We start from the raw sequence: 256,806 nt of genomic DNA, 5'->3' as shown, positions 1-256,806 counted from the left end.
CTCATGTCCAGCTTGCAGCCCACCAGCACGATCTTGGCGTTGGGGCAGAACTCCTGAGTCTCCCCTTGCCACTGCAGCGGAGACAAGAGAGAGAAGGTGCTCGGCTGTAGCAGAGGCTCCGCTTAGTGCTGACAGCCTTCAGAGGAGCCGAGGTTGGGATTACAAAGGCAGGGGCTCAGCTCGATGCTCCCAAAGCCCTTCTGATGCCCTGCACAGCTCCTGGGGTCCCACCGGTTGGGGTTCACCAGGGCTGCCCCCTGTAGCCACCCCACTGCTTGCTGGAGCTGTGCACGGCTTTTCCAACCTGGGGTCACAGCTGTTTGGAGGCTAATTAGCTCGTCAGGGCACCTTAATGAGTGCCTCAGGCGAGGATGGGCACATCAGGGCACCTCTCAGCTAACTTTATGCTCACTTGCTGCAAACCTGCTGAATCCAAGCCGCAGTCCCCTGCGCTGAGCCACTGGAGACCCCTCCTGGGTATGAATATGGAAAAATAATGACTGCACGGCCTGGTGCACAGGTCTGGGACTCCGTGGGTCACTTTGGGGGACCTCCTGAGTCCCAGTCAGTGGGGAGCTGCCTGCACAGCACGCTCGTTATTTGTTCTTGGGAGCCACATGTTAAAGGCATTAAGGCATTCAGAGCACAGCTCCAGCCAGGGGAATAAAGGATTGAAGCGAGGGAAGGAGAAGGCCAGGGCAAACATCCACTTCCTCCACGTTGGTGGTACCTTTTAGAGCTCCAGCAGCAGGCAGATGTCAAATAGAGGCTGTCACCAGCTAAAGATGTCACTTGGAGCTAGCAATGCCTGCCACGCTGCCTGACCGCTGGGCAAATACCCCAAGCAATTGGAAGGGGAAGAAAACCCAAACCGCAGGCAAGCATCCAGAACCCGGTGGGGAAAGGAAGGGCCAAGAAGGACAAGTTTCACTCAAGCAATGTCAGACCGAAACAACCGCAAAATGAGAAAAAAAAATATGTTTTCCACCACGAGATGGGCTCCAGTCTTTCCCACAGCCCCCTTCCCTGGTGGGGACATTGTCTGCCAGGAATGCCACATGTCCCCACTGCCCCAGCAGCGTGCCCTAAAAAAGCTGCATGAAAAGGATGCTGCAGCTCCTTTGGAGCAGGAATTCAAACACCCTCATTCACCCGAAGGATGAAAATCCCTGCAGAAGTGGAGCTGTAGGGTCTGTTCTCAGAAGGCTGTCTGTAATGGGGTCCCTAGGCTGTGGACAGAGCTGTGACCCCTCTTCTCACACGACTGACGCCGTGCCGAGGTTTGCTGCACCACCCGGCCGTGTCAGAGCAGAGGTGCCACTCCTTGAACACCCTCTTTGTGTGAAAGTAGATGCTGTTTGCTCTCAGGTGGCTCCTTCCCTTCAACCATACAGGCGAGCCAGGCAGCAGAAGGGCAACAATAATAAAAATTTCCCCTGCTGAACCAGCATGTTTGCCCACGGCTTGAATAGGGAGAGTTATTCTCCTCATTCGCCTGATAACGGCAGCTAAAACCCATTTCAACTTCATGGTGCCTTAGGAATTCACCTCGCCTCCATAGGCTGTGAGCCTGCACCAAAGGAAACAAGGCATCTGCTCAGAGACACTTAAGAAATCCCCTGTGATTCAGGGCTTAATTTAAGTCACCATATCAGAAACGCATTGCTAACGGTGCTGGGAGCAGCTGCGAGGCTGCACAGGGAAGACCTTGCAGCGAGCAGAGCAGGCTTGCACGAGGAGCGTGCAGAGCCATCGATAAAGCCCAAGCCCCACTAATTACTGGTGGGCTTGCATCTCATTAGGGGACGGGCGATTTGCCTGTGTTCTCGTCCTGCTGGCTCCCAAGTCAAGCAGTGAAAGCTTCCAGCCCCATGAAAGGTGCTTGCCCCCGAGCTGGGTGCCTTGGGCGAGCCACCCCGAGGGTCCTTTCCCCTTGTCCCCTTGTCCCCAGAGCCACCTCTCAGCCCTGCCAGCAGCTGAGGAGGAGGCCAATGCTTCAGCACAAGCTGAAGTTCAGTGCCACAGCTCATTGTTCCCGTTGGCGAGCTGCAGGGAACCGACTGCTGCCTTTTTTTTGGAGGGGGCAGAGGCCAAACTGAGAGGACAGCCAGCAAAACGAGGCCCCTGCTGGCACCAGGGGCCGCTTCCCACTCCCAGCACGTGGACTGGTGGTGAGGGATGCACGCCGCTCCCCAGGGGCTTCACGAGGAGCAGAACCGATGCCCTACATCTCTCCCTGCCCCCATATTTCATGTGTGCACGCAGGCAGACCCCAAAAGTGCGCTGCCGTGGGCTGCATCGCTCACGGGGCTCCTTGCAGGGGGAAATCCCTCACTTTCCACTACAGCCCACATGCAGCACCCGCAGGAAAACTCCAGCCAAGGGAGCTTTTTGCCCTGGTGGCAAAAACCCCAGGGCTCCATCCCAGCAGCCCGGACCCAGCGGGCACTCACCTTCTTGAGCACGCTGTCCAGGGTCTCGGGGCGGCTGATGTCAAAGCAGATGAGCACCGCGTCTGAGTCCGGGTACGCCAAGGGCCGCACGTTGTCGTAGTAGGCTGAGCCTGCGGAGAGGAGAGCGGTGAGCAGCAAGTGCCATCCACGGGCTGCTCGCTACCCGGTGTGAGAAAAATTGCAGTCCTTTTCTTCCAACAGGACCTTCTGGGAAGCTGTTTTATCTGTGATTGCAATGCTGGGCGTCCTACAAGCAGGAGCACCCAGTAAAAGTTTATCCTAACCTCATATCTCCTAGTACCCGATACCTGATTTCCCCCCTGTTTCCTCTCTGGCTGAATACCACAGCTACAATTTGATTTGACCAACCGTTAATTTCTCCTTTTCCTTTTTTTTTCCTTCTCTCGTGACTAAAGGACCCGTGATTTTTGTTTTTCCCGATTTCACACTGCTCATCCTGTTTTTCTCAGCTATCCTCCTCATTTTGGGACTGCGGGGCCTTCCCCTTATCTGCTTAACATACTCCCCGCTGCGATGCCACTGTCATGCCTGCACAATCACTTCTGAATACGCAAGGTTAGTGGGGTTTTCCACTGCAAAAACACCTTCTATTGCAAAACCACAATTTTGTTTCTCACACCGGCGGGGCTCCCCACAGGTCCCTTAGGACTGGGGCCATCAGCACGTGTGAGCACCTGGCATGCAAGAGAAAGGAAAGGCAGCTTGGAAAAAGGAAAGGAAAGGGCTGTGGTGCCGTAGAGCAGCACATGCCTCCCTCCACCGCTTGCACACCGATCCCATCACTTGTCATGCAGTTGCTGTTGTAGGAACGGCAGGAAGGTGTAGCTGAGAGAAGGCAGGCCACGAGGAAGGCTGCCGCTATTTTTTATCCTCTCTCGATGTCTTTATACAGGGGAGCTTGCTCACAAAGACTGCGAGAGTTTAAGACAGGTAAAAAACAAACAAACAACAACAAAAAAAAAAACACCCTGCATTTTGCTGGATTTACGCTGGAAAATATCAGGCAGATTTTTTTTTTTTTTGGTGCATGAAAGATGTGCCAGGATTTGGTGGTGAGCAAGCTGTAAATTGGAGGGGATGATTCTGTATTCTGCAGGATTTCTCAGTGAGCAGGCAGAGAGCCCGGGCTGAATCCTGCAAAGCGCTGCCATGCACACACACACACACACACACGCACCTTCACTGTGAATTTCAGGCATTAAAGCCTTTGTCCCATAATGTTTTTATTTGAAGCGCATTCTGTGCGTGATTGTAAATGCCTCACTAACCAGTAATGGAGCAATCAGCTCATCGCTGCTTAAAAACACTCTCTCGGTTTTATATTTGGCTTTACAATGGCTCAAACTTCCTGCGGGGATGAGAAACAGCTGCTTATTTATGAAAAGGGGAAGCAGAGACACCGGGCTCCTTGTTGGATCGGCCTCCTCGGAAGCAGGCTGGGGGCACCGGAGGCGTTTCCTGCCCCAGCCCCACAGGAAGGATCCGGCCCCACGCTTCCCAGCCCGGCGCAGGGTGCAGCACCCAGTCCTTGTCCCACGGCCCCGTGCTGGAGGTCAGCACCTGAAGAACCACGAGTGACAGTGGCCGGTGTCGCCAGGAGGATGGGAATCTGCCGGGGGTGGCATCAGAGGAGGACGGGTGGATTCCCTGCCGTGGGGTCCGGCTGCTCGCCCTCCCTGTGCCGAGCTCATAGCAGGATGCTGGGGAGAGCCACCAGTGGCATCTCCACGGTGCACGGCCCCAGCACCATCCTGCAGTGACCATGCAGCCCCACGCTGCTCACAGAGCAAGCACCCAGCCCTTGATGTGTTTTGGGATTCACAGCAAAGCCAGTTGTGGGGACACCCAGCTGTGGGGTCACCCAGCTGCACCCTGCCGTGCTGCTGCAGCAGGGGCACCTGCACCCCTGGCACCCATCAACGGGAGAAGCCACAGCTTGGCTCTTTGTTCCTGCAAAGTCTCTGGGAAGAGAAGCAGCAGGATCCAGCACAGCAGAACCAGGCTGTGACCTCTGCAGAGCCCGGCCCTCTTCCTCTAGGGAAAGTCACTCTCCGTGCACAGGAGAGCCAGCGCAGGGATGGAGGATGCAGGCTAGGGCAGGAGGGGCCCTGGAGACCTCTAACCTTGCTTCAGGCTCAGGATGCTTCAGCTCGTGACGGGCAGAACTGGCATCCCGTGGGCGAGGTGACCCCGCGCCCAGCGAAGCAGCGGCTGCTTTCCGAGGTAGCACCGAGCTCTCTTTTAGACTGAGCCTGCAGTCTCCTTAACAGTGCATATTTGCCGGGTGGGATGCGAGATCCAGCACGGCTCTGCGTGCTTAAAACTGCCAGACCCTTTATCGGAGCCATGCCCTTTCCCCATGCACACCGGGGGATCTGCCCCAGGCTCTGCCCCTGCCCCAGGCGGGAGGGAAGCGTTCCCACGCGCATCCTCTCCCTGCAGCTCCTCCGCTTTACATAAACACTGCAGATAAATCCGCCCCCCTCCCAGCCCAGGAATGCTCCTTTTGTAGAGGTGGTTTTGGCTCCTTTCAGCACAGACATTGCTACGGCAAACTGTATCGTAGCAACCTGCTGCTTCCTTCGGCACGTCACCGGCTCCGCCGGCGCAGAGCCTGCAGCGCCTGGAGCACGGCCCCTCTCTGGTCCCCACTTGTCCCATGAGCCCCAGACCAGTGCCAGGACATGCAGGGCCACCACCCAGCAGCTGCTGGAACAAAACCCAAACCCCCCTGGCAGGAGGAGGGGAGGGAAGAGCTGCCCCGGTTCGAGAGCATCGTTTGCTTCATGAGCTCAGAATTGTTTCCCTGTGCTTTAACTTGCTCTGGGGTGCAGGAACAGCCCCGGCACCATCGCTGGTAGCTCAACCCAGCTCTGAGAGCTGAAAAACACCAGTGCTCATGGCCCTTCCCCACCCCAGGAGACTGATGCTCAGTGTGGTCAGTGTGTCCAGCACTGCTGGGAAGCTGCTGAGCTCCAGAATCCCACCGCCCTCAGCTTTCTTTGGAGATGTCTCTGCTGAATCAGGGAATTCTCCTTGGTCGATTATTTTCCTAGCTGTTGCCTCTATTACTTTGTCATCAAGCACAGCAATTAAAAACACAACCCAAACACAAAAGCCTCGGTTCCCACAACTCCAGGTGTCTGGCTTTATCAATTCCGAGCACTCAATGCCTTTCAGCTCTTCCAGCAAGACACCCGAGAGCCCCGCAGTCTGGCACCTCCGAACACACAGGCACCCAAGGCTCGTGTGCCTGCAGATCCAGCCTTCCTGTGCTGCATGAGTCATTCTCCCACTTGGCACCCAGGTTTGCAAGAAAACAGGACCTATGTGCATCTGTTCGTGATTAAAGAGAGAAAACTGGAGCGAGCCAGACACCAAAAACAGCTTAAAAATAATTGTCTGAAATTCAGGGGCGGGCGCAGCCATGAATAGCTCCTCTTTCTTATCAGCTGGCAGCCCCTCCAAGTGCCTGGCGCTGGGACCCGGGGATGCTGCTCTCAGGCAGAGGACTGAAATTTGCTGTTTCATCCATACCAACCCGGCGTTCATCTTCATTTGTTCCTTATTAACTGTTCCGGGAGATAATGAGCCTCCCCACACGGGCACCCCCCACCCCACAATAGCGCGCTGCAAACCAGGAGAGCAAACCCGCAAGGAGCCCCCCGGCAGCTCGGGCTGAGCACGCCAGGGTGCTGCCAAGGCCAAATTTTTCAGCATCTCACTTGTCTCAGAGGGCTTGCTCCCTGTGCCGCCTGCAGCGCCAAGAATGTCCCTTGCAGAAGGAAGCAGAAATCCTGCCCGGCTTTCTGGAGTCCCTGAAACAAAGCCTGGTTCGGCCAAAGCTTTATCCCCAGGAACCCAGCAGCTTCTGCAGGGTTTTCTGGCTGGCAATTCGCATCTCCACGTGGCTTGTGTTGCAGGGAAATTTATCTGGGTGACTGCTTGCTGCAGGCAGGGGCTGTGCATGCAGGGACATGGCTCTGAGCCCCCTTCCCACCTCCTCAGGCTGGGCAGGGTGGGACCAGGGCAGCTCCCGACCCATCCCCATGGGCATTCCCCATGGGAGTTCCCCCAGGCATGTTAATATTACACAAGGTGCCGGTGAATTTGACGGCTTCCATGATTAGTCGCTCCTCTGCCAGGGCAGATGATGATGAAGGTGTTAATAATAATAACATATTTTATTTATACCACACCTTTAAGACCAAAGAGGTACGTCTGCGCCATTCGCACAGGAGGAATAACCCCACTGCAGTGGGTGCAGGAAGCCGTGATGGGGACTGCAGCGGGTGGGCAGCAGTGCCCCTCGCCCCTGCCCCTTCCCCAGCCCCTCCAGGGAGGCTGAACTGGGGAGGGGGACATCCCTGGGCTCCCCACCCCATGTGCAGGCTGCGCATCTGCATGAGAAAGGCGCATGTCCCACGGAACAGCCCAGCTATTGTCTCCTCCCGGGGGCAAAGCATAAAAATGCTGGATTGAAAACCTGACAGTGAATGGGAGAGACAGAAGTGGCAGCTGTCCCAGACACCCTGGGCAAGGAAAGAGCCCAGTCCCCATGGTGAGCCTGCAAAAATCCCAGCTGCTTCTCTGAGACACCCGGGATGCTTCAGAGCTGCCATTTCCTCTGCAGATGCAACGAGAGGGCACGGAGTCACCCAGAAATATTTCCCCATTGCTGCAAAAGGGGAAATAAGCCCAGGGAAACAATGGCAGAGTTTGCAGTAGAGGGGAAAAGAGGAATTCAGCCTCAGGGATCTCTTGAGAGCAGCAGTTAAACAGCCCCGAGGGTCATGCCCCATCCATTTATCCTCCTGGGGACAGACTATGAAAGAAATTGTTATTCCATGGTCACTCAGCTCAGCCTGGCCCTACAAAAGCCCAGCCAGCACCGCTGGGAACCAGGCAGGTCACGGGCTGTGTGCAGGAGCTCTCCGGAGAAGGATGGGACACCCATTTGGGATGATGCAGCTTCAGGAGGTGACCAAGCTAGAACACGGATCCTATACAGGGCAGCCAGACCTCAAAACCCCCTCTTCAGCCACTACAGACCCCCCCCAGACCCCTCCAACAAGGGGTTGCTCGAGGACCACCACTCGCTTCCAAGGACCCATGAGCTCTGTGGGCTCAGCTCCTGCCTTGAACATCTCAGCGCCTTCGCAAGGGCAGTGTTCAAAGAGCTTCATCCTCCCAGGCTGAAACCAGACCCTGTGCCCTGCAAGCAAACCAGCGACTGGTTCTGTTTGGGGCCTGGTTCTGTTTTGGGGCTGGGTCTCTTTGGGGCCTGGTCCTGTTTGGTCCCTGCCAGCAGGGCTCACCGCCTGAGGGTTCCTGCCCCTGCCTGACCACAGGAGGAGGAGAGGAATTGCCGACCCCACTGACACAAAGCCCACATTTCTGACACTAACGCAGTGCTTGGTAGAGTCCGTCCCAGCGACGAGGGGAAGAGGCAGGAATTAAAGCCCTGCTGACAAACCCCGAGACACAACGGCGGCGCTGACAGCACCGCGGGCCGAAGCCAGGACCCAACAACCCAAGGTCACAGATCCAAAGGCAGAAGTAATTAGTGACATTAGAGACTGAAGGGAGCGCGAGGCCGAGTGAAACAGAGTCAAACACCCACAACCGTGCCAGCCCCCGCCGCGCAGTGAGGCTGTGACGTGCCAGGCTGATGAAGCGTCCTGGCCAGCACCAAGCTCTCTCGTGTTGCTGCAGCAGCACAGCAAGGCAAAGCCAGTGGTGGTTTCTCTCCTGGAGGGGCCATTTCCATCATATCCAAAGAGCTTTCAGCAGCCCAGCCCCTTCAGAAGCCCCTCCAAGGGCGGGCTGTGCCATAACGAGGGACTCTGCCCTCCTCACGGGCAAGGGTTCAGAAAGGATTTACCCTTTGCCAGAGGAATGAAGCCCTGCCTGCCAGAGGGGAGGTGGCTAAAAGGGGACGTGGAGCATCCCACCCAAGCTGGAGGGGGACAAAAAGCAGCAGAGGGAGCCCCACAGCACAGATCTCTGAGGGACACGGATCAGACAGCACGGCCATCACCCCAGGACTCTGATGGAAGCTTTCCTGATGGCTGCGCCGCGATGTTTCTTTGCTTGTGCAACACAACTGCAAACCTCTTAAGTCCAGGAGAGGAGGAAATGGTTCCATGACATGGAGCAAGCAATCGTCTGGAAAGTGCATGACTGCAACAGCAGCTAACCAGCTTGGACAATTAACCTCTGCACCTCGCTCTTGTGATGCACACACACACAAAAAAAACAACAACAGCAGATTGCTAAGCAGCCCAGCTGGCGTTTCTTCAGGATGGATGTGGTCAGGATGAAGGGAAGGGTGTTTGGAGGGGCTGAAGTGACATTTCTGGGCCCCTCTGCAGACCCTCACACTGGTGATCTGGAGGCAGCGGTGGAGGCTCCCTGTTGAAGTCCCCGGTGGCCTCTCCAAGGCAGCACCACCACGTCCTGGGATGGGAGCACAGCCCCAGTGCCCGGCCCTGGCTCCACACAAGGCTGCTGGGGATGACACTGGGAACCAGCAGCCGACACGAGAGGCAAACGGGAACCAGAAGTTCCTTCTTGGCCCTTTCGTCACGTCACAAGGGCGGCTGGCATTGCCACAGGCTGCCTGGAACCCCTTCTACAGGATACAACAAGGACAAGGAGTGGCAACCGATTCCCACAGCCCAGCCACCACGTGCTTTGGGGAACGCAGCCGAGGGTTGAGCGAGCACAATTATCTTTATGCAATGCTGCACATTTCCAGTTTGCTGTGCACAAGCAGCAGATCCCTCCCCGGCTGCTCGTCTGCCAGATAAGGTTTCTCCCCACAGGGAAGGCTGGGCCTGTACACGCGTGACGTTTAATCGGGTGCTGATCTTATCTTTGGGATCTGGGGCAGGAGGAAAGCTGCGCCCAGGTCCCCACCGCAAGTACAGGGCCGGGGGCACAGCACCGACCGGCTCCTCTGGTGCTGTCCCCGCCACCAAGTGTCCCCAGCAGCCTTCCCGAAGCACCGTGAGGGGCACCTGGGTGCCAAGTGGGTGACAGCTATCGGAAAGGCGAGCCACCACGTGCCAAGGACAGGGCAAGAGTCCCTCCTCCGGGGATCTTCTGCAAATTGGTTTATGTGACCACCTGGCTAAGGAGCTGCTGCTTGATGGGTGTTAAAACAGCCCCAGGATCCCCCCAGGACCCCAAAAAGGTCTGGGGGACAAGGGATGGATGCTGCCTCGCTGCAGGGAGGCACAGGAGCAGCAGCCTTCATCTCTGTGCCATGCAGCACCCGCACCATGCCCAGCCCGGCCCGACAGTCCCCCAGGGACTCTCGTGTCTTGTCCTGTCCTGTCCTGTCCCATCATGTCACATCTCCTCAGCTCCAGCCTCCACCCACTCCGGCGTAAGCATTTCTGCTGCCGTTTCTGCTGCAACTCTTTCAACTTCTGTCCGACTGGTTCCTGACCTGCCTGAGAATGTGACCCAGCTGCACATATTTTTAGGCTTAACTATGTCTTTGTGCTGAGGCAGAAGACAAGTATGCCGGTTTGAGGCTCCCAGCCTCAACGGGGAGCATGGGAGGAGCTATTTTGGTAGGGAAAGGGCAGCTCCACATTTTTCTCTGCCTCAGAGTGCCCGTGGCATTGAACTCTTCCCAAGGCTGAGCTTGCTCTTGCTCTTGGGAAGAGGCAGCCATGGCAATCCCGGAGCCGCGCGCTGGGAATCCGGTCCCAGCATCCATGGAGATGCCATTGCTAAAGTCAGCCCCTTTCAGCTCTCTAATCTCATCAACATTCCTGGGTAGTTCCCCTAACGAAGGGGCTGTTATCGGAGCCTGGCGGTTCCCACACAGCCCTACCAAGGCAGACTGTTTGCTGAGCTCAGGCAAAGAGGGAGGCGGGGAGGGATTAGCGACTCCCAGTGTTATTCTTGTCTTGAAAGCGCATCTGCTTAAGAGACACAAGTCCCAGCAAAAGCCTGGCAGCCGTGCGAGTCCCCCGCCGTGAGCTGCAGCACGGAGTGGGCAGAGAGGCACTGCTTTAACCGGGGCAGGTTGAGGTGAATGGCAGTGCTCGGAGGGGAGAAAAGTCCTCTCCAGCAGCTTTGGAAGATGGCAATGAGCACACACACACAGCACCAGCCCCGTAAGCCACTGGCACAGACACCTCTCCCCCGCACCAGGTCCTGCACCAGCAAAAGGTGCACCATGCTGAAAAATAAATAACGGTGCATCAGCAAAAAGCGCACCAGGGAAAAAAATAAATAAAGGTGAACCAGCAAAAGGTGCTGCTCACATGGGGAATTAGCTGATGCATCGCTCAGAAGCCTGCCTGGCCCACACCTCGCAGGGGCACCCAGCATCCAGCAGGCACCCGGTCCCCTGGGAGCAGCGCTCCCCAGCCAGCAGGCATCTGGTTGGACTGGTGCTTCCCCACACCTCCATGAGCCGTGCAGAGAAGTTGTTTCTCTGTCAAGCACCGTTGGGTCAACAGAAAAGAATTTGCCAGAATGGGGACATGCAGGGTGGCAAAGCACCATGTCCTCCACATGGCCGATGAGAGGAGCCCGTCAGAGCCCGAACTCTGTCTCCTCCACACCCCGCTCTTGCACACCGAGATGTCAAATTGCTTTTTAACAGAGGCTTTAGGAAATGGCAGGGAGAACAGGCTTTCAGGGGGAAGGGAGGAATGGGACATCCCCAGCGCACTGGAAAATGGCACTTGGAGGAACTGCGCTCTCACACTGGGCCTGGAGGTGGGACTGACTTAAAAAAAGAAGAAATCCAAAGTGCAAGCAGCACCTGCAGGGGAAAGCTGAAGGGTCAGGCTCATGCTTGCCTCACTTTTCTCCCCGACAGACACCTGGACACAAGGCAATTCAGTAGGCACGGAGAGCCTGCACTTGCCCTCTCTGAGCAGGGCACCCTTATCAAGGAGGAGTCCCAGTGCTGGGAAGTCTCCACAGTCACCCTCCAGCCTTGGAAAAACTAATCAATGGGCAAATGGTCACAAGACACTTCGAGGAAATGCAGGGTCCCAGTACAATGTGGGAGCCATTTGGTTCCCTATCACTTCTACCCTCCCAGTGGCAATGTTTCTCTAATTAGGTTTCCAGCCCGCCTGCCATCTGCTAACATCACAGGAGGGGCAAATTCAGGCTGAAAGGTGGCATTTCCCAACACCAGCCAGTACTACACATCCCGGGAGGAGACAACATCCCAGTTTGTGGGGAGTACCAAGAGGACCTGGGAGCAGCCAGGCGGGCTGGGAGCGCTGCAGCACGGCAGTTTTCCAGGGCTCCTGCCCTCACCCCCATTCCTGGGTGATGCTCAGCTCACCCCCTGCAGCTTCCAGAGCCGCTAACCGCTGCCACCGAGGCTGCAGAGGGAAGGAATCAACACTCAGCTCCCCCGTCCCCAGATCTGCCTGCTGATTCCTGGAGACCTGCAGCTCCAATTACTTATCTAAGAGGTGGCGAGTGTTTAAGATGTAAAGGCTGATCCTGACAGAAGGAGGGGAGCAGATTCCCAGCGCCTCCCTTCCCGCTCCCGCTGGGGTGGAATTTAGCACAAACAATGAGCCCCTGGCTGCGAAGCTGCTAAAAAGAGACAGCAGGTAGCACGGAGACAAGGGAAAGCGCACCCCAGCGCCTGTCATCCTGCACGAGGAGGGCAATTAAGCCACGCAGAATCCCTTCGGCTCAGCTGGTTCAATTTTCCGTTGCACAAAAACTTCTTTTACCAAAAAGCTGCGGTTTACAAGCGTCTCCGAAGGGTGGAAATTCAGCAGCAGACTGCAGTCTGCAGCTAAAAACGTCAGTTTGATTACTGGAGGAAATTGTCGTGCGCTGCTTTGCAGGACTGTTTATTGAGGAACCCGCTCCTGTGTATTTCAAAATTAGAGCTGCAAAAGAAGGGAATTGATCTGGAAAACTAACTACTGAGCTCTATCCACAGCAAAGCTGTTAAAAAGGGCTTACGTTTTACATAAGGGGAAGGGAGAAAGAATCAAAGTCCGTGTCCTCTTGGCTATAGAGATCAACACTAGACAAACTCATATCTTTTGTTGAAAATGGTAAAAATGAATGCACAGCAGCATCAGACGCATATACACAGCTTTAAAGCCATTGCATCATGTCCTTTTCTTTTAAGACTTGTAAGATCAAAGCCAAATATTCCAGAGAATTCCTAAAAAACACACAATGCCTCAAGCGTGCTTCCGCACTCTCCAAAGGTGAAGTTCCTCACGTGAAATGCAGGCACTCGGAGCAGAGCAGCCCAGCAATGAACAAAGATTCCCCACCCAGGCCCTTCCCAGCAGCCGCAGAAGCCCCCAGGTTGGACCCCCCGTGGGATGTCCCAGCCCCGGGGTTGTGCCCAGACGCACCCCGGTGTCTCCCGCTGTGCCGGGAGTCGGGTGCTCGGGGTCAGAGCAGGGCAGCATCGCGGGTACCGCACCTGAGGGGCTTCACGCAGACACGCCAGCCCAGCAGGATCCATCCAGCAGGCAACGACCACACAGCCACCATCCTGAGCTCCACTCACAGCACCCTGCCAAGCTCGAGGAGCCGAGGCTCATCCTCTGCTCCAGCACCCCAAGAGGCAGCATCGCCAGGGCTCGCAGCACAGCAGGCAAAGCAAAAGATCCCTTTTTGTCTCGGGGCATAAAAGCAGCAAAAGTGAGGGCTCCCAGGTCAGGAAACCTCCAGAGCTGACTCAAACACGTTTTACATGATAGAGCTAGTCCAAGCCTCAGCAAAGCTACTGCTCTAGGTAGACCTCTGCTGATCCTACAGCTGTAATTTGACGGGTGCAAAATTATAGCGAGGAATTTGAGCATACACGAGCATAGAAAAGTCAGAGGTCATGCTTTAATTTACTGTTGCTCTTGAGCACCGAGAAGACTTCATTTGTTATGAAGACTCCACAAATTATGGGGAAAGAGCATCAGCAAGCCTGCGATGTATGCACGCTGGCAGAGCCCAGCACCGAGCCGTGCCGTGTGTACACAGCACTCCAAGGAGGTTGCCAGAGGTAAATTAAAAGGCCAATATTTTTATTAGCTCTGCACCAAGCAGTTCACGCCTCCCCAGAAACTCAGCGTGAAGTTTGGGAAGGGTCTCGGAGGGCCGGGGCAGCCGTGCCTAGGGCTCCCCGCGGCATCGCAGCTGCGGATGCAGACGAAGAGGCGAAGCCAAAACAAGAGGGGAAAAAAAACAAAAGCAGCCCAGAAGCTCTGTTGGGGAGCAGAGTGATGAAAGGCCGGCGCGTTCCCGCAGCACATTCCTCTCCGAGGCGAGGTCTCCCCTCTCGGCTGCACCTCGCTTGGCTTCCCCATTCCTTCCCACCCCAAAACTGGTTTCGCTGCTGCTCACCGGTGGCCCTACACAACCGCTGCCGGGGATGCACGGATGCGAATCCAACCCCGAAACATCCCAGGGGGGGGAGGAGGGGGAGGAAAAGGCTACACCAGCACGGAGCAGAGGGAACAGAGGACCCCCAAAAAACCCCAAGCGAGGACCGGGCAGCATCACCCCCAACTGGAGACCCCTTTCCCCGGGGGGGGGGGCAGCCCACCTGAGGTGTCCCACATGTTGAGCTCGGTGCGCTGCTTGTCGATCTCGAAGCTGGCCGTGTAGTTCTCGAAAACGGTGGGCACGTAGCTCTAAAGGGGGGGGGGAAGGAGGAGGAGGAGGAGGAGGAGGAGAAGGGAGGGTGAGCCGAGCCGAGCTGAGCCGAGCCGAGCCCCGGCCGTGTCCCCCCCCCCCCCCCCAAACATCCCCACCACCTGCCCGCCGCACCTCGGGGTAGCAATCCTTGGCGAAGACGTGCAGCAGCGCCGTCTTGCCGCACTGCGTGTCCCCCACCACCACGATCTTGCACCGCGCCAGGTGGCCCTCCATCCTGCGGGGTGACCCCCCCCTTCTGCCGCTCCGCCGCTTTACCGGCACCGGCCCCTCCGTGGCCGCGCCCCCCGGGTCCGACGGCACCAACCGGAGCCGGAGCTGGGCAGGGCTCGAGCTGGCACCGCCGCCCCCGGCCGCCTCCCGTCGGTGCCGGCCCCGGGAACGGCCCCCTCCCCTTTTTCTCCCCCCCCCCCCGCCTCGCCCCGCTCCGCCGGGTCCTGGCCGGGATGCGGCGACCCCGGGATGCGGCGTGGGAACCGGCCCCGGTCCCCCCCCACCCCCGGGAGCGGTGCCTCCCTCCGGGGTTGCCGGTGGGACCCCCCCCCGGACCCCCTCTGAGCCCCCTTCCTGCCGCTGCGCAGCCCTTCCCGACTCCCCCAGCCAAAAAAATATTAAAAAAGGGGCTCCCCATAAAGGGTGGTGGGCTCGGGGGGGCATATCCTGCACCAAGCTGGTGCTGGACACCACGAGCTTTGGTGTGCGAGCAGCGAGGGGTGGGCATCGCCTCAATCCGGGGGGGCTCCAAGCACCACCGACAGCCCCCTGCACCGGTAACGCCTGTTTTTTGTTTGTTTGTTTGTTTGTTTTCGGGGGGAATTTCAGCAAAAATGGGAGCCCCCGGCACGTCAGCCAGTTCTGCACGAGTCTTAAAAGCTGCCAGGACAGGAGGCTGGTGGTCTGCCCAGCCTGTCCGCAAAGCAGGCGGGCAGTCCTGCTTTCCGTTTCTCCCCCGGGTATGGCCAGTCCACCCCATAAATTGCAGGCAGTGGTGGGAATTAGCAGAACAATTAAAAAAAAAAAAAAAAAAAAAAAAAAGGCAAGGATCCTGCCCTGTGAATATCCCGCTGGCCGTACTGCAGGAAGATTTACCACAAGGGCAAACTTGCATTTGTCAGAGACGAGCCGTCTGTCACAAAATGCAGTAAAAATAGAGGCAATGAAGACAAAGCAAGTCTGGAGAAGTGGAAATTAAAATGTTTTGGCAGCGAAAGCGGATTTATTAATGGACTGAGGGGGCAGTTTGTTTTTGCGGAAATCGCAGTCATTTTTCATGTATAAATAGTGATGCTGTGCACGAAGTGGGGATGAGCACAGGAGGGGGATGCGGTGCGGGGCCTCGTGCCGTGCAGGTACCCCGTGCTTCTGAGCCCTGCTCTGCTCTCTGCTGGGCCTGCCAGGCCCAGGGAAACGTCAGCCTGGGTCGGTGTGTGCTTTGGAGAGCTGCTGCCTGCTCCCCTTCGCAGGTCTGTGCCTTGGGGTGCACCCCCAGGAGAGGTGCCAAGAGCAGAGCAGGGCTGAAGATGGGGTCTTAGTGCTGTAAGTGGGTCCCCCCAGTATCATCCCATCCAGAGCAAGCTGGGTGAGTCCGCCCTGGACCTGGATTCTCTCAGCTTAGCTCCCCACGGTGCTGCCTCCTGCAGGATTTCTTGCCCTCCGTTCCTCATCCTGCAGCATCTCGGTGCCTCCGAGCCCTCGGCGCTGTGGTGGATGACTGCCACATGCGTGCTTCCTTCCACCCTCCCCAGGGAGAGGAGACCGTGCGGGTCTGTGTCATGGCTTGTAAGCCCTGTAGAGGTTTTTTTTTTTGGTCTTTGTGTGTGTGTGTGTGCGTGGTGCTCAGCTTTTACCTGGAGGAATGGAAAGAAAAAGTTCGCCGTGCTTATGACTGCAGTTGGAGTGCTCATGGCCATCTGTGTCCCCAGGCTGACACCCTTTCATCTGAAAGCTTTTCACCACATTTCTCAGTAGGAATTAATTTTTTTTCCTTCCAACCCACAGATTACTGTGGCCCGGCTTCGGAGGAACCAGAAAACTTCCTCTGCCCCGAATATTCAGACTTTTGCGACCTCCCACAGCCACATTTGCCTTCCCCCGGGGAGGGCAAACAGCTGAGAGCACCTTTTGCTCGGAGCCCCTTGGGGCAGGGTCACTGCTGTCCCATTTGGTGCCACGCACCTTTTGGCAGGAAACGCTTGCAAAATATCTGTTAGGGCAACCTCCAGCGCCGGTGTCAGTTTTCAGAGCGGGCTAGGGAGAGAGACGTGCTGTGACTGTCACCAAGGCTGGGGAGGCAACAGATGGCTCTGACACATTTGCTCTCCAAAAATGCTCCTCCAGTGGCCGCATCCTGCCTTGCTGCTCCGTGCTCTCAGAGGGGGGTGAGTGGCTGTTCCGAATTAAATCGACGGCGTCGTGTTCGTGTCGTTTCCTGGACAAGGAAACCAGTGACCTCCGCAGGACCAGGACTGGAAAAGGGCGCTGGGAGAAGCCATCCTTCACCCGCAGCCTCTGACAGCTTGGCCCTGTGCCTGCGCAGAGCCTCAGGACCTGGTGTTACACAGACAAACGCAGGGTTTGGAGAAACTCTGCTCCTGATTTGAACCGTGGGGAGGCAGGTGAATGGAGCAAGCGAGGAATCCCCCGTACGCTGTCATATGGCTGTGACCCCTGGAGCATGCACGCACGTACCTGAGAGGTGCATGAGTGTCACCACTGAGCTCTGCCTGTGCCCATCACATTATTCATTAACACTTTCTCTGTATTTTGATGGGGTGTGAGTGGATACTTCATAAACAACCACTTCTGTGCCATTCGCCTCCGTCCGCGCCGTCTTATTTCCACGGTGGAATTTTCCCTGGTGAGACTCTAAACCAGGACAGAAACAAGGGACAGGCTCGAGCTTTAATTTTTCATGAGCTCTATGCTTAAGTGGCTGTTTGGACCTGTGAAATATGTGAAAGAACAAGGAACTTGCCAGGCAAAACTGCAGCTTCCCGCTAACCGTTCGCGCTCAGCAGCCGGTCCTGAATGGTGTGTTACTGGATGGCTTCCCCTAGAAGATGAAGAGGTGGAGAAGCAAAGAGTTTGAACACACAGAGCAAAAGATACAAATCAACAGCAATTAGAGGGGTTAAGAGAAAGAAGGAAAAAAAAAAAAAAAGTGCCAGCCAAATCCCCTTTCATGTGTCCAGCCTGTTTATGTTCTGTGCTAGAATAATGCTGATCTGACTCGCGGCTGGCATTAATGAAGTTTGCACCTCTGGGTGAGCAGTTTAATTTATCTCAGCAAGCCAAAGCTCATTATAACAGTCCATAAATGCTATCAGATGAAAGCAGCATCCTTCAGCTATCTCAGGGATTAAAGCAAGGAGCCATTCAACTGACAGGGCTGCTGCTGGAGAGACTGCAGTCGGAGCATGTGTGCTGCAGTCGGAGGAGACACAATACCTCAATTACTGCTGCGATTTATTTTTATTTTTCTGGATGGAGGAAGTGACCTGGAGCCCCCAGCACACCCCCCTGGAGGTGAGCAGCCCCGTTCGCAGCGTGTTGGGGCGTGCTGGCCAAGGAATCACCCGCTGATGGGTGCACAGCGTGTCGGAGGCTCGAAGCCTGTAATTTTAGGACCGTAATTGGCAGGAAGGTATCGGAAGGTTGGGGTTGCAGAAGGATCCTCACACCACTGGATGTCTCCAGGGGCTGTAGAAGAGGGGGACAAGAGATGGGATTGCTCTGTGCACCCCCTTTGAGAGGAACCTGCTGCTTCCCTGGCCTCTGCTGGTGCACAGCAAGGTGCTGGAGCAGCCCCAGCGAAAGGAGCGGCGGCGCTGGGAGGATTCCCTCAGCCTGCTGTCACTGCCGAGCGAAGTGACACCCGCCCAGCGCCGCTCAGCGCTCCACAATTGCCTCCCTTGTCTCTGTGATCAAAACAGCAGCGCGGGAGCGGCGCCGGTGAGTGGCAGCTTCGTCTGGGGGCTCGTGGCAGATCTGCTCCACCTGCCGCGCTGCCTGGCGCATCTCCGTGTCACTCCGTCTCGCCGCCTGCCGTGGCACAGCGTTCCCGTCACCGGTGACGAAGCCGGGAGCTCTCCTCCGGGGCTGCTGCTTTGTGCGTCCCAACCCACGGCAAGCACGGGTGAGCAGAAGGCAGAGCAGAGGCAGGAGGAGCCTCTGGAGGGCCCTACACACCCCAAAAAATGCGCATGGGGTCAACACGTGCGGTAGCTCTGTGGGCATCCATCCGACCCCAGAGCCCTTTTGGGTTTGCCTGCAGCCCCCAGCCCCGTTTCCAGCTCTGCTCAGAGCCCTTCACCTGCAGGTTTGGAGCTGGCCCGCACAGGGTCTCCAGCAGCCTTGGTTTTGGGGCATCTGCCCCCACTTGGGGGCCTTTCTGGTGTCAAGACCACGGCTGTGGGGAGCCCTATATGCTAGCATCCCTCTGCCAGGCTGCCTTATCTCCTGCCCGCTGTGGTTCCTGTGTCCTTGAGAGCAAAGGAGAGGGATTGTTAGAGCCCTGAGTGAAAAGAAAGGGAGGTGGAACAAAGAGGCAGGCGGGCGGGCTCAGGCTGCAGGGGCATCCTGATCCTCGCTGGCTGCCAGGGGCTGGGGGAGGCAGCGGGGGGGCTGTTGGAAAGCTCAGGGTGAGGCACAGGGCTGCTGAAACCCTCAGCACTCGGGAGCGAGGTGATGGGAGCAGCTTCCCAGCTGCCCAGTGCCCGTCTCCAGCTATAAATCCCAAACCGACGCCGTTCGGAAGGGCCTGCATTTGGAGAGCTTGCTGGAAAACGGGGCGGAGGAGGAGGGAGCACCAATTCCACCAGGAAAACTTGTGGGTTTCCTGGCTAATGCATCCCCCCGGCAGCCCACGCAAGCGTCTCGTCCCACAGCAGCCAGCTCCAGGCCGTGCTGGGGCCGCAGCTCTGCAAGATTTGAACTCTGCAGCTGCAGTCACAGGCCAGCTCCTGCACACAGAGCACCCAGAGCTCTGCCCCCCACGCCTGCAGCTTGCACGCAGGGGGAAGGCCGCCGCAGCAGAACACAAAGTTTACCAAATGAAGCAAGATTTGCAGGGAGAATGTGACTGAGCTGAGCTGATAAAGAGAGATTGGCCTGGCAGCACAAAAGAGACAAAGGCGATGAGAGCAGCCTGCCCAAGCAGACTTGCCCATCTGCAAAAAAAATCTCTTTGTCTGCTTTACAGCTGCGTGCAGCTGGAGCAGCCGAGCAGGAGGGGAACCTGATTCCCAAATCCCGCTGACTTCATCCAGCACTGGGCTTTTGGGGGTCATCCCCTCATCTCACGTGCCTCCGAAGGGCCTGGCAGGGACTCCCTCCTGGCCAGCTGGTCTCATCCTGACAACAGCGAAAATAAATCACCGACAGGAGAAATGCTGGGACAGCTCCCGGTGGGAGATAGGATTGGGCTTTGACCGCTTCTTCCTAACTTTGGGCCCGAGAGATGCCCAGACATCATGAATTCGGTCACATCTGCATTTCTCCGAGCCAAGACACGGAGCATAAAAGGGCGAAGTAACTTTCCAAGCTGCCCTGAGCTCTTGTCATGCAATGGGACGTGAGCCTCTTCCTCGCTCTCCCTGCAGCCGCCCCAATACCCGTAAATATGCCACACGGCAGGACCAGATGATTTGCAGCCTGCTCCAGGCCTCTGGCTCTTTTCCTGCCTTTGTGCTCGGTTTCCTGAGCAGCCCCGTCCCAGGTCCCAGCCGCCCCCCAGCCCCGCACAGCCCCGCAGCCACCCAGCCCTGCAGGACGGGACCACGGCCACGCAGAGCCGCCGCTGGCCCCTGTCCTCAGCCGCTGAAGAGTGGGATTATTGTCGCAAACAAAGCCCCTGGAAGCACCGGGGTTTGCTCATCCGCTGCTCAGCCAAAGCCTTCCATCAAATCTGTCAGCGGTGCTGGGAGCGCCCTGCCCAAAGCAGGCGGTGCGCCCGATCTGCCTTGGCTGGGGAAATTCTGGAGCACTGGAGCAGCACAGAAACCTCCCACGTGCGTGTTTCAGTCCCCACGAGATGGTCTTTGTGCTTTTTTGTTTTTTTTTGTTTTTTTTTTTAGGGGGTGGATGCTCCTCTTCGTCAGGGGCTGCTTGATGTGCGTGCTCAAACCATCGCCCTGGAGGTGCTGCGGGGCAGGGGGACGAGGATGTGCTCGCCTGGCACATCCCACTGGGTCCGGCTTCACGTCGCACCCACGGCCCTGCACTGCAGCAGCCACCAATGGCCACCCCAGGAGCTGGGCACGCACACCCAAGCAGTGAATTCACGGAGAGGGTTGCTGCCTGCTGGCTCCACGAGCAGGAGGAGAGGCAGGAGCCATGGATCCGGCTTCGCTCCCGGCCTCATTTATCCGCCTGGAGTCGCAGGACTGAAGCTGCACTCCTCCTCCTCCTCCTCCTCCTCCACCTCCTCCTCTTCCTCCTTTTCCTCGTCCAGCAGCCAGCCCGTGCCTCGTCTCCGACACCCGCAGCCATTTCAGGGCCGCGAGCAGGGAGCTGGTTACGAAACCTCCCTGGAAGTGACCTCAGTCAGTTATCCACAATAAATCCGAGGAGTAGCTCGGCGAGGCGGCACCCCGGCACAACAGCCATTTCAAGCGGGGCTCCAGCAAAGCCGCATTTTATTTTTATTTTTTATTTTTTTGCTTGAAAAACAATCATTTAGCACAAAAAGGGGGAGCTTGGGGAGGAGGAGGAAGGAGGCAGGCAGGGAGCTGAGCCGTGGCTTTTGGCAGAGCCGCAGCCCCGCTGCTGCAGCCCCAGCCCCGGGGCGCTTTGGGGTTTTAAGCCCCAAACCGCAGCCGCTGCACGGCCGCAACCGGGGCTTTGCCACCGGGGACCCTGCCCCGGGAGGGACCGGGGCGGCCCCGGGGACCGGCTGCGGGGCGGGGGGGGGCGAACCGGGGCTGCGGCAAAGGGCGGGGGGGGCAGCACCGGGCTGCGGGGGGGCTGCAGGGATCGGGACCGGGACCTTGAGGGGGTAAAGGGGGACTGCAGGAACCGGGACCGGGACCTCGGGGGTTGAAGGGGGGCTGCCGGGACGGGCACCGGGACCTCGGGGGGGGGTGAAGAGAGGCTACCGGGACCGGCCCCGGGTCTGCAGTGGGGAAAGGGGGGGCTACCGGGACCGGCCCCGGGACCTCGGGGGGGTGAAGTGGGGCTGCCAGAACCGGCACCGGGACCGCGGACAGCGCCTCCCCTCCAGCCCCGGCCCGGTTGAACGGGGCCCCGCCGCTCCGCCCCCGCCCCCGGCCCGCCCCCCCCGGGCCGCGCCCCGTTCTCCGGCTTTTCCCCGCCCGCCGCCGCCGCCGCCGCCGCCCCGGTCCCGATCCCGATCCCGATCCCGCAGCTCGGCTCCGCTCCTCTCCGCCATGTCCACCGAGCCGGCCCCGGCCTCCGCAGCCCCCCCGGAGCAAACCCCCGAGCCTCCGGTGGCGACACCGGCGACAACGACGACGACGACGACGGCGGCGACGAGCGGCGGCGGGGAGCCCCCGGAGCACCGGGCTCTGGTGCTGACGGGTTTCGGTGGCTACGAAAAGGTGAAGGTGCAGACACGGAGGGGCGGTGGCCCCCGAGCCGGGGAGGTTTCGGTGCGGGTCCGTGCCTGCGGCCTCAATTTCGCCGACCTGCTGGCCCGCCAGGGGCTCTACGACCGCCTGCCGCCGCCGCCCGTCTGCCCCGGGATGGAGTGCGCCGGTACCGTCTGCGCCCTGGGGGATGGAGTCAGCGATCGCCAGGTGGGAGGGGGTCCGGCTCCGATTCTTCCCTTCCCTTTTTTTCCTTTCCCTAAGGCCCCAACGGCTCCGGTTGTGTGCGAGGCCCCGGGAAGGGGTCCGGAGCTGCGGCACCGGTGGTGGGGCTGCGGTGGGGTGGGGAGGTTGGAGGGGGGGTCTCCCGTTGCCTCCCGTCTTCATTCATCACCTCCTGTCTCCCATCATCTCATCTCCCATCTCCCATCATCTCCCATCATCTGCCATTATCATCTCCCATCTCCCATCATCATCTCCCATCTCCCATCATCTCCCATCTCCCAGTGCCGCAGCCGGGATTTGTGCCCTGGGTGCCCACGAGAAGCATCCCAGCCTTCACCGAGGGGCTCTGGTTTGGGTTTTTGCCGGGTTCTGGCTGCTCGCAGCGCAGAAATCCTGCCCCAAAACCCTGCCCCAGGATTTGGGGTGGTGAGAGCATCGCTGTCGGTCTGCCCTCATGGGGCCTTGAGGCCCCTGGGAGGAGATCCTGTGCCGAAGGGGCCGAGCTTTGCACCAATAATGTCTTCTCGACGCTGAGTAGCACAAAGGGCTGAAGCATGACCGTGCTATTTCTGCACGGCTCTGCTTCCTTTCGGACTACATGGACATACAAGGAAATGGCTCCAGCTTCTGACTAGATGTCCAGCGTGCCCTAAGGGTGCTGAGCTCTGGGTGCTAGCAGCTGGCTGCCCACGGTGTTGGGGTTTGTGGCCAGTGAGCCTCCGGCTGCTGCCTTTCTAGAAAGTCCCAGGGCAGAGCAGCTCGCCCCGGGTGTCCCAGAACCTTGGGTCTCAGGGCTAGTGCAGTTACACCCCATCGAGATCCCTCTTGGATGCACAATTAGCAAAACAAAGTGCCTCAAAAAGCCTTGTTTGTTAGGGATGATCCCCTCCTCTCCAGGAAAACATCTCGGTTTATTGCAGCATGAATGCCAAACCCACACAACGAGGAGCCTTTCTGCTCGCTCCGTGGCTCTGCCTCTTGTCTGCTCGCCGATGCGGCTCCCTGGGTCTTTGCCGGTCTCCTTTCCACTGCACGCTGAGCAGATGCTTCTTGCCCCATGGGATAAGAGCAGCTTTTGGGGAAGCTTAGGCTTAAAGCTTTACCTAAAGCTTTTTTCCAGGGTAGATCCCATTGTTGAAGCATTGCCCCAAGCATCATGCCTGTTGGCAGGCAGATCCTGCTGCGGGGTAGCAGAAATAACCACAACAGTCAATGCTCTGCTAGGTCCTGCTGTAGCAAGACCAAGAGTAGGATGATTTCTGCTTGTTTTAAGCTCGTTTCACACCTCCTTGCTGTCTGTTTGGTTTTAGGTTGGCGATAAGGTGATGGTCCTGGCCAGGTCTGGGCTCTGGCAAGAGGTTGTGAACGTGCCGGCCGGGCAGACGTTCCCGATACCCGAGGGAATGAGCTTCGAGGAAGCGGCTGCTCTCCTTGTCAACTACATCACTGCCTACATGATCCTGTTCGACTTTGGGAACCTGAGACCCAACCAGAGCGTCCTCATCCACATGGCTGCAGGTCAGTTATCCTCGCCAGCCCATGCTGAGGCTCCCGGCATCAGCGTGCGGCTTCTTCACAGGGGCTTGGTGAAGCTGCAGAGAGCGGTGCTGGACCAGCCAAGCATCACCTGCAGTCCCATTTCCCAGTAGCCTGGGTCAATCCTCACCAGCACACACCACAAGCCTCCTTCCCATCCAGGCAAAGCCTTCCTCCCATGTCTGTTTCTGAGTCTTTCTCTTTGCTGGTTTTCAGGTGGCGTGGGAACTGCTGCCATCCAGCTGTGCAAGACAGTAGAAAACGTCACCATTTTCGGCACAGCATCCGCTTCCAAGCACGACTCGCTGAAGGAGAGCGGGGTCACCCACCCCATTGACTACAGGACGATGGATTATGCAGAGGAGGTCCGGAAAATCTCTCCCAAAGGTACCGTGTGCTGGAGGACTCCTCCAACAGCCCTCGCTCCTTTTAGGCACAAAGGCCTCCAGCTGTTCTCTGTTCCCTCTAGGTGTGGACATTGTCCTGGACCCCCTGGGCGGATCCGACACATCCAAAGCATTTCACCTCTTGAAGCCAATGGGCAAACTCATCACTTACGGTGAGTGTGAGCAGCCTTTCCTAGCCCCAGCTCTGGTGCAGGAGGGTGCGCGTCCACTCTGCTCCGTTCCTGGGCGTGGGGCCACAAGGGAGCTTCACGGGTGCTGCCAGCTGCCTCTGTCATAGTTCTGGGGTTTTCACAAAGGTTTTTAGGATGTTTCGCCTGGGTGAGGCACTGACCTTTGTCCCGAGGGCTGCGGACACTGAGAGGCTCCGGGTCTCTTCCCTTCCATGGTGAGACCTCTCCCCGAGTATGAGCCAGTGCCTGCAGGGGAAGCTGGAATGTCCCCACGAGGAACCCTGGCACAGCTGCTTTGTCCAGGCTGATTAATGCTCAGCATTAATAGAGCCTTGCTTTTTTTTTTTTTCCTTTTTTTTTTTTCTTCTTCTTCTAGAGGATGTGTGGGTGATGAGGTTTGAGGCTACTGAATACTTATCCCTCCATTCCCCAGCCCTGAAACACTGCGATTTTGTCCCTGGAGACAAAGCCCTCACACAGCCCCCAGCGGGATTCCAGACACTTGTGGCAGTGTGCTGCCTCTGTCCCGGCCCTTGCAGCGTGTGGCTTCCCTGGGGGAGCCTGGCTGTAGGAGAGGGGGAATGCTGTCCCACCAGCCTGCCTGGGACTTGTAACCCCCTCTTGCCTCTGCCAGGGCTCCAGCCTAGCTGCACTGCTGCTGCCCTCCCAGGATTTATGGTCTGAATTTTTGGGTAGACCTGCGTGGTGCTGGGAGATGGATCCGATGATCCTTATGGGTCCCTTCCAACTCGGGATATTCTGTGATTCTATGACTTCTAGATTTTTGCAATATGCGGGTGCTGATGCTCCAAATCTTGAGCCCAAACTGGGGATCTGCTTTCACTGAAATTATTGGGCAGCTCCTGATGCAATCCAGTTCCCAGCACCATATCCTGTGCTATCCTGGCTATTGCCCGAGCTGCCTCTTGGGTTGCGTTGACCCCAGTTCATCCGTGGCTTGTCTTCCCTTTAGGGGTAGCAAACCTGCTCACTGGGCAGAAGAAGAACCTCATGGCCATGGCCAAAACCTGGTGGAACCAATTCAGCATCAACGCCCTGCAGCTCCTACACCAAAACAAGGCAGTGTGCGGCTACCACCTCGGCTACATGGACGAAGAATACGAGCTCATCGGAGGAGTTGTAGCCAAGCTGATTAGCCTGTACAATCAAGGCAAGATCAAGCCCAAAATAGACTCTGTATGGCCCTTTGATCAGGTGAGTCGGAGCTGATATACGGACTGACAAAAAGCCCAGGGTGGTTGCTTTCTGCACGGGGCGCTCTGCTTGAGGCTGAGCACCTTTTCCGTGGGGGCTGAGCGGTTCCAACAGCCATCTGTCCTCAGATGTTCAGCGCCCTTTTAAGAGCTTAAAGTGGCTGGGCTCTTCTGCTCCGGTGCACAGAGCTGGGCAATGCCAGACAGCGTCCCCACGGACCAGGGCAGGTGCTAAGCTGCACTCCGTGGGCAGCAGCAGCCGTGGAGGGACGGGGTTGTGCACCGGGCTGCGAACCACCCCGAGTCTGCCCCCTGTAATTACACCGACAGCTGGGGAGGTTGCTGCTGCCCCTCTGCAAGTGGAGGAGAGCCCAGGCAGCGAAGCACAATGCTGAAAATGGCTTTTTTTTCAGCTGCAAGGGGGCTGTGGGGGCGCAGGAGGGGTATGGCTGCTCTGCGTGGGGGCTGCGGGTCTCACGGGACTCCCCTCGTTTGCAGGTGGCAGATGCCATGAGGCAGATGCAAGAGAAGAAGAATGTTGGAAAGGTCATCCTGGTTCCCGAAGCACCCAAGGAAGAATCCAAAAAAGAGGAGAACTAAGGAGGAGAGCGATGTGTGCAGATTGTGAATTCATGGTTTAACTCCCTGCTCTCTTTGGGACCTGGAAATGGACAGATCAGTAGCTTCCTCCTTCACCAGTACAAGAACATCGTGCTTAAAGTTCAGATGAGGTTTGCTTGCTCCCGTTGTGACTGACCCTTTACCAGATATGCCTCCTGCCCTAGCTCTCTGTTTTGAAGCCTGATTATTTCATACATTTCTCTAATCACTTGTTTCCATGCTGAAATCCCAGACTAATCCTATTTTTTTCCCCTGGCAGCACAGTCGAAGCTTCCGGGCAGTTGGTGATTAGCAGCTGCATAGGCTGTCACTGTGAAGATGCAAAATGCTATAGGGACTGCCAAGCAGCTCCACAAAAACCCAGCCCACATTGAAGCATTTGCACTGTCACCTTAGAGAAGCGTTTCAGTAGGAGAATGGGCAGACTGAGGATGTTTCTTAAACAGCCACAGGAGAAGCGTGGCTGCCCTAGTTTAATTCTAGCTCTGTCTGCTCTTCTGCTCACACTAACCCTGCTTTCTCCCCTCTGCTGGCCTCTATCACCAGTCAGATAGTAGCAGTTGCCTTTGCCTTGTAAATAACTCTGGCTTTTTGGAGTCTATACCATATTGCACTTAATTTGCAGTCACTTCTTTGTGCAGGCAACAAATAATCCAACAGCCCGGGCTGGTCTCTGAACACAGAGGAGAAGTTTCAGCTGGGTAACTTGATCTTGTCCATTTTCTGCTTCCAAACTGTACAGGGAGATCTAAACTGTGTCTGATTTTTTTAGAGACCATAAGGACTCAACTGTGTCTCGAATGACTGGAACAATTGATGTTGGCTCTGTGCTTATTAATGTTGGGCTCCAAGTTGGTATTGTTAAGGCTAAACTTCACCCTCGTGTTTTGTATTTCCAAGGGCTGCAGTGTTGAATCAGACTTCAGCAAGATGGGAACAAATAAGCCCCTGTTAATGCTTGCTTTGTGCCGTGCCCTGTGTGCTGGGGAGAGCTGCAGTTTGGGAAGTGACTTGTGAGAACCACGGCTGCTGCACGGGGCTCGGCGCTGGCTCCTCGTGTGCCACATCACCCCGGGAGGCTGTCACTGAGTTACAAGTGTAGGTGGCAAAGTGTCCGGCTCTGTCAAGCCTCTTGGCTTGGGCATCTGGAACAGTTCAAATCACGCTTCCCCTTCTCTTCTAGTGAGCTCTTAAGACATCCTCTAACCACCTCTCACCTCGTGGGTCGGTGCTGCAGTAGGGTTTGACTCCTCTTCCCCTCTCAGGACCCTTCCAGCACTGAGGCTTTAGGAACTGCCTGGGATTTCCTCCCAGACCAGCTCTCAGCTTCTCTTCCTCTTTTCTTTCTTCGTTATGTTTGGAAACGGAGCTGTGCAGACACCCAAGCCTAGTTCTGTGAGCACTCCGTGTCCTGGGTGGTGCCCCCGCTTCCTGCCCTGCCCAGCCCCGAGTGACCGTGGTGCTGCTGGAGCTTGCTTCAGCAGCCGGAGGCTTTGCCACAACCCTACAGCTTGTAGGTCCTGCAGGGCTTTAGGCTCCATTTGGGATTTTAAAAGGTAAGCCTGAGGGCACTGAGGAGAGCTGCCTGTTGTCGGTGAGCTCAGGCTCCAGGAGCAAAGGCTGGCTGCTCCGTGTCCCGCTTATCCCGACTCCAGAAAAGGAAGGAGCTGCATGGGCAAAGGGACCCATTTGGGTCCCCATTTGGGAAGCCCCTCAGCTGCTAGAGAGCAAACACTGGCAGGGAGCGAGGGGTCCTGGGCAGGTTCAGTGTGTGGCTTCTTCCTCTGCCAGCTCTTCCTCCCCACCAGTGCTCCTCGCTGGCAGTGCAGCTTGTTTTCAGGTGCTTGGGCTCAGTCCCTCAGTCCGGTTCATATTAAAAACGTGGAGGCAGAGACCCCAGGGGACTCTCTTTGGCTAGCTTTAAGACAACCCCGTTCCCTACGGCCTCGGGGAAGGGCAGGAGCCCAGGCACAGGCGCTTGTTCCATCCCTTGCAGGTGATAAGCGAACTCCACAGGCATGGTGGCACGAAATTCAGAAGCACAACTTGTAACCTTTCTGAATCCCAAATCTTGCTGCTGCTCCTTTCAACCTGCCCCTCTCATGCTAATCCAGATCCAATCCAACAGTGTCTAATGCTGCTTTACCAGGTCTGCCAACACAACGGCTGGCTAAATTGCTGCAGTGGGAAGTCTGGACCTGCTCCTCCGTGAATCCCAACTTCACCTTGATGAGAGCAGCGTGCTCGAAGGGCACACCACGCTGCAGATCTGCAGGTCCTGCGCGGCTGTAAAGGGGAAAGCTGTCAAATTGTGGTTTACTGTAACGTCCTCTCCTTGCTTTACTTTCAGCCAAGAGCGTGCTCAGTGCCTTACTTGGATGGCCTTGGATTAAGGCAACACAGCAAGGGCTTCACGGCCCGCTCCCTCCCGACAGAATGTGGAGGAGGAGGGTGGGAGTTTTGCAGCTTGCTGTAGGGCTGCTCTGCCTTGCTGCCTTGCGATACACCACGGAGCAGAATCTCGGTGCCTTCTTCTGTGTGCCCGTAAGGACTGGGAAGTCACCGGAGCCTTTTCTCTTCTGGCCTTTCAAAGTATTGCCAAAAAAAAAACATACCTGTTATGATCCTTGCTAGCTCTGTTTCGTGAACACCAGTGTTGTAGTGTGGCTTAGTGTGAACGTGACGCTCCCTTTGCCCGTGTCACGGGCTGTGCAGGGCTCTCCTGGACACCTGTGCTCCTGCAGCCAAAATTGCTGCTCTAAAGCAGCCGCAGAGGTCTCCCCCGGGTGCCCATTTGGCTCAGAGCCGGGTCCTCGAGCGAGGCTTTATCAGCTGGCACTGCCTTGGCTTCCTGGAAACAATCAGGGCTCCTTATGCTCGTAGGGGAGCTGCTAATGTATTTTCTACCTGCGAATTCCTGAAGCTCTTATCAGGGTGTGAGTGCTAAGCAATTGCTATGGCCTTCTGGTAGAGTTTAGCACCGTTTTGTGTCCCTCAGTAGCAACAATGTTTTCTACAGAAAGACCAAGATTAAATGTAACCTTGCTCTTCACTGCCTCACTGATTAATGCTCTGTGTTTTTTTTTTCTTGTTTGTTTGTTTTTAGTAGTAATCTTTATTTTTTCTTTTTTTTTTTTTTTCTTTCTTTATTTTTTTTTTTTAATGGATAAGCATTTTATGGGCCAATAACCTGTGTAAAACAACTTCAAGTGTCTTAATGCATTAAAGCTAACCAGCAGGTTTATATACTAAGGACCAAAGCAAAACCAAACAAACAAAAACCTAGGCTGAAAAATCGTTCCACTGAATGTTGCTTAACTGTTTAGGGCAAAAAAAAAAAAATAGAAGTCATACTATCAAGGAAATTGGAGTTTACTGTGCTTAGATTGTGTGTGCTGTTCCTGCAATCAGAAGTGCAATTCAATGTTTATTTACTGCTTGTCTGACCCAAAGGTTGTGCCATGAGGAGAAGAGTCCAGGCAAAAAAAATGTGAGTAATGAGGACTGAAGTGCAGGACAGGCTCCCCTGGCTCTGGCAGGGATGCCTGTCCACGTGCCACTCCAATGTCCTTGCTGTAGTCGCCTTCCCAGACTGATTCTTTTGGTCTGGGGGGAAAAAATGCAACTCCTTTGCTATCACCAGGCAGCTTCTGTCACATTTCTGACTTTCAGTTTCTCTCAAGCTCGTGTTGCATGTGAAGGGTAGAAGGAAAGCAGCTTGCACGGAGGAGCGTGACCCCTGCTAAGTGCTTTAGGAGGGGGGGTGAGGAGCTTAGCTGTTTATTTCATTTTGGCCACCTGTATTAAACTAAAAGTGAGTGACTAGTGACAAGAGAGAGGCAGTGTGAGCCTCAGGCTTTAATCAGTGCAGGATGCTGGCCACTCTCAGCTGCTATCATAGGTGTAAAACCACTGCTGCCTAATGAAGTCTCTGGTGTGTGAAGCCCTGGTGATGGCAAAGTGTGGCTGGCAAGTAGTGCATGAGCGTGATGGGAAACGCGTTAGACTCTGAGCCTCTTACAACATATGGTCTGGTCTGTACTGTCTGAGTTGTGTTGATTTGCAGATCTGTGATATGAGTGATGCTCACCCTACAGACACTTGGAAAAATCTTTTGTTTAAAAAAAATATATTCCGCTTTGTGCGTGTAACCAAGTTGGACAGAAAGCAAGTGTGCCAATGCTGTTTACATGACTATAATGTGTAATGCTCCTCTGTCTAATGTTACCATATGCCTTATGTGTTTCAAATGTTAATTAAAAGCATAACAAAACTCTCAGTGGCATGCTGCTCAGTCTTCTGCCAGAACGATCCTTCTGTCCTCAGCTCAGCCTCTGGAGCCCTTGCATTACCCCTGCGTGCACTAAGTGGGTGGGTGCATTCAGTTTACACATCCCAACAGCTCTTCCAGCCTCTGCTCTCAAGGACAACTGTTAATCATGGCCTCAAGTGTTGCATCACTCCTGTAACACCCTGTTCTGGAGGGCAGCTACGGTGCTTGCAAAGTCCCTAGCTGATCTCTGCACTTTAGTCTGTGCTGGGGGGTCTCTGGAACCAGCTGAGATTAAAATGGGCTCTCATGGTGACAGTAAGACAAGGTGTGGACAACCACGACTGAAAATGTAGGAATAAATCTTGTTTATTTTTGTTTCTCCACCTGGAGGCTGTCCATGCCTGTATATTGTCAGGGGAAGCAGCTGTCCGAGGAGCTGAAATGCGTTAGTACCCCCTCCAAGAGAGCATAAGGCTTCCTGCTGTCCTCAGAGCAGGTGCTGGGGAGGGGCTGTAACTCAAAGCTGTCTGCTGGAGGGCTGAAATGTCTACATTAACATCTGAAATTAATGATAGCTCGGCTCTGGCACAGGCTCAGGAGGTGGCTGACCTGGAGCCTGCCTGCAGTGGCAAGAGGGGGAACAGATTTACAGAAGGTGGGGCTGGACTACAAGCAGGCTCCTGCCCAGGCTTGGTTTATTGGCACCCTGTCAAAAGCTGCGCTGGGGCTCAGCCTGGATCTGGTGTTGGAACAAGCTGGTCGTTAACTCGCTGGTGCAGATCAGCAGCCAGCAGGAGCTGGAGTTTTGGGGAAGCTCAGGCTCTGGGGGATGGAGGGGCTGCTGTAGCTAACGCGCAGGTTTCTGGCTACCTCCGGGGATGCAATGAGCTCCTTGGACAAGCACCTGCTTTTTCCTGGGCCGTGTTGAGCTGCAGTTTTTGTCAACTGGGACGGGAGGTGAAGCAAAGGCACGGGATGCAGCTGCTCACAGCAGGGAGTCTCACTCGATGCCCAAATTCTTCAAAATTGTGCAAACCTTGTGGAGATAGTGGGCATCTGGATAGCCGTTCCTGTGGGGCAGAAGGGGAAGTGGTGTAAATCCTGCTGATGGTGCTAAAACTGCCGAGGGCAGCAGCAGTTTATTTTGGCCCCATCCTCTCAACAGGGGGGGGTGAGGGTGGAAACCCTGCTCCCTGGGAGCTGCAAGGAGCTGCCCCTTGCTGCTGCCTGCACACAGAGCTGGCTGCAGAGAGCTGCCAAGGCAAAAGTCAAGAAAATCCTAAGGGAACCGGAAATCTTGGCTATGGGGGGGGTTATGGGTGTGGGGTGGGTAAGGGCTTTGTCCCAGTTGGAGGGTGCCAGGGCTGGTCTGCCACACCTGTGGGAGGGAGGCACCACCTCTGGTGCTGTGGGAGCCTGGAGGAGCACCCAGCTCCAAGGGTTTGGTCAGCTGGGGCCCGTGTTTTTCCTCCTCCGATTGCTAAGGAAAACCTGGGGGCTTGGGATGACCACGGCCATACCTGGCTTTGCTTCCATGCCAGGAGGTTTTGTGAGGGATAAGGCCCCACGTCACTCTTTCTTCTCCGTTGCAGGACTTTATCCGGAACGTCAGCCCTTGCTCAAATGCTTTCTTCAGCAGCACTGCTGTCTTCTGCCCTTCCCTGTTGTCAGGAAGGAAGGCGATGAAACATCCCCCTTTGTAAGGCTGTCCTGGATGGGGGTGACCAACCTTAGAACAAGAAGAAAATGTTGTAAACAACCACAGGTCTGGCTTCTGAGATTTTGTCCAGCTTGAAAACACACAGCTACCTGTGAGCCCCATGGGGTGCAAGGTGCTTGGACCACTCACCAGAGCTCACACGCTTTTCCAAAGCAGCAAGCAGCTCCCAAACTTCGTGTGATATTTTGCCTTTCCTGGGGCAATACCCCTGCTTCTTTGCACATGGGGCATGGAGATGAAGCTGCCCCTCTCCTCCTCCTCCCCACACCCCCAAGAACTCAGTGCACGGCCCGCAGCAGGCCGGGCAGACCCCTGTGGTGGGCTACCTACCCCTTGCACGCCATCGGGGATGGTGTAGATAAGCTGGAGCGTCAGGTCCCGGTAGTAGCCAGGCAAACTCTGAGACACGGAGGAGATCTTGAAGATCCCTGGGACCCTGCAGCTTGGGGCAACCGAGGAGGAACCACAGCAAGCTGGCTGCTCTGCTGCAAAACACGTCCTGCACAAGGTGTGCCCACAGGGCGCCGGACAGGTCACACATGAGTCCTGGCAAGCATCGCACCAGCCCAGGGGGCTCTTGCTGCTTTCCTGGCCAGGGCTGGGGCCTCTTTTCTGCGGTGTTGAGGGTTCAGACTCCTCCTGGGTGCTGTTCCTGCTGGAACTGCTCCTTTCTTGGCCTCTTGACTCCGCTGTGGGTGACTGTTCGGCCACAGCCTGGGGCGGTTCAGGAGCTGCAGCCCCGCAGAGCCAGGCGGGCAGGGAGCGAGGTGCACCCTCGGCTGTGGGAACTGGTGACCGCAGCTGGCTCCCAGCGTCACTGTGACCTCCTCTGCTCCTGTCTCTCGCAAACTGGAATTTGTCTGGCAAGACCTGCTTTAGCCGCGCAATGTCAGGTTCCCCCGGCGACTGTTTGGCCTTCGGCTGTTCCTGGGGCTCTCTCGGAGCACCAGGACTCGGGTTGTCCACCACAGGACAGCTGAGAAGGCCGCTTCCTCCTTGCACAGCCTCAGGATCAACATGGTCGTTGGCCTCCTCCTGTCCCGCTGCTTGCGGGTACCTCCAAGGACTCGGGGACCTCTTTTCCTTGGCCTCCGGCAGCTTGAGAGCCCTGAGCACCTCCGAGTGCTCTGCTTTATCTCTAATGTCCAGGAGCTGCAGACCCATCTGCAGGGACTCCAGGCTGTCGGGAAGGGCTGCCCCCAGCACGGTGTCCTGGCTTCTGCTGGGCTGGACAGCACCGGGGTGCCCCGGGCTCGAAGCTCTCTCTGCTCCTGGAGACAAGGATGAAGACTTCAGAGCACGGCGCCTCCTGGAAGAAAACACCTGGAAGGCCTCAGTCACTCCTGGCAGCATCTCCTTGGGGCAGGCGAGACAGAGCTTGTACTTGTCTTTGTTGAGCCCAACCTGCAGGGAACTGCCTCGCAAGAGGCTGCACAGCTCACTCAGGGCATCGTCATCTGGCCCTTCGACAGCAAGCTCTGAGTAGCTCATGCTCTGACACACAAGGTCGGGACACCTCTGCACAAGAGTTTCCACTTTCCATTTCACCTGGAGAAGCTTGGTCCTGTCCTCTGCCTGCAACGACAGCACCGTGCAGTCCCCGGTAGAGCGTTCGGAGATCTGCACAGCTGCACTCCTGCACAACTCCTCGATGGTAGAGCGGTACACATCCTTCAGGTAAGACCACTGCAGGGAGTCCAGGCTCATTTCTTCACTCACCCTATTGCCTCCACTGCCTGCCCTGACGGTGTCTTGGGGCTTGTTGCTTTCCTTTGTCTTTGGCAGCGAGAAGCTGTTGGAGCGTCGCAGCACAGGTCTGGATTCAGAGGGTTTGGAGTCAAAAGCAGAAGAGTTCCTTGTGGTGTCAAAGAGGCTCAGAGACCGAAAGGTACTAGAGGTGTCAGCAAGAGAACAGTGCTTGGTGGGATCAGAGCCTTTGGAGTCCCCAAGGTGCTGCAAAGCGCTGTTTTCTTTGCCCACAAAGGCAGACAGACTCTTGTGTCTTGCAAGCCTGGCACCTCCTTTCACATGGTCCTGTTCTTTGGGGTCATTCTGCTGAGACTCTGCTGCTGCTGACCCCAAAACCAGTGCGGAGACATGAGGCTGGTACTGCTGGGTTGGTGCTTTGGGGTCACCGGGACCCAGAGCATGTGTCTCAGACGAGTTTTTCTCAGAAAGCTGCACCTGCCCCACTGGAGGAGAGTCCCGGCTCGGCAAGAGGCCCTGGCCAGCCTGAGACTTGCCAGTTTTCAGAGCGCTGAAGTTGGCAGCCAGCTTGTGCTCAGCTTTCCCTTCTGGCCTGCCTGGGCTCAGTTTTGGGGACGAGGTGTCCACAGGAGCTTTGGGCTTGTGCCCTGCAGCCTCTGTGGCGCGGGACACTGCCGGCCGGGAGGGCTGGGAGCTGCTGAGCATGACAACCGTCTGCGGGGTGCTTCTGGCGCTGAAGTGCTGGATGTACTGCTTGGCCTGCGAGACATCAACAAGGTTTCCAATAAGGTAAAGCTGCTTCCCATCCTCGTGGCAGAGCAACAGGGGGAACACCTCCTGCAGCTCACGTGTCAGAGCCCCAAGTGCCTGGCTGTCCATATCCAGTCCCCGCTTCGAGATCTTCTCCTTACGCAAGCTCACTTCCAGTTGCTGGTAGAGCTGCTGCAGGGCCAGGTGGGCCTGTCGCAAGGCGTCCGTGTCCCCAGCCATCCCCGGGGACGGCTGGAGGTACAATATGGTGATATCATCGCTGCTGATGTCCACCACATCCACGCAATGCTGCCGCAGCACACCTTGGTACTCGGCAGCACAGAGCCTCTGCATGTACAAGTAAATGTCTGAGTCCATCACGAGGGAAAAGTCCTCCAGCTGTTCCACAGCTTCCCCATCCACTGGGCCTCGAGGTGATGGGCCTCCAGCTGCCCCTTCGCTCCCGTGGTCCCAGCGTGACAGCGCTGTGGCCTTCAGTGCTGACCCAGTGGAGGGAGGCACTTGCTGGTGATCGTGCATTTTGGTGTCTTTGGCCACGTGGCTGGATCCCGGAGGCAGGGTCGCTCCAGCTGCTTGGCTCTTGAGGTTCAGGCTGCCCAGCAGGTCTCTGCTGAAGGCCTGAACCTCAGTGAATGGTCCCTTGATTCTGCAACGCGTGTTCTTGTAGTCAAAGTCGAGCTGCACGCTGCTGTGGCCTTTCTGCAAGTTCTGCAGGAGGGTTTTGCCAGCGGGCAGCTTGCCGTAGTCAACCACCATGGAAGCGCATACAAAGATCTGCAGGTAGACAGCAAGGGAGTAAGAAAGCAAGGACCAAAAATAAGCCCCCTCCAAGGCACGGGGGAAGGCAAATGCACCTGGCTCTTGCCACAGGCCCTGCGTCTGCCACCCCTCTCTCTCAGCATCTTGCTTTCAGGCTCAGTGGGAGCACAACACAGGCAGAACCGAAGGCTTTGTGCAAACAAGGAATGCAAAGGGCAAACCGCAGATACGCAGCCCCATTTCTACACACTGGCAGCTCTGCAAACAGCCCACGACCAAGAAATCCACTCTCCCTTCTGCATCTGAAATACCTCTTCCCTCTCGCTCTCCCAGTGCTCCAGCTGTAGTGCTTCTGACACCACAGGTTTGTGGAAAGGTCTCCAATGCCAGGCTAACGGCCACGCTCTCATTTTCATCACTCAGATGTGAAGATATCACATGGAGAGGAAGACACAAGAAATTTCCAGTGCCTCCTAGACACCAGCGTGTCTGTCTCCTAATCTCTCCTGAGAGGGAGAGGAAAAATACCCTGTGCGTGTCCCGCTAATGACACAGTGTCCAGCTAATGGCAGAGCCACGGCATTAACAGAATCCCCTGTGGGCCACCAGATGGGCTGGGGAAAAGCACCCCTCCCCTCCAGTCTAATTATTCTTCCTTGCTGTGACAGGCACAAATACCAAATGACCAAGTGCAAAGCCTGCTTGGCTGTCCCCGCCATTATCAGCGTGAAGAAAAAATAAATAAGAATCCTCATTTGAATATGAATAAACATGAAATCCAATTAAGATTAAAGGAGGGTGCAAGCTCTCCCTTCCAGGCACAGAAGCCTGTCTGGGAGCCAGCTGGGGCTGTCGCAGCCACACGCGGAGCCCCCGCGGGCAGGAGCTCCCTGCCCCTCGCTACCTCGTCGGGGCTCAGCTCCACCACGTGCGCCGTCACCTCCAGGGGATATTTCTTCCCCCCGATGGACAGGACGTGATTCTTCGTCTTCAGGATCCTCTGGGCCACTGCGTGGGGGAAAAAAAAACAGGCACTGGCGTCGCTCTTGGCCTTGTTTCGGTTCTGTATGGCCGGGACGAGGCGGGGGAGGACAGGGCGAGGTGTTGGGGTGCGGGCAGAGCCCCAGCCCCCCCGGGACCCCCACCGTTACCTGCCAAAGCCTCGAAGGTGATGAGGGCACACGCCCGCGCACCCGGCAGCACCTGGACGTCGGCGATCTCCCCGCCGCCGTTCCGGGAGCGCAGGAAATGGATGGTGAGCTTGTCGGCCACCCTGTCGGGGGGCAGGTCGGTGGGGATGCCCCGCACCTCCACCGTGTGGCCTGCCATGCCCCCGGCGAGGCAGCACCGGGTACCGGGCACCCCTCGGGGCCTCTCCTCTCCCCCCGGGTCCGTTCCGCCGCTGCCCGAGCCCCCGGGGCCGGTCGTGCCCGTTCCTTTCCTCCCGACCCCCGGTGCCGCCGCCCCAGCTCCGCGCAGCCCGGTCCCGGTAACCTACGGCCCGGCTCGGGCCCCACGGCAGCCACCGGGAAACGAAAGCGAAACCGGGGCCGCCCCGCCTCGGCCGGCACCGCCCCCGGGCACAACGAACCCCGGGCGGCTGCGGAACGGAACGGAACGGCCCCGGCCCCGTGCCCCCGCGGCTCTTCCACCATCCCCATCCCCGTCCCCGTCCCCATCCCCATCCCCATCCCGTCCCCATCCCCATCCCCATCCCCGTCCCCATCCCCGTCCCCATCCCCGTCCCCGTCCCCGTCCCCGTCTCCGTCCCCGTCCCCGTCCCCAGCACGACACACACAGAGCTCCCCGCAGGCACTTTTTAATATTAAATTCACTCGTTTCACACCCCGGCGGTGCTCAGGGGTAGCCCAGCTACTCGCTGAACACAGCCACCGCCCGGCGCCCCGCCGGCACGTAGCCCAAGGTGTCCACCTCTCCCCCGCCACGGCTCTCCTTCTGGAAGTGGATCTCCAGAGCATCCCTCATGGGCTCCTCGGCCAGCACGTCGGGGATCCCCGACAGCAGGACGGTCCTGGCGCAGCGGGAGGGCTGGAACTGGGGAGAGAACAGGGCTGGGCTGCAGCAGCCCCGTGCTGCGAGGCCCCGAGGGGAGGCAGAACCCTAAAAGGGGGCAAAACCCTACAAAAATTCACCCCCTCGGGCTGCACGGCGCTGCGGGGGGCAGAGCTCCACGAGCCCCCAGCCTGCAGGTGCTGTTTTGCAGCGGGGTGCGTGGTCTTACCTGGATGTTAGTGACCTCTCCTCTCATGTAGGGCGATATTTTGAGCTTGTATTTTGCTTTCCCGATAGGCACCTGGACTTGCCCTCTAGCGATGAGCTGCTCAGCCACTGCAGATGGAGAGAAAAGCCCTGAGCTCCCCACGCCCCCGCTGAACTCTTGGTTACGTTCCTGGCACGGACGCCACGACTGGAACTGCCCAGCTCCAACTGTCCCATCCCCGTTCCGCAGAGCCTCAGCTCCGTCTGCTCTCAGGAGACAACCAGTGCCCCCCGGAGCTGGCTGGATCGCTCCCCTCTTGTTCCCCACGCACCTCCATCGTGCACGAAGGTCAGCACCACCTGGCCGCAGTCGTCCAGGAACTCCCTGCTCTCCACCTCGCTGCCCCCATTCTTCGTCTTGCTGAAGAAGAGCTCCAGCTTGTCCAGCAGGATCTCCTCGGGGATGACCCGGCTGGGCAGACCGGACACCAGGATGCTCCTGCTGCTCCGAGTGAGCCCGATCTGCGAGCAGCACGGGCCGGTCAGAGCCCCAGCAGGGCAGAGCTCGGGGAGCAGAAACAAAGCTGCAGCACGGACGTGCTGGGCTGAGCTGGTAACAGTGACCCAGCCCAGGAATTGGAGGAGCAGGACGCAGCTGCAGGCCCTGGGGATGTACCTCCAGGGCGGATGGCAGCAGCACGTCCACCGGGCTCGCCTGCACTCGCATTTGGCAGTGGTCAAGCTCCTCCAGGCTCTCCCCGTTGCTCAGCTCCACCGTGTGCTCCTTCACCTCGATCACCCTCTGGGCCACTGCGAAAAGGGAAAGCCCTCAGCCTGGTGGCTCAGCGGGACGGGGCACGGAGCAGCAAAGGCCTTGGGGAAAGGGCGTAGCTTTGCACGGGGCTGGCTTTGCTGCCCGTGGCAGCGCTCTTCTCGCTCTTACCCTCTGCTTTCTCAAAGGTGATGAGAGCTGAGCCACCCTGCAGAGGGTAGCGGATCAGCGGGGTGAGCGTCAGCTTGTTCGTGTCCTCCTTGTCTGTCACGAGTCCCTTAAACACCAGGTTCCTCTCTGGCAGGGCAGGCAACATCTAGGTTAGAGCACACAGCAGCTGGAGGAGACTGCACCCCGCACGGGGCCTGGCCCAACCACGGATGAGAAGCAAGCTGGCAGCTCAGAACAACCGGCTGGCGAGCCTTAGCAGGGTCTCTCCTGGGATCCAGCTGTGCCCAGAGCCCCAAAGCCACCACTCGTGGCACTGGCAGAGCAGCATCACACTGCCCAGCTGCGTTTACCAGCAGCCTGGCTCGCAGCCCTCACCCACACACACTCCGTTACCATCATCGGATCCTCCCAGCTCTTCTTCCTCATTTCTTCCAGTTTCTCCTCCAACATCTCCTTCTCCTGCTTCAGTCCGCTCTCCTCCTCCTTCGCTAAAAAAATTTCGGACTGGAAGGAAAGGAACAGGGAGCAGTAAGGGAACCACCACGAAGCCCAGCGCTACGCTGCTCTCTCATCCAAGCGCTCGGACTCAGCTCCAACCACGCCACTTTTCTTCTTGGCTCCCTGCAGCCCTGCCACGGCTCCCGGCTTTCTACTGCAGCCCGTCCTCCTGCCACCCCAGCATGAACTCATTTTCCCCCCCGTGCTGCTCCACAAACCCCCTGCTGCATCCCAGTCCCCGCAGAGCAGCGAGCCCGGCTGCCCGCTGCCACCTTCCCAAGCCCGAGAGGATTCCTCCAAGCACCCACCTGGAGGGAGTGGACTATATCTTCCAGAGGATTGTGCAGCTGGAGATCTTCCTGGATGAGCTCTCTCATGTTCTTCACCTCTTGTATCCTTTGCTCTGTCTCTTCTTTTTCCTTTTGTAGCGCGGCGTTGTCTTGCTCCACAGCACTACAAAGCTCCTGTGCCAGAGGGACCATCAGAAATGGGCACCCTGCCGACCCCACTGCGCCTCCAACCCCAAACACAACCCCGCAGCCCGGTCCAGGAGCTCTCATCCACGCGAACACCCCCCTCTCCACCGTTCCTGCCTCTCGCGGAGCATTTTGACAGATCGCACTCCTTGGAAAAACCAACTCCACAAATCTGCTGGCGTCTCGACGCAGGGAGCTTGCAAGGAGACAGGGGGGGGGAAAAGTCGCCACCAAAAAACCTGAGCACCCAGCGATCCCCGGGGCCTGGGGCGGTTTTGGGGGGCAACAAGCTCCGAGGAGCGGCAGCTCCAGCCCGGGGAGGCCGGGGGGGTTCTGGGCTGGCGGTGGAGGAGCCCTGGTTCCGACCCGACCCCCCCCCATCCCTCGGGGGCCGCACCTTGTAGCGCTCGATCTCCTGCCGGAGCTGCTCGGGGGTCATCTCCGAGCCGCCGTCCTGCAGGCCCTGGGGGTCTTCCAGCCGCACGAAGGAGCTCTGGAGGACGAGGGGGGGGGGTCAGAACCGCGCTCCCCGAGCCCCCCGGACCCTTCCTCTCCCCTCCCACCGCCCGGTCCCGGGGCTCGGCCCGACCCCGGGAGCCCCGCACGGAGCCGTCACCTCCTCCGAGTCCATGGCAAAAGGGCGGCGGGGCCGGACCCACCGGCACCCCGGGAGCCCTCCCCCGCCGCTCCGCCCGCCCCCGCCGCTTTCGCTTTCGTTTCCTCAGCCCGGCTCCGCCTCCGGGGCTGTCCCGGTGAGCCTGAGCCCGGCCAGGGAGGGGTTCAAGCCCTGGGGATGGCCTCGCTTGGCCGGTAGCGTGCAGAGGTGGCCAAAAAAATGTTGTAGGGGGCTCCTGGGACTGATCCATGCTCAGGAGAAGCAAAGGCAGCAGCTGGAATTCACCATTCCTCTCCCCCGTGCGAGTTGGAGAAGGAATTCACCCTCTCAGGGAGTAGCCGAGTTTTGGGGGGTGAGACATGTCAAGAGCAGCAGGGACAGAACATAAATGCTGCTTCAGCAGTGGAAAAGAGGGGAAAAGGTTGTCTCCTACTGACAACGGCCCAGGATGGTCCTGCAGGCAGCCCAGCTCACCCCTACTTCAGAGCCTGAAATGCTCCTGAGGTCTCAGAAGTTTGCCCGGGCTACAATTCCTTTCCCACCTCTTTTATGGGAAGGCAAAGCAAGCCTACACCGCCAGGAACAGGGCCTTGTGCCAGTGTTTTGTACAGCAAAACAAAATGGTTTTTAATAAACATTTATTGACGCCGCCTTATTACAAGTTTAGAATCGTAGCTTCTGGAAGAACCACTTGTTCTTGCCCGTCTTGTACCTGAAAGAGAAAGAACACAGCCATTAGAGAGACTGCTGGGGTAGGGACAGCATCAAACATGCAACTGCTCCATCTGTGTCCTTCTACTCAGGGAAAACACCGCACACCCCTCACCCACAAGTACTTCGCCTGCTCTCTGCACCCCACTTTGCCGACTGAACCTTCCTTAAAAAGCTGAACGCCCCAGGGAAGTAACAGCCCGCAGATTTCCCTCATTAAATCATTTCATGAAGGACACCCCCACTGCAGCAGTGCTCACACCGAGGAGGGGGAGAGCAGCACGGGGCGGTTCCACCGGACGCTTTGTTTGGATTTATTTGTGCTTTAAAACTCCCTTCATTGGAGTTTCTGAAGCAAATGCTGAAACCAAGAGGTGTTGATGTCAAAAGGCTGTGGGCAAAGCGCCAGCATGGCCCTGTCACACTGAGCCTAGGGACACTCATCTGATGGCCATGAGGCACCACGACACTGAGAGATCAGTGTGGGGCACTGGAACAGCTCCGCCTGCATGGGCACAAAGCAGCAGCAGCAAAATAAACGCCCCCATCAGCTGAGTGCTGCTCCCAAGCTGCTCCTGCTCTCAGTGAAATGCAGGTTCTCACTCATGAGGCTGAGCAAACACACCAGGAGAGAAATAATCCACCCCAAAAGCACGCTCGATGAAGTTGGAGCAGAAGTGTCTGATCCAGGGCTCAAGCAGGGCTCTGGCACAACCTCACCAAGTCCTCCAGCGAGCGCTGGTGCCATGAGGAGCTTCCAACTCACCTCTCCTCAAACTTCACCTTGGCTTCACGCCTCGCTTTGCGTTTCAGAGCGGGGTCCCTGAACACGTCCTTATTGACAACGGTTTTGTCCAGGGGAATGTCAACGGAATACCTGGATGAGAGCAGCACAGCGTGAGACAGCCACCAGATGGCCACAAAGGGTGAAAACACAGCCCCAAAACAGACCTGTCAAATGCCTGAATTAGGGCCAGGTTAAAGAGCTCGAGCACTTAAATCAGTTTAGTTCTGGTAGTCAACAAAGCATCAAGACATTCAACTCAATGCATAAAAGGTAACTTGTGACAGGAACAAGCTCCTCTGTCCAGCACTTTGTACGCAGCAGCAGCTGCAACTGGACAGGAAACCCACTACTGGGCCATAAGAGCTTTCACAATCCCATCCTGACTGCTTTTAGGGTTCTTCCACTGACATCCCAAGATCAGCTAAGGCTGAAGGTGGCTGGAGTGAAGAGCCAGCTGGGGATTTCAGCAGCTTGCTGCTCTCACATCAGCTTTACAACCTGCCGGGTTGTTTCCACACAGTGTATGCCTCACACTCATTCAACCACACAAGCCAGACCCTCAACACCTCCCAGCACTTTGCAAAGAGAACACACGAGAGCTGCAGCCGCTGAGAGCACACAACGCTGCTCCTCTCCTCCTGCCACCAGCAGCCTCCGCACCGAAGCCACCGCACTCACCGGGTGGGCATCAGGTGGTTGTAGTTGTAAACCTTCACGAACGACTTGATCTTGGACCTCTTCGCTATCTTCTTCTTGCCCATGGCCGCCGTCACCTTCCGCGGGTAGCGATCGATGCCCGCCACCAGTGCGTGGCTGTAGGGCCGGTCGGAGGTGCCATCATCGATGTTCTGAAACACACCGCCCGCCCCGCGATGGGCCCCGCCGAGCGCCAGCCCCCTCGGGGAGCCCCCAAAAGGCTCCGACACCGGCACGGCCCGGCAGCGCCGCGGGGCTCTCAGCCGCTGCCCAGAACCGGCCGGGAGCGGGGATCCGGGACGGAGCCAGGAGCGGAGGAGGGAGGGGCCGGCCCCGCGCTCACCTTGACGATGACGGCCTTGCGACCCGAGTAGCGGCCGGCGAGCACCAGCACCACCTTCCCCGGCTTCATAAACTTGCCCATCTCTGCGGACACAGCGCGCGGCGCTCAGCGGAGGGCCCCGGCCGCCCCCGGCCCCGCGATGGCGGCGGATGGCGCCCGAGGGCCGCGGATGGCGACGGATGGCGGCGCCGGGCCCCACTCACCGACACAGCCGCTTCGATGGCGCCCAGACCGGAAAAGGAAGCCCGCCGGCCTTTCACCTGACGTCACTTCCGCTTCAGGGCGCCGCGAGGCGGGTCGCTCATGCGCAGAGCGGCGCCGCGGTTGCTAGGCAACGGGCTCGGGCCTGTTGCAGGCCTCAGGCCTCTCCCGGTGCCCCCGGTGTCCCCGGTGGCGGCGGGGCCGGCACGAAGGCAGACACGGAGGCAGCCGTTTGCTCACCCATTTCATTTCAGAACCGGTCGCAGCCCGCGCCCAGAGGTGCTGCCGTTACACCAAGCACAGCCTCCCTTCCCCCCCCCCTCCCTCCCAGGAGTTACAGATAAATTAAACTCTGATTATAAATAACCACAAAAAGTCAACGAGCGTGCTAGCGGCAGGAAGGCTAGGAACCGACACGAATTAAAATGTAGCAGCTGGAAACGCATTTTCCCCCCGCGCAGGCTTGCCAAAGCGATTAATGCAGCCGCTAGGGAGCACCGCACCGCCGGTGCTCCGGGCTCCGCACAAAAAGCTTCAAAAAAAGGAGTTTTTGGGATTTCTGCAGGGAGCAGCCTGAACGTCAGCCCCTCACCCGGCAGCATGAAGAACATCGCTGGTGCTTCGCGTTTCTGAGCCACCAGCGCAGGAGATGCAGGGTCCCGGTGCCTCAGCAGGATTTGTCCCCAATTTTCTTGCATGTTTGCACCGGGGAAAGCAAATCACGGCCCCGAGCAGCTGCAAAATAAGCAGCTCAGCTCCTGGTGCCGGGCTGCCCGCTCTTCCTGGCAGAGCTGGCTCACTGTGGCATCGCTTAGACCACGGGTTTTGAGAAATAACTGTGCAGATACAGCACAGGAGCTCAGCTGTGGCCTCCTGTAAGGGGCTTCTCCCACATACAGGCTCCGTGGTCAGGCTTCAACCACATCCAGCCAGCATCTGGCATAGCACGTGCAGTAGCATCTGCTCACCAGTTTTGCTATTCAGAACTGCGTGAGGGCAGGGTGGGGTGCCGTACTGCACCCAACTTCCAGCATCAGGACACCAAAAGCAGATATAAATTTTACAGAGCTAAATTTGGTCTTTAAAAAAAAGCCAGGCTTCTGGAGCCCAACAGCTGCCTACTTGTGGAAAAGTGGATGATCTAGAATAAAAATACATCAAAAAGCATCTTTGATGTTTTTCAGCTGCCGGACGGCCAGGTCAACTGGGAGGTTGAACTTCAAGTTGCTCAGGCGACTGAGGATGTTGAGTGCACTCTCAAAGCCCGTGTTTGCCATGTAGCTCCACGGCTGGTAGTGAGATTGTACCAGAGCTCCGGATTTGCAGATGAGATTTATCCAGGACACCAGGCGCTGCTCATTCAGCGCCATACACACCAGAGCTTTCAGTTCCGAGTCCGCGCTGCGCTTGAAGGGGTCGTGCTCAGTGAGGACAGTGTGTATGGCCGTCAGCAGGCTCTGTTTCGGGGTGATGGCGACTCCTGTCACAGGCAAGGCAAAGGACTGGGAGAGCTTGCGAGCTGGAGACTCCACAAAGGCTTGCCCGTTCTTAGCGTTGTAATACTTCACAAAGAGTTCCCAGGGATGCATTGTCTGCGGCGAGGAGGTGAACGCAGGAATCAAGCACGCGATGGGTGCCAACACCAGGCTCATCCCTTGCGAAGAGGCGTAGAGCCCGTGAGCCATCAGGTCTCGTAAAGCAATGGTCAGCTCCTTCCGCACAGCCAGAGTCAGCTCATCTCTCCCTCCTAAGGGAATATCCTGCAGGTCGGAGGAACTGATAACGTGGTCTTCCTGCTGGTGTTTCATGGCTAGCTGCCTCACCCGGTCCACCGACAGCTCCAGTTTCTTAATTAAGGGGGAATAGTCCTTGTTGGCTTGGTCCTTCTGCCAGAGGGACCGAGGAATCTGACCAGTAGCACAACCAAACTGACTAACAGCAAATATCTGCAGCACAGCAAGCATGCGACGCATGAGGTGCAGGCCCGTTTCTCGCATCTTTCTGGCGTCTTCTGGGTTCACTGATCAGGTTAGAAAAAGAGGAAAAAAATACTTTCATTAAGGAGTGAGACCTTCATTGCTGAGCAGAACAACATCCCTGCTCTGTCATAGACACAGGGGGAGTACACATCTGCTCCTCCTCCACCAGAGACTTTCCTCGGGAGCTGCTGTCAGTAGGACTGATGGCACTTTCTCTAGTTGCAAAGCGCTGAACCCAACCAGAAAAAGCAAATTTTTCAACGGTCCATTCTCAACAATCAGATCTGTCTTAAATCACTTACAGAGAAGAAATCCTACAGCAGCTTTTTCTGGTGGGCAGTACAACCGAAGAGAAGATAGCGATCAGCCTTTAGACAGTATAATATCAAATGGGTAGTTTGAAGATAACAGACCCACAACAGGCTAACGTGACAGGATGCTGGTTCATGCCCAATGAACCTCAAATGAGCTACAGCAGGAAGAGAGGCTCCAAGCCAAGCAGTGCCTACCTCTGCTTCCAGAAGAGCGGGTATTTGGTTTACAGGAGCCACCACCGTCCTTTCTACCTGTGCACTCACAGTGTCCATCTTCTGCCTTACCAGGGCTTCCGACTTCATCTGGAAGAAGAGTTTCACACCATTACTTTACAATTGTGAGTTTAAACTGCGTATCCCAAGTACTAAGGTCAAGATTCCCTTAGACTTCCTTGCACCTTCCTTGTCAGTCTCATTCTCCCCACCACCAGCTCAGAGATCTGTACTTCCCCATGACCCAGGCACCATTCCTGCACCCATCCTCTGACATCCGTGGCCTTCCTCCTCATAACTATGCCAGGGAATTACAAAACAATACAATCTGCTCATCTAAAAACTGAGCACTGACCCTGAATGAAGTTGATGAACATTTCAAGGTCCCTTATTTGCGTCTTCAGTTGTTCCACCAGCTGCTCCTTCACCCTGGCCGGATTAACAATCTGTGCTATGGCAGCATCCACACGCTGTCGCAATTCCTCTGGAGAGAGCGTTGCGATGTCCGCACTCAAGTCCATGTCCAGCTTCTTTATCAGCTCATCTATAATCATCTACGAAACACCAATCAGTAGCATGATCTTACCGTGCGACGCAGCTGCCCACGAGCTCCAAAATACTCCATTCACTACCTTGGCAACAGGCTCCTTTGTTATACGTTGAAAATTACAAGAGATGACAGGATCACATTTATGCACGCAGACTAACTATTAATACAGCTAACTACAGCTGCCAGTGAGAAATACGGAACGGAGGATTTGGCCAGTCCTTAAGAGGCTCACAAATCCTAAGGATAAGCACGTGCAGAATGACTTCAAGAGCCTTACCCGTTGTCTTTCCATAACCACAGACTGTGGCAGAGAGTCATAGCTGCCCTCTTGGTAAGCAAACGTCTCCAGGTCATCCAGCTGTGTCTTAAGCTGCAAGATCAGCTCTCTCTGCTTTTCCTTCTGCACCTCAATTCGCTCCTGCTTCTCCTGTTCACTCTGAAAAAAGTTACCAGTAAACTAAATTAAACATTCAGCGTCGACAGAGAACAGCATCATGGCATGAAGAGAATTTCCTTCAGCTCATGCAATTAACTATGGAACGCTACAAGCCACCTCAAGAGAAAGGTGTGTGTGCACATCGAGGAGTGTGGAACACAGCACACACTGCTCCAAGCACCCACGTAACGCCTGGGCACCAAAGATCCTCCGAGACGCTGCCGAATGTCAGCATCACACCGAGCTGAGCTTTTGCCTTATCTCAGAGCTGGGTGTTTTAAGGGCTGTCCCAGCCAGCTGGCTTCAGTGGATGAAAGCTCCTGCGACCGAGCTTCCCGCAGAGCCGCCTGCCTGCTCGCTGCCTACCTGGAGCCTGCCGCACCCTGGGAGGGGCACGGTGCCTCTGGACGGAGCCGTGCTGGACGGCCACGACAGCCGCTCACCTCTGTCAGCAGCGAGCAGAAGCACAGCTGCAACTAACTGGATTTTAAACAAATCAGTGAATCCCAGAACCGCCTGGGCTGGAAGGGATGGTGAAGCTCATTTTGTTCCACCCCCCTGCCGTGGGCACGATGCCTGCCTCTAGCTCAGGTTGCCCAAAGCCACGTCCAACCTGGCTTTGAGCCCTGCCGGGAAGAGGCACCCAAAGCTCCTCCAGCTCACACCAGCACCCTCACAACTAACGATTTTACACTAATTAGGGTTAGAAAACCCCTCCGAGATCACCCAGTCCAAGCACCACCCCAACACCACCACCACCCACCAAACCATGCCCCTTGGGTGAAATTTAAGGCATTTCTTCCTCATACCTGACCCAAACCCGCTCTCTTTAGTTCCCCCCCCCCCTCCCCGTCCCGTCACCGTGCTCGGTGCCCGATCCCTTCGGCGCCTTCCCCCCCACCCCCCCCAAGCGCTCACCGGGCCGTCCCCGAGACCGTGGGCGAGGGGCGCGGGGCAGCCACGGAAGGCGAAATCCTCCAGCTCCCGGATCAGGCGCTGCTGCTCGCCCGGCCCGGCCCTCGCCACCTGCCTCAGGCGGAATTGCACCTGAGCGAAATGCGAGGCCAGCGCCAGCAGCGCCCCGTGCAACCGGCGCCGCTCCGCCCGCAACCGCGGCACCGACCGCGGCGACCCCGCCGCCTCCTCCTCTTCCTCCTCCTCCTCCTCTTCCTCCTCCTCCACCGTCACGGCGCCCACCGGCGCCCAGCGCTCCCCCGGACCCCCCGGTCCCCCCTCCGCCTCCATGGCGTTGCTACCGGCGCGGCGCCGCCGCCATTTTGTGCCCTCCCCCCCCCCTCCTTCTGCCTCCCGGTGCTCGGGGCCTGCGCGGTACCGGAGCCCCCCCCCCCGCCCCCCTCACAGCGCCCCCTCGCGGCTCGGCTCGGTCCCCGTTGGCACCGAGCTCACCCCCCTCCCCCTCCTCCCGGTCCCCCCCCCCCCCTCCGGTGCCCCCCGGTCCCGAATAGCTCGGGGCGGGGCCGGGCTCGGACATGGCGAGGTGGGAACGGGCACGGGACGGAGCCGGGGAGAGCAGCGGGGACGTGGGGGGGGTTTGGGGAAATGGGGAGCGGGACAGGGCACGTCCCGGTCCCGGTCCCGGTCCCGGGGGGGAGCCGTGGGTAGCCGGGTTTGGGGCCATCGCCACAAAAAGGACGTGGAGGGGCTAAAAAGGGTCCGGAGAAGGGCGGAGAGGCTTGGGGGGGGGGGCTGGGGATGGAGAAGAAAGCTCACGGGAAGAGGTGACAGGGGGGACCCCATCGCACTCCACAGGAACCCCAAAGGGGGCTGTAAGGGGGGGTTTGGGCTGTGCTCCCGTGTGCCCGGTGACAGGACGAGGGGGAACGGGCTAAAGGTGTGCCAGGGGAGGTTTAATATGGATATTAGGAAGAGAAGAGGTGGTTAGGTGAGGTTTAGGTTGGATATTAGGAAAATAAAAGGTGGTTAGGTGAGGTTTAGGTTGGATATTAGGAAAATAAAAGGTGGTTAGGTGAGGTTTAGGTTGGATATTAGGAAGAACTTCTTTACCAAAAGGGTTGTTAGGCGTTGGAATATGCTGCCCAGGGAAGTGGCCGAGTCCCCATCCATGAAGGTCTTTAAAAGACGTTTAGATTTAGAGCTCAGTGACATGGTTCAGTGGACGACTGAACGCGTTAGGTCAGAGGTTGGACTCGGTGATCTTCGAATCCCAGAATCATCGAGGTTGGAAGAGACCTCCACGATCACCGAGTCCAGCCTCTGACCTGACAATACCAAGCCCTCCACTAAACCGTGTCACTAAGCTTTAAAGCCAAGCCAGGATGAGGAGACGGATGAGGAATCAGCTACAGGCAGCTGGCAAAAGTTGTGAAATCCTCAGCTCTCGTCCTCGTGGGGGACTTCAGCTTCCCAGACATATCCTGGAAATGCCACACAGCTCAGAGGGAGCAGTCCAGGAGGTTCATGGAGAGAGTTATAGTGGAAGATTGGAGGTTTCTTCCAACCTAGATGATTCTGTGGTTCTGCAATAACCAGCCCCACAGCGCAGACCCTGTTGGCATTCACTGGGACAAACACGGCCCAGCCCCAAATCCCTGTCCCACACCTCACACACGGTCCCGGCCCGGTGCTGCCAGGCCAAAGGCATTGAGGAAATGCCCGCTGTGCTTGTGTTTTGACAGGCAGCACGCAAAGACGCTGTGGTACGACCGCCCGCGGTACGTCTTCCTGGAGTTCTGCGTGGAGGACAGCAGAGATGTTAAAGTCGTCATCGAGGATCACCGGGTGGTGTTCAGGTCAGCTGCTGCTGCTTCACGAGCCCCTGGATTGGGGAGGTTTGAGGGGACAGGGAGGACCCTGTAAGAGCTTGTGGTATGTGGCCTCAGCCCCGTCCTAAAACAAGTGCTTGTGTTTTGGCAGCTGCAAAAATGCCGATGGAGTGGAGTTCTACAATGAGATCAACCTGTACGGCAGGGTGAACTCCAAGGTGAGACCTCCCCAGCAAACTGTTCCCTGGCAGCCTGTGGCAGGCTTAGAATTGAACGCAGCCCATGATGCCACGAGCAGCGCTGCCTTGAGTTGAATCCTGGCTGTTTCCTGAGAGCTCGAGTGGAGCAAGCACAAGGCTGGGAGCCCTGAGCTTGGGTCTGTCACTAGCAGCACGGTGCTGAGCCACAAACAGCCCTTCTGGTGCTGTGTCCCACAGCCTGGGAGTGGCTGTGCAGTGGATTAGAGAGGAGTCTGGCAGGCCCTGAGGTGAGGCACCCCCATCTCTTGGCAGGACTCACAGGACAAGCGCTCTGATCGCTCCATCACGTGCTTCATAAGGAAGTGGAAGGAGAAAGTGGCGTGGCCCCGTATCACCAAGGAGAACATCAAGGTGCGTGTGGCATCCTGCAGTAAAGAGAGCCCAGGGGGCTGCCTGTCTCCAGCACGCTGGCATCCTGGGCTCTACCTGCCCCCAGGATGCACCCTCTGGGGCACCCCCACGAGCCAGGAATGCCTCCCGCTGCCTGCCAGCCCACCTCTGCCCTCTGGCATCCCTGTCTCTCAACGTGGGCTGCGTCAGGATCAGTCCTTGCAGACACAGGGATGTTCTCCCACGCCTGCCCAGCCCTCGTGGTGTTCAGGAGCAGCACCCAGTGCTCGCTCCCTGTGAGGTCAGGGCCACCAGGTCCCCTCTGCGCTGCTCCCTCCCTCAGGGTCTGCTCTCTCTGCCCGCAGCCAGCTTGGCTCTCCGTGGACTTCGACAACTGGCGAGACTGGGAAGGGGACGAGGAGGTGGAGAGGGCCATGGTGGAGGAGTACGCCGAGGTGAGCCCGGTGAAGGGCGGACTGGGTGCTCGGGGAGGCAGGGGGAAGCCGGGCACGCAGAGTGCCCACAACAGACCTTTGTTCCCCATCCAGCTCCTGCAGAAGGTCACGGACAAGGGCCCTGCCCCGACCATGGACGACCTGGACGTGAGTAGAGCCCCGAGCTGCCTTCCCCGGGCGCTGCAGGAGCCTCTGGTGCTGTGCTCCCCCCGGTTGCCATCCCCGCTGCAGGGACGCTCCCGGGCAGCACCGGACGGCCGCTACCGGCTCCGTCCCACTTTGCTCCGTGTCCCTTTCCGCAGGACGACCTCTAAAGCCCAGCTCCCGTGGGCCACCACCGCCACCGTGAGGCTCTCCCGGTGCACCGGCAGCAAACACGGCCGAACCGTGACGCAGGCAGGACTCAAGAAGGAGCACGGCAGCAGCGCGGTTTCCCAGCACCGGTTACCGGTGGGGTCAATAAACACCAGCAGCCGCCACCCTGCGCCCGTGTCCGCTGTCCCGGGGGGTCCGGGGGGGGCACCGGGAGGAGGTGGGGCATACCGGGGGTGGGCGGGGCTTACCGGGAGGGGGTGGGGTTTACCGGGAGGGGGAGGAGCTTCCGTGGAGGGAGGCAGGGCCCTGCAGCCCCGTGTCCCTCGCCGCTCGCCGTCACCGTCACCGGTCCTGTTCCGTGCCGCTACCACCATGGTGTTCCAGTGCCAGCGGGACAGCTGGGCCCGGCAGGTAGTAACGGGGCCAGGGTTTATGGCCCAGTACAGCCCGGTAAGGCCTGGTCTGGTCCCGTCCCTCACGGTGCCGCCACCGCTTTGTTGCAGTTCGCCACCAAGGTGGTGTCGTGCCAGGCGGCGGAGCTGCGGCCCGAGGGCAGTGGGGAGCCGGTGAGGGGCTTCCAGGTGGTGCTGGAGGACACCATCCTCTTCCCCGAGGGTGGCGGGCAGGTACGGAGGGGCTGGGGGATGGGGACGGGATCTGGGACTGGGAACTGGGACAAGGGACCCTGCACTGGGACCAGGACCGGGATTCTGGACTGGGATGGTGAACCAGGATAGGGGCCTGGGACCAGGACCCTGGACTGGGACCCTGAACAGGGACTGGGACCCTAAATCAGGGCCCTGGACCAGGACTGGGATCCTAGACTGGGACCCTGAACCGAGACAGGGACCTGGGACAGGGACCTGGGATCCTGAATTAGGACCCAGGCCCAGGACCCTAAATCAGGACCCTGTACTGGGATGGGGATCATGGACTGGGACCCTAAACCAAGACAGGGAACTAGGATCTGGACCCTGAATTGGGACCTGGGACTGGGACCTTGAATCAGGACCCTCTACTGGGACTGGGATCCTGGACTGGGACCCTGAAACTGGGACAGGGACCTAGGACCAGGACCTGGGACTGGGACCCTGGACCAGGACCCTGAAACAGGACCCGGGACCGAGACCCTGCACCAGGACCTGGGACCCTACACTGGGACCCTGAACCAGGACCCTGTCCTGGACCGAGACCCTGCACTGGGACCCAGGACCCTGAAGCAGAACCCTGCACCGGGACCGGGACCGGGACCCAGGCCCGGCCACTGACCCCCATCTCCCACAGCCTGATGACCGTGGGCTGATCGGCGACGTGCCCGTGCTGCGTGTCACCCGCCGGGGCCCCGAGGCCGTTCACTTCGTGCAGACGGAGCTGGAGCCGGGCGCCTCCGTGCTGCTGTCGCTGGACTGGGAGCGGCGCTTCGACCACATGCAGCAGCACTCAGGTCTGTGCCCATTACCACCAGTAGCACCGAGCCACAGGGGCACTGGGCAGAGCCACACGGTCTGGGCTGAGGTGGGGGTCAGTGCCCAGTTCGTCCTCCCTAATTTGGGGATTGGGAAGGCTGAGCTGACAGTGCTGTGCCTACCGGCTGTCCCTGGGGCTGCCTGGGAGGGGAAGCCCTCTGTGGTTTGTAAACCGGCTGCAAGAGGGGCTGGAAGCAAACTCTCAACCCACTGGGGAGGGCTCTGAGCATGCCGTGTTGCCCTTGGGTCCCATGGGCTGTGAGGCAGCAGCTGCCCCCTCCGTCTGTTTCCAACCATGAGCAGCAGCCCCACACCTCCAGGCATGTCCCTGGGCTGGTTCCCAAACGTCATGGAAACGTCAGCAGAAAAAAATACACTTTGGCAGGGAATGTTTTTTCCCCTGTGTCCAAAACTCAAAGCTGTCGCTTGCACATCTCTTCCAGGACAGCACCTCATCACTGCCATTGCAGACCTGATGTTTGGATTCAAAACGACTTCATGGTGAGCAGGAAAAAGGCTCCTTTGAACCTCAGTCTTATCTCGTTTGGCATATGCCATGAGGAGGTGATCGCTGATCATTTGAAAGCAGTTAGCTCTTGGATATTTCATTTGACCACGGAGGGCCTGGGAGAATTGACTGGGCTGGAGACAAGCTGTACAAAATATTTACTTCGTCTTGTGTTCCAAATGCGTGGTACGCATCTGATGCTCTGTAACGAGGAGGGAGAGGAGGGAGGTGTGGTTCGTTTCAGTCACCACGTCCCCACAAGCTAGTCCTGGATGGCTCTTGGTGCTGCGCGGGGGGATCTTCCAGCTGCTCTTCTCCACAGCAGCTGATATTCCCTCATCCGTGCAGGGAGCTGGGCCGTCAGCGAAGTGTCATCGAGCTGAACACCCCCAGCGTGACGGCGGAGCAAATAGAAGCCCTGGAGAGGAGCGTGAACGAGAAGATCCGGGAGAGGGTGCCTGTGACAGTGCGGGAGCTGGCTGCGGATGACCCTGAAGTTGAAACAGTGAGCGATGGGGTAGAGCTGACACTGAACGTGGGGCCAAAGCGGTTGTGGCACGCGTGTCACCTCCTTGGCTCTCCTCCCCCTTTGCTAGGTGAGAAGCCGTGGCTTACCAGATGACCACACAGGGCCAGTGCGAGTTATAAACATCGAAGGCATAGACTCCAACATGTGCTGCGGGACTCACGTCTCCAACCTGAGCGACTTGCAGGTAGGGGGGCTGCAGCCCAGTTACCCTCAGGAGCCTTGCTCCACACGTGCAGACTGAGCACAACGAAAGTCCTGAGGATCCAGGTTGTGCTGGAAACTGTCCTAGTGGTAAAGGGGTGGGGCTGGCCTTTACCACTAGGTAATTTGCTTTTTTTAATTTGCTTACCCTTTGCTTTTAAGGGTAAAATCCTGTTCTCCTTTTCTGACCAGAGTGTTTTTCTTTTCAAGGTTATTAAACTCCTTGGCACGGAAAAAGGGAAAAAGAACAAAACCAACTTGGTTTTCCTGGCAGGGAACAGAGTTCTGAAGTCCATTGAACAAAGTCACAATACTGAGAAGGCTCTAACCTCACTGCTCAAGTAATACCCTTGGCACTTTGGTTCTTTCATCTTCATTGTTCCTTCTGACAAATACAACATAAGCCTCAGGGTGCATCTGCATGGTGTTCTTTATGATACACTATCTGCTTTTGCTCCCTTAATAAGTCTTGTCTTCATCCTTCTAAGTATCAATTAAGGCTCTTTGTTTTATTTCAGAAATGGACCCGGTGAGCACGTTGAGGCCGTGAAGAGACTGCAGAGCTCAGTGAAACTGCTTCAGAAGGTATGGGGATGGCTGAGAAAAGCAGACAGTGTCTGCTCCCTGCAGGCCCAAGCCACTGAATTTTAAGCATCCGTTTTTATCAAAACTGCTCCGTCTCTGGAAACAAAGCTTGGTGTTCACGCTGGCTTATCTGTCCTCTCCATTCACTTTTGTTTCAGAATAACTTGAACCTGCTTAGAGACATTGCTGTTTTGATAGCACGGGACTTCAAGAGCAAACCTGTTCAGAGTCAGCTGTTTGTGTTACACAGGTACGGGGAGTTTGGGGACAGGGGGAGGAAGCCACGATATTATGTGATTTATGGTAGCTGCATCTCTCTGACACCTACTCAAGCTTACAACAATTACTGCTTAAAAGTCAAACATTCCTCATGGATGAATATAAACAAGGTGAACAAAATATTAAACCGACTGGGCCTTCTGGAAGGTTGTGTAATGGAAGAAATGTGTAAGTTATTCAGTCACTGAATTCCTCTGTTTTTATAGCTAAGAAATAACTGTGTCTGATTTCTTTCTGCCCTCAGTGTTTTCAAATAAAACCGAGGAGCTCAATTCCTTAAACACTTAAATAATTCTTAATATATCCACAGAAATGCACAGAAAGAATTTAGATTTATAGGAAAAAAAATAGTCTCCATTCTAACAGCAAGAGATCAAAACCCCAGGCATGATCATAGGCTGCTCTTTCAGCTTCTCTGAGGGCAGTTGGATATTTTAGTCTTTAACAAAATGGAAAACTAACAAAAGCTAAACTTGGATACTGTCACTGCCTTTGGTTTGTGATTGATGTTTTGGACTGTGGTGTGGATTTTTTTCTTCCTCTCTGAAGTGGCTTTTTACCCATCCTTACAGGAAAGAGGGTGACTCGGAGTTCATGAACATCATCGCTAACGAGATAGGGACGGAGGTGAGTCATTGATGCAGCCGAACCTGACACCAGTGGCATTTTCCTTCAAGCCTGTAGCACAGACAGGGGCTGGCTTGGCTTCTGTTTGTGCCACAGTCACAAGCTACACATCTCTCCTTCCAAAAATTGCACGAGGTTATTGTCCCCAGCAGCCTCAGTGCGCAGGGGGATCCCCAGTGGTCAAGAAATACAGCAGCAAAAATTCTGAGCACCGTAGAAGAGCCTGTCCCTAAAAAGCCATACAGATCTTCATCGGCTGTGTCAAGGATACCCCAGTACCTGTTCTGTTCCCTACAACATAGGATTCACTACAAGAGATTCAAAAGCTTCTCTCCCTCTTACTTCAAATTGAGCTTTGGTCTCAGTAATGGACTCATGACTTGTTTATGTGTTTTAAGGGGACCTGTAGCTCGTGTTTCTGTACCCTTTCTGGAAAAGGAGGGCAGTGGCTATTCTGGAGCAAGGTCTGTCTCTCTGTCCACAGGAAACCCTGCTGTTCCTGACTGTGGGAGATGAAAAAGAAGCAGGACTCTTCCTTCTAGCTGGACCTGTTGAAGCAGTTGAGAATTTAGGTCCCAGGTACCGTGTTCTGTGGTTTCTTTAAAATTAGTAAGAATTCTGACTAAGCAGCTGAGGCATAGAATTAGACTATGGACCCTTCTTTGCTGCCTGGAGCAGGTTAGGGCAGGCTACCTTCTTCTCTACGAGTGGCTTTCAGCATGTGCTGTCGTTACTGCAGGGTGGCAGAGCTGCTGGGAGGCAAAGGAGCTGGGAAGCGAGGCCGCTTTCAGGGCAAGGCGACCAAAATGAGTCGGCGAGGAGAAGTGGAAGCTCTGCTCCAGGAATTTGTCAGCCACCAAAGAGCTGAAACATAAAGAATTCTCAAAGTACGGCCGTCTTCCTTGCTTTGCATCATCTCCACCAAGTTCTGTCTCAGAGAATAAAGACATTTAAAAAAAAAAAAGCATCTCTTGTGAACTTATTTGATGCTCATGGAAGAAAGGGGGAGGGAAACTGCAATCCCCATTTTTCTCTGACCCTAAATGCTGCGAGGTTTCTTTAATTTCCCCAGGCAAGTGGTACACTGCTTAAGCAATTAAAGAGCTTAATGACTACTTTTACGAGCTTCCTACAAACCAAGAGAAGGGCCCTCCGGCTTGCAGTGTACCATGGCTTTTAGTTTGTACAACTTGCTTTGTGAACCTATTTATTCACAATAAACTGGATGCATTTTTAAAAAGATCAGAAAACTGGTAAGAAGCAGAGGGTTTGAACGTGGTATTTTCAAGCAACCACAGAGAAAAATGATTCAAGATCTTATGCTGAGCATTTGTAGGGAGAAAGAGAAACGTGGCAGGAGTTGGAGGGATGCTCGAGTCAGTAAATCCCTTTTAGAAGACCAAACTAAGCTGGGCACCAGGTGTGGCTGCTTACTGCTCAGAGAGAGAACTGATGCAGTGCTGAACCTGTGAGCAAGTCTCCACGATCCCTTTCTTTAAAAACAAGAAACTGGCTTTTTTTTCCTGGCTACTCAGAAGTCTCTGCAGATGCTAGGGGGCTGAAGGTGGTCGTGCTAAAGCCCCCGGGCTGCTGCTGACCACCAGAATCAGTGTTTCCCTGCACGGCAGCCGGCTGCTGACCCAGCTGTGACGTGCTGGGAGCAGCCCTCAGGTAGCACCAGCTTCATTGCTGCAGTCCTGAAGCTCTTCCGCACTAGCACCAAGCACGTTATTAAAAAAGGGAAGTTCATGTGCTTGGAGGAGGCCTGGCAGAGCCATGGTAACGCACACGTGCTGGCTCGACACGAGAATTAAATGCAGCTGGAACCGCCACCTCGCGCTTTGTTCTGCAGGGAGACAGAAAACCACATCCAACCCCACCACACCGGGTGTTTCCGAGCCTGTACCGATGCAAAACCTCCTGGATTAACAACTCCCTGCTGCCTCTCGGGTTTGCATTTTCTTCCAGGGAGGTTGCTGAGGCTGCCGCAATCTCGGCTGCAGAAACAAAAGGGGCGCTGCGGAGCCACGCTGAAAAAAGCCTGAGTTGGGAATAAGTGTTTTTTTTTTGTTGTTTTGTTGTTTTTTTCCTCCTTCCTTCCTAGATCTAGCACTACAATTTCAGCCCAGATATCGATAATAACCAGAGAAATAAAACATGAGAAACCTCCATCCTAAAACCATTTATCTGCCACGAGCAGCAGCCTCCGCACCTGCGGTCTCCTCCGCACGGAGCAGAGCCCCCCCTGCCAGCTCCCGAGCTGTTTGTGCACGGCAGGATCGGGCCAAGGGTCAGGGCTGTGCAGGCCACCAGCTCCTGCTGGGTCACTTTGCTGCAGGAGGAGGGCAAGCAGCAGCAGCAGCCCTCGTTCCCTGGGTTTTATTGCGTGGTTTGGGTGATTTTGGGCTTGGTCTTCATCACCATGCAGCACCGGCCACCGGCTGAGCCCCACGGGGACACGTGCAGGCAGCCCGTGCACGCACTGTGGTGTCCCCAAGAGCCACCAGCCCCCACTGTTAATCACACGAGCCCTGCAGGAGCCATACCAACGGGGCAGGGGGTCGGGGATGCAGGAGAGCCCTGCACCAGGGCAGCTGGTCCCCAGCATCCCCGCAGGGACATCCTTCCTCCAGCCCCCTCCCGGTCCCTGCGGGTGGCACTCGGTCACCGTTCCCCCTGCCCACGAGACAGCTGAACTCACCAACTAAATACACCTCCAGCTTTAATAAAATACCCTTGTTTCCCCTCTGTATACACGCACACACACACACACACCCCTAAACCCCACGCTGCTTCACGCAGCAGCGAATACCGAACACCGGGGCCCACGAGCTGATGGGTTACAGGCCTGGGGGGCTCCCACAAGCCCAAATTTGTCTCCAAATCCTTCTCCCCCCCCACAGCCCGTCCGTTCCCATGACAGAGCCGCCTCGCCAGCAGCCCCTGAGCACCCATGGGCGCACAGCACCCTGCTCCCGGCGGTGCCACCCCTCTCCCTCGTGCCACCAGCACCCGTGGCACCGGCGGTGGAGTCGTGGCACTGCTCGTGCAGCCGTAACGGGGAGAGGAACCAGCACAAACCCCACGGTCCGCTCCTTGCCCCGGGGGGGCCCGCGCCGTTACCTGGGGGGACACCTGTGCCACGGCCCCCCCTCTAGACGCCCTTCTTGTCCTGTGTGGCCAGGAGCTGGGAGACGCAGTAGGGGATGAGGCCAACGGTGGCCAGGGGCACGGCCGCGCTCTTGCAGAAGGAGAGGACATAGAAGAGCAGCTGAAGGTGGGAGGGCGGCCTGAAGGCGTCGAAGAGGTGCAGGACGAGCAGCGAGGCGGCGGCGCAGGCCAGGCGGAAAGGCAGCTGCCGGCCCTGCTTCCCCCGGCAGCTCTCCAGGTACATGTGGGAGTTGAGGGCCAGCCCCAGCCCGAAAAGGATGCCCAGGTTGCGGAGGAGGCTGGCGAAGGGGGTGGTGTCGATGTGGACCCACTCGGGGCGGGCGCACCACCTCTGCGCCTTCTCCAGGGTCCAGAGCAAGTCCACGCCGAGCGCCAGCAGCAGCAGGTAGAGGCCCAGGGCGAAGCTGAAGAGGAAGGTGGTGACGCCCAGGTACCTGCGGAGGCTGGCGTGGTAGATGGAGCGGACGTGCTGGAAGGTCTCGGCCACCGCCATGCCTGCGGGGAGAGGAGGCAGCGCTGCTCAGAGCTGGGGGGGCTCCTGCGTGGTCAGAGCACCCCGACGGCCACCGCTGCACCCCGAGAGTCGCCAGCCCCTCGCCCTTTGGCCGCCTCTCCCCACGGATTCCCCAGACATGGGAAAAGGCCTCAGCTCTTTTGCTGCATGTGGTGGGGGGACCTGGGGGGGCTGCTGTGGGGTGAAGGGGACAGGTCCAGGGGCTGCACTCACCGGAGAAGACCCCCGCGATGACCTGGTGGGGGAAGTGGGCGGCGATGAAGACTCGGGACAGACAGACGCAGACCTGGACCGCCCAGAAGCCCGTCCAAAGCACCATCCACAAAACCCTGCAAGGGACAGAGAGGGGAAGCATCAGTAGTGGGGTCAGCTCCTGCTGCCATCGGGGACCCCGAAACGTGCCAATATGGGATCCGCTGCCTCCCTTTTTGGATTTGGGGCAGTCCCCAGCCCAGCCCCCAGTTTGGGCACACAGCTTACCAGTACTTCAGCGTCTTTGACTGCCTCTTGCCCGACGCGATGGAGAGCAGGGCGGTCACCATCACGTAGTACACGCCTGCTGCACCCATGGCATGGCCGGAGGGACTCCCTGGGTGAGAAGGAAGCCCCCGGTCAGACCCCCGTGGGATCAGGCTGTCCCCTGGGGCTCCCACACAGTGGGTTCATGGCACCGAGCACCCATCCATAGGCGGGTGCCAGCATGGCACGAGGAGCACAGCTCAAGCTCCAAGGCCTGTCCTATGATCCTCAATGGCTTGTGCTGAGGCCACTCGCAGCCCCAAGCTGGCTGCAACCACAAACAAAAAATACCCACGGGGTTGCAGCGGGACCGAGTGAGCCCCTTCCCCGTGGAGCTGCTGCCGGCACGCGGCCGAGCATGGCCCCAGCAGGATTTGTGCTGAGCCGCCACGTCTGCGCACACCGAGGGTAAAAGTCCGCTCCGTGCAGGGGCTGCCCTGCCTCCACCCCGCCAGGGCACGGCAGTGGCCCTGCAGCTCGGTGATAACAGCAGAGATAACGGTCCCGGCCATGCCAGCACCCCCACTTTGGGACCAGGACCCCTGGGTCCCATGGACAGAGCGTCCCCGTGCTCCCCCCCTTGGGTGCAGGACCCTACCGGGGCCGGTCTCGCAGGTGAGTGGGAACTGCTGGATGGCTGGGGCGGAGGCGTTGCTGTAGTAGTTGGTCTCATGCACCCACCAGTATGGTCTCTCCCCAAATAGGATCCTGAAAAGAAAGGAGAATGGGGTTTGGGGTGGTGCTGGGTGCTGGAGCAGACAGCACGGCTCCGCTCCCCGCTCCGGCTGGGAGCTGAAAGGGGCAAAGGACCCGCAGCGGGTCCAGGGCATCCGTCAGGCACAGCACCCAGGTGGGTGCTCACAGCAGGCACTGCCCAGCCTTGTCCCCCTTATTCCTGGAGTGAGAACTTCCCAGGAGCAGGCAAACGTGCTGAGAAGAGGCCCTCTGCTCCCCCCGGGCCTGTTCCAGGCTGAAAGCAGCCACCCCATGGTGCCAGCAGAGGGGGAGGACACCCGTCCCCATCAGCATGGGCATCCCGGCCGTGGGGCAGGCACAGAACCAGAGCACCCAGCACAGCTCCTCGAGCACCCCACAGGGTCTGGTTGTGGGACAGAACAGCCCCAAATCCCCAGCACAACGCCAGGCACTGGGTGGCACAGCAGAGGTGGCACCGTGCTGGTCCCCTTGTGCCGCTGGCACCACGTCCCGCGGCTGACACCGAGCTGTGCCGGGCTCGAGCTGATGGCAGGGGGGTGTCTGCATCTGCATGCAGCCGGCTGATTCCTGCCTGCCTTTGGGGAAGGGGGAAGAGCCTTTTCTAAAAATCTTGGGGATGAAGAACGCCGACCATCACCCCCAGGCTCGCAGCCGAGCCGCGGGACCTCACATCAGGGCTGGGTGCGCGTCTGCCCCGGGTTAAGGTGAACCCAGCTGTGCCAGCACGCCCCGGGGCTACTCACCACTTGAAGACGAGGTTGAGCCAGTCCCCAATGACGGCCACCCAGATGAGCCGGATGCCCACCGGCTCACAGAAATGGAACCAGAGAGGAAAAAGGACGAAAAAAGTGTTCCTGAGGTCGGCGGCGAAGGAGATGAAGAGGAACCAGTCCTGGGAGCCCTGGAAGTGCTCCTGCAGCCAGCGCGTGGCCTGGATGCCCGCATCGTGCAGGATGTTCATGCCAGCCTCCATCCTCCTCCTCTTCCTCCTCCTCCTCCTCCTCCTCAGCTGCCTCCCGGCGGGTCCGGGCTGCCCCGCACCGCGCCGTGGTTTTATACCCTGCGGGCTCTTGTTTGCTGCCGGCAGGTCGCTTGTCCCAGCGCCGATCTTTGGACCCAAAACCACTTTTGCCAAAGGTGCATCACCGGGGGGTTGTTACAAACATGTTTGGAAGGACTTACGTAAAAACAGGCAGCGGGGTGGCGGGGAGGGTGCCCGGCGGGTGCCTTAACCCTTCACCACCCCTTCCTTCTGCACTGCCAGGTGCCTCTGCTGCTCGGGGTGGGGTTCTGCAGCCCCCCGCTCCTCCTGGTTCCCAATAAATCACTCGGTCTGCTCCTCGTGCACCCCAGCGTTTACTTTTTTTTTCAGCAGGGCAGAGGCTCAAGCACCTGCAGAGGGATGAGGAGAGGTCCTGGCTGCTGGCAATGTTGTCCTGAGCCCTGTGGGGTTTCAGGACCTGTGAAAGTGAGGTACGGGGAGCAATCCTGCCCAGCACACCCCTGGGTTAACCCCTCCTGCCCTGCCAGACCCCATCCATGGTCATGGAGGCAAAGATATCACTTGTCACTTGTCGTGCCAGGTCCCTGCCCGTGGCCTCTCCACCCCAGGCTCACGGTGCTGGCAGATTTATCTCCCTGGTGTCCCCTGGGAGTCATTGATGAAAGAGTAACACGGAGCTGGCTGCAGGGACCCAAGACATGAGGTCAGCATGGCAAAAGAAACCCAATGTCCCAGGGGGACAAACCCCATGTCCCAGTGCTGTCTGCCGCGGGGAAACACGGCCCAGTGGTGTGGTGCCCCCCACGGGGGGCAGGAGCAGACAACGGGGCGTTAATGATTAGCAGCCAGTGAAAACGCAGCACTTATCTCTCTCCTCGGGAAAGTTCGGGTCAGGAGCCTTGAACCGCTCCCCGCTGCGGCCCCCAGCAGGCAGAGGTCGCGTCCAGGCAGCGAGCGGTGGCACCTGGGGGGCATCCTCCTCCTCCTCCTCCTCCTCCTCATCCTCCTCCTCCTCCTCCTCCACCTCCTTCTCCTCCCCCCTGCCCACCCCACGGTGACCAACACGACATCCTCCTCCCCGGGAGCACAGCCCGGACAGTGCTGGCTAAAGCCAAGGAAGGTTAAAACGCTGGCAAACGTCAGTCCCCTTAGGGCAGCGACGTGGTTTGGAGCTGTGCCGTGAGCTGCTGAGCTGCGACTGATGCTCAGCTGATGCCACGGCAGAGCTGCAGCCGTGTGGGAGCACCGTGGGTGCTCTGCAAGGAGCTTTGCCTCGGCTCCAAGGAGCTGGGGCTTTCCTCGTGCTCGGTGGGGGCTCAGGGGGTCCCCCCCCCTCCTGCTGAGCAGGGGATTCCCAGCCACAACCAGCCAAGATGTAACCCCAAACCAGAGGGGAGCAGCTCGCCACCATCCTCCCAGCCCAGCCTCCCGGTGCCCTCGGGGAGACCAAAGCTTCCCTGCCCAAATGGAGCAGAAGCTTGCGTGGAAATGGGATCACTCCTGCAAAACAAAATTCCCCAGCAGCTCGTTTCAGGGTCCTCAGCCGAGAGCAGCTTTTGGCCAGCGCGAAGGAATTCAGCGGGCTTGGCTCCCGCGTCCAACGTGTTTTGAAACCGTTGGTAATAAATTTTCCCTGAAAAGCTTCACTGCAGAAAACGAGGGCAAAAGGTGCTGGGGGGGGGGGGGGGGGGATGGGGACAAGCATGCGCCAGCCCCCTTGGAAAGCGCCACGACAGCAAAACCGGGATCGCAGCTGGGAGAGGCCGGGAGCCGGGACGGGAACTGGGATCGGCGGCTCCCCTGCAGCCACAACAAGCCGGGGATGAGCTGGCAGCCCGGGACCTTTGTGCCCCGCGGTGACAGCGGCTGGCTGCAGGACTCGGTGTCCCGGCGGTTCCCAAGGCACCGGACACGGGCAGTGCACGCGCAGCGCACGCCCCATCACACCCGGCTGCCCCTCGGTGCCAAGGTTTCATCCAGAAGTTTCCCAGCCCGCCGCAGCGCCGGCAGTGGGGCCGGCATCGCCTGCGTCAGCACGCGGGCAGAGTCCAGGCAGCGCCTGCAGACACAGGGGAGCACGGCCACAGCCGGCCCTGCACCCCCAGGACTGATGTCCCCAAGCGTCACTTGGCCATGCAAGGCCACCCCCTCCCACCCCAAATCCTTTCCCTGTGCCGCAGCATCTCAGCCCCGGTGCCATCCAAGCTCCCTGCTGGACACATGTTGCCATTAGGGCTCCTCGAGGCCATCGTGGCACAGCCTCGAGCAGCTCCCACGGCGAGGGCAGGTGCCCGTGGAGTCCCCCCTGGGGACACAGCAGCTGGCATTTGGCAGCTGCAGCCACGTGCTGGGGCTGGGCAGTGGGGTCGGAGCCAACCCATCCTCACCAAACCCATCCCAGTGCAGCGGGTCCTGCATCTGGGGCTGTGCACGCACCGGTGGCACCGGAGCAAGGGTCCCCACGCCGGGGGGGGTGAGCACACGGCGCGGGGCAGCAGCCAAGGCCAGGACCGATTAATCAGCCTCGGTACAGCTGTTACACATTAACTCCCTTGTTTGTCCCATATTTTGCAGCGGAGGCTGCTGCCAGCGCACGGGGTCCAAGAGCACGGCCGGTGCACGTTCACACGGCGGCGCTGGGCTCCGTGCCTGACCCCGGCCCTTCGCCCTCTCCGGTGGGCGCTGGCAGAGCGGCTCAGCACCGCACTGAGGCAGCCACGCAAGAGTTGGGTCAGGAAAAGCACTCGCGTGCCTCTTTATTGGAGCTGTCTCCGCTTCCTGCAGCGCACTCATCCTGCCGGCACCCAGTGCAGCCCAGCGCACCGTCCCCAGCCCCAGTTTCTGACCTCCCCATCCCCAGTTCCCGGCCCCCATCCCCAGATCCTGGTCCCAATCCCCAGTTTCTGGCCCCCCATCCCCAGTTCCTGGTCCCCATCCCCAGTTCCCACCCCCCCTGTCCCCAGTTCCCGGCCCCAGCATCACCTGGAGCTGCAGCAGACGCACCCCCTGGGGGCTGCTGTCCCAAGGCAGTGCCCAAACGAGGACCACAGCACCCAGAGGGCAGCTGCAGCCTGGTCCCGAGTGGCTCCATCACCCAGGGGGCACCCACCTACCTCGGTGGAACAGAGCCCCGCACCCACATCCCTGAGGAGGAAGAGGAGGAGGAGGAGAAGGAGAGCAGGGCAGGTCCCGGTGAGCCAGCCACACACCCTCCATCACCAAAACCCCCCTGAGGACGCAGCCCCATGGCCGGACGGGTGTCCCCGTGGGTGTCCCCGTCCCCGTCAGAGCCTGCCGGGCGGCGGGGGCAGGCTGATGTTGAGGAAGCCCCCGTAGCGGAAGGGGGGAAGCTGTGGGGCGCAGGCGGCCGCGGGCAGGCAGGCGATGGGGTTGGTCTCGCACGCCTCCGCCTCCCGCTCGCTGCTGAAGTAGATGCTGTCGGGCGAATCCACCGAGGGGTCCTCGTCAAAGTAGTTGTAGGGCCTCAGGAAAAAGCCGACGCCGTTCCCCACGGTCACCGTGTTGGGGATGTCCTCGGCGTGGGGGACGTGCAGGAACCCCACGGAAATCCAAGCGACCAGGTCCTGGGCACGCAGAGCTCCCCGTCAGGCTGCACGGGACCCTCCCAGCCCGGCCCCCAGCCCCATTCCCACCCGGTTTGGCCTCAGGCAGGCGAAGCCTCAGCCTGGCCAGGAGCAGCAGCCCCGGTGCCCGGCTCCCCTCACCTCGTTGGTGATGGTTTCGTTGTCGATGAAGTCGGCGAAGGCGACGGTGGGCGTCCAGGGGTCGTTCTGGTTGTAGACGCTGGTGCTGGTGGGTTCCTCTTCCTTCCTCCTGGTGACGGCCAGCTTGTACCTGTGGGAGAAGGGGGGGCTCGTCCGTGCCCCCAGGAGACCCCAAAGGGATGGAACCCGGGGCTGGCTGCAGCCCCAGTGCCTTGGGGGCTTTGCTGCCCCTGGGAGGCACAGCTCGGTGCTTCGCCTCCAGCCTGTGCCAGGTCTAACTCAAACAACCTCCCCCTTCCCTTTCACCCTGGTCGCGAGCCAACGCTGCGGTTAAACGAAGCATTTTTCCCAAAAAGCATCCTGTCCTCACGTGGAGATGTCAAGACCTGGGGGTAGCAGCACTGCTCCAGGAGCCCCGCTGCCCCCGCAGGGGAAAACACGTGTGATCGCTGGAAACTGAACTCATCTGGGGTCAGATTCCTGCATGGGAACTGCTATGAATGGATGCCGTTGAGCAACTTTTCTAGGCATTTTTCAGAGCCAAGAAACAGGAGGGTTTGCTGTTTAACCCTTCCTCCCCACAGGGAGAAAAGGACCAAGACGGGGACGCGGTAACCGAGAAGAGGCTCAGCACCCGCAGGGGCTGGCACCAGAGGGTTCCCTTGGCACAGGGCTGCCCGTGCACCTCCCTCCCCCAGCCATTTGCAGCCTGGGTGCCCCCGTTTGCTGCCCCAGCCCCACACCTACCTGCCCCAGCTGACGGCCCTCTCCATGGGGCTGCTGTCGGGCAGATGCTTCCCGGGGAAGCTGACCACCTGCAGCCGGTAGCTGCGCGCGTGTCCCCACCGGTTGGTCTTGGGGCCGGTGAAGGAGAGGTAACGGGGCAGGGGGGCTTCGAGGGGGAACGCTGCCTCGTTCTCCCTCTCCAGCCTGCCCCGGTGGAGAAACGGCCGCACAATGGTGTTCTGCTCGCTCCAGGGGGCCTTCAGCTGCTCGTAGCCCATGTCCTGGGCCTCCAGCGAGTTCAGCTGGCCTGCGAAGCAAAAGGAAAAATTCCCTTCGAGCTCCGTCCCCACCAGGAAATGCAGCCGCGGAGCTGCCCTGCTCTGCATCCCAGGAATACAGGCAGTACTTTTTCCCCCCAAAGACACACTTCGTGCCCCATAACCCAAACTTTGGAGCCCCCAGACACGCCAAGGACAGGCAAAACCCTCGTGACCGCGCGAGTCGAGCCCTACCGCCGATGTCCAGGTCCACCTTGTAGTGGATGTGGTGGAGGTGCATCGTCCCCAGCGTGTGGGGCCCAACCTTGTTGCCGTAGTCAATGCCTCGGCCGTGGAAGAAGGAGGAGCTGATGTAGCCGGTGGCGTGGACCCGGACCTCCACGGCCCCGTTGCTGTGGAACATGAAGTCCCAGACGTAGTCGTAGTTGATCAGGGTGGAGACGGCGCGGATGACGAGGACGTTTTTGCGCAGCCCGCCGTAGTACAAGGACTGCATGTCGGAGAAGTGGCGCCGCAGGGGGAGGGCGGCGTCGTGCTCGAAGACACACAGCGAGTTCTGGTTCGTCCTGGGCACGTCCGACTCGGCCAGGTAGTGCCGGTCCACGTAGGTGGCTGTGTAGGGGCAGTCGACGCCCCGGACCAGCTCGTAGGCAAACCTGCCGATGCCGAAGCTGCCGTCGAGGTAGCGGGTGGACATGCCTCCGGGGCAGTTGGAGCCGTACAGAGCCAGGGCTTCCTGCAGGCTGAGCTCGTAGATAATCCTCTCCCTGCGGTAACGGATGTCGAAGAGGCGTGGGCCGGTGTTGGGGTTCATGCCGAAGGCGATGCTCCAGCCCTGGAAGGTGACGCGGTTGCCCCTGACGCTGTAACGGGGACCCTGGGGCTCGTACTGCAGCGGCCCCGGGGTGCCAGGAGGGCGCCGGGGTCTCATGGAGCCCATCACCGTGGCATCCTGCGGCTTCTCCACCCGGATCACCTCCAGCGAGCCAGCCACGAAGTCGGCCTCCAGCTTCGTCGTGCTGGAGAAGTAGCGCCCGTTGTAGAAGACCTGGCTCAGGTACCAGAGGGAGATGTCGAGCTCCCCGTGCTCCACTAGCACCTCCAGCCCCACCGGCAGCACGTAGTAGCCGGTGCCTTCCACGGCGTGGAAGATGACGAACCAGGAGGAGCGGTCCCCGGATTTGAAGCCCCGGGGGGCCGTGGTGAGCGCGGCCAGGTCGGTGCCGTCGGAGGCGCAGCACGCAGCGAGGAAGCGCGGCGCCTTCCTCAGCTCGTGCTGGATGAGGGCGCTGATGGCCACGTACTCCACGCCGGTAACAGGTCTGCGGTGGTACGGCACCTTCCCCCCGTACTTCTGCACCGTGACGTCCCGGTGATACGTCGGCACCGGCAGAGGCCCCACCACGTACTCGGTGACGTTGGGGTCCTCCTGGCTGCCAAAATAGAGCACGGCCAGCGCCTCCCGGGGTGGGCGAGCCCCCCCTGCATCCAGGAACTGCAGCACCTCCGCCTTGGCAGGGAGCTGCACGTCCACGGAGGCGATGCAGTTGTCGGAGGGTTTGGCGTGCGAGGCGTCCACCAGCGGCACCCCGAGGCTGCCCTGCAGGTACCGCACCACCTGCACCAGCTCCTCGGGTGTCAGGTCAGCAAACACCAGGCTGCGGCCGTCCTCCGGGACCTCGGGCTCCGGGGGCTGGTGCTGGCAGGTGCCGGGACCCCGTCCCCTGGTCAGCAGCACGCAGACCAGGGCGAAGATGGTGGCCAGAGCCAGGAGGAGCAGGATGAGCGCCGTTTTCACGTTCATGGCTGCTGCGGTGGGGCAGGACGGGCTTCCCAGCCGCGAAACTCTCCGGGACCTGCAGCAGCAGCAGGGGCTGGAGGGGTTGTGGGGTTGGCTGTTTGTTTTTGTTTTTTTTCCCCCCGTTTTTCCGCTCCGGGAACAGCCCAGACAAGCTCGCAAGGAGGGCGTAGGGTGATGTTCTTGGACGTGCCTGGGATTTGCTGGGAACCATAAAAGGCAACTTGGCTCTGCTTCCCCCGGCGGGTCACAAATTTAAATAAACCTCATTCTTCTGCACCCGTCCTTCCCGTCCCGTCCCGCAGGCTACGCTGCAGCCCTCGGGGAGGACAGATCCAGACAGCAGGGAGAAAAACCAGCGCTCCTCCCAGCACTTCCTTCCCTCCACACCCCAGCAGAGCCCACGGGGCCACCGATGCCCTGCACCGAGCCCGGTGCCCCCACACTGCAGAGCCCAGCCCTGGATCACCCCGTCCAGCCCCGCAGAGCCCCAGCATCCCCCAGCAGCCGGCGCTGGAAGCCGCAAGAACGAGACAGGCGGGATGGATAGCACCACATCTTTTTTGTTTTTAAAACCTGAGATAGGCACTACATGGCGTTCGCTGCTGCAGCAGAGGAACAGGATTTCTTTCTTCCTTCCCCCCTACCTCCCACCCTCCCCAAAACAGACCCGGATTCAGCAATTAATGGAGATAAAGTCAGGCTGCCGCCTGGCAGCGCGCCAGGACAATTACGCTCCCCTCGCGCCGAGCACTAAATTAAAAGCAACACAAAAAGTGAAGTTACAACTGGAAAATGAAAAAAAAAAATAATAAAAACTTCACTTTAAAAAACAAAAAAAAAATCCTAACAGGTTGGTCAGCCTCGTGGCTCCTGGAACATTAAAGCCTGCTCATGTTTTTGAATCCGTCGTAGGTGAACGGGGGGAAGTTGGGTGAGCAGGAGGCTGTTTTGGGCAGGCAGGCGATAGGGTTGACCTCGCACGCTGTGAAGTCCTGCTCACTGGTGAAAAAGACGCCGTCGTGCGAGTAGATGGAGGGGTCCAGGTCGTAGTAGTTGTAGGGGCGCAGGAGAAAGCCGACCGAGTTCCCCACCGTGGCGGTGTTGGGAATGTCCTCCGAGTGCGGGATGTGGAGGAAGCCAGCAGTTATCCAGGCCACCAGGTCCTAGGCAGGAGGAGTTACACAACCCAGGTTATTTCAGACTAAAATCTGTGCCTGGACCACAGAGGGAGCCTTGGTGGGCTCCCACAGCCCACGAGCGCTCAGACCCCCTCCCCGGAGCTGCTGCTGTCCCGGCTGAGCCCACGGGCAATGCACGGACAACGCACGGCCAGCACCAGCAGCTCCAGCTCCTGCTCAGCCCCACGGTGGGCACCACAGCCCTAGAGCCTGCTCACCTCGTTGGTGATGGTTTCGTTGTCGATGAAGTCAGCGAAGGCAACGGTAGGCGTCCAGGGGTCGTTCTGGTTGTAGATGCTGGTGCTGGTGGGCTCCTCTTCCTTCCTCCTGGTGACGGCCAGCTTGTACCTGAGGACAAGGATGCAGATGAGACCGGCTCCCCAGAGCCTACAGAGCACCAGGCTGGTCCCCTGCAGCAACCCCAGCCCTGAGGAGCCCCTGCCCCATCCCTCTCCATGGGGAACATCCCCGTGATGCCTCCCCAGCCAGATGCTGGAGGCATCTTGGAGAACCCGGTGCCGCCACCGCAGCAGCCTGACCTTGCCCAGCTGATGGCCCTCTCCATGGAGCTGGCTTCGGGGACGTGGTCCCCTGCAAAGCTGACGATCTGGATCCTGTAACCCCGCTGGTGGCCCCACTTGTTTTTGCTGTTGGCCGCGAAGTAGATGTATCTGGGGATCTTGGACTGCAGCCGGAAAGCCGCCTGGTCCTCCGTGTCCAGGACCCTCTTGGTGAGCCGTGGCCGCTCGATCTGCTGCTCGGGGTTCCAGGGAGCCCGCGCCATCTCGAACGCCATGTCGTGAGCCACCAGGGAGTTCTTCACCCCTACGAGGACAAGAAGTGGGTGAGGAGCTTCCCTGCAGCCAGAGCCTGCTCCCCCCATCCTCCCCTCCTGCACCCCAGGCTCCAAGCACCGCTCCCCAGTGCTGCGTGCCTTTACCCATCATCTACGTCTGTCTAACCCAGGCAACACCACCCCTGTGGCACGCAGTGCCGTCCCTGGGGACCAGAAGAAGGAAACCTCCATGGGCAGAAGAACCAGTTTGCTTCCCAGTGAGAGCCCAGCCTAATTAGCCCAAGCACCTGATGGCCCGGGTGCTGTTTCTGCTCATCAGCAGCCATCCTGCGAGGACGCGCCAGGAGGAGCACAGGCTCCGAGAACATTTGCACATCACAGAAGTGGAGCAGCTCTGGTCTGTCCACAAAGAGGATGCGTCAGCCAGGGGCTCGGAGCAATGGGAGAGGCAGATAAATGGGGACGGGATGGCAGAGAGCTGGCTGAAAGAGCTCGAGGGCCAGCAGGGTGCTGGCAGAGGGGCCCCGTGCACGGACCACAGCAGCAAACCTCTGCTGGCCTCCAGACGAGCCTCCACCCCAAAAAAAAACTTGGACCAGAGCCTTGGGATCTGCAGTCAAGGCCAGTGCCAGGACCCACCCACAGCTACTGCAGTGCTCGTTTTCATCCTCCTTCTGATGTGAACAAGACTTTGAACCCCACGCCTGGTGGGGCAGCATCAAGCACACACAGTCTGACATTTCACATGCCCTTTTCCTATGTTTAGGGTTTCGCAATCCACACCCCACTTTTCTTCTTTTTAAACAGAAATACTCAAAACTCATCCTAAAGGGGGAAGGCCCCGACCCCCGTAGCTCTATGGGAGCACATCGCCCTACCGCATGCATGGAAAGAAAAACCCGTGAAAGGACCACAAAACACAGAGTTTGAGGAGCCTATGAGCACTCATGGAGGGCACAAAATGGAGACAAGACCCAGACCTACCTCCAACATCCAAATCCACCTTGTAGTTGATGGAATGGGTTTGTATTGTCCCCAGCGTGTGCTCCCAGACCCTATTGCCGTACCGCAGACCATCCCCATGGAGAAAGGAAGAACTTGGGTACCCCGTGGCATGGACTTTGGCCTCGATGGCCCCGTTCTGGTAGAAGATGAAGTCCCAAACGTAATCGTGGTTGCCCAGAGACGTGATAGACCGCAGGACCAGCGCGGAGTTGACCAGCCCGCCGTAGTAGAGCGACTGCAGGTTGGAGAAGTGGCGCCGCAGCGGGGAGCCCAGGTTCTGCTCGAAGACGCAGAGGGCGTTCTTGATCGTCCTGACGGCCTGGGAATGAGCCAGGTAGTGCACGTCCACGTAGCTCGCCAGGTAGGGGCAGTCGACCCCGCGCACCAGCGGGGAGCTGTAGCGCCCGATGCCGAAGCTCCCGTCCATGTAGCGCGTCGACATCCCCCCGGGGCAGTTGGAGCCGTACACCGACAGCGCCTCCTGCACGCTCAGCTCGTACACGACCCTCTCCCCCTTGTAGCGGACGTCCAGCAGCCGCAGGCCCGTCTTCACGCTCATGCCAAAGGCGAAGCTCCACGCCTGGAAGGCCACGTGGTTCTTCCTCAGGCTGTAGCGGGGGCCCTGCGGCTCGTACTGCAATGGGAACGCCGTAGCCCAAGGCGCTCGGGGTCTCATGGACGAGAAGTCCCCGTCCGGGGGCACTTTCCTCACCTTCTCCACGCTGATGCGGCCCTGCACGTAGGCGCTCTCCAGCTGAGCCATGTCCCTGTAGTACTGCCCGTTGTAGAACACCCTGCTGACCGCCCACTGGCCCATGTCCAGGCTGCCGTGGTCCACCAGCACCTCCAGCCCCACGGGGTGCAGGAAGAAGCCGCTCACGTTTTGGAACACGACGAACCACGACTTGCGGTCCCCGGACCTGAACCCGTGAGGAGCCGTGCTCTGAAACGCCACGTTGGTGCCATCGTAGTCAAACACTTCTTGCAGGAAGGTGGGGGCTGCAGCGAACGCCACCACCTTCAGAAAGGCTCCCACCTGCTCGTACTCGCTGCCCAGCATCGGTCTGCGGTGATACGGTACCTTCCTCCGGTACTTCTGCACCGTGATGTCCCGGTGATACGTCGGCACCGGCAGAGGCCCCACTACGTACTCGGTGACGTTGGGGTTTGCCTGGTTGCCAAAATAGAGCACGGCCAGCGCCTCCCGGGGTGGGCGAGCCCCCCCTGCATCCAGGAACTGCAGCACCTCCGCCTTGGCAGGGAGCTGCACGTCCACGGAGGCGATGCAGTTGTCGGAGGGTTTGGCGTGCGAGGCGTCCACCAGCGGCACCCCGAGGCTGCCCTGCAGGTACCGCACCACCTGCGCCAGCTCCTCGGGTGTCAGATCAGCAAACACCAGGCTCTGGCTCCAGGACCCCGTCTTCTCCGCGCTGCGGGGCTGGGATTCGCAGCCGGGCGATCGCCTCCCCCTGCTCAGCAGCATGCAGGAGAGGATGAAGATGACCACCGCAGCCCCGAACAGGAGGACGTAGGGGAGCCTGGGGTTCATCTCTCCGAGCGTCGAGACAGCGCGCGGGGCTCGGCTGCAGCGTCCGGACTGCGTCCCTCACCTGCAGCCCAAGCTCTTAATTCAGTCTTGGTGTGGGCGTGCAGGCGTCGCTTCCGATGTGGGGAGGAAACCTGGAGCTCCCCGGCGACTCCGCACGCAGCTCCCAGCTCCCAGCCAGTTCTGCCTGTTCCCTCCCCACCCCGGGCGCACCGAGCTGGGCAGCTGGCGCCCGACTCCTGCCCCGGGTTACCCAGCGGTTTCCCTGCTACAGGGCGTTTGCTCATCCCAGTGCACCTCCCGGGACGCCCTGGCCCACCTCACGGATGCTCCGTGGAGCCGGCACGCACCCCACGGGGCCAGCACCCTGCTGGAAGCACAAGGTGCCCAGATCCAGGACTTCTCCTGCTGCCTCGTCCCGAGCTGGACCAAGGAGCTCGATGGGCTGTGAGGGCTGTGGGTGTGGGATGGGGAACACAGCAATGCCACGGGGCTGGCTCGGCCAGGTTGGCTCCTTCTGCAACACGGGCACCCTGTGAGCTGGTCCCTGCCTGGTGCTCGAGGAGAGCCCCCGGCTGCCCAACACCACCACAGCTCCTCTCCCCGTCACCTCCGAGTCCTTCCCAGCCCTAAGGGAAGGGACCCGGCTGCTCCAGTTCTGGCGCTGGTGCTCCAGAAGGGCTGAGATGGGAGGAAGCTCTGTGGTGAGATCAGGCAGCATTTGCCAAACCCCAGCAGTAACTGCGAGCAGTGCCAGCTGCAGGCAGAGGGGCTCATGAGGACAGGCAGCTCACGGGACTGATCCATCCCCCCCAGCCCCTCTCCCCCCACCAGGACCCTCGGGCAGGAGCCAGCAGGGACACAAAAGGGCCTGAAGGGGAAGGCTGTGCCCCTCTGCGCGCACACCCGGGGGGCACAGCCCCTCTTTTGCCAGAGCCTCTGCAGCCAAGGTGGGGCCAACAGCTCCTGCGAGGGCAGCCCCACGTTAGGGACAGCCGAGGACAGCTCACCCGGCCACCACAGCCCTCGTCACAGCCAGCTGATAGGCACAGGGCAGGGGCTGAAACCACGACAGCTCGGCACCAATTTTTCCATCACAGCGTTAATTTAGGAGCTTCTGGTTTGTCTCACTGCCAGCCAGGGAGCACTCGCCCGTTTCCCCTGCAGGTCCCACGCCAGCCACAGACTGGGATGTGAGGAACCTGTGCTGGAGAGGTTCTGCTGTGCTGTGCCCTGCTCTGGTTTTCCTTTACAGGATTTGAGGTTGCGAGGGCTCCTCTCGAGCACCACACGCTGCTTCTAACCCCGCTGCTCGGGACAAGCTCTCCCTTTCCCTCGCCAAGTGGACCAAGGCTGGGGCTGACACAATTCTCCAGAGCTTTCCAGCCAGGGCTCTGGGTCTGTAAACAGAGCGGGGAAAAGCAGGGACACAGCAGGGACACAGAAGGGACACAGTTTTGGACCTTGCCACCACACAGGAGCTCTCTTTTAGCACGTTTGCCAGCCTTGTTTACAGGAAGGGCACGGGTGTCAGCCCTGCTTTCAGTCACAGATGACAGCCACAGCATTTCTCAAGGCCACACAAATCCCGGGGACAGGGGGACACAACCCCGCTCCACGCAGAGGACGCGTGCCACTCCTGACCCGGTGTCACCCACAGCTCCAGCCCCAGCAGGGCTGAGAGCAGCCAAATTTCTCCTCCAGCAGACACAGACGGAGCCCCCAACCCACCGGTGGGCTTGCAGATTTTCTCCCCCACCTTTCACAGCAGCAGATTTTGGTGACAGACACCCAACGCCGCCAGTCGGCGCCTGCTGCACCCGGTGCTGCCCCTGCATCACCCTGAGCTGCGGGTTCTGGATCAGTCCCAGAGGGGAAACAAACCCCATGCATGCAGCCCGCGCATCCCAGCGTGGCCGTTTTGCCCTCGGCTGCAGCAGAGAGCTGCTCCTGCAGGGACCTGCTGCCAAAAAGCTCTGCCCGCACGGAGAAGCGGGGATTTCTCCCTCTCTCTACAACAGCTCCGCAGCTCGAGGCTCGGGATCCAGCCGAGGGTTTCCTCAAAAGGGAGGCAGGGACCGAGCTGCCAGAGGTCAGCCCCGCGGTGCTGCCACCCAGCCGCATGCCGGGAAGAGGAGGCACGGACGGGACTTTTCCGAGCTGTAAGTGAAGTCCCAAAGCAGCGCCAGGCGTCGCAGGAGCGGCTCACACCTCCCCTCCTGCAGACAGCGCCGCGTCTGCCCCGTCTGTCTGGCCACGCTTATGGCAACACACCCCGTGCCAGACGGGAGGCCTCAAGGAAACTCAAACGCTTGGCAGCCGCTGCCTTTCCATGCCTTTCCCCGGGGCTGAACACAGAGCTCCCAGACAACCCGCTCTGCCTCCAACTCCATGACCTGGACAGACTGTTGAACACATAGAAAAATAATTTGGGGATGAAGTAAGAGGTTGGGAGAGCGAAAAAGCAGAGATCAGATGTCAGCGAGGAGGGACTCCACAGACCAGGAGGCAATCCCCAAAAAACTCTGGGGTTTACCACATTAACAGCAGGCGCTAGGGGAAGACCCGGACCTACCTCCAACATCCAAATCCACCTTGTAGTTGACCGAATGGGTGTGAATCGTCCCCAGCGTGTGCTCCCCGACCCTATTGCCGTACCGCAGACCATCCCCGTGGAAAAAGGACGAGCTCGTGTACCCCGTGGCCTGGACTTTGGCCTCGATGGCCCCGTTCTGGTAGAAGATGAAGTCCCAAATGTAATCGTAGTTGCCCACGGTCGTGACGGACCGCAGGACCAGCGCGGAGTTGACCAGCCCGCCGTAGTAGAGCGACTGCAGGTTGGAGAAGTGGCGCCGCAGCGGGGAGCCCAGGTTCTGCTCGAAGACGCAGAGGGCGTTCTTGATCGTCCTGACGGCCTGGGAATGAGCCAGGTAGTGCACGTCCACGTAGCTCGCCAGGTAGGGGCAGTCGACCCCGCGCACCAGCGGGGAGCTGTAGCGCCCGATGCCGAAGCTCCCGTCCATGTAGCGCGTCGACATCCCCCCGGGGCAGTTGGAACCGTACACCGACAGCGCCTCCTGCACGCTCAGCTCGTACACGACCCTCTCCCCCTTGTAGCGGACGTCCAGCAGCCGCAGGCCCGTCTTCACGCTCATGCCAAAGGCGAAGCTCCACGCCTGGAAGGCCACGTGGTTCTTCCTCAGGCTGTAGCGGGGACCCTGCGGCTCGTACTGCAACGGGAACGCCGTAGCCCAAGGCGCTCGGGGTCTCATGGACGAGAAGTCCCCGTCCGGGGGCACTTTCCTCACCTTCTCCACGCTGATGCGGCCCTGCACGTAGGCGCTCTCCAGCTGAGCCATGTCCCTGTAGTACTGCCCGTTGTAGAACACCCTGCTGACCGCCCACTGGCCCATGTCCAGGCTGCCGTGGTCCACCAGCACCTCCAGCCCCACGGGGTGCAGGAAGAAGCCGCTCACGTTCTGGAACAAGACGTACCAGGTGGCCCGATCTCCTGACTGGAAGCCACGGGGAGCAGCAGTCACCGCTGCCAGGCTGGTGCCGTCGTACTCCATCACCTGACGCATGAAGGACGGAGCCGCGGGGAACACCCGGCTCTTAAAAAATCCTGCAATCTGCTCGTACTCGACAGCCAGCGTCGGCCTGCGGTGGTACGGCACCTTCCCCCCGTACTTCTGCACCGTGACGTCCCGGTGATACGTCGGCACTGGCAGAGGCCCCACCACGTACTCGGTGACGTTGGGGTCCTCCTGGTTGCCAAAATAGAGCACGGCCAGCGCCTCCCGGGGTGGGCGAGCCCCCCCTGCATCCAGGAACTGCAGCACCTCCGCCTTGGCAGGGAGCTGCACGTCCACGGAGGCGATGCAGTTGTCGGAGGGTTTGGCGTGCGAGGCGTCCACCAGCGGCACCCCGAGGCTGCCCTGCAGGTACCGCACCACCTGCACCAGCTCCTCGGGTGTCAGATCGGCAAACACCAGGCTGCGGCCGTCCTCCGGGACCTCGGGCTCCGGGGGCTGGTGCTGGCAGGTGCCAGGACCCCGTCCCCTGGTCAGCAGCACGCAGACCAGGGCGAAGATGGTGGCAAAAGCCAGGACGAGGAGGATGAGCGCGGTTTTCATGTGCATGCCTGCTGCTGGTCCTCAGGCTCTTCCCGAGCAGGGTTTCTAACTGCTGCCTCTGTCAGTTTAACGCTGCACTGGATGGATTAGCACGGAGAGCACAAAAGGCTGGGAGAGGCGAGGGGAGGAGATCTGAAATTCGTTGTGACCAGAAAGGGCAGACCTCACTCAGCTGCAGCCTGCTCTGAGTTCCTCCAGGAGCAGTGCCCTGAAAGAACCAGTGGAGATGCGGGGTCAGTGACTCAGACCTCAGCTTCACATCATTCCGTTACTTTTTCGGTCCAGCCCAGCTCCCTGAGGCTGCTTGGAAAAGCGAGGATCCTGCAGGCAGCCCGAGGTGGCTGGGACCACTGCGAGCCTCTCACAGGCTGCGAATTGTTGCCACCCTGCAAATTTCACTTTGCAGCTCACCGAATTTCCATGTTTACCAGGCTGCTTCCTTGTAAACGTTCCCCCTGGCAGCGCCATTTCGAGCTTGGAGGTGCTTTTTGTTTTACTTTTTTAAAATCTTCCACGTGGAAGCCTCTGCTGAGAACACATCCATCTGTGTAGTAGCAGGAAAACTTTGGCAGGCACGGAGAGATGGAGTTCAGGACGAGATTCAGGTCCCAAGGCGCTGCGAACAACCAGCCCTTAGTTTGCACCTCCGAGCAGCCCTGAGCTAACGAATCCCCCCGAATTCCACTGAAACGACATCAAGCAGCTTTTGCCTCTGCCTCAGATTCAGACGCAAACCGAGGCGCAGCTTCGGAGGAGTTCCCCCGAGGACAAGGCCGACCTTGTTCCTCCAGGAGAGCCTCCCGAATTTCGTGAGAGCCGCCCTCAGCCGTTGGTGCTCCCGGAGCATCACCGACAGCCCTCGGCCGAGCAGCACCGGGGGCAGACGAGACGCGCCGCAATCCCTGCCTGCCCCCAAGCCGGTGCCGAGAAGCACGAGGAATCCAAGAGCACCAAAGCTGGAGAGATTCGACCCAACGTTTCCACTCCAGCTGCCAGCCTCACCTCGCCTCACCCGAGCCTTCCCGTCCTCCTCCTCCTCCTCCTCCTCCTGTCAGAGTTTCCTGGTGGGAGACGGGGCCCTCCTCCAGCCCGCAGCTCGGCCTCGCGCCTTGCCTTGGGCTCGGCCTCGCTTACACCAGATACCACGCTGGCAGGCAGAGAGCCCCGTGGCTTTAGGACACACTCCATTATCCTCACCACCCTGGGCAGCTCCCAGCCTTCTTTAGCCTCAGCTGCAGCTGGGCAGGCAGGGGAGAAGCGCGGCCGCTCTGCGTCAGCACCACTCGCCACTGGTGTGCCAGCAAAGCCCCCGGAGCCACGGCAGTGCTTTCATGGGGCTGGAGAAGGGATCGCTCTGAAACATGGACACAGGCAACGGGAAGAGAGGACAGGTGATAAAAGAGCTTCTGCTATGAAGAACATGACAGGTTTCAGCTTTACTCTGCTCTCACTGACTTCCCACCGGCCTCTGATGGCAGGAGGAGCCTGAGCAGCCCCGGACTGAGCACCCAAGTGTTGATTTCCACGTCAGTCTTCCAATCTGCGAGGTCAACAAGGCTTCAAGGGTTCCTTGGGGTTAGGGCTGAAAGAAGAATCCCCTTCTGGTGCAAGCCTAGAGCACAGAACCCCATTTCAGGGGTACCACCGAGCTGGGAGTGCTGCACAAACCCCAGAGGCTGCACACACCACGTCCACATTTCCCTGAAGTTCAAAAGAACAGCTAATTTACTCTTGACTTCGCCTCTTGGGTTTCCATCCCAGGGCCCCAAAAAGCCGAGCCACACGCTGCAATTACAGCCTGTCATTTTCCGGGCAGCCCAGCCGTAGTTTAGGAGAACTGGAGAAGCTCCACAGGCCCTGCGCTGCCCCGCAAATCACAACTCAGCCCTGCAGCCCGCCTGTCAGGAGGCTGAAAATAAAGTGTGGGAACGCTTATTGCTGTGCACGCCGGGTATTTGGAAGGCAACAAAAGCACAGAAGCCCCAACCTGCACTGACGTCCCCGTGACGAACGAGCCCACAGCACAGGGCCGCAGGGTACAGCTGGCACGACCGAAGCTCCCCGTGCCGCCTCTGCCACGGGGCTCACATCTAACAGCACGTCATTTAACACTATTTCTGCTGCACTCTTCAAGCTGAAGGCTTTTTAAAAGTCTGTGACAAGAATCAGCCTGCGCTTTCTGGAAGCTCTGTTTCAGAGCAAACACAAGAGCCCTGAGCCCGTCCCCACCTCGCAGCAGCCAGCTCAGGGAGCCGAGCAGTTCCCTGAGCCTGCAGAGCCACGAAACCTGCGACGAAAAACCATCGGGGATCTTTAAGGGCCACGCGGGAGCTGCTGGTGCACCTTCCTCCAGAAGAAACCCGAGGCAGCTGAAAGCAAACCTAGAATTTCATAAATTACACGTCTCGCCACCAGCAGCGCAGCTTGTTTACGACCTGTTTGGTGCACAGACCTCAACTCAGCTCGCCAGGCTGACTGCCCCGTACCCAACACGGAGCGTTTCCCTCCCGCTGTTTATTTTGGCTGTTTATTTGGCTGTTTATTTAGGGGCTTCCACGCGGTGAGCTGCCCGCACCTCCCAAAACAAAACACGGCCGCGCCGAGCTTGCTGCGCTTCGCTCACGCGGAAAGGTGGAGGTGGCAAAAAAACAGTCCCCGAAATTTATAGGAACCAAAAGCAGAGACAGGCGGCCTCTGGCTCAAGGAAACTCTGAGTCAGCGGCTGCCATGCAGCTGGGAAAGGAGCACAGTAGAGAAAAACCCTTGCCAGTTCCCCCTGATGTGAATGCGAAGCTGACGCCAAGCCAGACCTCGTCCCCTGGCGTACTCCCACCCTCATCTCGTTTGGTCCGCTCGTGTGAAGCTTTCTGGTGGAAATTGCTTGACCCTTACTCACGCTGGCTGCACTGTTTGTGCCCGCATGCCACCGCTGTGCTTTTATTCTCCTTCCACAGCTCTCACCTGCAGTGCAAACAGGGGCTGCGACGTCTCCAGAAGCTGAATGAGAGCCCTGACGGCGTCCTGGAGGGCAGAGCCGAGACCTCCGCAGCGAGGGGTGAAAATCCCACAGAAACCCTCCCCTGCTCCTGCGGGTGGCCCACGCTCCCTGCCAGCACCCAGCACAGCTGCCCTGGGTGCTCCATCCCTCACGGGGCTCCTGCGTGTCCCCTTTGTTCCCTCTGGCCGTGGCGAGGAGGTCCCCCTGCTGCTGCCCCACGTTGAGTCCTGCCCACGGCAGCCCCTCCAGCCCCAGGGATCGGTGTTTCCAGCTCCGTTCCCCCTTTCCCCAAGCAGAAGGGATTTGCCCACACCTCACAAAGCACCGCGAGGCAGGAAGGGGCCATCCACAAGCTGCTGCTGCTGCTGGGAGCAGGAAGATTTCCACCAGGCCAGGGCTCACCGGGCCACCCGCAGCTCCTCGGGCTGATCGTGGGCCCCACCTAGCGGCACCCAAACCGGGCAGGGACGGAGCCTCGGGGTCACAGCACGGGCTGGACACCAACAGCTGGCAGAAGGGAGATTAGGGAGAGGAGTTTCCTTTGGCTGTAGGTGAGTGTGACATTTACTGGGGGAGGCATTTGGGTGTCTGCCCCACACTGCAGGGATGTGGGAGCAGCCCCGCTGCAGCTCTCTGAGCAAATCATGCAAATCCCTTGTGTCTGTGTGACCCGACACGGCCTGAGTGCGATACGCAGGGCAAGAACAGGACCAAATACATCAATTCCAGGTCCCTGGGCCTAACGTAAGGCACGCTGAAGGGAGAGGAAGGACCTACAGAGCAACACACGGCGGCATACGACAGTCAAAATGAGGAATGAGAGGGCAGGGAAGGAGTGACTGGATGGGAGAAAGGCAGGACTGAGGACAGACACCGACATGGCACAGCGTGGGGAAGAGCTCGGTATCACAGACAAGGGGCTAGCTTAAAAGAATTCAAAGTACCTTATTTTAATTTCTTGACATGGTAAAAGTTTACATACTTTCATCTGGCAAAGAGAGCCCAACAAATTAAAAGGAATCGATACAAAGAAACACAAGGGGAAGTGCTGCTCCCAGACAGCAGCGAGAACGCAGTTGGTTTGTTACTGAATATTTATTAGTGGGAAGACTAAGAGTTGACTTACTACAAACAACAACAGAAGAGTCTATAGAAAGGGCCCGCGGCCCCCCACACTCTGGGCAAATCCCTGGGAAACCAGCAAGAGACAACATGGCTCTTAGAGGTGGAAGCAGAGGAAACAAAAACAAGTTTTTTAAAAAAAAAAAAAGAGAGAAAAAAAAAAAAGAAGGGGAGAAAGTTCATTCCATTTGTCACTGTTGTTACACTGAAGTTAACACAACTAGTAAGGCTACTGCACAATAAGAATATACGGGTGGAACAGCGAGACCCAGGAAACAGCGAGGTTCCAGAAACAAATGATTTAAACATTCCCTGAATGCGGGACTGAAGTAGAAATACTATAAATAAGAAACTTTTGGAGCCTGCAGCGTTATGGGACCACTTCCCACACACAAAAACTTGACGCAACACAACCAGTCATTTCCAACGGGGTTTGTAATGGACCATGAAACGTTCCAGTGGCTTAAGAGACGCCGGGCACGCGAGGGTGCCCTTTTGCAGGGGAAAGACTAAAAGGTTTGCAGCGGCACCGGGTGGCAATCGGCCACCCTCACCCCAAGCACCGGCCGTCGGGGCTGGCCTGCTCCAGGGGAAGCACTGCCAGGAGACAGCGGGGCGCAGTCTGACCACGCGTGGAGACTGCCGTGGGTTTGGTATCAGAGCTCCGGGCCCTCCCTTCTCTCAGCCTGGACAAAAAGCAGCTCGTGCTGAAGGGACACCAGGACACGTGTGGAGTTAGCGTTGGGTTTAGCCACGGATGTGGCTCCAGGCCAGCTGCCAACAGCAGCAGAAGCCGCCTGAGCTCGCAACCAGCCAGTGCAGCGACCAGCCCCAGTGTGACAGGCACCACCTCGAGCTCTGCACTCACCTGAGCAGATCTGACGAGGCAGAGGCGGACGAGGCAGGCTCTGCCCGGTCAGAAAAACGCCAGGAAATGATTGCAGACCTCGCGGTGGGGCTGGAGCGTGGCTGTGGCCACCAGCCCAGAAGGGGCAGGGTCCCCTGTCCTTGCAATTAAGTCAGTGCAGAGCGTTGGCAGAGGGGCTGAGCTGCAGCCAGCAGGGACGAGAGCTGGCTTCCAGCCACCGCACCGCCACCCGGGCTGGGGCTCGCGCTGGTCTGCCCCGCTCCCAGAGACCCCAGGGAAGCCTCCAGCCAAAAACGGGACAGGACACGGGCTTGGTCTCTACTGGAGTTCCTACTAAGGTAGGAAGAAAGGCATGAAGGAATGATCCTGCCTGGCTGGTGCTCTCACTCTGCAGTAGCCTCAAGGGCATCCCAAAGCAGCAAGGCCGTTTCGTTACCAGTTACTAGAGGGAGGGAGAGCTCCTGAGACCTGAATAAAACCAATCACAAAACTAGGCGAGAATTTCTTTAGATTTTAACTAAGAATGCAATACTATTTCCAGCCAGTTTCCCATCTCGATAGTCACGTAACAAACCAAGGCAATGACGGTCTTTAGTTGACTGAACAGTTCTCAAGTTCAAACGTTGACACTTAATAGAGGGTCTCAGCATTGCTGCTCCGAGGCCTCTTGATCTTCTCAATGTTTTTAAGGATCATGTCATGCAAAGTGACCTGCGAAAAGGGAGAACACAACTCAGAAAAGAAGGGGGAGAGTCCTTTAGCATTCTGCTTTCACAACAAGCACTGATCAGAAGAGCAGCACAGCTCACCCTGGCAATGCTCTCGGCCCCTGCTTCACACATCTAACACAAAAATCACGTATCTCACATCAAAAAGAGAGTCTAGGAAGGGTTTGTACTGCCTGCAGAATTTAGGATCGCAGGTTCCCACAGGAGTGGAAGGAATATTTTGTGCTAGACTCCTGTGAGCGCTCAGCTGGAAACACCCGTGTGTCTCTGCAAGGTGGCGGGGAGGCAGCAAACGCTGAGCTCTTCTCAGAGCCAAATCAGACCGGGCATAATCACAGGGAAAGGGGAAAGCAGCAAAAGGATCAAAAGGGCTCCCTAAATTGCCATGCAGGAAGCCAGGGGGAGCTCTGGCTTTCCACTTACATATTGATTCCTCAGCTCTGAAATGATCAGGCGCAGACTAATGTACTCCTTCTCGTCGATCTCCGTCACGGTGCGGCGGTAATCCTCCTGCAGAGAGCAGACAGACGCGCGGCTGAGCGGCCCGAGGTCAGCGTGGGCCCCGCACACCACACCAAGCTCCTGCTTTTTTACAAAGGAAACCCCCCCACTTCTCTAACGCAGACATTTCCCATCCTCGTCCAGCCCCCCGTTTCCCACAGGAGACCCTCCTCTCCAGGACAGGGACGAGCGGCCCCAGGAGTCCCAAAAAGCAGCGGCAGGTAACGCGCGGAGCTCCGCGTCCCCGTCTACTTACCACGTGAGGGTACTTAGCTATTTTGGAAACCAACTTTGCTCTTGTGATATAATATCTGGTAGGAAAACAGAGAGACTGAAGGTCAGACAAAGAGCACCGAGATTTTTTTTTTTCCCGGCCCAGCCTGCCCTAGAAAAGTTGGGGCATCTTCCCCACGCAGGCTGCTTTTCCCAAGAGGACTTCCCAAAAAGCTCAGCTCTTTCATACCTAGAAATCTGGTCCAGGTAGGATGCTGCCTCACTCTCCACGGTTCGAAGCTCAGCAACTGTTTCCTCCTGCAAGGGAGGAACAAAGAAGCCTTATCACGAGACTGCAACCGGCCTTCAGGGCTCTGAAAGCAACCTGTCTTGGGAGTTTCACGTCAAGCTCAGATTGGGGTTTTAAAACCTAAACCAGCCCCATGATTGCAGCCAGAAACCATCAAATGACTCAGAGGGAACCCCAAACCCACGTTGCTGGAGCACAGCTCCCTGCTGCAGCAGGGCTTGCGGCCAGGGCTGCCTCACCTGAATAGAAACACCAAAGTTGTTTCCATCTTCTATCCTGGGGATGAGAAGCTGCACCCACATTTTGACCTGCAGCGGAGAGATCACAAAAGAGATCAACGCCGGGATCTTCACAGGGACCTCCCAAGCCCCCTAAGGCCCTGCAGCTCGTGAGGAACCCCTACAGGTCCCTCACGCTCACGACACTTCTGAGAAAATTGTTTCCCACGTGGCTGGGATGCCCCACAAGCCAGCACAAGAACAGCTTCTCACGAGAAGCTCTCCTGGCTGTGCCAAAGCAGCTCTCAGAGGGCGTCTGAGCGTGCAAAAGGAGGGTGAAGAAAGGCCCCGGGGAAGGAGCCTGCACGACAGACACCCTCCTCCTCCACGAGGTGTGCTGTGGAGCTCCTTGGGGGCTCAGGAAAAGAGCATTTCCCTACACCTACCTCCCAGCCACCTCTAGAACGTGGCATGAATCCTGAATTTCCTCATTGACAGAGACAGAGGGCGCTGCTCCCGCTGCTCTGAGAGGCTTTGCCTCGCTAGGATCAGAAGCCCTCTGGCGTCCCCGCCGCCCCAGCGCAGCGCTGCAGCCCGCACCCACCGTGTTACACTTCTCGATGAGCAGCCTGATCTCCGGTTTCACTTTCTCGATGATGTCCACCAGTTGCTGGTTGCTCTTCAGCATCCCGTTGGGCATCACAAACACTTTGGTACCTACGGGGGGCGGAGGAGACAAACAGCTCCCCGTCAGCCCCAGGCGGGAGCACGGAGAGAGGAGCAGCTCCTGCGCCAGGACATCAGACCCTGAGGGGTCAACCCGAGCTTTTTGCCTCCCGTAAAGGCCTGAGCCCCGCTAGAGTAAACCTGTGGGGAAGGGGAAATCGGGCACGGGACGGCAGCGATTACCACAGAAGGAGGAAGAGAGGAAACACGGAGCTTAGATAAGGGCTGGAGAGCTGCGGGCTGCTGAGGCTAGGCACGGAGGATTTTCCTGGTGCACGTGTACGAGGTGTTGCTGCCTCGGCTTAATCCAAAGCCTGGCGCCTGCCTCCAGGTGAGGGAAGCTTCTAGCACAGAGCCACGGGGAGGCCAGCTGCCCGTCAGCCAAGCTCCAGCTAGCGCTACTTAACGCCTATCAGAGGAATCCAAATCATGCTTCTAAGAGCTGGAACCCGACTCCTCTACAACACAACATCCGTAGGCCAGACCCTGAGCTTCCAGGACAGGTCTGCATGAGCAGCAGCTGCTGTCAGGACAGGGAAGTGGGGGCTCCCGAGATTTCACGGCCCTAAGGTGCAGCGAAAGAGCAACAGAGAGACTCGGGGACTCTTACCCTGAAAGGTCTCTTCGCGGTCTTCCAGCTTCCTCTTTTTCATATTTGGCTAAAACACACAAAACGTTTTACTCACAAACTAATCGGGCAGCTACCACCGCGTCGCAAAGGAAATGAGGAAAACATCAGCATCCCTGCTGGGCTCCTGGATTCGAAGCACCCTCCTTTAAAAACAACGGCTCCAGGCTCCAGAGCCCGATTTCTACAAGTCCTTTGGGAGAGCCACGGCATGCTGTTAAACAAGAACACCCCAACCCCACGCAGAGCGGGCCATGCAGTTTTAATTATCAGCTGCAGGGATCTCAGCCAAGAGAGAAACCTTACCCCGTCCAGTCCGTCGTGGCTGTTGGTGAGAAGAATCGGGTCAGGCACTGGGAGGTTCATGTCCGAATGGATCTGGGTGAGATCATGAATATTCAGGATGGGCTCCTGGAAAACAAGGCAGGATCGGTGTTTAATGAGGAGTTCACAGCTTCTGGCCCACCAGGCGCAACGAGGCAACGCAAACTTGCAGATCTCTCACTGAGCCGACCACTAAATAAGAATGAATGAGGAAAATATCTGACAATGGGCCCGTGGAGAGGCCTCCCTCCGGCCCAGAGCAGAGCGCCAGCTCTAGATTAGGATCAAGCCCATTGTCTGCGCACGCACTGGAGCCCCGCAGCATCACGAAGGATAGCCCAGAGCCGCTGAATATGTAGGAAGGGTGAGCGTGCTGATCACACAAAGAGAGCTGGAGAAGGAAGCACCCCCTCTAGAGCTAACAGAGCTCCAGTGCATGCCGGCAGCTGAGCCACTGCTGCGTTTCTTTGTGATGGGGGGAAACACACAAGGAAGTGCAGGGGAAAGGCCTGTCCCCGTCACCTCGCTTTTCAGCAGGCTGAACAAAAACAAAAAGCAGGGCAGAAGACAACGTGGATCTTACTTTGAGGAACCCATCGAGTTCTAACAGCTTCTTTGGGAAAAAGTTTGCCACCAGATCTTCAGCCTGAGAGAGAAAGAACAGACGGTGAGGTGAAACTACCACGAGCAGACAAGAACACCGGGGAAACGGGCTGCCCCGAGGCAGGAAACAGAAGAGGAGGAGTTCTGCCAAGAGGCCTCACACACAGCCAAAAGGGGAAAGACGTCAGGAGAGCCACCGGGCTGTAAAACCCCGCTTCGGTCTCTGACTGGAGCCCTGAGCACTGCTATGGTTACAGAAGGGACTCAAATCACAGCAGAGCGCGTTGGGAAGATGCGCCCAGACAACCCCTTTGCCCTGTCACACCCCAGGCAGGGGGATGCTCACCTCGCTTGTGATCCGCTCCCTGAAGGAATCGACCTGCGGAAGAGACAAAGCAGCGGTAAGGAATCGCTCCCGAAAGGAAAAGAAAGAAAACGAGGGCTTGATGTAAGCCGAGCGCTGCTCTGCGTGGAGGTGGAGATCATCCTCAGCCTGAACCGTGTGTCTCTCCTTGCTTTTATGAGTTGGGCCAAGCTGGGGGAATCCCATGGGCGTGATGAGATGAAGGTACAGCTTGGTATCAGCCCAGCCCTGCTCTGTGCAGCAGCAGAGAGCACCCTTAGCCTGAGCCCTGGGCTTCCCCTTGCTTTTAGGAGCTGATGAACCACCCTCAGCCTGAACGCTGCATTTATCCTTGCTTTTAGAAACAGGCAGACCGCTCACAGCCTGAATCTTCCAATTCTCCTTGTCTTTCCAAGGCACGTACACCACCCTCAGCCTGAATCCTGCGCTTCTCCTTGCTTTTAGGCACATGTAGTCCGCTTAAACCTTGCATCTCGCCTTGCTTTTCTGAGCAGGCAGCCCGCTCTCAGCCTGAATCCTGGGCTTCTCCTTGCTTTTAGGAGCAGCTACACCTCCCTCAACCTAAACCTTGCATCCTTCCTCGCCTTTATTTGTTGACAGACCACCCCTCAGCCTGAACCCTTCCCCTCTCCTTGCTTTTCTGAGCAGCTACTCCCCCCTCAGCCTGCATCCTGGGCTCCTCCTTGCTTTTCTGAGCAATCACCCCCCTCTTCGCCTGCACCTTGCGCTTCCCCTCGCTTTTAGGAGCGGGCAGCCTCAACCTCCCACCTCTCCTTCCCCTCACGAGGCAACCACGCCACCCTCACCCTGCACCTCGCTTATCCCCTCCCTATTTTAAGCAGGGCCTCACCGCGGAGGCCCCCACGCGGGGCGAGACGGGGCTCAAATCACCCAACCCCTCCGCTACCCCCACGGGCCGAGCTCCGCAGCGCTCAGAACAACCCGGAGGGGAACCGAGGAGGGAAAAACACCCCCCTTGGGTGCACTTTAACCCAACCGGAGCCCTTCAAGGGAGCATCCACACAGGCCTCGGGCCCGCCGGGGCCGCCGGGCCTAGCCCCGAGGCCCGGGCCGGCGCGATCCGCGCCGGCCCGGGCCTCGGGGCTAGGCCCGGCGGCCCCGGCGGGCCCTTAACGATGAGTTGCTGGCGGCGGAGCGCACCTTGAGCTTCACCTCCGGGTCCACCTTGAGCAACGAGGCCATGGCGGCGGGGCCTGCTCCGGGTCTCGCTGCGCCGCGGGGCCGCGCTCTGCCGCCGCCGCCGCCGGCTACCGCAGCGCCGCCGCCACCGCCGCCGCCGCCGGAAGTGAGCTCGGCGCGGAGAGGCAGCCAATGGGAGGTTGGATCTCTGCCCACGTGAGCAACGAGGAGGGTCCTGGTAGAGAGGAGGGAGGGAGGGAAATTAGGGGGTGTGTAGGAAGAGGGGGGGGTGGGGGGGTTATGTAGCTGCCAGGACCTGGCGGGGAGGACTGGGGGGGTTGAGGGCGGAAGTGGAAAGGGGGAGAAGGGCGGAAGTGGAACAGGAGAGGGGCGGAAGTGAAGGGCTTGACTTCCGGCGGCGGGAGTAATGGCGGCGGCGGCGGTGGGAGCGCGGCGGTGAAGGGAGCCCGGTGGCGGCAGCATGGAGGGCGGGCGGGCCGGCGGCGGCGGCTGCACCACGCAGGTGAGCTTCGTGTGCCAGCGCTGCAGCCAGCCGCTGAAGCTCGACACCTCCTTCAAGATCCTCGACCGCCTCACCATCCAGGAGCTCACCGGTACCGGCAACGGGGGGGTGGGGGGGGGGCGGAACGGGAACGGGGACGGGACCGGGACCGGGACCGGGACCGGGACCGGGTCTCGGCCGCTGACGGCTCCTCGCCCCCGCAGCCCCGCTGCTCACCGCCGCTCCCGCCCGGCCCGGGGATGCGCAGGAGGAGGAGAGCAGCGCCCTGAGCGAGGTACGGGGAGGGGGCACCGGGAGGACCGGGAGGGGGGAGCCGCCGGGCCCCGGTAACGGCGCCGCCTGCTCCTCCTTAACCCCTGTAGGAAGGCTTCGCGGAGAGCCGGCAGGATGGTGTGTCCAGGAGGTTCATCCCGCCTGCCAGGTACGGCGGGGAGCCCCCAAACCGGGCACCGGGGCTTTGGGGGGGGTGGGGAAGAGCCTCGGGCACTGCCCCTCACGGGGTGCCCCCGGTTTTGCCCCCGTTTCCCTCGGTTTTGCCCCCCCTCGATGTATTTAGGGCACCGTTAATTGGTTGTGCGCTTTGGCCAAGCACCAAAACGCTGCCCCCTTCCTTCCCCCAAAAAATTGGGGGCGTTCTCCCCCGACTCCCACATCCCGGTCGCGCCCGGTTCCCCCGAGCCTCCTTCACCCCCATCCCCGGCGCTCGCTTCCCGGTGAAATTCGTCCCCAGAATGATGTCGACGGAGAGCGCCAACAGCTTCACGCTCATCGGAGAGGCGTCGGACGGCGGCACGATGGAAAACCTCAGCAGGAGGCTGAAGGCAAGTGGTGCACGGGGGGGCAACCTCTGGTCCTCATCAAAATTCGGATCCTCGTCACCACAAGGTGAAATTTCTTCCGTGACGGCCTTTGAGATGTTTTTCTCGCAAATAGTTGAAAAAAAGGTGGTTTAAAATCCAGGTGTGGCTTGCAGAAATGTTTCTGGGAAGGGAAGATGCGCAGCCGGCTGTCGGGAGCTCACGGGGGGGACGGAATTTCTCCGCAGGTGACCGGCGACCTCTTCGACATCATGTCGGGGCAGACGGACGTGGATCACCCCCTGTGCGAGGAGTGCACGGACACGCTGCTGGACCAGCTGGACACGCAGCTCAACATCACCGAGAACGAGTGCCAGAACTACAAGTGAGCAGCCTGCTGGCCGTGGGTTCGTGCCCGGGGACTTGGGGACGGCGGGCACCGAGCTGGGGCCCTGGGAGGGTGAGGGCGCGAAGGGAGGCGCCGGCTGCAGTAGGAAAAAATCTTTGCTCACCGTCTTGTAAAAGATTTTGGCTCCCCGTCTCGTTCCTTTTTGCTGTTACATCTGCTCTCCTGGCTCACGGCGTGGAGCTAAATTAAAAACGTAACGAGGATTAAACCTCGGCGCAGGCAGAGTGGTTTTTGGCGGGGTGCGGGGCCGGGGCCGTGGCGGTGATGCTGCTGCTGCCCTGCAGGAGGTGCCTGGAGATCCTGGAGCAAATGAACGAGGACGATAAGGAGAAGCTGCAAACGGAGCTGAAGGAGCTGGCGCTGGAGGAAGAGCAGCTGATTCAGGAGCTGGAGGACGTGGAGAAGAACCGCAAGATCGTGGCCGAGGATTTCGAGAGGGTCAGGGCGGAGGCAGAGCGGCTGGAGCAGGAAGAAGCTCAGTGAGTGAAATCCACTACGCGGTGTGGATTTTGGGTAGATGAGATTGATAATCAGTGATAATTGATGAGATTTGAAAGGGGAGGGACCTGGAATTGATGCCCCAAACCAAGCTGCTAATTCCTTGCCAAAAAAAAGCAACCAAACAACTGTATTATAGCACGTGAGCGCTTCTCTTTTCCTGTAAGCCTCGTACCCAGCGGTGCTTGGTTTCCTTCGGAGGTACCAGAAGGAATACTGCGAGTTCAAGAGGCAGCAGCTGGAGCTGGACGACGAGCTGAAAAGCGTGGACAACCAGATGCGTTACGCCCAGATCCAGCTGGACAAGCTGAAGAAAACCAACGTCTTCAACGCCACCTTCCACATCTGGTAAGGCAGGCGGCGGCGGCGCTTCGGATTCCTTCACGAAAAGCGGAACAATTTGGTGTTTTCTGCCCGTTTTTCAAGCGGGGCCCCGAGCCTCCGTCGCGCGTTCCCAGGCGGCGCCGTTTGCTTGGCGTGCTGCCGGCTGCTCCCGCCCGGCTGCTCCTTTATAAGCCCTCCTGTCGCAGGCACAGCGGTCAGTTTGGCACGATCAATAACTTCCGACTTGGCCGCCTCCCCAGCGTCCCCGTGGAATGGAACGAGATCAACGCGGCCTGGGGGCAGACGGTGCTGCTGCTGCACGCCCTCGCTAACAAAATGGGGCTGAAGTTTCAAAGGTAGGCGCAATAAAATCCGCGTTTCCCTTCCGTCCCAGAGAAAGGAGCTGAAGGCTCACCCGCCTCTGCCCCGTCTCCTTTCAGGTACCGCCTCGTACCGTACGGCAACCACTCCTACTTGGAGTCCCTCACGGACAAATCGAAGGTAAGGTCCTGCACGAGCTGGAGAAAAACGACCTCGTGCAGCCCAGATCCCTGCTGAAAGGCGCCCAAGACCGAGACTCTGCTCCTGAGAGCGCACCTCTGGGGATTTATGCCCCAGGGAGCTGGCTGCCCTGGTTTCTCCCCCAGGATCTCACTCCACGTCCACTCGTTGCCATCCAGGAGCTCTCAAATTACCCAGAGCAACTGGCCCGAGGAAATTAACACGATTTGGGAAGGCCGTAGGTGATCAGGAACCTGAGTTTTCTCCTGCTAGACACCAGCACTCATGCAGCAGGCACTCAGCACAAAACCAGCACCACCTATTACACGCCACAAAGCGTTTTAAGCGTCCCGTGACAAATTGGAAGTCTCAGCCAGGCTTAAGATCTGCGTTGGCAGCGTCTAAAGGGGAACGCTCAGGGTGCCTGACACTAATCTCTTTTGCAGGAGCTCCCCTTGTACTGCTCTGGAGGCCTGAGGTTCTTCTGGGACAATAAATTCGATCACGCCATGGTGGCTTTCTTGGACTGCGTGCAGCAGTTTAAGGAGGAAGTGGAAAAGGGCGAAACTCGGTTTTGTTTGCCTTACAGGTGAGTGCTGCTGTTACCCCCTGTCCTGCCTGGGCCTAGCCCACAGCCCCGCTTGCTGTTCCTATCCTGGCTTTCGGGGATCATCAGAGGCTCTGCAGGGTGCAGGATTACCACACTTGTTTTTATTCCACTGGGATTTAAAGCTAGTTCCTCAGGCAAAACTCCACAGCTTGCTAGATTTCTTTTAAAGTATTCTTAGGTAGAAGTTTCTGAGCATCCGATTGAAAGTTTGGTACTCAGTATCCCCTTGAAATTAAATGCTTGCTGTACTAATGTGCTAATCAACTTTGTGTGATGCAGGATGGACGTGGAGAAAGGCAAGATTGAGGATACAGGCGGCAGCGGCGGCTCCTACTCTATTAAAACGCAGTTTAACTCCGAGGAGCAATGGACAAAAGCCCTAAAATTCATGTTAACTAACCTGAAGTGGGGCCTTGCCTGGGTCTCGTCCCAATTCTACAACAAGTAACCACGGCAAGAGCTCGCCCTGGCAGCTGTGGCGCCTGCTGCTTGTTGGAGAAACTCAAATCAAGCTGTCTCGTAAGGTTAACCAGTACGAAATGTTTACAATACCAAAAATCCACAAGACACTTTATTTAAAATACCGTTATGAGGAGTAGTATATAGAAAAGCAATATGTAAAGTTCTATCACGGAGCTGAACTGAATTAAAAAAATAATAATAATAATCAGCTGTTAAATAGATGCTAAAGTGGTGTTTGGGGGGTTAGAGAGATGTATATAAGTTATTGTCAAGGTTCAAACTGCCAGCGCTGTGGGGAGGGCTCTGGTACAGCCTAACAGAGCGTGGGGGTTAGGAAAGGAAAGTTTCCAATGCAGGGAATAACGTGGAAAAACCCTGAAGGTCTGTTTGGTCACTGCAGCTTGAAATAAAGTATTTTTTAAGTCGTATCAGCACTTGTTTTTGCCATGAGGGCTTGACACTGCTCGCTGTGCTATCAGCTATTTCTAACACTGTCTGGACTTGGTCCTGAACAGGGGCACACGGAAAAACGTCCCAATAAAACACGATTCCAGCCCCAGTGCTTTCAGCTGGAACCTGAGCACCCCTTAGTGCTCAGACAACCGTGCTGAACAGGCCCCTGCTGCCAGGACAAAACGGGGGGGATTTTGTTCTTGCCACAATGCTGGCTGGCTCGATGGAGGTAAGAGCAACCAGGCTTCGGAGCGCTGGCAAAGAGGAACCTTAACAAGCAGCCTGGCAGAAAGAATTCGGTTTTAAAACAGCAGCAAACACAAACGGCAGCCCTGTCTGTAAGGGCTGGGCTGGGGCTTCCCAGCAGAGTAACGCTCACGTTGAGGCCTTTTCAAAACAACGCTCTTAGAATAAGTTTTCTGTTTCTTCAAGGAAAACATAATCACAACTTAAACGACGCAGCTCTACTAATAAAGCTTTTGGCGCTGGAAAACATAAGCACTGCTTTGTCTGTTACCTTCCCAGCGCTAGAGCACAGCCTAAAATAACGAGCTTCTCTAATTAAAACAGCACACAACAAGTTACAGAACACGCCGTGCTCAGAATCAGAAGAACAAGCCTACTGTTTGGGGTGCCCTGCGCAGTGTCGCAGATGATGGATGGATGGGTTCCATTTTTTGGAGCTTTATTTCCTCCGCTGCTGCTTTGGCGTGGTGCTGCCAAGGACGTGTTTCAGTACCGCATACGAAAATTCTAAGATGCTTTGTGAAGTGATGCCCGTAATGCAGTTTAAATGCTCCACAACCTTAAAAGTAACAATAATAACACTTATTAACAGTGTTTAAGGGACATTAATTTACAAAGCTACTTTTGAACACCCCCCAAATCTAACAAGAGCAGCAGGGCCCCACAAACCCCAAGACTAACGCCTTTGCCAAAAGCTGAAACCTCTCAGTGTGAGGGAACGAGAGGATTTTTTTAAAGGAATTGCTTCTACCAAAGAAGTAAACTGGAAAAAAAAAAGCTACAGAATGCAGCTCGCTGTGGTTAATGGGCTGCTTGTTACAGCATTCAGCAGCAGCTCGGGGAGAAAGCTCTCTGGTGGGATCACCGCTGGTTGCCAGTGAAGCTGCGCCTCTCTGGGTTCGTTCTAGCTGTGCAGAAGCTGAAGCACGAGGAGGACAAGCTGGCAGCAGCACGAACACACGCCTCTCTGCTGAATTGCTGGGCCATAACCCTTCCACCAAGGCGTGCACGCTTCCAGCCAATAAACTGGAAGGGGTCCCCTCCTTCGTGTCCCTCCCCGTAGCCTGCCGGTCTCCCGGCTGTGCTAAAACACATAAACAAGCCTCCTTTTTCTTTTTTTTTTTCCCCCTCCATGTGGAGCTAATTTGTTTAGAAATGACGGTACCTGCTTCCAGTGCTCGGGATTTAGTACGAAAGCGCTTGTGCTGATGATTCCAACTGCCAAGAGCATGAAATCTTCCTTTACTGCCAAAAACTTGGCTCTGCACAAGTAAAAGCGTCTCCTGGTATAAAACGATGCTAGGTCTGTAGCTCCAAACCACCCACTTCTGTAAGCCCTGCACAGCCTCTGACCACGTTAGCTCAGAGTCTTTCAGCCCAAATAAAACTGATGCTATCAGCGTTCGCCAACAGACCTACAGCTGGATTTTTCAGTTGAAGTTAAACACTTTCCTAGCTTGCCCCGAAAGCAAACGTGCAGCACGTTGCTTTGAGCTGGTATGCAAAGATCCATCGACAATGCTGACAGCCCAACACATTAAAAAATTTAAAAGCAGGTGCCCAAAAAGCAGAATAACGAGAACCAGGGTGCTATTTCTTAGCCTTTTTCCCAGGTTGCAACTTCAAAAACTTATTTTAAACGCAAGCCACTTACACCTGCAGTTCACTTGGTGTCGAATTTTCGATGGCAGTCTTCAGTAACGTGTCGTAGATGGCCTCTCTTTCAAGATACAAGAAGTCTAGTAGCTGCACACACATCTGATGCAAGGGCTTTGCAGGAAGTAAGCAGCCGTTATGTCCTGGTGTAGAGATCACACGTAATTAGCCATACGTTTGGGGTCATTCACTTGAATCAGGAAGAGGCGCTAGTTACTCGAAGGGAGGGATGAAGATTTCTGGGGAGAAGTGCCCTTTGTTTCTGGAGCCTTCTCAATCTCAGCCTAATTACACTCATTCTGAGACTCAGGTTGTCAGAGGCAGGCAAAAAAAAATGGTTAAGTCATTTTAGAAAACGTGCTCTGGGGGTTTAAACTCAACCATTTACAGATTGGTTCGGGACTGGCAGTCAGACTACGTCCTGCAGATCGATTAAAGACAAAGTTCTCACCTGAAAGGCAAAGTCTGAAAAGTTTCAGGCGCCCTCACAGTGTGCCAAGAGATGTAACGTAGGACGTTTGTTTCAGCCAGCTCTATTTCAGTAACAGCTCCATTACTCTTAATAAAATCTTTATCATTCTCTCCTACTAATACTCTTACCTAAAACCTCGAGAAGCAACTCGATGTAAGCCAGAGGAGTTGACACATTGATCTGGAACTGCAGAGTTTCTAAAACAGCAAGCTCTGACTCGAGCAGCTCCTGTTTGGTGTACGAGTACTTTAAGGATTGCAGGAATTTTAAAGCTGTGTTGCTGTTAACTATCTGAAGAGGAAAAAAAACACCACCACAAGTTATTTTCTATTTTGAGAAAGGCAATAGGACACCTGTTACAATATTTGCTTCTTGCTTTGCTCCTCCTGTTAAATTTAAGCGTGACCCACTGCAGTTGTAAGACTGCACGTTAACCCAGCTGGCTCCCCAACCTTTTAAGCTGGCATGAAAAATCCAGCTGAGAACTTTTTCGTCGGCTCCTTGTAACCCCACAAACCTTCCCCAGCCAGGGGTGGGCCCTTTGCAGCTGTACGCTTCCCAACACCCACAGGCTGGGATTCTTAGCGATCCGTACTGGGACAACTCCTGACAAATTTTTACACGAGGAAGGCCAATGAACCTGCCCTAAATGCAAGTAGTTTAGGGCCTCGTTTTGCTATCCTTTGTATTTTGTTATCACTCCTGATTTTCAGAAAGAAAATCGATTCTTTAAAGGTGTTAGATAATTCGCTACAGTACTGAAAATGCTACTGGCAAAAGTTTAGATAGCTTACGTTATAGTGCAAGGAAAGTTTGCTTGCAAGCTGAATGCACGACACCAGTCGCAGGACAAACGTGTCATACATCTGTTCTTTCAGAGAGCTCCGACTGCTGCCTTCTTTGGTACCTTCCATGTTCTCACTGGGGGACTTACAGATTTGCTCTACTTGCTTGATCATAAACCTATGAAAAACACTTTGCTGCTAAGAAAAAAAAGAAAAGCAATTCTGCGCGTACACAGAAAATACGTACAGCTATTGACTTGAGCAAAGTAAAAAGGCAAAGCTTTAAGTGAGAAAATTATTGTGTTGTTTGAATGACTGGCAAAGGGCAGGGCTGGTACAGCCACACGGGATGCCTGCTTCGTTATCGAGGCGTTGATTACCTTTCTAGCAACTCTACCGCCTGATACCTTGCCGAATGGTCCAAGTGCCATTTTTCAGCCAAAAGGAAGATGAATTCTGAAGGGAAAAAAAAAAAAACATGAAACAGAATGAGCGCACATCATTGAATTCAGACGGACGCAGCTCATCAGGTGGCTGCTCCAGCCTCGAGGGGCCTCACCCACGGTCCTGCAATCCTTGCAGCAGCCGGCCTGGCCGGGCAGCTCGCTGAGGTACCGCTCGTTCTCCGCGGCCAGGCGCAGCAGCGAGGCCTCCATCACCTCAGGGGCCACCCCGCCGAAGAGGGGCTCGGAGCTGTAAAACCTGGGCACCGCCTGGGACCCCATCCTAGCCATCCACCCCCCCCCCGAATTCAAAAAATTAAGGGATTGGGTAATTCCCAGCGCTAATTAATTGGGTAATTCCCTTAATTAACTATTTTGGTCACTCCGGGCAGTGATTATGTGGGTAATTCCCCTTGTTACCAACAGTGGTGGACACCTGAGGGGGGTGGCGAGGCCACCGGCCACAGGAGCCCGCCTGGGGGCTGGGAGACTTCACCCACAGCCTCCGAGGGTCGATGGGGCCGGGGCAGAAGCCCCGGGGGAGGCCCCGGGACCGGGACTGGGACTCCCGGGGCGGCCTCGACGCCCCCGAGGCCCTCAGGACCCCACCTCAGCGCCCGCCCTCCCGGCCCAGCCCCTGCCAATCACCGCCGCTTCCACCAATCACCTCGCGCCTCTCGCTCCCTCCTCCAGCCGCGTGCCGCGCCGCAGCCAATCACTCGACGCCTCCCCTCAGCGAGCCGCCCGCTCTGGTCCCTCCCCTCCCTTCCCATTGGCTCCCGCTCCCCCGCGGCGGCGGCAGCGGCGGCAAGGCAAGATGGCGGCGCCCAGGGAGGCGGGCGGGGAGGCGGCGGTGGCGCAGCGCATCGACCCCGCGCGGGAGCCGGGGCTGAGCCCGGAGCAGCGCCGCTTCATGGCGCAGGTGGAGCTCGCCCAGCGCCAGCGAGCCTTACAGAAGCGGCTCCGAGGCCGCAACGTGCTGCTGGCGCTGGGCATCGGCGCCGTGACGGCGGGGATCTGTATCCTGCAGGGCCGGGAGGGGACCGGGAGGGGACCGGGAGGGGGTTGGGGGTGGGGGTGGGGGGTCCCGGTGCCCTCCCGGTGCTCTCCTTAACGCCCCGCAGACGGCTACACCTTCTACTCGGTGTCTCAGGAGCGCTTCCTGGACGAGCTGGAGCTGGAGGCGGAGGCGGCGCGGGCCCGGGCCTCGCAACGGGAGCGGAGCGCGGCCACCTGAGGGCGGCCCGGCCCCGGAGCACGGCGTGAGGCGGCGGGGGGAGCAGCCCCGGGCCGGCCACGGAGCGGCCCGGTGGGCCCAGCGCGGCCTGAGGGGTCCCGGCGGTTCCCCTGAGGTTCCCCTGCGGGCAGGGTGCTGCCCCCCCCCCTCCCCATCTCCCCCCCGTGTCCCACCGGGAACGGGAATGGGACCGGGACCGGGCGGGGGGCGCGCTCTGGGGTGGGCAGGGGGCTCTGCCGCCCAGCCCTAATGTAATAAACGCCTCGTGACTGGAGCCTGCCTCGGTGCCTGCCGTTAAATCAGCCGGGATCCAGCTTGGGGGCACACACCCGGCCGGCTGCTGAGGTGATTTTCTCAAAAAGCTGAAAAGTTGCACCTTTCCCTTCTTATTTGTACCCGTTTTACTCAGTTTGTGCTCTTCTCAGCAGCCAGCTCCTCCACAGACACAGCCAGAGCCGCTTTGTGTTCGATTTGTATTTATGAAACGCTTCCCAGACGTGGGTTTGTAACAAAATTCACCCTCACCCCGCCCCCCGCAGCCCCCGGTTCCATCATTTTTCGGGCACGGCCCCGCGTTGATTTTGGGCTCGGAGCAGCCGAGGAGGGGAAGGCGCCGCTTTGTGCCGCGGGGACGAGGCTGGAGGACGGCGAGGTGGAGTAAGGCAGAGGACGCGGTGCAACGGGGGCACGGAGCAGGCTGGGTTCTGCTCGGGGAGCCAGGACGAGGCGCGGGGCTGCGAGGGGTGCCAGCGCCCTGCTCCCTCCCGCAGCTGGAGCGCAGCAGAGAAGGGACAGGAGCAGACGGGGACACATAGGGATGAGCGGAGTGCTGCCAGCCCAGCCCTGGAAGGGTGCAGAAGGGTTGGGGCTGGCCCCCCCCACGGCAGAGACCCCGCTGGCTGCTCCCCAGGAGGCGTGGGGGGCTCCCACCCCCTGCGGGGCAGCAGGCACTTGGTTGAGGTAGTTCACGAAGTCACTCCCGGCCGGCTGCCTACTGCGGGAGAGAGGTGTCAGTGAGCTGGGGGGGTGCTGGGAGCGCTCTGGGGGGGTTTACGGGCAGCAGGATCAGGCCCCCGCCCCTTACCATGCGGCCAAAATCATCCGCAAAGGTCACCCCCTTGCTCACGCGCTGCTCCTGGGAGCCGGTGCTGCTGCCGCTCAGCGAGTTTCGCCGCATGATCCCTGCGGGGACGGATGGGCCCTGAGCTGGGGCACCGAGCTGCGCCCCGGGGGGGGGTCAAAACTCTCCCAATTCCCTGCGAGGAGCCACGGAGAGCTCCGGGGTTTGTACCTTGGGGCTGCGCCAGCTCGAGGCGCTGCAGGCTGTTGCGGCGGGAGGGGTTGAAGCTGCCCTTGGAGAGGCGGCGCTGGCGGCTGGAGAGCATGGCGGCGGGGGAGACGATGCCCAGCGGGGGCTGCTTCCCCATCCGCAGGTACAGCTCCTCGATCTCCTTCTTCTGGCTGCTCTGCAGCAGCTGCACTTCAGCCAGGTGCCTTGGGAGAGAAGCAGGGAGGGGAGCTGAGCTTGGAAAACCCCCAAGTTTTCCAAGGGGGACAGGGGAACCCTCCCGGGGTGCGGCACCCCACACAGATTCCCCCGGCCCAAGGGGCTGCTCACTTCTGGCGCAGGCTCTGCAGCTCCTCCCAGATCTCCTCGTCCTCGCTCTCGGTGTCGTCGCTGCTGACGTAGGACAGGCTGCGGGAGTAGCTCAGCCACACCTGGCTCAGCACCGCCTGCGGGGCACCCTCAGCGCCCTCCTCCCCGGCGCCTTCCCGCTCGCTCTCGGCCGCCGCCGCTGCCGCCGCCACCACCGTGCACTCCCCGGGCAGCGCCTCCTCCACCTCGGGGTCCTGCACCGCTGCCTCCGACTCCGAGGAGCTGCTGCTGCTGCTGCTGCTGCTGCTGCTTCTCCCCGTGCCGGGGGCGGCGGGCAGGGGGGAGCCGCTCGCCGCCAGCTCGGTGCCTCGCTCCTCGCCCTCGCCGCTGCCCGGTGCCGGCGAGGCGACGACCGCTGGCTCCTTGGACGGCGTCACCTGGAAGCGGCCCAGGATCTGCGGCTTGGCTTCTGCCGGGGGGGGGGAAGCAGCAGGGCCTGGGGGTGAGCTGGGAGGTCGGGGAGGGGGGCGCGGCGTCACCCCCTCCTCGGGGTGGGCACGGCCCCTTCCCCGCCTCACCTTCGTTGATGGGCGACAGCCGCGCCTTGGGCACGCCGGGCGGCAGCGACTCGGCGACGATGAGCGGGTGGCTGGGCTTGGGGGGGCCGAGCGGCACCTGCAGACACCCCAAAACCATCAAAGCCCTTGCGACCCGCTGCCCGTTCACCCCCCTGGTGTCCCTAGGGCCAAGAGGGCTCCGCATCCCAACCCTAAAAGCACCCCCGGAGCCCTCCCCGCCCCGCACTCACCCCGCTGCCCTCCAGGCTCCCCGGCGTGGACGCGCTCGGTGGCGGCGGTGCAGGGGGGCTCCCCGCGGCCTCACCCCCCGGCGGTGCTGGAGGAGAGAAGGGCACAGCACCCCCCGCAGCGGGGACAGTGGCCCCCAGCGCCCCGCCGTGAGCCGGGGGGGGCTTGGCCATGCTGGCGGGGTCGGGGTAGACGAAACGAGGGGGTCCCAGGACGAGGTTTTGAGGCCGAGGCAGCAGCGGGGGGTAGAGGTGGCCCCCCGAGGTGGCGATGGAGGAGACGGCGGGCAGCAGCGTGTGGGCCACGCTCATCACCGCCAGGGAGAAGACGTTGGCCAGGGACAGGAGCGGGGTGGTCGGGGACCAGGGTCCGCTGGTCACGGGGGGGCTCACGGGGCTGCTGGGGACGGGGGACGAGGGGAGGGCGGGAGGGAGGGCAAGGGGAACGGGGGGAGCCCCCCCCGGGGTGCTCGGGGAGGGGGGTTGGGGGAAGAGCGGCGCTGCCGTCGGCCAGGAGGGAGCTGTGGAGAGCAGGGGCCAGGTCTGCACCGAGCCTGCGGGGGGGAGAGAAATGGAAAAAGGGGGCGTCAGCGGCCCGGATGGACGGACGGATGGATGGAGGGACGGACAGACGGACGGAGTACCTGCAGGGGAGCCCGGCAGCACCGGCGGCTGCCCTCGGGTTTGGGGTGCCGGCGGCTCGGCGGGGCTGGAGAGGTCGTTCTCCGACAGGGAGCTGCTCAGCGCCGGCAGCACCGGGGACTGCAGCGAGAGGCTGGGGCTGGTGCAGCCCAGGTCTGTGGTACAAGGGGGAGAGACGCCCGTGGTGCTCAGCCCCGGCACGATGCGGCCCCCTCCCCTCCTGTCGTGTTCCCCCATAACCCCGGGACCCCCTCTCGGCTCGGCCGGGGGCGCGGGACGTACCGCTGAGCGAGGAGGAGGAGGAGATGGAGCGCGAGAGCTCCTGCAGCTGCAGCTCTGCCTGCTGAGGAAGGAGACACTGAGCACCAGGACGGGATGGGACGAGCTGAGCCAGACCCCAGCTTGTCCCTAAAACGTCCCCACCGCGAGCAGGGGGCAGCAACCGGTGGCTCTGCCGGGCACGGTGCCCCCACGACCCCGGGGCGCATCCTACACGGAGCTGGAGGGGATCGGTGCCCACACCGCACGTCCCCAGCACCGGGCAGCTCCCCCCCGAGCTGTGCTCGGTGTCCCCAGGGTCCCCAGCAAGGGGGTCCCGGGGCCGGGTACTCACGGGCCGGCTGCTGCCACCCTCTGCCTCGGGGTTTTCGGGCAGCTCGGCGGCGCCGCGCCCGTCCTTGCGCAGAAGGGTCTCCACGCGCTGGATGATGTCCCGGATGCGGTGGATGAAGCCGTCCTGCTCCGACTTGAGGATGAACTCGTTGTGGACCTGGAAATGGGGCGGCGAGGGGGGTGCTCAGCGACCCGCAGCCGCCGTCCCCATCACCACCACCCCCACCACCACCTGCAGCCCCATCCTCACCATGACGGCGGCGATTTCCTCGGGGTTGTCCCCGTCCAGGTCGAACTTGAACGTCACCATCTTGTTGTTGTAGGTCTGCAGCTGGCACTCCACCACCCGGTCGTTCTTGTCGGAGATCTGCGGGCGGCAGGACGACGAGCTCAGCGCTGCGGGGAGCGGGGACGCAGCCACCCCAGCACCCCCCCCAAGCAACTCACGTTGGTGATGCGCAGCCTGGACCGGGCTCGGCGCCGCAGCAGCTTCCCCGCTGCCCTCTTGGCCGGCAGCTTGCTGCTCCTCTCGCTGGCCGAGAGCCCCTCGTAGCCGTCGCTCATCCCCGAAGCCACGTCCGAGGCGTAGCTGCGGGAAGCCCCGAGGCGTCACCGTGCCCGTTCCCCTCCGCCGCCCCCTCTCCCCAACCCCACAGCTCGGGGCTCACCTGTCCACCGGGGAGGAGAAGCCGCTGGCGGGCGGCAGGCGCTCGGTGGGCAGCTGCACCGCGATGCTCTGCGGGGACACGAGGCCGTGAGCCGGGGCTGCTGCTGCTGCTGCCACCGTGATCCCCCCCCCCCGATCTCCCCAAAAGAGGGGACTCACCGTGGGGAAGCAGCGCACGGGGCGGGCGGGCGGCGGGCTGGTGGGGGTCCCCGCCGAGGCGCTGCGATGGGAGAGGTCCGGGGAGTCGAGGAAGCCGGAGGAGCTCAGGTAGCCGTCCGTTTCGCAGTCGGCTGGGGGCAAGCACGAGTTGAGCGAGCGCGGCCAGAAACGGGGCCCCCTCGGCTCTTAATCCCCTCCCCGGGAAATATATTTCGGGTGGGACGCGCGTTCGCCTCCCCGTGCCTACGTACAGGTGGCCGAGGAGTAGCTGGTGTGCCGGTACACGAAGTGCTGGTCGGCCTCGGGCTCCTCGGGCTCCGGTGGGAAGGCGTTGCCGAAAACGGAGTCCCCAGAGCCGGGAGTGGCCGGGGCGGGCGTGGGGACACCCGACGGCAGCGGGGACTTGAAATCCTCCAGCAGCTGCAGGACGCCGGGCCCCTGGCCCAGCTCGGCCGGCGGCACCGCGTCCCGCGCCCGCTTCAGCTTCTCCCTCTTGCGCTTGATGGCGACCACGCGGTCCCGCACGGCTTTGGCCACCAGCTTGTAATCGGCCTCGCAGACGAAACCCAAAATCACCTGTGCGGGAGCAGGGCTCGTAGCGGTCCTCGGGGAGCCCCCCGGCACCCCGTCGTCCCCCCAAAACCTGCACCCCGCAGCACCCACCATCTCCTGGGCCACCTCCTCGGCCACGTCCTTGTAGAGCTCGAAGAGGAACTCGATGGCGTTGTTGTCCTTGTACTTGCCGTGCAGCTTCTTGGTGTCGTCCATGCGCAGCCAGAGCTTCAGGCCGGACTTGACGCCGTCGTCCTCCTCGGCCAGCTCCACGTGCACGCCCGTGTCCTCCTGGAAGAAGGAGTGCTCCAGCAGGTCCTGGATGGTGTACCTGGAGGAAAAAAGGGTGCTCAGCGCCGGGACGCGGCCGCTCGCTGTGCACGGGGGGCACCCATGGGTGCAGGCACCCAGGGCAGGGCTCTGCGGCCCCGGCTCCTCTCCCACCTCTCGTCCTTGTCCATGCGGATGCAGCCCTCGATGATCTCCTTCAGCTCGGGCACCTTCACCTTGTAGAAGCTGCTGGGCTTCAGCCCCTGGGGGAGGCAGGCAGCACCCGTCAGCCTCCACCGGGGCTCGAGCAGGTTTGTGGGGGCCCCAACAGACAGGACATTGCCCGGGGGGGGGCCAGACACCATTCGGCAGCTGGATCCAGGCCCCCGGGGGGCTTTGGGCTCCCACCCCAGCAGGTAGGAGCCGGCTGAGTCCAGCTAAAGGCAACCCCGGTGCCCGTTCCACCCCATTAATGCTCCGGCGGCACGGGGCGAGGCAGGCGGGTGTCCCTGCCCTGTGCAGCTCACGGGGCCGAGCCCCCTCTCACCTCCCCACCTAATTTTAGCTTCTTGCACAACCTGCCAAGCCGCGGGGAGCGGCGAGGTCCCACTGCCCCCATCCCATCGCCGTCTCACCCCCCCCCCCCCGGCGCTCACCGAGGTGACCTTGCGGTAGATCTGGGCGGCGTTCTGGCACTCCGAGTAGGGGTACTCCGAGGTGGCCATCTCCAGCATGCACATCCCGAAGGCGTACACGTCCACCGCCTCGTCGTACTTCTCCTCGTACATCTCCGGGGCCATGAATTCGGGGGTGCCTGGGGGGCACCGCGGGGCTCAGCGTCGCCTTCGGGGGGCCGCCCGGTGCCACCCGCGAGCCCCCCAAATTCCCCCGCGGGGTTGCCCCCCCCGTGCCCCCACCTATCACGCTCTTGGCGAAGGAGGCTCGCTTCAGCGTGGCCAGCCCCAGGTCGCCGATCTTGACGGAGCCGGTGGGGCCGGTGATGAAGATGTTGTCGCACTTGAGGTCGCGGTGGATGATGGGGGGCGAGCGGGTGTGCAGGAAATGCAGCCCCTTCAGGATCTGCCGGCTCCAGCGCTGCAGCACTTTCAGCTTCATCTCCTTGAACCGCTTCAGGTAGCTGCGAGGTGGACGCGGGGGCTGGCGTCGGAGCTCCCCCCCCCCCCTGAAGGCACCAAGCCCAACCCCGGACCCTTCCTCACCCCGGAGCCGCCCCGTGCCCACCCCCAGGCTGCAAAGGGGACGTCGGAGCTGGGGTGCCAGTTGTGGGGAGAGGCCAGCGCTGCCCTGTGACCCCCCCGGACCCCCACCCAGCCCCGTAGCGCCCTGTCCTCTTCACCGAGAGCCCGTGAGGTGGGTGAGGACCATCCCCTCGCCTCCCATTCCCCTCCCCTGTGCTCCCCCCCCGGCTCACGTCTTGAGGGTGCCGGAGGTCATGAGCTCCGTGACCAGCACGATGCAGATCTGGCCCTTGACGGACGACTTCCAGGAGTCGTAGAAGCGAACGATGTTGGGGTGCTGCAGCCCCTTCAGCATCTCCACCTCCTCGCTGAAGCGCTGCCGCTCCGTCTTCGACAGCTTGCGCGTCTGCCGGGAGCGAGGAGTGGGCAGGGTTGGGGGGGACAGGACACGGGGTTTGGGGCCGGTCCCCGAGCTCAGCCCACCCCGATCCCCACATCCCAGCCACGCTCGTGGCTCCTCCAGGACCTGGTTTTGGGGCAGCGATGGCTGAAATCCCCACACCACGACGCCCGCCTGCCTTCCTGCCCCATGCTGGGACTGCCCGGCCCCATGATCGATGCCCTCGGCTCCCTCACGGTGCCCCCCACCAAAACGAGCACCGCCAGCCCACCGGGGTGCCCCGTGCAGCCCCGATGCCCTCAGCACCCTCCGTGTCCCCCCCCATAGATGGCTCCTGCCCCCCGGCGAGGCACCGGGCACCTCGGTGGCAGGGAGCCGGCCCGGCCTCAATGAGGCCTTTGTTGGGGAAGGCAGGCGTGGGAGGCTCCAGCCCAGGTTTTTCCATGTTCCTCCTGCTCGAGTTCATTAAAGTGGAAACCCAAGCTGAGCGCTGACACAGGCACCGAGCGGGGCCAGGGCCGCAAGGCGCAGACCCCAAAACCCCAGGAATTGAGGGGGGCGCAGGAGGAGCAGGACCCAGCGACACCGCGGGGGGAAGGGGCAGAGCCGTGCCCTGCTGCCACGACCCCAAATCAGCCCGGATCCCAAAGGGGCCGGGTGGGCACAGAGCCCGGGGACCCCCCTGAGGGCACCGGGACGCCGCGGCCCCGTGTGCGGCTCCGTGGCTGGCAGCCGCCGTCCCTCGGCCCCGGCAGCTTTCGTAATATTTTTGTTGCATCACAACCGGCCCCGTGGCCGGGCTGGAGCCGCTCCATAATCCCCTCTCTCCTTTAACGCACGCTTAGAGACCCGGAGGAGAATTTGAGCCCTGCTGCAGGGGATGAATGGGACCTTTCATAGCCAGGGAGGAAAACAGCGCCCAAAATCACCCCACGGTGCCCAAACGCATGCCCCGGGCCCCCTCCGGCCCTCGGCTGCTCCCAGGGAGCTGCGAGGAGCTTGGGGGGCTCGGGGTGAGGCCGTGGGGCGATGGGCTCAGGGTACCAACGGGGCTGGAGGGCAGTCACAGCATCTCCCCCAGCCCCAGCGATGGGCAGCACAGAATTTGGCCCCCCAGGGGTGCTTTGAGCAAGGCTGAGGGGAGCCAAGCTCCTTCCCCAAACCCTCAGAGCTGCTGGGTTCGGTCCCGGCACCGCTCCTCCTGCAAACCCCAAAGCAGGAGCTGAGCATCCCCGGGGCTCTGCCCCAGCACCACGGGGCGGCACGCGACCAGGGCTGCCAGCAGAGCCGCCGGGACGCGGTGTCCTTTCCTGCCAGCCACCTCCCGCGGAGGAAGAGGAGGGTGTCAGGGGGGGGGACGGAATTGTTCCAGCCCCATCCCGCTGAGCCAGGAGCTGGCTGCCGGGGAGCCCGGCAGGGCCAAGTGCAGGAGCTGGGGCCAGCGGCGGAGGGGAGGGATGGAGCAGGAGGCTCAGCGAGGAAACGTCAGAGCTGGAGCAAAGCCTGCGGCCACAACCCCCCCTGCACCACGCTGCCCGGGCGTGGAGGCCCTGCAACGTCCCCCTCTTGTGTCCCAGGGACAGACCCCGTGGGGCAAAGCCACGATTTGCACCCAAAAAGGGGGCACCCAGGCAGCGAGGGGACGTTTCCAGAGGAGCTGGGGCAGCACCCAGAGGCCTCCCCTCCAGACACGGCCCCGGCACCTCTGGCCATGAGGGGGCCCCAAGGGCATCCCCCCCCCCTCCTTGCCCACACACAGGCAGCCACTCCGTTCCCAAACCCTCTCCAAGCAGGCCCCGCTCTCCTTTCCCTGCCCAACATCAGCACAGGAGCTCTTTTGGGGGCACCTGCCCCTTCTGGGTGCTCTCACCCCGCTCCACGGGGCTGCAGGGGGGCACACACCGAGGGGTCCCCCCCCAGGAAAACCACCGGCAGGCAGCGTATTTACGGCTCGATCCCACTCCGGGCCTCTGGTTTCCTCCCTGCTCCCTCCTTCCCCCCCCAACCCTCGGCACCTATCAACAGAAATAGCCTCCAGCCTAAAGCTGGAAAGCACAAACAGGGCACGGCGGGGCTGCGGGAGGCAGACACAGACGGCTCCGTTCAGGGCCGGGGGGCAGCGGGGACAGGGAGGTCCCCAGGGGGGGGCCCACAGGAAGGCAGGGGACAGGCAAAAGCGGTGCCCCCGAATCACCTGGCACCGCGGCGGGGCCAGGAAGGCACCGAGAGGGGGGTGGATTTGGGGTTGGGAGGCATCACGACAGCCGGACAAGGCTCTCGGGACCGGAACTGCAGGTCAGGGTTGAGGTTGGGAATTCATTTAGATTTTAAAGGCAATAAAAGGAGAGCTGTGAAAGACGTGGGACAAAGCTATTTTTAAAAGGGCAGAACCACAACCATTTTTATTTGCGGTTCCAAATCCTGCACTCGTGTCACAGTGTCTGATTCTTTGCACCATTGCTGAGAAAAGAAAAAATAAATAAATAAAACCAACTTTGAAAAGTCTGCTTATGCGCTCCCAGCCCCTCACGGGACGTGGATTTGGGGACAAGAGACACTGGATATAGAACAGGACGGAGTGGGGGGGTGTTGTGATGCTTCTAGGCTGCCTTTGCTCCACCTGGAGGTGCCCCCAGGAGCCCCCCTGGCACGGACACCTGCATGGGGTGCCCATCAGCACAGGGTGCCAAGCAGAGCTCCTGCTGCAGCACCCATCCCAGCCCCCAGATGGGTGCTGGGGACCACGATCCGGCCCCCGTGGACACCGCAGAGTAGGGAAATGGGACCAAACGGGCGCACGGGAGCCAAGCTGTGCCGGCAGCTCCGGCAGGACGGCTGCGAGCGCAGCGGGGTTGGGGCACCCAGGGGACACAGAGGCAGCCAGGTGGGATGCCCCAGCTCGGCTGAATCACCCGGAGAAAGCTCCGTGCCAGCAGCAAGCTGGTGCTCCCGGTGCCACACGGAGGGATGGGAGGCACAAAGGGGAGCTCAGGAGCATTCGGAGGGAGAATTGGGCGAAGCGAGGGTGGGACCGCGGCGTGCCCTCGGCTGAAGGGGTTGCGCAACCCCGCAGAGGCCGGCTGGAGCCCAAGCCCTCGCCTTCCTCGCCAACAGGCCCCGCTCGGCCCTCCAAAACTCATTCACCGTTATCTGAGGATCTCTTCGCGCGTTACTGGGCCGCAGCCACCCGAGAGGCGCAGCCCGCGCGGCGGCACCGGGGCTCCAGGAGCAAGACAACAAACTCGCAGGGCACGGTTTTTTTTTCTGCGCAAACAAGGACTTGGACCTTCCAGCTGCAGCAGGCACCCCAGGGTGGCTGGGAGTCCGTCGGAGACTTTGGACTTCACCAAAGCCCATCCCCAGGGGCTGCGAGGAGGCAGGAGGAGCCCCGCAGCCGGGCTCTCCCCCCGCAGCCTCCCCTCGGCGCCCAGGATCTCGCCCTTTAAAAGCGAGGAGGGGAGAAGGCGACGCGGGAGCCAACACCTCTGCCCCTGCCCTCGGCTTCCCAGCGTCCACATGAGCGGGTTGGTGAAGGGAGAGGAGGGAGAGGAGGTGAGGAAGCTGCTTTGGGAAAGCCACAGGTACCAGGCTGCTAACAGAGGGCCCCTGGCAGCGCCGCAGGAGCCACTGCAGGTGCCCACGGGCACCGCTGCAGCCAAGGGCAAGCGGCAGGCACGCAGCAAGGACGCGCCGTACCCTGAGCCTCACCGCAGCACGTGGCCCTAAGCACGCCGAGGGCTATCGCAGCGAGCCTCTGGGCCAGCTCCAGCACGGGCACGTGCGTGGAGGGAGCACAGGAGAGGGCCCCCCTGCCCCGTCTGCCCTTCCAAAGGGTGAGCTGTGAGCTAGCAGGCACCCGAATCGCAGCAGGGTGCTCAGCCCTGCAGCACAGCCCGGAGCTGGGTGTCATTCCCTCCCCCGGAGCAGGAGCTGGCACCAGGGGTGCTGACACCCCACGAGTGCTTTGTAGCATGGGGAGTGCCGAGGTGAAGGGAAAGCAGCGTGCAAGCAGCAGGAGGGCCGGTGAGCACGGAGCCTGAGCCCTGCACAGCACCGAGGTGGGCACGTGGGGGGGGGGCAGCACCCAGCCCTACTGCTGCAGCCCGGCGGGTGAAGGGTGCTGGGGTGGGCTGGGGGAGCACGGGAGGTCCTGGCTGAGCCCCCTACCCACGTTCTGCACCGTGCCATACTGAGCCATGCCGTGTCATGCAGTGCCATGCCATGTCATGCCATGTCATGCCGTGCCATGCCGTGCCGTGCCACAGGTGCGCAGCCCCCTCCCCGTACCTGCAGCTCGCACCACGCCACCTCCACGGTGGTCTCGGTGTCCAGCCCCTTGTAGACGGTTTTGAAGGAGCCCCGGCCGATCTCGATGTCGAACTTGAGGAACCGGCCGTCGGGGGACGTGGCCACGGCGCGCGTCTCCACCTCCTCGCTCTCCGTCTCCTCCGGTTCCCGGGGCCCGGCGGCTCCCGGGGGAGGCGGCGGCGGCGGCGGAGACCCCCCGGCGGGTGGGGGGTATCCCAGCAGCTCCAGCTCCACCGAGCTCCGCCGGTTGAAGCGGGACGAGGCGCGGCGGGGGTCGCGCCCCGACGGCCGCCGGCCGCGGTTACGGTGCGGAGCTCGCCCGGGGGGCCCCGGTTCCGCCGCGGAGCCGCCGCCGCCGCCTCCCGCCCGCTCCGCTTCGGGCTGGGACATGGCTCCGGTGGCGGTGGGCTCGGGTTCAGCCGCCGGCATCGGTCCCGGCTCGGTTCGGTTCGCTTCGGTTTGGCCCCGGCCGCTCCCGCAGCTCCGCTCCCGGTGCCGCCGCCCCGCAGCCAGGAGCGGTCCCCGAGCACCCGGCCCGGGCCCCGGCACCGGCCCCGGCCCCGGAGCGGCCCCGCCCGGTAGCACCGGCCCCGCCCCGGCCCGACCCCGCCTCCGGGCGGCCACCGCCCCCCTCGTGTGCGTTGCGCCGGTGGCAGCGGCACCGGGAACCGGGGTGGGCACCGGGTGGGCACCGGCACCGGGGAGAGCACCGGGATGGGCACCGGGTGGGCACCGGGAAAGGCACTGGGGAAGGCATGGGGGAGAGCACTGGGATGGGGACGGCACCGGGGTGGGCACCAGTACTGGGAAAGGCACTGGGGAGAGAACCATGATGGGCACCGGTACTGGGAAAGGCACTGGAGCAAGCACTGGGATGGGCACAGCACTGGGATGGGCACTGGGGGAAGCACCAGGATGGGCACTGGTACCGGGAAAGGCCCTGGAGAGAGCACCAGGATAGTCACCGGTACCGGGAAAGGCACCGGGTCAAGCACCACTATGGGCACCGGCACCAGGACAGGCACCGTGCATGGGGACGGAGGCTAAACCGAGCTGCAGGGACACGCTCCTCTTAAATGTTCACTCGGAGCTCTGCACGGGAGGTTTCCCAGCCCCGTGTTTGCCAGGGGCCGCGGCTCCCCCCCAGCTGCAGCGGCGCTGAGACGCTCTCAGCTCCTGCCCCGCTCCTCCCGGGGTTTACTGCTGGGTGAAATCCTGAAATTAGGGTCATGCAAATGCCGAGATAGGGACGTGTCCGTCGGCCACGCGCTAGCCGGGGAGCCCTGGACAAGAGCTTGTTGTCTCCGCAGCTTAAACGATGAGGTTGTTCTGCCCGGTGAAGCTGTTTACACAAAACACAAAGCGATCGAGGCTGGCGTTAATTTCTTTTCCCTAAGGTCGGATTGTTTCTGCCTGACGGTACAGGAAACGTGACGGGGAGGATTGAAGCGTTAGCACGGCCGTGTCCTCTGTGCAGATTTACAATGCCAACCTGAGGCACGGCTGCAGCCCCACAAATCCCCCCTGCCCCTTGTCCGGGCGGGAGGAGGGAGCTGCATTTAATGAAATGTTGATTCCCTGGGCAGGCTGAGCGCCCAGCGGCTAAACTGCAATCGGGCAGACCTCTGCTACCTCCACACGACCCCGCTCCTTCATCCCCCACCGTTCTCCCAAAAAAGGGGGCTGGAGAAAACCTTCCCCAGGAAGGGAACCGGCCAAGTGCTCCTGTGCAGCACGGGCTGAGCTGAGAGCAGGGACCGCGTCCTGACCTACCCTGCGCTCCCAACAGCGTGCCCAGGGCACGTTCCTGGGGGAAAAGACACCGGAGGCTGCTCAGGGTGCACAGCCTGGGCTCTGCCTGGTGCCTGCAGCAGGGGCAGAGGCAGCAGCAGTTGCAGCAGCAGAAGCAGAGGCAGCAGCGACTGCAGCCTCCTGGCCCGCAGCAGCAGGCAGCGCCGTCTGCCAGAGCCCAAACCCAGCAGCGATGTGCTGCCGGCTGCGGTGCCGCGCTGTCCCTGCCGTGGGAGGCTTCTGCCTTGTGAAACCCGGCAGGGATTGACTCAGCGGTGCCCAGCAACGCGCGCCCGTGCTCGGCTGCACCCTGCCCAGGATCAGCACGAGGATGCGCCCGCTCGGCCCCAGCTCCGTTGGCATCGAGGGGCGTAGCCCTGCAGGCACCTCCAGCCCCGCTCCCTGCGCCAAGCTGCTGGGACACGTCCGGGGCTGGCGAGGAGCCCGTGCTGCTTGGTGAGGGCTCAGACAGCAGGAGCCAGGCAGGGCTCCTTGTCTCGTCGCCAGCAGGCTCGTGTCCCGTCACCGAGCGTTTGCACCGTGGGAGGAGATGCCTCGAAAGGTCCCGGAGGAGCAGAGAGGGTGGAAATTGGGCACGGAGCTCACCCTGCCCCACCGTCCTCCCCGGTGAGCAGCTGGAGGAGCCTCCTCTCCGCAGCCCAGGAGCGCCGCAGACGTGGCAGGAGCGAGGTGACCCAGTGGGGGGACGCAGGTCCCCTCCCAACCCAACCCAAGTCACCAAGCTGGAGCCAGGCTTGGGCTGAAAGCAGAAAGCTGCAGCCCACAGCGAGCCCTGCCAGCGCTCGGAAAACACGCAGGGCTCCCCGGCACCTTATCAGGGTGACATTGCTCCCGGTGCCAGCCCTGCGCTTTGAGGAACCGCCGCAGCCAGGCAGCTTCGCCGATTTTTTGGCTGCTGGGAAGAGAGCAGGAGACTGGGATCGCCCTCCTCGGGGTTCGATCACTCATCAAAGACCGAATCCAGAGAATTCTGCCAGAAATCATCAGCTGGGATGGGCCCAAGCACGGCGTATCTGCAGAGCCCCTCTGCCCAGGGGGGGCTGCGTGGGAGCTGAGCATCCCCAGCACGGGAGGGCCAGGGAGGAGGAGGAGGAGGAGGAGGAGGAAGGCTCCCCGGTGACAAAGGGGATGTGTCCTGCTCGGTTTCAGCATCCCACACCTGCTGGGAGCCTCGGCCTCCCCTTCCAGCGTGCCCCCCTACCCTAAAGCGTGGAAATTTGGGGAGGAGGAGGCATCACTCCAACCTCAGCCGTGACCTTAGCCCCGGCAGATAACTGCTGAGGATTTCCTTCGCCCAGAATGACAGAAGCAACCCGCACACAGATGATCCCAACTCATCAATTTATCAGACCGAAGCAACTCCTGGTCCTCAACCAGCTCACGAAAAACCCCTCCGAGCTCTCTCCCTTCCCGTGACCAGCAGAAGCCGAGTGTGCGGGACCCTGATAGCGCCTTATCTCGGCCCCAGCCCCCTGAGCTCCACCTCGCCCCGGCCCACGAGCCCTAATCGGCGCGGCCAGACGGCAGCAGTGACCTCAGAGCCGGAGCTGGGGACCAGCACCCGCGGGCCCATGCCGAGGAATCGCTGAATCCCGCGCCCCAGCACCATCCAGCGGGGTCCCTGCCTCGTCCCGGCGAGGTGTCGCGGCCCCAGGATGCCAAATCTGCCCCACGAGGCTTTTGGCAGTGTTGGTGGCCAAGCTCAGGGCGCTTGGCTGCCCTCCTCTTGGCACGCAGCCCCATGCCTCGTCCCAGGGCCGTGCCTCCTGCTTCAGCTCCCTCTGCCCTGGTGGATCCCCCACTTTCCATTTTTTTTTCTCTCGGTTACGTGGAATTGTTTCATTTCTTTCTGCCAAAAAGCACGGAGGGAGCAGGGCTCTGCCTCCTCCCTCTCCAACCCAACTTCCCGAACTGCAGCCCTGCATTGATCAGAGCAGAACCAACCCCACCACGGTGCCCCCAGGAGCGTGGACAGGTTTTGGTTTATTTTCAAACCATCAATACCAAAACCCCGTGAGGAGGGCTCAGGTCCCTTTGCACTGGTTTCAGACCCCGACACCCCGCCCAGGCAGCTCGCAGCTACGACAGGAGAGGCCGAGGGGAAGCTGCTGGAGCTGCTTCAGCCCCGCATGGAAACGAACCCAAACCTCCCCTGCCCTTTGCCTCGTTCTGGGAGCGCGCACGGCTGCAGCGCCGCGCACGGGGAGCACGGGGAGGAGCTGCTTTAGGGGCAGGGAAGTCGTGCTTGGAGGCTACCCCGCTCCCTGCAGGTTAATTCATCTCCTTCCTATCAAGCCAGCACCCCAGGACTCCCAAACCAAGGGTTTTCAGCACCCCCGGGCAGCGCGAAGCAGACGGGCTCTGATGTCCCAGTCCCGTGATTACGCCATAAAGCGCCACGCGAAGATAAGGAGGCCGGTTTGGGAGGACAATAAAAAGGCTTTGTTGTTGCCTGCCAGCAGGTGCTTACATCACCACGAGCTCCAGCTCGCCCCTGGCGTGCACCTCACCACCAGAAAACCCGCAGGGAAAAGCAGCAGCAGCCCGGCCCGGGAGGGTGCGCCGAGGGGAAGCGCACTCTTCCTCCTCACCTCGCTGAGCAAGCTGGAGGAGGAAGCTGAAAACGAGCCGAGAATCTCTGCCAGGAGGGCCTTGGAAAGAAAAAGGCTTAATTTTAAGCTTATCTAACGTCACATCGGCCATTTCCTAAGAAGGGAGCAAATTTAATTAGGAAGGCAGAGCGGCTCAAGGACGGCGAGGTTACGGCCAGCACAGGCAGCTCGGAACACAATGCGAGAGGTCAGCACCACGCACGGGCAGGGGGAGAAACACAAACAGCCCGGGCTTGTCTCTGCAGACTCATTATCCCGGGTCAAACGTGGATGAAATTAAACGCACAGAACGGCCAGCACAGAAACATCCTGAAGGGGAACAACAGCAGGGAAGGGAACAGCACCCGGAGAGGGAAATCAGCGGGGACAGTGGGAAAAGGAACAAGGCAGACCCCAGGCACTGACCCAAGCCCCGGGGAGATGCTGGAGGACGCAGCCCCTGTGCAGAGACTTTCCCGGGTGCCCTCTGAGCTGCAAACACCCAGGGAGGGCCCCGGTGCACGCAGGGAGTGCCGGTTTGCTACGCTTTGTAGCGCAGAGGAACAGGACACGGAGGAATTTTTGCCACCAGCCTCCCAGCACAGCTCCAGGAGCGCTGTGTCTGCAAACAGGTGGGTACAGCCCAACGCAGAATGGGCTCCTGCTACAAAATAAAAAAAAGGTATTTTAAAATTCCCCCAGTCCCACAAACCCAGCCTGGGCTCTGGCATCTCGTCTGCACTGCCGGTTACCACCGCCAACGGGTGCCAGCAGCACCGCAGCTGGAGCGGAGCCCAGGAGCCCAGCGAGGGGCAGGGAGGGAAGGACGAGCTGAAGCGTGCCGAGGGGCTCTATGAGATCCTAAAAACGACCTCAGGGGCTTGGATGAAAGGTCACTGCAGCGCAGCGCCCCGCATCCGCCTGCGGTGAGCGCCGAGGCAAAGACCGAGCAAGGGCTTCCCCAGGGGAGCTCCCTGCTCAGCGATTAAGGATTTACCGGGTCAAAGACTGGACCTGGGTCAGCTCCCAGCGAGCTGTGCCCCTCATTGTCAGCACCGAGAATCTAGAACTGCATTACAACCTCCACCAGCCTCTCGTTTTCGAGCTTCCCCCGCCACCTCTGCACCAAACCCGAGAGATTTTCGGCGGATCGCACGTGGAGATGAAGGCAGGCGTGGCCCCAAGAATATGCAGGATGAGCCCCCGTGGTCCACAGCACGTGGAAAAGCCCCGGCACTGCCTGATTCCATGGCAGGGGGGGCGGCTTTGCAATCCCCCCCCTACCCAGCACGCGCTGTTTGTACAGCGCAGCAAGGAGACGCGGCTGAAGGGCAGGGATTCGGTGGGCCCTCATGTTTTGTTTCGGATGGAAAAATAAAGACAGACCCAAACAGCCAGGCGGCTCTATAAATACATCCTGTCATTTTAATTACTCCAGATTAGCTCCTTGGCACCCGCCCCACCGCACGGCCTGCTCTGCAGCGAGCACGTGGTTCTTCCAGCGAGGTCTTTTGCACCGCAGCAGCAGCAGCACGTCCTGTCCCCCTGCCTCCAGCACGAGCAGCGGGGAATGCCGAGCCCAGGAACGCGGCTGGAAGCTGGGAAGGAGCTGCCCTCAGAGGCCAAGCCTGACCGGCCACGGAAGAGCCCATCCCCTGCTCTCCCAGGAGCAGGGAGCAGCCACGGGAGCAGTTTTCCCTGGTTTCACTTCTGGGTGGTCCCTCCCAGAGCCGCTGAGAGCAGCTTTAGCCTCTCAAACACAACAGGGAGTAAAGAAAGACGGAGGAGCTCTGAGGATTTCTAAAAAGTCATGTCTCTGGAAGGCTTCACAGATTCTCCTCGCCCCAAGAAATCCCGAGTATGCAGCTGCTTTGCAGACAGGGCTTGAAACCAGGCCAGGAGACGAAACCTTCGCAGCTTCAGCAGCCGGAGAGGAGCAGCAGGGAGAGGGCTCCCATCAGAAGAACTTGACGCCTCGGCCGTCGTCCAGCGTGATGATTTCAGCCTTGTGCTCCTGCTGCAGGGCTTGCAGGGCACGAAGCAGCATGGCCTCATCCAGCCCGTGGAACTCTAGGGAAGGACAACCAGCCCCGTCAGCGAGAAGAAGGAACACAGCGGGAAACAGAGGGGCTCACGACATCTACGGGGCGGTGACAGCGCAGACGGAGGGCCCTGCAGGGCACCTCTCAGACCCCAGCACCAAAACACTACAGCAAAGCCACAAGGCCTCGCTGATCGAGTCATCAACCACAGAGCCTGGAGGTCAGCAGACACGAGGCAGCGAAGAAGCCAGGCGTGAAAATTCAACAGCCTGCAGCTCACACCAGGCACTGGGAAGGCCCAGCTAATCATCTGTTTGGGTATTTGGATGAAGCGTGCCCTGAAAAGCTGCTGGGGGACACAGCTCGTGGCATTACCTTCATCTGCAGTGTCGTCGCCGCTGACCAGCTCGTACAGCGTGAAGACGGAGTTGGTCAAACCGTTCTTCGACACCTGGAAACGTGAAAGCATCGGGCAGATCTGCGCGATTTAACGCCCTCTGCACGACCCCTCGCGCACCCCAGCGCAAACGAAGCGTAACGCGGGCAGCCCCCAACGAGCAAAACCACCCTCAGAACGTGCTGGGGCATCAGAAAGGTGAGAAATGACACCCGAAGGAGCTAACACAGCCCCATGCAGTGAGCAGAATGGAAGCAGAAGTAGGGGGAAAGCACGAGGAAGACGTTCAGGAGTCTTTTACACGAGGCCCTCTGGATAGGGAAAGCCCCCTCTGTGCACTGGGGCAGCCTCCAGCTCCTCACCCACTGGTAGATGAGCTTTCCCCACTCCTCGGGTCTCCTCCACATGATGAGGAAGCTGGTTTTGTTCTTGTCCAACCACTCCAGGTTCCCTGGAAACAACAGGAGGAAGGCTTCGAGGCAGGGCACGGGGCTGGGACAGCAGTCAGGGCATCACGCCTGCGGGTGGCTGGAGGTGCTGCCTCCCCCCCCGAGACCCCTCCTCGTGCAGCGGGGGACCCGAGGGGCTGCAGAAGGGGCGAGCTGGCCCCGGGGGCTGGCACGGGGAGAGCCCCAGGGCTGCTCCTGCAGCGGGACGGTGCCGTCCCGGTGGGGCTGAGCCCCCCCCCGGTAGAGGACAGACCCCACCCCCATGGACAGACGGACACCCACCGTTTTTGCGGAGCTCCTCCAGCACCACCTGGATGGACTCCAGCGGCAGCTTCCCTGGGAGGGGGGTTAAGGAGGCACTGACAGAGCTTGGGGGGGGGGGGGGAAAGGGACACAACACAGGGGTAGGATTTGGGGATGAGGGTAACTGGGATTGGGGGGGGGGGGGGGGGGGAACTGGGATGGGGTGGGTGTAACTGGGATGGGGTGGGATGGAGGGTAACTGGGACTGGGGGGGGGTACTGGGACAGGATTGGATGGGGGGTTACTGGGAGGTAACTGGGATGGGGGGTTACTGGGACAGGATGAGATGGAAGGTAACTGGGATGGGGGGGCCAGGATGGAGTAACTGGGATGAGGGGGGACAGGACGGAGGGTAACTGGAATGGGGGAGGGGGTTACTGGGACACGATGGGCAGGAGGGCACCTGGGGGGGGAGTGGGGGTTGAGATAGGGACAACCGGGGTGGGAGAGGACGGGGGTAACCGGGGTGGGGGCTTGGGGAGGAGGGGGTCGGGTTAAGGCAACCGGGGCAGGGGAAGGACAGTGGGGAACCGGTACAGGGAAGGGGCGGGGATAACCGGGGGGCCGGTAACCGGGGCCGAGGGGTTTGTGGGTGGCGGGGCCGTGCCAAGGATACGCTGCAGGCGGCGGTTGGCGAACAGGGGGCTGTCCTGCGCCTCCCGCACCGTCATGGCGGGCAGCCGGTGCCGCCGGCTGTAGGCGAGCGCCAGCGCGCACCAGGCCGCCAGCTGCTTCTGCCGCGTCTCGCCGTTGGGCTGCAGCCTGCGGGGGGCTCCGCCATGGCACCGGCACCGGGACCAGGCCGCGGCCCTCCCCTCCCCCGCCCCGGTTCCGGTTCCGGTCCCGGTTCCGGTGTCTCCCCCCACCCCTCACACACCGCCCGGTGCCTCCCCCCGCCCCCGGTGCCGGTGCTCACGTGAAGAAGGGCGGGAAGCTGTACTGCCACGGCCACGCGAAGCTCATCGCCGCCGCCGCCACCGGAACCAACCCCGCCGCCACCGCCGCCGGCTTCCGGCTTCCGGCTTCCGCCCCGCTAAGCCCCGCCCCTCCCGCACCCGCCCCGCCGCTCGCCGCTTCCCCAGACCCCGCCCCCTCCAAAGCCACGCCCGCCCCTCCTAAACCCCGCCCACCCATCCGAAGCCACGCCCACTCCTCGTAACCCCGCACACGCCCCTCCTAACCACGCCCACCCATCCAAAGCCACGCCCACACCACTCCTAACCCCGCCCACTCCCTCCTAACCCCGCCCACCCACCCCACCCCGCTACACCCCGCCCACCACCGAAGCCCCACCCCCACCCGCTGTAGCAATCGAAAAGCCCCGCCCACCCCTCGAGGCCACGCCCCTCCATCAAACCCCCGCCCACACCCCTTCCACTCAAACCCCGCCCTTAGCCACGCCCCTCCCGTTAAGCCACGCCCCCCCCGCGCCGGTGCCCGGTGGCTGCACCAGCGCTGCCAGCGGGGGGGGGGCTCCCGGTGCGGTGGGGCCGGGAACCGGTGGCGGAAACGGGCACGGAAGAAGCACCCTGGGGCTGGGGGAAGCAGCCTTTACTGGCCCGCCGCGGGCTGGCGGGTGGTCAGGGAGGCACCGGGAGGGGGGTTCCTGGACCCATTCCCCCCAGTACGCGAGCAACCGGGAGCCCAGCACCGGGCACCGGGCACCGGGCACCGGGCACGGAGGTGGTGATGGCGGCGGCGGCGGCGCCTTAGGGCTGCGCCTTGCCGTCCTTGCTGCGCCAGATGACGACGGTGACGAGGAAGGGGATGAGGCAGATGGGGGCGAAGACCATGGCCAGCAGCACGTCCTCGGGGGGGTCGAAGACCTGGTTGCCCACCGAGCAGTTGTGGAAGTAGCGGTGGTGGCTCTGGAAGATGAACCGCTCGGCCAGCGCGTTGGGGTAGCTGTAGTAGAGGTGTTCGGCCGAGTCCTCCAAGCACGCCTGCAGCCAGCTGTAGGGCCTGCGGGACGGAACCGGGGCGGGTTGGGGGGCGCTGGGAGGGTTTTTTGGGGGGCTCGGGGTCGCCCCCGGCCACGTTTTGTCCCCCGTCCCTACCTGCTGATGACCTTCCAGTCGCACAGCTGCGGTGCCGTCACGTTCCTCATCAGGTCGACGAATACCTCCCAGCACCTCTCCGCCATGGCGCCGTACACCTCCTCTGCGCGGGGACAGGCGCTGAGCGCCGGCACCGCACCGGGGACCGCGCCCGTCACCCGCCGTGGATTTGGGGACGGGCAGAGGGGAAGGGGACGGATTTGGGGATGGGGGTGCTGCTGGTGCTCACCCACCTGTGGAGTTGTCCTTGGCCATCGGGGGGCTCGTCCTCGCCTCCTGGCCGAAGCCCTCCGCCTTGCCGGCCGTGTGGCACAGCCCCCGCCCCAGCAGCGCTACGGAGGGGACGGAGGGGACGCGGTCAGCGGGGTGGGCACGGGGTGGGACGGGAAGGGACGGGACAGGAGCCACGGGGCGGCCGGAGCTGGTGTTAGGGAGCGAGGAGGCGAGGGGGAGGATGCCACCGGGCTGGCTGCGGGTGACAATGGAGGGGACGGGGGCTACCAGCCGGTGGCACGCAGTGGCCCCAGCGGGACCGAGCTTTGTCCCGTCAGCAGCCCGGGCAGGGCTGAGGCAGGAAGGAAGAGGAAGCGCTGACCGCAGCAGAACCCCCTCCGTGCTCCATCGTGCCACCGGCGTGGGGCGCGTCCCCCCGGCACCCCGCCAGCCGCCCGCCCGGCCCCGGTGCAGCCCTCGGGAAGTCGCCGCCTCCATCCTGTCCCCTGGGCAGCGAGGCCGCGTTGCTTGGCGAATCGCCCCCCGTGGCTTTTTTGGGGGGCCGGGGGCTGGCTGGAGGGGACCTCTGGGGCTGGCACGGTGGCTACGGCAAGGGTAGCCCACCTTGTCCCCAAGGGTGGCCCACTCTGTCCCCAAGGGTAGCCCACCCTGTCCCCGTCCCGCTGTCCCTCCTTGCCGGGACCCCCCCAGCCACTCTCCCGGTGCTCACAGGAGCACCCCACGAAGGAGTCGCATGCACGAGGGTCCCTTCACGCCACTCTCCCACCTCTGTCGCAGCCGGGACCCCTCCATCCTCCCCCCCCCCCGAGGTGCTGTGCCCGGGAAGGGGGCGCCCCCCATCCCCCAAAGGCAGCACCCCGATGCGAGGCGGGCGACGGCCCCCGCAGCGCCGCGTCCTGCTCGCCGCGGGGTTTTGGGGCTGAAACGGCCCCGGATGAAGGACGACGGCCACGTGTGGGGCTGGCACGAGGCACGGAGCCCCCCCACGGCCACAGCCACCCCGCCGTGCACTTACCCCAGAGCAGGAGGAGCCCTCGGGAGAGGCGGCCGGAGCCCGTCGGCACGCACGGTGCCATCCTGCCACAGCCTGCGGGGGCTAACGAGCGGGACAAGTATTTCAATGGAAATAACAGGAAGCGACTCCTTTCCTCTGACAGGGGCAGTTTGACTACAGGAGACGTGTGAAAAATGAGATTGCTCAGCGCTGCTTTCAAGCAGAGCTCCCGGCGGGACCCCCACCCCCCCCCAAAAAAAAAAAAAAACCCTTCTACCACCGCCGCCGCCGGATCCCGGTGGGCATCGCCCCGCGCTCACCCCGGGCGGCCCGGCGGAGGAGAGAGGCTTCTGCTCCCTTCGCAGCCCCGTCCGGTGTGAGGAGGCCGCGATTTTGTTTACTTGTGTATTTCTCTTTAATCCTGTCTGGGCTGGGTTGTGAAATCCCTCGTCTCCTGCGTGGAGGGCAGGCAGCCCGGCAGCGGGGGGGAGTGGACCGGGGAAAGAGAAATTTCAAGCCTCAGCCCCGGGACGGGCGCTGCCGCTCGGCTCTGGGGTGTGTGTGTGGGGGGGGTTTGGGATTGTGGTTTGTGGCCCCAAAACCGGGCTCGCAGCCCCGCTTTAGGGCACCTGCCCCACGCTGGGACTCGTCCCGGGTGGGAGCCGAAGGGCCGGCGGCGGTGCCACGACGTGCACGAGGCCCGAGCGGGCAGGGAGGTGGCGAAAGGGCAGAGGAACGAGGCTGGCGACGCCGGCCCTCGGCCCCAGCCCCACCGCGGGGCTCTGCCAAAAGCCCTGCTCCCACCCTAGGGGTTTTTCCCCGCAGCCCCCAGCCCCGAGGAGCCGGCTGAGGCCGCGCCAGCTCGTTTCGCCCCGCGGCCGGGCTCCGACCCAAAATCTTCCCCTTTTAAAAAAAAAAAACAAAAACCCTCCCGCGGGAGCACAGATCACAACTCAACGCATGTCGGGGACCCTCCCTGCCTTGGCCAGCTCCTATCTCCCCGCTGCTTCGCGCCCTCCCTCGCCAACGCTGCTGGCGGCCGAGCCCGAGCGGCCCGGGGGCTGCGCGGCTGCCGCTGGCCCCGAGACGCATCTGGAAGCCATAAAACTGCCGGGGTCGCAGCCCCCGCTCCCGCTCCTTTTGTTGTCGGAGCCGCTGGAGCCTCCCGGCCTGAGCGGGTGCCAGGGAGACACCCAGTGAGCTCAGCACGGCCCCTCCCTGGGCGCCCCGAGGGGACGGGAAGGGACGGGATGGGGGGAAGGCGGACAGCAACCGCCGTCACGGCCCCCACCCCGTGGCCTGGCACCGCGGTGCTGCCCCGCTGGGACCCACCCTGGGGTGCTGGGGAAGGGGCTCAGGACATGGGGAGGAGGCTCAGGACATGGGAAAAGGGCTCAGCCTCTGGGGAGGGGGGGTCAGCACACGGGGAAGGGGCTTGGCACGTGGGGAGGGGGCTCAGGACATTGGGAGAGGGCTCAGCACGTAGGGAAGGGGCTCAGACCATGGGAAGGGGGGGTCAGCACATGGAGAAAGGACTCAGGACATGGGAAAAGGGCTCAGCCTGTGAGGAAGGGGTTTGGCACGTGGGGGGGGGGCTCAGAGCATGGGGAAGGGGCTCAGACTGTGGAGAAGGGGCTCAGGACATGGGGAGGGGGCTCAGGACATGGGGAAGGGGTTCGGCACGTGGGGAGAGGGCTCAGACCACGGGGAAGGGGCTCATCCCAGCAAGGCCACAATCCCAGGCCTTGGCGGTCAGACCCCCGGTACCGACCTCACCCCACAGCACAGGACCCCCGGACCCCCACCCCGCTCACCCTTCGCCCCCTCCGTTGAACCCCCGGGGTTTGCTCTCAGTCCAGTTCAGGCACTGGGGTACCCGGGGCTGTGCCACCCCCCGCCGGGCTCCGAGCCCCTCTCCGGGCTCTGCTGAGGGTGACGGCGGCTGCGACGGGCACGAGGCAGCCCAGCCCCACCGCCACAGCGGCAGCCAGCCCGGGGGGCAGCCCCCCCGGCCCGGGGGGCTCCGTCCTGCTGCAGTTGCTGAAATATTCGCCGTGGACCTGCAGGAAGAAGGCGTCGAGAGCGGCGCTGGGCCAGGGGCAGGCAAAAAGCTGGGCCAGCAGCTCGGTGCAGGCGGAGAGCTCGCTGTAGGCGCTGTGGAGAATTGGGGAAAAAGATGGGGTGAAGGCAGCCAGGGGGTGCAGGACCCCCGTGGGGGCTGCTCGGAGCCGTCTCAGCACCCACCTCCCGATCTGCTCCCAGCGGCAGCGGCTGCCCTCGGGGGTGGCCATGAGGGCGGCGTGGAAGGGGGCCCAGCAGTATAGGGCCACCCAGTCCTGGTAGGAGTCCTGGCAGCGGGACGGCCCCCCCAGCACCTCCGGGGATCCTAAATTGTGGGGTCGGTTACCCATGGGGCACCAAGCGATGCCAACATCCCCCAAGGGGGGCAGCCCTACTCACCGTCCTCATCCAGGTCCAGGTAGTCAGCTGGAGGGACAGACGGAGCCGTCAGCACCGGGGGGGGACCCATGGGACCGTGCCCAGGGCCCCCGTTCCCCTGTGTCAGCCCACGGCCACGGCATTGCAGCCTTACCTTCATCCTCGGGGGCTCCGTACTGCGGGTCCCCGCGCCCTGCAGCCAGGAGAAATGGGATGGAGGGCTGCACGGCCGGGGGCAGACGGAGCTTTTGGGGGGGTCCCGGCACAGCGAGCCCCCTTCCTCCTGCCCCTGAAGGCAAGCAGGGGGCTCCTGGCTCTGCCTTCGGCTTGGCTGGGGCAGGGCATTTTCTGAGCAAAATGTGCGTGCCAAACCCGCAGCATCCTCCATGGGGAGATGCCAGAAGGGGCCGGGGAGATGCCCCCCAGCATGGCCTGAGCAGGACGGGGGGCAGAAAGGGGGCAAGGTCCCCATGGGGAGGCCCCCAGTCCCTTCCCTGCTCCCCCTGTAGCCCCTTACCCTGCCGGAGCACTGCAAGGAGCAGGCAGCAGAGGAGCCGTGCCCGAGCCCGGAGCATCCTCCTACCGACCGGGACGGCTGCGGTGGGGCCGGGGTTGCCACCGGGGATATATCCCAGTCCCGGGGCCCGTCCCAGTCCTTTCCACCCAGTCCCGACGGGTGGGAGGGTCGGGGGGGGTTGGGGGGGGGGCAGTGAGGTCCCTGCGTTGGCCTGAGTCAGCAGCGAGGCTCCAAAGGCAGCAGATGCAGGGGGCAGGAGGGATGGGGGCTGCGGGTGGGATGCGGGCACCCACTGCCCCCGGGGACCCGCTGCGAGGAGGGGGGTGACGGGGTGACCTTAGTGGTGGTGGTAAATAAGGAAAGGGTGAGCGTCAGGAGGACGGAGCCAGGCTGTTTGTGGGGACACCCCGTGATAGGACAGGGGGCAGCGGGTGCCAGCGGGAACAGAGGAGGTTCTGCTTGAATTATTTTAGGGGGAGGGTGGCAGGGCCCTGGGACAGGCTATTCGGGGGGTTGTGGGGTCTTTGGAGAAACCCAAATCCCCCCTGTGGGACCTGGCCCAGGCAGGACGAGCTCTCAGGGTCCCTTCTCATCCCTCACCCTGTGGGGTTGTGTCACCCATTGGGTTGTGGGGCAGATCGGGACTTGTAGGGGTAGTTTAGGGGGGCTGTGGGGCAGATCAGAGCCCCTGTGGGGCAGATCAAGGCTTGGGGGTGCAGTTTGGGGGGGCTGTGGGGCACAGTGAGGCCCCTGTGGGGCAGATTGGGCCTTATGGGGGCTGACGGGGGAAGGATGAGCAGCCCCAAGCAGCCCCATCCCCACCGCCCGGGACAGTCCCCACGCAGCCGCTTCCTGCCCGGCGCCGCCACCGCCCTTCCGAGCGCGTCCTGACCGGGGCGAGGCGCACAGGATGCGTCCCGGGGCCTCCCAGTGGCCTCCCAGTGGCCTCCCAGTGCTCCCAGTTTCCAAGCTCTCGGACCCCCAGAGGCTGAGCGTTGGCCCCACTGCACCAGGTCCCGACACCGGCAGCCGCTGTGAGGGGGAACGGCCCCGGGACCCCCCGGGACCCCCCCCAGGACCTCTCCCGGGACCCCCCTGGTGCCCCCCAGGACCCTCTGGGGCCCCCCCGGGGCTGCTTGGCATGAGCCACACAAGGGGCGTGGCTTAACTCGGAGGGCGTGGCTTATATCGAGAGGCGTGGCTTAGCTCTGGAGGCGTGGTTTAACTTGGAGGGGCGTGGCTTAACCCGAGGGGTGTGGCTTTGAGCGGACGGGGCGTGGCTTGAGCTGCACACCATGCTTGGCTGCAGGTTAAGGGGCGAGGCCACCACCAGGGAGGGCGGGGCCTCTACACGAAGGGGGCGTGGTCTTCAGGTGAAGGGGCGGGGCCTCCGCGCACAAGGCGGGGTCTCGGGGCGAGGGGGCGGGGCGCTGCGCGGTGGGGGCGGGGCTGAGGGTGAGGGCGGGGCCTCTAGACGGAGGGGCGGGGCTTCTGGGGGGGGGGGGGCGGGGCTTCGTCTCGGCGCATGCGCGGTGCGCAGGGGAGCGCGGCCTCCCCCGGCGCGATGGCCGAGGAGTGAGTGCGGGGCGGGGCGGGGCCTGGGGTCCCGCGGGGGGCGGGGGGCGGGGGGGGCGGTGGGAGGGGAGGGGCCGCGAGGGGCCGCCAGGGGCGGGGGAGCCCCCGGGGGGGGGGTGGAGGGGGAAGGGGGGAGCCCGGGGCTGCTGGGGGGGTGTGGGGGGCACCGGGGGGGGGCAGAGAGGGGCCCCCGGGGGGCTGCTGGGGGGGGAGGGGGGCAGTTGGGGGGTTGGGGGGCAGGTTGGGGGGGTGGGGGGCAGATTGGGGCCCCCATGGGGCAGATCGGGGCTTGGGGGGGTAGTTTGGGGGGGGCTGTGGGGCAGATCCGGGTCCCCGTGGGGCAGATCGGGGCTTGGGGGGGCAGTTTGGGGGGGCTGTGGGGCAGAGAGGGGTCCCTGTGGGGCAGATTGGGGCTTGGGGGGCAGTTTGGGGGGGCTGTGGGGCAGATCATGGCCTCTGTGGGGCAGATCAAGGCTTGGGGGGGGAATTTGTGGGGGCTTTGGGGCAGATTGGGGGTTGTGGGGGGAATTTGGGGGGACTGTGGGGCAGAGAGGGGTCCCTGTGGGGTAGATCGGGGCTTGTGGGGGCAGTTTGGGGGGGCTGTGGGGCAGATCAGAGCCCCTGTGGGGCAGATTGGGGCTTGTGGGGGCAGCTGGGGGCCCTGCGGGGTAGCTTGGGGCCTGTGAGGCAGGCCAGGCCCCTGTAGGGCAGTGACCGTGTGGGGCAGGAGGCTCGGGCTGACCCCTCCATCCCCCCCCAGCCAGGCTCCCCCCAAAACCCTGCGGGCTCCGAGGGCAAAACCCCATTTCTGTAGGGTTTTGCTGCTGCCAGCCCCCGGGCACGAGGCTGGGGGGGGCTGCAGGGAGGGCAGAGCCCGTCCGTGCCCCGCAGGAGGTGTTTGCAGCAGGGTTTGGAAACCCTGGGGGCCAAACCCTGGGGAGGGGGCTGCAGCATCCCTTCCCCTGGGGGGGGGCAAGCAGGGCTTTGGTGAGGCTCGAAGGCTGCCCCTCGTCCCTCCTCGAAACCTGCTGGTTCCTGCTGGTAACCAGCGGTGCCTTCCCGAAGGGAAGGGCTGCAGAACAAACAGGAATCCTCCCCGGCCTCCTGGCAAGGCCAGCAAGGCTCTAGCTGGACGTGAGGAGGCTCCTGGCGGCGTCGTTTTGTTCTGCCGGTGCCCTGGGCAGAAGGAGAAAGGGGAACGCCGCAGACACGTTGCCCGTGGAGGATTCACAGGGGTTCACACAGGGCAGAGGCAGCTGAATCCCTGTCAGCACACGCAGTTCTCTTGCTGCTTACATCCAAGAGCTCTCCGAGCTTTTCGGTGCAATTTGTGCTCTTAATTGTTCCGTAAAAAGGACTCGTGCAGATTTATGTGATTATTTTTTTCCTAGTTAAAGCCTGCGATGCATTTAAAATCCACGTGTTTTTTTTGTTTTGTTTTTTGTTTTTTCTTTTTTTCCTAATACCACTCGTTTGTAACGCTAAGCTCTCCGTTGTTTGACATTTACTCTTCCTGCGTTTTTTTGTAGAAAAATGGAAATCGCCACTCCTCCGACGTCGAAGTGTATCATATACTGGAAAAGGAAAGTCAAGTCCGAATACATGCGGCTTCGGCAGCTCAAGAGGTTTCAGGCGAACATGGGAGCCAAGGTAAAGCTGGAACGAGAGGTGCCAGCTCTAGCTGGGAGGATTTCTGCTCGAGCCTTCGCTCTGGCTTGCGGCGTTTGAGCAGTTTTCAGCTGAGTGCTTCACAGGGAGAGCTGCAGAATTGCATTTCAGTTGTAGCCATGGTAAGCCTGAAGAGATTTCAGCTCCCTTCGTGCTCCGTGGTTGGAGCAGAGCAGGGTAGGCAGCTCGGCTGTGTAGGCAGTGAAGTTCCCTGGCTGGGTGCTTGCAGAAGGTGCAGGGAGAGGACTCCTTTCCACTTACCCTGTGAAGTCTCTCCTTGCTTTAACCCCCTGGGTGCTAAGGCTCCGTGGGTTTCTGCCTCTGCTTTTCTCCGTGGCAGGTAAGATTTTAGAACAGGTTGGATCCGATCAAGAATTATTAAAAGCTGCTGGCTCTTGCTACGTGTTCAGCACGGTTTTGTAGCGATGCTGAGGTTAATTAGGATTCCTTCTAACGAATGTCATCAGTCTGAAGTGCTCTGCCTTGGCTACGTTTTGATACGTGAAACAAAATCTCAGGAGGGGTTTTGATGTTCTAAACCTCAACGTGATTTTTAAGTTTCCAGTGCTTCTTTCCCTCGTTTCAGGCTCTTTTTGTGGCCAACTTTGCAAAGGTTCACGAAAAGACTCAAATTCTGAACGAAGACTGGAAGAAGCTTCGAGTTCAGCCAGTGCAGTTGATGAAGCCGGTCAGCGGGCACCCCTTCCTAAAACAGGTAGGGAGAGCAAAAGAAAGGCACAGCAGCAACAAAGGTGAATCAGAACCAGAGCTTTGCAGGGAACTGTGAGGATAATTTATAGATAGTTTGGTAAACGGGGGGGAGAAGCTTTTACTATCAAGGAGCCACAATGAGTGACCGCAGCACTTTGCTGTGTTTGTCCTGAAGTGCAGTTTCCTCCTGTGGCTGCCTCCCAGGGGCTGTTTCCTCACTGCCCTTCTCTTCGTTTCTCTCCCAGTGTACCGTGGAGAGCATTTTTCCAGGATTTCCAAGCCAGACGCTGTACATGAGGACGCTGAACACCGTGGCTCTGGTGCCCATCATGTACTCCTGGTCCCCCCTTCAGCAGAACTTCATGGTAGGTACGAAGGCTCTGTGGAGCAGGGTCTTTGTGAGATTAGTGCAGATCTTTGTGAGATTGGTGCGTAACCATTACGCAGCTGTGCAGTGATTAAACCATCTTCAGCCAACGTGTCTCAAGCGATGTCTGCTCAGGAGATGAGGGGGAGCATTGCTTTATTTGCTTGTTGTGTTGAACCCCACATCAAAGCTGTTTTACCCAGCTTGTCTCTTCCACACCTGGCTCCTTGCTGGGGCCACCATTATTGCCTTATTTCACAGGATTCTAGGAGCAAATGCTTTATTTGTTTGCCTGGGCAGGGCTATTACCTTCTCTTTTTCCCCTTTAACTTCCCTTTTAAATGAAGACTGAATTTCTTAGGCAGGTCCTTTCCTCTGTGACTGGGTTACTCTGCTGCTCTGCTTGTAGGGATGCTATCGAGGATCCCGGTAGCGTGGAGGACGATTTCAATACTGTTTTGTCCTGGTTTAGTTAAGATTATTTACAAAGCAGACTGCGGCTAGCCTGCCCCTTTGCCCAGTGTGTGTGTGTGTGTGTATTCCTACAAGCAAGGAGCTCCCTGGGACCAGGTGTAGCAGGATGGCACTAGGAGATGTGACACGAAAAGGGCCCCTCGCCGGTGCCATGGCAATGAAAGCCAAATGTCCTTGCTCTGTGATGTGAGAACACTCCTCGGCTCCAGCTGAATCCCTCCTGGGATGAGTTGCCATTTTGCCTTTCACTGCTCTAGTCCCACGCCACCTTAATCACCGTGACCCCTCTGACATTTTCGCTTGCTTATTATTCTTGGCAGCGTGTGCGTTTCTGAGTTTCCATAACCCTTGGATACGCTGCTCTTATTTTTTTTTTTTTTAAATCAGATTGCACTTTTTGGCATCAGGGTTATGCTGCTGGTAGGGAATGACAAGGAAATGTCAGTGATGAGACAGCCAAAACTTCTGCTGGGGAGGCTGAACCTTTGCTTTACTGTGTGGTTTGTGTGGAATGGACGGCAGCAGCCCTGGAGGCACAGCCTGGTTGGGAATCAGCAGGTGCTGGGTTACTGAACCTCATCTGATCTCTGTACAGGTGGAGGATGAAACTGTTCTGTGCAATATCCCATACATGGGAGATGAGGTGAAGGAAGAGGATGAAACCTTCATTGAAGAGCTCATTAATAACTACGATGGGAAGGTTCACGGAGAGGAAGGTAACGTGGGAGTGGGAGCGCTCAGCACTGTCCTTTCACTGCCCTCTTGCAAATTCGATATCAAAGCAGTTAAGAAGTCAAAAGGTGGCAGCAGTAACCAGCTTTTCTCTGAGAGCTCTTAGAGGAGGAAAGCAGGAATGTGCCTGTGGTGCTGGTTTGCAAGGACACAGTCCTGCCTTTTGATACCCCGCTCTGTTCTAGGCCCAGGATGCTCTGGAGCCAGAGCTCTTGTTCAGGGGCATCCACAGGCAGTTCTGGGAAGCCAAAAAATGTGCTAGACGTTAGGAGGAGCTCAGCAACATCGTTTCACTTTCACCTCAGCCAAGACTTTGATCATTCTTTTCAGAGATGAAAAGCCAGCGAGTTTTCCTCCGTAGTTTCCTTGCCCATCGTAAAGGTCTGTCTGGAGGGAGGAAGGCTGTGGAAAACTCTCTGGTGTGGCCTGTGCCCAGATTCACAGAAATAATACACCACTCTTATGACTCTGTAGCATTAAAATCCCACCTATCCTTCCAAAATTGCCAGGAAGGTTCTCACTGATAATAATAATGATAATAATACCCTGTGGCTGGCTCGTGATTTACCACCCCGAGGAGCACGAAAGATGATGGCCCTCCCACAGCCTGGCTGACACCACTGTGTTTCAGAAATGATTTCAGGGTCGGTCCTCATCAGCGACGCTGTGTTCCTGGAGCTGGTGAACGCCCTCAATCAGTACTCGGACGAGGAGGAGGAAGGACACAACGATTCTGAGGCTAAGCAGGAGGATGGGAAAGAGGAGCTGCCGGTCACGAGGAAGAGGAAACGAACTGCAGCGGAAGGTGGGTTTGGCTGCAGAAAATGGGGCTGTGATGGTCGTGTTTCCATCCTACCTTGCCTTAGGAGCTGCCCAGTGCTCTCCTGCCCTCGCTCTTGTGGTTATTCGTGTGTCACTTAGGGGCAGTAGCCAGCTTGGCAAGTTCTGGTGCGGTAGATGAAAGGAGAAGGGAAGCCAGTTATTCTCACTGTCCCCTGCGGACAGGATAAGCAGTCATCAGCTTTAAGTGTAGCGAGGAGGAATTCAGATGAGTCATCTGGAAAGCCGTGTAATGGTACGATTAGCAAAGCAGGGGGGTATTACCTGGGGAGGATGTGAGATCTCTGCTCTTGGAGGCTTCAAAGCGCCGGCCTGGCAAGCATCTGTCAGTAGGTTTGTAGGGAGATCTCATTCTGCTGTAGGACAGGGAGGTGAAGCTTCTCAAATCCCTTCCAGCCTCCTTTTCCACCTATTAGTGTTCATCTGCCTTCTCCTGTGCCACCTGGGGGTTTTGCTGCGTAGAAGCAGCTCTGGTTCGTGGGATTTTCACATGTCCTGCGTGCCCTTCAGAATGCTGACTGGGAGTTTCACCTTTGATTTATAGCGATAGGAGCAGCACAAGCACCAGCACCTTTTGCAGACGTAGGAAAGTATTGTCTGTAAACCTTGTCTTGGTAAAAAAAAAAAGCATTATTCCACACGAAATCAGTAGTACTTCCATCACACATGATGCTAATTGGAAGGTGGCAGAGTGCAATGCATCTGGAAACGATTTAGCCTGGTTGCAAGACAGAATTGTCTGTGTGGTTACGGTTCTGTCTCTTAAAACGCCATCCAGAACACCTCCTGGAATCGCCCTCTCTGGAAAAAGGAGAGGCACGGTCACATCCAGCATAACCGAGCAACTCTCTTCTTTTTCCTTAGGTAACAAGAAGTGTTCAAAGAAGCGGTTTCCAAACGACATGATTTTCACTGCCATTTCTTCCATGTTCCCCGAGTACGGCTTTCCAGATGACATGAAAGAGAGGTAGAAGTTGCGTGTGTTGCTTATTCCCTTTGTTAGTGACGGCTAAAATTTGTGTTGTAGACAACAGCCCTGTGCTCTGGGCAGAAAGCAGAGCTCGCTTGGCTGCGGGCGCTGTGAGCAGAACATTTTTTGAGTATTAGCAACTTTTGGTTTAGCCTCAAGGTATCCGAGCCAGAGTCATGAGACCTCAGTCACACAAAGCCTTGTAAAACGTCCCGAATTAGGAAAAAAATGCACACGGGTGGCTGTCTCTGTTTGCTCCATAGGTACCGAGAGCTCACGGAGGTGTCGGACCCGAATGTGCTGCCCCCGCAGTGCACCCCCAACATCGACGGGCCCTGCGCGAAGTCGGTGCAGCGCGAGCAGTCCCTGCACTCCTTCCACACGCTCTTCTGCCGGCGCTGCTTCAAATACGACTGCTTTCTGCACCGTAAGTGCGGTCTTTTTTCCTTTCCTCAGCGCTTTGTGCTCCTGCGTGCCTCGCTCGGCAGTCGCCAGAGGGTGACGCCTCCCTGGCGTTGGCAGCGGAGCCTTTGGAGGCTGTCAGGTGCCCCCAGAGCCTTTTGGAAAGACAGCTCCACCAATTCCCACGAGTGGACGGAAAGCAACCCGCCCGGCAGCCCGCTCTGGCTCACCGTTGTTCGTTGTGCTGTGCTGGGCCTCCTGGCACTTTTGTTCCAGAAGCAGTGCTGTGGCTGGGCTTCGCTCTCACTTCGCAGAAGCTCGTCAGGGAAAGGCCAGGCTGTCACGCTTCCAAAGTCTGGACATGCCCCCGTGTTTTGTTGCCTCGCTGGAACTTTCAGCTCCATCTTAGTCATGTTCCTGCGGTTTGTTCTGCCAAAGGCTTTTTGGATAGGGGTTAGCTGTTGGACCTGCTGTTTCCCAGGTCTGAGAGCTTCCCTGGAAAGTCACAGGACTCTCTCCAGTGAATTATTTATTTAAGGATCTATTATTAAGATCATGCAGTCGTACTGTTTCAGTCTGAAAGCAGACATTTTTCCTACGGCCTCTCCTTCCCAAGTGTTTCCCCTCTGATGCTAAGTTCCCATCATCTCTAGGAGTCGGGCTGGCCGAGACATCCCCAGCTTGTGCCCTGCTCTTGGGAGATCTCAAGGAGCTCCTGTGCTCCTGGTCACTGCCTCAGGCTCCCACTCGCCTTCACTCCCCTCGTGCTGTCCCTGTCCTTTTCTCTGTGGTGGGTGACCCTTGTTGGAGAAAGCTGATAGTAAAGCTCACTGTTATTTTTTCAGCTTTTCACGCTACTCCCAATGTGTACAAACGAAAGAACAGAGAGACGAAAATCGAGCCGGACCCTTGTGGAGCAGACTGTTTCCTCTGGCTGGTACGTTTCTGCGCTGCAGCTTCTGAAACCACCGTAGGAAGTGGCCTGGCCAGCCGTGCTTTTCAGTACTTTGTGGGTCCTTTTTTCCACAACTTTGGTGATTTTTCAGAATTACCTAATTCTGAAATCTCACCCGATTATCTCACCTGATTATCTCGTCGTCACTGAATGTGGGGAAGCACGGATCCAGAGATGAGCCTTACTGGAAGCGTCTTCATGTCACCTTCAGATTATGCGGCTGAGATATCAGCATCTGAGGGGAGCTGCAGGGCTGAGGCAGAACAGAGGCCCAGAGGATGTAGAACAGGGGCCAGGAGGGTGTCATTGCCAGGGCAAGAAACAGGGAAACAGGCTGGAGGAACGGGGTGCGGGATCCTGCCCGTACCGGGCGGCGATGCTGAAGGCCACGAAGCAGCAGGGTGCAGTGCAGGCAGCTGGCAGGGCCGTGGCACTTACTGGAGGTGACCCTATTCCGTATGACAGGCCTCCTGCCTTCTGGTGGTGGCAGGAGGGCTTCTCCCAAGGCCTCTCCGCGCGTCCTGGCTGCGTGCCACCCACCCTGTGCTCTGCTCTGCTTGCAGGAAGGAGCCAAGGAGTTCGCTGCGCTGCACAACCCGCGGTCCAAGTGCTCGGGCAGGCGCCGCCGGAGGCACCATGTGGTCAGCGCTTCCTGCTCAAACACCCCGGCCCTCGCTGAGACAAGGGAGGGAGACAGCGACAGAGACACGGGCAATGAGTGGGCCTCTAGTTCCTCGGGTACGGCGCCGTCCCTGGAGACACAGAATCACACAGAATCACACAGAATTTTCTAGGTTGGAAGAGACCTCAAGGTCATCGAGTCCAACCTCCAACCTAACTCTAACAGCCCTCCACTAAACCATATCCCTAAGCTCTACATCTAAACGTCTTTTGAAGACTTCCAAGGATGGTGACTCCACCACTTCCCTGGGCAGCCTGTTCCAATGCCTCACAAACAGAGAGACAACCCTCTCCCATTTAGTGCTGTGACAAATAACGAGCGGGCGCTGCCACACGCGGGGCTCCAGCTATCGCTGCTCTGTCACTGTGTTGGGGCTGTGGAATTCAGAGCTGGGGGTGACAAAATGCCCACAGCTGGCCTTAAGCAAACACAGGGGACGCCCAGTCCTGCCCTGCACTGCGGTGGGGTTCGTTATCCTCATCGTCAGGCACGGCAAGGAAGCCGTGACAGCAGGGGTGTGTTCTTGCTCATCCCTGGCCCTAACCTCTGCCTTCCTCGCCAGAGGCAAACTCCCGCTGCCAGACCCCCACCAAGCAGAAGCTGAGCCCGGCCTCGTCCCAGCTGTTTGCGGTGGAGACGCAGCAGGAGCCGGTGGAGTGGACGGGAGCCGAGGAGTCTCTCTTCCGCGTCTTCCACGGGACCTACTTCAACAACTTCTGCTCCATTGCCAGGCTGCTGGGGACGAAGACGTGCAAGCAGGTACGGCCCGACCTTCTGGTCTGGGCAGGCAGGCACACACAGCACCCGGCCCCAGGGCAGGAGGGAGCCCTTTGCTGCTGCTTGCTGCTTTTTTTTTTTTTTTCTTCTTCCCTGCTGCAAACCGCCTGGAGGAGCGTGTTGCATCAACGCTTTGGGAAGCTGGGCGGTGTTATTTTGCAGCACGGCTGCTGGTCACAGAACAAGCCCCGCACACGTGCAGTGCTCTGAGGTTTTTTTCAGCGTGCCTTATCCCAGCCTGGTGGGACAGGGGGTGGTTTTGTGTCCCGGGCCAGAAAAGCAAGGACACCCACAGCTTGGTGAAACTGGGGGCAGAGCTGCCTGCTTACTGGGACCCCCACCGTGCGTGTGTGTGCTTGCACTCCCTCCATTTGTGCTTTAGATAAAGGTAACTTGGGTATACTGAACTTTATTCTTCTTTTTGCTTCTGTTTTTTTTTGGTAGGTCTTTCAGTTTGCAGTTAAAGAATCGCTTATAACAAAGCTGCCAACAAACGAATTAATGAATCCATCCCAGAAGAAGAAAAGGAAGCACAGGCAAGTGTTGGACAAGCTTGTTTTGTTCTTAAAAACGCAACCAGATCCACTGCTTTTCGTGCCAAAGCATTCCTGGTAATCCCCATCTGGCTCCCATCTGCGCGCACTTCTCGCTGTCACACAGGGCTGATTGTGCTGCCGGCTGGGAGCTGGCCCCTGGCCCTTCTCTGGTGCTGTCCTCCTGCTCGGGGAGCTCTGCGGGGTCCTGCACCCACGGGCTCAGCCCCGGAGCGGAGGTCAGCACGGTGGCCGCGCCGTGCCGCACTGCTGCAAGGAGGCCGGCGCTGTCCTGACAGCAGCCTCAGCCCGAGCTCCCTGCCTCCTAACCTACTTTCTGTGTGCTGATCCGGCGCATCCAGCGTGATTCTGGCTCTCAGGCTTGCCTTAAATAACTCCTGTAGCTGCGCCGTTCTCATCTTTCTGCGCCGCGCGGCTGCCGGCTGCTTATTAATGCACGCTGCTGCCAGGCAGCCCTGCTGGAATCGCCTGGCCCCAGCTGGCTGCCGGCGCCCCCACCCCTGACACTTCTCTGCTTCTCTCGCAGGCTGTGGGCTGCGCACTGCAGGAAGATCCAGCTGAAGAAAGGTAAACGTCTGCAGCTGCGCTCGGCTGCGGTTTTGCGTGGCCGTTCTCCCCCGGGGGGCTCGCACAGGACACCGTGTCCTGCTGGCCGTCCCGGGGTGCAGGGGGAGCAGCTCCCCACCGAAGGGGCCGTTTTTTGGTGCCCCTGTGGCTGTGCCACCCCCATCCCTGCCGTGCCAGCGCTCTCTCCCAGGCGGTGGGAGAGGCAGGGTCCTGCTCCAGCCGGAGGGGGGGCTGAGGTTTGGCGTGCAGTCCCCGTGCAAAACGGGCTGCGGAGGTGTAAAGCAGACGTGTGTGTCATGCGTTTGTAATTACAGCTGTGTGCTGGGCGCTGCTGGGCTTCCTGCCCTCTGCAGGCAGACGGGGAACGTGCACGTGCTCTGCTCCGGAGCCCCGGGCGTGCAGCTTCTAACCCTGCCTTTTCTCCTCTTGCTCCAGATAACTCGCCTACCCAGGTGTACAACTACCAGCCCTGTGACCACCCCGAACACCCCTGTGACAGCTCCTGCCCTTGCATCATGACCCAGAACTTCTGCGAGAAGTTCTGCCAGTGCAACCCTGACTGTAAGGAAAAAGCTGGGGCTACCAGACCTGAAAGCAGGCAGCTCTTCTCACCCAGACAGGGGGAGGGCGCAGCCCTGGGGCTTGCTGAGGGCCTCTTTTATCCCTGCCTTCATTTCTCTGTCCGTCTGCAGCAGTTGGATTAGCAGGCGGATAAATCTGAGGGGAAACTCTGTTCCATGCTGCCCCGTGTCCCCCAGCAGCAAGTGATACAGGCTCTCGTTAGAGATTGCTCATCTGCATCAAGCACCAAGCCCTGGGTGTCGCTGCCAGTCCCATGGAAGGAGGACGTGTGGCCAGCAGTTAGGGTGGGAGCAGGGGCATTGCTCTGCCACGCTCGTTTTCCCCTCTGGGCTCCCGTTCCCAGCTCAGGGATGGAGATAACAGCACTTGCCCACATAACTGGGGCTTCTGAGGGTGAATTTGTGTCGGGTTATGACACAGCCTGGGGCTGGAAGGGCTAGAAGGTGACAGGGAGCCAGCTCAGGCTCAGCTTCTCCGTCCTGACCTGTTCATATTATCAGAGCTGATTTCAGTTTGCACATAATTAGCCCCGAAAGGCAGATCAGCATCTCCAGCTGCAGAGGCAGGAGGGACCCCACGTGTGGGTCTGTCCTCTGCGAGGTGTGAGTGGCCCCCAGGCTGTTGCTCTGCTTTCTGGCTTTCAGCCGTGGGTGCCCAGGCTGAAAAATGTCCCTTTATCACGTTACATCCTTTGGTGAGGATCTCCCATCTCTCCTTCCCGGAGCAGAGGGGCTGCAAAGCTCGTTGTTAGCACAAAGCCACCTTCCTCGTGTTAGCTGCGTGGTGTGCAGGCAGCCTGCCCCTTGCTCACAGCCAATTTGAGATCTGTCTCTGCACAGAGCCCAAACTGCCTGCCAGGGCGAGACCCGGCTCAGCAGGAGCTTCTGTGTTTTGTTCCCTGTCTTTGAGAAACCCGCGTTGTGTTCCTGCAGGTCAGAATCGCTTCCCGGGCTGCCGCTGCAAAACCCAGTGCAACACCAAGCAGTGCCCCTGCTACCTGGCCGTGAGGGAGTGCGACCCGGACCTCTGCCTGACCTGCGGGGCTTCGGAGCACTGGGACTGCAAGGTGGTCTCCTGCAAGAACTGCAGCATCCAGCGAGGTCTCAAAAAGGTATTTGTGGTGTTTCCGTGGCTCTGGGCTGCTGGCAAAGGGCTGCCTCGGGGCAGGGTTGATAAACGGATCGCTGCGGTGTGGGAGAGGGGGTGGGAGCCACCCGCAGCTGTCTGAGCGAGGGAAAAAATCAAACTGAAGCTGCTCTGCCCCAGGCTCCTACAGCACTTACTCTGGAGTATGGATTATGGGTGTGAAAATTGGGAGATGGGGGGGATATGAGGAAGGGTGAGAACAAGGGAGTGTGAAAAATGGCTCCAAAGAAAGGTCAGGTCTTGAATTTTGTTGGTCAGGACAAGGGACTGCGTATAAAAGAGAGAGAAATTCACAGAAAGATGCAAATTAGTGGGTGTCAAGTAATGTGCAGCTCCAGCTTAACGAAGCTTAACGACCAGAAAGTGTGCAGGGACCTGTGTGTCACCTCACACCAGGGGACACGGGGTGATGCTGGCACGGTGAGGGCAGCAGCCAGCACGGCGTGGGTGCTCCTGGGCACTGCCCTGAGCCCAGCACAGACACCTGGGGCACGATCCCTGCGCTGCTTCGGAGCTGGGGGTGGTCGCTCTGCCCACCCAAACTGTTTTCTTCTGGCCTTGGCTCTAGCACTTGTTGCTGGCACCTTCGGATGTCGCTGGCTGGGGGACTTTCATCAAGGAGTCCGTGCAGAAGAACGAATTCATCTCGGAGTACTGCGGGGAGGTCAGTGCTGTTATAAATGGCTCAGTCCTCAAAATAGGGTTATAATCAAAGTTTATAATTTATTAAAAGAATAGAGATGTTAAAAGGATTGTGATATATGTTCATCTGATTCGTGTCAGTATGGAACATATATCACAGTGCTGCCGGGTGCTCGGGTGGGTGTGCGTCGTGGTTGTGCTGCTCTGTGGTTATCTCAGGGGCCTTCCCCAGCTCAGCCACGGCCACAGGCTCCCTCTGACCCGGCTTAGAAATGGAAATCCATGCCATTTTGGGACCCAGCTCTAAGCCCCACGCCAAGGAGGGATGTCTGGTGTGTGTGTGTGCTGCTCCCCGGGAGCCCAGCTCCTCCTCTGCTCCTCCTGAGCCCTGGCGAACCCCCACCCGCTGGTGTGGACGGGCAGGAGGCACCTCCAGGAGATCCAAGAGCGTTGTTCCTTGCAGCCATCCTTACCGTGCCCTCAGGCACTGAGGCTCTCTCAAGGCGTTCTCCTTCTCCAGCTTATTTCGCAGGATGAGGCTGACCGGCGGGGAAAGGTCTACGACAAGTACATGTCGAGTTTCCTCTTCAACCTCAACAATGGTAACTCGCCTGGGGTTTCAAGGGGTGGCAGGGGCTGGTGGGTGGGCAGCCTCAAGCCCCTCCGTCCCGTGAGCAGCGGTCTTGTCTTCGCAGGACACTGCAGAGCTCTCTTCTTTTGCCTTTCGACAGATTTTGTCGTCGACGCCACTCGCAAGGGAAACAAAATCCGCTTTGCCAACCACTCCGTGAACCCCAATTGCTACGCCAAAGGTGAGCTGTCCCCAGCCGGGCAGGTCAAGGCTGGGGAAGGGTCTCTGGGAGAGACCCAGAGGGGTCGCTGCAGGTCGGAGCCCCCCAGGGGAGCTCCAACCCGCCCTGAGCTGCAGCCGCATGTCCCCGACGTTGTCCCTCTGCTTGCAGTTGTGATGGTGAATGGAGACCACCGGATAGGAATCTTTGCCAAGAGGGCCATCCAGGCGGGAGAGGAGCTCTTCTTCGATTACCGGTAACGTGGGGAGCAGCTGCCTGGGGACCCCGGGCAGGGCTTAACCCTGCTTTCCGTGCACATTTTCAGGGAGTTCAGAGGTCGTTCCAGCAGCTGTGGCTTTCCCTGTCTCGTAGGTACAGCCAGGCAGACGCCTTGAAGTACGTCGGCATAGAGAGGGAGACGGATATCATCTAGGCTGTGTGCCGGGGGGGTCCCCGCACTCCTTGCTGCTGCACCTTGTAAGCGATGCCATGTTTGCTTCACGCTGACATGACTGCTGCCCGTGTTCCCCTTGCTGTGTGTGTCACAAGTGCTACTTGCTGCCCAGACACCCGGAGAGAGACTTGGGGCAGGAGCGTGAGCAGCTGCTGCCCGGGTATCAGCTCTGCCCAGCCCCGGCACCTTCCCTGCTGGCTGTCTCCTGGGCTGGAGGGAGCCTCGTGGACCGAGGCGGCTGGGGCTTGAAGAAAAGCCGCGGTGCAGAAGGTTTCCAGTCGCCAGCTTTCAGCCTCTTCCCATTTTCTGCTGACTGCTGAAAGCAAGCGAGGGGCTGCCTGCACCGAGACCCTCGGGGCACAGCTCCGGGGACAGCTCCAGCTCCCCAGGGACAAGCTCTGGTCCCTGGTGCTGCCTCTCGCTGCCCTTCTTGTCCTGCTGACCAGGACAGCGACAGCATTGGAGCTGTGGCCACATGCCTGCACGTCCCCGAGCCCCACAGCTGCTGTCCCTGGGGCTTTTTTTCCCTCTGCCCCAGCTGGCTGGAGGTCGGGGACCACCAGCACGTGGCTCATGTGGCACGATCCCCTGGGACGGGGCGAGCAGCACTATGCAAAAAGTCACTTTGGGTAGGGAAGCTACTGAGCTGGTTAGAGACGATGTTACGGGGGTGCTGCTGCAAGCACAAGGGGAATCCACGGAAAAAAAAGCACTGGGGGGTGGGAGGGAGCCCTCCCAGCCCGCAGCTGGCTGGGTCTGCTGGGGCTGGGACAGATTTGGGGCTGCGGGGGGAGCCCCCCGCTGCTCGGCTGGGGCTGCAGCCAGCCTGGGAGCTGGGGCTTTGGCCGTGCTCCAGGCAGGTGCTTCCTGACCACGCAGTACCAAAGCTGGTTCCCCCACCCTGCTCTGCCAGGGCAGTCCTTTTCGGAGAGGCATGGGCCCTTGGAGATGCATCGGGTGCTTCAGGAGCCTTTTTCATTGCACAGAATTGCTTGGATGTTGTTTTGGTGAGGTTTGGGCAGGGCGCAGCAGACTGCTGTGTGCGGTGACAGAGGGGAAGACTCCCCAGAAAGCTCTGTGGAGGTTTCTGATGCTTTTTGTCCTGGCCTTGGCCTTTGGGGATAAAGGGAAAACGTTCTCTGGCAAGGTGAGGTTTGGCCTTAGCACCCCATGCAAGAAGAAAAAAAAGCAAAAAGCACTTTAAACTAAGCATTCCCAGCCAGGCAGCTGAGCCCCGTGCGCTGCCCAGGGTGCTCTCAGGTTGGGGGGGGGGACCACGGAGGTCCCAGACCGCCACCGTCCTTCGGCAGCACCTTTGTGGGGCCGTTTGTCCAGGCCTGGGTGGGTGGAGGGAGGGATGGATGGATGCGGGGAGGGGTGGGTGGATGGATGGATGGATGGATGGATGGATGGATGGATGGATGGATGGATGGATGGATGGATGGATGGATGCCTCTTCCCTGAGCAGGGAACTGAAGGTTGGGGCTGTCCCCAGGAGCCACGTGTGCTGCCAGCTGGCCTGGTGCGGGGTGCTGGGAGCTTTGGACTCCTGTACCAGTCCGGAGCGGTGCTGCAGGACGGTGTTTGTCCAGGGCTGGAACCACAGCCCTGCTCCTTTGGGATCCCCAGGGCTCCCACGCAGGGCAGGGCACGGCCCCCATCGCATCCCCAACCGCAGAGAGCGCCCTGGGTCTGCACGGGGAGCTGAGCCCCTCCTGGCCCGGGTCTGCTCCCGTCCTGCCCGCTGTCCATCCCGCCTGGCGATTTGGGTCCGTCTGGAGCAGCGCTTGTACCCCAGCCCCTCTCCCTCTCCCCCATCCCTGCTCCCACTGCCTCCATCCCCCGGCTTGCCCCGGCCCCCGCTGTCCGCTCGGTGTCCTGCGCCACGTTGGCCGTATCTGCACTATGCCAGGCTTGTGTCTGTGGTTCGTTGACGGTGAATTATAATGCACTTTAAAAAAGAACGTGGCTCGTAGCCTTTGTCACAATAAAGTGGTCGCCAACACCCCGCTGCCGCTCCCTGCGCTCTGTTCCCCGGCGCTGCCCCGCAGCCGAGCGGGATGAGCCCCCCCAATGCCATGATCCAGCCCTGTCTCTGCGGGTCCCTGCGGCCCCGGTGGGTGGTGGATGTCCCGTGGGGATCACCCCAGTCCCCGGTGCTGGGGAGGAGCGGAGCCGCTCTCCCTCCGCACCCAAGGGGAGGCCGGGGGAGCGCGTCCAACGCCGTCGTTCTGCCTTTATTTGAGGCTCTCCGCATCTCGTCCAACAAAACGGATTTTTTTTTTTTTTTTTTTTTAAATAAAGTGCCCAGCGGAGCCAGGCCTTTGGGTAGATAAATGCATTTCTGTAACATCGTCTGAACCACGATACAGCGCGCGAACGGGCTGGCGGTAAGGGCAGGACGAGCACCCCGGGCGGGGAAGTAGCGAACTACGGACCACTTACCACGACACTTCGACCGTGTAACACCCGACGTAACGTTCCGTTTTGCGTTTTTTTTTGTGTGTTTTTTTTTTTGTTTTGTTTTGTTTTGTTTTTATACAAACCGAGAGAATTTAAAAAAAAACACCGGAGTGTAGTAGAATATCCAGCGACGACGACAAGAACAACGACACCGAAAAAAAAAAAAAAAAAAAGGTAGAAAGGATCATCCGTACCTGACGGTCGGAAAGCAGCATCTCAGCAAAGTGCGGTGGCGTCATGCGCGGTGCACGCACGGGCAGGGTATTGCTGGGGCGCCCCGGGGCTGCGCTCCGAGGCTGGCTATTGCGTGGTTTCCTTCGTGGCTCTTGCTAAGCGAGTAAAGCAGCAGGTAATCGAGGCGCGAGCGGGGCGGGGGGCACCCCCACGGTGCTGCTCCCCCCCTCCCCGCAACCTCCGCGTGGGCTGCGAGGTGCCCCCGGGGTGGGGGGTCCCCGCCGAGGAGCGGGGCTCTGGCAGCGGGTGGCCTCCGGCGGAGGGGTCTGGGGGTGCCGGTGGCCAGGTTGGGCTGGAGGTGGCCACGCTCCGGCTCCGGGGCCGGCTTCGTCTCGGCGGTGCTGGCAGTTCAGGTGTGCTCGGCCCTATTGGTCCCGCGACGCTCGCTCCTGGTCTCCGGGCGGCCCCCGCCGTGGCCGTGGAGGGGGGCTGCGAGCCCGTCCCACCCCTCCCCAGCCCCGCTAGTCGCCTTTCGCCTCCTCCAGGATCTGGGGCAGGTTCTGGTCTTTGCGCACCGACAGCGGTTTGACGGTGCCGCCGTAGTCCTGGATGGCCTTGGGCTCGTTGGTGTGGTACGAGCCCTTGTAGCGGTGGTAGTAGAGGTAGAGCAGCACCAGCAAGCCCCCGAGCAGCAGCAGCAGGAACGTCACGACTGCGGGGAAGGCGGCGGTGAGGGAGGCTGGGGAGGGGACCCGGGGACAACCCGTGGCACGGTGTGGGGTGGGGGGGGGGGGGGGACGCCGGCCGGGGGTGTCACTTACACCCGATGATGATCCCGATCCAGCCGTCGTCGTGCACGTGGGGGAACTCTGCGGGGACAAAGCGGGTGGGTGGGATGGGGCCGCGGGGTTCTGCGCCTCCGCATCACCCAGGCAGAGTCTGGTGCTTACCAAAGGGGGGCTCGGGGACTCCCACCACCCCCCCCCCAGGCTCCCAGCACAGCACCTACCCGTGGCCATGTACCAGGGGTCCATCTCGGGGGGGATGAGGATGGTGGTGAGGGGCAGCATGGAGGCGCAGCTGGACTCCACCAGCTCCCCGCGGATGCTGTAGGGCCGCACCAGGCTGGTGGGGCGGAAAATGGCTTTGAGGGGGACGATGCTGTTAAACTTCACCCCAGAGAGGCAGCCCGAGAAGCCGGGCGTGTTGTAGCGCTGGATCTCGGGGTCGATCACGCCGGTCTCTGCGGGGGCACAGGAGGAGGTGGCTCAGCCCCCGCCAAGGACCGAGCTGGGGCCGAGAAGACGCTGGAGCGAGGAGCAGGACCCAGCTCACCCATCACGCGCCCCAGGTACAGGTTTTTGGGCGAGTCCAGCTTGCTGTCCACGAACAGAGAGAACTGCTGCTCCATGACGGGCAGGTAATCCACCTGGGTTTGGGGTGCAAGCACGCGGCGTCAGCACCCGCGGAGCCTCCCGCGCCCCCTGCCACCCCATCGGTGCCCCGGCCCCGTACCTGCGTGTACAGCGTGCGGTGCAGGCGGGTGATGTTGACGTGGTGGGGTCTCCCGTCCGTCACCGGCTTGGTGGTGAGGGCGAAGACGTAGGGGCTGGTGCCCAGCTGGTAGCGCAGCTGCAGGCTCCCTGCGGGCACAGCACCAGGCGGCTGCAGCGCCGCTCATCGGCCTGGGGACGGTGGGGAGCCCCCCCCCGGGAGCCCCCCGCACCCCTCCGGGACCCTCACCGTCATCCTTGATGAGCACGGCCATGTAGTCCTTGACGAAGGAGCTGACGTAGAGCAGCACGGCGGGCGCCGAGGTGGTGCTGAAGCTGAAGCTGACCTCCTCGCTGGTGAGGTTGTAGCCGGGCAGGGGCTGCCAGGGGCTGCTGACGATGCTGGCGAACTCGCGGGCGGCGTACAGCGACATGGGCAGGATGTTGTAGCGCACCCACGTGCCCTCCTCAAAGTACCCACCAATATCTGCAGGGGAACCCACGGGGGTGATGGGGGGCCCCGGCTCCTCTCCCCCAGCCCGGCCCCGCAGAGGGTCCCCCCGCGGTGCTCACCGTGATTGCAGAAGGGCCCGTCGAAGGCGGAGATGCTGCAGTTGCAGCTGTAGTGGCTGTAGCGCTCGACGCAGAGCCCACTGTTCTGGCAGGGCACCGGCGGGTCCTGGCAGTGCCCGGTGCAGTTGACCCGCACGCCCTCGGTCTCGTTGGCCTTGCCCTCCAGGTTGAGCGTCACCCCGTTCATCCGCAGCGCCCGCAGGCACCCCAGGAACGGGCGCATCTTGTGCTCCGCTGCGCCTGCAGCCGGGACGAGACTCAGCGCCCTGCGGCACACCGGGGGGCACCGGGGATGTAGGGCACGGGGCGGGGGGTCTCTCACCGACGTAGAGGGGTCTGTCGAACTCGAGGCGCACGAAGCTCTGCGGCGGGGCCGGCCGCACCACCCAGGGCAGTTTGTCCACCCGCAGCCGGGCCAGCTTCACGTTGAGCTCAGCCTTCACCTGGTGCCACTCGTCGTCGTTCCAGGGCACCGCCGAGCGCACCGTCAGGTTCTCGTGCCCGTTCCCGATGTCGTAGGCAAACACCACGTCCCTGGTGGCTGCGGGGACGCGGTGTCGGCAGGGGCACCCCAGCCCCGCCGCCCCCCGCGCCCCCGTTACCCGCGCCCGTACTGTTGAGCTCCACGCGGACGTAGTTTCGGGTGCCGGGGTTCTCCAGGAAGACGCCGGAGGGGGCAGTGGTCTTGAAGTAGAAGGAGATGTCGAGGCTGTGGTTGGCCTGGAAGGTGGGGAAGAGCAGGGCTGCGCCCCTGTTGAAGGAGACGGTGTTCCAGGTGTTGCCTGCGGGGAGCAGGAGAGGGTAAGAGGTGGGCATGGACCCAGCGTTGGCATGGACCCTGTGCAGGGATGGACCCGACACGGGGGTGGGACCCAACGTGGGCATGGACCCCACGTGGGAATGAACCCAATGTGGATACAGGACCCAGTGTGGGCATGGAACCAGCATGGGTATGGACCCAATATAGGATGGACCCTGTTCAGGAATGTACCCAACACAGGGATGGGACCCAATGTGGGCATGGACCCCACTTGGGAATGAACCCAATGTGGATACAGGACCCAACATGGGCATGGACCCAACGAGGGTATGGACCCAACATGGGCATAGACCCAATGTGGAGACAGGACCCAACACGGACACGGGACCCAACGCAGCTCTGGCCACTCACGGTCCCCATAGCACCGCAGGGGCCCCAGCAGGAACTGCGCTTCGGAGCCGGAGCGGTTGGTGTCTCCCACCACCACCTGCGTGACGGGCAGGTGGTCCACGAAGGTCAGCAGACCCTTGTCCGTCCTCCTGCGGATGGCACGTGCGTCAGAGGGGCTGCTCCCCACCACCGCCCTGACCCCCCCCAGCCTGTTCCTGCAGCCCCCAGCCCTCACCACAGCGTGTGGTCGGCGTCGCAGTTGCAGAAGTACTGGGGGTCGACGCAGTTCTTGTCCAGCCCGCAGGCGCAGCGCTGGATGCCCGGCCGCGAGCCCCCCCAGTAGTAGTGCCGCTCGTTGTTTCGGCCCATCCAGAAGCTGTAGGGCAGCCCGGCTGGGGGCACAGGGGAGGGTAAGGACATGGGGAGGGGGACACGGCACGGCCCCGCGGCACGGCCCCGCTCCCCTCCCGGCGCTCACAGGGGGTGTTGAGCAGGCGGGAGTTGTAGCAGTGCAGCTCGATGCGCTGCTCGCAGTACTCGGAGGCGTTTGCCAGCGCCGAGACCTCGGCCCAGGAGGCGTTCCAGTACTCCACGGCGCCCAGGTAGGGCTGGTCCACGCTGGAACCCGTCACCCGCGTGGCGTAGTGGCGGTTGTGCCGTATGATCGTCCATGCTCGGTCCTCTGCAGGGCAGGGGGTGTCAGGAGAAGCCCCCCGGGACGCCCCGGCTCGCTCCATCCCCGAGCCCCGGGTGCAGAGGGACAGCCCGGTGCCTGCCCCCGCCGTCCTGTCGCGCCCACCTCGTATGTCACAGTACACCGTGAAGGGTTTGAGCGGCCCGCTGCCGTCCGGGTCGATGGTGTAGTTCCCCGAGGTCTTCCCGCTGACCCGGTAAGCATCGCACGACTCCTTGTAAAGGGCTGGAAGAGGGAAACGAGGCGCAGGGATGGAGAGAAGATGGGCACCCAGGGCCGGAGAGAGCCGTGGGGGCCGTGGTGTCCCGCCCTGCTGCGCTCACATTTGTGGCAGGTCTCTCCCTTGTACCCCGTCAGGTCGCAGATGCACATGAAGTCGTCCCAGGACTGGACGCAGCGGCTGTCGTGCTCGCACAGGTTGGGGGTGCACCTGGGGGCGCAGAGGGTTTGGGTCCCGGCCCCGCCGGCCCCCGCACCCTCTGCCCGAGCCGGTACCTGTCCGTGATGCCGCAGACGTTGAAGAAGACGTCGGCGTACTTCCCCAGCCGGTGCTGCACCAGCATCTCCAGGTCCACGGGCTGCATGTCGACGCTCAGCATCTGCAGGCAGCCGTGGAAAGCCGTCTGGTTCGACCGGCAGCCGGTGAGCGAGGCCGGCTTGGGGCAGCCTGCAAGGCACGGGGCGAGGGGGTGAGCGGCACACGGGTACCCCACACACCCCCCCACACACCCCTGCCCACCCTGCGCCCACCTCCGAAGAAGTACTGGCTGCCGGTGCGGAGCTGGAAGGGGTGCGCCACCCGAAATTCGGCACCGTCGTCATCGTCGATGGTCACCACGGCCGAGCCTTCCCGTGCCACCAGCTGCACCGAGTGCCAGAAGCCGTCGTTCAGGCGATGCCCTGCGTGGGGGAGAGGTGGGCATGCAGTGGGGGGCACCGACACCCCAACGGGACCCCCAGACCCCATATATCAGCCCCCGGCCCACCTGCAGCGAACTCCAACTTCTTCTTGCCGGGCTGGGCGATGGAGACGTTGATCTGGCCCTGGCTCAGCACCATCTCCAGGGAGCCCAGGCGGTCGGCGAAGCTGGTGTAGAGCAGGAGCCCGGCCATGTCCCAGGAGCGGAAACGAAAGCTGACGGCCAGGCGGTTCCTGCGGGGGATCCCCGGCACCTGCACGTAGTTGTTGATGCCGGCGAAGGTGATGGGGGTGTTCACCTGGTCCTGGCAGTAGTGGCCCACGCTGCCCTGCGGGTGCCCACGGGAGGCGGTGAGGGATGGGATGCTCCCGTGGCAGGGAGATCTGCCCCGTAGCCCCCCCCCACCAGCCCCGATTGCCCTGCTCGATCCCGTTGCCTGGTGATGCCGGGTGGGTGCCCCAGGCCAGGGACGACCTCGTGCGGTCGATGCGGGGCCGCTTGGCTGCGTGCAGCAGCCTCCAGCCTCACGTCACCCCAAAACGCAGCCTGAACCTGGGAAAGGGGTCACCCCATAGCAGGGACACGGCCCTAGGGAAGGGGACCTGGCCCCCACTTGGAAACGGGTCACCCCACAGCAGGGGCAGCACCACCGAGGAAGGGGGCAACCCACGGCGGGGCTGGACCCCTGCCCCCTAGTCTGGGGGCTGCACCTCGAAGCGGATGTTGGATCTCCGGTGCCGGGCCAGGTCGGCGATGTTGACCCCGTTGAAGATGATGTTCTCCACGCAGCCCCGAAAGTTTTGCCGGTAGGTGAGGTGCTGCTTGTCCTGGTCGATCACCCCCCCGAAGAAGAGCTGGGAGGTAGAGTGGGGTGCTCAGCCTCACGCCGAGGATGCTGTGGGGCCGGCAGCCCGGCAGCTTCCCCCCACTCCCCAGACCCACCTCGGTCTCGAGGTCGAGGTGCTCGAAGGTGCCGTGGCAGCGGAAGCGTTTGACCTCCCCGTCCAGCGTCAGGTTGACGTGGTGCCCGTAGCGCTCGATGTGCAGCGAGTGCCAGTGCTGATCGTCCAGCAGGCTGCCCACCGCCACCGTGGTGTGGCCCTCGGTGGCGTGCACCGGGCTGCTGCCTGGGGAGGGGACACCGTCACCCTGCGGCCCCTTTGCCCCCGGCCCCTCTGATCCCCCCCCGGTCGGATCCCCACATCCCCGGCTCACCTAAGCTGATGTGCAGGAAGAGCTGGGCTTGCTTGAGCTCCACCGTGATGTAGTCGCCCTGCGAGCCCTCCCCGTGCATCAGCACCCCGTCCTGCTCCACCGTCTTGAAGTTGAAGGAGATGTCGTCTTCCATGGTGCTGATCTTTTTGGCACGGAAGCGGTAGGAGATGGCATCGTCCCCGTCGAAGTACAGCACGTGGGACCCTGGGGGAGAGGCAGGCTGGCATTTGGGAGCGCTCCTCTCCAACCCTGCTAAGAGCTGGGGCAGGTTTATGTCATAGCTAATAATGGCTGCGGATTGCTTGGACGCAATCCTGATGGAAAAAGGGTTTTCTGGGCATGCCAGAGCCCGGCTGCAGCGCTGGCCTCGGTGCAGGAGCTGGCCCCGTGCCCCGCGGCTCCCTCCCGGGTCCCTTCCCCGCACGGGGACCACCGGGGCCGGTACTCACGGTAGGGGCAGCCGTAGAGGCCCAGGCGCAGCCCGATCTTCCCCCGGGGGTTCCAGGCCACCGGGATGATGCGGATGTAGCGGGCGAGGATGGGGTAGTGCAGGTCGTGCCGCACCACCCCGCTCTCATTCACGTTCCCAAAAAACGTCTGGGGACAAAGGGGCAGCTCAACGCGGGGCCAGCTGCCCCCCCTTCACCTCCCTGCTCCCAACAGGGGACCCCCAACCCCGCGGGGGGACCCCACGGCTCCTACCCAGTTGCTGCCCTGTTGGAAAAAGGGTTTCCAGCTGGTGGGGTGGTCCCCGTAGAGCACGATGTAGCGCGTCAGCCAGTCGTACGTGTTGAAGGTCCCCTGCGTGGCCACCGCGTTGATCCTGTGCTTCTGCATCAGGTCGATCTGCAGCCAGGGCTGCTTGTCGCGGGGGTCGGGGGACCAGCCGCTGGTGCCTGCGGGATGGGGGGGTTCAGGCAGGACCCCGCAGCCCCAAAAAGGGCTGCCCTCAGCCCTGCCACTGCACCCCACTCGGGGAAGCCTCCCGTGCCCTTTGGGGATGCTGAGGGTGAGACCTTGCAAGGAGCCCCCTCCCCACAGCCCCCCAAGCTCCGTGGCAGCCCCACGGTGGGGTGGGGTCCCCATGTGCTGTCCCTGACCCCACAGGCGGGGGGGGGACTCACTGTGCAGCCGGGCGAAGCTGGCTGAGTAGAAGATGTTGTATCTGGAGGAGGCACCGATGGACGAGGAGTAGAGGGGCGCGACCAGCTCATCGTAACAGGGTCCTGCGGGGGAAAGGGGTGCTGGGCACGAGGGGGGTCTGGCATGGGGTGCGGTGACCCCACATCCCCAGCAGCATGGGGAAAGGGTGGGGAGCAGCTCCGTGGTGCCAGGATTAAGGGAGGAAGGGGTGCTGGAGGCAGGGGTGCTGGAGGCAGGGGTGATGGATCCTTAGGGTGATGGAGACGGGGGGTGGCGGATCCACGGGGTGGTAGATCTATGGGGTGAGGGACCCACAGGGTGACAAATCCATGGGGTGGAGGAGGCAGCCAGCCCCCAGCCAGCCCCCGAGCCCCATCCTGGTGGCAGCAGCAGCAGCAGGGCCCTCTCCCCGCACCGTGACCCAGCGGTTCTGCGTCTCCACGCCCCGCTGAGCCCAGCGCCGAAAACCCAGGAGGGAGGGGGGGGGGGTGGCGGCAGCGCAGCCATTGCCGGCCCCTCCCGCGGTCCCCACTTTTGGGAAGGGTCCTCACCGGTGGCTCATGGACCCCCCCAGCCCCCTGCAAAGCCGGAGGAGCGGCGGATCCTTCCCTGGCAGCTTGGCTCCTGCCTCTGCCCTCCCACTGCAGCGGGAGCTGACGCACCTCTGCGGGCTCCCGGCGCCGCACCAGCACCAGCTGCCTCCGCACTGCCGTGGGCGGCCGGGGAAGCCCCCTCCCCACCAAGCCCTGCACCCCCCCCAGCCCGGTCCCACACGGCCCAGGGACAGCTGCTGGGCCGGGAGCCCGCTGGGGGCTCTGGGAGGGGGGGGAGAAGGGGGAAGAAAGGGGAGTTGCAGGGGTAGGGGGGGGGGCGCAAATCCTGGTGGCATCCGCAGAGGGGACCGCGGTGGGGCTGGGGGCTCCGAGCCCCTTGCAGGGTGGGGGTCGGGCAGCCCCCGGTGAGCTGTCCCGGAGGAGCTCCAGGGGGGTCTCCTGCACCCTGGGGGGGGCTGGCTGGGGACAAGGGCAGCTGCGGTGTGCCCACGATGCCAGCCCCCCCCCCCCCGAGCCTCCATCTCTCCCTGTCTGCCTCCCCCCACAGATCCATCCCCCCATAGATCCATCTCCCCACAGCTCTCCCCCCCCCATAGATCCATCCCCTACTGATTCATCCCCCATAGATCCTCTGCCATAGATCCACCCCCCCAAAAATCCCCCCCAGCCCCCCCCATCCTCCTATACCCCCATCATCACCCCCTGCCTCCCTCTCCCGTACCCAGCGCCCCCCCCAGCACCCCCCCGCTGCCCCCCGCCTCAGTTGGGCTGCAGCCCCCAGGCCCCGACCCTCCCCTACCCCTGCACCCCCCCTGCCCCTCCCCAGCCCCCCCCCGCCTTGGGACCAGCCCCGAGCATCCCTGCGGCGCTGCCCGCGGTCCCGGCGGAGCCGCACCGGGGGGCTCCGGGGGCTGCCCCCCCATGCCTCGGGGTACCCGGTACGGTCGTGGGATGCGGCTCCCGGTGCTGAGCATCCCCGGGACCACCGGAGACACCGGGCCGAGCCTGGGGGCGGGGGGGGTGGGGGGGGGGCTGCGGCGGGGCAGCGCCGGGCGGGGCTCGGGGGAGGGGGGGGGGCGCCCGGCCGCTGGGTCCGGCGGTGACCTTGGGGGAAAAGAGCCGGGAGGGACACCGGGGGATGCCCGGGAGAACCGGGGAACCGGGGCTGGAGAGAGGTGGGGAGGGGGGGGGGACACAGACACCGGGGCTGGGGTGGGACCGGAGGATGCTCGGGGGATGCTCGGGGGCTGCCGGGCTCCGTCCCGCAGTGCGGAGCAGCGGCTCCCGGGGCCGCGGCCCCACTTACGTGCGAGGCAGCCGGGGCCGGGGAGGAGGAAAGAGGCGCAAGCGGCGAGCAGGAGCCCGAGGAGGCGGCGAACGCCCATGCTGGGAGCGCCCCGAGCGCCCTCGGCGCCGCCGCTCCCGGTGCTGCAGCCGCGCGGAGGAACGGGACCGGCGGCTCCACCCACGGGGCGGCCCCGGGACGGGCGGGGTGCTGGCACGGGGATGGGGCCGAGCGTTGAGCCCCCCCCCCCGACCCCACCGAGATGCCGCCGAGCAGCCCCAGGAACCCCCGGTCCCGGTCCGCGGCAGCCCCGGGTGTCCCACCGGGCATCCCCGGGACCCCCGGTCCCGGTGTTAATAGTCCCCGGTGTCCCACCGAGCACCCCCGGGACCCTCAGTCCTGCCCCCGACAGCCCTGGGTGTCACACCGACTGTCCTCAGGACCCCCGGTCCTGCTCCTGGAAGCCCCACGCGTCCCACCGAGCAGCCCCAGGACCCCAAGTCCCGGTCCCGACAGCCCTGAGCATCCCACCGAGCAGCTCCGAGACCCCCGGTCCCCTCCCCAAAAACCCCCGGACACCTTTCCAAGAATCCCCGGTGTTATACATGGAGCGGTAATTCGTGTCGAGAAGATGGTCGGTATTAATAAGGAAGGGGGAGATTTGGGAGTGTGGCCATGGGGCTTGGAAAGCCCTGTGGATGAGATAAAATTAGACTCTTAACGAGGAGGCCATCGGGAATGTAAAAGAGTTTAGAGGGAACCCAGAAGGGTGATCCAGGAGACTCCATGCAGGCTCTGGTTAAGGCATGGAAGTTTCTGGATGTTTGCTGTTATTTGCAAAGTTGTTTGGCCAATGAAAAGGTGTTTTGAAAAGAACTGCTGTGGGGAGAAGGGTGTAAGAGGGGGCCTGCCCTCAGGATAAAAAAGGCAACGCGATGAAATTACATCAATAAAGAAGCAGGAAAAAGGAGTAAAGAGGAACAGGAGGGGAAGGGAGACCAGGACGGGAGCAGGCACACTGATTGCATCACGAAGATGGGTTCGGCCAAACTCAGCAAATTGCTCAGAGAAGCTCTACAGAAAGTCGCTGGAAATGGGCACTGGAGCTGGAGAGAAGCTGGAGCTGAGAGAAGCGGAGCCAGGACACAGCTGCCCCTCGCTGCTCAGCAGCTGCGTGTTATGGTGACCTGGAGGTGCCTTTTGACCCAGGCCCTATTGGCCTTGGGAAGGAGCTGGATGTGCTTTTCTTCGATGCGGGAAGAACGGGATCCAGAAGGCATGAAGACCGAGCTGCTTGACTTAAAGCGAGACATTGTTCAAAGGGATGGAAAATGGAGACTGCTAAGTCATGGAACCTAAAGGATTGTTTGTTACCTTTCCGGATTGCACGTATGTACAGGTGTACTTGGGTTTAGTATGTGAAGCAATGTTCTGTGTATTTAGGATGTTTGATGTTCGTGTGTGCACGTTGGTGGAGCGGGGACTCCCCGCACACCCAGTGCTGTTTACTTGCCTTTTATACCTTTTATAGCTTTTATATCTTTTATACTTTTTATACCTTTTATACCTTTTATAAATATTTATTTTATAAATATTACTAAATTCAGATTGAGTTGAGACTTCATTTATAACACCAGCACCCCCGATCCCACTCTCAACAGCTCCAGTCCCCCCCGCTGAGCACCTCCGGGACCCCCAGTCCTGGTCCCAAGAGCCCTGAGCAGCCCCGGGACCCCTCAGCACCGAAAGCCCAGGGGCTGCAGGGGCACCGGGTGCCAGCAGCCCTTTGTGGGGCATGGGGGGAGTGGGACACGGGGTGAGCACTGCATGGGGTGAGTGTGGCTGGGTGGCTGAGAGGTGCAGTCCCCCCCCAGACGTGTTCCAGGCACCCAGCACCCGCAGCTGCAGCCCGGGCAGGGAGGGATTTGCGCCGTGCCAGCAGATGTGGCGGTGATTGTAATCAAGCAGCAGATTAAGGCCTGCGGGTTTAGGGGTCGCCCGTCCTCCCAGCGGTGCAGAAGACCGGGATTTAGCCCCTGTCTGCTCCCAAACGTGCCAGACACCCACCGAGGGGGGTGGCCGCCGCGTGTCCTACATACACTGCCTCCCCCCAGCCCCTGCGGTGCCCTGCGGGGAATTCGGGGGGCAGCTGCAGGCTCACCCCAAAGGATGGGGATGCTCCAGGGGCCGCTGGGTCCAAGCAGGGTCCTGGTGCTGGGCAGGACCCCAGCGTGGCCCGGGCACCTCGCTGCAAGGGGCAGGACGGCGCGGCTGTCACCTGCGGCAGTGCCGGGGCTGCTTCCTGTGCAGGAGCGGAGCTGGGGCCGGAGCAGAGGCTGAAAGAGGGAACAGAAAGCCCCAGGTGCAGGGGGGCTGCGGGGGGAGCTGGAGCCGTGTCCCCGAGGCTGGGGATGCAGGTGCCCCTCCTGCATCATCCCCCAGCCCCTCGCAGTGCTGGCGGCTCCGACCGAGCCGTGTCGGGGGCATTTGCCCCCCGGGACCCCTGCCCCTACCCCCAGTAGGATGGCACCCCTGTAACGGGCACGGAGCGAAGGCAAGGGGAAGGGGGAACCTGCCCCCAGCCCTTCCCGTGCTTCCAGCAGCTCCACGGCCCTGGGGCTCCGACTGGGAGCTCCTGGGGCCAGCAGGGACCCTGCGCAGAGCCGGGATAAGCCAGGGAAAGATGTCTGGAGCCAGGAGAAAGGAGGGATTGAGGGATTACCGCTGCGAGAGGCGGAAAGCCTGCTGGAGCCTGGAATCAATTTGCTCCCCCCTGGGGAGAGGAAAGCGGGGCCCCTTCCCCGCAGATCCTAATCTGCCCCGTAAGGAGGAGGAGGGAACCTTGTCAACAACCAGCAGGTCGTCCCCCCAGTGCTCGGGGGGGCACGGGGGCTTGGGGACAGAGCAGAGCATGGGACCCCAGGGGCGGGGGGGATGTCACGCTCCAGCAGCCGCCCCCGGTTCCTGGAGCCCCCGTTTCCCACCAGAACAAGCCATGCCTGCACCGAGCACGGCTCCAAACATCCCTCCAGGCCGGCGTCCTGCCTGCGCCCAGCCCCGTGCCAACAGCCCACAGCAGCCCCCGCTCCTCTCCTTGGCATCGTCCCCGTGTGGCTCTCGCATGGGGTGGGAGATGCAAACAGCAGCCCCCCGGGCTGGGGTCTCCTGGAAGCGCCGGGTGTCCCCAACCAGCCCCTGCTCGCAGCCCGGCTCTCCTCCCACCCCCAGGTGCTGTCCCCAGCCCCGTGTCACCAGCGCTGAGCGGAGCACAGCTATTTCTGTCACCCGGTGGCCAGATGCTGGCCGCAAAGCTGAAGACGTAGGACACGGCTCCGGAGCAGGGTCGTGGCTTCTTCTCCTTCCCCCCGGGGCTGGGTTTGTGCTCTCAGCGCAGCTCTCGGTATCGGGTGCAGCACATGCTCAAACCACAGGTTGCAGAGCTCTGAGACACCGGCGGCTCCACTGGGCGAGGAGGGGAGAGGTCCTGCAGGGCGATGGAGAAGGTGAGGGGCTGCAGTGAGGGTTCGCTGGGTGTCTCCGGGCGCAGACACCGCTCTCTGGCTCCTGTTTCTGCTTTAAAATGTTCTCCTGTGCACCTTGTGGGTTGGGAGGCAGCGCCCTGGGGAAGGGCAGAACAGTGCTGGGTGCTCCAGGTCCCCAAGCCCAGAGTGGGGAAGGAGCTGGGGGAGCTGCTGGGGGCTGATCCTGGCTGGTGCTGGGATCCTGGCTGCAGTGCTGCCCCTTTCCCCTGTGGCAGGGCTGGAAGCACTGGGAGCTGGGAGCACTGGGAGCACTGGGAGCACTGGGCACATCTACCCGCGACCTGTGCGAGGCAGGGGGATGCTCCGGGAGCATCCCTGGCCAGGATCAGGACCAGGCAGTGTGGGGCTGAGCCCCACAGGGATCCCCAGGGCTCATGCACAAGCATGAGGGTGCTTGGGGAAGGTCTCTGCGCACCCACAGCTCCTGGCACCACCAGCGTGGAGCCTGGGGGCCGGCTGGATGGGGCCCCCCGGGGCCATGGGCTTGGTGCGAGCCCCTGGGAACATCAGGGGCAGCTCCCCCATGGTGGGGTCAGGGCAGATTTGGGGCTGTGCTGGGGACGCCAGGGCTGGGGTCACGTCTTCCCTCCAGCCCTGAGCTGCAGCAGGGAGCACGGGAAGGGCACGGCTGCTCTCGCAATGACTGAGCGAGGCAAAAGCCACCGCTGCCTTGGAGAGGGTGTGAGACAGAAACCTCGCTGCGCACGGGGCAGCCCACAAAGGGCCGGGGCGGTGGCGCTGCCGGGGCTCCCTGCAGCGAGCTGTGCTGCTCCACGGGGCTGGGTGGAGGCTGCACACCGCAGCGGAGCTGCGGCTGTGGCTGGTGCACGCCCGGAGCTTCCCTCGCTCCTCATCCCTCTGCGCAGGCGAACCCCAGCCCCACCGCCATGGAGACAGCGGCCACCACCGACTTCTACTCCTGGGAGTACGACCCCGCGTGGGACGACGGCATGCTGCCCGAGCTGTGCGAGAAGCAGGAGGTGCAGGGCTTCGCCCGCACCTACCAGCCGGCCGTCTACCTGCTGCTCCTGCTCCTGGGCACGGTGGGCAACGGGCTGGTGCTGCTCACGCACACCCGCTACCGCCGGGCGCACAGCGTCACCGACGTCTGCCTCCTGCACCTCGCCCTCTCCGACCTCCTGCTGCTCCTCACGCTGCCCTTCGCCGTCACCGTCACGCTGCAGGGCTGGGCCCCGGGCACGGCCGCCTGCAGGGCGCTGCAGGGCATTTACGCCCTCAATTTCTACGGGGGCTTCCTCTTCCTCACCTGCATCAGCGTGGACCGCTACGTAGCCATCGTGCGGGTGCCGGCCGCTTGCCGCCTGCGCCCGCGGGCTCGCCGCCACGGCTGGCTGACGGCGGGGCTGGCCTGGCTGCTGGCCACGCTGCTGGCGCTGCCCCAGTTCATCTACGGCCGAGCGGAGCAGCACCAGGACCTCCGGATTTGCCGCGTCGTCTTCCCCCCGGCGGTCTCGCGGGCGGCCCGGGGGGCCACCAACCTGGCGCAGGTCGTGCTGGGCTTCGCGGTGCCCTTCCTGGTGATGGCGAGCTGCTACGCGGCCGTGGCTCGGACGCTGCTGGCGGCTCGGGGCACCCAACCCCACCGGGCTCTGCGGGTGCTGCTGGCCCTCGTGCTGGTCTTCGTGGCCCTGCAGCTGCCCCACAGCCTGATGGTGCTGCTGGATACGGCCGAGCTGCTGGCCAGCTGGGAGGTGAGCTGCGCCCAGAGCCGCCGCAAGGACCTGGCGCTGCTGATCACCGGCGGGCTGGCGTACCTGCGCTGCTGCCTCAACCCCCTGCTCTACGCCTTCCTGGGGCAGCGTTTCCGCCGGGAGCTGTGGCTGCTGGCCAGCGATGCCGGCTGCGTGGGGCCCATCGACCCGCGCTGCCCCGGCTGCCCCAGTCCCCGCCGGCGTTCGTCGCTCTCCACCTGCCAGGACGTGGCGTAGGGACGCGGTGCCCGTGCCCTGGGGCGGGTAGCGGCACCCTTGGGGCTCACCACCCCCGTTTTGGGGGAGTTTGAGCCACCCTAAGTGGTTTGAACCACCCTGGTAGGGGCAGGACGGACAGAGCGCACTCGTGGGCAGACGGACGAGGAGCCCCGCAGCGTCCTGCCCAACACTGGGATGGGGACGATGCCCCGAGCTCGGGGGGACCGTGCAACGCCAGCTGCCTTCTGGAAGGACCGTGCAGTGTCACACACGGCTCTGGGGGGATGAGCACGCCCCAGGGGGACCGCGCGGTGCCGCGTGTGCTCCGGCGGGACCGTGCAATGGCCTCGGGGGCTCTGGGAGGGGGCCGCGGGATGCCCCCGAGCTCGGAGCGCTGCGTGCGGATCCAGACGCAGCAGGGCGCTGGGCAGGGCGCTGGCTTGCACTTTCCTTCCCACCCTGGTAATAAACCCTGCTCGAACCCCGCTGGGAGAGTGGCCCTGTCCCTTCGGGCTCAGGGGGACCTGGGAGGCGGCGGGGAGCGGGGAAGGGGCCCGGCACTGGCCGGGGGATGCCTGCAGGCGGCAGCAGAACCCAGCGCGTCCTGCCCGGCCCTGCCCGGCCCTGCCTGTCCCCGCCTGTCCCCACCCGGGTGCCCAGCACTGCAGGGCTTGAACGCGTCTGCCCTGGCCAGGACCCCCGGACGCAGGATGGGGACCCCCAGATGCAGGATGGGGGCCCCCAAACGCAGGGCGGGGACCCCCAGACGCAGGGTGGGGACCCCCAAATGCAGGGTGGGGACCCCCTAAACTGGGCTCCAGCAGCAGGAGGGAGCCTGGCTGCAGCCCCGCAGTGGGGAGAGGGGGCTCTGCTTTGTGCAGGGCAGGGGGCTACGGCCTAGGAAGAGGCAGGAGCTGGGGGTATCACGGCCCCCGTCCCCACCAGCACAGCCGAGGTGGCGGCGGAGGGGTTGGGAATCCCCCTGGGGCTGGCAGCAGCGTGATCCCCTGGGAAAAACCTACTCTGGGTCAGGCTGGAAACCCCCCCCCCAGCCTGAGGGGCGAGAGGGGCTTTCCTCTCCTTTCGTCTCCTCTCACTTCCCCTTGAGTTCTGGCCCAGCAAATCCCATCCCAGCAGGGCCGGGGTCGGTGCCTCCGGGGTGGGCACAACGGGGGTGCCCTCATCCTCTATCCTGGGGCCAGGCTGAGCAGTGCCGTGGTGCTGAGCAGCACAGGGGGCAGCAGGAGGGGGGTTGCCTCTGGCTCTGGCCGAGCTCTCGCAGCCACTTCTGGGGTTTCTGAGAGCGGGGAAGTGCCTCCCCGTGCTGCGGGCTGGAGGCCTCTTCCCGCTCACCCACACACGGCTCCCGCTTTGGGATTAGCCCGGTGCTCTCGCTGGGAGAATCCAGCCCAGACCCTTCGCCTACTTCTGGGCAGGAAATGCAATTACCGCTGACTCAGCACCGCACAGCCCCCATCCCCCCGCCACCCCCCAGCCTCCCCCCCCCCTCGCCAACCCGGTGCCAGATGGGGAGCACCTGGCCCTGCACGCAGCTCCCCATCTCCCTACCCAACCGTCGCCCTCGGGCTACCCCGATCCCACCTCTGCTGGCCCCACAGCCGTGCCACATCGCCCACGCTGGCCCCGTGTCCCCTGCGGCCCCCCGGCGGGCTCAGCTCCCTCCCTCCCTGCCTGGCCCCGTGGGGCTGGCGGTGCTGCGTGGGCGTCGAGCTGGCAGCTGGCGGCTCCTGGGCTCCTGCCTGCACATCCCCGGTCCCAGCGGCTCCAGGGGAGCGGGGCTGGGGGGCTTAACCCCTTCGGGGGCTGCGGGAGCGGGGCTGGGGGATGTCACGGGGCCGAGGTGCGACCCCGGCATCGGTTCCTTCCATGGGTAGAGTGGCCAAGGCTGGCAGGAGCACCCTGCCCTGCCTGACCGTGGCACCGAGGGGTGGCCAAGGCCACGCTGCTGTGGGTGGCGGCACCGTGCGCCCCGTGGGGCCCCGTTCCCAGCCCCGGCACACGACACCAGTGGTGCCAGGCCTCACCGGGATGGGGATGGGGGCACATCGAGGGGTGGGGGCAGCGCGTGCCCTCGGTGCCGTGCAGCACCCCGATGCCACCACCGGTGACAGCCCCGGTGCACGGCACCGGGTGCCACCAGCCCGGCCACCACCTCCCTGGCACCGAGCACCACCGGTGCCCGGTACCGAAGTGCCGCTGCCCACACCGGGCGCACCGGGGCGGCCGGATCGCCCCGAATCCCCGAGGTGCCCGGTTCCCCGCTGGAGGCGGGTGGGCACCCGGGGGTGGGGGGTGCCCGGTGCTGCCCCCCCAGCCCCATTCGGCCGCGCGCCCCCGCCCGGTGGATGACGCAAACGGCGGCCCCGCCGCCCCGGGCGCGCTGGCTCCGCCCCGGGCCGTGCGCGGCGATTGGCGGGGGCCGGTGACGCGCCGGGGCCGGCCCGCCCGGGGCGGCGGCGGCGGCGGCGGGGCCGGTCCCGGTGGCGGCGGCCGGTGCTCGGCGCAGCGCGGGCGGCGGGGCCGGGCCCGGCGGGGCGATGCCGTTCCCCGGCGGGCTCTGGTGGCTGCTGTGCTGCCGGCAGGGCTTCACGCTGCTGCGGCGGGACTACGGCGACGCGGACCGGGAGGCGGACGGCGAGGCCGAGGAGGAGGCGTCCTTCGAGCTCCGAGCGCAGGGAGACCAGGTGGGTGCTACCGGCACCGGCACCGGCACCGGAGCCGCGGCTGGGCACGGCGCGGTGGGTGCCGCCGTGCGCCCCTCGTCCCGTCCGGGGCGCACGGCTCGGTTGGGCTCGGCTCGGCTCGGCTCGGCCCGCGGCTGTCCGGTACCGTGTTGGGCTGCGCTGCACCGGCCCCGCTCCCGGTGCACCGGCCGCTGCCTGCGGGCCCCGAGCGCGGCTCGCACGGGGCTCGGAGCCCGTCCCGGTGCGCGCCGTGCGGGGCCGGCACCGCGGTGCGCACGGGTTTGCCCGGTCCCGGGAGGCTTCGGAGAGCTCGGCCCGGCGCTCGGGGCACCGGGAGCGGATCCGGCCCTTCCCGGTAGCGACCGGCCGGCTCCGGTCTCCGCCGCCGCTTGCCCGGGCACGTCCCTACCGCGGTCGGGGCGCGCCGGGGCCCGCGGGCAGGGGTGCCCTTGGCGCGTCCCCGCACCGGCCGCTCCCCGGCCACCGGGACCGGAGCCACCAGGGCTCGGCGGGGCTCCCGGGCAGCCGGAGGGGGGTGTCCCGGCCGCGGGGGGCGTGCGGGCTCCCGGTACCACCGCAGGTAGCTGCGGGGGGGGTGCTCTGTGGTGCTCAGGGGGCCGGGCTCCTGCTGCTCCGCGGTGTGACCGGGGGGCTGCCCAGGGGCTGGGGCTGATCCTGGCACAGCCCGGGGGACTGCGGGCCCCCTGGGCTCGTCCTGAGCCCCCCGTGTGCTGCCCCTGGCTGAGCTGGGGCACTGGGGGGAGGCTGGCCGGGGGTGCTGCCCCCCTATGAACAGGGCCTGGGACACGAAGGTGTCTGGCTGGTGTCCATGGGGCTGCGTCTGCAGCGTGGCAGAGGGGACGGGGTCCCCTGGCCCTGGGGTCCGCCTGCCCTCCTTGGGAGCAGGCAGCCTGGCTGCTTTTCTATCCCTTTGGGGCCTGGCTCCGTGTTCCCGTTAGCTCAGGCTGTGTCTGGTCAGTTGGGGGGGGGCACTGGGGGCTCCCGGAACTCCCGGTGCCCCCAGCCCCTGTTCCCAAGCGGGGCTGGCTCCTGGCCGCTCAGCCCAAGCGGTGCTGGTGCCCCCGGGTCCCTCGCTCGGTGCTGCGTGGGCCGTGGCGGCGGCTGCTGGCTCCCAGCCGTGGGGCTGCTGCCGGGGCCGCTCCTGGTGCCCTGCCAGCCCGGTGGGAGCCTGGGCACCCGCAGGGCTACGGGGCGCAGCCAAAGCCGGGGCGCTGCTGCTCCTCAGGCAGGAGCAGCGGGGCCGGATCCCAGCTTGGGATCACCCCCGTGCCACCTCCGAGGGTCGGGTTGGTTTGGGGATCCCTGCGGGATGGGTTCCTCGGGGTTGCTCTGTGCAGACCTGCCGGTCCAGGCAGTGCTGCCGGGGCTGTTCCCGGCACGCTCCGCGCCGGGGAGCAGGGCCTGGATCTCCCCGCTCCGGCTGCTTCCTCTGCTCAGGGAAGCGGAGCAGCGCGGCGGAAGCCGGCGCTTCCCTCCTGCCGGGCTGCCTTGGGGACGGCTGATAGCGCGGGGGCGGCCGGGGAGCCACGGGGCTGAATCCCTGCCCTTAGGGGACGCGGGGTTTGCTGAAAGCCAAGCTCGCTGCAGCCCCTCTCCTGCCCCGCAGCACCGTTGGTTTGCAGCCTGGTTCCCCTACAGCCGGGCTGGGGACAGATCTGAGCCCCCCCCCCCACTCCAAGCTCCCCCTTTGCAGCAGGGCCTGGCTGTGCTGGGATCCCCTTCCCCAGCAGTGCCAGGGGCTGGAGCTGGGCCCACCGGGTGCCAGTGGTGCGGTGCCAAGGGCACGGGCCAGCAGCAGAAGCCGTTTTGGGCTTTCCCGTGTCCCACAGGCTGCGCTGGCTCCGGAGGTCCAGGCTGGCGTGGGCGGCCGTGACGCTGGTTCCCCGGGGAGCCCTTTGCCCGCCCCACGGCCGCGGGGTCCTCGGAAACCCTCGGCGCCAGCCGCCCCTTCCCGGGAGCGTGGGAGCAGCTGCCCTGGCCCTGCCGCGGCGGCTTCTCTCCTCTCCTGTTTATTTATAACCCTGAGAAGGAGCCGGCCACCGCCGTCTCCTCCTGCGGGCCACGGCCAAGAGGAGCCGGGCACCGTCTCCGTGCCTCGCAGCCGGGCAGGAGCGTGGGGAGCTCTCCCTGGCCGTGACCCCGGTGGTAGGACAGCCCCAGCAGGAGCTGGCCCCGTGCACGAGGCGCCGGCGCTGCATGACAGGTGCCCTTAATGCCACGGGTCAGCAGAGCCTGCTCCTGCCCCGGCGCGGCGATACCTGGAGCGGCTCCTGCTCCCCCTCTCCCTGCTGCTATTTTTAGCAGCTGTCTCTTTTTCTCGGCGTTTTTGGAGCGCCCTGACCTGGCTGCGGCTGCCCCCGTGGAGCTGCAGCTGGCGGGGAGCCCGCGTCTCTCCTGGGGTCGCATCCTGCCCGTGCCACCGCATCCTTGCGCCCTGCTGCTGCTGCCTTGCCCTGCCCTGCCCGGTGCCTGCCCGTGCCTGGGCTCTGCCTCATGTCCCGGCACGTGTGCCAGGCTCGTCACGTGTGTGGCACCGCCAACGTCAGGCCGTGCCGCGCGAGGAGGAACCGGCCCCCGTAACCCGCTGCAGGGCCAGGGACTTCCCTGCGCAGCGTCCCACCGCCGCGGGCAGGAAGTCAGCGGCCCCATTACAATGGGACTTTGTGCCGTAAGCGTATTACTCAGCACTGACCTTGTGCAATTCTGCACGGTATTCAGCCTGCCGGGGTCAGCTGAGGATACGCGGCCAGCGCGCCCGGCGGCTGCCCCGAGGGGTGCCCCAGCTGCAGCCCCAGGTGCTCCCCAGGACGCGAGCCTGTCCCTCGGGGTCTGGAGCCGAGCGGTGATCGGGGGGAGGTGGTTTTGGGGAGTGCCAGGCGCTGGCTGTGGGGCTGAGACGTGTCTCCTTCCTCCCCAGGCGTCCCTGGAGGTGAGCCTGAGCCAGCCCACCCGCACCAGCAGCGGCTCGGAGCGGTGAGTGACCCCGTGCCGCCAGGCATCCCGTCGCGTCCCCCTCACGGTGCTGCAGGAGCTGTGCACCATCCTGCCCCGCTCGCCTGGCCGGGCACTTGGCAAGGACAGGGGATGGTGGTGCTGGGACTGCCGGGCTCCGTCCCCGTATCTGCTGCACCCTCGGGCTCATCCCCATCCCTTTGCCTCGGCCTCGCCGTGTCGGATGGCGCGGCTGCGGCAGGGTTTGCCAGTGGGGCCGTGCGTGGTCCCCGACCCCGGGAGGCTCTGCGGGGCCGTGTCCGTCCGTGGGGACCGTGTCCTGGGACGCCGCATGCCCAGGGAGATGGGGTGCTGGGGGCACAGGGGCCTGCTCGCTCCCCGTCCTCCCAGTGCCGACACCGCTGCCAGCATTCCTTCCTGGTTGTTCATTTTCCGAATTCCTTGGCAGGGCCGCGACTGCAAACAGCTTATTTTTAGCCGGGGTCATCTGCACCCGATGGCTGTGCCGCGTTCCCACCGCGGGGTTGCGGGGTGTCCGGTGCCCCCCGGGGACGTCGCTCCCCGCTGCTGTGGCACCGTTGGCCCCCGCTTCTGGGGGCTTGGCGGGCTCCTGCGGGCGCCCGGGCTCAGCCCTGCGATGTCCCCAGGTCCCTGCTCGTGTCGGAGGAGATGCGCAGTCTCATCGTGGAGAAGGGGCCGGGGCCAGTGGAGGAGGACCCCGATGCTCTGGTGAAAGGTAGGCGCAGCGTTACGGGGTGTTTTTTTACTGCCCTACCCCCGGGTTCACAGCTGGGGTTGGCAGGATTGTGCCCCGACGGGCTGGATGCCATCCGAGGGTGGCACAAGGCAGGGGACACGGGCATCCAGCGGGGTGGATGGGGCTGGTTGCAGGGGCTGAGACTTTCTCCTTCCCAGGCTGGCTGCAGCGGGAGGTGCGGGGCGGCGTCAAGACCCCCTGGATCCGGCCTCGGAAGTACTGGTTCGTGCTGACCCCCGACTCCCTGGACTACTACAGCAGCAACGAGAAGGGAGCCAAGCGCCTGGGCTCCCTCGTGCTCACCAGCCTCTGCTCCGTGCTCTGGCCGGACAAGCAGACCTACAAGGAGACGGGTAGGGTGCCCAACGGGTGGGCGTCCCCTTGGCAGACCCTAACGCACCCCGTGTCACCCTCCGGCACCCGGGGAGGGGGCGTTGGGTGAGCTGTGTGTCCCCCCGCAGGCTACTGGAGCGTGACGGTGTTTGGGAGGAAGCACTGCTACCGCCTGTACAGCGAGCACCTCAACGAGGCCGTGCGCTGGGTGTGCGCGGTGCAGAAGGTCATCGACAGCAAGGCGCCCGTGCAGACGCCCACCCAGCTGCTCATGCGCGACGTCGAGGTGAGTCCGTGGCATCAGAGGGGGGGACACGGGGGGGGACACTGCAGGAACTCGGCCGGGCGGCCCCTCTGCAGCCGCTGCTGTCGCTTCGCAGGAGCACTGCGGCAGCCCCGAGGTCCTGGAGCAGATTTACCGCTGCAACCCCATCCTGCGCTACACCAGCAGCCCGCTCTACGCCCCCCTGCTGCCCTTCCCCTACGGCAGCCTGGACCAAAGCGGTGAGTGGGTGGGTGGGAGGGGGACCCAGGGGTGCCAAACGGTGCCGGTCCCATGCCACTGGTGCAGCGGGGAGGGTCGGGTGCTGAGCAGGAGTGGCAGGAGCTGGGCTGGGTCTGAAACGCTCCACGTCGTGGGCACGGCGCCCGGTTGCTGGGGGCGATTTGGAAAGCCCAAAATCGTGGCTGTTAACACCTCCTCCCCATCCCATCCCGTCCCATCCCACAGCCCCCGGTCCCCGCAGCTACACCACGCTGCGCGACGAGGCCGTGAAGCTCTTCAACTCGCTGCAGCAGCTGGAGTCGCAGCGGGACCCGGTGCCGCTGATCCAGGGCATCCTGCAGACCTGCCTGGACCTGCCGCCGCTGGTGGACGAGATTTACTGCCAGCTGGTGAAGCAGACCACGGAGCCGCCGGCGCCGGGCGGGCCGGGCGACTTGCACTACTGGCAGCTGCTCACCTGCATGAGCTGCACGTTCCTGCCCTCCCCGCCTGTCCTGCGCTTCCTGCGCTTCCACCTGGACAGGCGAGTGCCACGGAGCTCGCCGGGTTCCCACCGGGATTGGCGCGGGGTCCCCGGCACCGCTGTGACCCCCCTCCCTCCTCTTACCCCGGTGTCCCCCCCCGCAGGACGGAGAGCCGCTTCCCCGCCTCGGAGATGGCCAAGTACGCCTGCTTCATCCGGGAGGCGCTGGGCAAGACGAGGGGCAGGGAGTGCGTGCCGTCCCTGGAGGAGATCCTGGTGCTGATGCGGCGGCAGGAGATGGTCTGCACCGTGCACTGCCCCGGCGCCGCCGCCTGCAGCGTGGCCATCAGCTCCCACACCACGGCCGAGGAGGTGAGGGCCGAACCCGTGCTGTGCGCGGGGCTGGGGAGCGTCGGGCAGAGGGGACGGGGACGGGGAGGCAAGGTGGGGGACGCGGGGATGCCTGGCTTTGCCCGCCGTGACCTGTCTGTGTCCCTTTGCAGCCCTGAGCGCCGCGGCCAGGGACGCGCAGTCACCGTTGGTTGCCTTTGTCTCGCCCCAGGTGGCCCGGGAGCTGGTGTCGCGCCTGGGGCTGTCCCAGAGCCCCAACCTCTTTGCGCTCTACGAGCAGTCCCGGCTCCGGGAGCAGCCCGTGGGCAGCTCCACGCTGCTGGCCGACGTCCTCACCAGGTTTGAAAAGTAAATGTCCTGCTCTGCTGCCTACGGGGAGGGAGAAGGAAGGGGGGCAAACGGGTCCCGGGGACGAGGGGATGCTGCGGGAGGCTGCGCCCGCCTGCGTTGCCCGGCGCTGACGGCGCTGCTCTCTTGGCGCAGCCTGGCCGGGGAGGAGCGGGAGCAGGACGCGCCGTGCCGGCTCTGCTTCAAGCACTACGGCTTCCTGGACACGGACAACGTCCCGCGGGACAGCCTGGAGTTTGCCCTCCTCTTTGAGCAGGTGAGAGCCGTGCCGTGGTGCCACGGGTGGCCGTGCTGTGCCACGGTGCTACAGGCGGCCGTCCCGTGCCACGGTGCCACGGGTGGCCGTGCCGTAGTGGCTGTCCCGTGCCATGGTGCCACGGGTGGCCGTGCCCTGGTGGCCGTGCCGTGCCCGGGCACCCGTCTCACCCTGCCCTCCCTCAGGCTCACGAGATGGTGCTGCGGGGCTACGTGCCCACGTCGGAGGAGACGCTGCAGACGCTGGCGGCGCTGCGCCTGCAGAGCCTCAACAGCGACTTCTCCACCCACGCCCCCTTCCCGCGCCTGGAGGAGCTTTTCCCACCCCACGTCCTGCACGCCCGCCTGCCGGCCCCCCGCCCCGACCCCCCGCCCCCCAAATGCCGGGGGGCCCGGCTGCGCGCGGGGCTGCTGGCCGGGGGGCTGTGGGGGCACTCGCTGGCCAAGCAGCGCGCCGAGAGGGATCAGCGCCTGCGGGGTCGCCTGCGGGAGGAGGGGGCCAGCACCATGGCTGCCATCGTGGAGAAGTGGAAGCTGCTGCAGGGCATGGGCCGGCCCGAAGCCATGGCCGCCTACGTGGCGCTGGTGCGGGAGTGGCCCGGATTCGGCTCCACGCTCTTCGACGTCGACCTGCGCGCGGTGAGGCCCCGGCGCGGCGGCGAGGGGACGGGGAACGGGCGGGAGGGGGTGGCCCTGACGCCCCTCTCCATGCAGAGCCCGGTGGGAGCCGGTCCCCAGCGGCTGTGGCTGGGCATCGGGGCCAAGGCCGTGTCGCTGTACAAGCCGGGGGAGCCCGAGCCTTTGGACAGCTTCTGCTACGGTCGCATCTCCTCCTTCGGGGCCTCCGACAGCAGCACGTTCCGCCTGTCGGTGGAAGACCGGGACCTGCTCTTTGAGACCTCCCAGGTAAGGGACATCCCTCCGTCTGTCCCTCCGTCCTGCCGTCTGTCTGTCCGTCCATCCGTTGTCCCCCTCGGGGGGACTGTTGGGAACGTCCCCCTAGGGCGCAGCCCCCTCCGACCACCCGTCTCCCCTCCGCCCCGCAGGTGGACGAGATCGCCCAGCTCCTCACCACGTACCTCGCCTCCACGGCTGCCCGCCGGCCACCCCAGGAGCCGACCCCCGGCCCCCCACCCCTCGATCCGGACCCCGCCGCGCTTCCCCGGGGGCTCTGCCCCGTGGCCGGGCCCTGGCAGCGCCCACCGCCCACCGGCTCCTTCGGCAGCTAGCCCGGCGGCCACGGAGGAGGATGCTCCGGGTGGACGGCGCGGGGAGGGCGAGCGGTGGGGTCCGCGCCGACCCCCGGTGCCCCGCGCTCTCCCCGCTCCACCGTTGCCTTTCTGGTTATTTCCTTAATTTATTTCGAGACGCCCGCTCGCCCACGTCTCCCAGCACTTTCCCTGGAGGGGGCGGCGGGACCGTCGTGTCGCGGGCGCCCGGTGCTGGCTGCGCTCCTGCTTCCCCCGGCCGGTCCCCCCCCCAACGCTGCTGCCCCTCCAGGCTCGTCCCCTTCCCCTGTCCCCCTGGTGCCTTCGCCTCCAGCACTCGTGCTGCCCTCGGCGGCTCTGCCTCTGCCCTGGCTCCTTCCATCCCGGTGCTTTGGCCCGGGCGAGGAGGTGCTGGGCAGCGGCGCTGCCGTCTGTCTGTCCATCCGTCCGTCTGTCCGTCCGCTGCACCCACCCTTCCTGGAAAGCTGCGGGCGGCTTTTGGCCGAGCCGCCTCGGGGCCCGGCGCCCTCCTGCCGGGTGGCCCCGCGGTGGGGCTCGGGGTGCAAGGGGTGGCTGGCCCGGGGGGCGGCAGGGTGGGCTGGGCAGGTACGGCTGGGGCTCAGCCCCGTGGCATTGCCTCTGTAAAGTTTGTCGGTTCCAGTCTTTTGGGTTGTTGTTTTTTTTTTTGTTGTTGTTCTTGTTCATTTGTTGTTGTTGTTTTTGTTCATTTTTTGTTGTTGTTTTCGTTGTTTTTTTTTTTGTTTGTTTGTTTTTTAAATAAATGCACAAAAGGAAAGCGCAGCCCTCCTGCGTCCCCCAACCCGGCAGGCGCATATGGGATCCCGTCCCCGTGGGGACAGCGGGGGCCCCAAACCCGGGCGGCCCCCCCGTTCCGCCGGGGAGAGGGTTCGGCACAGCGTGTCCTTGGGGGGGGGGGGGGCAGGGAGCCGCCGTCCCTGCGGCCAACGCCGGGAGCCGGGCTCCTCGCTCTGCCCTTTGGCATTTCGTCAACAGCACGGCCAGCGCCGCGGCTCCGCTTCCAGCTCCCCCCGGCACCCGCTGGCACTGGCTGCCCCGGCTGGGGGGGAACCGTCCCCGCAGCGGGCGCCTCGGCGGGGCCGGTGCCAAAGAGGGCGTGGGAGCATCGGAGCTGCGAGGGCCGGCGAGTATTTTTAGCCCGCTGCTCCGTGCCACACGGTCAGAGGAAAAGGCTAATTCTCACCTTGGGCCGACGGGGTTTGGGTTGGGGCCAGCGCCGCCCCGCACCCAGGGCGCTCAGGACCACACGGCGATGCTGGACAGCCCCAACCCCTTGCCCGATGACACCCCAAGGTGCCATCCCCTCACCTTGGGGCTGGAACAGTGGGTAACCTTTTTTTTTTGTGCACCCCGTGTCCTCCACGTGGCCTCGCCCCTGTGAAACATTAACGCGGGCACCCGCGTGCGGGACGGGAGGCGAAGGCAGGGCGGTGCCGGCGCCCGGTCAGCCGTGCCGCAGGTCCTTCCAGTATTTCTGGCTCTGCTGCAGCTGCCACCCGGCTCCCCGGCCCTGCCCGGCCACCCTGCACCATGCAGCAGGAGCCCCTTGGGTGCCGAGGCCGGCCGGCGAGGTGAGGTGAGCGCTGGTTTCTGGGGGCTGTGTCCGCGAGCCACTTGGAAGCTGCTCGCTGCAGGTGGGGTCAGTGCAGGAACAGCCTTTATTAAAGCAAAATAACCTACAAAAATATAGATCCAGCCTGTGCCCCAGGCCTGATCTGGCGAAGGAGGAACAAGGCCCGTGCCCAGGGCAAGGGGACTGGCTCAGCCACACAGAGCCCTCGGCCCCAGGACCCAAATCTTTGGGCCAAGCCTGCTCCCGGCCCCCAGTTTCGCTCTCGCCCTCCTCCGTGCGAGCGCGTGCTCCCAGGGGAAGAGCTTTCCCTACCAGCAGCTGCCCCAGTCCCGTCCTGGGCCCGTGGAGCAGAGGCTGTCCCCTGCCAAGGGTCTTGAGGGGCAGTGCAGCTCCGTGCTGAGCCGCTCCTGCGTGTGTGTGTGCAGCCACCGTGGCGATGCCAGCCGCGGCCGGGCAGCTCGGAGGGGTGCTAAAGGTGGGCACAGCAGAGCCGAGCCCCGCTGGCACGCGTGGGGGAGGCCGTGGGACCCTCCCGTTCCCCCCACACGCAGGGCCCTCACTGCTCCTGCGTGCCCCAGGAGATGTAGTCGGGGCGCGTGGCCGCGTGGTACTCGTCGATCAGCTGCTGCACGATCTCCCGGGAGTTGTCCAGCTCGTCGAAGTTGTCCTTGAAGATGTCCTCCTTGCGGAACTGCTCCAGGAAGGCCTCCCGCTTGCGCAGCTTGTCGTACTGCCGGCACGTCCGCTCAAACAGCTGGAGAAAGGCAGCAGCGAGGGGGTCAGGAGGGCCCCGGGTCCCCGGGGAGCCCGTGCGCAGAGACACCAGGACGGGGCCCTCAGCCTCCCCCGGCTGCTGCTCGACCAGCTCCTGCCCCCGGCCAATGCTCGCCCCCAGCTCGTGCTTCTGGGGCTGCTTTAGCCCAGGAAGAAAGGAATCGAGCTCCTGGGAGAGCAGCACCAGGGACGGGGACCTACAAGGAAGGGTGGGAGCCCAGGCTGGAGCTGAACCCCGCCGTGCTGCAGGAGGGAACTGGCCCCCACCCTGCACCTGCGGGCCCTGATGGGGCTTTGGGGAAGGCCAAGAGGAGGGATGGATGTGCCTGGAAGGGGAAAAGCTCAGCTCCAGGGGGCTGGTGCTGCCCCTGGTGCAGGGGGAACTCACCGAGGAGATGTTGGTGTGGTTTGCCATCATCAGCCCGCTGACGCGGTGTGCAGAGGGCAGGTAGGGGGACTTGCGGGACAGAGCCACCTGGATGCTGGCGGGCCCCCAGGGGATGAAGTTGGCCAGCTTTCGCTCCCGGATCCGCTGCAGGCTCTTGTGAACCTGGTGGGAGGAGAGCAGCAAGGGGGAGAAAAGCGCTGGGCAAAGCAGCCCCAGGAGCTGCTCCTGGCAGGATGCGTGACCTCAGAAAGGATTTCAGCAAACAGCGGGGACAAACGGCCCTCCTGGGAAGCCAGGGCCCACGCAGGAGCAACCTGGAGCCAGTTCTCAGGCTCGCTGAGGGATCCCCAGGCGGGAAGGTGGTGGCTGTGCCCTTCTCACACCACTCCCATGAGTGCCTGGAACAGCTGGGATGGTTTATCCCCGATGGTTTATCCCCGCCGGGAGCTCACCTGCGTGGGATCCACCTCCCCCTGGATGATGTTGAGGATGGCGATGTAGCAGTGGTTGGTCTGCCTGTCTCGCCCCGTGGACACCATCACGTTTTTCGGCTGCAGCAACCTCCTCATCACATCCAGAACCGTGGTTTTCCTCACGCTGGCCACCTGCAAAGGGCAGTCGGGGTCAGAGGCAGCGGGCGGGCTGCTCCCTCGCCCTCCCGCTGCCCCGCACACGCACGCAAGGAGCAGGGGGCAGCTGGAGGGGAGAAGCCCTCGCCCCGGGGGGATGGAGCCACGTGCAAAGCCGCATGCAGGGTGGGCAAATCCCAACGTCACACCGCAGGCACGGCCAGGCTGAGAGCTGGAGCAGCAGCCAAGGCTCCACCGAGGGAGCTGAGCTCCTCCAGCAGCACAGCAGGGGCCGAGGGGTGAAGCTCAGCCGAGCTCAGAGCACCGGGGCCACGTTTTGTGTTGCTGCCATCAACCTGTCCTGCCCTGCTGCCACGACGAGGAGCAGGGCTGGAGGAGAGGACGGGGTCGTTCCCCACTGCAGCCCACACCCCATCGCTCTGCAGTGAGCCCGTGGGTGCTGTCAGCTTTTGCCTGCACAGCTGCAGCCCTCACGGGGGGTGCCAGCACCCAAAGGTGCGTGCCCGCGGCGAGGACAGCTCGGCGGTGTGGCAGCCCAGGCCCCCTCCGAGCTGCCGGCTGAACCCCTCCCCACACTCCTCCTCCCTGGGAGGACAGATCACACGCTCGATACCCTTTTCAGAGCCAGCAGTTTTTCAGATTTGCTTCTCTGAGTAACATCCTGAGGAAATGCACACAACGAGAGGAGAACAGCAGCTGTTAGCCCCGAGCAGAACTGAGACGCGGCCAACGCAGGTGAGTGTCTCAAAACAAAACAGCCCCGGCCTCCCCTGCAGCCAGGGGGGCACGGGCTGGGGCCAAGCTGGAGGTGAGAGGCAGCATTTGATGCAGCCGAGGGGCAACCATCCCTTCGGGGTAGGGGCTGACACCTGGAGACCACGCTCAGCCTCGGCGTGACACCGACCACCGGTGGCCTGAGCTGGTGGCTCACTGCGGCGACGGGCCTGGCAGGCAGAGCTCGCTCTGATCGTTTCTAAGGCTGCCTTTTGCCAAATCAAACACTGTCGGCTCTCCCAAAGCTGCCACCGCCGACCTGAGGCGTGCAGGAGGCAGCCCAGCACACGCACAGCTGCGAGTGGCGTCACGCTCGGGCTGTCGGGCGAGGCGAGGTGGCTGCACGCGGCTTAGGACCGAGCATTTACAGCTCCCACCACGGCTCTGGGGCTGAGGGATGGAATCAGGCGAGCGTGGCAGCTCCTGCTGCCCTTGGGGAACGGGAGGAACCCCCAGCAGGCTGCTTTAGGGACCGGGCTGCCTTACCGACTGGTCCGTAGTGAGCGGCGTGTAGCCCGTCATCAGGAAGTGCAGGCGCGGGGTGGGGATGAGCGAGGCGATCAGCCCGATGAGGTCGTTGTTCATGTAGCCGGGGTACCTGAGCGTGGTGGTGCTGGCAGACATGATGGTGGAAACCTTTTTTGGGGGAGAGGAGCGGGTCACCGCGTGGCCACGGAGCGTGTTCCAAGCACAGCAGGGCAGAAGGAGGCCGGGGTGCCCCAGGAATCTGCCCCGAGGAAGGGCAGGGGGCTCTCGTTCCCGGCTCCAGGCTGCCCACGCTGAGCCCGGGGAGCTCAAACCCAATTAAAACCACCGGGAAAGCCCCGTGCCAGCTCCTCCGGAGAGAAGAGAAGGAGGTTCTCACCAGCTGGTTGATCTGAGAGAAGGAGGGATTCTGAATGTGCAGCCGGTCTGTGGCGATGCGATTCAAGGCTGTGTTGTCCAGAACCACCTGCAGGAGGGGACAAAAAAAAAAAAAAAAAAAAAGAAAAAAGCAAAAAAAAAAGCTCCGTGAAGCTTAAGGGAGGCACCCAGAGGAAAAGGCAGCCCCGGCCACGTGTCTGAGGGCACCGGATCCCGCAGCCTGGCCCAGCGCAGGCCCCGAGCGCCGCAGCCCGGCCGAGCCCTCCCGCGGCAGGTGGCAGACACTGGAAACCACGGAGCTGACTCATTCGTGGAGCGTAACTGACACTGTCAATGGGAGCTCTTCCCTCCGCCTTGGCCACGCTCCCCAGCGCTCTCCCGAAGAGCACAGCCCCTGGGCCAGCAGCTCACGGCAGCTTCAGCCTCGGCAGCTCCGCCGGAGCCTCCCCTGCCCTGCTCCCGGCGGGGATGAGCTGGGAGGGACGAGGTTGGGAGCTGAGGGAGGGTGAGGGCTGAAGGCGCTGCGTGGTTGGGGGCTGTGGGTGCTGGAAGCAACGCTGGAACGGAGCTGGAGTGGCAGGGTGCAGGGGAAGCACAGCCAGCCCCTCGCTGCCACGGGGAAAACCTGCTGGATCCCAGGGGCAGGGCAGGACGGCTCGGCAGGGGTCAGAGCGGAGTCCTCGTGCCCTGAAGCACAAAATCCTCCAGGTTGGAGGTGCTGGGGACCCCCCCTTACCACGCAGTCAGCGTTCTGAGTCAGCCTCTTCAGGGTCAGCAGGGAGTTGTACGGCTGCACCACCACGTCGCTCATCTCGTCCTGGTTCGGGAAAACCGAGTAGGTCTCCACCAGCTTCTTGGGATACCTGGGGAGAAAGCCCAGCCCTCGGAAGGGTTAACAGGGCCAAGGCAGCACGCTCCCCTCCCACCAGCTCCCTTTGCAGTCTCCAGGGCTCAGGACAAGCAGTGAGTCACCGGCGCTGCGTGCCAGAGTCGGCTCCCAGGGAGGGAATTTGTCCCAGCAGTGCCTACCCCAGCAGCACGGGAGCAGGCTGCCAGACGGAGCTACAGGCGAGGCTGAGCCATCCGCAGGCTGATCCAGCAGCTGCCTGCCGGCCTTTTCAAGAGGCTGCAAGCTCCGACAGGCGGGGACGGCAGCTCCAAGCCCACAGTTAGAGCCTCCCACCCCTCCCCGGCGCACTCAGGGTGGCAGAAGGCAGCTGCCTGCTGAGAGGGGCCGAGGGAAGGCAGCGCTGGGACAGCTCGAGCCCAGCTCCGGAGCCTCTGTAGTCCCCAGGCGTATCAGGAGCCGTCCCTTCCCCGGGCTGTTTGCCAGGGATTGCACAAGCCAGTGTTTGGGTGGGGGCGGTGGCTGGGGCTCTGAGTCAGCTCTCTCCAGCTCTCAGCTCTGGCTGGGTGCCCGGGCATGGGCCAGGCTCTGCTGCGGTGCGGGAAGGGGCTGGGGCCGAGCACTCACCTGTCATTCAGCCTCTCCAGGAGGTAGGAGCCCAGCCCCGAGCCCGTCCCGCCGGCGATGGAGTGGCAAAGCACAAAGCCCTGCGAGGAAGCAGAAGGAGGCGCGGGTCAGCCCCGAGAGCAGGGCAGAGGGTGAGAACCTCCCCTGCGTGGCCAGGGCTGCAGAGAGGGAGCCGAAGGCAGGCAGAGCTCAGCCCTGGCTCCCCCAGATCGCACGCTCCTCGTGCCACTTCTGCCAGGGGGGGAGGAATCTGCTTCTCTGCACACACCACGAGGTACGACCGCTGCTCGGGAGCCTCCTGGATTCCTCCCAGCCCAAACCAGACTTCAGGACAGCTCAGATGTCACCTTCAGCACCCAGGTGCTCGTATAAAATGGACGAGGACCTTCTCAGCCCTTTCGCTGGGCAAGCCTTCCAGGGTCTCTGAAGCCAAACTCCCTCTACCTAACTTCAGGGCAGCTCCCCCCCGCCTTGCTGCAGGTCCCACAACCTGCTCTTGGAGCTGCCAGCTTGTTTTTCAAGCCGCATTTTCCCTCTCTCTGTTGCCATGTGACAGCCTGACACAAACACCAGCGAGCCGTGCCTGTCCCCACGCAGAAACTGGGTTTACACGACGGTAGCCAAGGTCCTGCCAGAGGCAGGCAGCAAAGCGGCCTGAAAGCTGTCTCCGAGCTCTTGGTGTCCCTGGTGCCCCTTCAATCCAGCTAGAGAGAGCACGGAGAGCCACGGGATGGGGGTGGAAAGGAAAAAGCATGATAATGAGAGAGAAAACTCCTCCTGCAGACTGCATCCTGTGGAAGCAGCATTGGGGGCAGAAAAACGCCCCACTGAGGTAAAATGATTTCTGGGGAAGCCTGGTCAATGTAGTAATGACAGAAAAGACCTCGCTGCCCCAGCTCCCCTCCCTCCTCGCTGTCTGCTCAGCACCTCAGCAAGGGCTGAGCCTGACCTCGTAAAACATCAGCCTGGCTCTTAAAACACCAGGCAGGGCAACCGCTGCCAAAATCCTCGATTTACTTACTTCCAAACTGTCGCTCCCATCAGCCTCTCTGTCTATTATGTCAAAGATATCTTCGTGGATTTTTTCTCCCTGCAAAAGAGACCAGAACGGGATGGGTTTATTCCCCACCAAGTCTGACTGGCGAGGCGGTCCTGCAGTCCTGCACCCAGGGTGCCCCAGATCATCAGTCCTAAGTCCCTGCTGAGCCACGTGGTGCTCTGCAGGAGCTGCTGGCCTGATGTAAAGCCTCGTGCCTCAATGTCCGACCTGCGCTCGCACACGGGGGCACCAGAGCCTGATACCTGCGAGAAGCCACTGGCCCAGTTGTTCCCAGCTCCACCACCATGCTCGGACAGGTAGATGTTTTCTGGGTTGTAGAGGTTGGCGTAAGGGGAGTTGAGGATGGAGTGGATGACTCGGGGCTCCAGGTCCAGCAGCACGGCTCGCGGGATGTAGTGCTCGTCATCTGCCTTTAACGAGGAGCAGCGAGATCAGGACGCAGCCGCGGCTCAGTGCGGCTTCTGACTGCGGGGAAACTGCAACCGAGCGTGCCACCCCCTGGCCGCAGGAGAGCACAGCACAGCCCGCGTCTGACGGAGGAGAGGAGGGCGAGAAACTCGTTACGTCCGTACAGCACGGAGCCTCTCCACGTGCCTCACAGCGTCCCCTGAGCGCAGAGGGCCGGCTCTCCCCCAGCAGTTAGGTGCTGCCTCCCCACCACATCCCCTGCAGCACCCGGAGCAGGGCCGGGAGGGCTGGCAGCGGGCGGGCAGCGGGAGCGGGGCTCAGGCTGCCGCTGGGGTTTGCACGGGGGCCGAGGCTGCGAGGCTGACCCCAACGGGGGGCTGCTGAGGAGAGAGATGGAGCAGCCGGGAAGGCTCTGGGGGCGTTCCTTGGGGCAAGGGGCAGCCCCCAGCACCCGTGGGTGCAGCCCCCAGCCCTGCAGCACCCACGGGTGCAGCGCCCGTGCCATGCTCCTGCGGGTACCTGGTAGAAGAAGACGTCCTTGCGGTCGGTGCCCTCGGTGGCGAACTCCTCCACGATGCCCTCGGGGCTGATGCCGTGCTCGGCGCAGAGCTGCTTCCAGAACTCGAAGCCGACTGCGGGCAGAGGGGGGGGATAGGGTCAGTGGGGGGGGGGGTGGATAGGGAGACCCCCTGCAGGCCCCGCCCCTTCACCAAGCCCCGCCCCCAGCCACCATCAGGCTCCACCCCCTTCACTCCCAGGTCCCCTGTGGCCACGCCCCTCTGTAGGCCACGCCCCCATCTCCAAAGCCCCGCCCCCTCCCAGCAAACCCCGCCTCCACCCCTACAGCCCCACCCCCAGCAGGCCCCGCCCGCGACACCCTGAAGCCCCGCCCGCCATCAGGCCACGCCCCCTTCACACACCACGCCCCCAAACACAGCCCCCCGCCCCTCCTCAAGCCCCGCCCCCTCCCTAAGCCCCGCCCCCTCCCTCACAGCGGCCCAGCCCCGCCCGGGGCCCGCTCTCCCGCTCCTCCCCGCCCCGGCCCGGCCCCGCCGCCGCCCCCCCGCCCCTCCGCTCACTCTGGTTGCCGCACTGGCCCAGCTGCAGCGTGATGATCTCCCGCGGCATGGCGCCCGCCGCTGCGCTGCGCTGCGCTCCCCTCCCGCCTCCCCGCCGCCGCCGCCGCCGCCGCCTCCTCCCGCCCGCCGCCCGCCGCCACGGGCACTGCGCCTGCGCGCCGCGCACTTCCGCCCCACCGCCCCCTCCCCTCCCGCGGCGCCCCGGCAACGCGCGTGCGCGCCGCCCGGCTGCCTCCACCGCGCCTGCGCCAAGATGGCGGCGCCCAGTGCGGCGCCGGCCCCTTCGCCCTGGCGGCCGCCATGTTGGCGGCGGCCGGATGTTGATGCCGTGAGGGAGCCATGGCGGCGCGGCCCGGCGGGGCCGGCGAGCGGCGGCGGCGGGTGGAGGAGCTGAGCGCGGCGCTGCGGGGCCGCCTGGGGCCCTACGAGCCGCTGCTGGGAGCCCTGCAGGCAGCGCTCGTGTGGGAGCGGCCGGGCCGCAGCGCCCTGTGGTGGGTGGCGGCGCACGGCCTCTTCTGGTGAGCGCCCCCCGGGGAGCGGAGGGGACGGGGACGGGGACGGGCAGGGCCGCACCGGGCTGAGGAGGCTCCGGGGGGGAGGGTCCGGGCCCTGCTGGGCACTGACGGGACCGGGAGAGCCTAGGGGGGGGGAGCTGAGGTGATTTGGTGCGTGTGGGGCCTGGCAGCGAGCCCTGGGGGGGGTGGGGTGGGGTGGGGTGGGGTCCCCGGGCAGGGCCCCAAAACCCCGGGCATTGCCTCCAAAACCCTGGGCAGGGCCCCGAAACCACGGGCTTTGCCCCTGAAACCCCGGGCAGGGCCCCTGAACCCCGGGTAGGGCCACAAAACCCTGTGTAGAGCCCCCAAAACCTCAGGAATTCCCCCTAAAACCCCCAGCAGAGCCCCTCGGTGCTGTAGGGGTTTTGCTCTGTGCCCCCCGTTCCTGCCCCTCGCGGGGTTTGCTGAGCGCTGCCTTCTCCTCAGAGCCCTTCCCGGTCACGCTTTGGGGTTTGGGCTGCAGGCCGAGCTGCTGGGCGAGCAGTTTGACTTGGTGACCTGTTGCTGCGTCCAACAAGCGCTGGAAGCGCTGAGCTCTGCTTTAGCTTTGTCCCTCTCATAACAGCATCAAACCAGGCAGCAGGAACTGAGCTGGTGGGTGAACAGCAGGGGAAGGGCAGGAGGTTCTGCTCGCCTCTGGCCGGTGAGCTGTAAACGAGGGTGGTTGTGCTAGAAATGACACAAACAGATACTATAAAACCTTCTCAAGGCGGCTGCGAGATAAGCTCCTGGCCCAGGCAGTGCAGGCAGGCTGAATGCTGACTGATTACTGCTTGCTTTCTGTTCTCTTGCTGTAGCTGTAACCAGGTTTTGAGGGTGGTTTGTGCCTCCTTTCGTCTGTGTCAGGCAGATCGTGCTGGTTATTTATCTGTTTGTTTCCTCCCTGTAGGTTCTTTGCTCTGACTTCTCTTCGATTGGTGTTCCTGGTTGCGTTTACTCTTATTGTAGTAGTTTGTATAGATAAGTGGAAGAACAAAATCTGGCCTGAAATTGGAGGTAAGTTGCAACGTTTAAGTTAATATCAGAACGTTAAGTACTGTTTTTAGATCTAGAGTGTGCAGCGTTTGGAGTTCAAGAGGTAAAAACCAGGGCTTTTTTCTGGTGTGAATCCAGAAGCAGGCAAGAATGCTGTAGGCACGTTCTTCCTGGAGTTGCTCTGGGAAGCCGTAACCCCTGTAAATAATAAGAGGTTTTTCTGCCAGTGTCTCGTAACCTTCTGAGTTTCCCTTCCATTCTGCTTTGTAGAGACTTGAGATCTTTTAGCACGTCATGAAGTAGCCTGCTTGTTTGTGACGCTTCTGCTTGTGGGATGTCACCCCAGGCTCTTGTTCGCCCGTCAGGTGTGGTTTTATGGCGTGTTGGAATATTCACCAGTTGGGGCTTCTGTCATCTCTGTCTAATTTTAGTGAAGCACAAATTGTCCTTGAGTTACAAGGAAATGATCTCCGCAACTTGTGTTGTACAGAATATTCTGCTAAGAGAAGAACTCTAGAATAAAGAGAGCATTTCACTAAATGGTAATGTTTGAAACAGCTGGTGTGTGAGAGTTAGGGCAGGTTTTGAAGCAGTGATTCATCTTCTAAGCATTCAGTACAGGAGCAAGAAATTAAAATTTCAAAAATCCAATATAAAAGCAAGCGTTTATGGAATACGTCTGGATTTCTCCTCGGATTTGGTAATAAATCAGCTTCAAGGTTTAAGACAGAGATGAGTCCCAGCCTTGCCTACAAAGTAGAAAATTCATTAAAAGGAGAGGCATCTTAACAGCTGTTAATTAAATTACTCTTAAGCTTTCAGGGAACAAAGCAGCTCTTTTTCTCATTTGTAATATTAGTGTGCTCATGAATAATACCAATCCGAGCAGGATTTTGTTGCTTTTGCACGGTCAGATGACCTTTGAAGCAGTGCATGTGGTTTCCATGCTCCCAGAGAGAGTTCTGTAACTAATGAGCAGGTTTTACCCCAGCTTTTGTGCCTCAGCCTGTGTTCTGGGTAGTTCTTTGGAAGACATTAAAGCTTCGCTCGGTTCCTGCCATCAGCTTTCTGCAGGCTTTATAACCAAAGTGTTCTTACTGGTGAGGGAAGTGGGAAGAGTTACCTGCCCGGCTCCTGCATAACCTTGATTTAAACTCGTCAGGAGAACTGACACATCCCTGGCTCACTTTTCAAGCCCTGGTCTGGGTGAAAAAATATCAAAAGGCGTAAATCCGATGGCTCCGAATAAGCAAACTGTTTGTCCTTCACCTTCTGGGTGTGTGCAGGGGAAGGGAGGGAGATAAAAGTGGACCTTTTTTTTTTGCAAATACCTCTTATTGCAACCAGAGCCTTCCAGATGCTGTCCAACGAGTGTGAGGAGCAGCAAGGAGGCTCTCTTGCAGTCTTGTACCGTCACTGTACAAATTCAGAATGTGTTAGGGAGTGATGCGTCTCTGGTTCTTAACAGTTAATGTCTTTTCCAGGCACCTCCCAACTCATTAAAGCTTTACTTAAACCCCAAGAGCTAAGCATTCTTATGGCAAATTCCTTGCAACTAATGTCGTGTCTGTTCTTAATATTTTAGTGGCAAGACCTGGCGACTTAGACAATGAGAGGTAGGAAACTAATTGAATCCTCTGCTCTTTGGTGCTTTGCTGTGATCCCGTGTAATTGGTACCTGCACGTGCTTGGAATGTTGGCTTCCTAGAGAGGAAGGAAGGGGAGCAGGGAGCTGCTTAATGCAGTGAGGATGGAGCCCTCCGTCGTGCTGTTGTGACAGGTTTTTGACTTGCCCAAGCCATTATGTTATATTTAATCTCTGCCTTCAGACTGCCTGGCAGTTAATGCTTGCTTGAGTGTTGTAAAACTTCCACCGCCACTTCCACTTGCACCCCCGGGTTGGAGGTGCTGCCTGAAAACCAATTCCTTTTGTGTGGGTCTCCAGTAGTAGGAAAACAACCGGGGCTTTTGTTGGAAAGAAAGAAATCTTCTGAGACTAGATCTGGAACGTTTTAAAGAGGCATTTCCCAGAAGCTGTTCCTGCATAGTTCTGACCTGACTGCAGCTTTAATAACAGTGGGTTGAGAAATGTTTGGGTGTTGCCTTCCTAATAACACCTTCCTCTCTCTGGGCACACCTTTCTGCCTGCTTGTGCTGCCCGGCCACGCTTGGATGCTCAGCTCTTGATTAAATCACTTGAGCTGTTGCCAGAGAAGTTTGTTTGTTTACTGCAAGAGGCCCAAATACAAAAGGAATTGCTGTTCCTAAGCTTCAGGTTCCTGTGACCAGCAGTTAAGAAGCACTAATAGAACCTGCCAAAGATAATACCTCCCAAGTAACAGAATCTATTAAGTAATAAGGTACAAGGCTGCCTGGAAGCCTCATGCTGAATTTTTGGGGGTTGCTGTTGACCAAATCGATGCAGAGAAAGCAAATGGCTTCACTTGATTTGCTTCTGCCATGCCCCTTCCCTTCCAGTAGCGTGGAAGCTCTAGTCTAAGACAACAAGAGGCTGAGTGACTCACATCACTGCTCCTTAGCTGCTGTGGGAGAACGGAGACGCCTGCAGAAGGGGATGCAGAGCGCTGCTCTTGGCAAGGCGCTGCTCTGAGAGGCAGACTGAGGCTCCTCTCGAGAGCTGAGCAGCTGGGTGAGAGGAGAAAGTGGTGTGGTGACAAGCGCTTGTCACAAGGGATGTCTGCACTGAATCTGATGCAGTAATTAATGTCTGTTGCTGATTTTTTTTCCATTCACTGCAGCTGGGGATATGTCCACCCTCGGCTGCTCGGGGTGCCCGAACTTTGTCACCATTTGGCTGAAGGATGGGTGACCTGGACCAACTTCTTCAATAATCTCTTCGTTTTCAAGAGGCAAAGCCCTGGCAAGGTGAGAATGTGCAGGCGTTAGCAGATGGCATGGTTGTCCAGCCTCTGCTGGTATCCTTTTGTGATGGCATCCAGCGCTGGCTGAACGCGTTCCAAACAGGGGAGGTTACCATGGGAAGTCTCCCAGCTTGGCATGGCTGTGAAGTGGTGCAGAGGGATAGAAAGCACAGGCAGAATAATCATGTGGAGGAGGGAGGAGAAAACAAGCGTTGGCACGTTGATTGCATTAGTGAGGTGGCAATAGAGCTGCTCCTTCTGTAGCTTTCTAGTTTTTTAAGTGTCTGTCAAATGCATCACCGCCAGTGGATTTTAGCAGGCAGAGAAAGTGTCAATTTTTTGTGTTGCTCTTGTTTTTGAGGCTTACGCAAAGAGGAACCTGTAACTGCATTTGTGTTCTTCACTGTGAAAGAGTTCTCTCTCTTTCAGTCTCTTCCTCGCTTTTAGCATACCTGCTTTGGGAAGCTCCCTATAATCCAAAGCAAGAAACTTTGCTGTGCTGCCTGTGGCTGTGAAGGCAGACACTTCCTGAATCTGTTCTAGTCCTGGAATGGGGTAGCGCTAGGAAGGCTTGGCTGTTGTTAAATTACAACTTTAGCTAGAATTCTGCAGGGAGCAAGATGGTCAAGAAGTGAGTGATTCCATTGCTTAACCCTGGAAACTCACCGTCTCCCATGTCTTCAGTTTTGCCTTCTAGTCTGTGGAGTTTTTACTTTCCTGGCTGTTCTGGGCCGGTATATCCCTGGACTCCTGCTCTCATACTTGCTGTGTAAGTAGAAGATCCCTATGCCAAATACAGACTTGAAAATGAAAAAGGGATAGAAACGAGTAGGATCTGATTGTCTGAGGAGTCAGGCTCTGCTCCAAAGAGAGCAGCAACCGTTCCTGCTCCAAAGGAAGGGTCATGTTAATGGCTTTAAAATTTAAAGTAATGTGTTCTGCCTAGAATGTGGTGGTTCCTGTCCAGGGCTCTAAGGTCTCTGGTGCGGACACAACCTGTCTGAGTGGTTAGTAACGATGGATCTGAGCACTGAAAGGTCGGCCTCTCCGTTTTGTTACCTTGGCAGAGGTGATTGCACCAACTCTAAAGCAGCATCACCTTCAGTGCCCAGATCTTGCATTCTGGATGTGTGTGACACTGCATCACAACACGGGCAAGCTGTTTGCCAGGTAGCACACCGTGCAAACTTCTCATCAGCCTTCCCTCTTCCCTCAGTGCTCTTCGTCCTGCTGTGGCCCCTGGCTGTCTACCACAGGCTGGGGCACCGCATGTACCTGAAGCTGGAGCCAGCTCTGCAGCGGCTGGATTTCAGTGTCCGAGGCTACATGATATCAAAGCAGCGGGAGAAGCAGCGTAAGTTTCTAGAGGGTGTTTCTGGCCCTTCAGACACTGATACTTCGTACCCGAACCCATCTGTAAACCAAGCCTCTGCTCGTGGAGTGGGACAGCCCTGCACGTCTCGCGTGGCAGTCACTCCAGTTCCCTTGGCAAATACTTGCAAGTACTTTGGGGACGAAACGAGGCAGCTCTGCCACCACAGGAGTCTGCCAGGGAGTGCGTGGTGTGAGCTCTTCATAGTGCTGAGCTGCGTCAGTTCTCAGCTGTCAGAACCATGTGTTCTGGGCTGCAGTTGTACCGAGTCCTTCCTCTTTTCAGTGCGAGGTTGCTGCTAAGCATGTTCATCTCAGCAAAAGATCTGCAGCAGCCCAAGTCAGAAATGATCCCATTGCTCTGTTGAGGAACCAAATATGCTGTGTTATGTCCAAGCCTGCCAATTATTTTTTTTTCTTGGTGTAAGATCTCTGTCCTAACAGCAATAATAAGCTTTGACTCTGGTTTCTGACAGTGCGTCACCGATCCCTTAATCAGGAGGGCACGGATGATGGGAGTGACAGTGAAGAGGAGCTTGCTGCTTTCTGTCCCAAGGTAGTGAACTGTACATGAACGTACTGGGTACTGTGGGTGTCCAGAACTGCTTGTACCAGCTCCTAGGCTAGGCAGTAACATGTGAAACGAGCCTCAGATACCAGCCTGCCATGAGGACTGGGTTTAACTGGCAGCCACTGGATGATGGCAGAGGAATTAGCTTTCCAGTATTTAATATTTTTCTAATATATCTCCTGTTTCAAAGCTGGATGACTCCGTGGTTGCCAAGGAACTAACCATCTCTGACTCGGAGCATTCAGATGCTGAGGTTTCCTACACTGAGAACGGGATGTTTAACCTCTCAAGGGGCCAGACTCCATTGACAGAGGGATCAGAAGGTGAGAGGAAAGTGGCAGCTCCTCAGAGGTGTGGAATGCTGAGCAGGCACCGGTGCGACAGGTTGGAGGGAGGCCGTGCGTTCCCTTCTGTCCCTGAGGTCTGGCTGTTTGATGTCTGTTGCTGGCCAAGATGAGATGAAACTACCTGTTTTTTCAGCGCAGAGCTTCCTTCTTAATTCCTGTGGTGCTTTGGTGGAGCAATTTCAGCTGCTCTTCAAAGGCAGATCCAGCTCTGCCAGTCCTTGACCGCAGGGATGTGTGTTGCAGCACAGCCTCTGTCACCGTGACCGGCCTGTCCCTCTGGTCATGTCATTATAGTGTAGGCACAACCGGCTCGTCCTGTCCAAGACCCTTCTGTACCCTCTGCTTATCTGCTGACTGAGCAAGAGGGTAGTTTCCTCTCGTTCAGCACCTGCATTCCTTGAGAGTGAGCTGGGAGGTAAGCAGGCACCCAGAATAGCTATGTGAGGGGGAGATTAAAGACAGCGTGATGCGGAGGTGATAGGAGACCGTCTGTCTTGGTGAGGTAATGGCCCAGATTTTGAGTGCTGTGCTGTTCTTGCCTTCAGGGTGTTTGGTATGTGCTGTGTATTTAAAATACTCTCTCCTCTTCTAGACCTGGATGGTCACAGTGACCCGGAAGAATCTTTTGCCAGGGATCTCCCTGACTTCCCTTCCATCAACCCAGAAGCGACTGGCCTAGATGATGAAGATGACACCAGCATTGGGATCCCAAGTCTGGCTTACCGCCCGCAAGGAACGGAAGAGTTGCACTTCCCTTATTACCAGGAAGAAGCCGGCGCGCTGCCATCTGTACAGAATCTCACTAACAACATAGCTGGGTTTGTCACCAGGGGGATGATCCAGCTTGCGCTGTCGGGAGCCGCTCAGCCGGGCTCTTCGCACAGCGACAATCCCCAGAGAGGTGCAAAGACTTACCTCAGAACGGCCAGCTCGGACTTGGACACTGACGCGGAAGGGGATGACTTTGAACTGCTGGATCAGTCTGAGCTGAACCAGCTGGATCCTGCTGGCTCACGGGGCCAGTAAGCAATCACATCACCTCCTTTCTGGTTTTCTGACGTGCGTCGTGGAGGGGAATCCTGGAAGGAAGAAGCGTTGCACAGTTATCTAGATTGTCTCCCGTGTGAGTACGAGTGATACGACAACCAGTCCTGGCTGGGAGCGCCGCTGGGAGCTGTGACTCTGTAGCCTCGCTTGGATTTTAAAATAAACCACCCTGGTAATTCGTAGGGAAAAGGTGTTGATGTGATGGCTCCACAATCACCCATGCGTTGCCCTGCATTGTCTGCCAGGATGCTGCTTGCTCCAAATTTCCTCACCTAAGACAATAAATCTGGTGTCTGCAGCCAAGAGACCACAAATCAGACTGAATTAGCGTCACTGAGAACAATCTGGAAGCCGACCTTCCGGGGCTGATACACAACAAGGTGAATGGGACTGGTTTCCCCTCAGACTTAGTGTCTAGGACTTAATGCTGTTCTGTCTTTAAGACAACCCTTTCCTGCTCCTCAAATGTGCACAGAAATCCCGATTCTTCTCTCCCAGCAATATCCAGCTCTGGGTAGAAACGAACACCTTGCTCCCCTTGTGGACGTGGTGGTGTACGGCCACAACTGTTTGTACTTGTAATGACCACTCATCTCCAGCTCAAGCTTTCTAGTGATGCTATTTTGTAAGAGACATAATGGCAATAAGACATCTACTGTGATGACTAGAGTCCTGCAAAGAACATCAACGTGTGGCAGCTGTTCTTGTGTTGCTTTCTTAAAATACCGGACTAACAATTTACTAAAAACCCCCTGTGTTATCCCCAAACACATCCGGCATGGACAGTAGCAATACTACATTTCCCCTGACACTGCCTCTTAGGGAACAACTAGGGAGAGGTTTTCTGGAGGAGGGAAGAAGCGGAGCTGGCCTGCTCAGCCACTTTTGTTCTGGGCCTCTTTCACAGCTTTGTATAGCTTAGAACCTGCCAGTAGGAATCGAACAGAGGACGCCAGCTCCATCCGCAAGGGACTGAAGAGCTTTTACCTGCTGTGGGCACTTAAACAAACCAGCAACCCATAGGGGAGAGACGTGTAAGCTGGATGGCCTGAGCCTTCCAGCCCTTTCCGAGTCACTGAGCTTTCCCATTGCTTTTTCTAAGCCATAAAAACTGATACAGATCACATTTGTGCAGCAAACAACTTACCTCTTCAGGGAAACTCCCGTGTATGTGCTTCTTTTTGTCTAAATCTGCTTGCCTGAAAGTGTTGGCCGTACAGATGCTTAGACTGTCTTGAATTAAGGAGGCATGGGTAAGGTGGGGGCTTTATTAATTTTATACTAGCCTAAATCTTTGGTTTGGCCTTGCAAGGACAAGCTGTCACCTGATAAAATGTCAGCCTACTTTGGGATCTGAAGTAAAGAGCCTGTCACAAACCTCTAGGATTGCTGGGTGATACCAAACCACCGAGTCTGTGTATTACACGTGCACTCAACAGTTTAAAATCCAGTTCTTGTTTCATCTTGGAATCAATCCCCAGAGCTCCCTGGGAGCCACTCGCCCCCTGGCTGCTCCCCAGCCTCCTCTCATCCCTTGGCTGGGCTGGGGCCGGTGCCTGGCAGCGTTGGTGTCAGCTCCGTCACCTCCTCCTCAGCCCTTGGCTTCTTTTTCTTTGCCTCAGGAGCTGCTACAAGAGCAGCGTTGCCGGGTGCCCCTGATTTCTGGGGAGCGGTAGCAGAAGAAGCCCTGCAGGGGCCATTTTTGGGGTTCTTTGGGGGGATTTTTCATTTTTGTGGGGCTGTTTCGGGGGTGGTATCCACCTGGTGGGGATCTTTTTGGGGCTGTGTCTCCCCAGTGTGGCCAGTTTTGGGGTCACATCTTCTGGTGGGGCCGCATATCTTCTGGTGGGTTCCTCCCTACGAGGAACAGTGAGCCCAACCCTAAATAGGAGCCTAGATCACACGTAGGGCGCCACTTTCTCCCATCAAAAAGTGCTCCCAACAGAAGCCTTTGGGTTCACCTGAACACCCTGGGGGAGATTTTACGCAGTCCCACACGTAACAGGACTCTGCGCATTCTGTCTTTTCAAACACCAATATCCGTAACTCTAAAACTAAACGTCAGCCTAAACCTAACCCTAAACCTAGCTCTAACCTGAAACCTAACCCTAACCCCAGCCCTAAACCTAATCCTGACCCTGACCCTAACCCTAACATTAACCCTAACAATTACTCTAACCCTAGTCCTAGCCTGAGGTCTAACACCAAGCCCTAATCTAACCCTAACCTTAACCCTAACCATAAACCTGAATCTGAAACCTAACCCTAACCCTAAACATAACCCTAAGTATAATGGTGGAGGTAACCCTAACCCTAAACCTAACCCTTACCCTAACCCTAACCCTAAACCAAACCCTAAGCCTGACCCTGATCCTAGCCATAACCATAGCCATGCACACCCTACCCCTAACGCCTAACGCTAACCCTAACAATAACCCTAACCCGAAACCTGACCCTAAGCCTAAACCTAATGCCCGCCCTCACCGCCGTGACCACGCCCACAGCTGTGACCACGCCCTATCGTGGCCACGCCCACTGCCACCACCCAGTACCCCGACCCCTCCCACCACCGTGACCACGCCCACTTCAAGTAACCACGCCCTCTACTAGACCTCGCCCAATCCCTCTGACCACTCCCAACCCCCGTGACCACGCCCACTCCAGTGACCACGCCCACTCCCACTAAGATGTCTAACACTCTGACCACGCCCATTCCCATGACCACGCCCACCGCTACCACCACGCCCAACCCCCTGACCACTCCCACTGCCGCGACCCCACCCCCCACCCCATAACCACGCCCACCCCCTCGGCCACACCCCACCCCCTTCCTCCACATTGGCCGCGCCGCCGGCTGAGGGGCGGGGCCTCGGCGCTGATTGGCGGAGCGGCACGTCGCTCAGGGCGAGGCAGCGGGACCATGGCGGGGCCGCTGCGGGTGGCGGCGCTGGCGGCGCTGCTGGCGGTGCCGGTTCGGGCCCCGGTCCCGGTCCCGGAGCGGCGGCAGGAGGCGGCGGTGCGGGCCCTGGCTCGGCGCCTCCTGGGCCCCCGGGCGGCCTCCGCCGTGGCTCTGTCGGTGGACGGGAGGCTGGCGGCGGGCGGCCCCGACGCCTACCGCCTGCTGTCGCCTCCCGGTGCCGCCGTGGCCGTGGCCGTGACCGGTTCCAGCGGCGTGGCGGCCGCCGCCGGGCTCTACCGCTACCTGCGGGACTTCTGCGGCTGCCACCTCTCGTGGGCCGGGGCTCAGCTCCGCCTGCCCGAGCCCCTGCCGCGGGTACCGGCCGAGATCCGCGCGGCCACCCCCAACCGGTACCGGGACCGAGCACCGGGACGGGACGGGGCGGGAGGGGACGGGACGGGGCGGGCACGGGGCTGGCGGTGCGGAGGGCACCGGGGGGGTGATCCCGGTAATGTACCGGGTGCTGGGGGGTCTCGGGGGCTCCGTTCCTGCAGCAGGCTCCCCGGTGCTACCGGTGCTCGGGGGCTCCGTTACTGCCCTGAGTGCTGAAGTTGCACGGGGGGTACCGGGGGCTCCGTTAACACACCGGGCTCCCCGGTGCTGCCGGTCCGTGGGGGTATCAGCGGCTCCGTTAATGCACCGGGTGCTGGGGGCTCCGTTAATGCACCGGGCTCCCCGGTGCTGCCGGTATGGGGGGGGTACCGGGGGCTCCGTTAATGCAAGGGGGGGACCGGGGGCTCCGTTACCACACCGGGCTCCCCAAGCGCTACCGATGCACGGAGCTCCCTTAACGCACCGGGTGCTGCCGGCGTGCGGGGGCCTTGGGGCTCCGTTAACACCCTGGGTACGGGGGCACCCGGGGGGCTCTGTTCGTGTCCCGGCTCCCCCCCCCCCCCGGTGCTGCTGACGTCCGTACAGGGTGGGCTCCGCTGGTGCCATCCGTGCCACGGTCTGTGCCAGCTCGGGCACGGAGCCGGGCACCGCTCACAGCTCGTTAGCCCGGGACAAAAGGCGCTCAACCTTATGTAACGGGGGAGGCAGCGGGGTGCCCCCCCCCACCCCCCCACCCACCCACCCCCGGTCCTTCTATTGTAGGTACCGCTACTACCAGAACGTCTGCACCCAGAGCTACTCCTACGCCTGGTGGGACTGGGCGCGCTGGGAGCGGGAGATCGACTGGATGGCGCTGAGCGGCATCAACCTGGCGCTGGCCTTCATGGGGCAGGAGCTCGTCTGGCAGCGGGTGGGGTACCCCCGGGGCCGGGGAGGGGGCCGTGGTGGGCGTCAGGCAAAGGGGGGGGGGAGCTGACGGCCGGGCTGCCCGCAGGTCTACCTGTCCCTGGGTCTGAACCAGTCGGAGATCGACGCCTACTTCACGGGGCCGGCGTTCCTGGCGTGGAACCGCCTGGGGAACCTCCACGGCTGGGCAGGGCCGCTGCCGCGCTCCTGGCACCTCAAGCAGCTCTATCTGCAGGTACCGGGGGGGGCTTGTCCTGCTTCGCCCTGCTGGGGTGGTGCTGGGTGCAGGCTCCTTTCCCCGGGTGCCCAAAGACCCCTTGTAGGGCCCGGGGCTCCTCTCCTGTTGCTCTTCTTCCTCCCTCCTCTTCCTCTCTCCCAGTACAGGGTCGTGGAGAGGATGCGCTCGCTGGGGATGATCACGGTGCTGCCGGCCTTCGCGGGCCATGTGCCACAGGGGGTTCTCCGGTACGTGCGGCTGTGCCCGCAGACCCCACAGGTCCTTGAGCTCCCTGCCCGGCGGGTCCTGGCTCTGGGTCCCACCTTTGGGCAGCACCGGGTGCCCCTGGGGGCTCCCCTGCAGCGTGCGGTCCCATCCTGCTCCTGATCCCCGTCCCTGCCCTCCGGCTCAGGGTCTTCCCGCGTGTGAACGCCACTCGCCTCGGGGGCTGGAGCCACTTTAATTGCACCTACTCCTGCCCCTACCTGCTGGACCCCGAGGACCCCATGTTCCAGGTGATCGGCACCCTCTTCCTGAAGGAGCTGATCAAGGAGTTCGGCACCGACCACATCTACAGCGCCGACACCTTCAACGAGATGAGCCCGCTGTCCTCCGACCCCGCTTACCTCTCGAGGGTCAGCAACGCCGTCTTCAGGTCGATGACGGGAGGTGGGTCGGGGCCGGGGCCGCCTGGTGGCACCGCGGAAGAGGGTGGCGGTGGGGTCCGGGGGTGCTCCCCGTGCCTCACCCCGTGTCTCCGTCCCCAGCCGACCCTGAGGCGCTGTGGCTGATGCAGGGCTGGCTCTTCCAGCACCAGCCGGACTTCTGGCAGCCGGCGCAGGTGCGGGCGCTGCTGCACGGCGTGCCCCTGGGCAGGATGATCGTCCTCGACCTCTTTGCCGAGTCCAAGCCCGTCTACCCGTGGACGGAGTCCTTCTACGGGCAGCCCTTCATCTGGTGCATGCTGCACAACTTCGGCGGCAACCACGGCCTCTTCGGCACCGTGGAGTCCATCAACCGCGGCCCCTTCGAGGCTCGCCGCTTCCCCAACTCCACCATGGTGGGCACCGGGCTGGCGCCCGAGGGCATCGAGCAGAACGACGTGGTGTACGAGCTGATGAACGAGCTGGGCTGGCGCCACGAGCCCCTCGACCTCCCCTCCTGGGTGTCCCGCTACGCCCAGCGCCGCTACGGCGCCGCCAACGCCGCCGCCTCCTCCGCCTGGCGCCTGCTCCTCCGCAGCGCCTACAACTGCACGGGCGTCTGCGTCAACCACAACCACAGCCCGCTGGTGCGCCGCCCGTCCCTGCACATGGACACCCAGCTCTGGTACAACGCCAGCGACGTCTACGAGGCTTGGAGGCTGCTGCTGAGCGCCGGCACCGCGCTGGGCTCCAGCCTCACCTACCGCTACGACCTGGTGGATGTCACCCGCCAGGCGGTGCAGCAGCTGGTGGCCGATTACTACCTGAGCATCCGCGGCGCTTTCCAGAGCCGCGCGCTGCCGGAGCTGCTGACGGCCGGCGGGGTGCTGGTGTACGACCTGCTGCCCGAGCTCGACAGCCTCCTCTCCAGCCACCGCCTCTTCCTCCTGGGCCGCTGGCTGGAGAGCGCCCGCGCCGCGGCCACGAGCGACCGGGAGGCCGAGCTGTACGAGATGAACGCCCGCAACCAGCTGACGCTCTGGGGACCGAGCGGGAACATCCTGGATTACGCCAACAAGCAGCTGGGGGGGCTGGTGCTGGATTATTACGGCGTGCGCTGGAGCCTCTTCGTCTCTCTCCTGGTGGAGAGCCTCAACTCGGGCAGCCCCTTCCACCAGGAGCAGTTCAACCAGGCCGTTTTCCAGGTGGAGAGGGGCTTCATCTACAACAAGAAGCGGTACCCTACCGCGCCCGTCGGCGACGCGCTGGAGATCTCCAGGAAGCTTTTCCTCAAATACTACCCCGGGGCCATGAAGCGGAGCCAGGCTGGGCCAGCGTGATTTGGGGCCGTGCCTCTCGGAGCCTTCCCCAGGAGGGAGGGCAGAGACCCCGCGTCCTCACGCGTCGAGGCTCCTGCAGCTCCTCGCCTGATCGCCGCGTCCCTCCCCGATCGCCGCGTCCCGGTGGTGCTGGAATGAAGGCGCAGAGCCCCGCTGGGACCAGGCTGCGTGCTCTGCATGGGCAGGACGAGCCCCGGAGGGGGCTGGCAGGCGGCTGTGGGGCTGGCTGTGCCCCAGGGACCGCTGCTGCACCGTGCTCAGCCCTGACGGCCCCTCCTGGCTGCCCCACGCCTGCCCCACTGGAGCTGAGCCGCCCCACGGCACGGAGCAAGGAGGCAGCGCTCTGCTGCCCTGCTGGCTGCTCGCTGGGACCTGGGACGGTGCAGACGGACAGAGGACAGACGGACAGAGGGGCTGGCACGTCCCCACCGAGCGCCTGCCCCTGGCCAAGCAGCAGGGAGCCAGCCTTGCCCCATGGCTCGTGTCCCCCCGGCTCCCCTCCTTGTGGGGCCGTCGGCCTCAGCGCAGCCCCTGCTGTGCTTGGTGCCCGTGGCACTGAAGGAGCCTTGGCAGAGATTTCTGCGGTGATGCTGGGGCCGGGCTCCTCGGGCCGGGCTCTTTCTGTGCCTTTTCATCCCCTTGCTGGGGCTCGGGCCAAGGCTGCGTGGCCGTGGGTCACTCTGGCCCCAGGCAGGGTGGGGGCTGAAACCTGCAGAGCTATTAAAGGCTTGGACACTGAGTGCTGTCGGGCTCCTCCGCTTCTCCCCAGCCTGCAATTTATTTGAATTTTGGCAAGGGAGCAGCTCGCAGATGAGATTTTTTTTTTCCCCGAGGAGGAAAAAAGCACGGTCAGCTGCGGGGCTGCTGCTCGGGGCTGTCCCCGGCTGGTGTGGAGCTCCGGGGCTGCCTTCCCCTCGTGCCCCCTGTGCCTCTTCCCTGGCTCTGCCGCGGGGTCTTTATCTCAGCAGCTGAACCAGCATCAAGGCAGAGGGAGGCAGGTGGAGGGGCCTTGAGATAAGCAGAGAGACAAAACACGGAGGGAAGGAGGGAGGGATGGGCCCCCTGCCCGGCCCTTTTAAACAGCGCAGCCCCCCCGGGGCCCGGCATTGCCGCGGTGCCCATGGAGCAAACCACGGTGCTGATCACCGGCTGCTCCTCGGGCATCGGGCTGGGGCTGGCCGCCCGCCTGGCAGCCGATTCTGCTCGCAGGTTCAAAGGTAAAGGGGCGACGCTGTGCCATAGGGGGTCCTGGCACCACGGGGGTCCCAGCACCATGGGGATCCCGGCACCGAGGGGGTCCCGGCACTGAGGGGTTCTCCCCCCGCCGGTCCCTGGGGCGGCAGCGCTGCCCCGCGGCCCCGTTTTCTCCCCCAGTGTTCGCCACCATGCGCGACCTGGCCAAGAGCGAGCGGCTGCGGGAGAGGTTTGGGGGTGGCTGCCCCGAAACGCTGGAGCTGCTGCAGTTGGACGTCACCGACCCGCGCTCGCTGGCCGCCGCCGCGCAGCGGGTGCAGGGGCAGCGGCTGGACGTGCTGGGTACGGCTCTCAACACCCCCCCTGGGCATCAGCCGGGACCGGGTGCCAAATAATAGGATGAGCCACAGTGGTCCTGCGTGGGGCCGGGGGGTGCTGCAGCCCTAAGCATGGGGTTGGGGGTGTAGGGAGGAGGGAGGGGGTTTGGTGCCTGTGTCCCCGTCCCCGATCTGCCACCCCGGTGCTGGGGGTGCCCGGCTGACGGGGGCCGTGCCCCGGCAGTGTGCAACGCGGGGGTGGGCCTGATGGGCCCCCTGGAGACGTGCTCCGAGCAGGCCATGAGGACGGTGTTCGAGGTGAACCTCTTCGGGGCCATCCGCACCATCCAGGCCTTCCTGCCCGCCATGAAGCGCCGCAGGGCCGGCAGGATCATGGTCACCGGCAGCATCGGGGGGCTGCAAGGTGGGCACTGCATGGGGAGGGGGTGTGAGCTGTGCTGGCTTGGGGGGGGGGAGCCCAGCTCTCAAAGCACCGCTCTGCCCCAAGGGGTGCCCTTCAATTCCGTGTACTGTGCCAGCAAATTCGCCGTGGAGGGGCTGTGCGAGAGCCTGGCCATCGTCCTGCGGCCCTTCAACATCCAGTGAGTGCCGGCGGCGGCGCAGGGAAGGGGCGCGAAGCTTGGGGCTGGGGGCTGATGGCTCCCCCCCTGTGGGGCTGCTCCTTCCCGCAGCGTGACGCTGGTGGAGTGCGGGCCGGTCAACACGGGCTTCCTGCAGAACCTGCAGCGAGCGGACCCCGAGGGCAGCGAGCTGCAGGGGCTGGACCACGACACACGGAGCCTCTACCGCCGGTACCTGCGGCACTGCCACGGCCTCTTCCGCGACGCGGCCCAGGAGGTGGAGGAGGTGCTGCAGGTGGGATGGGGATGGGATGGGATGGGGATATGGGATGGGATGGGACGGGATGGGATGGGGATATGGGATGGGATGGGACAGGATGAGGAGATGGGATGGGATGGGGATATGGGATGGGATGGGACAGGATGGGGATATGGGATGGGATGGGGATATGGGATAAGATAGGGATATGGGATGGGGACATGGGATGGGATGGGGATATGGGATGGGTTGGGGGCTCGGGGCCGGTGCTGAGCCCTGTGCGGTGCCAGGTGTTCCTGGAGGCCATCAGCACCCCCTGCCCACCCCTGCGCTGTGCCACCACCCAGCTCTTCGCCCCGCTGGCGCGCCTGAAGCTGGCCAGCCCCGACGGCTCCGACTACGTGCGGGCCATGCACGACTTCGTCTTCGGCCCCGGTGATGATGGCGGGGACCAGCCCTGAGCACCGACACCCGCAGAGCACCGATGGCAGGGGATGGGTCCCTCGGTGCCAGCAATAAACCCCTGCTGCTGCCGCACGGCTCCGGCTCCGGCCCCACTGTTTGTGGGGCAGGGTGGGGGGTGTGGGGGGGTGGGTGGTGGGCATCGCCTGCGCTGGGAGGGTGGGACTGGGGAACCAGTGGGGGTAGTGGGATGGCTGGAGTGGGGTCATGGGGGATAAAGGGGGTGATACTGGGACTGGGCAGCTGGTACTGGGGCTGGGCAGCCAGTTTGGGGCTGTTTTAGGGACTGGTACCAGGGCTCCAGCAGGCACTACCGGGGGTCTTTGAGCCAGTGGGGTCCGGTGGGCAGTCCTGGGGCTGCAGGACACAGCAGTGGGGCGGGCGGGCAGCCGGGACCGAGCCCCCAGCGGGCAGCACCGGGGCCGGGCGAGCAGCACCGAGCCTTTAACGGGAGGCACCGAGCCTGCAGCTCGCAGCCCCGGGGCTCCCTCCTGTTGCCCGCATCCCTCCCGTCCCCTCCGGCGCCCCGAAACCCCCCCGGGGGCGGCGATGCCGACCTCGCTCCGCTACCGGGGCGGTGCCGGGGCGGTCCGGTGACGCGTTCCGGGCGGGCTCTGTCTTTCCGGCGGGGCCATGGCGCCGTTCCCGTCGGGGCTGCTGGTGCTGACGGCCCCGCTGGGCTCGGTACCGGGCCGGGCGGCGGCTGCGCTGGCGGCGGCGGCGGGGCTGGTGGCGGGGCCGCTCTACGTGCACCTGCAGCCGGGGCTGCTCCTGGGGGGCTCCGCGCCGCTCCCCGCAGCCCCTCCGCCGGCTCCGGTTTTGCTCCGGGCTTTGGCCGCCCTCTACTCGGCGGCGGCGGCGCACCGGGGGCTGGACGTGCGCGTCCTGCTGGGTCACGGGCACCGGCTGGCGGAGCCGCCCCGCGTCCTGCTGGCCGACGGGGGGGGCGGCGACGAGGACCCGGTGAGCTTCGGGCTCCGGCAGCTGGCGGCCGCCGCTTACGGTTGCCCCCCCGGCTTGCCCACCCTGCTGCTGGGCGGCCCCGACGGTCCCCGGGTTGCCCCCGAGGGCACCGAGGGGGAGCTGCCCGCTTACCCCGACGTGGTGGTGGGGGGCACCTTCGACCGGCTGCACGGTGCCCACCGCCTGCTGCTCAGCGCCTGCTGCCTCCTGGCCCGGAGGAGGCTCCTGGTCGGGGTGGCGGACGGGGAGCTGCTCCGCCGTGAGTGCTGCGGGGGTGGCACCGGGCTGCTGGGGACAGGGGGGGGGACGGCCCCGGGGGTAGGGGAGGTGGGAGAGGGTCGTGGTGGAGGTCTGGGGGTGGTGGGGAGAGGGGCTGCGGAGTTTGCCCTGGGAAGCCTGGAGGGGCTTGGGGGGAGGCTGGTGGGAAGGGGGTCGAGGGGTCTGCACCCCAGTGTCCCTGCACCCCAGTGCCACCGCGGGTAGGGTGACAGCAGGAGCCCCACCGGGATTTGGGGTGACAGCAGGAGACCCACCAGGAGCGGGGCTTTGGAGAAGGCAGGCCCCCAAAACCCCAGGGCCGGTTCCTCTCCCTCTCTCCCTTCCCATTCTCCATCGCGTTGCGGCCCCGCGCTCAGCCCCCGCGCCCTCCCCGTGCCCCGCAGACAAGGTGCTGAAGGAGCTGATCGAGCCCTACGAGCTGCGGGCCGCCAAGCTGCGCGAGTTCCTGGCGGACGTGCAGCCCCGGGTGCTGTATGACATCGTGCCCCTGGGCGACCCCTACGGCCCCGCCGTCACCGACCCCGAGCTGCGCTGCATCGTGGTCAGCGAGGAGACGCGCAAGGGAGGGGAGGCCGTGAACAAGAAGAGACTCGAGAACGTAATTTTGGGGAGGGGGCTGAGACCTCCCGGCCCCGCCGCCGGGGCTGCCGGCGGCTCAGTGGGCTCCTTGTCCCGGCAGGGGCTCGCTGCGCTGGAGCTCTTTGAGATTCAGCTGATCAAAGACCCCGAGCACGGCCGGAACGAGGAGGAGAAGATCAGCTCCTCCAGCCTGCGGCAGAGGCTGCTCGGGACGCTGCTGCGGCCCCCGCGGGTGAGGGGGGGACGCTCGGAGGGGTTGTGATGGTGCCGGGGGTCTGTGGGACCCAAGAGTGGGCTGGACCCCGCTGCTGGCTTTGGGAAATGTCCCTAAAGATGCCCCTGGTGCTCCTGTCCTGAACTCCCGGAGCAGGTCTGGGTGAAATATGGGGCAGAAAGCAGGCAATGGTCAGGGTTTTGGGGTCTCAAATGGGGTCACCAATTTGGGTGAGTTGCGGGGTGAAAGCTCGATGCCCTCGTGAAGTCGGGGAGCCGCAGGGATGGCAGCCTGGGGTGCTGGAGCCAGCCCGTCCCCTGCCACAGAGGGGACATTTGGGGGTCTGCCTGCCTGCCTTCGGCACATCCCAGCCCCAGGGAAGGACAGGGCCCCGCTCCGCAGGGCCGGGAGCTGCCACGACGCCCGTGGGACCCTTGTGTGCCACCCCCCAGCCTGACGGCAGCCCCCGTCCCCGCAGGAAGCCCCCACTTTGCCGCCTCGCCCCTACGTGATCGGCCTGACCGGAGGCACCGGGAGCGGCAAAACCTCCATCGCCAGGCTCCTGGGGCAGCTCGGAGCCTTCCTCATCGACGCCGACAAGCTGGGCCACGCCGTCTACCTCCCCGGGGGCCCTGCCTACGAGCGGGTGCTGGCGGCGTTTGGGACAGGTAGGGGTCCCTGGGGACGGCTGGGTGGTCCCAAAGGGGCAAAGTTTTCCCCAAATCCTCTGTGCCCTGCATCGGAGCTGCTTTCAAGGGGCTGGTTTGGGGCTCTGGGCTGAGCTGCTGTGTGTCCGTCCCTTTCTGGAGTATGATAAGGAGATCCCGGGTCCGGTCCCGCACCGTGGGGCCCTTTGGGGTCCTGTGCTGAAGTCCTGCTCTGCCCCGTGGGCCTCATCTTACCACGGGGGCATCAGTGGGGCTCATCCCGTCCCAAACACCTTCCCCTCCTGCCTTGCAGAGATCCTGAGCGAAGACGGGACGATTAACAGGAAGGTCCTCGGGGCCAAAGTGTTTGGAAACCAGGTAAAAGCGGCGCGGGGAGTGTCAATATTTAATCTCCCGAGCCAAGAGCTGTCTCTGCGTCTGTGCCGGGGGCTTTTTGCTTCGCAGCCCTTTGAGCTCCTGGCCCTATTCCTGGCAGCGTGCTGGCGGGCAGTGCCGCACGGCGAGGGCAGGACACGGGGATCACTTCTCCGTCACCGCGTCAGCGGCCGTGCAGGACGTGCCCCCGGCACCCTTGGCAGCTGCTGCTGCTGCTTCCCAAGCCCTGCTTCCCTCTGTCCTTCACCCAGTGCTGAGCTGAAGCCTCGCCGTGCACGTCACCCGTGCCCTCTGGCCGTCAGGGGACTTGGACCCGTGGCAAGTGGGGCTCGGTGACCCCGCAGCTGCACGGGAGCCCCCGCTCGCTGGCGCTGCCGCAGCCCAGGCTCCTCCTGAGGGTCCCTCGGGGGCTGGCAGGTCCCTCGTTGGCCCCCCAGGAGCTCTGAACCCCGCTGTGCTTCCCTTCCAGGAGCGGCTGAAGAGCCTCACGGACATCGTGTGGCCTGAGATCGCCCGGCTGGTCAGGAAGGAGATCGGGGAAGCCGATGCTCAAGGTAACCGGGGCGTGCGAACGGGGCGTTCAGCCCTGTGCTGTGCTCCAAGTCCCCCCTCCCCAGGGATTCCGCTGCTCTGGGCAGCACCGTGAGGATTTCCCGTGCTCAGCCCCTGCTTTTTTGGCTGGGGATTTTCACTGCTGCTGCTGTGCTTCCTGCTCCGAAACAGCCCGAATTTGTTTGTGGTGGAACCTCCGGGAGCAAAACCTTCCCGGCTCCGGGGGGGGCTTGACGGGCGTTTGGCTGCAGGCATCGGCTTGGGGTGTGCAGGGGGCACCTGAACCCCCTGATACGGGGCATTTGGGCAAACGCAGCCCCCGAAAGCAGCCCGAGGAGCGCTCGTGGTGCCCTGCCCGGCTGGGAACGACGAGCGATGGCCTTGCTCTGCAGGAAAAGCCGTGTGCGTGCTGGACGCTGCCGTGCTGCTGGAGGCCGGCTGGCAGGAGATGGTGCACGAGGTGTGGACAGCCGTCATCCCCGAGGAGGAGGTGGGTGCTGCCCTTCTGCTGATCCCCTCTGCCCCCTCCTCGAGCCCCTGAGTGTCCCCCCCTGTGCTCCCCCCAGGCTGTGAAGCGCATCATGGACAGGGACGGGCTGAGCCAGGAGGCTGCTCGCAGCCGGCTGTGGAGCCAGATGAGCGACAGCCAGCGCGTGGAGCAGTCGCAGGTGGTGCTGTGCACGCTGTGGGAGCCCGAAGTCACCCGCAAGCAGGTGAGCTGCCGGCCACCAAGCCGGGCTTTGTCCCCGGGGTGGCGAGGGGGGGACCCCAGACTGGGATGGGGATGGAGGGCTGCGTGCTGGGGCTCACCGCGAGGCTGATGTGGTGTGGGATGAGGGATGAGTTCACACAATCCCTGAATTGTTGGGGTTGGAGGGGACCTCCAGGATCCCCCAGTCCAAATTTTTAACCTAACACCCCTGCACTAACCCACATCACCGAGCTCTACACCTAAACATCCTTTAAAGCCCTGCAGGGCTGGGGACTGCAGCACCTCCCCGGGCAGCCCATCCCAATCCTCTCAGCCCTTTCGGTAAAGTCCTTCCTCACGTTCAGGGTTGGGAATGGAGCAGGGAAGGGGGCAGAAGGTTTGGGAGCCCTTCTCGTGGGGTTCCTCCCCCCCTGACAGCCGTTCCCTGGCAGGTGGAGAAGGCCTGGGAGCTCCTGCAGCAGCGCCTGAGCCACGCACCCGCGGCCGGATCGCCGTCCCGCTAACGGCCCCGCGGGACACCGAGCATCGAGCAGCGCCGGGACGTGGGGCGAGGGCACCGTCCGTGAAACGGGTGCGGAGGGGCTGGGGCTGACCCCCCCCCATGCTGCGTCCTCACCCCGCAGAGGGGCCGGGAGCCCCCTGCCCTGCTGAAGCCGCCGGACACCGTGACCCCAGGAGTGGGAATGAGCTGGAATCGCTGCGGCAGTGCCTTGGGTCAAAAGGGCTGAGCCCCCCCCCGCTGCACGTCCTGAGAGCGGGGGGCACCGCCTGAAGCCCCCCCCCAAACCCCCAGGGCTGGGGACAGGCCCTGGGCACTGTGAGCCCGTCCCGCTGTGCCAGTTAAAGAGCAGTTTTCCTCGGCAGTGTCTGTGGGGTGTTTTTGTCCCCTTTTTCAGCCGTTCCCCCCCCGGGGGCTGCCCCCACCACCGCCGCCACCCCGGGGGCTTCTTCCCTGCTCGGAGAGGGGCTGCAACCCACCGGGATGTCCCCCGGTGCCACCGGACAGTGTCCCCCCGGTGCCACCAGCCCACGGCCGGGGCTGCTCGGGGCTCTGCCCTGTTCCCGGTGCTGGTCCCGGTGCCCTCATCCTGGGGCTCCCCCCTCTCCGTTCCCGTTACACCGGGGGTGGCTCCACCGGGAGCGGTTTGGGAGCCCCGGAGGGTCCCGGTGCTGGTCCCGGTGCCAGTCCCGGTGCCGGTCCCGGTGCTGGTCCCGGTCCCGGTCCGAGTACGGGGCGGGGGGGGGGCGGGGCTCCCGGTCCCGCCCCCGGCGCTCCCCCGTGATATCAGCGGGCACCCGGGGCTGTCCCGCCCCGGTACCGGCACAGGGCACGGGGCCGCGCAGAGCAGAGCCGAGCCATGGCCGGGTGCGGGCGGACGCTGCTCGGGGCTGCTGCCCGGTGAGACACCAGCACCGGGACCCCAGGGCACCGGGACACCGGGACCGGGGTCGGTGCAGAGCACCGAGGGGGCAACAGCTCCGGTTTTCTGACCCCCTTTTTATCCTCTCCAGGTGCCCCGCTGCCCACCGCTCCCCGTGCCCGCAGCCGGTGCAGCCAGCGCGGCCGTTCCTCAGCCTGGTGGGCTCCGGTGCCACCGGGTACCGGGAGCAGCGCGTCCTGGGGTGAGTTCGGTACCGGAGGGGGGGGGGGCACCCGGTTACCGGGCGGGTGCGAGGTGCTGGTGCTGAGCTGTATTTTTGCCTCCCCCCCCCCAGATATTCGGCGCAGCAGATGTACGAGCTGGTGGCCAACGTCGGGGACTACCGGCTCTTCGTGCCGTGGTGCCGCCGCTCGGCCGTGCTGTCCCGCCGCGGCCACGTGCTGCGGGCCGAGCTCGAGGTCGGCTTCCCCCCCCTCCAGGAGCGGTACCTCTCCGAGGTGTCCCTGGGGTCACGGCAGATCCGGGTAAGCCGTGGTGTCCCCCCCTGCTTGGGTTTGGGGTTTGCATCCGGGTGTTGGGGCTCAGCAGATCCATGTGGGGGGGAAAAGCTGGGGGCAGGGGGCACCGGGGGCGAGGGGCTGTGATGCACCCCGGATCCGGAGACCCCAAACTGCTCCTGTGGAAGGAAAGCTGCCCCCCAGCAACACTCCCCCTGCCCTAAAACCGCTCCAGCAGCCCCGTGTCCTGCCCGCAAGTCCCCTGCTTGGCACTTGGGGCCATTTCTGCCGCTCTGCCCGGTGCTGGGTGCGCGGTGCCTGGGCACCCAGCACCTTTTTTGCCCTCCCGCAGGCGGTGAGCAGCGACTGCCGGCTCTTCAGGCACCTGGAGACGCTGTGGCGCTTCGGGCCAGGGCTGCCGGGACGGACGGACAGCTGCTCGCTGGATTTCTCGGTGAGTTTACAGCACCGGGGGCCGGGACAGGCTTTGGGGGCAGGGGGCTGCCGGCCCCGCTGCGTCCCCCCGAGCCTCCCCAGCACCTCTCCGCCTCCTGCCAGGTCTCCTTCGAGTTCCGCTCGGCGCTGCACTCCCGGCTGGCCGGGCTCTTCCTGGACGAGGTGGCCAAGCAGATGGTGGCCGCCTTCGAGGGCCGGGCGCGGGAGCTCTTCGGGCCGCAGGCTGCCGCCCGCCCCGCACAGCGAGCAGCGCGCCGGGCCTGAGCTCGGCCGGACCCTGCCCCCAGCCCCGCTGAGGGCCTCCCCCTATTTTATTTATGGCTATTTAACCACCCCGGAGATAATTTATTGTTTTTTGTAAGCCCCGCTCCTGTTGAACGCTGTCGACACCAGGACCAAGTGGCCGCAGGCTGTGTGGCCGCTCTGTTTGTGGTGTTTGGGCAATAAAACGTGGGGCACGGACTGGCTCGGGACTGTTCTTTCTTCCCGTGTGGCCCCCATCCCTGTGCTGCCCCTTGTCCCCTTGCTGTCCCCATCCCTGTCCCCATGCTGCACCCCATCCCTGTCCCATCTCTGTCCCCATGCTACCCCTGTCCCTGTCTCATCTCCATCCCCTTGCTGTCCCCATCCCGTCCCTATCCCCTTCCTGTCCCCATCCTGCCCCCCATGCCTGTACTGTCCCTGTCCCCATCCCCTTGCTGTCCCTGTCCCTGTCCCTGTGCTGCAGCCCATCCTTGTCCCATCTGTGTCCCCGTGCTACCCCTGCCCCCATCCCATCCCCACCCCCTTAATGTCCCCATCCCGTCCCCATGCTGTCCCTGTTCCTGTCCCATCTCTGTGCTGTCCCCATCCCATCCCCATCCCTGTCCCTGTCCCCATCCCTGTGCTGCCCCTGTCCCATCCCTGTCCCCATCCCCATCCCATCCCCATCCCATCCCCGTCCCTGTGCTGTCCCCTGTCCCTGTCCCGTTCCTGTCCCTGTCCCATCCCCGTCCCATTCCCGTCCCCGTCCCCGCCCCGCCCCCGCCGCCCCCCCCCCGGCCGTTCCCGGGGTCAGGGCCGAGGGAAGGCCGCGGCCGACGGCCTCTGCCCCGGGCCCGGCGCCCATTGCGTCACAGTGACGTCAGCGCCGTTACGCAAGCACCGGGCAGCGACCCGGCCCCGCCCCCCTTCCCCCGGCCCCGCCCCCTCCCGCCCCCAGTCCCGTCCGGGCGCCCCCTGGCGGCTCCTCGGGACTGCATTTCCCATCAGCCCCCGCGGCGGGCACGTGACCGGGGCGGGCGGAAGATGGCGGAGCCGCCCGGGGCCGCGGCCGAGGACTCGTGGGGCAAGGTGAGAACGGGAGGAGGGGGGGGGCACCGGGAACCGGGCACCGGGCACCGGGCACGGGCATCCCGGGGAGGGGCTGCGGGGGGGTGAAGGTCAAGGTGAGGGGTGGAGGGCAAAGGTCCAGGGGGCCCGGTTGGGTCCGGTTGAGCCCGGTAGGGCCCGGTTGGGCCTGGTCGAGGGGGCCCGGTTGGGCCCGGTTGAGCCTGGTTCGTCCTGGTTGGGTCCTGGTTAAGTCCTGGTTGAGCCCAATTGGGTCCCATTTGGTCCCGGTTCATCCCGGTTGGGTCCCGGTTGAGCCCGGTTCGGCTCAGTTGATCCCCGTTGAACCCTTTTCGTCCCGGTTGGGTCTCGTTTGGGCCCGGTTGGGGTCCGGTTGGGTCCCTGTTAGGTCCCGGTTGGGTCCTCTTGAGCCCGGTTGGGTCCCGGTTCGGCCCGGTTGGGCCCGGTCGGGTCCCGTTGTGCCCGGTTGCGCTGACCGCCGCCTTCTCCCCGCCGCCCCAAGGTGGACGCCGCCTACGGTGACAACGGCCTGGACTCGGGTAGGTGCCGCCGGGGCTCGGGGCTGCGGCCGGACCCGGCCCGGGGCTCCCCGGGACTCGGGGGGGCGGCGGCGGGGAGAGGGGAGGGGGCCCGTGGCCGCCCCTCGCCCCTCACCGGCCGCCTGCCCGCCCGCAGCGCTGCTCGGGGACTGCGCCCGCAAGGGGAGCGTCGTGTCCCGTGCCAACAGCATCGGCTCCACCAGCGCCTCGTCCGTCCCCAACACGGGTGGGTTTTGGGGGCAGGCCCCCGGTCATTGCCTCTTCTGATCCCTACAGTTGGGTTTTGGGGTCCATCTCCTGGTCATTGTCTCCTCCATTCCCATTATGGGTGGGTTTTGGGGTCTGTCCCCCAGTTATTCCCTCCTCTGTCCCCATCACAGGTGGGTTTTGGGGTCTGTCCCCGGGTCGTTCCCTTCATCCCCCTGCCCGCTGCCTGGCCCCATGTGGAGAGAGCCAGGGGTGCCCTAGGGTTGTCCCCAAGTTGCCCCGCGGGTGTCCCCAAACTGTCCTGGGGGCCGTGGCAGAGCTGCGGGAGGAAGGGGCCCAGCTTGAGCCCCCCCCTCACGTGCTCACATTTTTTTGTCGCCCCGCAGATGATGAGGACAGCGACTACCACCAGGAGCCCTACAAGGAGTCCTACAAGGACCAGCGCAGGCGGGCGCACACGCAGGCGGAGCAGAAGAGGCGAGATGCCATCAAGGTAACCCCGAGGCCATGGGAACGTGGTGGCTCACCGCTTCCTGGGGCCCTGTGGCGCTCAGAACCCTGCTTTTTGTGCCCTTTTCCCTTTTTTTTTTTGCTGCTGTGTTTACTCCCCTGAGCCCTACGTGTGCCAGGAGCCGCCTTGGCTCCATCTGGCTGCATGGTGGGAGCTGGGGTTTGGCCCCGTGTGAAACCACAGCAGATCTGGACACCCCAAACCCTGCGTGTGAGCCCTGGGTGGGGTGGGGTGTGTGACCCCACGCCCCAAACGCGGGGCTCTGCTTCTCCCGCAGAAAGGCTACGACGACTTGCAGGCCATCGTCCCCACCTGCCAGCAGCAGGACTTCTCCATCGGCTCCCAGAAGCTGAGCAAGGCCATCGTCCTCCAGAAAAGTGAGTCCTGAGGGGGGAGGGAGAGTAAAAAGGTGCTCCCAAACCCCAAAACACCCTGCAACAGCTCGGGGGGGGGGCGGATCTTGTGGTCAGGGGAAGCCGGGTGCTGACCCACGGGAGAGTTGGGGCCACCAGGAGCTGGTGGTGCCCAGGTTCGGGTCTGCTGCTGCCCTGGGGGTCTCGGGGGGCCGTGCGTGCTCCCAACGCCTCGCGCTGTGTTTTGTTGCTCAGCCATCGACTACATCCAGTTCCTGCACAAGGAAAAGAAGAAGCAAGAAGAGGAAGTTTCTATCCTCAGGAAAGAAGTGATGGCCCTGAAGATCATGAAAGTGTAAGCAAAGCTGCGCGCTCGCCGCCCTCTCCTTCCTGCTGCTTTTCTCCCCCGTCCTTGCGAGGCTCCTGTGGTGCTCCCAGCGCTCCCCAGGCAGCCCAGCACCCGGGGTACCAATCCTGCGCCTCCCCGCTGGCATCCCTCCTCGTTAGGGGCTCGTTAGCTCGGCTCTGGCTCAGGCCAGCTGGTGGAGTTGAGCGTGAGGTGGATCTGAGTCTGAAAATGGATCTGCTCCCGGTGGCCGGGAGGCTGCAGCTGCCCAGAGTTTATTCACCCGCGGGCTCCTGGCTGGTTGCAGGAACTACGAGCAGATCGTGAAAGCTCACCAGGACAACCCGAACGAGGGGAAGGACCAGATCTCCGACCAGATGAAGTTCAACGTTTTCCAAGGCGTCATGGATTCCCTCTTCCAGTCCTTCAACGCCTCCATCTCAGTCACCAGCTTCCAAGAGCTCTCGGCCTGCGTCTTCAGCTGGATCGAGGAGCACTGCAAGCCCCAGGTGAGCACGGGCACCGGGCGAGCCAGGAGGGGCTTCTCCAGTCCTAACGGTTCCGTGACTGTAAGATCCCACCTCCAGCTGCCGGGCTGGAAGCCGGCCCCTTAAAACAGTTCAGGAGGGGTCCTGCCCCTTCCCACCATGTCCTTAAGACACCCAAAAGTTTGCGGGGAGTTAAGAAGCCATTGAGGGGGGTGAGGCACGGAGGCAGAGCAGGTCCTCGTTGTGCTGAGGCCATGCAGCCCAGGACCACGGAGGGGTGATCGCTTCCATGCACCGTGTGTGCCTCCTGATGGGGATTTTAGCAGGAGCAGCTCGCTGGGGAAGGGCTGCTCCTCCCCTGCAACAACTGACTCGGTCTCCTCTCTGCCCCAGACGCTCCGGGACATCGTCATCGGGGTCCTGCACCAACTGAAGAGCCAGCTGTACTGAGCCTTCCCTCACCAGCAGCTTCGGGGCTGTTCCTGAAGCTTCTCCATTTATTTATTGTGACTGCAAAACCAAAACGAGGCTGTGCGCGCATCTCTGCTCCACAGGTACCGTCACAGCTGACGTTACCAAGTACTTCTAGGGACTTAGCAAAGGGAAAAAGGAAAAAAAAGTGTTTTGAATTTGTCTTGGCAGCCAGCAGAGAGTCCTTAGCTCAGGCAGGCGCGTGGTGGTTGGGTTTGCCTGGGCCACTGACTCTCCACAGCCACAGCCGGGCTGGCAGGACAGCTCTGCTCCATAACAGGCTGGGCTAAAAACCCTTCTGCCCCTGGGAAATGAAAAAAGCAGGCATGCTAAAAGCTGTTGTGACACAAATTAGGAGGGTTCCACAGCTGCGGGCTCTCCCTCCCTCCCTCCGAAGCAGCTCTTAGGAGGGCAAGAGGCTGTCCTGGGCTTGCGGAGATGCTTTGGGGAGCTGCAGGAAGGATCAGCCCCTCACTGCCAGGGCCGTGCTCGCGGGGAGCAGCCGGGGGAGCCTCGCTGTCCTGACCTCTCTTTGTAGCCGTAAAAGCCCAGAAGGGAGCAAACTTTCTTTGCAGTCTTCTCCTGCTTGTGCTCGTTGAGATGTGCCTGGCTTCATCGCGCTTCAGGTCGTGACGTGGCCGTGCTGACCAGGGAAGTAGTGCAGTAGCCGCAGCCCCGCGCTGCCGGGAGCTCTCACTGCTCCTCCTTAGAACCATAGGATTTTTTTTTTATACGTATATACGCGTAACCAGCCTTGATTTTATTTTATAAATCACTGAAATCATTGTGAAGCCCTCTCGGTGTCAGCTTTGCAGACAGATCCTTGCTGGGACAGTGACCGTGCTGCACGCTGCAGCCCCCACAGAGGGGGTGGAGCAATGCAGGAGCCGTTTGCTGCTCTGGGGGTTTTTGGACCCCCTCCACAGCAGCAACACCTGCAGCAGGGTCCGGTCTCACTCATCACCTTCTTGCTACCCCTCCAGCAGCTATTTTAGGGTGGTTTTCCCCCTGTAATGCTGTTTCTCAGCTCCACGTTGTTGGTCGGGATGCTGCAGCTTGAGCTTGTTTAAGTTGCTCCTACCTGACTCGAGAGGAACCCTACTGGGGATTAATTTTTATACGAGATTCTTCCCCAGCCCCCTTTTTTTGGGTGTTCTTTTCAATACAAAGCAGTGGAAGCCCCCGAGGAGCTGAGCCTGGGGGTGATGCCTGGAGTTGGTAACGTGGGGCAGCCGTGTCCCTGGAGGGGTTGCTTGGTGAGGAAGGAAAACGCTGCCGGGGGCTGAGAGCCTCTGCCAGAAGCAGCCCCCCACCTTGCGAGGAGGACGGGGGTTTTTACAGACCTGCTGTTATTTTTCTATGACGAGAAGTAATGAAATAAATTGTGCTGAATGTTTTAATGACATCTCTGCTTTGAGTTCTTGTGGCTGGGGTCCCGGAGCCTTTCCCTGGAGCAGGTAAGAGCTGGACACGCAGTTTCTGGCTCAGCTTTCAGGGCAGCAGCACCCTCCTGGCTCTCACCTTCCCCCCCAGGCAGGGGAGCTGCACCCAAGGGAGGCCCTGCAGCACTCTGAACACAGAAGACACCACACCAAAGCACGTCTGGAACAAAAGCACGGTGTTTAATGAATCCTAGTCTGTGTACAGCTCCGTGCACCCCCTGGGAAGCCGCCCCCTGCCTTTCAGTTTGCTGAACTCCTGCTGGGGCTCTGCAGCCCCCACCAAACCCAGTTCGTTCACCTGTACCAGGCACTCACTTCCTCTTCTTGCTACACCACCAGAGCCTCCAAACCAGGGCAGTTACAGCTTCCTGGCCACAGCCCGGTGAAGACACCGGCCCTCAACAGGACACTGGGCTGAAAGTAAGGAAAAAAAATGGCATTCCCTTGGCAAGGGAGAAAGGGAAAGGGCTCAGTGCTGAGTTAATCGTTCCAACAACCCTTCCAGGGGCAAAGTACTTAAAACAAACGCATACAAAAGATGCAGGACAAGACCAAAAAAAAAAAAAAAAAAACAGCCCAAAACAGCAGCTGAGTTCCATCAGCACGTTCTGTTCCCTGAAGTGAAGGCCTCCCTCAGCACCTCACACGGCTGCAGGCAGGGTGACATTGTGGTCCTCGTCCGTCTCGATGCCAACCTCCTCCTGTGTGAGGACAAAAGGGGCTCGGGGCAGGATGGGAGCTGCTGGCACAGCCCTCCCGGGGCAGAGCCGGGCGCTGGGACTTACAAAGAACTGCTTCTTGCTTTTGGGGTACCCCTCCAGGATGGCGTCAAGCAGCTCGGTCGCCTGGCAGGACAGAGAAAGCCCTCAGGTCAGGCTCAGGGCTGACTCCCAGCCTCTGCTGCAGCTGCCTGGGACTGGCCCGCAGGGGGTGTCAGAGCCAGCACAGCTCAGGGAAAGGTGGAAACTGCTCTTTCTGATTCAAGGAGCATTCCTTTTGTTTCCACAAGAAAAAACAATATTCAAAGACGTTTCTTACTCGGGTATTTCAGTGACACGGCCTTTCCCAGAGGCTTTGATGCACGTTAGTCCTTACCAAGCCCAGGCGGCGCTCGGCAGTGAGCACAGAGCACCTTTAATAGTCACAGGGTTTGCCTGAAGTCCCCCCAGTCTGTGTCACAGCTCACAGAACGCTTGCCAAGCAATTCTGCCGACTGTGCCTGTCCCCTACAGGCACCACTGTCACTGTGGGACTGTCACTGCCACTGTTCCCCCCACCAGAGCTGCCCACCCACCCTGTGTTCACTGCAGAGCCTTACCATCCGCTTCCTCTTCCTCCACTCCTTACAGTACAGCCTCTGCTCACTGCACACCTGCCAAGAGCAAGGCAAAGTGAGAACAACCCAGCCAGGAGCCGCCCTGCGGAGCCTCTGTAAGCCCAAAGCTGGGAAAGGTCTGGTTCCAAGGACGTCGTACATCTGGGCTATGGCCAGAGGGGTTTCGGGCAGCAGGAGCAACTCCAAGCCCTTACAGGGACATGAACTGCGCTCAGGAGAGGGACAGGTTGAATTGATAAAGTGCCCAGTGACTGCCTGAAGCGAAGGCTTGCAAGGAAAAAAGAGCTCAGGCTACTTCAAGATATGTCTAAGGGACACATTTCCAAGATGTGTGCGCAGAGCTCACACAGGAGCAGCTTGGGCCCAACACCAACCTCTGGCATCCTGGGGTGAGCTAGGCCGGGAGCAGGGTAACCCAGCCAAGGGTTTGGTACATCTGGCCCCAACCTGGGCCCTGCTGTGTGCCCCCTGCTCAGCCCCAGCCCCTCTTCACCTTCTCTTTTTCCTCCAGCGTGACGTGGTTGGTGGCAGACTTGATCCTCTCCAGCTTGTCCGCATAACCGGCGCAGTCCTTCCTCAGCTCCTCGACCTCCCGGGCCATCTCGGGCGTCGTCATGGAGCCGCTCAGCTCCCTCAGCTCTGCAAGGCAACGCCGATCACCGGCAGGACCAGCAGCCGGCTCCCAGCCACCCAGCCCCGCAGCCCACGGCCAGCACCGGGGCCGTACCGGGAGCCCTCACCCGCTTCCATCTGCCGGCAGCCCTGCTGCAGAGCCTGCAGCTGAGCCGACAGCGCCGCGATCTCCCCGTCCAGCCCTCGCAGCTCCTCATCGCTGGCGGCCGGGAGCTGCTCCTGGAAGGGGGGAGGGAAGCAGCAGGAGCTCAGCGGGGCTGGAGGGGGGGGGGCTGGGGCAGGGCTGGGGCCGGCCCGGAGCTCACCTGGTCGGCGAAATAAACCTTCTGCTTGCCGTACACCTTCTCGCGGATGCGGCCCTGCTGGGCCAGCTGCTCCAGCGCCTTCACCACGGCCTGAGGGAGGCGGGCGGTCAGCAAGGCCCCGCTCCCCGCCCCGCTAGGCCCAGCCAGGCCCGGCCCGGCCCGCTCACCGCCTTGCCCAGCCCGTGCTCCCGCTGCAGGTTCCCGAAAACGTCCTGGGCGCTGTAGGGGCGGTTCTGCTCCCGCAGGTACCGCAGCAGGACGGCGGCGGCTCCTGGGGGACAGCGGCGCGGTCACCGCGGGCGGCCCCAGCCCCGCCGGGAGCCCGCCGGGAGCCCCCCGGCCCCGCCGGCCCTCACCACCCGCCGCAGGGCCCTCCCGCCCCTTGCTCATCCTCCTCCTCCGCCGCCCGCCGACCAAATGACGCGCTTCCGGCGCGGCGAGCGAACCACCCCCGACGATTGCAGCCAATCGGAGCGGGAGGGAAGAAGAGGGAAGGGCGGTGATTGGATGAGAGACGCGAAGCCACGCCCATAAATGGGAGGGGCGGGGGTGCGCGGGTTGTTTGAGAGCAGGGTCCGGGTCACGTGGTGTGTGTGTATTGGGGGGGGGGGCGTCGATGCTCCCGAGGGAGCTCAGGTCTACCCAAAGGATTCCATTGGGAGCAGATGGAAAGTGTCCAGGGCCCTGGTTAGGGTTAAGGTCATTAGGGTTCGGGTTAGCTCTGCCATTAGGGTTAGGGTTTGGGTTAGGGTTAGCTCTGTCATTTGGTTAGGGTTCAGGTTAGGGTTCAGGTTAGGGTTCAGGTTAGGGTTAGTGTCGTTAGGGTCAGGGTCATTAGGGTTAGGGTCATTAAGGTTAGGGTTAAGGTTAGGGTTAGGGTCGTTAGGCTTAGAGTTGGGGTTATTAGGGTTAGTGTTAAGGTTAGGGTTTGAGTTAGGGTTAGAGTTAGGGTTAAGGTTAGGGTCAGGGTTAAGGTCATTAGGGTTGGGGTAAGGTTAGGGTTCGGGTTAGAGTTAGAATTAGGGTTAAGGTTAGAGTTAGTGTCAGTAGGATTAGGGTTAGGGTCATTAGGGTTATAGTTAGGGTTCGCTTTAGGGTTTGGGTCTTTAGGGTCATGAGGTTTAGGGTTTGGGTTAGGGTTTTGCTTAGGGTCATTACAGTTACGATTAGGGTCAGGTTTAGGGTTATTGTTCCGGTTAGGGTTGTTTGGAAAGGGAGGAGGCGCAGAGTCCTGCGTCCTGTGGGATTACGTAAAGGCCCCCGGGGCCGTCCCGGTGTCCCCAAGGCTCCCGTTGGGATCTCCCCGCTCCGGCCCCAGCGCCGCCCCCGCTGCTCCCCGGGGTCCCCCTCAGCGGCGCGCCGGAAGTGACGTCATCAAACGGCGCCACGGCCCGGGGCCTAGCGACGGCGGTGGAGACCGGGACCGGGGGCACCGGGGGGGGCGGAGGCGGAACCCCGGGTCCCGGACCCCAGCCCCGGGCCCCGGTACCGGCAGCCGCCCCCCGCCTGCTCCGGGAGCCGCGGTCGGGTGGGATCCGGCCGGTACCGGAGGCCTGGAGCGGGGCTGGGGGGGGCCCGGCCGTTAACGGGCGGCGGGGAGAGGTGGGCCCGGCACCGGGTGCATGGGCCTGTGGGGTGGGGGAGGGCACAGCTCGGTCTCTGCACCTACAGCTCGTTATCCCCGCTTATAATTCATTATTCCTTTGCTTCATTACCTTAATTACACGTCCCGGCGCTCCCTGCCTGTGGCGCGTTACCTCTGGGGTGAATTATTTTACCCCGCAGCCTTTGATGTCTGCCTGGTGCTAAATAAAACGTTTGTGCTCCTCCTCACAGGGCCCGGCCTGGCTGGAAGGCTGCGGCAAGGCTCCGGGTGTCGGCGTTTCCCTTCCCTGCAGCCTCTGGACAGTCAGTGAGGAAGGCAGCGAGGCCGCGGGCAGCACCAGAGCTGCTCCCTGCCAGGTTTGGGTGAGGCCCTGAGCACACAGGGGCACGGCCGAGCGCCTTCGGAGGCCTCCTGAGGTTGGTGTTTCTGAGCATTCTGTTTTCCTACTCCATCACGAGGTGCTGTAAGAGAAAACAAGGTGGGAAGTGGTTGGCATGTCCCCCAGGAGCCTGTGAGCAGGTGTGGTGCGAGGCCTGGGGCTGGTGAGGCTGGGAGGAGGCCAAGGAGAGGGAATTCCTGCGGGAGCCGTGCCGCAGGTGCTGTGAACACAAGGCCTGGAATGCAGCAGGTGCTGCCCAGGTGGGGGTATAGCTCAGGGGTAGAGCATTTGACTGCAGATCAAGAGGTCCCCGGTTCAAATCCGGGTGCCCCCTCCCCTTTTCCTCCTCTTTTTGCCCCCAAAAGGTCCATCTGGGGCTTCTCAGTTGACTGCTTTCCCCTGAACTCTCTGCAGGGAACATCCTCTGGCAGATGTGGCGGTAGCCAGGCAGCAAGAAGAAGATTGACAGGAGAAGAGGACTGGCAGCGTGGAGGTTGTGAGCAGAGAGGTATTTCCTTCAGTGTTTTTTGTGCTGGGAGCAATTTGTTGATGTGCTGGAATTGTTTGGAATGAGCGGAAAACTTCCAGCCGTGGAGGAGGCTGCCACAGGGGGTATAGCTCAGTGGTAGAGCATTTGACTGCAGATCAAGAGGTCCCTGGTTCAACTCCAGGTGCCCCCTCTTTTTCTTGTCTTTTTCAACCAGCTTGTGGCCCAGGAAAGCTCAGGGCTTCTGCTCTGAGTTGCCCTGCGCTGTTTTTGTCTAAGTTTGCAATTTTCTATAGTAACACTTTGCAGAAGTTATGTCCACTGCCCTGTCCAGGCTGCTGTCGGGGTGATGAATCTTAACCCGTGGTCAGACACTGGCTGTGTATAAATGTTTTTAAAACCACCTGGTGCAGGTGTCACTCCAGGGGGTATAGCTCAGTGGCAGAGCATTTGACTGCAGATCAAGAGGTCCCTGGTTCAACTCCAGGTGCCCCCTCTTTTTATTGTGCTTTTTTCAGGAAAAAGGATGAGGTGTTTGCCTCATTTTTAGATCCTGTGAGCTACTGTTTGGCCAAAGGGCTGGTCTCTGAACCAAACCCAGGACAGAGCATTAATCTAAAAACTCAGCCAAATTTGTATGCGTGTCAGTGACTAAGCAAAGGCACGATGCTGCCTTCTGGGCTGTAGGAGTTATTTTGATCAGCCAAGAGACTGCAGTCATTCTATACTTTGTCTCCTGTATTGATTCTCTGAATATACTTTGGCATGCGCATTTTAATGCAAAGGAGTCTGTCAAATAAAAAAAACAACTGAGCTCTCTGTGATTTTTGTTTTTGTTGTTGTTGTTGTTGTTTTTTTTTCCTGCACCTTTCTGGTTGCTACCCAAGGGGGTATAGCTCAGTGGCAGAGCATTTGACTGCAGATCAAGAGGTCCCTGGTTCAACTCCAGGTGCCCCCTCTTTTTATTGTCTTTTTCAACCTGCCTTTTGCTTAGGAGAGTTCAGGGCTTCTGCTCCAAGCAGCTCTGTGCTGTCTGTGTGTTTTTGTGTGAGATGTAATTCTCTGTAGTATCTCTTTGCAGAAATGATGTCCATTACTCCGTCCAGGCTGCTGCCAAGTTGATGAATCTTAACCTGTGGTCAGACACTGGCTGTGTGTAACTGCTTTTAAAACCACCTGGTGCAGGTGTCACTCCAGGGGGTATAGCTCAGTGGTAGAGCATTTGACTGCAGATCAAGAGGTCCCTGGTTCAACTCCAGGTGCCCCCTCTTTACCTCCTTTTCCATCCTCTCTTCTTTACAGACAGAATAGGGAGAGACCTTCTTATTCCCCAGAGGTTTTAGAGGTTACTTCACATTCTTTTGCCAATCTGTCATGGTTTCAGCTGGGAGAGAACTAATTTTATTAGTTAAGGCTTGTATGATGCTGTGGTTTGGATTTTTGATGAAAACAGTAGTGATAATGTTTTAGTTGCTGCAAAGCAGTGCTCACCCAGAACCGAGGACTCTTCTTCTCCTGCTGCCCTGCTGGGAGAAGGCTGGGAATGAACAAGCCAGGAGGGGGGCACAGACCAAGACAGCTGCCCCACACTGGCCAAGGAAATACTCTGTACCATCTGATGCCGTGCAATAAAAGCTGGGGTAAAGGAGGGGGGTGACAACATCGGGAGCTTCTTGGGCAGCCAAATGCCATCGTGTTTGATGAGCCGTGGAAGCGATGAGCCACTGGAAGTGGCTGAACGCCTGCCAGCTGATGGGAAAGGCTGGATTCATTCCTCGTTTTGCTTTGTTTGTGGGCACAGCTTGTGCTGTACCTAATAAACCATTGTATTTATTACAACCCCTGACTTCTCGCATTGTTCCCTGTCGGGTTCTCCTCCCCGTCCCACCGGGGCAGAGCAAGCTGGAAGCAGCCGCGTGGTTCCCAGCTCCCTGCCAGCTTTACACCACAACAGCAGCCCACACCTTCCTATTCCTCCTGGCTTTTTGCTTTACACACAAGCGCCTGAGGCGATACAGACGGAGCAGTAACCGAGATAAACACCGACCACCACGGCTTGGAGGAAGCCGGGATTAACGCAGCCGGGCGCTGGCTCCCGCCCCTGGGGGGACTCGAACCCGGGACCTTCGGCCCCGCGGGCAGCCGCGCTCCCCCATGCGCCACGCCCCAGCCGCCGCGGGCGCGCGTGGCTCCGGGGCAGGGCGCCGGGCTGGGAGCCGGGAGGACCCGGGTTCGAATCCCGCCGCGGGCAGAACCGGCCCCGGGAGGGTTCCTAAGGCCGGGCCCTGCTCTTCCGTTTCCTTCCGCCATCAGCGGCGCGGCGGAAGTGACGTCGTCAACCGGCGCCACGCCCCGGTGACGAGAGGCGGCCGGAGCCCAACGGGGAGGGGAGCGCGGAGCGAGCGGCGCCATGGGGGGGGGCGACCTGGTGAGGGGGGGTCCGGCCGGGGCGGGGGAGGCCTCGGGTACCGGTACCGGGCCTCGAGGGATCCTGACAGGGCCTCGGGGGGGCTGGGAAGGGCCCTAGGGGTGTGGGACCCGGGCCCGTGGGCTCCTGGAGCAGGTCCCGGGCCTCCGGTACCGGCCCTGGGCTTCGTGGTGTGGGCCTCGGGCCCCGAGGGATCGGGACAGGGCCTCGGGGTGCGGGTTTAGGGCCCGGTCCCGCTCAGGGGGATCCCGAGGCTGTTCCCCGGCCCCTTATCGGGGTGCTAAGTCAAGGCCCTGCTGTGGTTGTCGCCCCCTGCAGAACCTGAAGAAGAGCTGGCACCCGCAGACCCTGCGCAATGTGGAGAAGGTGTGGAAGGCCGAGCAGAAGCATGAGGCCGAGCGGAAAAAGATCGAGGAGCTGCAGCGGGAGCTGCAGGAGGAGCGGGCCCGCGAGGAGATGCAGCGCTACGCCGAGGACATGGGCACTGTCAGGTGAGGAGGGGCCGCGGAGCCCACTGCACGGCACCCACAGCCTGCTGGGGACCGGTGCTGCCTGGTGGCGTGCTCCATGCCCTGCTGGTGCCCCTGAGGGACGTATTTTCTGCACTGTTTTTAACGTGTGCGATGCAGAAAGTCTTCTGTTCGCCTTCTTAAGCTAGTGCTTTAAGTTTTACCTTTTAGTTTTACCTTTAGAAGGGAAAAGTTTTACCGTTAGAGCTCTGTAATAGAGAATAAGACGCTCTTGTTTGCAACAGGAAAAGAGAAGAGAAGCTGGAGTGGATGTACCAGGGTCCTGGGGGCATGGTCAACAGAGAGGAGTACCTGATGGGTCGTCCCGTGGACAAATACGTCTTTGAGAAGACAGAAGACAAGGATGCGGGCTGTTCCAACGAGACCGGGCTTCTCCCAGGCTCCATTTTTGCCAAGTCTGGTGCCAATTCTGTTCTAGACATGGCAAACAAAATCCGTGAGGATCCGCTCTTCATGATCAGGTACCAAACATGGGGGTGAAAGCAGCAGTAGATCAGACAAAACGTTCGTGACAGTAACTTGATAAGAACTATCTTAGTTCTTTACTTAAAGAATGCTGCTAAGTTTGTTCCTCAAAGTTTTATCTGTTTGTTTGTGAGCTTTAGGTTGCAGGTGCCAGTCCTGGCTGCAGAGAGTTCACCAGCCACTTACTTGACTAGCAGGCTTTTGGTTGTGTGTTCTAGACACAGCAACAAGTCAAATAACGTGTTCGAGTCAGTTTGCTGCTTTTCAGTAGTTTTTCTAACTTGAATTCAACAAAGATTGTCATTCTTCCTTGATTCATCTCTGCAAACTTATGTTACCCTCCTATGTGTGTGTGAATTGATCTGGTTTGCTCTGAGAGTTCAGCCATTTAACAGCATTGTAGCCCAGTGGATGGTAACAGAACGATTTTTGTTTACCCTTCTAGTTGTCCTCTCGTGGAAAAGAAAAGGACAGACTTCATCTTAGTTGGGCCTGTTTTGCTGAACGTACCAAATTTGCCTGTTTTTCTGCTTTATATGTTTTTAGAGGTTGTGCTTGGGATCTTAAAATATACTTTGAGTTGCTTGCAAATACTAGTTTAATTTTCTTTTATTCTGCTTTAGAAAGAGAGAGGAGGAAAAGAAGAGAGAAGTTCTGAATAATCCTGTGAAAATGAAGAAAATCAAAGAACTGGTAGGTTTATCTCCGTACTCCTTCACAGACTCAAAGCACTGAACCGAGGACAGGTTCATAGGTCAAGTTAATATTTAGGAGAAGGAGCTGAGTTCCATTTCCTGACTTTCATAGGAAAACAGAATAAATTCAGCTTTGTCTGTTCCCCGTATAATAGGACAAGGTTCCTTATCAGTCTGTCAGCAACAATTAATTTCTCGTCCTTTTGGATTCAGTGGTATTTTTCTCTTCCTGCTCCTAAGCTGTGCTTTTTTAGCTAGTGATTTACTTACTTTGCCCTTGCCTTGTGTTGCTTACTGCACGAGTGTAGGGACAGTAATTATTGCTAATGAGATAGTGTTTTGCTTTATAGCTGCAAAACAGCTTGGATAAAAAAAAGAAGAAGAAAGAGAAGAAGAAGAAGCACAAGAAACATCGACATCGCAGTTCTAGCAGTGAAAGTGCCAGCAGTGATGATGAGCGAAGCAAAGCTAGGTATGTTTTGAGGTGTTGTAATAAAAATACCTCATGTCCTGTTTCAGTTGGCTGTTTTTCTTGTCTTTCTAATCCTCTGCAAGCCTTATCTTTCTGATTAATGCTCTTAATTTGCCTAACCATTTCTCTATTGTTACTTCATTGTTTATGCATTAAGTTATTTTTGTGACATTTTAATGTAAAAAATATTATGTTATTGAGCTCATCTGCATCAAAACTACTGCTCTGTTTTCTCGTTAGGTCTCAGAAGAAGATGAACAGTTCCTCCTGGAAACCTGCTCCTACCAAAGTCCCAGGATATGGCTTACAGGTAAGGACCCGTGTTTCACACAGCTTTCAGCAGCAAATTCCTGGGTTAGGGAAGAGCAAGAGTTGAGGCAGCTTGTTGCAAGAGGCTGCTCCACTAAGTAGAAGGGGATTATGATTTAAGAAAGTTCAATTTGGAGCCATCCAAGCCTTGAAACCGAAGCTGTTCAGATGCTGGTAGGACATTTATTCTCTCTGAACTCAGGTTAGGATTTATTTAGTTTCTCTTACCAGGGTCACACGTCTGTGTAAATGCTGTGCTTAATTGTCAGAACAATTTCAGTATGATACACCGTAAGTTAAACTGTCTTAAAGGTGAAGCCTTTAATAAGAACCTAGGAAATGAGATAAATAAACACAAACAAAAATGGTTTTTGTGGTTTCTGCCCTTAGTCTAACCTGAGGTCTCCTCTGTAGCCTTGCTGTGATGCTCTCAGGGGACATCTGTCCTGAAGGTCACTTTTGCATTCCAGGTAAGGGACTCTGATCTGAGCCACAAGTCTCGGAGTTCCCCAGCTGCCAGCCAGGAGAGGGCCCCCCACAAGCACCGGGATCGCTCCAGGTCCAGGAGCCAGTCCCGCTCGCCACAGAGACGTGGGAGCAAGAAGAGCACGGAACAGTTGGGGTGCAGGGGATCGAGGTCTCCGTCCAGGCACAGCAAACAGTGAGTGGGGCTGACACGGGGAAACATAAACTAGGGGCTGCTGGTGGGGGCGGTTCTCAGGAATCAAAAGCTCTGTTACTCAGTCTCCTCCTGCCACCGTGGTAAGTTCTGGGTGTAAAGGCAGGAGCTGCACAGCTGTACGAGTGCAGAAACACACAGGTTAGCAGCTGGAGGGGCCCTGTTGTCTGCAACGTGCTGCTCGTTTGCGACAGCCTCCTCCTGGGTGCACACATTAGGCATTGCTTATGACTGTACTTAATTTGGGCCCCTAATTTCCTTTAGAAGGTACTTGTAATTGCTGAATTACCCCTACTAAACGCTGATAAAATCAGATACCAAGTGCTCATTGCTTGCTAATGAAATAATTAAATCAGATTAAAAATATGACTCAGTACATGATTAGTTTCCATTAACATTTGCTTACAAAGCAGCCAGGTAACGGTCCTGTAGTTCCGGGAGAGATTTTAGTTTCAGAATGTGTACAAAAAATCCAGGTAACATTTAGAGGTGTAATAACGTATGTTTTGTTCATCTGTCCTAAAAAGAGGTAATTTTGTGTTACAAACAGCAATCGAGAGGAGAAAGGAAGAGCCAGAAGCCCTTCCCCTAAAAAGAGCTACCGACGACAGCACGTTCCAGGGTACACGAGGTAAGCAAAACGTTGTCCCTGTGCTTTTTGGGGGAAGTTGCCCCAAAGACTGTGAAACAATTGGGTGTAATTTGTGAATCAAATTTGCTCTGTTGTCTAAAATAGATTGTATCAGATGTCGGGAAAGTCAGACAGAGAGTGACGAAGTGCTCAGCTCAGTGCTCAGCTCAGTGCTCTGGAGCTTGGTTGTTCGTTAACTCCTTGGACAGCTTCCCAAACCGATTCACGGGGCTGCTGGCTCGCCATATGTCTCGCATCACTTTGCAAGGCAGTAATGCGAAGAAAGGCTTTGTCCTACGGGCTGTTAATTAGAAGCATTCTGGTTTACTGTCATCAGGAAAGGGTGACCTTGACAGCATCACCTTACCAGTCAATTAAAAATGAGAAGGCTGAAAGGAAGAGGAAAACAGCCTTTCCTGGGGGCATGGCAGAGCAGAACGTTTAGACTTGAAATTGCAAGCTTTGCTGATTGGGTACCAAAGGAAAAGCCATGTTAAACACCCCCAATTTTGAGGGGCATAACTCGTAAAGAATGTAAAAGGAAGAGAGGGTTGTGGCCTAGCAGAGTTTTATTTACAGTAGTGGTGTTTTCTACACATCTAGAAAGATCTCTCCGGAGGAACTGGAGCGTAAACGCCAGGAAATGATGGAAAATGCCAAGTGGCGGGAAGAAGAGAGAGCAAACAACCTCAGGAAACACCGAAAGGAGGAGGAGCTGGAACGAGAGCTGGAGAAGCTGGACTCCCGGGATGGAAAGTTCTTGCAGTGAGTGTCTTTATTATCTGCGTTTTCATTCCGGGGAAATACAGGCCACATCTTCTCAGGAGTGGGTGGTGGAACCAGCATTTGAGATGCTCAGATTATGGTGTAGATCTGTCTGTATTTTTTTAAGCAGTAAAACTAGGGACATCTAGTTCTTCCAAATTCTGTTAATTAATCTCAAAAATATTGTAAACTTCTGTGGTAACCTGTCTAATTTTTTGATTCATTATTCTTTCTGCAGTCGCTTAAAACTAGAGAGCGCGTCTACTTCCACTCTAGAGGACCGAGTAAAGCGCAACATCCACTCCCTTCAGAGAACTCCCGCCGCCTTGGAAAAAAACTTTATGCAGAGATGAAACTTGTTCTCCCCCTGCTCCTGTGCAGGAGCTAAGCGGACACGTATCCCCAAAGGTGAGAGGCCTCCAGCCCAGGCTCACTGCTCTCTCCAGGACCATTTTCCACCTCCCAAAGAGGTGCTGGATTTCTGTGCTGCGGGGTGCTCCGGACTTCTGGCGCTGCGCCTCCCTGGGTGATGCCCTCACCCTCGCCAACATGCCGTAGCTGGAGGAGCCGCGCGCCCTGGCGTTCCCTAGCCTAGTGCCCGAGCTCTCCCTGTTCTCTCCACCTCGCGTGGTTCCGTTTTTTGTATGTCCTTAGCGCCGGGCTCTGCGGGGCGGTAGCTGCTGCGCCAGGCTCCTGCGGGCTCCTTTGGCTGAGCGAAGCCGTGCTTCTGGCAGCCCTCACGGCCCGCCCCGACCCCCTGCGGGCCCGGTGCGTGGCACAGCCCCGGCCCGGGGGGGGGTCGTTCCCGGTGGGGGCAGCTCCGGAGGGGAGGGCGAGGAGCGGAGCTGTGACCACACAGGATACGGGTGCGGGGTCGGTGCGCGGTGGCAGAGGGCTGTGCTTGCAATAGAGCCGTTCCTACCGAGCCGTCCGTCCCGGAGCCGTCCTTTCCGAGCCGTTCGTGCCGCCCCTGCCCCTTCCCGTGCCGCTGGGGGGGCGCCGGGGCCGTGGAGCCGCACCGGGGGCTCCTTCTAGTAGCGGCCCGTGACGTCAGCAGCGGCCCATTCATAATTCCAGCCGCCTCGCAGCTCATTGGTCCATCCCCGCGAGGGGGCGTGGCCCGGGTGGGGACGTCCCGCAAGCAGGGCGAGACCACCTCGGGGCGGGGAGGGAGGGGGGGGCGGATTTTATCTGCCCGTTCTTTTCCCAGCGGCCGCTCCTCGCTGAGCCGCCCGCCGCAACCCAACCCCGTTTCGTTTCGCTCCGCTCCGCTCGCACCGGGGCTAACCGGTGACCGGCTCCGTTTCGCCGCCCGTTCAGCACCCCCGTTATTTATCCCCCCCCCCTCCGCTCCGCCATATGGTCCCTCCCAGCCCCGCCCCCTCCCTCCGCCATCTTGGCGCCCCCTCAGCGCGGCGCCGCCGGGGCTCGGCCGGGCGCGGCGGAACGAACCACTGCGGGGGCAGGCGGGGGGGGGGTGGGGAGCTGAAAAAGAGACAGGGAGGCGGGGACGGAACCACCTCAGCGAGGTGGGGGGGGGGGAGGGAAGGAACCGAGGGGCCAGGCCGGCGCCGGGGCTTGACAGGGGCTGGGCGGTACCATTGGGGGTGTGGGGGGGGGGGGGGGAGGCGCCGCGCCGGGCGGGACCATGCGGTAGGGGAGGGGGGGGCGCGGCCGGGGGCTCGGGGGCTCCGCCATGGCCTCGAACTGCGCGGGGGGCTCGGCGGCGGCGGGGGGGGGGGGGGGAGGGGGAGGGGGGGGGGGTGGGGGGGTGGGGGGGGGGCTGAGCTCGGCGTTGAGCGCCAGCAAAACCAAGACGAAGAAGAAGCACTTCGTGTGCCAGAAGGTGAAGCTGTTCCGGGCCTCCGAGCCGCTGCTCAGCGTCCTCATGTGGGGGGCCAACCACACGGTGAGCGACCCCCGGGACCCCACGGTGCCCCCCCCGGTTCACCCCCGGTTCCCCCGAGCCCCCTTGGTTACCCTGAGCCTCCCCCGGTTCCCCCCCGGACCCCCCCAGTTCCCCCCAAGCCCCCCCTGGTTCCCCTCTGGACCCCCCCGGTTCCCCCGAGCCCCCCCCCGGACCCCCCTAGTTCCCCCCAAGCCCCCCCCGGTCCCCCCCCCCCTCCCCAGGCCCTCACCGAGGGGCTCACACCCCCCCACACCCCCCCACACCCCCTCATACCCCCCCCATCCCGGCCCCTGGGCGCCCACCCCATGAGGGGGGCTCCGTGGAACCCCCCCGGTCCCCTTGGGACCCCCCTCAGCCCCCCTCGACCCCTCCTGTCCCCCCCCATCCCCCTGTCCCCCCGACCCCGTCCCCTCCCCGATTCCCTCAGCCCCCCCCGAGCCCTCCCTCAGCCCCCCCCCAGCTCCTCACCCCCTCCTCAGCCCCCCTCCTGCTCGCTCAGGGCCCTGCCTTTTTTTTGGGGGGGGCTCCCCTGCGTCCCCTCGTTGGCTGTGCGGGAGCCCTGACACCTCCCAGCTCCATCCTAAATCCCTCGGGCACCGTTTGCCACCCGCCTCCGTCTGCTTTAGGGCTCTCAGCTGCCAGGACCCCGGCCCTGTGCTCCCGGGGCCCGGCCTCGGTTTCCCCCGGGGGTCGGTACCGGGAGCAGCTCCCGGGGAAACGCCTCCGGGGCCACCTCCGCTGCTCGTCCCTAAGAGCAGCCCGTCCTCATGGGCTCCTCTGGAAGCCTCCCCTCTCTGTAAGGGCTGGCACAGACCTGGCACGGGAAGGGCAGCAGGGATGCAAGCAGTGGCTGCTGCTCCGGGAGGTGCTGCAGGTGCCCAAAGGGTTCAGGATCCTCATCCCTTCGGTGGATGCACCCTCGGGTTCAGGTGCCCGTTTCCCTGTTGCATTAATGGGGGATTCCTAGAGAGCGAAAAGGGTCGGGGTTTATTCTTTGCAGAAGCAAATAACGCTCTGGAAACACAGAATTACGTTCCCAGCTCGCGTGACAACGGAATGAAAGCTCCCAAGTGCAGCTCAGCGCCGCATTGTCTTCCTCAAAGGATCTTCCCAGTGCTTGCTGCTCGCTGGCTTTGATCAGCGATGCTGTTAGGAGCCGTGAAGAAACGGGGGAATCGGGGAGATTCCTCCCGGTTCCGTTTGTGGGCTCCTAGGGCCGCTTGCTGCTCGGTGGCAGCGAGATGTCCCCTTTTAGCTGCCCGGTGCTGGGAGCTCTGGCATCATTTTTAGGCTCGGGGTCAGGGCGCTGTAACTTTTGGAGCACTTGGCCGTGAAAACACTCGGGCACGGGGAAGGAGGCAAGCTGATGGCTGTGGGGGAACGCTGAAGCAACGAGCTGCATCGGATGAGTTTATGAAGGAACCGCTGCCAGAAACGAGGACCGTACCCCGAGGGGCTGGGGAAGGGTTCAGCAAACTTCAGCTGTGACCTCCTCACCCTCGGGCAGGCACCCAGCGTTTCCCAGCAGATTCTTTCCTATTTTATTCCTCCAGCTCGCTGCCTCTGCTCTTGGCTTGCGTTGGGGCGAGCCTTGGGGTGCCTGGAAGGGCCGGGAGCTGGCGTGGCCGTGCCGGAGCGTTTGTGGTTGCTCAACACACCCAAAACTGCGCAGAGCAGGGCGAGGTGTTGGTGTCCCGCTTATCCAGGGAGCAGAATTGCTGGTGCTGCCCCAGCAGATGGGTCTGGGCAGCCCGTGAGGATCTTCAGGAGAGGCTTTGAACGTCGTTAGGTATCTTACAGGGGATTCTGCACCCCAATTTTTCAGGGCAGGGTGGATCCCGGGGCTGTGGGACCTGCCCCGGGGTCCCTGCGGCACAACGCGCTGTCAGAAACGTGGCACTGGGATGAACTTTCCCGTGGACGAATCAAACAAACAAACAAAGCGAGCGTTTTATGCAATCCTCCGTCTCTGCTGAGTGAGGAAATTCTCTTGGGTCCATTAACGGAGCCTGGCAGCGGCTCGGCCCTGCCTGGTGTTTGAGCAGGCGGACCGGCAGCTGCTGCGAGGGCAGGAGGAGAGGGCTGGGGAGCACCGGGAGCAGCCACGGGGCTGGAGAGGGGCTGGAGAGCATCTGGAGCTGCGATGTTAGCGCCTGGAGAGCAGGAGCTGGTTCTGGAATACCGCTTGGAGGAGGTTCTGTTCAGATCCTCAGCTGGGTCCGGGCCGTCCCGGTGGTCCCCAGCCAAAACTGGGAGCAATCGGAGCCGGGGTGGGGCCGAGGCTGGCGTAAACGGGGCCAAACGTGGGTGGTGTCAGCCCAGCAGCCAGATTTCGAGCCAGAAAACCACGGAGGGGAGAGGACCCCGCGTGGGATCTTGCGGATAAGAGGAGGGAGCTGCATCCTGGAGGTTCGCCCTCGATTTCTGCCTCTGTCAGCTGCTAGCTGGCACTGAGCGATCCAGCAAACGTGGAGATGGCTCCGTGGAAGCTCTGCTCGTGCCTGCTGTTGTCATGGCACTGGGGGAGGCGACGCGGCTCCGCGGCTCCCTGCTCCTGGTGCCTCCTCGAGAGCCCCCCGGCAGCGAGGGGAGAGCCTCGGTGGGGCGCGACGCCGCTCCTCACAGATCCCTGAGGGTCTGGGGATGCTGGCAGGTGTTAAAAAAATCCCGTTTCTGTTGAAAAGGGGGTGATCTCTTAAAGCAGGGACTCCAGGAGCTGCTTCCCTTGGGGGAAACGAGGGGAGAGCTGCTGGGGGGCAGCTCAGCGAGCAGCGCGGGGCTCAGGAGCCAGCACCGCTGCAGGATGCGGGTAGGAGGCTGAACCTTTGTGCTCCTCAGCCCTGTTTGCCCCCCCGGGGGTACAATATTGCCTGCTCTGCCCGTGCTGCAGCCCGTCAGGGTGTGGGACTGCTCGCCAGCAGGCTTCTGAGTGCTTTGATCCCAAAGAGGAGGCTCCGCGATCACCGGGAGCTTCCCTCTCTCTCAAGGCACGCCGGCGTCCCCAGGGCGCTGGTAGAAATTATCGACTCCAAGAATCATCACAGCGTTGCACGGGGGTTTGTTGGGCCGGCTGCTGATTAATCATGCTCTAATTCATGGAAAAACGGTGGGTTTGCTCCCTCCAGCCCTTGCCTGGTTGTTCCCTGCTGAGAGCTGCAAAGTTTTGCTGCAGGTTTGGGTTCGTCTCCGTGCTGGTCGAGGTGATTTTTTGCTGCACGTGTCCCAGCTGCTTCCTTGGGGTGCTGTGAGGTGGAGCAGGAGCTACCTGGAGGTGCCGGGCTGAAAGGCTGAGAGGAACAAAGCGTTGGTATTTTCCTGCACGAGTTCCTGTCGTAAAGAATCCCGGAGAGGAGGCTCTCACGCTCCATCATCTGGATCCTGTTAGTAAACAAACTGCGTTTTCCCATCCATTTGCTAATGGTAATTGCCACTTTCAGGCTCCAGTCAGGTTTTGAAACCAAATTGTGCCTGGCCCGTCCGTTCTGACAGCTGTCCCTGAGCGGCACGGAGTATGGAAACGTGATTTATTGACAAAGGAATTGGCTTCGGCGGCAGGGAGAAGTGATCAGCCGTGGATAAACCAGGATCCTGCTGCCAGGCAGAGGGGCGAGGAGGGAGAATTGGGGCTCAGGGGAGAAGGGGGAGGCTCTCCTCTTGCCTCCCTCGCCTGCTGCTGTCCTGACACCTTGTCACCCGCTGCCTTGTCCCCTGCTGGGACATCTCCGGGCACGGGGCTGTCCTTTGGTCTCGGAAGGAGGTGAGAAACCAGCCGGGAGTTGTGAAGCATCCCTCCAGCAATGCCTGGTGAGGATGCCAGGCGGTTTGTCTGAATTGAGGCTCGGTTTTAAATCCCCTGGGACCCTCCCAGCCCGGTGTGTGCCCAGTTTTCTGCGAGGCCGTCGGGTTTGAGCCCTGCGTGCTGTGACCTGGGGCAGGACCAATTTCGTGGGAGCTGCTGCTTGGTGCAGGTGGCAGCAGCAAGATGCTCTTCTCGGTGGTGCTGTCAGCCCAGGGCTGATCCCCGTCGGGGATCTTTCTGCCCAGCGGGGAAATGGGAAGCTCCTGGCGTGAGGAAACCCTGCAAAAACAGGCTCGTGTGCAAGAGGATTCAAAGACAGGTTCGGTCTGAAGGGCTGGATGGCTTGGAGAAAGCCAGCACCGTGCTGGCACCAGGAGCTCGTGCTCCACAGCAGCGCCTCTGAAGTTTTTACAGCTTGGGGACCTCTAAATCCTTTGCAGGAGGGGGTTGTGGAGATGCCCCAGGCACAGCCCTGCCCGAGATCCCTCTGCCCACCTCGAGGCCAGCCCCGTGGAGAGCTCCCGAGCTCCGGGCACGCTTGGTACGGACGGGATCCACCCGGGGGGGGACAGCGGGGTCAGGCTGAGGGACTGCCGGGCACCTGGGTGCTGGGCACCTTGCTGTGACCTTGCCTCCCGTGGCATAAATGCCCGGGGCCACGTTCTGCTAAATATAATCTGCTGCACGCCGCTGCCTGGGGAGAAGGCGAGAGAGCAGACGTGTGCCAGGCGCTCGTCACGGCGCTCCCCGAGGCTGCTCAGATTCCACCACGATAAGCGCAGGAGAGGAGCCCTACGGGGCAGCGCCGGCCGCTGCTCTTCTCTGCTTGCTTTGGGGCCAGGTTTGGTGTTTTTGGGTGGTGCTGCTGCGGGGAAAGGCCCTGCCACCCGTGGGATTGCCCCGCGAGAAGGCAGGGCTGGGGTCTCCCCTACCCACGGCACGGGGTGGGGGCTTCTCCTTCCTCTTCCCTCGGGGTCCTGAGAAAAGGATCAAGTGCTGGAGTTGTGGGAACATGCAGGGCACGTCCCTCTTACCGAATAAATCAGTCAATCAGCCCCAAACCGTGCTTCATCTCAGGCTGGTGGCAGGAACCAGGAGCCATCTGATGGTGGTGGAGGACCTGCCGTGAGCGCTGGGACCGCGGGCGGCCACCTCAGCTCCTTGGGGAGCTCCGTGAGGCAGCAATCCGTGGCACAAATCCCTTCCTTCTCCCTGTCCTCCAGAGCCAGGATCCCAAAGCATCCAGAAAGCTCTGCTGCACGCAGCTGGAAGCTGGGAGAGGTTTGCTTTGGGGTTTCTGCTTTGGGCAGAAACGAGGACACCCGCAGACGTCTTGACATCTCGTCTTGCTCACGCTCCTCTCTGAATTCCTGGCAGGGAGGAGAAAATCTCCCAACTGCTGCTCCCTCCCAGCCATCAGCACCCTTCCTCTGCGCTGGAGCAGGGCTGCAAACAGCGTCTTGGTGCCTCGGCACCGCTGGGAAGGGGGCTGAGAGCAGGCGTGGTGCTGCCGGGCTTCCCCTCCCGTTAGACAGCCGTAATTAGGGCTGGAGGCAGCACCTCTGGCTCGGCACAGGGTTAGCAATTTTCTCTTCCCCTTTCTGCCAGCGGGAAGGTGACAGCAGGGGGCTCGCCGGGGCTGAGACGTGGACCCCGGGGTTTGAGAGCCTCCCACTGGTGTTTTTCCCTCTCCTTTTCCCTCTCCTTTTCCCTCTCCTCTCCTTTCCCTCTCGCCCAAGGGCTCGCTCGGTGCAGGATGAAGCCCGTGGCTGAAGCCGGGGAGGTTTTGGCCTCCTGCTCTGCTGTGATCACAGCCCAGGGAGGCGTGTGACGTGATTTATGCATTCCCCACACGTCCCGAAGCACTTCATGGGAGTGCTTAATGCTCCTGGGTGCTGCTGTGAAGGAAATACCGGGCAGGGCTTCAGGGAGCACCGGCGGGGCTCTTGGCGGAGCGGCGGCCGCTTTCCTTTCCGCTGCTGTGCTGTGTGGGATGGCAGCCTCTGAAAATAGGCACCGTTCCTCTTTGCGGCGCGTGTCTGTGTCTTTCCAGTCTGACGTTTGTTAAATCTGGTCTGGTTTTTCCATCGGGAGCGACGGGGAGAGGATGTGAAAAGTGCCCACCTCGCCGGGGCGGCCTCGTGCGCCTCCGTGCCCCTCGCGGAGCCGAGCTGTGCCGCGGATCCCGCTGCAGGATGGTTTCTTCCTGCTTCTTTTTGCCTCCAGCTCCTCGGAGGAGACGTGGCAGCATCTCCGGGCTGTTTGTGCACACAGGGAGCCCCAGCACCGGGCTCCGTGTCCCCAGGCTGGCAGCCTGCACCCTGTCCCCACGCAGCAGGAAGGTGCCAGGCGTGCTGGGGGTCACCCGTTCTGCTGGGCTTTGGGTGCTGGGAGCAAAACCTGGAGCTGGCAGCTGCCAGAGCTGCCTGCAGCTCTCCAGCACTGCCTGCTCTCGAGCTCTGGCTCCTCGTTAGGGCACTGCCTGGGGCAGGGCAGCCCAGCACCACCAGCAGTGGTGGCCGCGGGGCGCTGCGGCATGAGCCTGTCCATAGGATCTTAGCTGAGCGTTCCTTCTTCTGCTCCCCTCTGTCCCTGTGGCTGCCACACATGGCTGAGGAGCAAAAACAATCGAGTGGAGTGACTCATCCCTCCGGAGAAGGTGGGATAAAGAGCAACCAGAGACAGCAAACATGGAAACAGCACCCGCAGGGAGCTGCGCGGCGCTGCCCGCTCCGTGTGCCGGCTGCTCGTGGTGGAGGAGCTGCCCGTCCGTGGCTTGTAGCACCGAGAACCAGTCCAGAAGTGGGCTGATGCAACGCTTCCCAAATAAAGGCAAAGGGGAGGTATTTAAGACATGAAATCTGCTGTTCCTTGGTCTGTAGGTTGGGCTCGGTTCTAAGCTGGATCCTAAACGATCAGAGGAAAGGGCTGAGGGTGGCTGGGGAGCACTCTCCCTGTGATCGATTCAATGAGAGGTGTCTGAGCAGCCCGATGGGTTACATCCCTTCAAAACCAGCTCCTGGGGTAGCTGGCGTCCCGTGAACCCATGGTTGGTAGCTGCAGGGCGGTGGAATTTGGGTTTTGAGTCTGCTTTTCCTTTCTCTTTCAGATCAATGAACTCAGCAATGTTCCTGTCCCTGTCATGCTGATGCCCGACGACTTCAAAGCCTACAGTAAGATCAAGGTGGACAATCACCTATTTAACAAGTAAGCCTGAGCTCCACAGCTTATTTGTAACTAAAACCCTTTGTGTAGGGGCACCTGGTGGGGTGGAGGCCGTTGGGCTTGTTCCCTACTCTAATGCCAAGAGGATCTGGCCCTGCCAGGAGCACGTAGCAGGACACGGGGACGTGGGAGGGGGATGTCCCCCAGCCCTGGGGGTTGCTTTGCTGTGCTGTGCTGGGCAGCGAGGGGTAGGGACGGTGCTGGGCTCGTTGGAGTGCTCTGGAGCGTGCCAGGCTGGAGCTGAGTCAACCTCTCCGTGTTCTGGGCGAGGTTTGGCTCACGCTGACCTTTATTTTGGTGCCCCGGTGATCTGATCCGGCCTGAAATCAGAGCCTCCCCCCGATTTCCTCCAGCTTTTCATCTCAAACAGCAGCAGCGTGTGGCAGGGGGCAGCTGCGCTACCGAACGGAGCAAAGCGACGAAGGAGGAGGAAAGAGAAATTATTCTGTCAAACCTGGCAGGAGTCAAGGCTCCTGCCAGCAGTCCTGCACCAGATGACTTCTGTAGGCATCCAAAAAGGGGCAAACATCGGCAGAACGGGGCCCTCGTGGGCAGGAGGGGGCTTGGATATCCGGGGTGGGTGATGTAGCGGGAGGCGAAGGGGGCCTGGTTTCACCAGCTGATCGTTTCACAAGGATCTCTGTTCTGCTTTGCCCTAGGGAGAACTTGCCAAGTCGCTTTAAATTTAAGGAGTACTGCCCGCTGGTGTTCCGAAACCTCCGGGAAAGATTTGGGATTGACGATCAAGACTACCAGGTACCTTCTCTCCTCTCCCTGCCCTCCTGAATCCGTTCTCTGGGACAGAATAACAAAGCTGGGGGAGAAAACACAGTACTGACATTATTTGTGGTCAGTTTTTTGGGTTTATAAGCACGGTTTGAATGGTTTTACCGTTGTCCCCCAGCAGCGGAGCAATCACAGGACGAAAAGATGATCCCTGCTCCGGATAGCCCATGGTGTGGGCAGGGGCTGGGGGATAACAACAAGCCAGATCTGCAGGGAACGTGAGCCTGTCGTGTTTCTGTAGGTTTGGGTGCTGCTTTAAGTGCTGAATTGGGTTTATCCAGGTGAAAAGTGAAAGATGCTGCAGCTCTGCCAGCAGGGCCACCCTTGGGTGCACAGCCTCACGCACAGGAGGCTGTGCAGAACCCGCTGCTCAGAGGCCACTTAGATGAGGGGAAAGCCAGCGGGGCAGAAGAGGGTGGCTTTGATCTCTGCGTGGCCTTTAGCCGGCCGAGTGCTGGGTAATTAAACCCCTTATCTTTGGCACTCCGCTGCCCTTGATACAGGCGGGCATGGCGCCAGCACTGAGTGGCCAAGGGCTTCAACCAAAATGCTCAGCAACCTGCCAGCCCAGAGCAGCACGTTGGCGGGGGTGAGGGCTGCAAGCTTCGTGCTCTTTCTGTCCTTTATTTCCTGTGAATCTCACTGAGCTGCTTCTCCCTGGTGGTACGGCCACTTGTGCGTGTGTGTGCGCCTTCCCCACGACTCTCAGAGGTCTCCCCATGTCTAGGTTGTTGCCTGAGCAGCTCCTCTTCTGAGCTTGATGGAACGAAGAGCTGGGTTTGCTTAGCTTAGTGAGGAACTGGGGGTACCCCACCTGGTTTCTGGTCTCGTGGCACCAGGAGCAGATGCGTAGCACCTGCACCCCTTCTTCTGCCCTGTCCCCAGACCCAGGGGAGAGCTCTTGGGTCCCTCCGTGAGAAGGGACAACCTCTGAGGACACTGGCATCGGAGCCAGGGGCTTTTTGCTTCTTTTTCTGTGTCTCAGTCGCCTCTGCTGGCTGCTGGGGACCGTCCTCCTCCTCTGCTCCCTGCCCCATCGTGCTGGAGCTGGGCGTATTGAGGGTGTTTGCTCAGCAAGACGCCTTTTTGGTGCAGAACTGATGGTTTGCTTTGTTTTTCTTTCACAAGGGGCCGGCCATCCCCAGGAGGAGCAGTAAAAGCTGGCTGCTGCCCCACTCTGGGTGCCAGCCCAGCTCCCTGGAGGATTATTCCTTCTCCTTTGCCCCTCGTCCTGCTGTGCCCGTTCTCTGGGCAGCAGCACCCTGCCCCTGGGCTGGGGCACTGCTTTGTGCTGCCTTCCTCCGTGCCCCTTAATGCACTCCTTGCATGCAGTGAAGTGATTTCTGCTAATTATTCTTTCTCCCCGTCTGTCTCCTGTAGTATATTTTGGACGTTTTTTTTTTTTCTTTGTGTTTAAGAAGTGGTCAAAACCGTAGGAAGTGCTGTAGGAGCACCCCCAGCCCTCTTGGTTCCCGTGACCTGGTCTGTCCTTTACACCTCACTTGTTGCTCCGAAGGATTGCTTCTTCCACCTCGGGCAGAGCCGTTCGGCTGTTTAAAAGTGTCTGGTTAGAACAGAAAGCAGAAAACATTTATCGAGCTAAATTCAGGTGGGTAAAATGCAGTGGGAATTGAGCCAGGATGCTAAATATAACGCTCCAGCTCTGGAGGAGGTGGAAATGACAGGAAGGGAATGAAGTAAACCTAAGGGCTGGGAGTTTGGTAATGTCCATATGTGGTCACAGTTTCTGCTTCCCATCTCCTCCAGCAGAAACGCTCTGTGGTTTTGAGGTGAGGAGTGATTAAACTGTGTAGCACGGACTCGTTTGCAAATGTCAGCAAGAAGTGAGGGTTTTTTGTTTGCCTTTATTTTCCTGACAGCTTCTAGAGCCATTGGCAGGAGCAGAGTTTTTCCCCTGCTTCATTAAAGTTTTAAAGGCTTTAAATGCCTCGTTCTGAAAGGAAACCTCTCGGCTCGCTTGCAGCGTGACACGGTAAATCCCTGGGTCGCAGCAGGCTCTGCTCGCCTGCCTGTCTGCAGAAGAGCAGGCTCCCTCTGCTGTCTGCTCCTCAGACAGCTGAAAGGAGGCGAGAACGGTGTAATGGGTAGCTAAAAAAATACATCCCGGGCTGCTCTGACAGCCCTGAGACCCTGAAAGACATCACCTCGAGCTAACAACCGCAGCTCAGGAGTCAGTGCTGCTGTGTCTGGGAGCACAGCTGTCCCCAGCTGCACCAGTGGTGAGGAAATACCAGTTTGAGCCTTGTACTGGGGGTTGACAAAATGGCTTCTGAGCACACACAGGTGACTGGAAAGCGGTTTTTGAGCAGTGGCAGAGGAGCCTGGCGACCTGCTCAGGTCAGTCTGGGAGAGTTGTGGTTGAACAGAAGGATGGGGCTCGCAGAAAGTCCTCCCACCGGGGCAGAGGGATCGGGGTGGATGAGAACAGAGCCGTGCTGTGGCTCAGGGAAGGAAGCAGGCAGCTGCTCTGCGGTCTGCTTGGGATTTTCCAATTGTGCTGCACGTACAAAAAGAAGCTGCAGTGCTTCGTTGCTAAGGGTGGAGACAGGGAGATGAAGACAGATGCTGCTGGTTGTTGGAGGAACAGCCAGGCTATTTATACTCACAATCCTTTTCATCCGATTGTAGGAATAACTGGCTTCTGGTTTCTGAATGACCTGTGAAGAGTTCCTGAGACTTTTGCCAGCTTGGGTGTTGCTTTGGGGTGGGAAGGAAGGCAGGCCGCTCTCGTTCGTTTTGTTCCCTTTTTACTTAAACCCTGGAAATATCCTGACAGCTCTTTGTTTCCCAGGAGGAAATCCTAAGAAGTTTTCACGGGATCACAGAATTTATAGGTTGGAAGAGAGCTCTAGATCATTGAGTCCAACCTCTTTTGATACTGCCTTCTTAAAAACCAATTAGTTAAAGAATAAGAATAATAATAATCTTCAGAAGTACATGTCAGGTGCTGGAGTAGGACACGTTACCAAACCGAAGGCCTAGGTGAAAGCTCTAAACTCCACATTTGGACTTCTCAATAAGTCAAGTAGGCTTTAACCTCAGCAGTTCTGAGCTTGAAGATGCTTTCTGATTAAGTCACAGCTCGTTTGTACGTGTGCTCGGGAGCTGGGCTGGGACACGGCCACAGCTACGAAGCATCACATCCCTGGGCTGGCTTTTCTTCCAGAGCCAGGCTGTGGAGCTGGTCCTGGTCACCCGTGCCTCACCTGCCTTCTGAGACTTCTCTTCTTTCTTCTCCAGGGGGATGGCAGCTCCTGCCTCTCCTCCTCCTCACGTTTCTCTTCTGTTTCCCTCAGAACTCGGTGACGCGAAGCGCCCCGGTGAACAGCGACAGCCAGGGCCGCTGCGGGGCCCGCTTCCTCACCACCTACGACAGGAGGTTTGTCATTAAGGCGGTGTCAAGCGAGGACGTGGCGGAGATGCACAACATCTTAAAGAAGTACCATCAGGTAGGGGGAGGCTGGAACCCTGGGAGGGAAGGTGGCGAACGGCTCGGGATGTGCTGGAGAACCGGAGCTCAGACACGCAGTGAGCGACCTGGCGGAGCTTGCAAACAGCTTTTGCAGAGGAAAGCAGCGTTGTTCCGTCACACCTGGGAGCCAACTAGGGCTTGCCAGCCTGCTGCTTCACAGCTCTGAGTCCTTCACAGCTCACCCTGTCCCCTAAGTCAGTGAATGATGAAGTTACCTGAGCCCTGTAAGCATGCTCCGAACTCAGTGCTTTGAATGAGCCTTTCCAAAGGGGCTGGGGAGGAGGCAGCTGCTTGCAGCAGGGAAGAGAGGCAAGTGGCACCACTGGAAATGTTCTGCCCTGGCCTGTGTTAGCTGCCAGTCCTTTGCTCCTTACTTTCAGATATGTTTGCATAGCCCCAAGAAGTGATATTGGCTGGTGCCAACAGCAGACCTGCCCTGCTGTGTCCTGTCAGGGGTGAGCTCTGTCTGACAGTGCTGTCCTTCTCTCCCCTTCCCCAGTTCATCGTGGAGTGCCACGGGAACACCCTCCTGCCCCAGTTCCTTGGCATGTACCGGCTCACCGTGGATGGAGTGGAAACCTACATGGTGGTTACCAGGAACGTGTTCAGCCACAGGCTGACTGTGCATCGGAAATACGACCTGAAGGTGAGCGTCTGGGGGCAGTCACGGAAGGGAGGGCTCCTTTTCTGGGAGGGCGAGAGTTGGTCTTCGTAACACCTGCTTGGGAAGGTCCAGAGACCCAGGTTTTGGGGTCTCTGGCTAGGGCTTCACTTAAGACTCAAATGACATTCAGTTCTCCTATTCCAAGCAGCCTGTGCTACACCAGGGAGGCCTGCAAGTCTGTCTCAGGCACGAAAAGGGATTTGATACTGGTTTTAAAATATTGGGGGGGGGGAACATGGTTTTTTGTTTGTTAGGTGGTTTGTTTTTTTTGTGTGTTTTGTTTTGTTTTGTTGTGTTTTTTTTTTTTTTTTTTTAACCTGCACAAAGGACTTAAATGGTGTCAATAAATTCCTCAGGAATATAAACACTGTGCAACAACAACCTCTTTATTCTTTTGCTAGGGCTCAACAGTATCCAGGGAAGCGAGCGATAAGGAGAAGGTACGGACTGTCCCCGAGCAGCCTTCCCTTCCTCCTGGTCTTTGGAAGCAGGTGGGATCCCACTGACTTCCCTCTTCCCAAGGGGTGCTGAGCAGGGACAGTTAAACGGGCCCCGAGCGATACCCTGTGTGTGTGCCACCTTCCAGGCTGTGCCCAGGAACTGCTTGGGCAGAGATGGTACAAACCAGCCCAGCTCTTCTCCGATTCTTGGCGTATCTCACCATGTTTGTAAAATTGGCTCCTGGTGCCGTTAAGGGGAACCTGCAGCCAAGAATCCTGCCCCTGAAAACTTGGGCTCTGACACTGCCGTGGGAAGTCCTGGTGCTACTTTTCTGTTTTATTTGCACATGCACATGGCCTTTGCAGGCTGGAGACCATAGAGGAATCCCATTTCAGCTTGCCCCAGAATTAGTCACTGTCATAAGCAAAGGAAGTTCCTCTTACACCAACAGCCCTGGCATCAAGGCACGGCTGCACAGTGCCCAAGTATCCCTGGCTCACTGGCTGTTTAGTCTCTGGCTTTTTCTGCTCGTGCAGTTTGTCTCAGACTATTCGTGTTGGATCTATATAAAGCCACCGCACGCTCATATATCATTCTAAGAAGAAAATAACTGAATTCCCAGTTGCACAAGGGGTTGTATGTTCTATATCCTTGAGAACTCCTCGGGGCCTGTTGCAAACAAATTCCTCAAAACACAGTGGTTTTAATTTTTTCCGCAAGTCTTCAGGGAAAGAAGCATTTTTTTCTTCCGCCAGTCAGAAAATAACAAAATGCATATCTTGTCTATTCTGGGAGCTGGTTGGATCGTCTCTGGCTAGAGCCCAGCTGTCAGCCTGCAGCACGTCTTCCTGGCAGTCTTTAGAGCCGAATTGCTCTCTGTCTCCCTTCACCTCCCCTGAGGTACAGGGAGCACATGGATGTGCTGTGCTCTGCCTCTTGCGTTTTTCATGCTTAGTGGACAGGATGAGGCCTTACAAACAGGCAGGAGATGTTCTGGTGCCACCCCACACTCGGTCTCTGAGCACTATCAGCGCATGGCTGACGGAGCAGTGTACCTGCCTTCCTCTGGGGCGTGGAGAATTTGATGTGGGATTTTTGTTTTTTTGTTGCAGGCCAAGGATCTGCCAACGTTCAAGGACAACGACTTCTTGAATGAGGGACAGAAGCTGCACGTTGGGGAGGAGAGTAAAAAGAACTTCCTGGAAAAGCTGAAGCGGGATGTGGAGGTAGAGTTTCCTGGGGACAGCTTTTACTCCCAGTGTGCCTCCCATACCTGGATTCTGGGGCCTCTGGCCCAAGCAGTGCAGCAGGGGCTGAGCAGCAGGTCGCTCCTGCACCAGCCACACAAATCAGTCAGGATTGTGCTGGTGGCAGAGGGCATCCGAGTGCCTGGGTAGATTCTGTGGAGTAGAGTCTAATCTACTAATTAGTAAAAAATAAATAGTCTAAAAATAAATAGTAAATAATAAATAGTCTAATAAAAGGGTTTAGCTTTCACTACTGCACTTTCTTAGGGAGATATTGGGAGGGGCTGGACTGAGGATTTCTGATCCCACATGGATACTCTTTCCTTTTTCTTTTCCCCACTCGCCTCTTTCTCCCAGTTTTTAGCTCAGCTGAAGATTATGGACTACAGCCTGCTGGTCGGGATCCACGATGTTGACCGAGCAGAGCAGGAAGAGATGGAAGTGGAGGATCGGGCAGAGGATGAGGAGTGCGAGAACGACGGCCTTGGAGGCAACCCCATTTCCTCCTACGGCACGCCCCCCGACAGCCCTGGCAATCTCCTCAACTACCCTCGCTTCTTTGGGCCTGGAGAGTTCGATCCTTCTGTGGACGTCTATGCCATGAAAAGTCACGAAAGTGAGTACTGTGGAACATTGCCCCCAAGAGGGTCTGGAGGGCAGGGGAGGTGTCCTCTGGCCTGCCTGAGCTAAATGGAGCAGAGGGCTGTCACAGAGGGACAGGGACCCTGCCGAGTGTGGGAGTGTTGAGTTTGAAAGGTTGGAAGTGATGCTTGGAGAGCAGTTAAGTGTTCAGGGAGTGTGGGGGTCTCTGCTGTGCCCTTTCCAGTCGTTCTCTGCCCTTCCCCAGCCTCCAGCTGCCTTGCTTTCTCTGCTGGTTGCACTGACACAGACCTGCCCTGTATTTCTTGAGGAGGGGGGTGCAGCCGGGCTTCGCTCACAGCTCAGGGTGTGCTAGCAACTCTCTTGCCTCGCTAGGTGCCCCCAAGAAGGAAGTGTACTTCATGGCCATTATAGACATTCTTACGCCATACGATGCGAAGAAGAAAGCTGCACACGCTGCCAAAACGGTGAAACATGGGGTAAGCAGCCTGCTGCATGCAGGGAGGATGGGCTCTGGGGCTTCTGCTTTGCCTGCGTGCCTCTGTGTGTGTGTGATGCCTTTTGACACCGATTTTCTACCAGTATGGGGATCCTCTGGTGATCCCTTGCCCAAGAACTGCTGTTCCTTCACTGTCTCCTCAGCCTGTCTTGCAAGATTTTCCCTCTGGTTGGTGGACAGCAAGACTCGAGGTTCCCTGCTCCTTCCTGGAGCAGAACAAATAATTATCATGCCTCTAGTCTGCCTCACACTGTGTTAGGGGCCAGGCCTCTTCCCTGGCATCAACTTCGAACTTCCCAAAAGGGCTCAAAAACCCCAGATTAGTGGGACGTGGAGTTTTTCATGCTTTTCCTCTTTTAAACCATAAAAGAACAACTGCAATGCTTTGACTCGGTGATCTGCAGAAGATGCAGAAGAAGCTAAAATCAGCTTGGGGATCTCTCTAGACCTGTTTTATCCTAGAACTTGCAGGCTCTGTTGTGGGTCTCTCCCAGCACAGCCAGGCCTTGTTGTGATCACTCCCTGCTGTCCTCTGTCCCCCCACCCTTTGGGTTTGCCTCCCGAGGAGGGTGTTCTGACTTGTCTCCTCTCTGCCTTGCAGGCTGGGGCAGAGATCTCCACCGTGAACCCCGAGCAGTACTCGAAACGCTTCAACGAATTTATGTCCAATATCCTGACATAGTCATCTTCAGCCTTCAGCGAAAAATGAAGAGAAGAGGGGCTACTTCCAACCAGAGAACGCAGCCTGTGACACTAAAACAGACACTGTAGCAGCTTGTGGGGTGTGTGTGTGTGTGTGTTTGTGCGTGTGTGAGCAAGACTGAGTGCGTGGCACTGTGTGACTTACGAGAAAACTAATTCTAGGTGCACCCTCCAACAGTCCACTTGACCCAGGTGGAAAAGTGGGTTTTTGTTACAGAAGTGCCCAGACGTAGATTCGAGGGCTTTTTAAAACAAGAAAAGTGCATTGTTTCTGCACTGCTCTTTCTAATGACGTTTTCTCCTCTCTGATCAAGAGACTCCCGTAGGGATATGACATGTGGCACTGTACAAAAGGGTCGCTCTAGATCACATCCAGTGAGAGTGAAGCAGTGCCTGATTCCACAAACTACTACTTTTTTTTTTTTAATTATTATTATTATTGGACTGTCTTTAACAGAAAGACATACGAGCCCTTTTATTTCCCTCTTGGTAGGAATTGGAAGGAAAATAGCTCACCATTTCGAGGACGGAAAATATTACTCTGATAAGGAGGAGTCGCTGAACTTTAGGTAAATTCAGACTGGGACACTTTATATTTTTTGGTTAATTTAAGTAACAAAACCTTTTTTTTTTTTTTTTTTTGTAACTGCACTTGATTTACAAGAAAGATGAGGGAAATGAACATCTACCAAAGATGATCGCTTAAAAAGGTGTAACTCCTAGAACTTCAAATGACAATGTGAGGAGTAGTAGAGACGTTGCACAACCTCAGACGATAATGTGCTCAGAGCCATCGTGCTTTAAATTGGCCAGCTATGAAGAGTTTGTGAAAGAAGAAGCAAAATGTGTTTTGTGCCCGTAGGTTTGGGATAGTATTTGACTATCTGGAACATTTCCCTCTTGCACCTCAGTCAGGAATTGCCATGTCTCTTAGATTATAGCTTCACATTGCGGTTCTGCCAGTGTTAATCTAGCTAATGTTCAGTCTTCCTTACTCACCCGATCTGCAACAGGTACTTGAATTTGTTTCCTGACAGAGGTTCTTTGCCTGGTTGGTTTGTTTTTGAGATGGCAATGTGACTTGCACACGAAGGAATTGGACTCGCCACCCGTGGGGAGTGCTGGGAGCTGGGGCTGGAGCGAGTCCCGCTGCTCAAGAGGACTCAGGACTTGAGCTGGAATGGCTTTTACTCTTTGCTCCATGCCCCTCTCTAGAGCGACAGTCAAGGAGTGGAAATATTCGAACACTTGCGCCAGATTCTCCCCCCATCCTTTCCTCCCCCCCCAGACTGGGACTGATCTGCGTGAATAACGTCCTGTTTTGTCTCCAGAACGCTTGTAATATTTTTCACAGCCAAGCTTGTCAGACTTGCTTTGGGTTTCGTTAGCTCCGCTGCACAACAGTTACAGATCTTTTGGTTCTTTTTTTTAATCTCCTTTTTCTTTCTGAGCAGGATTTAGTGTTTTGAACCAAACTCTTGCCGTTGAAACATGTTGCTTATCTGCCTTGGAACTGTTTTCACATATGCCTTTGTTTCGGGAATAAGCTCTTCTGAATGTCTGTCCTGTGCTGTAACGCGTGCTACAGTTTGCTGTGTGGAACTTGGTCCTTTTGAGAGATAACTGGTGCTCATCCCATCCTGGTAATTTCCCTAGACTAACGCTAGCTCTGGTCTGGATTCTGGATGTGGGCCTGGGTGTTTGTGTCCAGACCCCCGCTCGCGCTGCGAATGCCGCAGGTCTCAGCTTCCAAGGGGACAAAAAAGGGGCTAAAGAGTGAGCCCGTGAGAGCGCACTGTAAATAGGGTGTCTGGGAAGTCACACGTGAATATCGGGGGTCGTAATGGGATACGAATCTTTACTCATTCGTGGGTCATTCCCTTTGATGTGGGACAAATTTCTTCTGCCTCTGTAGTCCGGTCCCTGTTTGGGGTAACGTGGGGGGCTAAGGCACCGTTGTCCGAGAGGCCGGAGAGCCTCGTGTCTTAAGGTGCCCGGCTGCCAAAGCCACAAAACAAGTGCAGGTATGAGGACACCTTGAAAAGGGAGGACTTAGAGGGTATTGTCAGCTTAGTTTTGTGGGCATTATATCGGTTGCTCTTCTCTTAAAAAATAAGCACTTACATTTACTATCAATTGGAAATTAAATACCAATCGCTTTTTATTCCTGACAGTTTTAAAAATCTGCATTGAATCTGCAACTTTGGCCTGGTAAGTTTGCTGTTCTCCTTTTGGGAAACTAGCTTGTATTTTTTAAACTGTTTATCCTTAAATCATGTTAAAAAGGAAGAAGAAAGGGGGGGAGGAGAGAGGGGGAAATCAGTGAACTGCAGACATCCTACGAGGAGACACTAAAAACCAAGCAACCCAAAGACAGAAGAATGGAGCTTGTGTAGCTAGGAGCAACGATTTCATTCACTGAAGTTCGTAAACAGGAATGAAATTAAGATGCAGTTAATTCCTGCAGCAGTCTTTACAGAACTGATCCCAAGGGCTTACGAGCAGCTAACTGTATTTTCGTACTCCGCTCTGAACAAACTCCTGCTAGAATTAAATTGGATGTCTCTGGCCCAAGTGATACAAAAAAGCCCCGTGAACTCCATTCACTTTAGCACTTCCCCAATTCTGCCACTTCTGTCAAGTTGCCATACTGTGTGTATTAAAGTAATTAAATGCAATTTTCTCACTTAATGATGTATTACCCAGGTATGTAACTTTGTTTAACGTAAGCATTTTGTATATTGTTTACATTTTGAGAGGTAGCATTATGTTAAAAATGCTAATTTTTGTTTCTAGACAGTATTTTTATTACCAGAATAAGAGGTGAAGCTGCAAATATTTGATTTGTTTTTAAAAGGGACTTTTTCTTTTCTTTTTTTGTTGTTGTTGTTGTTTTGTTTTTTAATCTTGTTTTAGGTCACTTTTTTAACTCAAGTATTTAAAAAGAAAACCCAGCCCTTTCAATTCTGGTTTTACAACTGCTTGTGCTAGTTTGTTGTCTGTTTCTGGTGTGAATTTAGTTCTAGTTGGCTGAATGTAGATATTTCTGTCTGTAGCATGTACCCTGCGGAACACTTTACACTGAAGTGCGTTTGACTGACAACCACCCTCGGCTGCAAGAGTTGCAGTAGGTAGGCAGATCGCTCTGATCCCAGGCGTAGTGCAGGATTTCTCAAGTTGCAGTGCGATTCTTTGGTCAGCTGGAGTTTCAAAAAGGAAGAAAACCTTAGTGGGCAGAGTGACTCCAGTGCCTGAGGGCAGGGTGAGTGTGTGTCAGAAGGGAGCTGCTCGATCCATCGTCCTGCCTGTGCTGGGGGCCTCTCTCTTTCTGAACATGGGCCAAAAATGTCCAAATTTAAGAACTACAAACTGCTTTGAATCCAGAGCTTGCCTCTTCCCCGCTGAGATAGCTCCTAGGGCATAAAGAAGAGTAGGAGAGGAAGAAGGCAGAGTGCAGTCACTGTTCGAGTGCTGCTCTGCCCTTTTAGTGCAATAAAAACCACTCGAGAACACTGATGGGTCACCCTTTAACAGGAGCCCCATGTTCGGAGGTAGCAGGCAGCACCCAGCCTTCGTGTCAGTGCCAGGGACAGGGCCTGGCAGCTGTGATATGAACCAAGTGTCAGTGGGAGTTCACTTCTCATGGCCAGGAGCAGGGGAATCCTCCCCTCTCGGCTCACAGACAGTCTCTGATTGATCAGGTTTTAATTGTAATAGCCATGAGCACAAAATCCCTCACAAGGAAAATTCTGGGGCAGTAGGTGACTCCTGGGTTCCTGTAAGTGAGGCTGTACTCCCACATCTGAGCATCCTGCTTTTAATTTGGTTTATCGTAGCCAGCAAGAGCACTACAGCCCTTGAGTTACTTCTTTGTTGTCTGGGAGAAAAGCTCTGTGTTTCCCTCCAGAGCGCTGCCCCAGCTACTTCCAGTGGGAACTGTGATGGGATCTCTCCTCTTAGCCCAGTTTAAGGCACAAAGCGAGGCTGTATGGTAGTCACAGGCCGTGTTTGGTGTACAGGATGTCTCAGCAGCTGCCTCCCAGTCCTGTGACTACTAAGCAGTCTTTATGGAAGCCTCCCTTCAAGCTGCACACAGGTCAAAGTGTTCAACCCTGAGGTGGTACAGACCTTTCAGAAGTCAGTGTACTAAAACTTGGTTTGCAACACTGCGTAACCCATCTGCGACAGATCGTTACGATGCTAAGCTCCAAAAACAAAACAGCTCTCTTCTCCCCAGCCGTGTCTTAATGCCCCGTTTCAGGTTTGCCTGTCACCTTCCCCTACTTCTGCAGAGCCATTCTCCAGTATCCATATTAGCCACTACTGATTTTCCTTGCTCTTTGAAATGAATTCTTGTGTAATAGCAATGGCAACGCGTGGGGAACCAACTTCTGGTCATCCGTCGTTTTTAGTGGTTTCGGTTTTCACCACTCAGAACTTGTGCTGGTCTTTGTTTAGCTGCACACCGCTAAATGCAGCTGGATGGAGTTGTGTCAAGTGAGTGTATTACACACAGGTTACAAGGGTGGGCAGGGCTAATCAGTGCAACTGAAAAAATGTGAATAAATTAAGTTTAAAACTAAAAAAAAAAAAAATGCATTCTAGGTTTTTTCACTGCTGTTTTTTAAATAGGAATTTTAAGTCCTCTGTGCTTGTCTGTTTGCTAGGAGCAGTTTGAGACACTGTTACTGTTTTGAAATGCATGCATGTTACAAGATGAGTCTCCAACCAGAGAAAAATAAAATTAAAACTTTGTGTACATCTGTTCCTCATTGCTGTGCTGTGTAGTGTTCTACTGATCAGCTGGTACTCCACGAGGCATGTGCTCGTTTTAAGTCCTGTATTAAACACAGCTGGAAAAGTCTGTTTATACATGCCTGGAAACTGGGGCTCTTAAGTAAAAACTAATTTTACCAAGTACTGGCTCTGAGAACAAATTACAACTAACAGGAAAAGCTCACGCTGCCTCCAGGGAGGGGCTGCTGACTCCCTAGGGTGCAGCTGAAGCTCCGCCACATGTAGGCGTGCCTGGAGACGTTAGGATAGGTGGCTTAGAGAAAGATAAGCTCTACTACTGTGTGCAACCCAAGCTCCTGATAGCTTTAGATATGAGAACTTAATTACCTACCTACCGTTCAGATTCAAGAAAAGGAAAGTTCACTACAATAAAGAATTTTATTAAAAAAAAAAAGTCCAAGCAGACTGGGGTGTGAAACGCACGCACAGTTGTGCTGGGCTAGTCCATGCGAGCTTTCAGGGTCCGGGTAGTGATCTTGTCCTTTTCACTAGAGGGAGAGAGAGAGAAAACTACCTGTAAATTCCTGTTAAATACTTCCTTAAAGAGCATCACTTCTTTAGCAAGATGCAACATGCGTGTGTGGTTCGTTTGCTAGTGCAGGTGGGATGATCTAAACCTGAAGGTGGCTGTTAAAACTCAGCAAACCCCATCCTCCTGCCACTCCTCCCCAGGGAAGCTCAGCAGGTGCAATAAGCAGCAATGCCTGGGATGTTATTGTACGCCATAGTAAGCAACACCGTGAGCAAAACAAGCAGCTTCCTGACTGCATTTGGACTTGTGAAGCAAACCATGCATCCAGCTTTGGCAAAGAGCATCCTCCTGGCCAGTGCGCAGCAGAGAGTGGCCATGAGAAATCTAACAGCACTTACTAAAATGCTACTGAAAGGGAGCGAGATCCCTCAACTGACTTTAACATGGAGCATGTGAAATTCTACCTCTGTTCTGTAGGGGAAGAGAGCAGCACTTACATTATGTGTACAATTACGCCCATTCCAGATACAGCATCTCTGTCCACTGCATTCAGCATAGCCTGCGAGATCGTTTCGAAGAGGTGATCAGGTTCCTGAAGAACAGAAACTATTTCAGTTGGTGAAAAAACTACATGTTGAGTCATCAGATTTTGCTCAAACCTCAAAATATCATCCCCAATGCTGCAAGATTTTTCCTACAGGCTGCTGTAATCTACAGCCTCTTTCTTCTGAACTTCTCCAGGAAGTATCAAAGGACAGAGCTTTTCATCCAGCCTGTTTAGGTCCGGTTCTCCAGTTAACAGCAGGAGGCTGAATCCAAGAAGCAGAGCTGACCTTGGCCGCCTCACTCACCATGTCAGGCTCCCAGAGGGACTCGCACATGCCGTACATCTGCTCTGAGCAGGTGCCGCTGACCACGAAGTCGTCGGTTATCATGGGGCAGCCGATCAGGTCTAGAGAGCAGATGAAAGGTTCGTGTGTTATGGGGTCCAGGCCAGCGATGACCGGTTCTGTGTAGTAAGGCCCAAACCTGTGAAGAAAAGCACAGCAGAGGTTTTTTTCCTCAGTTTTTCACCAGTTCAACCACCTGGAAGCAGCTGCACATCACATGTAAGCATCCATACAAGGAAAATATTACACAGGTGCTTTTGCTGGGGGATCTTTCAGATCAATCTGGAAGCATCTTGTGATGGTTTTAGCATGGCAAAGTAAATGAACTTGTACTGTTATAGGAGTATTTTAACAAAACCCAGTGTTTTGCAAGAAAATTGAAGGTAAGATTGTCTCTAGATGGAAATCTCCTTTTCCCATATCAAAACAAGTCTTTACAAGGAGCCCTCCTCATCCTCCCAGCTCTCTGGAATGGGACCAGTACCGGCAGCCACAGCCTTCACTCACACACAAGCAGTGACTCGGGTGTTTGACAGTTACCGTCTCTCATAGAGCAGGTTGGAAACCATGCTCATAAATGTCTGAGGCTTGATCTGCCTGCCTTCCTTCAGCTCGTAGAGATTCAGCCTGAACTTCAGTCTTTGGGCACTGCAAGAAGAGAGGAGAAACAACGTTAAAGCCAGAGAAGGCTCCTTTCACTTTCATCTTCACCCAGGCCTGGCTGTGTTCTGTTGTGTGCTGAGGTAGCAAATCTGATGCGTGCCTGCGACAGGTGAGCACCCCAGATGCAGCTCCTTTTGTATGTGAAATTATTCAGGTGTCTTAGCAGCAACGATACCTTAAATTGTGTAGTTTTACTTTTAGAAAAGAATCTGTTCTCGTATTGCAAACATCAGCAGAAGCTTCGTAAACCCAAGAAATAAAAGACAAGGGAAATAGCACAACCCCTACGTGCTGTGAGATCAAAGATGAGCGCAGCATTAACGTAAATCAGAGCCTTTTGGCTCATCTGCAGCCAGCCCCAGAGAGCCCCGGTGAGAAAAGGAGTGCTGGTACCGGCTTCGTGCCCTCCCCAAAGGAGGGAACCCAGTGATGCTCAGGTGTTAGCCCCCACGTAAAGGGGGGCTCTGCGAACCCCAGGGGCCGGGCGGCACTTACACGGTCTGCACGTCGGTGGCCAGCCCCGCCAGCCCGATGTACAGCCTCTCCCCCATGGGGAAAATCTTCTGGAAGTCCGTGGTCACCATCTGCGCCTGGATGCCGAACCGCCGGTCGGCGGCGATGGCCACGCAGCCCTTCCCCTTCATGGCCATCACGGCCCCGCCGTTGTACGACATGATCGACTGCGAGACGGGGCGGGATGAGGGGGGGCTGCACCGGGACCCCCGGGAACCCCCAGACCCTCCCCCGGGACCCTCCCGGGTGCCCTTAGAACCCCACAGGGTCCCCCCAAACCCTCCCCCGGGACCCTCCCGGTACACCCGGGTACCCCCCGGGGCCCTCCCGGGACTCCCCTGGACCCCCCTGTGGTCCCCCCAGCCCTCCCCCCGGGACCCCTCAGGTCCCCCTGAACCCTCCCGGTACCCCTCGGTGCCCTCCCCCAGGCCCTACGGGGAGCCCTTAACACCCCCCCGGGGCTCCCCCTGGGACCACCCCGGGTCCCCTCCACCCTCCCCCGGGACCCTCCGTGACCCCCCAGGGCCCCTCCGAGCCCCCCCGGTACCCCCGGGGCCCTCCCCCAGGCCCCACCGGGAGCCCTTGGGCCCCTCCGGGACTCCCCTGGACCCCCCCGTGGTGCCCCCAGCCCTCCCCCCGTGACCCCCCGGGTCTCCCCGAGCCCTCCCGGGTCCCCCCGGTGCCCGCGGCCGGTCCCGGTGCCCACCATGGTGCCGGTCGTTGCTCCGCCGCCGCCAGGCCCGGCCCTGCTGCTCCTGCTCCTGCCGCCTCCGCTGCTCCGGCTCCTTCGTCCCGCCTCCCTCCTCCTCCCATTGGCCGCCGCTCGCCGCTCGCCGCCCGCCATTGGCGGCCGGGCCCGCCGGGGGGCGGGCAAAAAGGGGAGAAAAGTGAAGAGTCACGGGGAGCGGGGCATGCCGGGACGGCGGCGGACCGAGGGGAGGGGGCGCGGCGGGAACGGCTGGGAGGGGGCACAGCTGGAAACGGGGAACAGCTGGAAATGGGGAACAGCTGGAAATGGGGAACAGCTGGATGCAGTGCAAACAACTGGATGCAGTGTGCACAGCTGGATGCAGTGAGCAAACCTGGAAACAGCACAGCTGGATGCAGTGGGCACAGCTGGATGCAATGCACACAACTGCATGCAACACGCAGGGATGGGTGCAGTGCACGCAGCTGGATGCAACGTGCACAGCTGGATGCAGTGAGCAAAGCTGCATGCAGTGAGCACAGCTGGATGCAGTGCACACCGCTGGATGTGATGTGCACAGCTGGATGCAGTGCGAACAACTGGGTGCGGTGAGCAAAGCTGCATGCAACGTGCAGAGCTGGATGCAGTGTGCACAGCTGGATGCAGTGAGCAAAGATGGATGCAGTGTGCACAGCTGGATGCAACATGCAGAGCTGGATGCAATGTGCACAGCTGGATGTAATGTGCACAGGTGGATGCAGTGCCCACAGCTGGATGGGCACGGGGCTAGCACCCCGCTGGATGGATGTGCAGGGTGTTGCGCAGCTGGGCACTGGGAAAAGTTGCCCAAACTTGTCTGAACTGAAGTAAAAACCCCAGGAAAGCCATCCTGCTTCACTGTGCACAGCCCTGTGTGGGTTGAGCTTTGTGCATCCCCCCTCTGCCCTTGGGGCCAAAGCCCAAACGTGCCCAGTTTTGGAAAGGGCAGCACGACGAAGTCTGTAGAGCAGCGAATTGTGGCCCATCCTGGGGAGGTGAAAGGGTCTGGCAAGTGGCCGCGGGGGTATTTTTTATTCAGAAAGCAACTGAAAGGGGGATTTGCGCTCTGCAGAGTATTGGATTTCCTTCCCCATCCCCGCTCGCCAGCTCTCCCCTCTCCTGGAGGAGATGGGATTAAACGTTTAATTTAGGGGAGTGATGTTGTGCCAAAGGGAAAGAGATCCATGTGTTTGGAAATGCTCTCAAACGCAGAGCAGAGCAGCCCGCCTGCTTTCAATGAAAACCTCCGGCCCGTGCAGGCCCTGCTCAGGGACCGAGCCCCGGAGGCTCAGCCTGTCCCGTGCCTGTTGTATTTTTAAAGAGTTTTCCATTGTAAAAGGTTTCTTGCGGGAATGAAGTCAGAGGCCACATTGTGCCTGGCAGGAATGAGCCACGCGCTGGGGAGAGAAGGAGCACCAAAACCAGACGGGAATCAAAGGCAGATTTCGGCAGAGGCCCGGGGGGGCTCGGGCGGTACCGGGGAGGTGATGCCCAGGGGGCACCTCTGCCCTTCGTGCTGTCAAACCTGGATGGGAGCAGAAATCCTCATCCCCAGCCCCGGCACTGCTGGGCTTGGCGGTGGGAGCGTTGTTTGTGGCTCTGAGCTGGAGGCACCGGGGGTCTGCCTGGCACTGCCTCGCGCCCTGCATCGAAACACCAATGACGTTATTTTGGGTACGAAAATAAAATCAGGGCAGGCAGGGAACATAAATAGATTTTACAAGACTTTGTAGGAGAGGAGAACTCCAGCAATGCAGAGCCTGGACCCCCTTCAGCTTTTTTTTTTTGAAACAAAATACAGGCTCTGGGTGGAAACGCTTCCAAGTCTCTGCCTGGGGCAGGGGGCAGAGGCTGAGCAGAAATGTTCATGCTCAGCCTCTGACCCGGGGAAGCTTCCCCCTGGAGTGAGCTGTGACCCCTCGGGGGGCACGGGGGGCACCTCCTGCCCCTTCACAGCCTGTCCTGGTCCATCTCGGCCCTGTCCGAGGGCAAGGAGCTGCCGGACACCGGCTGCCCCCTCCCTGGTGCTGCGGGGGAGCAGGGAAAGCCCCCCGGGGGCTTTGCAAAATGAAAATTCCCCCCCTGCCCGGCGCTGGGCTCCGCCGGGTTGGACTCGGGTGGGGAGGGGGGGGAAAAAATAAAAAATGGAGTGAAAAAGGAAAAGGTGCGGCCCGTCCCTGGGTGGGCTCGAACCACCAACCTTTCGGTTAACAGCCGAACGCGCTAACCGATTGCGCCACAGAGACCGCGCTGGGGAACAACGCTGCGCCCGCCGCCCTGAGCCAGAGCGCCCCGGGAGCGCCCCGGCGGCACCCACAGGGGGCACCCAGGGGGAGCACCCAGGGGGAGCACCCACCCGGGAACAGCCACTGGGAGCACCCATCCATGGGAGCACCCACAGGGAGCACCCATAGGGAGCACCCACACTGGGAACATTCATCCCTGGGAGCACCCACCGGGAGCACCCATAAGGAGCACCCATAGGGAGCACCCACATGGAGCACCCACACCGGGAACATTCATCCCTGGGAGCACCCACCGGCAGCACCCAGACCCGGGAGCACCCACCCCGGGAATATCCATCCTGGGAGCACCCACTGAGATCACCCAGCCCTGGGAGCACCCACTGGGAGCATCCACCGGGAGCACCCACCCCGAGAATACCCACCCGGGGAGCACCCAGCCCTGGAACACCCATCCATGAGAGCACCCACCCGGGAACGAGCACCCCCCGGGAGCACCCACCCCGGGATGGGGACACGCGTGGGACATCGGGGCTGGCCGGAGCCTCCCCCCGCGCCCATTCCCTCTTTTCTCTCTTTATTTCCCGGGGTTTCTTTTTATTTTTTCTTCTTCTTTCCCTGCCTTTCCCCCCCCCTTTTCTTTTTTTCCCCCGTTTCTATTTTCCACCTTTTCCTTTCTTCCCTTCCCTCCTTTTCCATTTTCCCTCTCCTCCCCCTTTTATTCCCCCTTTTATTCCCCTTTTTATTCCCATTTTTCCCTTCTCTTTCCCATCCTCTCCCCTCTGGCCCCGCCGAGCACCGACCGCCGGCGGCCCCGGGAAGGTCCCGCAGGTCCCGAGGGGAGGTCCCGGGAGGTTCCGGGGGGGGGTCCCGGGGCTCTCCCCGGGCGGTGCCTCCGGGGTGGGGGGCGCGGGGAGCGCTCGGTGCTGCGGGGCTGGGCACCCCCACCCCGGCCCGGCTTTGGGGCCCATTCCGGCGCATTTGGGGCAATTTTCTTTTCTCCCCGAGCACTGGGGGGGGGTCGCACAGAATGGGGGGGTCACAGCGAGGGGGGGTGGAAGCACCGGGGCCGTTCGCAGGCACCGAGGCACCGCCGCGCCCGGGTCCCCCGGGGGGCGCAGGGGGGGCCCTGTCTCGGTGCCCCCCCCCCTCGGAGGCAGGGCCGGGGGAGTGGGGGGGGGCAACGAGGGACCGAGAACGGGGCCCCCCCCTCCCCGCAACACCCCCAAAGGAATGAGATCACGTGCGGCGGGGCGGGGCCTGGCGGCGGCTGGAGGAGGGAAAAAAAAATTAAAAAAAAAAAAAAAAAAAAGAGGAGGAAAAAAAATAAAAAAAAAAAAGGAGGAGGAAGGGTGGGAAAGAGGAGAAAAAAAAAAAAAGAGAGAGAGAGGAAAAAAAAAAAGAAAAAAAAAAAAAAAAAGGGCCCCGGCCGCAGCGCCGCGCCTGAGCCCAGCCGCGCCGCGCCGAGCCCAGCCGGGGGCAGCGCAGCGGAGGGGCGGCCGCGGTGCCCCCGCCGCCACCAGGTAGGGACGGGGCCCCGGGCCCCCCCCCGCCGGGCCCCGCCGCCCCCCCCCCCCCCGCCGGGCCCCCCCCCCATCGCCCTTTTCTCTCCGCGTTCAAGATGGCCGATGGATGGCCGCCTCCCCCCGCTTTGTGCCGCCGTCGGCCCGGGGGGGCGGCCACCCCCCCCCTCCACCACCACCACCCTCCGGTGGACCCCCCCCCATCACCGGGTACCGGTGACAGCCCCAGGGCCCCCCCCCCCGGGCGGGCTGTCAGCCGGCGCCGAGCACAAAGGGGCACCGGGGGCTCCCCGCCGCCGCCGCCGCCCCCTCCCCGGGCCCCAAACGCCCCCCCCGGGCACCGAGCAGCGGGGGGGGGGGGGGGCGCGGAGCGCGTGCCCGTGGCCGTGCCCTGCGCGTGCCCGTGCCCGGGGGTGTCCCGGTTCCCGTCCCGTCGCGGGCCGGGGGCTGTGCCCGTGCGCGCCCCCGCGTGTCCGTGCCCCCCCCCAAAAAAAAACCCGGCCCGTTCCGCCCCGCGGTGGCTGCCCCGTGCCGGTGTCACCCCCCCCCCCGCGGCCGTGCCGGGACCCCGGGAGGGGCGGGGGTCCCGTCGGGGGGCCGCGGGGGCTCCGCTGCCGCCGGGAGGGCGAGGGCAGCGCCGGGGTTGGGGGGGGGTCCCGCGGGCAGGGGGCGGCCGGGAGGCTCCAAGTTAGCGGTGACTTTGAAACGCCCTTCCCCAGGCGGGGGTTTTGGGGAGGGGGGCGCCGTGCCCGGCCACCGCCCACGGAGACAAAAGACCCCGAGAGCCGGGACCCGGGGGGGGGAGGAAACCCGGGGGGGGGGGGGGCGCGATCCCGGGGTAGGCAGCGGGAGCCGCTCCGCCAGCACCGGGCAGGGGTCCGGGGGGGGGTCCGGGGCTTTGTTCGCCCCCGCGGCAGGAAATCGCGGCTGTTATCACCCGGGTTTATTAAAACCGGTTTGCGCCGGTGGCTCAGGCTCCCCCCCACCACCACCACCACCCGGCCCCCCCCCCTCCCGGGGAGACCCGGGCCGCCATTGGCGGCTGCAAGTACCAAAAACATCGAAACCCACCCAAAATGCAGCCCTGGGCAGCTGCGCGCCCCCCGTCCCACTTGGCGTTCCCCGGGCTGGGGGGAGCAGGGGGCTGCCGGTGCCCCCCCCCTCACCTGGGGCTGCAGGGGTCGGGGGCACCTGCCCGAGGGCAGCCGGGGGCAGGGCACCCGCGTGTCCCCTGGGGGTGGCACCCGGGGGTCCCCTGGGGGTGCCCAGCGCCGACCCCCGGGGTTTGGAGCTGCCCGCCCGCCCCGGTGCCCCCAGCCCCGCTGCCAGCCCCCCCCCGGGGCTCCGCTTGGCCCCGTGCTGGGGCAGCTGCAGCGTCCTTGTGGTCCCCGTCCCCGCAGCGTCCCCATCCCTGTCCCCACGGCGTCCCCGTGCACCTGCCTCCGGGGACCCTGTGTGGAAACCCAGAAGCCTGGAGCGCGAGGAGGGGGCGGCACATGGGGTGGCTTCCCCAGGACACGCGCCTGACACGGCCCCGGCCTTGCACACGCAGCCCCGAGCACCCCCTGCACACGCAGCCCCCTCCGCGCCCCATTTTCTCCCTGGGCACAGGATTTGCCCCAAACCCATCCCCATACGGCAGCGGTTGTGGTGCTGGCGGGGTTGCACGGTGTTTTTTTGGGGTGTTGGGGTGCTTGTGAGGGGCCTGGCTCGGTGTTGGCACCGCTGCAAGCCCAGTGCACGGGGGGGGCACAGGTGTGTGCGTGTGCCTCCAGCTGCGTGCACGTGGGGCTGCGCGGGGGGGGCCCCGTGTGCGTACCCGGGGGGGGCCGTGCGCCGCCGGCACACCCTGGCGCTGCCACCGCTCTGCCCACGCTCATTGACACAAACCCGGGGCTTGTTCTCCCCTCTCCCCGCCTCGGCTGGTTGTAATAAGGTTCTGGCTCCGCTCCAGGTATCGGGGTTGCCGTAGAAACAGGAAAACTGCAGCGATTTTGGGGCCCGGCTCCGCCGGCTCCCATCGTAGGGTCCGGAACAGGTAGGGGAGAGCGCAGGCAGCGACTCCCCGCAGCCCCCTGTGCTGGTGGGGGCACAATGCCTGCGCCCCGAGGCCCCGTGTGCACACCTGGCCTTGCACACTCAGTTTTGCACACTCAGCTTTGCACACCTAGCCGTGCACACCCGGCCTTGCACACTCGGCCGTGCATGCTCAGCCCTCCCCAGGTGCCCGCGTGCGCTCCTGGCCGCGGGCAGGTGGCCGGCCCCAATTCCCTGGAGTTTCTATAGAAACCACGAGGCAGTGGCTGGAAATGCCATTTTCACCGAACGCACCCAAAATACGCTCGTGCGTGCGGGTGTGTGCGCGTGCACGTGTATGTCTGTGTGTGCACAGCCCGGGGAGCTGCAGGCAGGACCCGCTCGGGGACCAGGAGATGCGAACTCGCATCCAAGGGAGCTGGGTGGGGGCTGCGTGGGGCTGTGCGTGGGGGCTGCTCCTGCCCCCCAGGGCTGTGGGGTGCGGGGTTGGGGCAGCCCCAGCACCCCCAGGCTGGATTTGTCCCTCGGAGGCTGCTCCTGCGGGTCCCGGCCTGGCACCGAGCGGCTGTTTTGGGGATTTCCCTCCAGGGAGGATCCGCCGCGGCGCTGCTCCAAGATGCACAGGACCACCAGGATAAAGATCACCGAGCTCAACCCCCACCTGATGTGCGCCTTGTGCGGCGGCTACTTCATAGACGCCACCACCATCGTGGAGTGCCTGCACTCCTGTGAGTGTCCCAGCCCCGCTGCACCCATGGGTGCCCCGGGCCGGCCGTGCCCAAGCCACAGCGGGGCTGTGGCCAGGGGCAGCAGGGTCCTGCCCCGGGTCAGTGCGTGGCGTGGGGCTGGTGGTTTTTTTGTTGTTTTTTTTTTCCCCCCTCCCCGTTTGCTCAGGTCTCGTCTCTCCCTGCAGTCTGCAAAACCTGCATCGTGCGCTACCTGGAGACCAACAAGTACTGCCCCATGTGTGATGTCCAGGTGCACAAAACCAGGCCCCTCCTCAGCATCAGGTGAGCAGGGGGGGGGGCTCCGAGCCCACTACCAAGGGGTCGGCACCGGGGTGTCCCCCCCAGGAGAGGCTGCCTGGGTGCCTGCAGGGGTTGCCCCTCACCACCCCCGCTGTGACCTGCGGCCACCCGTGCGCTGCAGCTCCCGGCGCTGCGCCCCGTGGGGACGGTGCCGTGGCCCTGGGGGGGCACTGGGGGGGCTGGTGGTGGCGCAGGTGAAGCCGTGCCCGTGGCACAGGGGCTTCGTGCCAGCCCGCGCCTGGCTGGGGACGCAGACACGTCCCATCGGGGCGGAATTGGCTCTGCAGGTGGTTGGCATAGAAACCGTGAAAGGCTGCAATACATCACTGGGCGCTTTTTTTTTTTTTTTCCTCCCTCCTCCTCCTTTTTTTTTTTTAGCCTCTTCCATGTAAATCCGTTTCTGTAGTAACACTTTTTCCGCTTTCTGTTTTTTTTTTTTCTGGTTCACTATGAAATATTTACACTCCGGCTCCCACGGCTCCCTCACCGAAGCCCCCCCCGCCTGTGCGCAGACGGGAACACGGCACAGGGGCCGTGGCAGCCCCGAGCCCAGCCATCGAGGGTCCCCTTGGTACCCCACTTGCCCCCGGCCACCCTCATTTGGGCGATTTGGGGCCAAGGGGGTGAATCACAGCACCGATGGGTGCTGGGCATGATGCTGAGCGTGCCCGGGGTGCTGCCCGCCTGTGCTCCCCGGTGCGGCCACGCTGGGCTGAGTGGGGTTGACTCATGCAGCAGCAGCGGCCGGCTGGTAATTAAGCTGCCAATCAAGCAGCAGAGGTTGCTTTTTCATTAGCTTGCTGTAAATTATAAAGCAAATTCTCTGGGTATGTATTATAAATAAAATCGCAGCGGGGCCTCGTGAACCGGAGTGACATCACCGAGGAATTAGGGATGAAAGACGTGGTTAGGCTAAAAATAATATGTGAATAGCTGCTATGGTCATTTGTTTTCCTTTAAAATAAAGGCCTTATTATTAAAGTGGAAATAATTGCAGATATAATTTACTTTTCACCATTCCCACTGCTCTTGCTTTGTTTTGGAGATTTTTTTATTCAGCTTTTAAAGGCTGCCAAGGGCCCTGCCTGCAGCGAGACAGAGCCCAAGGCCTTGAGCAAAGCCCCAGCCCCGGGGTTGGTGCTGAGGCTGGGACCTGAGCTCCCCCTGCTCGAGTGCTTTTGGAGATCTTACCTGGGGGTGCTCAGATTTTAGCCAAAAAAACTCACTTTGGTTTGTAACAGCTCGCATTTGGCTCTGTCCTGCCATGTGTACGGCAGGGGGAACGCAAAGGCTCGGCCGTGAGCTGCGTCTGAGCCCAGCGATAAAACGAGATGCAAATTAAAACTTGCAGAAGCATTTTGCTGATCTTAGATTTTTTTTTTTTTTTTTGCAAGTTCTTGGTGTGTTTTTGTAATAGTTTTGACTACTGAAACGGATCCTGGCCCCAAAATGATGCTGTCATCATCCTCGGCAATTACGAGGATTTTTGAGATGTTTTCTTTCTTTTTCCAGGGTTAACCCTTTGGGGGGGTGCAGGGGGAGCTGGACTTGCCTAGCTCCAGGCCCACAGCTGCTCCTGCAGGGCAGGGCTGAGCTATTGCTGCAGGACGGGCGCCAGAATTTGGGATTTTTCACGGAGGGAGACGGGGGAGACGTCCCAATCCGGCTGATTTTTCTCTCTCCTTTCCTTTTTGTTTCCCCCCAGGTCAGACAAAACCCTCCAGGATATCGTGTACAAGCTGGTCCCGGGGCTTTTCAAAGGTACGGGCACGAACGGTTATAACTGAGGGAGAAAGAACGGGTTTGGGGTTGGTTTTAAATCCATCCCACCCCTCGGGGAGCCTGGTCCCCAAGCTGCGTGCCGCCTGCGTGCACTGATCCCTGGTGACAGTGACAGGGTCCGGGCGGTGGGTCCGGGGGTCTGCGCCCCCCCTGCACCTCTCCCCCTGCCCCGTGCTGGGTTTTCCTTCACCTTCCTCCCCCCTTCTCTTGCAGACGAGATGAAGAGGCGGCGTGACTTCTACGCGGCCTACCCCATGGCCGAGGGTGAGTGGCAGCCCGGGGGGCGCCCCCGGCCCCGCTCAGCCCCCGGCCGCGGCTCAGCCTCCCCCTCCTCCTGCCCCCCAGTTCCCAACGGCTCCAACGAGGATCGCGGGGAAGTCTCCGAGCAGGACAAGGGCAACCTGGCGGACGACGAGATCGTCAGCCTGTCCATAGAGTTCTACGAAGGGACGAGGTAACCGCTGCCTGGGCTGGGGTTTGGCTTTGGGACAGGGGGGCAGCAGCCAGCACCCCCTGCCCCACACCCCGTCCCCTGTCTCCCATGGGTGCTGCGGCCGTGGGCTCCCACCCACCCAGCGGAGCCCGAGGCTGAGGCATCCCCGGCACCAGGGGCGGCCTCCAAGGGGGTCGTGGTGATGGGGGCAGTGGTTCCGAGGGGTTGGGGCACTGACTTCTCCTTGCTTCTTTCTTCTCCTGCGACTTTGTCCTGCGTTTGCTTTCCTGCCCCCTAGGGAGGAGAAGAAAGGGAGCATCGAGAACGGGGACCTGGAGAAGGACAAGGTGAGCGTGTGGGCCCCAGGCACGGGGAGCTCCATGCGCAGCCTCATCGGGATGGTGGGGGGACAGGGGGGCGCCCCCAGGCCATCTGCTGAGGAGGGTGGGAGCTGCCCCCACCCACGGGTGGGCTCTCAGCGATGTCTCTCCCCTGGCCCCCCCCTTGCTGTGTCCCCAGAAGAACGGGGTGCGGTTCCTGCGCTGTCCCGCCGCGATGACGGTCATGCACCTGGCCAAGTTCCTCCGCAACAAGATGGACGTTCCCAGCAAGTACAAGGTGGGCGCGAGCCCCCCGTGGGGTGTGCGGGTCCGGGGGGGGCTGTCCCGTGTCGCATCCCCTGCCGGCAGCGTGCCCGGCTTCTCCCCTGTTCCCAAATATCGCGGCAGCCCGGGGTTTGCATTGGTGGCAGGTGAGTGCTGGGCAGGATCCGTCCCTGCTGGCCCATCCTTGCAGCCTCAAGGACCAGGATTTTTTACATCAACTGTGGGTTTGCTCTGGCTGCGGGCAAGGACGGCGCTGGGAGCCCCAGCAGGCCCCATTCAGCAAAACCCCGATGTCCCCTTGGTGGCTCTGATGCTGTCCTCTGTGCCAGGTGGAAGTCCTCTACGAAGACGAACCCCTGCGGGAGTATTACACCCTGATGGACATCGCCTACATCTACCCCTGGAGGAGGGTAAGCGCAGCCGCCCCCTTCCCCGCCGCGGGCTGCAGCTGCCAGGGCTTCTCTTGGAGAAAAGCTTGGAAAAGTGCTCCTTGAGGTGAAGGCACATGGCGCTGGAAAACTTAAAAAAATGGAAAACCTAACAATTGGAAAACCTAACAATTGGAAAACTTTAAAAATGGAAAATCGAGTAATTGGAAAACCTAACAATTGGGAAACTTAACAATTGGAAAACTTAAAAAATGGAAAGCCTAACAATTGGAAGACCTACCAATTGGAAACCTTAGCCATTGGAAAATGTAACAATTGGAAAACTTAAAAAATGGAGCATCTACAAAAAAATTAACCCCCCAGATGCCTCCCCGCCTTAGGGAGGTTTTTCCTGGAGGCCAGCTCCCACCCGCAGCTCCTGGGGGGCCCGCGGGTGCTCTCCTGCCCCTCTCCCCCCTGCAGAACGGGCCCCTGCCGCTGAAATACCGCGTCCAGCCCGCCTGCAAGCGGCTCAAGCTGTCCCAGCCGGCCACCTCCGAGTGCACCAACACCAGCGGCGCCTCCGAGTGCGAGTCGGTCAGCGACAAAGCTCACAGCCCCGCCACGCTGCCCGCCACCTCGTCCTCCCTGCCCAGCCCCGGGACGCCGTCCCACGGCTCCCCCAGCTCCACCGCCGGCAGCGGCCCCGGCCCCGCGCTCAACGGCTCCTCCTCGAACTGCCACCCGCTGCCCCCCGCCGCCAGCCGGTGCCGCAAAACGACTGTCAATGGCAGCACGGCCTCCGCCTTGACCTAAAAAGGGGAAAAAAAACCACCAGAAACCAACAAAAACCAACAAAACAGGGACGCCTGGCTGGGTTTTATATATCTATATATATTATATATATACATATATAAATATATATGTGTACATAGGGAGAAAAAAATTATACATACTTATTTTCTATTGATTGACCAGATTAATTTAAAATGCAAATAAGACACATAAATGTGGTTGAATATTTTTAAATGCTTTTTTTTTCTTTTCTTTTTTTTTTTTTTTTAATTTTTAACTTATGGAAGCTGCATGCCGGAGCTGGGAGCCACGCAGGCGCCGCCGCCTGCCCTGCTCATTCTCTCTAACGCTTTTCCCTTCTCCTCCCCACCCCTCTCCCCTCGTGCCCACTCAGAGAGAGACGGGGCGGTGAGCAGGGCCTGCAGGACGCACAGGTAAGGGCTAAGCACAGGTAAGGGCCAAGCACAGAAGCCAAAAACTGCCCCCGGCTGCCTCGGCTCCGCTGGGCTCTGGCAGCGGAGGGGGAGCTGCTCCGTGTCCGTGTGCCCCCAGCCCCGCTGTGCCCTGAGTTTTGTTTTTTTTTTTGCTTTTCCGTGGGTTTTCTTTTTGCACCAGGCTCAGTAACGTGGTGCCCGCAGCCAGCTGGTACCGAGCGTCCCTTGCCGGTGTTGCCCACCCTGCTTTGCCTTGCCATGCACGTTTCTGTTTCTTTTGTGCTTTCCCTGTGTGGTCTCTGGACGTTGTTTCAGGCTCTGATCTAGCAAAGCCTTACACAGACGCCTCCCTTTCTGCACAGTAAGTAGTTTCTTTTTTTATTCCCAGCTAAAAAAAACTACACTTGGGCCCCGATGCTGAAGGGCCAGCCGTACCGGGGGGGTTTAGGAGCACAAGCCCCAGTGAATATTGGATTTTTCCTTGCCAAGGGAGCTGCCACCTCCCTGGGTGCGCCTGTGGCCAGGCAGCTACGTGGTGGGGGCAGCACCCAGCCAGGGGGATGCAGGGCCAGGAGCTGCCTGCACCCATGGGACCCCCGCGCCACCGGCCCCCTGGCAAACGTCCACAGCTTCGCCACATTTCAGAGCTTTTTTCCCCTCTGTCCTTCCCACCCTTTCCACCTGCCCCCACATTGGATTTTAAAATAAAAAATAAAAAAAAATGACTACAGTGCCTTTAGCCAGGAGGCTCGGTGAGGGGAAGCGTGGGAAGGCGCTGCTGGTTCGGGCAGGAGCCGCGCAGCACCGGCACCGCGCGCTCCGGGGAGGGGACCAACTTCACAGCCACAAAAAAAAAAAAAAAGCACAGGAGTCCCGGGGAGCGCAGACCCTGGGGGTTCATCTCCCCTCTCACCTCGCTGGGGAGGGGGGACGAGTGACAAAGACCAAGCAAGTGCCTGCAGCGCCCGGACAGCAGCCGGCAGCGGCACGGTGAGAACCAAAGGAAAGCGGCACGGGAAATGCGTGGACAGCCCGGCTCCAAAGGTCAGGACCGGGGGGGTGTTCCTGTTGTGTTCTGTGTGTTTTTAAGCAGCACACCCCCAGCACGGACTCGGAGGCACCTTTGCTGTAGCACAGCCCCGGGCTCCCCGCCTGCGGGTGCTGGGGACGGGCCCCGGTTGTTTCTTGTCTCTTCCCCATCCCCGGCTGGGGCTCGAAGCGTGTGGGGGGGGCTGCGTTCGTCTCGGTTTTGGCACCCCTTTTCTTGTAAATAGGCTAAAATGGACTGAGGGAGGCAGCTGCAGCGCCTCGGTCTGGGGGGTTTGTGTGGGGCTCTGGGGGGGGGTTGTTTTTGTTTCTTTTTTTTTCTATATGGTACAAAACCAAACTGCTCTGTATGTTTGCATCCTGTACGGCGTTTTAATGTCCTGTAAGATACTCTGATGCCCATATATCGTTATTGGTTAAACATTTGTATAACGACAGCTTTGTACATGGAATAAATGCTGCAGATTGCCAGTCACCCGGCTGCGTCTGAGGGACCCAGCTCCTGGGGGGGGGGGGGGAGTGAGTGGTGCCCCCCAGCTCCCTGCTGCTCCCAGTCCCGGGATGGGGGGGGGTGGGTTTCGTTTCCCGGCCTCCGTGACCCCCGTCGGGGCCGAGTTTCCGCAGCGGGGCCGTGCTCAGGGCCGGGGGCCGGGGGGGGCCGCCTGCTCCCGGTGGCTGCCGTCGCAGAAGGGGGGGGTGCGGGTGCGTTTGCAGGCGCACAGCGGGGCCGCCCCGTCTGCCTCGGCCGTGAAACGCAGCGGGGACACGCCGGGGGCCGCCGTCCGGTGCGAGCCGTCGCAGAAAGGCTGCGGGGGACAAGGGGGAAGGGGACGCGCTGAGGAGGGGGGGTCCCGCTGCTGCCCCCGCCCCGAGCGGCCCCGAGGGACCCCGCGTCTCGTCTCGTCCCCCCCCCCCACCTCCCCAGCTCCCCGCTGTCGCGACCCCGCGCTGTGTATGGGGACATTGGGGGGGTCAAAGGGGGATGGAGGGGATTTGGGGCGAATCGGGGGGGTCGCGGGGGCTCCCTCCCCCCGCCCCGAGCCCGACCTGCGTCTTGCTGTGCCCGCAGGAGCACCACGCGTATTTCTTCCCCGCCTTCAGCTCCACCACCAGCGGCTGCGGGGGGGCGGAGGAGGGGGCGGAGGGGGCAGAGGAGAGCGCGGGGCTGAGCAGAGCCCCCGGGGGGGCCCGAGCCCGGCCCCCGAGCAGCACCCGCAGCGTGACCGCCCCCAGCCGCAGCATGGCCACAGCGCCCCCCCCCAGGCAGCCCCCCCCGGCCGGCTCCGCCTCGCCTCGCCCCGCCGGAAGAGACCGGGGGGGGCAGGGGGAGGGACATTGAATTCCCCCCCCTTTCCTTTTTTTTTTTTTCCTTTTTTTTTTTTTTTCCTTTTTTTTATTTTATTTTTTTTTTTTTTTAACGTTTAACCCCTGGGTGACGCCGCTCTGCTGCCAGCCGCCGTGATTGAGCCCCCGCAGACGGCCGCAACCGCGGGGGGGGGGGGGACGCGATCACGATCGGGCCAGGGGGGTGCTGCTGCTGCTCCCCCCCCCCCCCCGGGGGCACCCAGCACCTTCACTACCTGTGGGCTTGCAGGAGGGAGCTGCCAGGGGGGAGCCTGTGCGGGCAGCGAGGGGAGAAATTGGGGCAAGGGGGAGCAGCCGTGCCTGGTCCGAGCCCTGAGCGCAGCACCAGGGGGCTCCAGCCACGAGCCCCGTCCTGGCAGCAGCTGCAGCTCCACGGCGATGCCCCGGTTTTGGGAGGGGATTTTCTGTACCGAGGGTTCTCACGTAAAACCCCCGGAGCTAAAGCAAAAGCTCCACCTGCCCTCACTGCCCCTTACAGCTGCGAGCGCCCTGCTGGGCACGGAGAGCCACGGCTGGAGCTGGGCTTCGTCCATCAGCGCTGTCAGAAGGACCAGAAGGGCAGCAGCTGTGCTAGCAGGCTTACAAGCTCTCTGGCTGCCTCTGCTCTCCCGTCCCAAGAAGCTTCCCTGCAGGACTGAAGCCCTGCGGACACCCAGGAGCCTTGGCCCCATGGGTCCTGCAGAGCCAGCGTCCCTTCTCCAGGCAGATCGAAGCGTGGGAGAGCTGGCTCCTGAGCAGATTCCTCCTCCGTGCCTCTGCTGCTCCACCTAGAAAAATGGGTGAGGAGGGGACACCTCTGAGCTGCTGCTGTGAGTTACCATTGAGATTATTGCTGCCTCCCCCCGGCCGTGAAGGTGACATCCGCAGCCTTCACAACTCCACGAGCACAGGAGAGGCACCAGGGACACATTCAGCTCCCTGCCTCAAGGCTTTTTTGGATCACGGGCACTTGATTATTTTTACTTACGTGGGCTTAAGAAACCGCACGGCGCAGCATATACCAGGGGCAACAGTAAATAAGAGAGCGGCGTGAGCTGCCAGCCCTGAAATGTGCTGGGCTGGGAGAGAGCCCTTGAACAAACCGCCTGGGGCACAGCGGTGCCTGCTCAGCCCCATCGGGCTGGAATTGGACGGACGATGCAGGTGTCTTTAAGTGCAAACATAAAACAGAGCGATGCCCTTATCACCATCTGGTGTAGAGGTGTGCAAACAAACCCGGCTTTAACTTGAAAGGCTTTGGGAGCAGCCGGCGTTGCTGCTCTGTGCAGCTGGCCCCTGACGCAGCCGTGGCTGCGCTCCCCTTTGGAGAGGAGAGGGAGGTTTAGACCAACTGATGGGCTTGTGCTGAGCAGAGAAGCCCCCCGGCACATGTCCCTGTCTCCAGGCCTGTGCAGCAGGAGAGCATCTGCATCCCGAGCCAATCCTCCGGTCACGCGAAACAACTGCAGCCTGTTCTGAGCTCCCGAGGGACCCGCTCCACCACCGCAGCGGCCCGCGGCCCCGCTTGCTTCAGGCATGTCGGTCACCTCTCACCCTGCCAACTGGCCTGAACATTTCACCCCGAAGAGTATGATATCAGCTGCTTGGTATGTCCCCCCTGGAGTCCTCTACCGAGCACAAGAGAAGACCTCGTCTATGTCTGTGTTGTCTTTGGTAGGCAGCCAAGGGGCTCGAGCCATCTGCATCCATGCGCTCTGCAGGGACAGCGCCGGAGTCGGAACCAGCCCCAGCCAGCCAGGGCAGCCGGTTTGTGGCTACAGCACGCCTGCCAGTGTAGAAACAGGGGAAAAATGAGGCTCCGTGGTGTCCAGGACCGAGACAGCCACTGTGTGTGCAAGAGCCACGTCTGGTGACACTGGTGAGTGGCTGGGAGAGACCAGCGGCAGAGCCTGCAGGAGCTGTAGAAGAGAGGGGCTTTGCATGGGATTGCTTGGACAGATACATTTCATGCACCTGCTGTAGATATATTTCTCCCATTATCCTGGTCCAAGAAGATGCCACGACCTGCTTATCCGTCACAGAACCACGGAACAAAGCTCAGTGCCATCCTTTCTTGCCTTTCCAGCCCCCTCCTTGCAAAACAAGAACAGAAATGCGACCGAGAGCTAAGCAGTGGAAAGAGAAGAACCATGCCAGGAACAAACCAACCCAACGCTGCAGAAATAGTCAGCTTCTTTGTGCTTCAGGGCTCCAAGAAACACAGCAGAACTGGATCTGGGCCCCTGGTGCTCCACGAGCAGCCCCCGTGCCTCCCTCCCAGCCTGTGCCCTGGCACCGAGCGCCCGCACGCTGCCTGCCAGCTCCCCAGCGGGTTTCCTCCTGCACTGGGCTCCTCTCCCACCACTTCCACACCAAAGGACTGAAGCAGAAACACTGCATTTCCTTCCAGTCTGAGAAACCAGGGGACAAGTTCCTCAGCTGGCACAAACCGCTCTCCACCCTCAGCAACCCCTTACATCGGTGGGGATCTGCTCCAGGTCCAGTGGTTCTGGGCACCAAGAGGAGGCTTTGCAGCTACCAGCCACAGCAGAGAGCAACCGAGTCCTCAGATGCAGGCATCAAACCTGCTTCTCCCTCCAAGTAACTCCTACAATGACCCAAAGCCTTCGATGGTCCAACTCTGCAAGCCCAGGCTTTGTGTGGCAAACTCTGCCTCGCGAGGTGCAAGGCCAGCAGAGAGGCAGAAACCCTGCCCGTGCACCTCAGCCCCGCGGACAGCACAGCGCCCAGGTGGGGGTTCATCACCCAGACCTCATTCTTTTTTCAGTGCCGAAACCCTAACTGCATTAAAAAGTCTTGGAAGTTAATATTAATATTATTTATTATAATAAAGAACAGTCAAGCAGCGTGAAAAAAATATATCTTAGCTACATTACCTTAAATTGCCAAAAATATACACATTTTTCTCTTTTATTTAATAAAAAACAAATCAAAACAAAAAAGACACATGCAACATACTAAATGAGACATTAGCATCAAAACGGGTAAAGAAACGTACCCCAGTGCAACTGAAACACAGATAATCTTTAGCTTTTATTTCTCTTTCCCCTGCTCCTCCTTTCCAGATGTGGGTGCTCGGCGGCGGCCCTCCGGCAGCGACTCTCCTGCTCCCCTCGGGCTGCCGAAGGCACCTTTGGCTCTGGGGCAGGTCGAGGCGATTTGACGAGGAAGAGCACGCTTCAAAGGGACCGGGCGCCTTTGGAAGAGGTCGGAGAAATGTGTAAGTGCTATCTGAACGCCTCTTCCCCCCCTCGTCAGCTCCAGCCTCATCCTCGCAGGTCCCGGAGAGCGGCTTCGCACTCCAACCAGCGCCACAAGCGAACGCGGGGACGTGCCCAGCAGGAGCAGGGACCCAGGACCGCAGCATAGCTCAGCCCCTCCTGCTTTTAGCAGAGATCCTGTCTACGAACACAGTCCTCGAATTCAGTCCTCGATTTCCAACCGGGTGGGCTCCCCGGGTGTCTTCCCAGCAGCATTGCAGGGCTCGTGCGGCGCGTTCCAGCCCCGACTGCGCGCTCACCTTCCTCACATACCTCTCGCTGACCCCCTGCCACCTTTCTGCTGTCACCCAGGGATTTGGGCACCATCCCACTGATCTGAACAAGGTTTCTATTTGTCCTAGGAGCCAGCTTGCTCTGGGGACAGCCGTTAACCAGTCTCCCCTCCTCCATCCCCTCTGCTCCCGCTCCCAGCTCGTTAATCCCAGGGCGTGAAATGCGGTTAAATTTTGGAACAGTTTGACCAGGCCTGGACACGACGTCAGGTCCCGGTGGTTCCCGAGCAGTCTGAAGGCTGCGCTGCTGGTAAGCACGACAGCGCAACAGGTGGCAACTCGAGTTTGGGATCTTCCAGAAAAAAATAAAAAATAAAATAAAAAAAAAAAAAAGAAAAGAAAAGAAAAGAAAAGAAATAGAACATAACTCAAACCCAGACGAACCCAGCTGGGCAAGCAGCTGGCTGGCAGCTATCACATCTGCAGATTTAAGAGCCGCTGCTGTACCCCCAGCCCTCCTGTCCGTCATCCCACTGACCCAGACCCATGCTCACTGCTGGGCCCAGTTGCTCCTGACTCCCACGGACCTGGTGCACGGAGGTTGGCAGGTCCGGGCCTCACCTGCCTGCAGCCATCACACACACACACGGGGCACGGCAGGGCTGAATTTAGCACGGCAGGCTCAGAATTGGCTGTGGCACCGATGCTCGCAGAGGAGCGGGGGCACAGCGTGGCTATTTGGGGAGGAGGGAATAAAAAAAAGTGCAAGCACATGACTGTGCCAGGGGAAATTTCAGGGATGGGGAGCCAGGATTGGAGTCAAATCATTTGAAGCTGAAATATCTCATTCACATTTTGTAAGGATTGGGTTGACGGACGGGGGCATGGCTCAGCCCACAACACGACGGCTGGGGATGGGGAGCATCAGCAGGAGCCACGCTTCAGCTGCTCCTCGCTAGGCTGCAGAGACCAGGAGGGAGGGAAGGAGACTTTTTTTTTCCTGTATTTTCACTTTTAGCTGCCATCTGCATCTTGCCAATAGCTTCTTAACCTTGTTAAAACATTAGCTTTTCTGTATTAAAAAAAAATTATATATATATAATATATATATTTCTGAGCAGACAGCAGTGTTCTGCCCAGTTCACAGAACGAGAGGCTGAGATCAAAAAGGTTCTTCCTCTTGTTTTAGCCTTACCCAGCCATTGTGGTGATAATCCTCCAAACAAAAATAACAGAACAAAAAAGGATGAAAGATTTAGCAGATGAGTTTTTGCCTATCACAAGCTTCCCTAGTACTATCAGCACAGCCCCACTGCTGACAAATTTGAATAGTGCAAACCAGTTAGGGGCAGTGGGAATGTGCTGAAAAATGGTTGTTAAGGTCTGACAGTTATTATTATTATTATTTTTTAAGACCCTTAGAGTTTCTGTTTGCTGGAGTCTTCGCGCCTGCCCCCACCCACCAGAGCTCTGCATTTAGCCAGGGGACGAGACAAAGGGGCACGCGTACGTTTGACGTAGATGTTCCCCTTCCCTCG

At 60.5% G+C, this 256,806-nt stretch overlaps 34 protein-coding genes, 2 long non-coding RNA genes and 6 other non-coding genes across 50 annotated transcripts in view; 23 read left to right on the top strand and 19 right to left on the bottom strand.

Moving 5' to 3' along the window:
• The window catches only part of RND2 (Rho family GTPase 2), a 15,314-nt gene extending 948 nt beyond the window's left edge, over positions 1-14,366 (bottom strand). The window contains exons 1-4 of the mRNA XM_032202801.1: positions 14,265-14,366; positions 14,041-14,128; positions 2,454-2,563; positions 1-71 (exon numbers count right to left, since the gene is read on the bottom strand). The exon at positions 1-71 is cut by the window's left edge and continues 64 nt beyond it. Coding sequence (XP_032058692.1) covers positions 1-71; positions 2,454-2,563; positions 14,041-14,128; positions 14,265-14,366 — 371 coding nt within the window. The remainder of the gene's footprint in view (positions 72-2,453; positions 2,564-14,040; positions 14,129-14,264) is intronic.
• A 7,114-nt stretch (positions 14,367-21,480) lies between these two features.
• Positions 21,481-28,923, top strand: VAT1 (vesicle amine transport 1). The gene is made up of 6 exons (XM_032202634.1): positions 21,481-21,904; positions 23,230-23,437; positions 23,672-23,842; positions 23,925-24,014; positions 25,006-25,247; positions 25,745-28,923. The coding sequence occupies exons 1-6, from the start codon at positions 21,536-21,538 to the stop codon at positions 25,844-25,846; spliced, it is 1,182 nt and encodes a 393-aa protein (XP_032058525.1). The 5' UTR covers positions 21,481-21,535; the 3' UTR covers positions 25,847-28,923.
• Positions 28,924-30,572: 1,649 nt separating this feature from the next.
• Positions 30,573-32,249, bottom strand: LOC116498552. The gene is made up of 3 exons (XR_004254187.1): positions 32,191-32,249; positions 31,661-31,869; positions 30,573-31,210 (listed from the first exon to the last, which is right to left on the bottom strand). It is a non-coding gene; the product is annotated as an uncharacterized LOC116498552 (long non-coding RNA).
• A 4,651-nt stretch (positions 32,250-36,900) lies between these two features.
• Positions 36,901-39,912, bottom strand: IFI35 (interferon induced protein 35). Its single transcript, XM_032202753.1, has 9 exons — positions 39,851-39,912; positions 39,632-39,727; positions 39,067-39,222; positions 38,654-38,764; positions 38,261-38,405; positions 37,994-38,127; positions 37,650-37,839; positions 37,340-37,446; positions 36,901-37,152 (listed from the first exon to the last, which is right to left on the bottom strand). Exons 1-9 carry the CDS (start codon positions 39,863-39,865, stop codon positions 36,970-36,972), a joined length of 1,137 nt encoding a protein of 378 aa, XP_032058644.1. The 5' UTR covers positions 39,866-39,912; the 3' UTR covers positions 36,901-36,969.
• A 559-nt stretch (positions 39,913-40,471) lies between these two features.
• RPL27 (ribosomal protein L27) lies at positions 40,472-42,647 on the bottom strand. The gene is made up of 5 exons (XM_032202685.1): positions 42,591-42,647; positions 42,388-42,470; positions 42,027-42,196; positions 41,328-41,438; positions 40,472-40,562 (listed from the first exon to the last, which is right to left on the bottom strand). Exons 2-5 carry the CDS (start codon positions 42,466-42,468, stop codon positions 40,514-40,516), a joined length of 411 nt encoding a protein of 136 aa, XP_032058576.1. The 5' UTR covers positions 42,469-42,470; positions 42,591-42,647; the 3' UTR covers positions 40,472-40,513.
• Positions 42,648-42,819: 172 nt separating this feature from the next.
• Positions 42,820-47,325, bottom strand: RUNDC1 (RUN domain containing 1). The gene is made up of 5 exons (XM_032202956.1): positions 46,999-47,325; positions 45,922-46,080; positions 45,450-45,648; positions 45,077-45,184; positions 42,820-44,608 (listed from the first exon to the last, which is right to left on the bottom strand). Exons 1-5 carry the CDS (start codon positions 47,323-47,325, stop codon positions 43,746-43,748), a joined length of 1,656 nt encoding a protein of 551 aa, XP_032058847.1. The 3' UTR covers positions 42,820-43,745.
• A 205-nt stretch (positions 47,326-47,530) lies between these two features.
• On the top strand, positions 47,531-50,353 carry PTGES3L (prostaglandin E synthase 3 like). The gene is made up of 7 exons (XM_032202923.1): positions 47,531-47,578; positions 48,738-48,851; positions 48,976-49,042; positions 49,337-49,435; positions 49,780-49,869; positions 49,963-50,016; positions 50,172-50,353. Exons 1-7 carry the CDS (start codon positions 47,571-47,573, stop codon positions 50,181-50,183), a joined length of 444 nt encoding a protein of 147 aa, XP_032058814.1. The 5' UTR covers positions 47,531-47,570; the 3' UTR covers positions 50,184-50,353.
• Positions 50,354-50,472: 119 nt separating this feature from the next.
• Positions 50,473-55,343, top strand: LOC116498587 (alanyl-tRNA editing protein Aarsd1-like). The gene is made up of 12 exons (XM_032202922.1): positions 50,473-50,595; positions 50,688-50,810; positions 51,469-51,628; positions 52,094-52,151; positions 52,507-52,663; positions 52,755-52,871; positions 53,099-53,229; positions 53,407-53,473; positions 53,632-53,723; positions 54,325-54,379; positions 54,864-54,958; positions 55,119-55,343. The coding sequence occupies exons 1-12, from the start codon at positions 50,557-50,559 to the stop codon at positions 55,252-55,254; spliced, it is 1,230 nt and encodes a 409-aa protein (XP_032058813.1). The 5' UTR covers positions 50,473-50,556; the 3' UTR covers positions 55,255-55,343.
• Positions 55,344-57,533: 2,190 nt separating this feature from the next.
• G6PC (glucose-6-phosphatase catalytic subunit) lies at positions 57,534-60,467 on the bottom strand. Of its 2 annotated transcripts, none has more exons than XM_032202864.1 (5): positions 60,044-60,467; positions 59,182-59,291; positions 58,545-58,653; positions 58,278-58,393; positions 57,534-58,045 (listed from the first exon to the last, which is right to left on the bottom strand). In XM_032202864.1, exons 1-5 carry the CDS (start codon positions 60,271-60,273, stop codon positions 57,534-57,536), a joined length of 1,077 nt encoding a protein of 358 aa, XP_032058755.1. In that variant the 5' UTR covers positions 60,274-60,467. The 2 variants fall into 2 exon arrangements, with proteins under 2 accessions (XP_032058755.1, XP_032058754.1); XM_032202863.1 differs by having other exon boundaries at positions 58,551-58,653; positions 60,044-60,273.
• Positions 60,468-63,274: 2,807 nt separating this feature from the next.
• Positions 63,275-66,909, bottom strand: LOC116498624 (membrane primary amine oxidase-like). The gene is made up of 4 exons (XM_032202982.1): positions 65,267-66,909; positions 64,776-65,061; positions 64,029-64,158; positions 63,275-63,887 (listed from the first exon to the last, which is right to left on the bottom strand). The coding sequence occupies exons 1-4, from the start codon at positions 66,834-66,836 to the stop codon at positions 63,588-63,590; spliced, it is 2,286 nt and encodes a 761-aa protein (XP_032058873.1). The 5' UTR covers positions 66,837-66,909; the 3' UTR covers positions 63,275-63,587.
• Positions 66,910-67,711: 802 nt separating this feature from the next.
• LOC116498264 (membrane primary amine oxidase-like) lies at positions 67,712-75,500 on the bottom strand. The gene is made up of 4 exons (XM_032202510.1): positions 73,934-75,500; positions 68,551-68,836; positions 68,230-68,359; positions 67,712-67,996 (listed from the first exon to the last, which is right to left on the bottom strand). The coding sequence occupies exons 1-4, from the start codon at positions 75,498-75,500 to the stop codon at positions 67,712-67,714; spliced, it is 2,268 nt and encodes a 755-aa protein (XP_032058401.1).
• Positions 75,501-79,417: 3,917 nt separating this feature from the next.
• Positions 79,418-86,378, bottom strand: PSME3 (proteasome activator subunit 3). Of its 2 annotated transcripts, none has more exons than XM_032202644.1 (11): positions 86,259-86,378; positions 85,080-85,112; positions 84,714-84,776; positions 84,113-84,217; positions 83,789-83,837; positions 83,057-83,169; positions 82,474-82,542; positions 82,175-82,242; positions 81,968-82,022; positions 81,634-81,720; positions 79,418-81,193 (listed from the first exon to the last, which is right to left on the bottom strand). In XM_032202644.1, exons 1-11 carry the CDS (start codon positions 86,298-86,300, stop codon positions 81,113-81,115), a joined length of 765 nt encoding a protein of 254 aa, XP_032058535.1. In that variant the 5' UTR covers positions 86,301-86,378; the 3' UTR covers positions 79,418-81,112. The 2 variants fall into 2 exon arrangements, with proteins under 2 accessions (XP_032058535.1, XP_032058536.1); XM_032202645.1 differs by lacking the exon at positions 86,259-86,378 and adding an exon at positions 85,819-85,823.
• A 283-nt stretch (positions 86,379-86,661) lies between these two features.
• BECN1 (beclin 1) lies at positions 86,662-90,789 on the top strand. The gene is made up of 11 exons (XM_032202643.1): positions 86,662-86,851; positions 86,964-87,034; positions 87,123-87,181; positions 87,491-87,581; positions 87,806-87,942; positions 88,251-88,445; positions 88,666-88,812; positions 88,995-89,144; positions 89,229-89,289; positions 89,736-89,878; positions 90,179-90,789. Exons 1-11 carry the CDS (start codon positions 86,719-86,721, stop codon positions 90,345-90,347), a joined length of 1,356 nt encoding a protein of 451 aa, XP_032058534.1. The 5' UTR covers positions 86,662-86,718; the 3' UTR covers positions 90,348-90,789.
• On the bottom strand, positions 90,458-94,698 carry CNTD1 (cyclin N-terminal domain containing 1). Its single transcript, XM_032202509.1, has 7 exons — positions 94,533-94,698; positions 94,354-94,429; positions 93,983-94,151; positions 93,317-93,479; positions 92,715-92,859; positions 92,226-92,322; positions 90,458-91,619 (listed from the first exon to the last, which is right to left on the bottom strand). Exons 1-7 carry the CDS (start codon positions 94,696-94,698, stop codon positions 91,500-91,502), a joined length of 936 nt encoding a protein of 311 aa, XP_032058400.1. The 3' UTR covers positions 90,458-91,499.
• Positions 94,699-95,233: 535 nt separating this feature from the next.
• LOC116498392 (cytochrome c oxidase assembly factor 3 homolog, mitochondrial) lies at positions 95,234-95,927 on the top strand. Its single transcript, XM_032202646.1, has 2 exons — positions 95,234-95,435; positions 95,541-95,927. The coding sequence occupies exons 1-2, from the start codon at positions 95,234-95,236 to the stop codon at positions 95,651-95,653; spliced, it is 315 nt and encodes a 104-aa protein (XP_032058537.1). The 3' UTR covers positions 95,654-95,927.
• A 125-nt stretch (positions 95,928-96,052) lies between these two features.
• Positions 96,053-111,379, bottom strand: WNK4 (WNK lysine deficient protein kinase 4). The gene is given in 23 exon segments (XM_032202507.1): positions 96,053-96,644; positions 96,738-96,859; positions 96,945-97,147; positions 97,272-97,719; positions 97,829-97,925; positions 98,059-98,609; positions 98,700-98,852; positions 98,980-99,040; positions 99,311-99,466; positions 99,560-99,676; positions 99,757-99,898; positions 99,978-100,045; positions 100,136-100,266; positions 100,387-100,711; positions 100,799-101,018; positions 101,132-101,220; positions 101,614-101,771; positions 101,875-102,095; positions 102,390-102,562; positions 106,844-107,291; positions 107,338-107,495; positions 107,497-107,608; positions 111,147-111,379. Coding segments are annotated over 23 exon segments (4,956 nt in total). The 3' UTR covers positions 96,053-96,074.
• Positions 111,380-112,667: 1,288 nt separating this feature from the next.
• VPS25 (vacuolar protein sorting 25 homolog) lies at positions 112,668-115,465 on the bottom strand. Its single transcript, XM_032202746.1, has 6 exons — positions 115,375-115,465; positions 115,075-115,220; positions 114,438-114,491; positions 114,069-114,157; positions 113,685-113,760; positions 112,668-113,337 (listed from the first exon to the last, which is right to left on the bottom strand). The coding sequence occupies exons 1-6, from the start codon at positions 115,419-115,421 to the stop codon at positions 113,225-113,227; spliced, it is 525 nt and encodes a 174-aa protein (XP_032058637.1). The 5' UTR covers positions 115,422-115,465; the 3' UTR covers positions 112,668-113,224.
• Positions 115,466-116,001: 536 nt separating this feature from the next.
• Positions 116,002-118,135, bottom strand: RAMP2 (receptor activity modifying protein 2). Of its 2 annotated transcripts, none has more exons than XM_032202849.1 (5): positions 118,064-118,135; positions 117,765-117,917; positions 116,749-116,847; positions 116,516-116,618; positions 116,002-116,420 (listed from the first exon to the last, which is right to left on the bottom strand). In XM_032202849.1, the coding sequence occupies exons 2-5, from the start codon at positions 117,823-117,825 to the stop codon at positions 116,168-116,170; spliced, it is 516 nt and encodes a 171-aa protein (XP_032058740.1). In that variant the 5' UTR covers positions 117,826-117,917; positions 118,064-118,135; the 3' UTR covers positions 116,002-116,167. The 2 variants fall into 2 exon arrangements, with proteins under 2 accessions (XP_032058740.1, XP_032058739.1); XM_032202848.1 differs by having other exon boundaries at positions 117,765-117,845; positions 118,064-118,134.
• A 4,087-nt stretch (positions 118,136-122,222) lies between these two features.
• Positions 122,223-136,383, top strand: EZH1 (enhancer of zeste 1 polycomb repressive complex 2 subunit). Of its 4 annotated transcripts, none has more exons than XM_032202856.1 (20): positions 122,223-122,274; positions 123,804-123,924; positions 124,529-124,657; positions 124,899-125,018; positions 126,090-126,210; positions 126,858-127,031; positions 127,931-128,033; positions 128,300-128,463; positions 129,284-129,375; positions 129,957-130,131; positions 130,638-130,834; positions 131,297-131,388; positions 131,933-131,973; positions 132,409-132,534; positions 133,488-133,666; positions 134,270-134,365; positions 134,864-134,945; positions 135,075-135,155; positions 135,306-135,390; positions 135,507-136,383. In XM_032202856.1, exons 1-20 carry the CDS (start codon positions 122,225-122,227, stop codon positions 135,565-135,567), a joined length of 2,289 nt encoding a protein of 762 aa, XP_032058747.1. In that variant the 5' UTR covers positions 122,223-122,224; the 3' UTR covers positions 135,568-136,383. The 4 variants fall into 4 exon arrangements, with proteins under 4 accessions (XP_032058747.1, XP_032058749.1, XP_032058750.1 ...); XM_032202858.1 differs by lacking the exon at positions 122,223-122,274 and adding an exon at positions 123,267-123,595; XM_032202859.1 differs by lacking the exon at positions 122,223-122,274 and adding an exon at positions 123,415-123,540.
• A 1,421-nt stretch (positions 136,384-137,804) lies between these two features.
• Positions 137,805-147,412, bottom strand: CNTNAP1 (contactin associated protein 1). The gene is made up of 24 exons (XM_032202635.1): positions 147,274-147,412; positions 145,395-145,496; positions 144,973-145,166; positions 144,720-144,867; positions 144,271-144,474; positions 143,998-144,182; positions 143,766-143,909; positions 143,122-143,383; positions 142,886-143,035; positions 142,631-142,802; positions 142,459-142,565; positions 142,241-142,360; positions 141,920-142,123; positions 141,677-141,833; positions 141,463-141,590; positions 140,906-141,073; positions 140,614-140,832; positions 140,292-140,531; positions 139,969-140,205; positions 139,741-139,868; positions 139,561-139,654; positions 139,235-139,468; positions 139,047-139,094; positions 137,805-138,937 (listed from the first exon to the last, which is right to left on the bottom strand). Exons 1-24 carry the CDS (start codon positions 147,350-147,352, stop codon positions 138,747-138,749), a joined length of 3,915 nt encoding a protein of 1,304 aa, XP_032058526.1. The 5' UTR covers positions 147,353-147,412; the 3' UTR covers positions 137,805-138,746.
• Positions 147,413-151,681: 4,269 nt separating this feature from the next.
• CCR10 (C-C motif chemokine receptor 10) lies at positions 151,682-152,743 on the top strand. The gene has a single exon (XM_032202506.1). It carries the CDS (start codon positions 151,682-151,684, stop codon positions 152,741-152,743), a length of 1,062 nt encoding a protein of 353 aa, XP_032058397.1.
• Positions 152,744-155,283: 2,540 nt separating this feature from the next.
• PLEKHH3 (pleckstrin homology, MyTH4 and FERM domain containing H3) lies at positions 155,284-163,202 on the top strand. Its single transcript, XM_032202786.1, has 13 exons — positions 155,284-155,430; positions 158,369-158,424; positions 159,051-159,139; positions 159,319-159,513; positions 159,622-159,779; positions 159,874-159,997; positions 160,224-160,521; positions 160,626-160,833; positions 161,024-161,160; positions 161,296-161,416; positions 161,602-162,054; positions 162,130-162,321; positions 162,462-163,202. The coding sequence occupies exons 1-13, from the start codon at positions 155,284-155,286 to the stop codon at positions 162,642-162,644; spliced, it is 2,361 nt and encodes a 786-aa protein (XP_032058677.1). The 3' UTR covers positions 162,645-163,202.
• Positions 163,203-164,301: 1,099 nt separating this feature from the next.
• On the bottom strand, positions 164,302-171,719 carry TUBG1 (tubulin gamma 1). The gene is made up of 11 exons (XM_032202953.1): positions 171,647-171,719; positions 171,087-171,199; positions 170,402-170,569; positions 170,121-170,189; positions 169,100-169,179; positions 168,362-168,488; positions 167,627-167,713; positions 167,248-167,397; positions 165,850-166,002; positions 165,398-165,559; positions 164,302-164,989 (listed from the first exon to the last, which is right to left on the bottom strand). The coding sequence occupies exons 1-11, from the start codon at positions 171,693-171,695 to the stop codon at positions 164,792-164,794; spliced, it is 1,356 nt and encodes a 451-aa protein (XP_032058844.1). The 5' UTR covers positions 171,696-171,719; the 3' UTR covers positions 164,302-164,791.
• A 248-nt stretch (positions 171,720-171,967) lies between these two features.
• Positions 171,968-180,770, top strand: RETREG3 (reticulophagy regulator family member 3). The gene is made up of 9 exons (XM_032202891.1): positions 171,968-172,164; positions 173,090-173,196; positions 174,761-174,791; positions 175,935-176,061; positions 176,742-176,826; positions 177,274-177,411; positions 177,905-177,984; positions 178,190-178,322; positions 178,939-180,770. The coding sequence occupies exons 1-9, from the start codon at positions 171,986-171,988 to the stop codon at positions 179,370-179,372; spliced, it is 1,314 nt and encodes a 437-aa protein (XP_032058782.1). The 5' UTR covers positions 171,968-171,985; the 3' UTR covers positions 179,373-180,770.
• A 1,543-nt stretch (positions 180,771-182,313) lies between these two features.
• NAGLU (N-acetyl-alpha-glucosaminidase) lies at positions 182,314-186,043 on the top strand. The gene is made up of 6 exons (XM_032202796.1): positions 182,314-182,702; positions 183,448-183,595; positions 183,680-183,826; positions 183,971-184,056; positions 184,221-184,477; positions 184,576-186,043. The coding sequence occupies exons 1-6, from the start codon at positions 182,314-182,316 to the stop codon at positions 185,790-185,792; spliced, it is 2,244 nt and encodes a 747-aa protein (XP_032058687.1). The 3' UTR covers positions 185,793-186,043.
• Positions 186,044-186,909: 866 nt separating this feature from the next.
• On the top strand, positions 186,910-188,604 carry HSD17B1 (hydroxysteroid 17-beta dehydrogenase 1). Its single transcript, XM_032202921.1, has 6 exons — positions 186,910-187,009; positions 187,167-187,328; positions 187,548-187,727; positions 187,812-187,905; positions 187,996-188,179; positions 188,434-188,604. The coding sequence occupies exons 1-6, from the start codon at positions 186,913-186,915 to the stop codon at positions 188,602-188,604; spliced, it is 888 nt and encodes a 295-aa protein (XP_032058812.1). The 5' UTR covers positions 186,910-186,912.
• A 550-nt stretch (positions 188,605-189,154) lies between these two features.
• On the top strand, positions 189,155-193,810 carry COASY (Coenzyme A synthase). The gene is made up of 10 exons (XM_032202505.1): positions 189,155-189,182; positions 189,405-189,827; positions 190,231-190,445; positions 190,527-190,658; positions 191,119-191,308; positions 191,601-191,665; positions 192,153-192,237; positions 192,628-192,725; positions 192,802-192,948; positions 193,379-193,810. The coding sequence occupies exons 1-10, from the start codon at positions 189,155-189,157 to the stop codon at positions 193,448-193,450; spliced, it is 1,455 nt and encodes a 484-aa protein (XP_032058396.1). The 3' UTR covers positions 193,451-193,810.
• Positions 193,631-195,676, top strand: LOC116498258 (coenzyme Q-binding protein COQ10 homolog B, mitochondrial-like). Its single transcript, XM_032202504.1, has 5 exons — positions 193,631-193,661; positions 194,237-194,570; positions 194,664-194,853; positions 195,179-195,280; positions 195,385-195,676. Exons 1-5 carry the CDS (start codon positions 193,631-193,633, stop codon positions 195,544-195,546), a joined length of 819 nt encoding a protein of 272 aa, XP_032058395.1. The 3' UTR covers positions 195,547-195,676.
• Positions 195,677-196,558: 882 nt separating this feature from the next.
• MLX (MAX dimerization protein MLX) lies at positions 196,559-200,910 on the top strand. The gene is made up of 8 exons (XM_032202679.1): positions 196,559-196,614; positions 197,114-197,150; positions 197,287-197,376; positions 197,744-197,850; positions 198,146-198,245; positions 198,477-198,576; positions 198,875-199,076; positions 199,449-200,910. The coding sequence occupies exons 1-8, from the start codon at positions 196,570-196,572 to the stop codon at positions 199,503-199,505; spliced, it is 738 nt and encodes a 245-aa protein (XP_032058570.1). The 5' UTR covers positions 196,559-196,569; the 3' UTR covers positions 199,506-200,910.
• Positions 200,911-201,127: 217 nt separating this feature from the next.
• Positions 201,128-203,645, bottom strand: PSMC3IP (PSMC3 interacting protein). 2 transcript variants are annotated; one of them, XM_032202718.1, is made up of 8 exons: positions 203,599-203,645; positions 203,410-203,513; positions 203,243-203,332; positions 203,045-203,156; positions 202,798-202,943; positions 202,287-202,340; positions 201,754-201,813; positions 201,128-201,669 (listed from the first exon to the last, which is right to left on the bottom strand). In XM_032202718.1, the coding sequence occupies exons 1-8, from the start codon at positions 203,630-203,632 to the stop codon at positions 201,610-201,612; spliced, it is 660 nt and encodes a 219-aa protein (XP_032058609.1). In that variant the 5' UTR covers positions 203,633-203,645; the 3' UTR covers positions 201,128-201,609. The 2 variants fall into 2 exon arrangements, with proteins under 2 accessions (XP_032058609.1, XP_032058610.1); XM_032202719.1 differs by having other exon boundaries at positions 203,602-203,645.
• Positions 203,646-205,146: 1,501 nt separating this feature from the next.
• On the top strand, positions 205,147-207,504 carry LOC116498497. Its single transcript, XR_004254185.1, has 3 exons — positions 205,147-205,264; positions 205,642-205,735; positions 206,796-207,504. It is a non-coding gene; the product is annotated as an uncharacterized LOC116498497 (long non-coding RNA).
• On the top strand, positions 205,490-205,561 carry TRNAC-GCA. The gene has a single exon. It is a non-coding gene; the product is annotated as a tRNA-Cys (tRNA).
• On the top strand, positions 205,836-205,907 carry TRNAC-GCA. Its single transcript has one exon. It is a non-coding gene; the product is annotated as a tRNA-Cys (tRNA).
• On the top strand, positions 206,139-206,210 carry TRNAC-GCA. The gene has a single exon. It is a non-coding gene; the product is annotated as a tRNA-Cys (tRNA).
• TRNAC-GCA lies at positions 206,601-206,672 on the top strand. The gene has a single exon. It is a non-coding gene; the product is annotated as a tRNA-Cys (tRNA).
• On the top strand, positions 206,911-206,982 carry TRNAC-GCA. Its single transcript has one exon. It is a non-coding gene; the product is annotated as a tRNA-Cys (tRNA).
• A 565-nt stretch (positions 207,505-208,069) lies between the features above and the next one.
• CWC25 (CWC25 spliceosome associated protein homolog) lies at positions 208,070-213,609 on the top strand. Its single transcript, XM_032202712.1, has 10 exons — positions 208,070-208,142; positions 208,461-208,633; positions 208,897-209,133; positions 209,761-209,830; positions 210,183-210,304; positions 210,545-210,614; positions 211,084-211,274; positions 211,843-211,923; positions 212,527-212,688; positions 212,927-213,609. Exons 1-10 carry the CDS (start codon positions 208,125-208,127, stop codon positions 213,039-213,041), a joined length of 1,239 nt encoding a protein of 412 aa, XP_032058603.1. The 5' UTR covers positions 208,070-208,124; the 3' UTR covers positions 213,042-213,609.
• Positions 213,610-214,450: 841 nt separating this feature from the next.
• On the top strand, positions 214,451-232,940 carry PIP4K2B (phosphatidylinositol-5-phosphate 4-kinase type 2 beta). The gene is made up of 10 exons (XM_032202650.1): positions 214,451-214,597; positions 221,506-221,603; positions 222,281-222,377; positions 225,725-225,877; positions 226,400-226,546; positions 226,966-227,004; positions 228,118-228,231; positions 228,610-228,868; positions 229,228-229,331; positions 229,953-232,940. The coding sequence occupies exons 1-10, from the start codon at positions 214,577-214,579 to the stop codon at positions 230,031-230,033; spliced, it is 1,113 nt and encodes a 370-aa protein (XP_032058541.1). The 5' UTR covers positions 214,451-214,576; the 3' UTR covers positions 230,034-232,940.
• A 2,280-nt stretch (positions 232,941-235,220) lies between these two features.
• On the bottom strand, positions 235,221-238,169 carry PSMB3 (proteasome 20S subunit beta 3). Its single transcript, XM_032202706.1, has 6 exons — positions 238,095-238,169; positions 237,371-237,555; positions 236,753-236,860; positions 236,174-236,351; positions 235,820-235,914; positions 235,221-235,338 (listed from the first exon to the last, which is right to left on the bottom strand). The coding sequence occupies exons 1-6, from the start codon at positions 238,095-238,097 to the stop codon at positions 235,290-235,292; spliced, it is 618 nt and encodes a 205-aa protein (XP_032058597.1). The 5' UTR covers positions 238,098-238,169; the 3' UTR covers positions 235,221-235,289.
• Positions 238,170-240,287: 2,118 nt separating this feature from the next.
• On the bottom strand, positions 240,288-240,361 carry TRNAN-GUU. Its single transcript has one exon. It is a non-coding gene; the product is annotated as a tRNA-Asn (tRNA).
• Positions 240,362-241,811: 1,450 nt separating this feature from the next.
• On the top strand, positions 241,812-248,991 carry PCGF2 (polycomb group ring finger 2). Of its 2 annotated transcripts, none has more exons than XM_032202971.1 (10): positions 241,812-241,881; positions 244,507-244,646; positions 244,832-244,928; positions 246,652-246,707; positions 246,942-246,992; positions 247,074-247,182; positions 247,460-247,508; positions 247,684-247,779; positions 248,096-248,176; positions 248,618-248,991. In XM_032202971.1, exons 2-10 carry the CDS (start codon positions 244,535-244,537, stop codon positions 248,948-248,950), a joined length of 984 nt encoding a protein of 327 aa, XP_032058862.1. In that variant the 5' UTR covers positions 241,812-241,881; positions 244,507-244,534; the 3' UTR covers positions 248,951-248,991. The 2 variants fall into 2 exon arrangements, with proteins under 2 accessions (XP_032058862.1, XP_032058861.1); XM_032202970.1 differs by having other exon boundaries at positions 247,681-247,779.
• Positions 248,992-250,226: 1,235 nt separating this feature from the next.
• CISD3 (CDGSH iron sulfur domain 3) lies at positions 250,227-251,652 on the bottom strand. Its single transcript, XM_032202503.1, has 2 exons — positions 251,458-251,652; positions 250,227-251,216 (listed from the first exon to the last, which is right to left on the bottom strand). The coding sequence occupies exons 1-2, from the start codon at positions 251,650-251,652 to the stop codon at positions 251,046-251,048; spliced, it is 366 nt and encodes a 121-aa protein (XP_032058394.1). The 3' UTR covers positions 250,227-251,045.
• Positions 251,653-256,806: the final 5,154 nt, after the last annotated feature.

This window comes from Aythya fuligula, chromosome 24, assembly GCF_009819795.1.
Source record: "Aythya fuligula isolate bAytFul2 chromosome 24, bAytFul2.pri, whole genome shotgun sequence".
NCBI lineage: Eukaryota > Metazoa > Chordata > Aves > Anseriformes > Anatidae > Aythya > Aythya fuligula.
This window is presented reverse-complemented; position numbering and strand designations above follow the sequence as displayed.

What these genes read in the sequence shown, in the direction of transcription:
- TUBG1 (XM_032202953.1), bottom strand. Translation starts at nt 171,695, where the DNA reads ATGCCGCGGGAGATCATCACGCTGCAGCTGGGCCAGTGCGGCAACCAG. An exon ending in GGGCCAGTGCGGCAACCAGA is followed by an intron (nt 171,200 to 171,646) that starts GTGAGCGGAGGG and finishes CTCTGCCCGCAG; the next exon opens with TCGGCTTCGAGTTCTGGAAG. An exon ending in TCTCTCAGATCAACCAGCTG is followed by an intron (nt 167,398 to 167,626) that starts GTGAGAACCTCC and finishes CCCCCAAAAAAG; the next exon opens with GTTTCCACCATCATGTCTGC.
- RAMP2 (XM_032202849.1), bottom strand. Translation starts at nt 117,825, where the DNA reads ATGGCACCGTGCGTGCCGACGGGCTCCGGCCGCCTCTCCCGAGGGCTC. An exon ending in AGGGCTCCTCCTGCTCTGGG is followed by an intron (nt 116,848 to 117,764) that starts GTAAGTGCACGG and finishes TCCCCTCCGTAG; the next exon opens with CGCTGCTGGGGCGGGGGCTG. An exon ending in GACTGGAAGGTCATCAGCAG is followed by an intron (nt 116,421 to 116,515) that starts GTAGGGACGGGG and finishes TCCGTCCCGCAG; the next exon opens with GCCCTACAGCTGGCTGCAGG.
- LOC116498264 (XM_032202510.1), bottom strand. Translation starts at nt 75,500, where the DNA reads ATGCACATGAAAACCGCGCTCATCCTCCTCGTCCTGGCTTTTGCCACC. An exon ending in AGGGCCATCAGCTGGGCAAG is followed by an intron (nt 68,360 to 68,550) that starts GTCAGGCTGCTG and finishes CCTTGTCCTCAG; the next exon opens with GTACAAGCTGGCCGTCACCA. An exon ending in ACGAAACCATCACCAACGAG is followed by an intron (nt 67,997 to 68,229) that starts GTGAGCAGGCTC and finishes CCTCCTGCCTAG; the next exon opens with GACCTGGTGGCCTGGATAAC.
- EZH1 (XM_032202856.1), top strand. Translation starts at nt 122,225, where the DNA reads ATGCGCGGTGCGCAGGGGAGCGCGGCCTCCCCCGGCGCGATGGCCGAG. An exon ending in GGCACCCCTTCCTAAAACAG is followed by an intron (nt 124,658 to 124,898) that starts GTAGGGAGAGCA and finishes TTTCTCTCCCAG; the next exon opens with TGTACCGTGGAGAGCATTTT. An exon ending in CCAGATGACATGAAAGAGAG is followed by an intron (nt 128,034 to 128,299) that starts GTAGAAGTTGCG and finishes TTTGCTCCATAG; the next exon opens with GTACCGAGAGCTCACGGAGG.
- PTGES3L (XM_032202923.1), top strand. An exon ending in ACGGCAGGGTGAACTCCAAG is followed by an intron (nt 49,043 to 49,336) that starts GTGAGACCTCCC and finishes ATCTCTTGGCAG; the next exon opens with GACTCACAGGACAAGCGCTC. An exon ending in TCACCAAGGAGAACATCAAG is followed by an intron (nt 49,436 to 49,779) that starts GTGCGTGTGGCA and finishes CTCTGCCCGCAG; the next exon opens with CCAGCTTGGCTCTCCGTGGA.
- CCR10 (XM_032202506.1), top strand. Translation starts at nt 151,682, where the DNA reads ATGGAGACAGCGGCCACCACCGACTTCTACTCCTGGGAGTACGACCCC.
- LOC116498258 (XM_032202504.1), top strand. Translation starts at nt 193,631, where the DNA reads ATGAGCTGGAATCGCTGCGGCAGTGCCTTGG. An exon ending in TCGCTGCGGCAGTGCCTTGG is followed by an intron (nt 193,662 to 194,236) that starts GTCAAAAGGGCT and finishes CCGTGATATCAG; the next exon opens with CGGGCACCCGGGGCTGTCCC. An exon ending in CGGGAGCAGCGCGTCCTGGG is followed by an intron (nt 194,571 to 194,663) that starts GTGAGTTCGGTA and finishes CCCCCCCCCCAG; the next exon opens with ATATTCGGCGCAGCAGATGT.
- RETREG3 (XM_032202891.1), top strand. Translation starts at nt 171,986, where the DNA reads ATGGCGGCGCGGCCCGGCGGGGCCGGCGAGCGGCGGCGGCGGGTGGAG. An exon ending in GCGGCGCACGGCCTCTTCTG is followed by an intron (nt 172,165 to 173,089) that starts GTGAGCGCCCCC and finishes TCCTCCCTGTAG; the next exon opens with GTTCTTTGCTCTGACTTCTC. An exon ending in GGCGACTTAGACAATGAGAG is followed by an intron (nt 174,792 to 175,934) that starts GTAGGAAACTAA and finishes CATTCACTGCAG; the next exon opens with CTGGGGATATGTCCACCCTC.
- PLEKHH3 (XM_032202786.1), top strand. Translation starts at nt 155,284, where the DNA reads ATGCCGTTCCCCGGCGGGCTCTGGTGGCTGCTGTGCTGCCGGCAGGGC. An exon ending in GTCCTCACCAGGTTTGAAAA is followed by an intron (nt 161,161 to 161,295) that starts GTAAATGTCCTG and finishes CTCTTGGCGCAG; the next exon opens with CCTGGCCGGGGAGGAGCGGG. An exon ending in TGCTCTTTGAGACCTCCCAG is followed by an intron (nt 162,322 to 162,461) that starts GTAAGGGACATC and finishes TCCGCCCCGCAG; the next exon opens with GTGGACGAGATCGCCCAGCT.
- HSD17B1 (XM_032202921.1), top strand. Translation starts at nt 186,913, where the DNA reads ATGGAGCAAACCACGGTGCTGATCACCGGCTGCTCCTCGGGCATCGGG. An exon ending in CAGCATCGGGGGGCTGCAAG is followed by an intron (nt 187,728 to 187,811) that starts GTGGGCACTGCA and finishes CTCTGCCCCAAG; the next exon opens with GGGTGCCCTTCAATTCCGTG. An exon ending in AGGTGGAGGAGGTGCTGCAG is followed by an intron (nt 188,180 to 188,433) that starts GTGGGATGGGGA and finishes GTGCGGTGCCAG; the next exon opens with GTGTTCCTGGAGGCCATCAG.
- G6PC (XM_032202864.1), bottom strand. Translation starts at nt 60,273, where the DNA reads ATGGAGGCTGGCATGAACATCCTGCACGATGCGGGCATCCAGGCCACG. An exon ending in CTCAACCTCGTCTTCAAGTG is followed by an intron (nt 59,292 to 60,043) that starts GTGAGTAGCCCC and finishes CTTTCTTTTCAG; the next exon opens with GATCCTATTTGGGGAGAGAC. An exon ending in CATCGCGGGGGTCTTCTCCG is followed by an intron (nt 58,046 to 58,277) that starts GTGAGTGCAGCC and finishes CTCTCCCCGCAG; the next exon opens with GCATGGCGGTGGCCGAGACC.
- RUNDC1 (XM_032202956.1), bottom strand. Translation starts at nt 47,325, where the DNA reads ATGGAGGCGGAGGGGGGACCGGGGGGTCCGGGGGAGCGCTGGGCGCCG. An exon ending in TGGTTATGGAAAGACAACGG is followed by an intron (nt 45,649 to 45,921) that starts GTAAGGCTCTTG and finishes GGTGTTTCGTAG; the next exon opens with ATGATTATAGATGAGCTGAT. An exon ending in GTTCATCAACTTCATTCAGG is followed by an intron (nt 45,185 to 45,449) that starts GTCAGTGCTCAG and finishes CTCTTCTTCCAG; the next exon opens with ATGAAGTCGGAAGCCCTGGT.
- CISD3 (XM_032202503.1), bottom strand. Translation starts at nt 251,652, where the DNA reads ATGCTGCGGCTGGGGGCGGTCACGCTGCGGGTGCTGCTCGGGGGCCGG. An exon ending in GCGGGCACAGCAAGACGCAG is followed by an intron (nt 251,217 to 251,457) that starts GTCGGGCTCGGG and finishes TGTCCCCCGCAG; the next exon opens with CCTTTCTGCGACGGCTCGCA.
- MLX (XM_032202679.1), top strand. Translation starts at nt 196,570, where the DNA reads ATGGCGGAGCCGCCCGGGGCCGCGGCCGAGGACTCGTGGGGCAAG. An exon ending in TGACAACGGCCTGGACTCGG is followed by an intron (nt 197,151 to 197,286) that starts GTAGGTGCCGCC and finishes GCCCGCCCGCAG; the next exon opens with CGCTGCTCGGGGACTGCGCC. An exon ending in AGGAGCACTGCAAGCCCCAG is followed by an intron (nt 199,077 to 199,448) that starts GTGAGCACGGGC and finishes TCTCTGCCCCAG; the next exon opens with ACGCTCCGGGACATCGTCAT.
- VAT1 (XM_032202634.1), top strand. Translation starts at nt 21,536, where the DNA reads ATGTCCACCGAGCCGGCCCCGGCCTCCGCAGCCCCCCCGGAGCAAACC. An exon ending in CCGGAAAATCTCTCCCAAAG is followed by an intron (nt 23,843 to 23,924) that starts GTACCGTGTGCT and finishes TGTTCCCTCTAG; the next exon opens with GTGTGGACATTGTCCTGGAC. An exon ending in GGGCAAACTCATCACTTACG is followed by an intron (nt 24,015 to 25,005) that starts GTGAGTGTGAGC and finishes TCTTCCCTTTAG; the next exon opens with GGGTAGCAAACCTGCTCACT.
- RPL27 (XM_032202685.1), bottom strand. Translation starts at nt 42,468, where the DNA reads ATGGGCAAGTTTATGAAGCCGGGGAAGGTGGTGCTGGTGCTCGCCGGC. An exon ending in GCAAGGCCGTCATCGTCAAG is followed by an intron (nt 42,197 to 42,387) that starts GTGAGCGCGGGG and finishes GGTGTGTTTCAG; the next exon opens with AACATCGATGATGGCACCTC. An exon ending in AAGGTGAAGTTTGAGGAGAG is followed by an intron (nt 40,563 to 41,327) that starts GTGAGTTGGAAG and finishes TTTCTCTTTCAG; the next exon opens with GTACAAGACGGGCAAGAACA.
- IFI35 (XM_032202753.1), bottom strand. An exon ending in GCTGGGAGGATCCGATGATG is followed by an intron (nt 38,406 to 38,653) that starts GTAACGGAGTGT and finishes GCTCTAACCTAG; the next exon opens with ATGTTGCCTGCCCTGCCAGA. An exon ending in CACCTTTGAGAAAGCAGAGG is followed by an intron (nt 38,128 to 38,260) that starts GTAAGAGCGAGA and finishes CCCTTTTCGCAG; the next exon opens with TGGCCCAGAGGGTGATCGAG.
- PIP4K2B (XM_032202650.1), top strand. Translation starts at nt 214,577, where the DNA reads ATGTGGGGGGCCAACCACACG. An exon ending in TTGACGATCAAGACTACCAG is followed by an intron (nt 222,378 to 225,724) that starts GTACCTTCTCTC and finishes TGTTTCCCTCAG; the next exon opens with AACTCGGTGACGCGAAGCGC. An exon ending in TCTTAAAGAAGTACCATCAG is followed by an intron (nt 225,878 to 226,399) that starts GTAGGGGGAGGC and finishes CCCCTTCCCCAG; the next exon opens with TTCATCGTGGAGTGCCACGG.
- CNTD1 (XM_032202509.1), bottom strand. Translation starts at nt 94,698, where the DNA reads ATGGGGTCCCAGGCGGTGCCCAGGTTTTACAGCTCCGAGCCCCTCTTC. An exon ending in GCGGTAGAGTTGCTAGAAAG is followed by an intron (nt 94,152 to 94,353) that starts GTAATCAACGCC and finishes TGTTTTTCATAG; the next exon opens with GTTTATGATCAAGCAAGTAG. An exon ending in ATCCCGAGCACTGGAAGCAG is followed by an intron (nt 91,620 to 92,225) that starts GTACCGTCATTT and finishes GTTACTTTTAAG; the next exon opens with GTTGTGGAGCATTTAAACTG.
- LOC116498587 (XM_032202922.1), top strand. Translation starts at nt 50,557, where the DNA reads ATGGTGTTCCAGTGCCAGCGGGACAGCTGGGCCCGGCAG. An exon ending in CCAACCTGAGCGACTTGCAG is followed by an intron (nt 52,872 to 53,098) that starts GTAGGGGGGCTG and finishes TTTCTTTTCAAG; the next exon opens with GTTATTAAACTCCTTGGCAC. An exon ending in CAGCTGTTTGTGTTACACAG is followed by an intron (nt 53,724 to 54,324) that starts GTACGGGGAGTT and finishes CCATCCTTACAG; the next exon opens with GAAAGAGGGTGACTCGGAGT.
- CWC25 (XM_032202712.1), top strand. An exon ending in TCCCAGGATATGGCTTACAG is followed by an intron (nt 210,615 to 211,083) that starts GTAAGGACCCGT and finishes TTTGCATTCCAG; the next exon opens with GTAAGGGACTCTGATCTGAG. An exon ending in CGGGATGGAAAGTTCTTGCA is followed by an intron (nt 212,689 to 212,926) that starts GTGAGTGTCTTT and finishes TTCTTTCTGCAG; the next exon opens with TCGCTTAAAACTAGAGAGCG.
- VPS25 (XM_032202746.1), bottom strand. Translation starts at nt 115,421, where the DNA reads ATGAGCTTCGCGTGGCCGTGGCAGTACAGCTTCCCGCCCTTCTTCAC. An exon ending in GGAGGAGCTCCGCAAAAACG is followed by an intron (nt 114,158 to 114,437) that starts GTGGGTGTCCGT and finishes TGTTGTTTCCAG; the next exon opens with GGAACCTGGAGTGGTTGGAC. An exon ending in GAAAGCTCATCTACCAGTGG is followed by an intron (nt 113,761 to 114,068) that starts GTGAGGAGCTGG and finishes TCACGTTTCCAG; the next exon opens with GTGTCGAAGAACGGTTTGAC.
- PSMC3IP (XM_032202718.1), bottom strand. Translation starts at nt 203,632, where the DNA reads ATGAGCAAGGGGCGGGAGGGCCCTGCGGCGGGTG. An exon ending in GGAGGGCCCTGCGGCGGGTG is followed by an intron (nt 203,514 to 203,598) that starts GTGAGGGCCGGC and finishes GCTGTCCCCCAG; the next exon opens with GAGCCGCCGCCGTCCTGCTG. An exon ending in GGAGGAAGAGGAAGCGGATG is followed by an intron (nt 201,814 to 202,286) that starts GTAAGGCTCTGC and finishes CTGTCCTGCCAG; the next exon opens with GCGACCGAGCTGCTTGACGC.
- LOC116498392 (XM_032202646.1), top strand. Translation starts at nt 95,234, where the DNA reads ATGGCGGCGCCCAGGGAGGCGGGCGGGGAGGCGGCGGTGGCGCAGCGC. An exon ending in CGCCGTGACGGCGGGGATCT is followed by an intron (nt 95,436 to 95,540) that starts GTATCCTGCAGG and finishes AACGCCCCGCAG; the next exon opens with ACGGCTACACCTTCTACTCG.
- PSME3 (XM_032202644.1), bottom strand. Translation starts at nt 86,300, where the DNA reads ATGGCCTCGTTGCTCAAGGTGGACCCGGAGGTGAAGCTCAAG. An exon ending in GCCACGACGGACTGGACGGG is followed by an intron (nt 83,838 to 84,112) that starts GTAAGGTTTCTC and finishes TGTGTGTTTTAG; the next exon opens with CCAAATATGAAAAAGAGGAA. An exon ending in CCGCGAAGAGACCTTTCAGG is followed by an intron (nt 83,170 to 83,788) that starts GTAAGAGTCCCC and finishes CGCCCCCCGTAG; the next exon opens with GTACCAAAGTGTTTGTGATG.
- NAGLU (XM_032202796.1), top strand. Translation starts at nt 182,314, where the DNA reads ATGGCGGGGCCGCTGCGGGTGGCGGCGCTGGCGGCGCTGCTGGCGGTG. An exon ending in AGGAGCTCGTCTGGCAGCGG is followed by an intron (nt 183,596 to 183,679) that starts GTGGGGTACCCC and finishes GGCTGCCCGCAG; the next exon opens with GTCTACCTGTCCCTGGGTCT. An exon ending in CTTCAGGTCGATGACGGGAG is followed by an intron (nt 184,478 to 184,575) that starts GTGGGTCGGGGC and finishes CTCCGTCCCCAG; the next exon opens with CCGACCCTGAGGCGCTGTGG.
- LOC116498624 (XM_032202982.1), bottom strand. Translation starts at nt 66,836, where the DNA reads ATGAACGTGAAAACGGCGCTCATCCTGCTCCTCCTGGCTCTGGCCACC. An exon ending in GGTGGACCTGGACATCGGCG is followed by an intron (nt 65,062 to 65,266) that starts GTAGGGCTCGAC and finishes TTTGCTTCGCAG; the next exon opens with GCCAGCTGAACTCGCTGGAG. An exon ending in AGGGCCGTCAGCTGGGGCAG is followed by an intron (nt 64,159 to 64,775) that starts GTAGGTGTGGGG and finishes CTTCTCCCACAG; the next exon opens with GTACAAGCTGGCCGTCACCA.
- COASY (XM_032202505.1), top strand. Translation starts at nt 189,155, where the DNA reads ATGCCGACCTCGCTCCGCTACCGGGGCG. An exon ending in CGCTGCTGCGGCCCCCGCGG is followed by an intron (nt 190,659 to 191,118) that starts GTGAGGGGGGGA and finishes CCGTCCCCGCAG; the next exon opens with GAAGCCCCCACTTTGCCGCC. An exon ending in CCAAAGTGTTTGGAAACCAG is followed by an intron (nt 191,666 to 192,152) that starts GTAAAAGCGGCG and finishes CTTCCCTTCCAG; the next exon opens with GAGCGGCTGAAGAGCCTCAC.
- PCGF2 (XM_032202970.1), top strand. Translation starts at nt 244,535, where the DNA reads ATGCACAGGACCACCAGGATAAAGATCACCGAGCTCAACCCCCACCTG. An exon ending in GGCCTACCCCATGGCCGAGG is followed by an intron (nt 246,993 to 247,073) that starts GTGAGTGGCAGC and finishes CCTGCCCCCCAG; the next exon opens with TTCCCAACGGCTCCAACGAG. An exon ending in ACGTTCCCAGCAAGTACAAG is followed by an intron (nt 247,780 to 248,095) that starts GTGGGCGCGAGC and finishes CCTCTGTGCCAG; the next exon opens with GTGGAAGTCCTCTACGAAGA.
- BECN1 (XM_032202643.1), top strand. Translation starts at nt 86,719, where the DNA reads ATGGAGGGCGGGCGGGCCGGCGGCGGCGGCTGCACCACGCAGGTGAGC. An exon ending in AACGAGTGCCAGAACTACAA is followed by an intron (nt 87,943 to 88,250) that starts GTGAGCAGCCTG and finishes GCTGCCCTGCAG; the next exon opens with GAGGTGCCTGGAGATCCTGG. An exon ending in AACGCCACCTTCCACATCTG is followed by an intron (nt 88,813 to 88,994) that starts GTAAGGCAGGCG and finishes CTCCTGTCGCAG; the next exon opens with GCACAGCGGTCAGTTTGGCA.
- CNTNAP1 (XM_032202635.1), bottom strand. Translation starts at nt 147,352, where the DNA reads ATGGGCGTTCGCCGCCTCCTCGGGCTCCTGCTCGCCGCTTGCGCCTCT. An exon ending in CTTCCTGCACATCAGCTTAG is followed by an intron (nt 144,183 to 144,270) that starts GTGAGCCGGGGA and finishes TCCCCTCCCCAG; the next exon opens with GCAGCAGCCCGGTGCACGCC. An exon ending in GGGAGAGACCTGCCACAAAT is followed by an intron (nt 142,361 to 142,458) that starts GTGAGCGCAGCA and finishes TCCCTCTTCCAG; the next exon opens with CCCTTTACAAGGAGTCGTGC.
- PSMB3 (XM_032202706.1), bottom strand. An exon ending in CCCTCTGGGAGCCTGACATG is followed by an intron (nt 235,915 to 236,173) that starts GTGAGTGAGGCG and finishes TCTGTTCTTCAG; the next exon opens with GAACCTGATCACCTCTTCGA. An exon ending in GGCGTAATTGTACACATAAT is followed by an intron (nt 235,339 to 235,819) that starts GTAAGTGCTGCT and finishes CTCTCCCTCTAG; the next exon opens with TGAAAAGGACAAGATCACTA.